General features: G+C 45.2%; 2 protein-coding genes and 1 long non-coding RNA gene across 12 annotated transcripts; 2 read left to right on the forward strand and 1 right to left on the reverse strand.

Annotated features, from left to right (window-relative positions):
* Positions 1–51,765: 51,765 nt before the first annotated feature.
* LOC139179467 (uncharacterized) lies at positions 51,766–66,656 on the reverse strand. Its single transcript, XR_011563837.1, has 2 exons — positions 66,219–66,656; positions 51,766–55,172 (listed from the first exon to the last, which is right to left on the reverse strand). It is a non-coding gene; the product is annotated as an uncharacterized lncRNA (long non-coding RNA).
* A 41,546-nt stretch (positions 66,657–108,202) lies between these two features.
* On the forward strand, positions 108,203–178,501 carry SLC14A2 (solute carrier family 14 member 2). 2 transcript variants are annotated; one of them, XM_019986467.2, is made up of 21 exons: positions 108,203–108,382; positions 123,478–123,658; positions 124,622–124,811; positions 130,938–131,066; positions 135,745–135,937; positions 139,902–140,049; positions 141,305–141,439; positions 143,178–143,227; positions 143,746–143,920; positions 151,834–151,853; positions 160,859–160,882; positions 161,234–161,318; positions 163,329–163,411; positions 164,461–164,620; positions 165,289–165,478; positions 165,793–165,921; positions 166,782–166,974; positions 169,824–169,971; positions 170,601–170,735; positions 171,778–171,827; positions 178,301–178,501. In XM_019986467.2, exons 1-21 carry the CDS (start codon positions 108,203–108,205, stop codon positions 178,499–178,501), a joined length of 2,799 nt encoding a protein of 932 aa, XP_019842026.2. The 2 variants fall into 2 exon arrangements, with proteins under 2 accessions (XP_019842026.2, XP_019842027.2); XM_019986468.2 differs by lacking the exons at positions 151,834–151,853; positions 160,859–160,882 and having other exon boundaries at positions 161,196–161,318.
* A 7,602-nt stretch (positions 178,502–186,103) lies between these two features.
* On the forward strand, positions 186,104–241,116 carry SLC14A1 (solute carrier family 14 member 1 (Kidd blood group)). Of its 9 annotated transcripts, XM_070778981.1 has the most exons (12): positions 186,104–186,262; positions 200,447–200,677; positions 218,885–218,948; positions 220,834–220,989; positions 224,113–224,266; positions 224,847–225,036; positions 226,224–226,352; positions 231,365–231,557; positions 233,530–233,677; positions 233,882–234,016; positions 238,838–238,887; positions 240,551–241,116. In XM_070778981.1, the coding sequence occupies exons 4-12, from the start codon at positions 220,843–220,845 to the stop codon at positions 240,722–240,724; spliced, it is 1,320 nt and encodes a 439-aa protein (XP_070635082.1). In that variant the 5' UTR covers positions 186,104–186,262; positions 200,447–200,677; positions 218,885–218,948; positions 220,834–220,842; the 3' UTR covers positions 240,725–241,116. The 9 variants fall into 9 exon arrangements, with proteins under 9 accessions (XP_070635082.1, XP_019842579.2, XP_070635080.1 ...); XM_019987020.2 differs by lacking the exon at positions 200,447–200,677; XM_070778979.1 differs by lacking the exon at positions 200,447–200,677 and having other exon boundaries at positions 220,838–220,989.
* The last annotated feature ends 2,677 nt before the right edge of the window (positions 241,117–243,793 follow it).

Consider the following 243,793-nt stretch of genomic DNA (forward strand, 5'->3'; position numbering starts at 1 on the left):
GAAGGAAATGGGAACCCATTCCAGTATTCTGGCCTGGAGAATCCCATGGACAGAGGAGCCTAGTGGGCTACAGTCCATGGGGTAGTAAAAAGTCGGACACAACTGAAGCAACTTGGCACACATGTTGCATAATGAAATTATACAGTATTTGTCTTTGTCTGACATTTCACTTAGCCTATTGACCTCAAGATCCATCCATATGGTTGCAAGTGGCAAGATTTCTATTTTTATGGCTGGGTAGTATTCCAGTGTGTGTGTGTGTACGACATCTTCTTGACAGGTTGTTTTCATATTCTGACTATTGTAAATAATGTTGACATAAACACAGGTTGAAGATATGTTTTTGAATTTGTATTTTTATTTTCTTCAGAAAAATACCCAGAAGTGGAATTGCAGGATCACAAGGTAGTTATATTTTCAGTTGTTTGAGGGACCTTCATACCATTTTCCTTAGTGGCAGTACCAATTTGCATTCCTACCAACAGCTTGCAAGAGTTCCCTTTTCTCCACATCCTCATCAACATTTGTTATTTCTAAGACCCCATATTTTTGAAGGGAGTTTTTGGCATTTTAGTTTGTACTTTACATCAGGAGGGTCTCAATGGCTACTTGGTGATGGGCTTTGCTTCTGCAGTAACAATGTCTCAATTAGCCACACGGTGGATCTGGGGAGTGGTGCCAGGCAAAGTCCAACAGACTTGAGTGGCTCATTGCAACAGTATGGCTAAACCATCCTTTTAGCCTCCAGCACTGTGCCAAAGACTCTTTTTATTGCTGTTCAGTCGATCAGTTGATTCTGACTCTTGAGAACTCCATGGACTACCGCACGCCAGGCTCCCCTGTCCTTCACTGTCTCCCAGAGTTTGCTCAGATTCATGTTCATTGAGTCAGTGATGCTACCTAGCAATCTCATACCATGTCCAATTTAACTTGATTCATGGACCTAACATTCCAGGATCCTATGCAATATTCTTAAGCAGCGGACTTTACTTTCACCACCAGACACATTCACAACTGCACATCGTTTCCACTTTGGTCACTTCATTCTTTCTCTAGCTATTAGTAATTGCCCTCTGCTCTTCCCCAGTAGCAATTAGACACCTTCCAACTTGGGAGGCTCACCTTCCACTGTCATGTCTGTTTGCCTTTTCACACTGTTCATGAGGTTCTAGCAGCAAGAATATTGGAGTTGTTTCCCATTCCCTCCTGCAGTGGATCACATTTTATCAGAAGTCTTCACTATGACCTGTCCATCTTGAGTGGCCCTGCATGGCATGGCTCATAGCTTCACTGGGTTGTACAAGGCCCTCGGAAAGTACCCCAGGGTTAGGGTCAAAAAAAAAAACAAACACAAAGGCAGACTCGTAGTGACTGCACAGTGAGGAAGGAAAGTGTGATACAGCTCAAGAATATAGAATATAGAACAGGAAGGGAGAGGCTCAGAGAAGCTTGGAAGGTTGGGAGAAGCAGGAAAGAAGAGAGACAGCTGATGCAGGAATTGTAAATTTGGAAACAACCACCAAGGAGGAAGCCTGTTTCTTTTTTTCCTTTCCTATTTCTTTTAATTTTTTAAACTTACCTTTCAAGCAAACCAGTTTAATTAGAGATGATGTCTGGTTCAAAATTCACTGATTTCCCTATACTAGCAAATTGCAGAGATCAACATACATCGTAATCATTTGGTGAACATGTCAAAAATGCAGACTTCTATGGAATCAGTCTCTGGTGTTGGCCACCAAATCAGTCTCTGTGGTTGGCCCCCAACTTGTACCAAATTGCCAGGTGATTTAAGGATGCAGAAGCAGGTAATGAAGGGAAGAGAGCAACACCAGACCTTGTGGGGAAGAAAGAATGCTGGGCTGGGAGTCAGGAGACATGGTTTCTAATCCTGCCTTGACTATTTTCCCCTGAGTACTGTTAAAGCAGTCATGTACCACTTCTTACCTTAAGTTTGCACATCTTATTACAGGAGCTAAACCGCCCCCCACACACCCACAACTGAGTTATTGTGGATTTCAAATGGGAGCATGAATGCTAAAGTACCTTCCAAAATATAAAGTGCCATAACTAGGGGTATTGTGCTGCGGGTGTGATGTTTGTGAAAAGAAAGCATTTCTTACCATTCACCGTGATATCCAGAGCAGCTAAGCCCTAGAAGCATAAACGCCGTAAGCCCCCAAGAAACTGTCTAGCTTGCAGTGACAAACTCAAGAAGGTAGCTCTGGCAGGCTCGCCCTTAACATTTCAGACCAGGGTGAGCTTTAACCCTGCCATTCTCAGGGCAGCAGTTTCCCGGCAGCATCCTTCAGTCCCTGCCCCTCGTTCTGCTCTACTCAGCCCCCAGCTCCAGCTCTGGGCGGGAACAGCCCTACATAACTCACTAACGGGAATGGAAGGGCCACGGAGCACACTTAATTCTGCCCTGACAGTTCCTGGGAAACAGGCCTAGCTCTCCATTGTCCTCTGAAAGAAGCTGATGGTTTTGGTAATAGGACTTTCTTCAGGAAATTGCATTCATGCATTCATTCATTCATTCTAGATCACAAATATTTATTGATTTTTTTGGTAGGCTTTTTAAAAAGTTGATGTTGTTTGCTGCATGAGGATTTTTGTTTGCCTTGCTTGCTTGCCTTCCTCGGCCACTCATCTAATTTCCCAATTCACACTGACATGCTTGGAAAATCATATTGCCCAACAGGCAACATCCCACTGCCTTGGGGAATGGAAGTCAGGGGATATTTTTAAGGACACCTCCTTTAAACAATCTAGATTGCTTGGGATTCCTAACTCTGCTAGCTTCCAATGCAGAACATACCATGGCTTTGCACATGTGCAGCCCCTAAAACTGATCAATTTAGAGTTCAAGTCTGGAGCAGTTCAAGTGTCTTATCAGGATCCCATGGGTTATTTGTAGCAGGCTGTGGTCTACACCAGCCAGTAAAGTAGTAGGAGCTTAGGGGTCTCCACTTTCCAAACTTGGGAGGATTGCATCTGATTCTCAGTTTGAAGAAGAGACTAAAAAAATAAAGGGGGAGAATGCCAAGAAAGTTGCTGTAGTCTCTAGTACTATGCTGGGTCTGGATAACCCAGCCCAGACTCCCTGCTTGCCTGGGAAACATCACAAAGACAGGTCACTCAGGGCAGCACCACAGCCCTTGGCGGCTACCATCCTCCTCCCGCAAATCCTTCCTGCCTTTAGAAACATGGCTTAAATGAGGCATCTTGCCTGACCCCGCCAAGTGCATGGTCGCATTGCTCTGCCATGGCAGGCTTTCTTCATGATGTTGTTCCACTTTTCCTGGACCATCAGTTGTCAAGCTCTTACTCAACACTAAGCCCTTCCTGTGCATTTTATCATTTAATCCTCATATACCCATCCCCTGAAGAAACTTTTGCTACCCTCACTTTACAGATGAGAGGTGCGGAGAAGTTAAGCAACTCGCCCAGGACACATCATTTGAAAGAGATGGCATTGGAAGTTAGCCTCAGGACTGATTCCAAAACTAGAGCTCTTTTGAATATACTGTTGGCATCTAATATCTGCCTTTCCTGGCCTTGGAAGGACTGGCAGTATTAAAGTGCCTAGAATGGAGTCAGGTAATTTGCAGTTGCTCCATAAATGATCTGTGTTACTGTTGTTCTCAGCCTTGGTCTGTGGGTCTAAATTGCTTATAGATATCACTTCCCTTTGAAATTTGAACAGAGAGTGGGTTGTTGTAACTGGAAGATAGAGTGTGTTTTATTAGTGTCCTCAACGCCCCCAGTGTCTGGCTGGGGCTTTTGAGAACATAAGGATACACGATGCCTTGTAGTCATGAGGTCCTTGATAAATACCTGTTGAATCACACTGCACTGAACTCAACCAGACCGTAAAGACCCGGCAGGGTTTAAATAAGGTGGGAAGAAAAGATGAAGGCAGCAAGAGGGATGTGCACTTGACCCAATGTGGACCAGCCCAGCTGGAACCAAAGTGAGATAAAAGGTTGGATAAGACCCTGAGGAAGCTCAGAGCAGCCTGTCACCCACGGCAGACATGGTGCACTGACCTCACTTCCTCATCCAGCTCACATGGAAGGCCAGCAGGTATCAGATGGTCATGAAACTTCGTCCTTCTACTCTTTTTCTTGAGTTCAGAGCTCACTTAGAGAGTGGCCAGTGTTTCGGTGGCAAAAACAAAGGCACAGGGAAGAAAATACACAGGTGTGGACCTAACTCTGCCCAGTCCTTAAGTGACTCCCTGCCTTCTCTGGCCTCAGTCTTCCCGTCTGTAAAATGAGAGGTAGGCATCAAGGCCCTGCCTGTTCCTACACTCCGTGGTTCTGTGACGCTAAGTGAAGTTTAAAACCCAAAGCACCCTTCCTTTCAGTGCTCTGCAGCAGCACCAGTGAGGACTCCATCTACCAGCAATAATCACCTCCATGCCCGCATCAGTGTCAGTCACTGTGGAAAATATCAGAGGAGGAGAAAATGCATCGCTTGTGCTCAGAGAGTCTAAGCCTCATATGAAAACCGGAAGACAGCTCCTGAAACCCCCGGAGAGGAGCCTGGCAGTGGCATTAATGCAGGCTCCAGGCTCAGCCATCCCTGATTGCAGCTGGACTCCCTCCTAGCCCTGGAGGGGCTGGGGAGTGGCATGGGATGGACGGCAGCCAGGGTCTCACGGAGGTGCTGCCAGGGCCTGACTCAGGTTATGACAGGTGAAGGCAGCACAGCTCATAGGCCTAGGGGGCAAACCACTCCAAGAACCACTGGTTCTCTCTGAAGGCATGCGCCCTGCTCCCAGTAACTCCTTTCTTGGAAAGTGCCCACCCAGCTGACTTCCTTGCTGATTCTCTGGGATGGCAAAGCCATTGCCTTCCCAGAGTCATCAAGAAAGCTTCTTTTCTTAGCTGGTGCTTCAAGAACAGACAGCCTTGGCTTCCACATTCATGTCTGTCTTCTGTTTCACTTACTGAAATGTTCCTGGCGATGCTTGGGCTAGTAATTGAGATTTGGTGGGAGATACTTGGCTCCAGCTCCACTTTGCTTGCTCCCAGCTCCCTCCTCTGACACTTCCTGTCTCTTCTGCGATACCGAATCCTTCCAGTTCTTCAGCTTTCCTCTCTGAGAGCTCCTGTCACATCTATCAGGTGGCCAGATCCCCCTGTTTCCCCTTCACAACCCCAGCTTTAGCCTAGTGCCTGGTCACTGGTGGGATTTGATAAATATTTGTTTAATAAGTAAACAAATAAATGAATCTAGAACATTCAGAATAGATGGAACAGACAACTGAGGCATTCAGGGGCTGTGTCCAGCTTGACCATAATTCCAGAGAGCCTCGGGTCCTCTCTGTGTAATTCCAGTCCCCTCCCAGCTTGCTCCAGACTTCAGATACTTGTGTCAAACAAGAAGTTCCTCTTGCACAGAATAATTTTTCCATCCATCCATCCAAAGAGCTACCGCAACCATCCGCAGGGCACAGTGAAAACAGCACAAGACTTGGGTTCAATTCTAGCTCTTGCTACTTACTAAACCTTATGCTTTGAACAAGTGACTTCACCCCTTTGAGTTCAGTTCCTTATATGTAAAACAGAGATAATATTTACTTCTCGAATGCTATTGTCAAGATCTAACAGAAGAAATCACTGAAGCGCCTATCCCAGAAATGGATCCCTACCCCTTGCCAGGAGTACAATTCTCCCAGCCCCATCACCACTACCAATTAACAGATACAGAGCCAGTGAACACCTTGCCCAAACATGTGGCTAATATCACAGGAGAAGAACCTGATCTCAGATTCTATCTGCTTACTACGTCTGGTTTCCCAGAAACTCCCAGAGCCACATCACTGGCTCGAAGCAGTGTGAGATATCAAAGAAGCAGTTTCTGGTACAAGAGCTGCCACCCATGAGGTGCGTTTGAGCAAACCACCTGATTTATTCATCAAAATTTCAGAATCTTCTGTTTTTAAACTGACAGCAAGGAACCCAGACCTAGCATATAGGATGTTTTCAGGGATCTAATCAGAAGATATATGTAAAAATGTTTTGAAACATATAAAATACCAGGAGTCTGTGCAGCACAGTCAATGTCACTTCTCCTCCTGAAGCTGAAAGTGTTTGACCCACGCTTGGTCTTGCCCCTCACCCAGCCTAACCTCGAAAGGTGAGATCTCTGCCTTTTTTTCTAACCCTGGAACTTGGGGTTAAAGGAAAGCTTTCTTGAGAATTCAGAGAGGTTTCTGGTGGGAGAGTAATTCAGAAAGCTTACAGATTCCACCCATCCTCTTCCAACCACACATGGTCACCAAAGATGAAGTAATCTGGAAATCCTAAGACAGATGACTTTGCCGTGCATGTGTGTGGGAGTGTAGGGGGAGGGAGAAGGAAAGAGGGAGAGGGAAGAGTTTCATTGACATCAGGTGAAATACCATAAAGTATCCTCCCTTTCAGTCCCTGTCCATCCTTTAAACTCGCCCGCTCCCATGTGCCGGGGATTCTTTAACGTGGCTTCTGTCGGCAACGAAGCAAACAGAATAGCTCACAATTACTCAAAGAAATAAGCAAATGAAGCAAGGACTTGCTGGGATCGGCCCTGGCCTTTTGGCTCTCCATCTCCCTCTCCTGGGAAAGGTCTGGTGGATCAAGATGAATCAAGATGAGAGTGACACAAGGTACTGTCCCCCCTCATGTCTTGAAGAATGCCTCTTCTCCCGTCACTTCCAAGCTCCCTAGGGATACATTACACAACTTAGATGTTCCTTGGCTCCGTTTTCCTCTAGTACTGGTTATTAACTCCTTGACTTGTACTGAACATATGCCAAACCCTTGTCCCAGACACAAAAATGATTTTTATTAAAACTTACTGATAAAAATATGCTTATATCACCCATGATAATTTCAAAATGCTCACAATGCTTAACTGACCTATTTGCTGTGCATTCCAATTAGCATTTTGTAAATCTGCTCAACAATTACTTTCACATTTCAGATGAGACTCTTAAGACCAGGAATATATTTCCTAATAGCCTCCTAGATGAACCATAATCCATGAAAATACCCAATGCAACAGCAACTCCAAACCTCCCATTGTCCAAATTTAAACTGATGAAAGGTGTGCCATTTTTTAATTCAGTTGGTGCTGGCCATTTTGTTTCTAGGTGTCTCCTGAGACACAGTGGAATTTAAGGTGCATCTGGGAGCCCTTTAGTGTCACAACAGGTCTCATCAACATCAATCTACTAGTTCAAAGGATATTTTTAAGCCAAAAGCAAAACTAAAATGGTCAATAAATTCATCATTTGCTTAGTTAAATGCGGAAAGGAAGCATAAGGTATCAAGATGTTCTTCTTTCTAAGAGGTAGCCTCAGAGAAAATGAATAAATGTTGCAGCTATAATATTTGGGTTATACAGGAGGGTCTTTTAATGCAGCGTAGCTCAGCCTGAACAAGCATTCTCTTCCCAACAGTGACCCCTCATGGTTTATAGTCCCTGGGATTTCCTGTCCAGCTGAAGGAAATAAAAAATCCTCTTTGCTGGTGCAGTCTGAGAGAGCTATGTGTGCCGTGGCCAGGAGTAATTGTCAGGACACCTTGACACTACAGCAAAATGTGAATTCCTAATTCCAGTTCCTAACTGGAAGGTGGGCTCTTCTAGGCTACCAATCAATAGACCCAGACTAACCGTGCTCTTGGCACTGTGGGGACACAGAAAAAAGAATCACTCTATCTGAGTCAAGTAGCTTGTAATTTACTTGGAAAGATAAAGAAAGTAACCAGAAAATCCACTAAATGAAAAGCAGTAGGGCCAAACTAGTGCTTCAAATTAGAAGCAATATTGGAGTGAACTTGAGAGGTCAGTGAAGAGGTGCCAGGTGTATAATTCTAGGGAACTGGGCCATAGGAAGGGGAGGTGGGTAGAAAATGACTTAGCTGTAAAGAAAGTTCACGCAGAAGAGGAAGGGGAAACACCTTGTGAGTAGGTGGAAATGGAGCAAGACGGTAAAGGCCTTATCAGCTAGGCTGAGGGAGGCAGATTTTAACTTCCTCCATCTTTTTTGATAATCTGGAGCAGAGATTCTATTGGCCAAGTGGGAGGTGCTACAAAATTCACCATGACCCCATAAAGAATGAAAATAAAGAAAATGTAATTACAGGGAGAAGAAATAGAAAGAAGATTCTTCAAAATCAGAATAATAGATGCTGGATGGATAACAATGGAAAGCTATAACCATAAAATATCAGCATTACAAAGGTCTCAGGGATAAACTACCAAAGTGTTTTATTCGTCAGGAAACTAAGGCCCCAAAAGGGCATATCTTGCCCAGCATCATACAGCTGGTAGATGACAGAGCTGAGATCTTTCCCCAGGAATCCTCCAGGAAAAGAAAGCTTGGCTCTGTGTCCTGTGGTGGCAGATTTTTGGAAGTTTCCTTGGGCAATAGGCTCCTGAGTCCTGAGATGGCACCCTCAGCTAGTGAGACAAGCTGGCAAGCTCAAGACTTGAGATGCTTAGCAGCCAAGTCACCTTTATGTTCCCATTTCTCATTTCAAAATTCTTAACAACACACCACCTTAGAATTCTTATTTGTTGTGCATGCGTGCTAACTTGCTTCAGTCATGTCCGATTTTTTGAGACCCTATGGACAGAAGCCCACCAAGCTCTTCTGTCCATGGGATTCTCCAGGCAAGAATCCTGGAGTAGGTTGCCATGCCCTCCTCCACGGGATCTTTCTGACCCAAGGATCAAACCCACATCTCTTATGTCTCCTGCATTGGCTGATGGGTTCTTTACCATCAGTGCCCCCTGGGAAACCCCTTATTTGAGGTACTTGATGTTAATGATGTTGTAAAAGATAGCTTAAGAGAAAAATAAGACTAGAGAAGACTCTTGGAGTCCCTTGGACTGCAAGGAAATCAAACCAGATTTCCAAATCCTAACGGAAAGCAACCCTGAATATTCATGAGAAAAACTGATGCTGAAACTCCAATACTTTGGTCACCTGATGCAAACAGCTGACTCACTGGGAAAGATCTTGATCCTGGAAAAGACTGAGGACAGGAGGAAAAGGGGACAGCAGAGGACAAGATGATTAGATGGTATCACTGACTCAATGGACATGAGTTTGAGCAGCTCCAGAAGATGGTGAAGGAGAAGGAAGCCTGGTGTGCTGCAGTCCATGGGGTCCATGCAAAGAGTCAGACACCACTGAGTGACTGAACAACAATAGCCCCCTAAAACTAACAACAGCAATAAAATTACATAAATTACCCAATTCATGTCTTAACCTACTCAACTTTTTCACATTAAGAAAGACAACACTGAGAGAAAAATATAAATCTCAGTCTTTTCTACAGGCCAATGATATTCAAAAGATGTGGTGTTTGGCATTCAAAACCCTCAGTTCAGTTCTAGCCTGGACACCCCTAGCAGCGTGTCCACTTGGGAAAGTCACATATTCTGTTTCTTCAACTGTAAAATGGAGGTAGCATTTTCTGGATCTTAGGATTGTGAGGACTAAGTACAATTATATTTGAAACTACTGAAAATTGATATATAAATGTGAATGACTGCAGCTCATTATTCTTCCCCACCACCTACAACTTTTCTCCTAGAAAGTTAATCTCATGGCAAAATCAACAGCTTTTTCCAAGAAAACAAGCTTAACTTATTAAGGTAAATCTTTATACTACTTCCAAGGAATGCTGTGCTATAATTAAGGCAGAAAACTGTGTGTGTGTATGTGTGTGTGTGTGTGTGCATCTGTGTATGGGTGTATGTACAAGACACATTTCTTCAGTCTCTCTAAGTCTATGTGCAAAGAGATTCTAATTGCAAAAGCATTTCAAGAATTCCTCCTAAAAGGTATATTCTATTATCTGAAAGGCACAAAATTATCCTAACTTTAAGCAGAAAGGTAGCCATTGGAAGCTGCCATTAAGCTTTCAATATCACCCATGTAGTTTCAATTCGGCTTCAAAATCCCATGTTGCTGAAGAAGTCCACTGATATCCTGATATCTCTGGATCATATTAGTCACCATGCAGGAGCACTTATAAACAGGGTCATAAATCACATACAGTTGTATTCCATTTCATATCACTTCATTAATGGATTAACCATCCAGCCAATAGGAACCCCCACTCCCAATTAAAACTCTTTCTCTCACACACATACACACACATTTGTTTCTATCAAAACCTGATGGTTCATTCTGAATCCAAACCATGGAAGGTATTGGAGATACAGAAATAAGCCAGCCCTGAGCCTGGAAGTCAAGGTAAGATTTAGAGCCTTAAATCTGTTCGATTAATTGGAAAACAGAGTCCACTGTGTGCTAGACAGCATCCGAAGATGGCCACCATCCATTCCTCCTTCCTGTTTATTCTTCTCCCTCCTCTGGGGCCACCCTGGTGACTTTCTTTGATGAATAAACTGAGATGAACGTATCCCTGTGTCGATTCCAGGCCTAGAATAGATGCTTTCACTTTTCTGTTTTCTGGGGAAGCAGCCGCCACACTCTGAGAAGCTTAGGCTAGACTTCTAAATGATTACCGCTAATCACTCTTCCTCTTATGGAGAGAAAGAAGCCATTTGGAGGTGAACCAAGGCATCAAACATGCAGGTGAAGCTTTCTTACACCTTCCAACCCAGCCATCAGCTGAATGTAACTAAGTGAGTGACTCAGGGAACAAAAGCCGTGCTCAAATTCCTGACCCCCAGAGGCAAGAGAACTATCATATCTTTGAGATTGTTTGGCAGCATCTGACATTTGAAAAAAGAAATCATTGGTGGTAAGATGAGCACAGTCAAAACAGTTATTAGCCTTGTGCAGTAAAAGATCTTTAAAAAAGAAAATACTTCGCTGTGATCTACTTCTCCTTGTTTATTTGACCCCACGTGAAGATGCAAGCGAGCTGGCAGGAACCCCAGAATTGGAAGTTGTGGCTCTTACAACCTCACCCGGTGCTTCCTTAACCTTTAGCGTGTTTTCTATAAGAAAAAGTCTGGGTCTTCTATTTCTTTGGGCTATTAAAGACCTCTACATGTTGTGCTGGGCACATAAAAGATCATCAATAAAGATCAAAGAATTATTTTTCTAATGTTTAACCCAAATGTCAATCCCCAGCTTATCCCACCCTCCCCCCATGAAATCTTTAGCCCTGTCACATTGTAGCCCAAGACTTAAGGTTGAATTGGAGTCACTTAGCCATCAAGAGAAAAGTATTTTTGACTTAACAAACGAACCCAAGCCATAGGAGGACGGAGTGTTCTCAGCACATGGATCCTGTATGGGACTCCCTCTTGGAAGCTCTTTGGTGGAGAGTTGCCTGTGTCTAAGGGTTTAAAATAAAAGAGTGTCTGGAATGGACCAAAACCCCTATCGGCTTCAACTTCTCCAAACAGGCATAAAACCTGGCCAGGGTCCCAAAGCAGACCCAACCATCAGAGCGAGGCATCCAGATGGTTCATGTGTACTAACTGCTGAGTGGTTATCACTGATCCAGCACCATTCTCTGAGAAGGAAGACTCTGCCTGCCTAGACGGTAGCTCTTCCATAAAGGTCACTGTTGGATAAATCACTGGAAAAGATTCTATTGTACATAAGTAAATTGTCCAGGAATTAAAAAACACAATGCTTGAAAACATTCCTTCTTTTCATTCATTCATCAAGTGTTTATTGAGAATCTGCTGTGTGCTGCACAACGTGCTGGGGCACTGGGACACAGACACAGGCCAGAGTTCCTGGGCTCAAGTGGATCTCGTTAACAATGACCTTTTTGAACAATTTTGGTTGGCAATCTTCCTGACAAAGATTGTTTAGTCCCTACTTGCTTATAAAACAAATGCTGAAATTAAATGTAGCCTCTTCTACACAATGAAAGTTAAAATGATAGTTGCCCAGTCCTGTCTGACTCTTTGCGACCCCATGGACTGTAGCCCACCAGGCTCCTCTGTCCATGGGATTTCCCAGGCAAGAATACTGGAGTGGGTTACCATTTCCTCCTCCAGGGGCTCTTCCCAACCCAGGGAACGAATCCAGCTCTCCTGCATTGCTGGCAGATTCTTTACCGTCTAACCCACCCATCGCTAAAGAATGCAAAAATCTCACGGGTTACTGACTTACATGAAGCTGCCTGCCCTAATGTAAAAATGTTCTTTATTGCTGTGTTGGGTCTAGACAGTCTTTCTTTTTCACTCCACACTCTCTGCTCTATTTCTTCCTAATGCCAATGCCTCTCATAACCCAATTTCAGTCCTCATTCTCCATATCTAACCTTCTGTAGGCTTTGGCAATCTATCTATAACTAAACATATTGGAACCATGTGTCAAAGAAGAGTCAATAAAGTGCTGGGGAAAGAACGGTCCATGGGCTTTACTTATTGCAAAAAATCTGTGGGAAACTATTTCAGTTGTTTGGAAGGTTTTGGTACTTGCACATGGGGTCCAAGATCTGAGTTGCTACTAGTCTGGCCTTTGAATAAATGGGGTGCTGAAATATTACTTAGACTTTATTCTTGGTGAGACAAAGCCTTCAGGTTAACTGAAGCCAGAAGAGCCCCATGTATTCTGCTACATAGAAGTTTCTCCAACACTGGGACCATTTCAAGTTTAAATGTGTCCTTTGAGAACTGGTAACACCAAGCACATTATGTGATCAATTTCATAGGCTATGTGAATTCAAGTGTCTGACTATCATATCACCCCTGGTCGGGGAGTGCTCCTTAGAAATCACCTTCCTTTCATTTGGAGCCAAGAGACCAAAGTCAGAGACTAGAAGAGGCCAAATGATGCCAAGTGGCAAGCTGGAGCACTGAGTTAATCTCACTCAGGGGTTTGCATTTGAACCCCATCTTTCCTAATGACTAAAACTGGCTCAGCAGTTTCATAAAGCCAAACATACCAGACTCAAGAGCCTAAATCAGGAAGAGGATAGAAAAGAAAGAAACACCCTTGTTTATGGTCTTGAGCTGTCCTGGGCTTTGGACTTCACATTAGGGTAAGAGAGAGTGTGAAATTGTGACTTTGCTCAGGTGGGCTGTTTGAGGCTGACGATGCAAAGCTGCAACGATGGGAGAGACATTAAGGGTCATTTTGTGTGTATTGTCTCCATGAATTCCACTCCCTGCTCCTCCTCATCACTGCAGATTACTTCTTTATGAGACCTCACTGGAGCTAGAAGCAAATTTACAGAAGAGTGGCAAATGTCAGAAATAAGGAGCTAGAAGGGGCCAAACACTAACTAGTTCAAATAGCTAGATATATAGATGGAGAAAAAAAAGTCCAGAGAGATATGCTGACTTACTCAGGATGGCAAAGTTGGTTCAGAACTCAGATTCAAGCCCAGTGGTTTTTCCACCAGACCCTGTGTCTTAGTTCAGGCTGGTATAACAGAATACCGTAGACTGGATGGCTTAAACAACAGTGATTTATTTCTCAAAGTTCTGGAGGCTAAAAGTTCAACATCAGGATGCCAGCATGGTCAGGTTCTTGGTAAAGGCCCTCTTCCTGTTTACAGATGACCATCTTTTCATTGTATCCTCATGTGGCAGAAATAAAGATCATCTCTCTTGTATCTCTTTTTATAATGACACTGATTTCTTTCATGGGGGCTCCATCCTCATGACCTAATCACCTCTCAAAGGCCCCACCTCTTAGTACCATCACACTGGGGGTTAGGATTTTGGCGTATAAATTGGCGGAGTCTATAACATCCAGTCTATAACTTTACATAAAACAACTTTATGAGCTTCTTCATCTTATTTGGGCTTCCCTGATGGCGCAGAGGTTAAAGCATCTGCCTGCAATGTGGGAGACCTGGGTTTGATCCCTGGGTTGGGAAGATCCCCTGGAGAAGGAAATGGCAACCCACTCCAGAAGTCTTGCCTGGAGAATCCCATGGACGGAGGAGCTTGGTGGGCTACAGTCCACGGGTCGCAAACAGTTGGACACGACTGAGCGACTTCACTTCATCTTATTTTACCACGCATAGCTAAGATGAAGCCCTTATAAATGTATTATTATTATTATTCATTATTATTAAAGAAGCTCACACTCAGAACAATAGCATGTCACACCTCAAAGGAACTTTAGAGTTATTCTGATCCAGCCCTCATATATTACAGATTGTTCAAGGTCAAGGAAGGGCCTTCATGGAGAATATGGGGCCTGGATTCAAAGGATTGAAACTGGAGCAGGAATATATAAAATTACAGATTTAGGAAACTCAGAGATCATTAGTCCTACCCTGAGGGTGACCCTGAGATTAGACAGGGGAGCTAGCTAGTTCATGGTCAGTTAATGGTAGAGCTAGCTCCTAAATCTTGGCACCACCATTCTTAGTGCTGTTCACTGCACCACAGGGCATCTTTGCAGCCATTGATGGGGAGAAAAAATACATCTTTCAAATATTAGCATATTGTAAAATCACAGTTCACTGGAATTCTCAGGAAATGAGGCATTCTGGTTAAATGAATTAGCTGGTTAATGAGACCCGAGGTCTGTTCCATGTCTGCAATTCTTGCCTACTTTTCCATCTGCTGTGATATCTGATCCTTCACAAAGAGGCAACCAGAAAGCTCTTCCTGTTTCTGCTCTAGTTTATGGAAATCTCTCCAAAACGTCAGATTCTCATTTTCTTTTTATACTCAGTCGAATCTAGTGAATATCACTGGGTCTTTGTTTGCTGATGAAGGATCTTGCCAGTGCTATGTAACACTTGCTATTAATGACAAGGCTAGGATAGATTATTTTACACACTTCCATTATTTCTGACAACCTTTCCGACTTGAGCTGGATATGACAAATAGACAAAGATTTTGTTGAAAATGTAATTTGTTTCTACCTCTTTCTAGTCTGGAGTGATGGGAATGAGAGTTAAGAAATTATAGTTCATTGAGTTCCCACAGCACACAGGCATGGTTCCTAAATGACATTCTCACTGAATCCTCTTTCCCACCCTGGGAGATTAGGATCTCCATGCTCATTCTTCAGATAAAGAATCTGAGGGTTAGAGAGGTTAAATAACTTGCCCAAAATTGTACAAATAAAGCAGGATGGGGTTGGGGTTTAAACCTAGCTCGGGGTAGATGGTCAGCAACAACTGTGCAAGGGACTAGGGGTATATTTCTAAGTGTTTGACTTTAAGCAAAAGTCCCAGAGTTAACTATCCTATGTGGAGGCAAGATGGAAACATTCTGTATCTTCTGGGGGTCATTTTTTTCTTCCTGGGCCTTGATTTCCTCATTTATAAAATGGGAAAGGAGAGAAATGCAGCAGGCCCCTTCTTACTAAACAGTCCTTACCCACCAGTGTGAGTGTTTTCTCATTTCCGTATCTAGACTTGGAACTACAGACAGCAAAGGAGACACATCTGTTTCTTGTTGTTAGAGTCATTTAATCAGAGAGACAACATGGCAATGAGTGAGCAATTCAAGAACAAATGGATAAGATGGACTGTCTACATTTTCTCAAGCCAAGAAAATACACATTGTGAGCAAAAAAAAAAAAAAAAAGGCCATACATTCCAAAGTTTAACCTTCAAATGCAAGGATGCTAGGAGTATTGACTTCCTTCTTCTTAAGCTGTCCAAAGGGCTTCTTGAAGGAGGTAAGATTCTTTGTATTGTGTGAGAGAGAAAACTCTCTGAGTAGGATCAAAGATAATGTGTTCTAGTGTTTATTAATGCTGAAAGAAGGCTTGGAGGCAAGCATGAGATGGTCTTGAAGAAGAAGGCATAGAATGTTAGTTTTGGGGGGCCTACCATAACAAGCTGCCACAACCAAATAGCTTTAGCAAAACAGAAATTCATTCTTTCACAGTTTTGGAAGCTAAAAGTCTGCAGTCAAGGTGTTGGCAGGATTGCTTCCTCCTTTTTTTTTTAAGTCGCTCAGTCATGTGCCGACTCTTTGCAACCCCGTGGACTGTAGCCCACCAGGCTCCTCTGTCCATGGGGATTTTCCAGGCCAGAATCCTGGAGTGGGTAGCTGTTCCCTTCTCCAGGGGATCTTCCCAACCCAGGGATCGAACCCAGATTCCCTGCATTGCAGGCAAATTTTTTACCATCTGAGCCACCAGGGAAGTCCAAGAATACTGGAATGGGTAGCCTGTCCCCTCTCAGGGGATTTTCCTGACCAAGGAATTGAACCAGGGTCTCCTGCATAGCAGGCAGATTCTTTACCAACTGAGCTACCAGGGAAGCCCAAGGGTTGTTTCCTTCTGAGGGCTCTGAGAATGAGTCCATTCCAGGCCTCTCTCCTGGTTTTGGTGGTTGTCACCCATCCTTGACTTTTGCATGCATCACTTCAGTCTCTGAAGAGGTTATATGCATCGCCTCTGTCTTCTTATGACATTTCTCCCTAAATGTCTGCAGTTTTTCTACAAAGACAATTAGTCATATTGATTCAGGGCCCATTCCTCTCCAGTATGACCTCATTTTAACATAATTCCTTCTTTCATTGTTCAGTCACTCAGTTGTGTCCGACTCTTTGCGACCCCTTGGACCTCAGCACGCCAGGCTTCCCTGTCCTTCACCATCTCCCAGGGTTTGCTCAAACTCATGTCCATTTAGTCAGTGATACCATCCAACCACCTCATCTTCTGTTGTCCCCTTCTCCTCCTGCCTTCCCAGCATCAGGGTCTTTTCCAGTGAATCGGCTTTTGGAATCAGGTGGGCAAAGTATTAGAGCTTCAGCTTCATCAGTCCTTCCAATGAATATTCACGGTTGGTTTCCTTTAGGATTGACTGGTTTGATCTCCTTTTAGTCCAAGGGGCTCTCAAGAGTTCTCCAGCACCACAGTTTGAAAGCATCAATTCTTCGGCACTCAGCCTTCTTTATGGTCCAACTCTCCACAATCCTATTTTCAAATAATGTCGCATTTTAAGATACTGAGGGGTTGAAACTTCAGCATATATTTTTGGAGGACACAGCTCAACTCATTAAAAGGTGAAAAAAGCAGAAGAATTGGATGTTAATAGCAGCAAAAAACAGAGGGGTAGACATATTCAGGTTTGCAGGACCATGAAGGCAATGAAACGGGGATTTCTAGATGGCCAAAGGCAGATAATCAAGTGTGTTCCTTAAGCCTCAGTTTCAGCAGTGCTGTCACTGGACGCTGTAGGTAGGTCATTCTCTCACACCTTCCAGTCCAGAACTTATGAGGAGAGGGGCTACATCTGCTAAACAATTCAGATCACAACACAAGCACTCTCATGCTCTTCCCTTCCTCCCTCCCTGCATGATCTATCCTTCCCTGCTTCCCTCCCTTCCTATCACCCTTCCTTCCCTTCTTCAGCAAACATGTATGGACTACCATTATGTGCCAGGTGCATAGTTCTAGGTTCTCTGTTCCAGGTGCTGGAGATACCACAATGAACAAAACAGACAACCACCACCCCAAATCCTTGCAATCATGGAGCTTATATACTAGCAGAGAATGACAACAAGCTGTGAGCATAAAAAAAAAATCATACAATACATTTGAAGGTCTTAAGTGTTTTATAAATGGAGGGCAAACGGGGGGCATGGAGAGTAGTGTAATGAAACGTGGGGGTTCAGGGGGTTATGCTGCATGTTTTAACAGGGTTGTCAAGGCAGATAGACCTCACAGAGAAGTGGACATTTGAGTGAAGACTTGTAGGAGGTGAGGGAATGAATTGTGCAGATAACTGGGAGAAATATTCCAGACTCAGAGAGGAGTCAGTGCCAAGTGGAAGTGTGGCTGGCAGTAAAAGGCCTATGTGGGCCCCTGAATAAGGGAGTGGGGGAGAGTGACGAGAGTTGAGGTCGGAGAGGAATAGGTGACACCTTGTGGGTTATTTAAGGACTTTGGTTCTTGTCCTGGGGAAGTGGTAAGGCTTTGGCAAGTTAAGTCTGAAGTGTCATGATCTGACTTACATTTGCCTGGCCTCGCTGGCTACTGCATAGAGCATAGGCTGCAGTGGCTGTGGGAGAGGCAGGGAGCAGGTAGGAGGCTGTAGTTAGCATCCAGGTAAGAGCTGCCACCAAGCGGGATGGGGAGGGCAGTGGAGGAAGCAGGCAAACAGGATGATCAGCAGTGCAGGTTGGAACAAAGGGCAGAGATGGAATGGAGGCATTTGGATATAGGATTCTGGAGTTCAGCAGAGAGGTCTGACTTGGAAATAAATACTAGGTGTCATCAACATATAGATGGTGTTTGTGGTGCTTATCTATCACTGTGTAATACATTATTCCAGAGTTAGAAATCTAAAATAACAATCATTTACATGTACAGCTTCTGCGGTCAGGAATCTGGGAGCAGCCTCGTGAGACTGCAGTCAGGCTGTCAGCCAAGGGGCAGTCATTGCAAAACTCCATGGGGCCGGAGAACCCACTGCCAGGCTCACGGCCTCCATGCTGTCAGGCCTCGGTTCCTGGCTGGCTGTGGGCCGGAGGCTCCAGTTCCCCGATATGTGGGCCTCCCCACAGGGCTGCTCACGCAACATGGTGGCTGGCTTCCCCAGAGTGAGTAATTCGAGAGAGAAGGAGAGAGGAAACAAGGCAGAAGCTGCAGCCTTTTTCATAATCGAATCTCAGAAGTGATGTAGTCACACTCTGCTGTGTGGCTTTGGCCACAAGCACCAGCCCTGTTACGATGTGGGACCCGGATTCCAGGAGGAGGCGGCAGTCGGAGGCCATCTTGGAATCTAGTTACTTTATGTGTAAATCTCAAGACGGGGGAGATCAATGAAAGTCCCTCTCCCCTTTCCTTCTTTTCTTCTTTTTTTCCTTCTATCCTTTTTTTTCCATTCTTTTCTCCTTCTTTATCTTTTTTCTCTTTCTTCCTGCCACACAGTCACTGCCCACCTCCTACGTGTCAGGCCTATGTAAGGCCACTGGTGTCAGAGACAACTTAGACACAGTCCTTGTTCCTGAGGAACGAATACACACCAGCACCGCACTGACCCCAAGCTGGGCAGACATGGGGGCCCAGATGGAGGAGCAATGGATGTGGGGATTCAAGGAAACTTCAGAGAAGAACCTAGAGCTGCTGAAGGGTGACCATGGGGATCTAAGTAGACAGAAACACCTGTGGGGAGAGAGTTGGGGATCAAAAATAAGAGGACCATTGTACTCATGCGGAAGGTGAAACCAAGACCCTCCCCCCGCACCCAACCTAAGGCCGGGTTACTACTCCTCACAAACCCTCCTACCAGGACATGGATGCTCACAGCCATCAGAGGGCGCCTGGGCAGGCCAGGCTGAAGGAGTAGTGAGGCAGAGAGCTCGGTGAGCCTCCACACAGGTGGAAACAGCAGTGGTCTCAGAGCTGAGGATCAGATCACATCCAGACCCTGCCCCTAACCCCACGACAGCCAGGCCTGCTGGAGCAGGGCCAGGCAGCCCCATAGATCCCAGACCAGACCCAGAGCCTTTGAAATACAGCTGCCTCTTCCTGGGCCTGCTCCCCGCGCCCCTGTGGTGTCATTTCCAAATCCATTACATTCCAATGGCTTTGGGATCTTTTAATTACATGTGACGAAGCCTCGCCATTGCTGGAATTAGACGGCCTGTGTTGACGATTTATAGGCCTCAGCTTTCACACAAGCAGGGTAATAAATAACATGAAATGGGCCCTTCAGTATTAAAAACTTCAGAGCTACCCACTAAGCCATGACAGAAAGAAGGAAAAAAAAATGAAAGGGTAAAAAAATTAAAAAACAGTAATGTCTGTGTTTCATGTTTAAAATACTGTATGTGAAACAGGGAATGTCAAAAATACGGGGTGCTGAGCAATACGCAACTCATAAAATTTTATCTCTGGTATGAGGATTTCCAACCACATAATGAGGACGTTCCTTTTTTTTTTTTTTTTCTTTTTTAATCCTGGGTAATTCAAGGCTGATGAGGTGACTGAGAGGGCAGGTTGCCTGGCACACCCATTTACTTCCCCAGATTTAATGGCAAGGTGAGGACCAGAGGGTGAAGCAGCCCCCAGTTCCCCCAGGACTTGCTTCCTGGCCCCCTGACCAGCCACGTTCCCTTCCTCTGGCTCATGCTGGTCTCTGTAGCTGGCATGACGTCCCCTCCTTTTCTTCCAGCCACATTTCTGACACCCCCTACCCAGTGCCCAGAGGCATCCTCTGACTGCACCAGGCACCCTCCACAACACACCACATCCTAGGTGAGCCAGAGGCTGGTGCGAGGAGTCCCCAAGCCCAGTGCTACCCATTGGCCTTACCTGTGCTCAGAGTAGAGACTTCCCGAGGGCCAGTCCAGGGCCCTTGCTTCCCTTCTGTTCCCTCTTGACACCCAGCACAGGGCCGAGCACACACCAACGACTTCACAAAGCTTTTAAGATTAAGAAGCCAAGGATCGGGAATCCAGTTGGATTCCAGTCCAGAGAAGCCAGAAATAGCGTGTGAGAGAGAATGCGGGGAGAGAAGGGACAGGACAGGAGGAGAAGGAGAAAAACCTTATCTCAGCCTCGTGGATGGGGAGGAACAGGCATTCAGATGCTTCAAGCTCGGTGGGACCTCCTCACTGCGATAGTACAAAGGAGACTCGAAGGATACTGGGCTCCTAAGTCTTTGGGGAGGCGGGGGTATTTTACTTCCCTTCCTTGGTCTTCTTGCCAGCATGCTGCCTCTCCCGTGATCCAGCTGTGTGCCTGTGTCCTCCTCTGCTCCCATCATTCACAGCCTGATGAGCGCAGTTCTGGGACCACGGCCCACTACAGTCATCTCACCCCTGGAGACAAATCTCTCAAACTTAGAGCCCCTCATAGGACCTGGCCAGCCTGGAGAGAGGCTGGCCCTGGATCAGGTGCCCACCCTAATTCAATCAGCCATCTGTAAGGGCACCAGCTTAGCTGCTCAGGGAAAGGAATGAACAGTCCTGTGTCCATCAGGGAGCTGAGGAAGGACAGGATTTCTTGGGCCCTCAACTACAGAATGGTTTGCAAAAGAGACTGAACATTTAGGGGCCTTAAAAGCTGGTCCAAGTGTAAATTCAGTGCAGTTCAGTTCAGTTCAGTCACTCACTCGTGTCCGACTCTTTGCAACCCCATGGACTGCAGCATGCCAGGCTTTTCTGTCCATCACTAACTCCCAGAGCTGACAAAACATGGTCCACTGGAGAAGGGAATGAATGGCAAACCACTTCAGTATTCTTGCCTTGAGAACCCCATGAACAGTATAAAAAGGCAAGTGTAAGTAGATAGAGGTAATTCTAGACCTGAGGGAGTCTAAGAACCAGATCCAACCCTGTCTGACCTCCATGACATCCAAGCCTTTGGATAAAAGAAGATCTGGATCTTCACAACTGAAAGAAAGGAGAGACTTGGTAGAGGCCGCAGAAGCAGGTGAGTATATGTGAGGCCACTGAGCTGTCTACTTTACCTATGGTTGAGGCTTCTTGATGACACATAATCTCCATGTGAATGGGAGTCATGGGTGCCATGTTCAACGCTAGGGGTGTCTGTGTGTGTGTGTGTGCGTGCATGTATGTGTCCATGCATGCATGCATGGTCAGCTGTGTTCAACTCTTTGAGACCCCATGGAATCTAGCCCGCCAGGCCCATCTGTCCATGGAATTTTCCAGGCAAGAATACTGGAGCAGGTTGCCATTTCCTACTCCAGGGGATCTTCCCAACCCGGTGATCCAGTCCGTGGCCCTGCATTGGCAGGCAGATTCTTTACCACTGTGCCACCTGTGTTCCCAGGGCCTACACAAAACAGGCACTTATTTGTGGAGTGAATCAGTAGCATTGAAACGCAGAGGCCTCGTCTTGACAGTAGTCTTACCTCTTTGACAGACGTTACTAGGTGCATCTATCCTAAGGGCTTGTTAGATGAAAGAGAAAAAGATCTTTCGGTTTTGGGTCCCCTGGGCATCAACAGTCAGAAAGCCTAGCTTAAGTTTTCAGCTTTCTTGCCTGAAATAGCCTCTAGGACTATTGCAAAGGTGTATTTCTTAATAATAACTTTCTAATCTCTGTGGGCTCAGAATTCCCAGAGGGCATGACTGAGAACTGCAGTTAGTGGCTTTGGAAGTCCCAGTACAGCCCAGAATAGATGATCAGGGCCAAGATATTGTCACTAAGAACTGCTTGTCCTTCAGGCAAGGGGGAAACAGCATCAGGCTGACTCAGCAAAGCTCATGTCTCAAGAGTAAAAGATACTTACTCACTGTACTGCCCACAGGGAGTAGACGTGGCCTCTGACTTCTGGATTGTTATTCATTTAATATTATTTAATATTTATAATTTAATATTTATCTTTAAATTGACCTACTTTTCAAAATTAGATTTGTACTAATAATACCTATATTGGTAGGGCTTTAAGAAGATGATAGCTAGCTAGATACATGATATCTATAATATATTATAAAATATTATCATTAACTTTATATTATATAATTGCATATAAATAAATATATAAATGTTAAAATATGAAATATTATTATAGACAGTCTAAAATCGTTGTGCATGCCACTAGTGACATATGCTTGCCATTTGGAAAATACTAGACTAAATGGCTAACTTTTATGATCCTTTTTAAGTTTAAGTTTCTATGATTTCTGAGAAGTTTAGTTTTATGCGTATCTTTTGAATATCTGGAACACTTTCCCTTTTTCTCTCCCCTTTCCTAAATCATGGTCCTGCTCAATTTCACTTCCCCAGTGAAGGTTTCTCTACAGAAAAGAGATAACTTAGCAGGCCTGAGATTACCATCTTTAGAAAGATCTACTTGCAAGGTTAGCCTTTGGGCTGGTAACTGGGAACTTGAATTTTCGGAATGTTCCCACCATGACTAAATGCTAAGCACTAAAATGTGTGTGCAAACAATGCAATTTATGATGAACACCTGCTTCCCTCTGGAGGTCTAGAATTTTGGTATTTGCTAGGCAGAGGATGTCTCCGTGCTCATCCCCAGTGAAAACCCTGATCTCTGCGTCACTGACGAGCTTTCCTGGAAGGTGACATTTTGTGTGTGTCGTCACAGTTCCGTGCTGGAGGACTGAGCATGCCCTGTGTGACTACACTGGGAGAGCACTCTGGAAGCTCACTCTTGACTTCCTCTAGACCTTGCCTACAGGCCTTTTCCCTTTGCTGCTTTTGTTTATATTCTTTTTCTATAATAAATCTTAACCCTGAGTGCAACGCTGAAACCTGAATCACTGAACTTGAAGGTAGTCTTGGGGGCCCCACATACAGCTTCTTTCCATGACCATTCCACCCTCCAATTCTCTTTCTATTCTGAGCCCATTGAGCAACTTAGATAGAATCACACAACTCTCCCCCTTGTTTTGTCCATTAATACAGTACATCACTAGTAATACCTGATGTCTCTGTCCCAGTCATTAATAAGCTCCTATGAAACAAGGGACTGTTTCTTTTATAACTTTGATTTGTATTTGCATTTATGATTAATAGAGTCTTATTCATAGTAATTGTTCTAGGTTTCTTTTTTAAAAAGAATACAAAACAAAATCAAATAAAAAATTTAGATGTATTTGTTACTGTAAAAATAATTTCAAAAAAAAGGGGAAAAGTTTAAAATCATCCATGATTCCCTATCCATAAATAATCATTTTAATCTCTTGGTTACATATCCATAAAGAGCTTTTCTAAGAATGGCATCATTATTTTTGTTAATCTTTTCTTAGTAAATACATCATGAATATGTGTTCTTACAATTACTTGTTTGTTAAAAATACCATTTTTAACAGTTACATATTAACTCATTGTGTCCCAATATATATGTGTCCCAAACTGGTGACTCTCAAGCAAATCACCATCTACAGACATGTCTTTGTTTTGGGCAGCATAGTCTTGACCTCTGTGGTCGTTGTTCAGTCACTAAGTCCTATCCAACTCTTTGCGACCCTATGGGCTGCAGTTCACCAGGCCCTTCTGTCCTCCACTATCTCCTAGAATCTGCTCATATTCATATCCATTGAATCAGTGATGCTATCTAAACTATTTCATTCTCTGCCACCCCCTTCTCCTTTTGCCTTCAATCTTTCCCAGCATCTGGGTCTTTTCCAATAGGTCAGTTCTTCACATCAGGTGGCCAAAGTATTCAAATTTCAGCTTCACCTTCAGTCCTACCAACGAATATCCAGGGTTGATTTCCTTTAGCATTGACGGGTTGATCTCCTTGTAGTCCAAGGGACTGTCAAGAATCTTCTCCAGCACCACAGTTTGAAAGGCACTCAGTCTTCTTTATGGTCCAACTCTCACATCCATACATGACTACTGGAAAAACCATAGCTTTGGTTATACACACCTTGGTCAAAAAAATGATGTCTCTGCTTTTTTAACATGCTACATTTGTCATAGTTTTCCTTCCAAGGAGCAAGCATCTTTTAATTTCATGTCTATAATCACCATCTGCAGTGAGTTTGGAGCCCAAGAAAATAAAATCTGTCACTGCTTTCACATTTTCCCCTTCTATTTGCCATGATTGCCATGATGGGATTGGATGCCATAATCTTTGTTTTTTTAATGTTGAGTTTCAAGTCAGCTTTTTCCCTCTCCTCTTTCACCTTCATTAAGAGGCTCTTTAGTTCCTCTTCACTTTCTGCCATTAGAATGGTGTCATCTGCATATCTGAGGTTGTTGATATTTCTCCCACCAATCTTGATTCCAGCTTGTGATTCATCCAGCCCAGCATTTTGTGTGATGCACTTAACATAGAAGTTAAATAAGCCAGATTACAATATACAGCCTTGTCATACTTCTTTTCCAACTATGACCCAGTCAGTTCTAACTGTTGCTTCTTGACCTGCATACAGGTTTCTCAGGAGACAGGTAAGGTGGTCTGTTACTCTCATCTCTTTAAGAATTTTCCACAGTTTGCTGTGATCCACACAATAAAAGCCTTAAACATAGTCAATGAAACAGAAGTGGGTGTTCTCCTGGAATTCCCTTGCTTTCTCCATGATCTACTTAATGTCGGTAATTTGATTTCTGATTCCTCTGCCTTTTCTAAATCCAGCTTGTACATCTGGAAGTTCTTAGCTCATGTACTGTTGAAGCCTAGATTGAAGGATTTTGAGCATAATCTTGCTAGCATGTGAAATGAGTGCAATTGTATGGTAGTTTGAACAGCATATTAAAGAGCAGAGACATTACTTTGCCAACAAAGGTCCATCTAGTCAAGGCTATGGTTTTTCCAGTAGTCATGTATGGATGTGAGAGTTGGACTGTGAAGAAAGCTGAGCACCGAAGAATTGCTGCTTTTGAACTGTGGTGTTGGAGAAGACTCTTGAGAGTCCCTTGGACTGCAAGGAGGTCCAACCAGTCCATCCTAAAGGACATCAGTCTGGGGTATTCATTGGAAGGACTGATGTTGAAGCTGAAATTCCAATAGTTTGGCCACCTGATGCAAAGAACTGACTCATTGGAAAAGACCCATCAGGGAAAGATTGAAGGCAGGAGAAGGGTATGACAGAGGATGAGATGGTTGGATGGAATCACTGATTCAATGGACATGAGTTTGGGCAAACTCTGGGAGCTAGTGATGGACAGGGAGTCCTGGCATGCTGCAGTCCATGGGGTCAAAAAGAGTCAGAGCGCCTGAGCTGAACTGAACTTGAACATTCTTTGGTGTTACTCCTCTTTGGGATTAGAAGGAAAACTGATTTCATTCCAGTCCTGTGGCCACTGCTGAGTTTTCCAAATTTGCTGACATATTGAGTGCAGCACTTTCACAGCATCATCTTTAGGACTTGAAATAGTTCAGTTGGAATTCTGTCACCTCCAGTAGCTTTGTTCATAGTAATGTTCCCTCTGGCCCACTTGACTTCACACTGAGGATGTCTGGCTCTAGATGAGTGATGGGTGGCAGTATCCAACTTGATTCCAAGGTTTGAGTAACTGAACAATGCCCAACAGGTGCATACATCTTATGAGTAAATAATTATGATTATTTAACAATAAAATATAAACATTACTTTTTCTTTCAATTTCTGTGTAATAGGACTTCAACACTAACTTGTTTGTTTGTGCCTGCATACTTAAACCTAACTGTAAGGCATTTATTTTGGTCTAGGGGAGCTGTAAAAAAAAATATTACTGAGACAAAGCTTGGGAATCTTCAGCATATTCCTTGCAGAATGAAAGGTAATGCGTTGTCTGGTTTCACTCCTGCCTGACTGATCTCAAGCCACATGGTCACTAAGTCACTAGAGCCTGTAATGCCTGTATTAGCTACATCAAGTGTCTGTCAGCTGTCCCTGAGACATTTATATTGCCTTTCACTGTTAATAAACAAAGAGGAGCTTCTTCATAGCTAATATTCCAAACATTCAGGATTATGTTCTTAGAATAAGCTCCTAGAAAAAAAGAATTTCTGAGTAAGATTAGCCCCAGTTTTAAGCTTTTGAAAATTATTTCTGGACTCACTCAGCTTCGTTTGAGAATCCCCAAGACAGAGAAAACTGCGCGACACACAAGTAGCACTGAAGTTGTACTAGGAGTACAAGGGAACTGAGTTGAATTGAATCACAATGAAGCAAATCCAAATCAAATTGAATCTCTAAAAGCACAAGGCTATGTTTTACTTCCCTTTGCCTAAAGTTGCCTCCACCTCTGATACAGGCTCTGGCCTCAGCAGTCAACAGCTTTGGAACAGGAGAGCTCTTGCTTCAGAAAAGAAGCTTGTGGACAGATATTTTTTACAAAAGACCTTGTCTGAGCCCTGAAAAGCCAAAGAGCTTAACAGTTAAGTCTGGCCTTGAAGCCAGACAGATTTTAAATCCCCCTGTGACTAGTGGTTGACTTTGGGAATGTTACTTAAACTTCTGTGACTCAGTTTCCTCATCTGTATAATGGGAACAATAATAGAACCTATCTCATGAGGCTGTGATGAAGACAAAAATGACATAGTCTATATGAATGCTTTGTACAGTGCCTGGCATTTTAAGCTCCCAATGATAGCCATCAATTTTATTTGTTCTCCTGGATGCTTCTGGATGTTCTCAAAGCAAGATGCACCTGGATTTCCATTCTTCCTACAGGCTTGCTATTGGTTGAAAATGTGGGGAAGACATACCAATCCATTCCCAGCCTTCTTAACCCAGGAACTAATCTATTTCCTTATCATGGTCCCTGGATCCTTTTGCACCAACCCTAGGCAGGAGGCACTTTCCAACCCCTTTCTCATCAGAATACTGGCCAGGAGGTCCTGGGTCTCTTGTCCCAGGAGGTCCTGGGTCAAGGCAGCTACCAGAGCAAGCAGTTCTTTGAGTAACAACATCAAGACTATAGTCATCTGAGCTAAGCAAAAGGAAAGCAAAAAGAAAAATCACTATTGATTTTGGCTTAAGAAGCAGAATGATTTCTTTCTTGTTGTCATCATGTTTAGTGACCCATTGCTTTGAGCATTAGAGGCTAGATCCCCACCTGTAACATACTCTTGGGGAGAATTTCTCAGGAACATTTAGAGACTGACTTTGCATCCCTGAGATGCCCACGTCTCTAGTCCCCTCATAGTTTGTCTCATCCTGCAGTAGTTTCTCCCTGGAATCCTTAGGCAACTTCAGAGAGCTATGAAAAGAGAAGCAAGAAGCTCTAGGATAAACTAAACCAACCAATGGGAATGGCCACAAGTCTCTATGAGTATTTAAATTTCTCATCCTTTCTTGCACCTGACAGAACTCTTGGCTTGGAAACTGGGAGTTGCATGAGTCCCTGCCCTGCCTCAGTGGGCCCCCTGGTGACAGCTTCGATCCTCATTCTATTCACTTCTAAAATAGGGGTGATAATGTCTGAGAGATGATAAAACGAAGATGACCTCTACGAAAGTGCTGTTAAAATATATATGTAACTAAGAAGGATTTTGATTAAGAAAAAAAAAAGTTGAAACCCACTATATATTTATTGATCAGGCCTGGGAAGACTTCTTGTAGAAGAGGACTTTAGATACCAGAATGGGTGCATAGCAGATGGCTAATGAGAAAATATATAAGGGCCAGAAGGCCCTGGTTGGGATGGAAGAACAAAAAGATTGACCTGGGGTAGACAGAGGAAAGTAAGACAGAAAGATGGACAGGGTAGGGTAGGAAACTAGATTCGAATAAGACTTTGTAACCCAGAAATGGGAGCCTTTTCTGATTAATCAATCATTCAAAATATTATGACTGAGAAACTTCCAAGGGCTCAGCCTGGTGCCAGCTTGATTACAGCTATCAGAGATGTCTGTAATCTGTTTGTGGGAGGCAGAATTGTCAAAGTCAAAGCAACCAGAGATGATCCAGAAGAGGCAGTGGATGCAGAGCCAGGAGCCCCGTGGAGGGTCTCAGAAAGCAGGAAGCGGGCCTGAGGCTGCCCTCATTGCGGGTTCAGGGCTGGAGACGGGCTGGGAGGGCGGGGCTGTGACGTCATAGGACACTCTGTGACCTCTCTTAGCTTTTCCCAATAGTGAATGAACAAGAGTTCCTTCAGTGACAAGACAAGGTGCTGAGGACTGTGACCATAGGAAAGATGATTTTCGATGCGGAAAGAAGAATAGCAGAGGGAACAAAGAAAGAGATCACAAATGTTAGCGCCAAATGGAATCAATTAACCCCAACCCAGGGCTTTCATTGTGCAGTAGCTGGAGCATAAATGGATGATGTCACTTAACCTGGGAGGGAAAAGCAGGTCTCCAGCCTCATCATCTGGTGACCTTTTGACTCCTTGACGATGACCTAGATGGAGCTAGGGCCTTAGACCTTGGGCTATAGGGACGGGCCTAGATGGCACACTGGGGCACCTGCAGCGGGAACTGTAAATTCCTAGGCACCAGATTACGGTGAAAAGGAACCCTAGGGAGAGGGGAGAGAACAGCACTCTTGATCAGTGCTGTAATAGGGCCAGAGCTCTGCCTCATCTTTCTTCCTACGCAGCCAATTCCCCATGTTTCACAGCCAGTATTCGGGATATGTGTTTCAGCTTGAGTGGAAGTAAAATAGGCCAAAGGCTGTAAATATGACCACAAAGGGCTCGTGTAATGTCCTCTAGATTGGAGCAAGTAGAGAAATAGGAACTTGGCTTCTGATCCATTTATGCTCTGCCCCCAAGGGATACCTAGAGCCAATAAACTCCAGAGCCTCAAACGAAGGGCTATGGTGTGTTGGGCTTGTAATTTACACAAATAGCTGATATTCAGATATGCCACTGAGTCTGTGCAGATTCAAAAACTGTAGTACTTTGGTCACCTGATGCAAAGAACTGACTCATTGGAAAAGACCCTGATGCTGGGAAAGGTTGAAGGCAGGAGGAGACAGGGATGACAGAGGATGAGGTGGTTGGATGGCATCACTGACTCGATGGACATGAGTTTGAGCAGGCTCCAGGAGTTGGTGATGAACAGGGAAGCCTGGCATGCTGCAGTCCATGGGGTCACAGAGAGTTGGGCATGACTGGATGAATGAATTGAACTGAGATGTGCCAAGAGCAGGGCGGAGCCAGAGTCAGCTGAGCTGTGGCAAGCATTTGAGAAGGCTGGGTCAGCTGCCTTCCCGACTCTTGCACACCAGCTCTGAGCAGTCCTAGCTATGCCTTCCTCAGACAGGAGACAATTGTGTTCCGCAGACACTTGTGAACATGAAGAGGGAGAGGGAGGGAAGCAGAGGGGAAGAGATCTATTCTGCCTCACAGCTCTCCATCTATACCCCAGTGGAGCGTGGGTCATTTATTATACCTAATGAGTTAATGCCACCTTATGTGGAGGCAAAAATGCCAATGAGAAGATGGGGTGGGTTGCTATGGGAGACCATGGGACCTCCCTGTAATTTGTACAGCCTAGCAAAGGAATCTTCATGAGAGAAAAACTTGGCTGTCTCCTTCCATCAGGGTAATAAGCCTTTGTGTTTGCACAGAGTTTTATGTATTTCAAGACTTTTTTGCATCTATTGTTATAACTGAGTTTCATAACCATCCAATAAAGTAGGTGGGTCTTAGTGTTACTTTTCCTATATTTCAGGTGAAAAGACAGGCTCAGAGAAGTTAAAGAAATTATTCAAAGTCATGAAGGAGGTAGATGGATATATCTCAGAAGACCTAGTTTGCAAATGTTTTTCCATATGTCCTTTTTTTTTAAGAACACATCACCAGGCTGGTGGCAATAAGGGGAGTTTGATCAGTTAGAACAAATGCCATAGCAAGATGGAAATGAAAAACTTAAGGTGAATCCAGAGAAATCCCAATTCATAGAGGACAAGTCAATAGATCTTGTTACCAAAGAGAAATTTAGATAGATACCTGCACACATTGCAACTGGAAGAAATGACCAAGGAAAGCTGGAGTGGGAGTCTCTAGCTGAACAGGTTAGGGCTCCTTGTCCTGGCCTTCCCACCTTTCCAGGCCAACCTCTCAGCACTCCTCCAGCCACACTGAACCACAGCTGCTCCTTAAATCCACAGGACTCTTCCCATTTCTGTGACTTCTTGAATCCTTTTCCTGAAATTTCAAGTTCTAACCCCTCAACATCTTAAACCCCATAATGAGTTCATTGCTCCCTCCTCTGAAATCACATTAAAATGCTGGGATGTCCCCCATCTATCTCCTCCACTAACAGTGAGCTCTTTGAAGGTAGGAACAGTGATTCAATCATTATTCAACCCCCAGCACTTGCCAAGGGACCTGGCACTTGTTAGGATCCCAGCAGATGTTTATTAATTGAATGTTTCCATCATCATCACCATCTTAATTTAAACTAAAATCATTTACTGAGCAGCTCCCCTGAGCTGGTCATTATGTAGGTGATGGGCTGTGAGATGTTACCTCCACACTCTAGTGCTCATGAAGACTTTTGGCAAAACAGAAAGAACATTTGCACCATACTGAACTCAAGTAAGCTAACTGACATAGGAGTCTGAGTGTGGTGAAAATCTGATCTGTTCAAGGTAGGATCTGAGGAGCCCTGAAGGAAGAAAAGGAATTATGGGACATCTTAAGACTTTATTGAGGGGGCTTCCAGGGTGGGTTCTATGACTGCTGTAAGATCAACATGAGGCAAAGCCCAGTTGTCACCAAGCTGAGAGGTACAAAGACAACACAGCTGTAGCAAAAGAAGAAAATGAAGGACTATTGCTAAGGAGCGCCCAGTCCTGCCAAGGAGTGATCAGAGGAGGGCAAGCTAGAGTGATCGGGAAGGTTCCATGGAAGAGGTGACATGAGCTGGGTTTTGGATTCTATTTAGATAAGGAAGATAGATAGGCAGTCCTAGAATACGGGATGACTGTTAGCCTTGAACTGATAATTTATCAATATGGCTCAAAATAAGCAATGCATAGTTCTAAATCTATCTTCTACCGTAGGACAGATTTCACTGCAGGCAGAAAAGACAAAGATTTGAAACCTCTACTCACATCCAAACATTAATTTCTTTTTTTCACATGAAGAATTAAAGAAAAAAACTAAAACTCCAGATGGATTTTAAACACAGTGGGGAATTGGGTGGCGAGATGGCAGATGGCTATTTCAGCTGCACATGAGTAAAAATAATTCAACTTCCCAATACCCAGGACTTCTTGAACTTGTGAAAACCTCTTCAGGAAAAGTTCAGAGTCACAGCAGACGGAGTTCGAGGCTTAGAGTTTCCCAACAAGAAGAGACCTACCTGTGCTGGAGCAGTAACCCCAGACCATTCGGGGAGGCTTCTTGCTCACAGACTGCCAGGGCTGACCCTCAACATTAGCCCAGCCTGATGAAAGTACTCTGGCATTTTTTCCCTATCTTGGGAAAGTGGGAAGGGAGATGAGTCAACTTGAGAGTTAGGTGTGATGAAGACATCAGGAAGCAGAAACTATCTGAAGGGTTTAGTGGTGAGTGTGCCCATTGTAGGGAAGGTGGCCCCAGAGGAGGGCAGGGTGGTGACTTAGAAAGTTGATATCTCTGGGTGTCTGATGGCTGTGGAGTTTGCCAGACTGGCTTTCCTGGGGCAGGCTGGATTTCCCCACATTTACTGTCATCTCCATTTCACCCTAGAGATAGAACAGGAGCCCTAGGTGGAAGCTCACTTTGTCCGTGTGACTTCTACCTGCAGGAACACAGATTTTTTTTGTCACATCTGCTGTATAGGCTACAGGAAAGAGCTGACCACAGGAGTCAGCCAGGCCACCAGGGCATGATGAAGCGGGCATTCTAGGGATCCAGTGCAAGGGACAAGCGGGTAAAAACCAGGATGGGCAAGGGTCTACAGCCCCTAGGAGATTAAACTCCAGAGGAATCATGTAGAACAGGAGTGGTTAACAGAAGTTCCTGACTAGCTGGTCTCTGCTCCAAGGTCCAGAAAGTCAAAGGTACAGGCAGGAGACAGCAAGGAGACCTCTGACCTTAAATGGAGACAGTCCCTTCTGCCCTATGTAATAAGTCCTGATGATTAGGGACCACATTCATTCATGATGTGTGCCATGGTTTCCTGGACAATACGGATTTGGCTGGGCAGTATGCTAGGGGCACATTAGCCAGACACAAGTCACAGCATAACAGAAAGGCTGGGGACATACTGTAACATCAGGGGAAACTGAGTTCTAGAAAGGAATTATTTACTTGTGCTCCATCTGTTTTGGCCTCCCTACTTTTAACAGTGGAGAATGAGGAAGGCAAAGCCATGGGTTCATAGGCAGCAAAGACTCTCAGTGACCAATACAACAGGAAGGTCTCTCCAGGTGTATTCAAGGGACTCCAGGGTCAGGACCAGCCCCAAAGAGAAGCATGTGATGGGATCTGGCTTAGAGTCTGGTCTATGGCCTGGACTGGGCCTCAGGGCTCAATTCTAGCCCAAGGAAAATGAGAATGGGCCTTTCTTCACATGCCACACCACAGAGGACAAATAAACAAATATTAACAAAGGACACTGCTGCTTTCTCTGTTCAGAAAGAGACTCGAAAGTCTCCTTGTATTGATGTGTGATGGGAGGAAGGAGGCTGGGGTTCTGGCATGAAGGTTATGTCCACCACGCCAACTCCTAAACAGCCAGGCTCTGTGTCCAGCTCGTTCTCACCAACCGTGAGATCCAGATCTTCCCTTCTCTTGCTCCCAGCAGCCTTGTGTCATGTCCAAGTGGGCTGAATGCCCTCAAGAGAGCTCGTGTGACACCCTCTGCCCCGTGTCAATCTCATTTCTTCCTTCTGTCCCCAAGACAACGCTAGACAACGCCTCTCTCCCTGATTCTCCCACGGTCTGGGTCAACCACCAACAGGAGGCTGTGCCTTCTGCCCCTAAATGGCAGCTAGACAGGATACTGGGGACAGCGGAGGCCATCGGGTAAGTGAAGGTAACGTGCCTTGTCAGTTGGCCACCCCCTGAGGCTGAGTCAGGATGGGCAGCGCTGAAGCTGCCCCACGTGGGAGTCAAGGAACCTTGAGGGGGTAGAGGCTGGAGCTCCCAGTCAGGTTCTGCAGGGGAAGCAGCCCCTCATGTGGCCTGTGCACAAAGGAGGGTCTTCAACAGGTGGGGAAAGGGGGGCAGAGTCACAGATCTGGGATTTTTCTCAAGGGCCCCTGACAGTGCAATATCACCGCCTAGCACCCCACTCCAGTACTCTTGCCTGGAAAATCCCATGGATGGAGGAGCCTGGTCGGCTGCAGTCCATGGGGTGGCTAAGAGTTGGACACAACTGAGCGACTTCACTTTCACTTTTGACTTCCATGCATTGGAGAAGGAAATGGCAACCCACTCCAGTGTTCTTGCCTGGAGAATCCCAGGGACGGGGGAGCCTGGTGGGCTGCTGTCTCTGGGGTCGCACAGAGTCGGACACGACTGAAGCGACTTAGCAGCAGCGGCATTCTTAGAAGGGCTTGGAGCTAATTTGCATCTCACAGCCCTTTTCATAATAAAATCAAACAGATGTTGAAATTCTTCTAGACAAATTCTTTCATCTTGTGTATTTAAAAAAAAAAAAAACAAGGCCCAGAAAAGTGAAATAATTCGTTAGTGGCAGATCCATGACCCGTATCGGGATCCCAGTAGCAGGCTTTGGTCCATATATGGCCTTCATCATTAGCTCAGCCATTGCTTGGGCTTGTAAGATACAGCAGACAGAGGAGAGTGAAATGAACCCTAGCACACTTGGCGAAGTTTGTCAGATGGGAGACACGGGCAGCCTCTCGGTGCTACAGACCATGAGTGACTCCCAGTGCCTTTACCACAGAAGGGGGACCAAGCAGGGTGGGCTTTCCCAGGCTCCCTCCTCCCTGCATATGCATGGTTCCTCTCTCTTCCTTTCTTAGTCCCCCAGTGTCCTGGAGCTGGGACCTCACTCAGAGTGGATGTATCACCTGAGTATGCATGGTTTGTCCCTCACACACTACAGATTCAGTGCAGACACCCCAGACAAAAGTCTTGTTCTCTGGGAGCTGGTATTCTGATGCAGTACGTGCATGCCAAGCCGCTTCATTCATGTCCAATTCTTTGCGATCCTATGCATGATAGCCCACCAGGATCCTCTGTCCATGGAATTCTCCAGGCAAGGATCCTGGAGTGGGTTGCTATGCCCTCCCCCAGGAGATCTTCCTGACCCAGGGATCCTACCCACATCTCTATGCCTCTTGCATTGGCAGGTGGGTTCTTTCCCACTACCACCGCTCAGGAAGTCCATTCTGATGGGGAGATACGATCAAACACAAATAAATGTGAAGTCAGGAGGCGTTGAATGCTGTAGGGAAATTGGGCTGGGAAGAGGGCTCAGGAGTGCTGGTGGCAGCGGGAGCTCTGTTAGCTGCAGTGCAAGGGGAGGCGGCTGCATGAGGGTTGACTCCTGAGCAGCAACCTGGAGGGGGAGGTGTCTGCTGATGGGGCAAATGGTGTCCACATTTCCGAATGAATGTTCCTATTGCAGCAGCATTTACATACATTTTGAAAGAGTCCTACATGGGTGCCTGCAAGTTGCATTATTAGGTCTGCAGACTGTTCAATGAGTAGGTGATTTCAGACCTCCTCCTCCACCACCATTGTGGCCCCAAAATAGGGCACTGAAACTCCACGCCCTCACCTTTCCCATTGTGTTGGCCTGCCTAAGGTCTGCTTCCTCAGGCCTCACTGCTGAAAGGTTCCAACAGGCTCATGGGGGCCGGGGTGTCAACGTCAATGATGATAACTGAGCAGGAATTCATGACTTGGAATTGATCCACCGTTGGAATTTGAAAGAACGAAAAAGAGGCCAAAATTGTAGGCAATATATATGTGAGTGTGTACAGTTTGAGGTCAGCTTCTATTCACTTCTGAATAGTCCTTTACTAAGAAAAAGAAGGAGGCGGGGTAAGAACCACACAATAAATTGGTCATTCTTCCCAGATACTATGTATGGTTTAACAGAGACTTTCAATGCTTATTCACAAAACGTGAGTACCCGATAGGGGTGGGCAGACATTCTGAAGCCATATCCAGAAAGATCCACACAATCTGTAGATAAAGATGTAATATCTCTGATTCCAGAAAGATAAGTTTTCTTTCCCTCCTAAAGTCAGCCTTGAACTATGCCTCTAACATGCTTAATAAGAATGTGTGAGATGAAAAAAAGCCATACGAGTGTTCCAATCTGAGAACAGAAAGGCGTGATCATTCAGAAGGAACTCAAGTATTTGGAGCAATAAATAAATAAATAATCCATCCAAAGCCTGTACTCTACCTTTGGAATAAATTATGCTTGATTTGAAGGTCAAGAGCGTTACAATAGCCTGCTTCACCAAGGTGCATGAAAGCTGAAGCTTGCGGTTTGGCAGAAGAATTTGCAGGGTATAATTATGCACCCCTTCAACATCCCCACTGCCTTCCACGTGATGTGAAACAATGTGTCACAGTCCTGTACAGTCAAAGCAGTAATTTACAAGAGTCAGCAATTCCACAGGGCAGGTAGGCCGTATTTCAAAACGGGAAAGGAGTTGGGGGGTGTGGAGGCGGGGACCAGCGGATCAATTTACAAAGATCCTGTTTCTCTGCCACTCTGTTGACCTTTCAGGCAAGACCTAATGCCAATTAGCTCCGTTATAAAGTCCATAACTCTTGCGAGGAAGGCCGTGTGTAGCACATGATCATTTTACAATGTTTGCCCTAATTTGCAGCCCCCAAACTTGGACTCCTGGGGCTGCAAGGCGGGGGTGGGGCGGTGTATTGGCAAGCGATGGGAGCAGCTGGAAGGGATCACAGAGCACAATTACTGTCTGCGCATGGCCACATCTGGAAAACAGCTCCGTGCTAGCTTTAAAACAGCATTAATGAAGAATGGAACCTTGTGCTGGGAAGGATGGGGTGGGGGTGATGGGAGGAAATAAGGGGGAGGGGGTGCCCTTCTCCCCAACTTGGTGAGGATGAAAAGACAACAAAGAAAACAGCAGGCAGGGTATAAGACCGAATCCAAGGAGAAGAGGGTGTTGACAAGAAAGGGGAGGCAGGGAGGTACTGTGAGTTTAGGGTGCAGTCTCTAGTCCTCCTCATTTTTTTCAACTTCTAAGCTGGGTATCCACACAGGACTGGCCCTCTCTGCATTGACTGAGCAGACCTTTGCCTATGGTGTGAGATCTTACTGGCATCTGGAAAATTCCACCAGTACCAAAGTCTACCACTAAACATTCAGTCCTTTGGTCAAGGGGTCCCCTTTCCTGAGACGTATTTGAAAATGCAGGTGTAGCTTGTGCCTTTCGGATCTCAGGCACATAGTAGTTGCTCAATAAATATTTGTTGACTATAACTGAACGAATGGGTTGAATAAGACATTTGTGACTATGACCACAAAGTTTTGTGACTATGACCTTCAGCTATAAGGGTTACCCTAGACCAGTGATTTTCCATGTGAGGGCAGGAGAAGAGGACAAAAGTTCTTTCCAAGGGGTACAACAAATCCTATGGGGAGGGAAGAAGGTAGCATTTGTGGTTGAGAAAAAAACATTCAATTGTAAAATATAGTTTTGTTTTTGGAAAACTAAAGAGTCTGCTCCTAATACAGGAGACTTCTTTAATATAATTCACAGAAATAAAAGGTCAACTGAATCTTCCTGGCTGGTGAGGATTCATAAACTGACCTTAGAATTCAAATGGGCACTTACCATCCCACCAGAAATCAGAGCATCTCTAGATCTTCCAGAGAAGGAGGGGGGTTTATTTTATTGAGGATCAAAAAAGGCTGAGAAACTCTGAGTAGGGGGATTTGAGGCCCCCAACTCCCATCTTCTCCATTGGGCTGTTGCATGTTCCTTCGTTAAGACAGATCAGCCGCTCAGGTTCCCAGGAACTAAAGTAGGACATATTGCAGATAAAACAGGAGTCAGGGAGATAGAAACAAACTTAACCTTCCTGATCTTGGTACCTGTTTCCCTGCCTGCTCAGTGCTGCATCTTTGGCCTTGTGCAGGCACGTGGAAGGGCATGGCCCAACTTAGCATCTGTTTCAGCGTTTGCCTAAAAACCCCAGAGGCCAGATATTGACCTGGAGAGGTGAAAGAAAACCTATTCATCTCTACCCCTAAGTCAGAAATTCCCCTTATTGTCCCTAAGTCACCCTACACCTCCTGATCAGATGCCTCCAGCAGCCACAGCTCAAGTGCTGCCTCAGCCATCTACCAGCAGAGTGACCTTGACCACTTTACTTAATCTTTGTATGTCTTGGTTTCCTTTCCTGTAAAATGTAGATAATAGTACCTCCTTCACGGGATTAATGTAGGGGTTAAATGAGATACTATATGTTGTTTTCTCGCTATTTGGAATGTTATATTTCTATTTATGCGGTGCATGCATGCTAAGGTGCTTTAGTCGTGTCCCATTTTTTGTGACCCTGTGGACTGTAGACCCCCAGGCTCCTCTGTCCATGGGATTCTTCCAGAAAGAATACTGGAGTAGGTTGCCATTTCCTTCTCTAATTTATGCAATACAACTTATGTTTATTTACATGTGAGCTTATAGGCAAACTGTGTGTGGTCACAATCAGAATGAGATGAATGCACAGGTCAAAAATGACATAGGCAGTTATTTTTGCTTGAGTCAACCACTCACATTTAGCACCCGTAGAGGGTGATGTTTGCGTCACTTTCGCAGTCCTCAAAGCATGCATTCCTACATGCTTTTTGCCAGTATTAAGTATAAAAATTTTATGCATATGAGAATTCTTTAAAATACTTCTATCAAAGAAATCATTCCCCATATGTTCCAAATAAGCCCCCAAATAATGTCCGGCTGTAGACCTGAGGGCAGCCAGTTTTCTGCTATAAGAAATATAGCATCAGGCCCTGTGCATAATAAGTGCTCCGAAAAGAGCAGGCACTCCTGGTGCAGGCAGCACTTTCCCTGGAGTTCAGCTCCTGTTGAAAAACCCACATCCTCTAAATTCCCAGTTCTGCCCTAGCAGAAGTACTACCCTCAAAAGGTGAACCCCTCACCCAGACAACAGTTCATCCCATCTGTGACATATCACATGTCACATCACATCCGTGACATGTCAGACATGCCGTGCCCTCCACCCTTCTCACCTTCTGTCATCATATCCCCATGCCTCCCATTTCCCTTCCCTAATAGTTCCTGCCACCCTGACCTGGATGCTCCCTGTGCCAGTGTCTCTTAAAAAGGGGGTGCACAGTCAGGCAAGCTGCTGAGCCTTGTTGACATGTCTGAGTTTGCATCTACTTTGCTGCCAGCCCTCTCATGCCGTCAGTTCCAGTACTAAAGCTACGCACACCTGAACTTCCTAAGGAACAGGTATTTGGAAATAGCCTGGAGCAGCTGGGTTTGACTCACACTCTCCTATCTTCCCACCAAAATGTTCCCAACACAGTTTCTTGCAAGGCCTCAATTCCCAGCTTCTATGGGCTTGAATTATAGTGATGAGAAGTTCTTGCCTCCATAAGACATGTCAAAGGCTCCATGTATTGGCCCTGAAGTCTGTGGGTAAGCATCCCCTCAGTGTGGCTTCCTCTCCTACTTTTGCCTGTTTTTTCTGGTGAGCTTCCTCTCTTTGAAGCACCAGGAGCCTAGGCATCATTTCTTGCCCACTGAATTACTCTTGCCTAGAGACTATTAAGGCAGCTGCAGAGACTGTTCAGGGCTTCCCTGGTGGTTCAGAGGGTAAAGTGTCTGCCTGCAATGCAGGAGACCTGGGTTCGATCCCTGGGTTGGGAAGATCCCCTGGAGAAGGAAATGGAAACCCACTCCAGTACTCTTGCCTGGAAAATCCCATGGACGGAGAAGCCTGGTAGGCTACAGTCCATGGAGTCACAGAGAGTTGGACACAACTGAATGACTATTTACACTTCTGAAGCAGATAAGACATATAGATGAGACCATCCCTAGACCCACATGGCTGTGGACCCATGAGGATGCCCTCCCCACAACCCTTAGTCATCTGTAAAAGAGTATATTCACCTTGTATCTGAGGATTTGGCTATTTCCAAGAGTGACGCAGGCATAAGCCACTCTGACTGTCCCTGGCCCAGCACAAGGTGGTGGGCCAGAAACACTTTGGGTATGAATACTTTGTCAATATGGACAATTCTCACTCCTGGCCCACGTTCTACCTTTCTGCCCCATCTCTTACTGTCCTTTCCAGCCACTTCCTCGGATGGTATTAATCTGTGAATCTGGCTTACCCCACCCCACGTCAGTGGAACTGCAGGAACTCCAGTATCAGGTACAATGCAGAGAAGGTGGAAATGAGAAAGGAACGATGCCAAGGAAGACAGCCGCGGCGCAACCACCCTGGGCCGTGAGCTTGCTTCTTAGGAGCAGAAGGTGCTTAGGAATTAAGGAGGTGAGGAGTAGAGAACAAACCACAATGGCAGTATTCCCACGGCAGGGTCACACGTGTTATGTAGGGACCAGTAATGGGTCCAGCCTCACTGGGGTGGGGGGAGCAGGGACATGGAGGTGGGAGCTGAAGCCAGGTAATGGTCACCTGTGTATGCTTGCACCTTGGAGAGAATAAAAATCCGAATTCCTGACAAGTGTCCATTTGGTCATAGACACCAAGGGACATGGGATTATTTGGTCACTAAGGATTCTATCTTCCCAACCAGTCATCAAATCTTTTTGGTTTCACTATGTGCTCAGCACTGTACTAGGTAGATGAAAAGGCATGAAATTATAACCTAAAGTAATCAACACCTTCAGAGAACAGACAACGTAAAAGATGAGATGAGATACTCAGCCACGATGCTAGACAAGGACTCTTGAGTCAGGTGGAGGTGAAGGCAGTGAGCATTCCAAAGGTTAGGAATGGGAAAGTGATGCAGAGCAAAAGGTGCAGGAGAAGAAGATGGGATGCAGGGGGTGGGTGGGTGGCGGGGGGGGGGGGTGATGATGAGACAGAGCAGGCTAGAAAGAGAGAAATTAGACAGCGTGTTAAAGTGCGTTGGTGTGCTTAGCTCCCTTCAGCAGAGAGGAGGTCTGTGCAAGGCAGCCAAAGTGGAAGGAACACCAGAAAGATCTTCTGGCTAGTTTGTGGAAGGCTCCAGGTCCGATCCGGATGTTCAGATTTTATTTCCCAGGGAAGTAGGAAGTTGACCATCCCAGAAAGACAAAGCTCTATGGTATAAACGTGTCTGGACCTTACGTTCTCCTCCAAGCATTTCCATCCCAGATTTGATTCAGGGTCTTCCCAAGTTAGATTTATGCTTGCTCACTGTCTTCCAAACATGTGGTTTTGGTGCTCTGTGCCATTTGATCAGATTACTAACATCGGAGGGGCTGCTCTATTTCCTGTGTCCTCTGTGGAGTGACTCAATCCTGGGCTCTGATGGGGGTGCTTGAACCGTCGGTGCCTAGATACTGCCTCTGCCCACGTGTCCACACCCTGGGTCTCTGGGCCACCTGTGAGCCATGCCCCTCTCAGTTCATTCGCTCACTTGTCATTTGCCTGTCCATTCAGACTGGCCCATGTTGGTCTGGCATCTGTCACGTTGCCACACTGATGCCACTTATTTGTACGGCACTTGGGGTTGATAAACACTTTCACATATTTCACTTGTTTACATCTCAGCAGCCAGCAGAGTCGTGTCATCCTTTTTCTAAAAGTAAGGATTCTGAGACTCAGGAAAGTTAAATGTTTTGTCCAAAAAATAAAAGGTTAAAAAAAAAAAACTGACTTGCCATTGCCACCCCACAGACGATGACCCCATGCCCTCTACCCAGACCTCCTCTCTAGCCTGGGCTCCCCCACCCCACCTGCCTTTTCCGGTAAACCTCAGGGCTTACCCCAGTTGCCTCTCCTTCCCAGACACCGGCTCGCTTGCTCCCTCCTGGACCTTCTCCTCTCCTAGGACTGGCTGAGGACTAGGATGTGGGTGTCTCCTCACCTTCCTGGCTGCCTCTGAAACAATACCCTTGCATTCTATGGGATCTGATCCAAGGTCCCTGCAGAGGAGCCAGTGTTAGGAAACCCGGGCTGGAGTTAGCCTTGATCTTCTCTGAAATGCGAGTGAACCTCAGCCTCCAGGTTCAGAGTCCTAGCCCCGCTGCATGCTTTGCTCTCTCTTCCTCAAGTCCTGCTTGTCCCTACCCCTCTCGGGGAAAGAACTCTTTTACACCAACCCTGGAAATTCTGAACAACGTGACATAGGCCCATGAGACTTGCAGAAGACACCAGATGAGGCCCCAGGATTCTCATCTCCTTGCTCAGCTCAGATCCAGTCCACCGAGGTCCTTTCCTGACAGAGCTATACAAAGATAAGACATCCTTCTGGTCACTAAGACAGAAGCAACAGCACAGGGCAGTTTGCAGTCCAGCCAAACAGGCAGTACGGCTAGGAGTTCTTGGACCGGAGGGGCAAGGGAAGGGGACACGTGAATCACAAGCAGGGCCTGGGCCAGACAGAAGGCATTTAAGGTTCAGAGCTCCGTAGGGGAAATCTGGATGCAGAGCAGGTCAGGAATGACTGAGGTGCATTTTGGGGACAGTGAAGAGGCCAGGCAAGATGAAACAAAGGGTAGACCGCCTGTTTGGAAGCCCAGCCAGCAATCAGAGTTCACACTCCTCTTGCAAGCTGCAGACTTGGCTCAGTGATCGTCTTCCCCACCTACCCTCTTGTTTCCTGCAGCCCAGCAGGGTTTGGGGAAGACCCTTAGGGAGATCACAGCAAAGTCAATGACCAATTTGCTGCTGACCCAGCCCAGGTGTTCCACGGGCCAGGACAAGAAGTGGTGTCTGTTGCCGCAGCCCACGTGCCCGGGCCAGACAGAGGTCATGTGGCTACAACTCACTGCCAAGGAGGCTGGGAAACAGGGTCCAGGTCTGGGTGGGGATGAAGAGCAGCCCACAGAAGGAACATCTTTCCAGTCTCTACCTCACAGACAGTCATGTATTCACCAAGCCAAATTAGCAAGTGTTAACATTTTCTTCGGAGAAGGCAATGGCACCCCACTCCAGTACTCTTGCCTGGAGAATCCCATGGACGAAGGAACCTGGTAGGCTGCAGTCCATGCGGTCGCTAAAAGTCAGACACGACTGAGCAACTTCACTTTCACTTTTCACTTTCATGCTTTGGAGAAGGAAATGGCAGCCCACTCCAGTGTTCTTGCCTGGAGAATCCCAGGGACAGGGGAGCCTGGTTGGCTGCCGTCTCTGGGGTGGCACAGAGTCGGACACCACTGAAGCGACTTAGCAGCAGCAGCAACATTTTCTTAATTGCTTCAGATTATCATCATGAGAAGAAAAATTACCTAGAAGGAATTAAAGAGTCTGGGATCTCATTCCCCGTTCTCTCCTCTCCCTCTTCAGAGGCAAGCAATGGCGAGATTTGTATGTATTTCTTTCTCATTGCTATGTTCACACATGGATATATTCACGTGGATCCATAAAATGCTATGTAATATTGGCTTATGTGGCACTGAATCTATATAAGTTATATCTTAACCAACATATTGTCTTACAGTTTGCCTGTTTCACTCAGCATTTCTGTCCTGGGAATCTATACATATTGATCATTCAACTCCATTTTCATTAACTGCTCTTAAGCATGTCATCATATTCCATATTCTTACCCATACTCCATTAACGAATATTTTGCTTAGATTTTTCCGTTATTTATTATTACATTTTTTATTTTTTCTATTCAAACAAAGCTGCATTGAAATCCTATTTCCAGAGGCACACAGTTCATTATCCTGTTGTAGAGAAAACGCTGAGACTATTCCAGTCCAAATGTGATTATGAAGCCTCTGTCCCACAAAGAACAGCAAATTAAATACAATGCGTAACACAAAGGGTGCACACAGACGAGTTCCTGCCTTGGAGGGGCTTACAGTCTGGAAGCAAGGATTAGCCTGTTAGAGCCTGTGTGTTAAAAACTCTAGGATGGGCCCAGGCAGCCCATATGCAATTAGGAGAGAATGTGCAGTTGACTCAATACAGAGGAACTGAAGGCAGTGAGATTAAGGGGAAAATCCACATAGATATGGATTTTCTCAGGAAAACTTTCTTAAAAGAACTTGATCAGGGCCTCAAAGAAAACATAAGATGGAAGTTCTCAGGGGTAAAGTGTTCATGAACAGGAGAGGGCATTCCTGGCAAGGGAACTGTCGGAGCAAGTGCCCCGGGGCAGGACTAAGTGTGGAATGTGAGATGTCTGGTCTGGCTGGAGCGCCTAGTGGAGATGAGCGGGGAGCCGTTCTTTCATTTTCAGCGCTGAACTCAGGCCCACTTGCGAGATGGAGTCCACGTGGCCTGTTGCCCTGGGCAGCCAGCCCGGGTGGTATTTTTCCATTACTCTGAGCAGGGAAGAAGTTCAGTCACTTGTTGATAGCAATGTGACCATTCAAGGAGAAAACAATTAGGGATGCTGACCTCTGGGCCCTCGAGAGGAGGGAGGGAAGGAAAAAATTCTCCCCAGAGGGAAGGGGCCGGGTGGGAAACATCCAAAGGCTAATTGGTAAATATTATTGTTTCATTCCATGTTTGCCTGCTCCGCGCGGGTCCCTCTGCAAGTGGTGCGTTTAAATCACACTGTCTGACTTTGGCAGGTTTAATTGAGTCGCCACTGAAAAAGAAATTATCCCTGTGCTATTAATTTTTATAGTTCCTTGGGGCTTTTAAAAAGTGTTTGGATTTTCTAGGTCTTTGAAAATGAAAACATTAAATTTTATTAAAAGGAAACGCAGGGGGGGCTGGCAGGGCCCAGGCAGGCCCTGACGAGACTGTTGGTGGAAAGGTTTGGGCCCTCACAGACGGCATGACACCACTTTTGCCCCTTTTAGAACTAGAGTTAGGTGGTCTCCAAGGATGTGTGATGTCAGCCAGGCTCGGGTTCCCCGCTGGCTCACAGTGGGTGCCCTGGTCAGAGCCACCCAGACTCTGTCTCACGTCCAGACCCCCTGCTGGCAGCCACCGGCCTAGGAACAGCTGCGAGAGGCAGCTCCTAGCCAGGGACGACGGGTATGCAGGACAGACCCAGCGAGGTGGGGCCAGCAGCGTTTACAATTTGGGGAACTGCTTGAGGAAAAAGAATTCAAAATTCCAAATACAAATTCTGCTTGAAAGTGAAATTATATTTATAAGGAGAAGGGCCATCACAACAAATTAAAAACTTGTAAAAGCTGACAAATTCTACAGGCATCACAGAATCTAAAAGAGCCACCCCTCATCCGTAATATGTTTCTTGCTACATTTTTTTTAGCGACAAACTCTTTGATCGTCTCTTTAAATGAGCATCATTTTCCCATCTCATTTTTATAGAGGGAATACAAAGGTAATTCAATCTCTCCTCTAACAAGTTGATCCGATTTTGCATTTTATTATTCACAGTTTAAAAAGGTTTCTTTCCGTCTCACAATTTGTCACTGGTAATGCCGTGTGAATCTCCAGAATGGTTATCAACTTTGGGAAAACCGCTGTCAAGTGTCTTCCATACATGAGCTATGAGATTTCAGGGCATTTCAACTTCTCTTTTTTAGCAACACATCTAAAATATTCTGTGAATTTATGAAACTTACTAACCAGATTGTCATCGATGTCCTCATTGTAGTGGCGCATAATGAGTTTTATGTTATCTCCGTCAATGTCAGTATTTCCTGTCAAATCAGCAAGGCATTTAAACATGAGGAGTCTGATAAATTCCATGTCAGTAATTCCCATCAAAAAGAAACAAAATGAGTAGTGCATTTATGATTGTATTACTTTTCATGATTGAATATAATCCTGACAAAAGAGAGCTTTCATTCTGAGGAGGCGGTGATGGGAAGAGAATCCTCTGCTCCAAGACCTGACGACTGGAGGACCCCCACCCACCAGCTTCGGGCTTTGCACGAATCACACTGACCCACTCCCCGTGCATCTCTAGGACCCGGCACCCGAGGGCACACTCACTCAGGTGCCCCTTTGTGGCCCCACACGGAGTCTGCTGCACAGGCCAGCAGGGTGTTCCTAGAAGCCTTCTCCCGACGGTGACAGCTAGCAACATATGACTTACAAGAAAATCGACTAAACACCATGTAAATATGTCCCAGTAAACCCACACCAACACACCCCCAATTCAGCTGTCCCTTAGCTAGTATCCAAAGGGGCCACTCTGATGCCTCCAAAATGAGGATAGTACCGTATGACAGGGCCAAGTCAGAGGGGAAAGAAACAGTGATATTAACAGATTACAGTCAACTTTATGAAAATGTATGACCATGTGAACACACTGTGCTGATGGAGGGCCAGAAGTTTAAGTGTTATTAGCCCCACAGAAAATTTACTTCTGCACACTATGGCAGATCTAGGGAGAGGACCTTGAATTAACTATGCATCTGGAGATGTAAAAACAGCACAGGACTTCACACAACCCAGACAGGACAAGGAAACTTAAGGGACTTTGTGTAGGGCTGTCATTGAGATGCAGACCAGCAAGTGGTCAGGGTGTGCGTGTGGTAGGAGCCCAGGAAGGCAGGAGGTGAAACCTAACCTGAGTATGAGTCAGACGCTGAAGAGGAGTGTAGGTGTGTTTGTGTGTGTGTGTCCGTGTGTGTGTGTGTGTGTGTGTACCATGTGCCTCTGCGAGCCTGTATGCTTGGGCTCACATCACGTGCCCATGTAGAGAATGTGCAAGGAGGGTGGTAAGGGACAGCATGAAGTCTGCAGGGAGATCGGCCTGGCGTGGTGGTGGACCTCCATCTGTCACATGAGGGGGGCCCTGAGGCCCTGAGACAGCCGGGCCCTGCCTCCGCAGTTGGTCAGAGATAGGACACAGAGCCACTTCAGGCCTTTAAAAACCACGTCCAAGGTGCTTTCCTCCACACCACACACCAGCCTGGCTCCTCTGCAGGGCTGGACCAGTGTACCCTGACCTGCTTCTCCACGGAGAGCAGCCTTCCCCCCAAGGAAAGATGCAGGCGAGTCTGCTGACCTCCTGCCTTCTCGTGCGGTCACGGCTGCTCTGCCCTCTTACTCTGTCTCCGTTTAAAGCCACAGATGCTGGGTGCAGGCGGGGAGGTCAGTGCAGGGGGATGTGCCTCTTGCTTCAGGGGCAGAGTACTGGTGCTCGCACACTGCTTCCTTAAGGAAACGAAGGAGACGGGGGTCATTTCTGTCTCAGAAGGAAGAACTCTAGGTGGTTTATGTATGCTCTAAGGTGAGGAAATGAGAATGTGGAATAACTCCAATATCAGTTCAGGTTGAAAATCAGGAACTAATAGTAACTTCAGATTGCCAGCCCTGTACTAGGCATTCAGCTGTCTCAGTTCTATAATGAGAATTTTCTCATCATGCCCATTTCATAGGCAAGGAAACTGAGGCTTAGAGAATGAAGACATTTGCCTAAGCCACACAGGTAGAAGTAGCAGGGCCAGGACGGCAATTCAGAGAGTCTGCTTTCAGAGCCTGTGTCTTAACCACTGTGATCTACTACCTATAATGGATAAGAGTGGGATAGTGCTCTTGTAAGCTCAGAACCTTGACCAAATCTTGTAAAACCTGAGACTATATAAAACCTGTCTAAATAGAAATCTGATGGCAGCCTTCTCTCTGCTGTCATCTTTCTCGCACACACAACACAGGCCCACATCACTGCCTCCCTGACTTGGCCAGAGGTCCTTCCTATGACTGTCCCTGCCCCAACAATTAAGGCTCTAGCCAGTCAGGTACTGACTTCTTACTCTTGTTTAATCTCCACATAAACCTTCAATACTTGTAGCTTTTGCATCATAGTATTTCAGTGTATTAAAGGAAAACTCTCAGGGACAAGAGATTGTATCTCCATCATCAGATAACTGCAGGACTAGGCAGGCTGAGAATACCTCCAGCTTTGCACAGGTCAGGCTTATGAGAGGTGCTGGAAAGGGCAAAGGAGCAAGATGAAAGGTTTTCAGAATGTGTATGTGTGTGTGTACCTTCAAGGGATTTTCAAGTGACACTAAAGTTGCAGCCTTTAGTGGTCGATGGAAGTCTGGTGATTAGTTTGGGGTGCATATTTGACAAGATCTAGAGGCCAACTACACTATTGCTCTATCTCATTTTACAGCCAGTATATGTTCACACCATGTGTGTGTGTACACAACTCACAAGGAGAGAAAGAACCAGAGAATTAGCCTGACACAGGCTGAAGGATACCAGTTCCAAACTTTCTTCATAACTCTGTTTACCATTGTTCACGCCAAGAAGTCAAGACCAACGCCCCCTCCCAGACTGAAGTCATAAATCTCAGGCCTGTGGGAACAGGGCCCACCCTTCCCAGCAGAGATAGACAGAGAAGCTGGCCAGGACACACGGAGTGTGGAAACTTCCACTGGCCTGCATTTGACCTCCCTACCTCCAAGTTCTTGCATCTTAAAGGGACCCTGACTGACAGAGAGCAAGCTGGCTGGAGATCCCGGATCTCTCTGCTGGTTTTGAGGGGTTATCCTTGAGCAGAGGGCAGCTTCTCTGTTTTATTAAAAACCTAGGATACCTGAAAACTTGGGCAGGGGTCAGAGTGTCCCTTATATCCAGAAATTTGACTTATTTCAACTCTACTTTTAAAAAACCTGAGCTGTCTGGGGTTTAGCTGGGCAATTGTGTAGACGCAGGGCATGCGGGGAGGCAGGACCCCTGGGCTTTCGCTGCCCTGCCCTGAGCAAGCTGCCCACCTTCTGGGCCTCCACTTTTGCCAGCCATTTCATTGGAGAGTTGCTGGGTTCAAAGTCAAAGTGGCCAGTTACTTCAAAAGGAGATCTGTTTTAAAAAAAATGTTAATAATAAAAAATAAATAAATAAACTAGGCAAGCACAAATAATTCGTGAATAACAAACACGTGCCAGGGTCTTTAGGAGAGAACAGTGAGGACGTGCAGAAGAGCAGCTATGCTTTCTTAGAACCTGCCCCTCAAAATCACAGGGCTTGCCCCAGACTGGTCCTTCCAGTATCTTGATGCTCAATTACTGCAGTTGAGCAGCTGTCCTCATCCCCTCAGTCAGACCCTCAGGCAACGCCCGGCTCCTGCTCCTGAAAGGCAATAGTGACGAGACCTCTCACAAAGGCAGCATTGGTACCGCCCTCACTGAGGGCAGCCTCTTTTCTCTGTCTTATTGCTTGTTCCTCACATCCCCAAGTTCCTTTCCTTGCATCCGCACTCCCAACAGGGCCATGCCCCACCCATTCCTAATTTGTCTTTCTTCTGCTTTTTGTGGCCTGTGGCTGTGGGACCATGTGGGTGGTGAGTTCTGCGGGTGCAGCTGGCATACCACTGTCTCGTGCCTGGCGCTGTGGCTGCCCAATACAGCAGGAGCCCAGCATGGCCTTGCCTTCAGAGAGCATGCTATGTGGCTGGAGGAATAGGGTGGCTGTTAGAACTGCTGGTTAAATATTCATGGTCCTGTCCCATCAAGGTGTAGGATTATACTTCCTGCTCACTGTGGAGGGTAGAGCTCCAGCCACTGAGTTGTGAGCAAAAGTGTCATGTCACTTCCAAGCCAGAACATCTAGCCGCTGAGGCAAGATCTCAAAAACTCTCTCATCTTTGGCATGAGGACCAGCTACTTCAAGAAGTCAGCTCCTTCAGCACCCTGAGTCTCTGAAGAACAATGTTAAGCAGAGCCCACCCCCTCACCTCCCATAAACCACATCAGACATTTAACATGAGCAAGAAATAAGCCTAGTTGTTTTAATCCCCAGAGACTTGAGGGCTGTCACTGCATCAAGGCCTAACCTACCCTGACTGGTACAGAGACACATGAAGCGGAGGTCTTGGACGAGAGGAGAGTAATAAAGGGCTGGGCATGGTCATATTCTAAATGTTACAGAAATGGTGGTAAATGCCAGATGCAGTGAAGAATTATCATAAGTTGGCGTGGTCTGGGGCACTTCCAGGAATTTGAGTAGGATTTTAATTAGGTTGATGAGAGTGGGAAGAAATGTTCACCTCCCCTAGTTCCCTTAAAACTTAGGCACTTATTCTAACCTAAATGCACTTCCAACATTTCATTAGTCAGGAGGGTATCAGGCTTCAAATGCATCCCTCATGACCCCCTGTCCCCATCCCAACTGTCTCTCAACACACATTTTCAGTCTTGCATCTTCACACACTCTTACCTCCAGTCTGAGAAAATGTGGTACCCTTCCCCTGTCCCTCTCCAGTTCACCCCCCAGTGCTCAAGGGCCCTACTCCCAGTGATCCACCCTTCTCTTCTCCTGTGTGTATACCTCTCTCTCCACTTGTTCCTTGCAAGTAGCCAGCAAATGCTCTCAAATGCCTCTCAGTTTGAAATAAACATCACCTCTAAGCCTTGAACCAACCTCTGCTCTAGTCTGAATGATTAATATACTAATTCTATACTTCCCTATTCCTTCAGAATCCACTGTGAGCTTCTTCCTTACAAAATCAAATTCAAGATTTAGGAATCAAATGCTCTAAAAAGCAACTCAAAGTATATTTATTCCAGACTTCATATCTCATCCCTGGCCAGTGTTAGCCACATCGCAATATATCTGGGAAATCAATATTTTTTGAAATAAGGATTTCAAGAGGAAAGTTTACCTTGGCTGGCTAAATGTGGGTAATTATGTATGTGGTAATGACAATAGACCTGATTTACTGTGAAATGCTCATGCCATTATGGTAAAATAATTTGGCTCATTAAATAATGTCTGCCAAGAGTACTGCTCCAACGCACTTATCCGCGCTCAGTGACTGTGGGAGAAAGAGCCCTGGAGAGGCAGTCAGGAACCCTGGGTTCCCATCCCAGCCACCAGCTGGCCAGCTGTGTGATCTTGAGCTTCATGTGCCTTCCTCAGGCTTCAGTTTGCAGCCCACCCACCTCTCCTCTTAATCAAGAGAGTTGGACTAAAAGCCATGCATTGGCCTTTAAAACTGCAACACTATTGGATTCTTTCTCATCTTTTTTTCTGTGCTAAATTATAGTGGTGTCAAGAATGAAGAGAGAATTGGAACTCTATCAATTTGTTCCAGATATGCAGGAACAAAATACTTTTCAACGTATAGCAAGTGTGTGCCATTGAGGGGAACCAGCTGGTGAGCGACTGATCTGGGCTGGTATGCGGTTAGTACCTCTTAATAGAGAGGAAGTCTACATAGAGCTTGGCACTCTGTTCTTGTCCCAGCAATACCTCTGTTGGCTGTATGATCTTGAACTTGTCACTTAACCACTCTGGGCTGCCTTTTGGCTCGAAAATTCCATAACATCTTACATGTTCTTGAAAACCCCATCTGCAATCTCCCCAGACTCTCACTTCACCCTCACCTTGAAATGAAGTTTTTCTTGGAATATGTAGTTAGCCCCTAACCTAAATAGTGGACCCTAAAGCACCATGGCAGAGGTTCTTCCTCTCATCTCCCAAACCAGATTGCCTGGGCCACTTCCTACTCTAAGACCACCCACGCCCTGTTGTTGTAGGTGCTTACTTGCCAAGTCATATCTGATTCTTTTGTTACCCCATGGACTATAGTCTGCATGCCAGGCTCTTCTGCCCAGGAATACTGGAGTGGGTTGCCATGTCCTTTTCCAGATCTTCCTGACCCAGGGATCAAACCCGCATCTCCTGTACTGGCAGGCAGATTTTTTAATTGAGCCATCAAGGAAGCCCCACTCATGCCTGCATGTCCCCAAATACTGGGATCTGAGAGTCCCAGGAGATTAAGAGAGCAGTTTAGAGAATTCATACCTTTCAAACACTGAATCTGCTGTTTTCTAGCACACAGTACATTAGTGACTTGGAATTATAAAATTATTGTAAAAAATAATCACTCTTCTGAGTTCATTCCCTGGTTAGTTAACTAGATCCCACATGCCAGACCAAAGAGTTTGCCTGCTGCAACTAAGACCCGGCACATCCAAATAAGTAAGCAAACACTTAAAAAAAAAAGTAGCCATATTTACATAGTGTTGAAGTCTGCAAACAGTGTGACTGCGTCATTTCACTCGATCCTCAGGAGACTCTCCTGAAACCTTTGGTGTATTCCATGGAAGACCAGGGGCTGGGTCTCCTAGAGCACTGTGTGACCTCAGATAATAATGTTTCCTTGTTTCTATATTAAATAAACACAGATAAATTAAGGAGTTTATCGTCTGTCTCTCCACTAGAGTAGAACAACAGGAGACCAGGGTCTTTTTATTGTTGTTGTTCTTTGCTGAGTCCTAAGTGCTACAGTAGGGCCATGCATACAGTAGGTGCTCAATAAAATTTTGATGAATGAATGAAGGCACACTGTATATGACATTTTAAGCTGAAACTTGAGACTCGGGGAAATGGTGTCATTAAAGACACAGCACCTTAAGCTCCAACCCTAGACTCCTTGAAGTTCGTTAGTTCATTTGCCCTGAAGACTGGATATTAGGATATGATCTACCCCCTCTTTACAGAGGAGGAAGAAGAGCTCTATGAACGAAAAACATACTCAAGGATACACAATCCAGAAGGAACAGAAGCCAGGACTAGAACACACATCAACTTGACAGTCATTTACTTCACAAATTCTGTGTGCTGAGAATTGGGTATGTTGCACTTTTAAACACAAGGAAGCCACAAAGGACTTCTGCTCCCAGCTGGCTTCCTTTCTGGCAGCCCTGTTCTTTTTTAACAGTTGTCAATATCCAGGCCTGGGCTGGGGGTTCCTTCCTTCAAGATGTTATGTCACAAAGTCTCCCATTTTTCCTTACAAGTCCTAAAAACAGGCATGCCATCCATTTTCAATTCCAAAGATTTACTGGTAGTTTCTATGGGACTACAGAGAGGAGGACAAACAAGTAAACATGCGAGAGATATAAAGTCTGAGAAATTAGACAACACTTTTACAATTACGGTTCTGATCTGTAGCTTTTGACTCCTTGTTGGGCATTATGTGGAGGTCGTCAGATGCCTATACCCAGAGTCCTCTCCATTGCTCCACTGCACCTTCTGTTTTCTTTCCTGGGTCCATATTTTTTAATATGCCAGCCAAGATCACTCACATCTGCCACACTCCTCAGCCTGCCAAGACCATGGCAATCTGCTCCATTATTTGAAGAGCCACCAAAACTCAGAGACAACTGATGTCTGAAACAACAGAAACACTTCCTTGTTGAGCAGAATATATCACAAATTGTTGGGGTGGTTGAATACTATCTGTAATAGAACCACTTGGGGAGCTTTTAAAACATAACAGTGCATGGGCCCAAGCTGGACAAGTTAACTCAAAATCTCTGGGGTAGAATCCATGTGCTTTTTTTTGGCTGTGCCACATGGCTTGCGGGATCTCAGTTCCCCACCAGACCAAAGCAATGAAAACCCAGAAACAAAACCAATAGGCTATCAGGGAATTCCCCGGGTATACGGTCTGGATATGGATTTTTTAAAGCCCCCATGTGATTCCAATATGTAGCCAAGATTGAGAACCTGCTCCCTTTCCTCTGGGGTATCTGAAACTGTGGTTAGGCTAGTCTTTAAAACTACTGGGAATTAATTAACATGTGTATTTAGGCCAATCCCATGGAGCTAGCCAAGGCAGTTCCCACGACAAGCTTCAAGGGTTCAGTCCTCAGACTCTGTCTTCTTCCCTGAAAGTATGTGATAAGATGTCCCCAACATATCACCAACCAAATATCCCACTGATCCTAGAAAAATCTAAAATATGACCAGTGATCTATTCTGCCAGTTTTCTCACTCAGAGTTTCCAGATTCCTTTCCCATCATCAAGACCCTCAATACTTGGCCCCAACATCCTTTTCAAACTTTTTTCCACAGCATCCCTCAACATTGACCCAATCACTGGCAGATGACCCCATCTCCACCCCCCATTTTAGTTTGCATATTTAATCCCGGCATTCATGCACGAAACTAATCAAAAGTGCCCTTCTTCACTATCTGTCTCTCCACAGCTTATCTTTAAGACCCAACTCAAAACCCATATTTTATATGCAGCATTCTGTGTGACCATGCCAACTCTCAGAAGCTGCTTCCTCTTCTAAGCTTATTATCCATCACATGTACCATTTATTCCAACACCTCGAATACACTATACAGCCAAGTGACTGTGCACTCCCCAGTGGGCTGTAACACCTACATATGGTAGAAACCAAGGTTCCTTGATTGTGCAATCCAGTGTAGAATATTGAGAATCTGAGCTCCCTTGATAATTCTAGGGATTTTAGAAAGAATCCTGCAAGAGTGTGCATGCAATGAACTATTTGATCTTTAAAAATCCTGTGAAGTAAATATCATTGTTATTTTCACCATGTTGCCAGTACAAAAAACTAAAATGAGAATAGTCCATCTTTATCCCCAAAGACACTAAGACAGACAGAAAAGCTGGCATGAGGAAATTAAGACTTAGAGTGAGTCACACAGGCTTTTAATAAAAGAGGCAGAGCCAAAATTCAGAGTCTCCACTGCCAGCTCAGTGCTTTTTTTCAACTAGTCGCCAAGTTGTGTCCAACTCTTTGCGATCCCATGGACTGCAGCACGTCAGGCCTCCCTATCCCTCACCATCTCCCAGAGTTTGCCAACTTCACGCCCACTGAATTGGTGATGCCATTCAGCCATCTCATCCTTTGTCACTCTCTTTTCTTTCTGCTTCAATCCTTCCCAGCATCAGGGTTTTTTCCAATGAGTTGGCTGTTCACATCAAGTGGCCAAAATATTGGAGCTTCAGCTTTAGCATCAGTCCTTCCAATGAGTATTCAGGATTGATTTCCTTTAAGATCAACTGGTTTGATCTCCTTGCTGTTCAAGGGATTCTCAAGAGTCTTCTCCAGCACCACATTTTGAAGGCATCAATTCTTTAGCATCCTGCCTTCTTTATGATCCAACTCTCACATTTGTACATGACTACTGGAAAAACCATAGCTTTGACTCTACAGACCTTGGTCAGCAAAGTGATGTCTTTGCTTTTCAATACACGGCCTAGATTTGCCATAGCTTTCCTTCCAAGAAGCAACTGTCTTCTAATTTCATGGCTGCAGTCACCATCTGCAGCAATTTTAGAGCCCACAAAGAGGAAATATGTCATTGCTTCCAACTTTTCCCCCTCTATTTGCCATGATGTGATGGGACCAGATGCCATGATTTTAGTTTTTTAATATTGAGTTTTAAGCCAGATTTTTCACTTTCTTCTTTCCCCCTTGTCAAGAGGCTATTTAGTTCCTCTTTGCTTTCTGCCATTAGAGTGGTATCCATTTCTTCTAAGGGATTCTTGTCCACAGTAGTATATATAATGATCATCTGAATTAAATTCACCTTTAGTTCATCGATTCCTAAGATGTTGATGTTTACTCTTGCCATCTCCTGCTTGACCAAGTCCAATTTGCCTTGATTTACGGACCTAACATTCCAGGTTCCTATGCAAAAGTGTTCTTTACAGCATTGGATTTTACTTTCATCACCAGATATATCCACAACTGAGTGTTGTTTCCACTTTGGCCCGGCCACTTCATTCTTTCTGGAGCTAGTAGTAATTTTCCTCCACTCTTCTTCTGTGGCATACTGAACACCTTCTGACCTGGGAGTGCGGGGGCGGGGGGCCTCAGTTTTCAGTGTGATATCTTTTTGCCTTTTTACACGGCTCATGGGGTTCTCATGGGAAGAATATGGGATAGCCATTCCCTCCTCCACTGGACCACATTTTGTCAGAACTGTCCACTATGACCCGTCCATCTTGGGTGGCCCTACCAGGCTTGGCCCGAGCTTCATTGAGTTATGCAAGTCCCTTCACCATGACAAGGAAGTGATCCATGAAGGGGTCAACTAATAAAGTGGTTCTCAAACTTTAGCATACATAAAAATCACCTGAAGGGCTTGCTCAAATAGAAGATCTAGTAATAATGATGGTACTGGTCCAGGGGTCACCCTTTCAAGAACAACTGTTTTTATATATTTCCTAAAAGAAAAAAAAAAGATAGAAATAGGGATTCTGTTAGAAATATAAACCAAAGTCATGTGGAAATAATAAGAAATAATAAATTACTGAGCCTATTTATTTCAACATATGCTTGTCTATGAGAGTAATTTGTTATAAATTGCAAATAAAAACTCAAATTTGTAATAAAGAAATCATTCTCATTAAGACTTCAAGTCAAAATATCAATATGTTCAAAAAGGTTGAAATAAATCCCAGCATGATAGATACATAGTGGATAGATCTATCTATGATAGATACATAATGGAAGAGAAATAAACTAGTGTGATTTAGAAATAGAAAAACTAATGTGATTAACTAGAATGATTAAAAAAAAAAAATGGCAAGGAGAGAATGGAAGCCAGACTATCCAAGCTCTTTGCAAATTCCTTTATGTGGGAGGGAGGTTTGTGGCTAACCAACTGATTGCTCCATCAATCTGCTTATTACTTAATCAATAGATCTTTGCCACATATCAACTCTTTACCATTATCCTCTGTGACCAATGAGTGGAATGTGAAAGTGACCCAACAGAGAGTTCCCACTCATGAGAAATATGCTATGCAGCTTCAGATACAAAATATATAACTAAGAAACTTTGAAGAGCATGTAGAAATGCCAGGGTCTTACTGATGAGTCATTCAATGAAGGAATTAATGGATAAACAAAGTTTAAGAAGTTCAACTTGAACAAGATCTTTAAAAATGGGTAGGATTTGAATGGATGAAGAGCAAGAGGAGTGGTATTTGAGAAAGAAGGTGTTGTGAGTAAACTGAGAGCAAGGAACCTGCTCACCCGTGTGTGTGTGTGTGTGTGTGTGGTAGAGGAGGGTAGGGAGAAGTAGTGAAGTTTTTACTAGCACACAGAAGGTCCATGGAAGCAAAAAAGATAGTTGTAGAAGGTAGGTTTAAGACAGCAGAGTAAATCCAGAATGTTCCACAGATCTTCAGGGCTCTTCCCATAAAGGAGAGGAGCCATGGCTGACTCTTGAGCTGAGAAGACATGTGAGAGAGATTAAAGTTGAAAGCAATACCATCACACAAATACCATCCTACCCTCAAGGGAGAAGGCTGGTCAAAGGCCGAGCTCCCTGTGGTCAACGCAACAGACCAAAGTCACGCTCTGTCTCTGCCCTTTGCTCATGCCCTCTCCTAACATCTGCAGGCTGGGGCGAGAGTGCATACGAAGGCCCATGTATGCCATATGGCTACATAGGCAAGAGTGATAAATCAAGATAACAAGTGCAAATTAAATGTATCCCCTCCTCCTCCATCCAAATACATCTTTATATCAACCTGGAAAACCAAGTTTGACTTTAGAATACTCAGTTTTCTGTACCAGAGCCTGGGAAGGTTTAGGGTCCGGGGTCCAGCCAACACCACTTTCTTCTTTCCACCCTTGGCTTTGTCCACATTTTAAGGTCCTTGTGCACGTGCATGTGAACTTGCCAGACCATGTGTCCCAGCTCCTCCTCCTGTAAATAGCCACCACCAGTCCAACCCTCAAGTCTTAAGGTACACACAGCACCTGGTCTGTTTTCAGAAGAATGAACCAAAGAGGAAGCCCATGCAGCCCCTGGCAGTGGGCTTGGAACCATTTAGTCAGGAAATTACAGATCCTAGATACCCAGGGTGAAGTCTAGACAGTCAGCTACTGTGAGCATGTCTTTGTGGTCCCTAGGTTTCTTGCCCAGGTGGAAGGCGGCTGGGAGAGGGGTAGAGTAGGGAGCCTGGATCAAAGCCTCCTCTTGCCTGGGTCTAAAGGTGATTCAGCCTCTGAGCTGCTGTGGGTTTGATTTCTACTGTTAACATTCCACAGCCAATCCATCTCCTCCCTTCACACATCTGTCATTCTCTGTGCTAGAAGTTTCTCCCTTCCAGCTAATGAAGGAAGGGTCACCAAATCATAATGCCAGCCTGGGCTCTCAGGGCCACTCTTTGATGGAGAGAGCTCAGTCTACAGGGAGCCAAGCCAAACAAAGCATCCTGCAGGGGTCTCACCTGCAGCGATTGTAGCCCATCACTCATAAGCCCCCCTCCCTACACTCCAGACGTCTGCAGATCAAGGGTTTCAGAAGCCCATCTCATCACTTCCTTTTTAATCTCCACGTTACACTTCTGCCCTCCTTCAAGTGCTCCAAGGTAATTTTAAAGAATATCTCATTTTGCTTTCATTTTGCTTCGGCTTGGCCTTCCCATAAATCAGGGCTGGGGCAGAACTTGAGAGGACTAGGCTAATCAAGACTTCAATCTTGAGAAATGTTTAAATATAAATCAAGACTTGAAGGCTCTCCAGATCCTCAATTTTCTTTGAAAGCCTGGTTTGTCTCGTTTTTATTTTCTCCCCTCTTCTTTTTTTCTGATTGGCCATGCTGAGCTCTGAATTTCATCCTGGTGCCCCTAGAAATATTTCTAAATAGTTTTAGATGTTTTCTTTAAGGCATTGCACCAAGCGATACAAGAGGGCTATTACTAACTGCCCTGGGGTGGCGGGTAGGGTCAGTCTACAGAATCTTGCTTTGAAGAAGCAAGAATTGAAGAATTTCAATTTGAAGAAGAATTTCAAACTTCAGGAATTAAATGATCCTAAAAGGCATGAACAGTGATTTGACAGCCAGAGCGAACAGAAATGAAATCAACAGAACCATGACTTTGGTCATCCCTCCTGTTTCAGATACCTTTGACTCTGTAACAAACCATCCAAACTTAGTGATACCAAGTAATAAGTCACTCATTAGAATTATCTCTCACAGTTCTGGGGATTCAGTGGCAGTTCTTGCTAGGTGTCTTCTATGAGGTTGCAATCAAAAGACGGCTGGAGCAGGGGTCTTCTCACAGGATCCCACACATATCCAGCACTGGGGTTAAAAAAGGCTCCAACATCACCTGGGGCTCCTTGAGCAGCTCCTTCCTCCCCTGTGTCATCTCTACATGTGGCCCCTCCGGTATGGTGGCTTCAGTATACCCAGACTTCTTACATGGTCTTTTAAAATCTAGGTTTTATAGTTATTGAGGTATAGTGGGATCAGGAGACACTTTCCACTGAAAAGACAGTTTAGTAAATTCACAGATCCCAAGAGAAAGAGGCATACTACACCACAGAGAGCCACACGGGGAAGCACCAGGGTCAGTTAGCGGGTGGGGTAGGGTGGAATGTAGGTGAGAACCTTTACTGCATTTCTATGGGAGGAAATGGTGGAGCAGAGGAAGCAGGCTTAAGACTGGCTAGTTTAAATAATCTCGTCAGGCTCATGGGCATGCGAGCTATCCCTAGTTGTCTGGTATCTGGCCCCGAGATAATCAGAGCAGATGAATAATGGCCCAGAATGTGAAAGCCCAATATAGGAGGTGACTGGGGACGTGGACTCTATCTGTATCAGCTAGTTTGCATAAGAAGGATGTGCTCCCAGGTGAGTTCCTTGCTCTCTCTAGGAATTAACTAATTTTGGAGGGACAGTCCCTTTGGTGTCAGCAAAGCATTAAAATACAGAAAATAAAAAATAGGGGTGATATACATGGTGGCTCAGGGCTCCAAACATGCAAATCCAAAGCTACAGAGAGCTAGGCAGAAGCTGTACTGCCTTTTCTGAACTGGCTTCAAAAGTCAGTATCACTTGTCACTTTCTGTGTATAAGAAGCAAGTCACAAAGGCCAGCCCATAATCAAGAGGAAGAGAATAAGCGTCACCATTTTTAAAATTTATTTTTTGTTGAAGTATAGTTTGTTTGCAATGTTGTGTTAATTTCTGGTGTACATACATGTGTATATAAACCTGAATCACTTTGTTTTCTTTCCTGTTGTGGTGCATTACAGGCTATTGAATAGTTTCCTGTGCTAAACAGTAGGACCTTGTTGTGTATTCACTCTCTATATAATGGTTTGCCTCTGCTAATCTCACACTCCCAATCCAGCCCTCCTCCACCTCCCCTCCCCTTGGCAACCACAAGTCTGTTCTTCGTTTCTGTGAGTCTGTTCCTGTTTCATAAATAAGTTCATCTGTACCACAGTTTAGATTCCACATATGAATGGTATTCTATGGTGTTTGTCTTTCTCTTTTTGACTTTTTTCACTTTGTATAATATTCTCTGGACTCATTCATGTTGCTGCAAATGGCCTTCTTCATTCCTTTTTATGGCTGAGTAATATTCATATATAGACATGGTACATGTATGTGCGTATGTATACACACACACACACATGTATATGTATATGCATGTTTACATATACTATGTCTCCTTTACCTGCCCATCTGTCAACGGACATTTAGGTTGCTTCCACGTCTTGGCTATTGTAAATAATTCTTAATGACCAAAGACTTAAATGTAAGGCATGACACCATAAAATTCCTAGAAGAGAATGTTGGCAAAACATTCTCTGACATAAATCATACCATTTTCTTAGGTCAGTTTCCCAAGGCAATAGAATAAAAGCAAAAATAAACAAATGAGACTTAATCAAACTTAAAGGCTTTTGCATAGCAAAGGAAACCATAAATAAAACAAAAAGACAACCTATAGACTGGAAGAAAATATTTGCAAACAAGAGCTACTTTTTGATGGAAGGATGCCGAAGAACTGGCGAACGTGTTTAAAACTAGCATATCTCCCATAATAGTCTCCATAGCATTAATGGCTAGTAGGTCCTTTCCCCCATTCCATACAATCCAGAAGTCAGAGACTTACAAGCTATGAAATCCAATTCTCTCTCTCTATTAGAATCACATTTCCCCAACCACAGAGCTAGGCCGACTGTTGTGATTAGAATAATCTTCAGGACTTCCTTAAGCAGGAGTCCAGGAGAGGAATTGTGATCCCAATGCTGTGAGTTATAGGAACCTGACACAGTGAAGTTCATCAGGTGCTCAGTGTACAAGTATCAACTCTCCCAGGAGATAGTCAACCGTAAGGATGACATCAAGAAAAGAGGAAGCCAGCTCTACCCTTCAGGAACATGCACTCGAGAGTAGGAGAAAAGTCATGAAACACTTATTGCAGGACATGAAGTTCAGATATAAGATAAACTAGTCTTTGAGGGTTTCATGGAAGACATGGGTCTTAAAGGACTTCTCTGACACTGTCCCATTTCCATGGTTAACTCGCTCCCTTCCAAGGCCCAGCAGCCCCTTTAACTCTGTGAACCAAACCTCCTGATCTGTCCCGCAAAAAATAATGCTCCTTCCCTCCCTGGAGCTATATCATTTTCCACCCTAAAAAGGCTCTTTCTCTCCTTCACTCATTAACATCTTATCCTCCTTTTCAATCCACCTTTTCCATGACCCCTTTACTGAACACCCTCAGTCAACCACTATCACAGCTACTGCACTCTGAGGATCCAGAACTTCTACTACCAAGGTCAACATGTACAGGTCACTTTTAATACTGTTCATCATCATTTCAGGCTTGATCTGTTTTCCTCCCACTAGATTGAGGTTATTGCCAACCATAAACCACATATTCTGCTTGCCCTGAATGCCACCAACTGTTTCAAAGCCAAATCTAAGTATCTTATATATATTACACTGGGCCACAATGTAAATAAACAGTATATTTAGGGCCCTGGACCAGCTTCAATAGAAAGAGTGTTCTGTTGACTAGTTTTCCATATTGGGACTCCATACAATTTTACTTGAAGGAAGGACTCTGTGATCAACCAATTATTGAAAACCATTGTGCAAACAGCACTGAATTAGGAACTGGAGTTTTGGATCATCAAGCCTCCCCACCTATAACTGCCATTCCTGTCCTACTTCTCTCACAGGGAGTGTTATCAACTAGCTAGTGCTACATAATAAACTACCCCAAACTTACAGGCATAAAAAAACAGTTTAGCTCACAAACTGAAGATTGCCTTGGGTCTAGGACGGCCCTGCTCATGGGCCTGCTAGCATGTGGAGAGTTGGCTTTGGTGGGCTTGTTCACGTGGCAGCGGTCTTCACTAGGATGAATCAGGTGGCTCTTAATCTCTAGAAGACCAGCCTACACTTATCCCATGATAGTCACAGGAGTCCAACAGAGCGCGAAGAAGCTGCAAGGCATTTGGTGGCCTAGACTCATATTTAGCATGATGTCACTTCCAAAAGTCCTACTGGCCAAAGCAAGTCTCGAGGCCAACACAGATCCCTGGGATAAGGAAGTGGATTCTGCCACTGTAGGAAGAGCTGCAAAGGCTCTTTATAGAGGGCACATGTCCAGAGAGAGATGGAAAATTAGAGCCATTTTTGCAATCAAGCTCATGGAGGATATGAAGATCAAGTGAGATCACACATATGGAGGTCTTTGAAAAAATATACGACTTTATGCAAGGGATAAACATATTCATGGGAGTTTCCTTTTTCTTATCAATGGGTTGGCATGGTAGTGATGATCTAAGACACATTCTGGTGTTCACATTGACAGGGATGTTTACACAGTAGGGAAATTACTTCCCCCTCCATAAATGGTTTTCTCAGTTATGGTTATTTTCGAATGTTTTAAAATTATGTCTCCTTCAAAAAGAAAAGGGGGAAACCAGCTTTCATGGTTGTGGGTTTGCTGTTGCTCCGTATATGTCATTGCCATGCCTGCCGCTTCCACGTCAGCAGTGTGGAAGCAAGTGACTTACCCATTCATTTACTAGGCATGGGCCAGGCACTAACTCTGCACCAGGCCTGCCACAGGCACTAGAGCTACAAGGACAAATAAGACCCACCCCTGCCCTCAAGGTGCTTATGGATTAGTGGGGGAAACACAGTGCAAAGTCCTGGAGGTATAAACTGAAGCCTGTAGGAAATGTAAAAAGGAGCAGCTAATTTTGCTTGGAGGGAACTAGGAAAATCTTTGTAGCCAAAGGAAACGGTGCCAGAGAGAGAGCATGTGGACCACATGGAGGGCTGATGGAGGGAGGAGCATGTACAGAAGTATGGAGCTGTGAAAAGAGATGGTGAGTTTGTGGAGCCTTGAGGTGTGTCCCGAAACCAGAGTGTGTGATGTGTAAGACAGCATGTTGGGATATTGATGCTGGGGAATAGATTGTGGTGGAGTATGAAGAGGTCACAATACCTCAATCTTTAGGCAGAGCCATGAGATCAGACCTGGAAGACGTCTGCTGGCAACAGGGAGGTGTTCAGTCATGAAGGAAACCAGACGACATGAGCCAGAGTCACAGCAGAGCCAGGAGGGGATAAAGTGTTCATGAAGGGTCATCCTTCTGCCCTGGGCAGGGAGGGTAGAGCTGGGTGTGGGGGGTGGGGGATGAAAAGAACAGCCACTGTTTGAATGGGCACTTTGGGAATAAGGAAGGGAGCTGAGAACAGAGGGCAGGAGGGCTAGGGACCCAGAGGATCAGCCACCTGATAGGCACAGGCCATGAGTGTGCCAACATCCCCAAACACCGTAAGACAGGGCTGCAGGGCTGAAGGACAGGCATGGGCTGACAGGGGAGCAAGGGGTCCAGGGTCCTCAGGGGAGACACCCTGGTATGAGCCAGCTCAGGATCCAAGCTAAGTAGAGAGGCCATAGCACAGAGCCTCGGGTAGCAGGGGGCTAAGAGAGGGAGCTGAAAAGCAGCACTTGTAAGAGGTAGGCTTCACAAGAGGAAGGAGAGCCAGGGACTGAAGGAGAAGAGAGAATTAGCACGCCACTCATGGCTCAGCTGGTAAAGAATCCACCTGCAATGCGGGAGACCTGGGTTGGGAAGATCCCCTGGAGAAGGGAAAGGCTACCCATTCCAGTAATCTGGCCTAGAGAATTCCATGGACTGAATAGGCTATGGGTTTGCAAAGAGTTGGACACGATGGAGCAACTTTCACATTCACTTTCCTGGTGGTGGCCAGAAGCCACACCAGCACCTGCTCTGAGTCAGAGAGACCAAGTTTGAACTCTGGCTCTGCCGTACACCTGGGGCAGGTGGTACGTCTTCTCTTAGACTCAGTTCCGCTAAGAGAGTGGTGGAGCAGGGCTCAGCACCAAAGCAGTCAGTGTGGGCCGCTGCATCCTGCCTTAGCCTCCAGGACAGTTATCCAGTCTAAGGTCTGAGTAGCGCAAAGAGAACCACGGTCTGAGCTGCTCCTGTACTCCAGAGAAGCTGCCCTCATTTTCACATCTGTCTGGGGAATAAGCAACCCCTTCGCAAGCACTTCTGAGGGGTCCTCTGGAGCCCACAGCCCATGACCCATGGGACAGCTCTACTTAGAAACTTCCTCCCTGAGCTCTCCGCCCGTTTCTGAATATTTACAGACTCCTCCCACCTTCCAGCTCCATTAAGCCAGCATCTACCACCAGACAGCCCCTGACATGTTTGAAAACAGCTTCTGTAACTGCCACCACCCTGAGTCTTCCCTTCTTTTTTAACTAATCATGCTCAGTTCCAGACAGACCGATGGCCAAGTTTTCCTGTTTGTATGTTTATCAGAGAAATAGCATTAGGGAAACATCACCGGAACTACTGTCATGACACGTAATCGATCCATCACTGAGGGTTCAGAGCTCAAGGCCTGGAAGGGGCACCTCAGTTCCACCTACTTCCTGGTCGCTCATTAAGCCCTCCAAATCCTGTTTTTTATTGTCCACTTTGATCCTCCAAAAAATTCTCTGTGAAAGAGAACAGGGAATATTATTCCCATCTTACAGACAAAGCAGGTAAGGTGCCAACGAGCTGGAAACTTGTCCTGGGGTTTATTTGCCAGCCGGCAGGCATCTCCTCCTGCCCCTCTCTCTACAGGGTCCCCATACTCCCAGACCTACTGTGTGCTTTGGAGGACAAGATGCAGACCTGCAGGAGCAGGCGAGGACCCACAGCAAATGTCTATAGGTGATCAGCGAAGGGTGGGGGGTGGGGTACAGGCTCGAGACTAGGGAGATTTCACAAAAAGAACTTGAAGGAATTGAGTCAGAGAGGAAACAGGAGCTGTCTCTGGAGCTGGGGGCTGGGGCAAGTGATCATGCCATCAGGATGAGGAGAAGGAGGGCTCTTGAGAGCTGTCTGACAGGTGGCCAGAGGAGAGCCATGCTGGAAGAACGGTGGAACTCATCCAGTGGATGAGTTCCCTCATCCAGTGGAACTCTGTCCTCTGACTCCCCAAGGATGACTCTAGAGCAGAGAGAAAAAAGCAAGACAAATCTGTCATGAAGGGGTACCTTCTGACAGAAGTGGGCAGAGTGGTGATGAGTGAGCTACAGATGCAAAAAAGAAATGGTCAGACAGAGCACGCACCACCCCATCCAGCCCAGAAAACCTTTGCGTTTGGCCCACTGGTTTCTGAAGTTTCACGAACCCTTAGTCACGGAGAGATGATGAAAAGAAGGGCTCACCCTGGGCACCTGGTCTAGTAGCTGAATCTCTGCCTCTAGCATCTAAATAGCCCCTGATCTAAGAATAGAGACTGAGACAACCCCTGACAAACGAGGAAGGAAACGATACTGGACCAGAGAGGAGAAAGCTTTTTTTTCCTTATGCACTACCGACCAAAACCACATCAACAAAAAATAAATTAGGGTTTATTTATGGGAAATAGAAAATATTCTTAAAACCCATGAAGAAGAGACATGAAATAATCAACAACTATGATAAGTGTTGAAACACAGAATCGAATATGACTTAAACATTTTAGAGATGAGAAAATTGAGGTCAAAACGAGGGGATGGTTTTCCTACTACAAACATCAAGCCTCTGGCCACACTCTTCAGCACCCTTTGCTGTAGCATCACTCTGCCATTGGCACCAATAGGCAGCGAGCTTATTTCATGTTCACTCTTCATCTCAGTGACACACCTTTGGTTCCAAAGGCATCCACCTCCTTAGGAACACTCCAAATAATGACATGGAGCACCCCAAACTCCGTACAGAGAGTCTCTGAATCCACTGCCGTACGAGGGGTCCAGTCTGATCTCCTCATCACTCCGCCCAGGCTTTGGCATGAAAAGCCTTATCTCCTTCATGGAATCCCTGACCCCTGGGAGAAGGGGCTTGAAAGGATAAAAGCTCTACATTCCAATTTTCCGTTATTAGAAAGAGACATTGGGGAAGCGGAGAAGGAAGGAAAAGAGAAAATCTATCTGAGGTTTTTTTGCATGTTTCACAAAGGCTTCTTCTTTGTGTTCCAAAATTCTCTTCCAGTCTTATCTAACATCACTCCTCTGTCCTGTATCCCACGCTGTGGTGATCCCAAGGTGGAATGATCTTTCCCAGATTCTCTCCTGACAAACTCCTATTCATCCTTGAAGACCCTGCTCAAATAACCCTTCCTCTCTGAAGCCTTGCCTGCCCCTGTGTCTCACCTTTGCCCATACTCTGTAGGTCGTCCTATTCATTTGACCTCACCTTCACCACTGCTGAAATCCTATGGACAGAGGAGCCTGATGGGCTACGGTCCACGGGGTCAGAAAAGAGTCGGACAGAACTTAGCAACTCAACAGCAGCACCACTGCCACAGCAGTTTGCCCCAACTTCTGTTCTCATTCCCACTAGATCCTGAGTGCTCCCTGGAGCAGGACTGTGACTTATTCATCATAAATCTCTATGGTCTAAAACAGTGCTTATTCAATGATTGTGGATGAATGAATAAATAAATAAAAATAAGAATATAGGCACTAGGGAAAAGAGACAGAGGAAAGCACACAAAACTCCCACATGCAACCTGCATACCCAGAAAGGAAATCTTAAACAAAACACCCAGAATAGAACTAACAGGGAAATATAATGTGAGGAGTGGTGTGTTGATAAACCAGCTCTTAAAAAATCCTATTTCTAGCACTCTGCCAATTTTAGTGTTAAAAATCCCACCCATACTAATTTCAAGACGCTAACCTGACCTCACTAAGCACAGAGTTGGGAGGAAAGGCTCACAGTTGATTCTCCCGAGCTGGCATGAGCCAGTTCCGGGGACGGCTGAATGAATGCAAGCCGTGTATGTCATTTTAAAATTTTCTAGTAGTCCCTTTAAAATTGTTAAAAAGAAACAGCCAAAATTAACCTTAATATTTTTAACTCAATATATCCAAAATATTACTTCAACATCCAATCCTTATAAAAGATCATTACTAAGATATTTTACCTTCTGGGTTTCACACAGAGTCTGCAGAATGCCAGCGTTATTTTATACTGCAGGACACCTCCCCTCGGACCTTGCACGTGACCGGCCACCACCGGCGCTGACAGCGCCCGTCTCAAATCGGAGTCAAAGCGACACAGAGACAGGGTGACGGGGACATCCTGCCATTTTAGGATTTTTCGATGGGGATGATTTTTAAAATGGCGTTGTCCTTTTACAACTCGGGCAGAAACGGTGCTTGTCCCGCGGGCTGGATTAATTTCAGAGGGAGCCAGATCTGCTGCACCTTAACAGGACCTCACTGCCTCCTCTCACCCACAGGACTGCTCCCTTGGGAGCCCGAGTGCTTATTAATTACCACACATTCCTTCCAGCTTTCAATGCCCGAGACTGAAGGCAGCTAATGAACCCAGCTGCACCCTCCTCCGCTCCGCGGGCCAATTTAGCATCAGAAATGGCCCTCCCCCTCCCCAGCCCTCCACCCCCGCTCCCCGCAACCCCTCTGCCCTCTTCTCCCCACCACGCCCCGGCCCGGGCTGCTTCTACTGGAGAGTGCGGATTCTGGGGGAGGGGGCTGGATTTCTCAGAAGCCAGATGTGAATGGAAGTGCTCAGAAACGCACCTGTCGATTAGCAAGGGGGCGGCGGGTTACCGCGGTGCGGGGTGGGGGGACGCGGGGACAATGACAATGCCAGGCCTCCTTCTTTGAAAGGCGAGTTCTGCAGCTCTGAAGCCCTGGCCGGCGGACGCTGTGGGCCCTGGGTTCCAGACCTAGCTCCCTGTGACTTTCAGAAAATCCCTTCATCTCTGAAGTTCGCTTTACGCTTCTGTAAGCTGACACTGAGAATCTGGCAGCAGGTTTCTGCATATAGGACAAAATGATGTTTGTGGGAAATGCTCTGGAAAACGTTAAATGCTGAAATATTCAGATCAAAATCAGCAGGCCTTAATAAGAGATGCACAGGTTGGAGACTGGATGGCTTGAGCTCTTCTCTTGGGTCCCTCAGAAACACGCTGTGGACTAGTCCTTTTACCTCTCTGGACATTTCCCTTAGCACTAGAATGAAAGGGCCCATCTAGTGACACAAACAAGACAAAGTTCCCTTCCCTCTTGTGACAGAGAGAGACAATAGACAAATATGATGATAGTACACTATTAGGTGGAGAAGGCAATGGCACCCCACTCCAGTACTCTTGCCTGGAAAATCCCATGGACGGAGGAGCCTGGAAGGCTGTTAGGTAGTAATAATACTATGGAAAAAGGTGATGTGAGAGTTAGGGAGAGAATGGCAGGGAATGCTGCCCTAGATGCAGTGATCAGGGAAGGCTACCTTGTAAAGACCTTGAGAAAACAAGGAGTGAGTCACGTATCTGGGAACGGCCTATGCAAAGGCCCTGAAGCAGGAGTGTGCCTGGCTGGCGTAGGCAGAATGGAGAATGCTGTGTGGTTAAGGAGCGGAGCACAAAAGGAGAGGAGGCGGGAAGTTAGGCAGGAAAGATAGTGGGAAGCTGGTTCTCATAAACCTGAGAGGCATAAACGTGGGTTAGGATATCGTTCCCAGTACTTTGGAAAGTGATTGAAAGATCCAGAGCAGAGAAGCAGCATGATCTAATTTGTTTTCAAATGTTTCTTCTGGCTGCCGCGTGGAGCATATTCTGTAAGGGAACAAGAGGAAGCAAAATGGCAGTATCCAAAAGCACGATGGGGGCTTGGACCAGGCCCCGGCTGGCTGCACTCCCACCCCTACCCCAGCCTGGCGCAAGCTTTGAGTCCATCCTTTGAGGATTTGCTTTGTCTTCAGACCCACAGGTCTCTTCCCTCTGTCCTTCAATCATGTGTCAGTGGTTAGCAAGCGTTGGCTACCATCCTCTGTGAAATAAACGGGGCTCCCACAGAGCACAGATTCCCAGGTAAGGGGTGGGGCCCCCAGGCAGGGATTGGTGGGGCACGGTTCAGATTATGGAAAGCAGTAGAGATTAAATGCCAGCTATAATTGTGCCCCTTTATCTACTGCTTTAAGAGCCTGTCATAGATTGTGCATAACTGAGAGTAATGGTATAGAAAAATATTCTTATTCTGCTTTATTTTTAATTATACACTCACAAACACAGGCCCTTAACTGTTACTGAGAACACTGGGCCTGTAGCATACCACCACACAACCAGCTGCTTTTACCAGTGTGTCAGCCCTGGGAATGGGAACCCCCTTCCAGGATACTCTTTCTGGCACCCACCTGGTTATAAGATGTCTTGCCCTGTCCTCTGGTTCTGTCCTCTGTGTATCTCTTGTCTCATGAACCAGAAGGTAGGTTCCCAGCAGACAAGAGCCATATCTTCTTTAACTTGGTTTAGTACTCCTCATTAATTCACCAGTTGATAGATGAGCAGAAGGCAGTAGGATCAAAGATGTAAAAGCTTCTAGGGCGTTGGCTTCAGTTGGTGTCAACACCTGCCCTTGTGAGCCTGTTGAACCAAAAGGAATCTTGGAAGTCATTTAATCCAGCTCTTTGATTTTCCAGAGGAAGAAACTAACCCCCAGAGAGGTAGAGCGGCTGGCCCAGAGCCACACAGCTAGGAAAGACAACTGAAAATGGTGAGGAGAAAACGGCTCACTCTCACCGCCAACTGTGTTAGCGCTGAAGAAAAGTGCAACAGAAACCATATTCCATCTCAAGGCAACCTCACAGCCATTCTAGGCAGTAGGAACAAATGACAGAATTACCCCGATTTTGTAGGTAGAATAAACAAAGACCGAGATTCTGCTGAGTGGTATAGACTATATATTAAATTGGGGAGGTGGGAGAGGGGCAGAGTAACTGAAAAAGCTGAGTTGGTCCTTTCTTAGTTCTTGGAAAGGGAAAAGTTGGGATGAATATGTTATGATGTAAATATGATAATAATATAATATGAATATGGTAATGACATGATATGAATATGATAATGATATGATAGGAATATGACTGTCATTCAGAGGAATTTGAATTCTTCCATGTAGCTTCAGAGAACAGAATGAAGCCCAGCAAAGGCAAAGAAAGAAAATATGAATCTGGGCTCAATAGGAGAGACAGCTATCTGGTCATGAGAACTGTCACAAAGGAGAAGAAACTGGCTGAGGGGACAGTGGGCTTCCAGTTGCTAGAAGGGCCTGGGCACCACCAAGAAGACCCCAGATCTTCAGGCACACTTGGACTGGATGGCCCCTGAATTTCCTTTGAAGCCTGATATTCAGCAGTTCTGTGCAAAGGGAACTTGGCATTGGGTTTCCTCTCTTTGAAACCCCTAGGAGTTGCTCCTACCCTCTTGGCTGGAGGCATTCTCCCAAATGAAGTCTTCCCAAAAATGACATGGAAAAGTCTTCCACTTCCTAAGGATGCGATGAAGAGAAATGGCCTTAGGTCATGTGACTTTCATAGGACCTGTGAAACACTTCCTGTACTGTAAGCTTAGGGATGTGGCTCAGTTTCCAGAGAGTGTTACACAAACTCCTCTCTGGGTGATCCCTGAGGAGAGGCGGCTACCCACGGACCTCAGTGCTGGAGATAAAGCAGTGTGGAGCCCGGGGGATGGACTGCACGACCTCTCAAAGTTCCTGCCAGCCCATTCCAGCTATAATTCTATGATAAAACCATTAGAGGGTCCAGAGGTGGTTTAGCCTCATTTCTCCCATCCTGGTGATTGAACACATTTTTTTTTAAATCCCATAAACCCTAAGCCATAATTCTTTTACAGCAGAGGGAAAGACAGAACAGTCATGCACAGTTTGAAGCAAGGGAGTTGCGGGGAGAGGTTAAAGGGAGAGGAAGGCTTGTTTAGATTGCGGTTGTCTTTTTTCGTTTGGGGTTGATGGGGGGATGTTAAATGTGAAGTTTGATGACTGAACAAAAGCAGAGCAAATGAGAAAAAAAGAACGTGAAAAAACTCAAACCTGCAGTTTTCTGATACACAGAAAGGAAACCCAAACTCTGCTCATTATGGCGCATATTTCTGGCAGATCATAACATTAAATTACAGCCCTGCAGCCTTGGCCAGGACTGGGGAGTTCTTCCCATGTGCTTCCAATTAAGCACGTTTGAAGTTGCCCTGGATATTTATTTGTAGGGGATTTACTGCACAGAACGATTAAAGTTTGTTCTTGTTAGGAGTTTGGGGCTAGTCTGGGGGCAGGGGAGATGGAAAAGAAGAGAGTTAGCTAGGGAGAACGGGGGACGGCCAGGGTACCCCATGAATACGTGTGTATGTTAGAAAGTGCACACAAACACACACACAAGAGCCCTTTGTTTTAAACATGGGGAGGGTTCAACATCTCTGACCGTGATTTTGTTTATAGGAAATCCTTTATAATGCACGTTTAGTGTTTCCATATGGAATTCTCTTAGGATATTTCTCAGCACCACCCTCCCCCTCCCCCTTTTTATTTGGATAAGGCAAGAGAAAAGGGACTGTACATTCCAAAGATTCATAGTCATTCCGGATCAAATTCAATGGATTTTGGCAAGAGTTGAAAAACCCAGATGCAGGGCTTCAGCCTCCCGCTGAGCCGCCTCCAGCTGCGAGTGTCTGGTGGAGGCACTTTGTAAAATCATGAAAACCCTATTAAATTCATGAAATATGATATACTGTCGTTTCAGACTAACTTTCCATTGAACTGTCCATGAAGAGAGAATTTGGTTAACTTGCTGAAGAAGGGGGAAGTGGCAAGGCTGGGGCAGGGTTGGGGCCCAGAGGCTCTGTTGAGGAAAGCATAGCGGTGCTGGGAATCCTAAAGAGGCTGCACACTTGGCGGGTGTGGAGGTCGTGGGAGCTCCTCCAGACCCCAGCAGCACCCAACTTTGGAAAGGTTTGACTCCTCTCAGAGAGGGGTGTCACCCTGACTCCCCTACCTGTCAAGTTGCTGACCACCCCACTGTCACCAGTGAGCTGTCAAGATGACTTTTTAAAGCACAGGAAACTTCAGCTAAACCAGGGGATACTGTTAGGTTCCATTCCCTTGTTTTACAGCTGAAGGGCCCAGGATAGAGGGAGAGAGAAGGATTTGCCTGAGGTTTGGCAAATTAAAACCCCAGGGCTCCTGAGTTCTCTCCACCTCCCAGCACAGACCAGGCAGAGAAGTTTGCCTTGAGCCCCAGCTCTCTCTGCCTCCGATCAGAGCTGCTGACACGGTTTTTTGCAAGAACTCACAGGCCCAGACTCCCCTCAGCTACGAAATGACCCATCCTAAAGGAATTGGACACTCTTAGTTCATTTCCTATTGAACTATAATTCACATCATAAACTATTACATGTTTATTTTCAAACAAAACAGGGTGAGGACTCCCTGGAGGTGACTTGGTTTTGTTTTCTGGAAACTGCCCCAGGACATGGCAATGGCAGTTCACGTGTGTGTGTGTGTGTGTGTGTGTGTGTGTGTGTGTGTGTGGAGTTTGCCTTGCAGAAAGCCAAGTGGGGCCCTTCTTCCTCAGGCCTTGGCACCCCAGGGACCGAAGTCCAGACCTGTAGAATGGAAGGGTACAGAACATCATGATCACTTGTCATCCAAGCAGTTGTCCCTAAAATAGGAATGTCATACTCTGTGGGCAGAACATCTCTGACCCAGCTGTCAGGATTGACTTCAGGCGTGGAAATGATCAGAATAAAAATTGACTTTAATTAAGCACGTATGGTGGCTTCCTAGGTGGCTCACTGGTAAGAATCCTCCTGCCAATGCAGGAGACACGGGTTCGATCCCTGGGTTGGGAAGATCCCCTGGAGTAGGAGGTGGCAACCCACTCCAGTATTCCTGCCTGGAAAATTCCATGGACAAAGGAGCCTGGTGGGCTGTAGTCCATGGAGTTGCAGAGTCGGATACAACTGAAGCGACTGAGCACGGCACAGCAAGCATGTACAGTGTGCTGAAGTACTGCTCTAAGGGCTTGCAAGAGTTAAATCATTTCCTCCTAATGAATAGATGATATAGTAATACTATCATCCCCATTTTGCAGATGAGAAAACTGGGGCAAATTGCCCAAGGTCTCATTAGGGACTAAGATCACTTAGCTGACATAGTCACTGAGTCAGTATTTGAACCTCAGCAATCAGGCTCCAGAGCCTAAGCTCTCAAATGACCCACTACCCTCCCCAACCCACCCCACCCCACCCCACCTTCCCCATATAAAAGCGCAGACCTAATTACCAATGACACTAAGGTCTTTACTTCCCCTCTTCTCACCTACAGGTGGAGGTATACTTTTTGAAACAAACAGTTCACTCTCGCCTTACCCTTTTGTTATGTAAGTACCCTCTGAGTGCGGCAATGAATTAAGTCACTAAGATTCTAAGCCTGGGCTTCACAAACTGTACTGAGCACACAAATTCCCTAGCAGTCTTGCTGAAATGCTGGTTCTTCAGCATGTTTGTGGAGGAGCTGGGGGTCCACAGTTCTAACAGGCTCACAGGTGCTGCTGCTGGGCCATGGAGGCACTTGAGCAGTAAGGCTGCAGGCTATTCACCTGACTGCTTCCCTCCACCAACGGAGACATCCCCCAAAAGGCACGCGCACGGGAGGCAGCTGGGAGGGCCAAAGCCATTTCACTGACTTCACAGCTGTGACCCAGACTAGTCCTCCTGCCGCCTGTGCCTGTCGGGAGAGCCAACAGATTCCCAAGCTTCCAGTCTCAGGCCCTGGGACACCTGGGGAAGGTGCAGAGTCTTTGGGGCCATGAGAAGCCTCTGACTGAAATCTTTGCAGTAGCTGGCAACAGCCAGGGACCTGCAGGAACAGATTCCGGAGTCTCTACATCCCCGGCAGGGGTGGTGATTGAGTATGTGGAATCACTGGGGTCAGGAACGGTCAGCACCAATGCCTCTCCCACATCTTGAAAGGAAGCTGCTGGCCAAGGGACACTGGCCCAGTGTGGCAGTTTCCACCTTCTTGCTGGCGAGGTTGGACAGACCTTTAGCATTTCTGCTTCCATTTATTTGACATGTAAAATGAGAGGATCACACCAGATACTCTTTCAATCTTTCCTCTCCTTCTCATCTCAATCTGAGTCTCTAAATGCCTGTACAGTAAACAAAAACTCAGCCAACTGTCTGCATGTCTAAATATTCTGATGTCCTGTCGCCTACGCCACACATCAGGATATCAAATGGAACCAGTTTCCTTTCCATCTGGAGGCAGAACGCCATAAACACAGCTCCCCGTGAACCTGGGCACCCCACCCCACGCCACATTTTGAGAAGCAGATGCAGGAGGTTGATTCCCGCAGCCATCAAGCCTGGGCCAGAGACTGGAAGGTGGAACCTAGTCCCCAGGGCTCTGCTTTACAGCCCAAACGCGCAGTATTGTGCCTGAGAGCTCTGAAGGCCTCCCTCAGCCAAGAGAAACAGGCATTTTAGAGCAGAAAGGGGGCAGCACTTGACCCCTGGCCTCCTCCATCCAGCTTTCTCTGACAAAGGGAGACAGAGCATCGTGGCCTGGTAAGGCGCAGGGGGCCCAGTGGATGGCTGGTCCAGCAGAGCTGGGCTTGGATCCTCGCGCCCCCACATCTCAACCTGTGTGGTCGTCAGCGTCCCTGTGAGTGTCATTCCTGGGGCAACACACAGGCACAGAGTAGGGAGGCAATAAGGTGAAGCTATTCCTTCCTTCAAGCGACTGTTGGTAATAAATCAGATACTTCCCAGATCTGTTCTTCAAACTGATAGAGTCCAAGGGTACCTCTGGAACCAGCATCATCAAACGATAAAAGATCCAGGGTTCTAAATCAGCACTGTTCCATAAAACAAATCATGAGCCATTGATGTGTGTCACATTCAGTCAGTTCAGTCTCTCAGTCGTGTCTGACTCTTTGCAACCCCATGGACTGCAGCACGCCAGGCTTCCCCATCCATCACCAACTCCTGGAGCTTGCTCAAACTCATGTCCCTCGAGTAAGTGATGCCATCCAACCATCTCATCCTCTGTTGTCTGCTTCCCCTCCTGCCTTCAGTCTTTCCCAGCATCAGGGTCTTTTCCAATGTCAGTTCTTTGCATCAGGGGGCCAAACTATTGGAGCTTCAGCTTCAGCATCAGTCTTTCCAATGAGTGTGTCACATACAGCATTTAAAATTTTTTACTAAGAAAATGTTTTAAAAATTTTAGTGTATTACATCTTTTAAAGTAATAGTTCTAACTAATTTTAATAACATATTTTTAATTTAGCCTAATATATCTAAAGTAGTATCATTTCAACATGTAATCAACATTAAAAATTATTAATGAAAAATATCACATTCTTATGTACAAAGTCTTTGAGACTCAGTATACATTTTACATTTACAACATACCTCAATTTGGACTAGCCGTATTTCAAGTGCTCAATAAGCATGTGTGGGCAGTGATGACTTACCAAACAGGGTGGATACGGAAGAACTGCTTGGCACCCTGCCAGTGTGGTGGCGCTGCGTAGCATTTAGCTTCTCCATCATCTCCTACACCACCCCCTCAGCCAGTCCAAATAATAATCCTATTACTAACAATAAAGCCCTAAGAATAATGTTCTTAAATACAGAGACTAGGCATTTCCTCAGGGCTTCCCAGGTGGCCCTGGTGGTAAAGAATCTGCCTGGCAATGCAGGAGACATAAAGGGTGTGGGTTCAATCCCTGGATCAGGAAGATCCCCACTCCAGTATTGTTGCCTGGAGAATCCTACGGACAGAGGATCCTGGTAGGGTAGCAAAGAGTCGGACACGACTGAAGCAACTTAGCACACGGGCGTTTCTTCAATCTTAGGCAAAAGGAGTTTTAGAAAAGTTTGCTATTTTTATTGTTCTCTAGTATTCGACCTAAAGAAGAATGCTGGACTTGTTCTGCACATGCTACTTGAGGATTTTAACACCGCCCCTTCCCAGCCAGGCTGTCGCCCCTAAGCTCCTTCAATAAAAAATCTCCGGAACTATGACTGACCAATGGAGAAGACAAAAAAGAAAAAAGCACCTGCAGGAGCTCCTCAACTGATGAATGCTCAGTGTTGTTTACTTTTTTAAAATGTGATTTAAAGAAGGACCTTGAATACCAGAGCAGAGGAAGCTGGTAGGATAGACTGCAGGGCTACAGGATTTAGAACAGTCAGGGCAGTGGGGCCAGAAGGATGGCATAGATTATTTGCTACCATGGTACAGACTCCAGCGCAGGGTACTGGGCTAGAGGACTCAATGATGCAGAGCTTTAGGGGTGTGCTATAGCAATGAGGGATTGAAATATAAGGTATATCATAGAATGTTGGGCATTAGCTATGAGACTCAAGGGATCCTGGGGTGAAGGGAAAGCAGCGTTTAAACAGCCCATGTCCTCCTCCAATCGGACAGCAGTACTTCGGGTCTCCCGCACCAGCTTCATGGCGGGCCCACCTAGCTTTCTTCGGTCCTCATTTTATCATGAGGATTGCAAGGGCCCGCTTGCCATACCATTCCTCCCCTCCTCCTCTCTTCTCTCTCCTGGATGGGTTATTACTTCTGCCAAGAGAAGAAGTCAGGACAGATGGATGAACCGGGGAGAGTGGGGTCTGTGATACCAGGCCCCTCATAACTCTTGGCACCTTATGAGTCTCTTCCTTGTAAAAATGTGAGTTAATATTTACTAGCCTGATAGGCTGGAGGCTGAACCAGATGTCTTCTAGTTCTAAATTCTGGAACTCCAGGAAACAAGCCAAGAATTCTATAGCCCAAGTCTTGCTACCAAAGTGAGACTCCTGCACATGGATTTCATGGCTCACCACCACCCTGACTCCACTGCCCTTGGCAGCGGTCACACCTGTCAGAACAGGCTCCTTCCAGGCGTCCACCTGCCATCCTTCCCCAGGCCACACACACACACACACACACCTACACAGAGATCCACACATACACACACACACTCTATACAGAGATGCACACATATACACACACCTACACAGAGATCCACACATACACACACACACTCTCTATGCAAAGATGCACACACATACACACACACCTACAAAGAGATGCACACACACACAGTCAGTGTCCTCCCATCTCTGTCAGCCTTTAACCCCTCCAGAAACAAATGCTCCTTTCTTCCAGACATAACCCTTTCCTCTTTCCAGAACTTGCCCAGACATTTATTCTTCCATGAAACTTTTCTGCATTAATCACTCCAAAATCTGATCACCTCGTATATTCAACCATCCCTTCCATAATTTTACCTACTTCCTCAACCACCTTTTTAAGCTATTTCCTTGCATTATAAAAATAATAGTATTCTTTACACCCTTTCAGTGTGTTTGCATATCTGTGGAAGTACCAAACATATGTTATACAAAAAGCAGGAGCTAATTTAAAATGAGCTAAAAACTGATCTCCACAATGTCCGCGTGAAAAATTAGTGATACTTCACTTATTTAGCATTTAACAATGTGGCTGACCCTGCACTAAGTACTTTATATGCAATATGTCAGTTAATCAGGAACCCTATAAGGTAGGTTATTTATATTCCCATTTTATAGAGTTTTAAAAAGCTATGGCATGGAAGGTCCTAGAATGTAAAGTAGGCTGACTTCACACCCCACAGTTTTTCTTCCATTCTACGCTATCTTTCCATTAACCAGTAACTAAACTGAGGGACACAGGCATTGAGTGATTACCTGAAGTCATATGTTGATGCCAGAAACCAGGTACTTTCCACCAAGTTCACAGGCTCTTTGAAGCTTTGCAATTGGATTCGCCCCTCCATGTGAGAGACATCTAGAAAACAGCTAAGGCTTTAACAACAAAGCCTCAGTTTCCCCTTCTTCAAGAAGAAAATAGTAGTAAGTACCCAGCAGTGTTGCTATGAGGATGAGAACTAAGAAGATTCTCAGACGTTTCCTGGATGGACTTAAGTGCTCAATGGCAGCCTCCAGCGTCTTCTCTCCCTCCCAGCCCTTCCCTCTCCCTCCCACACACTCAGGTGGCATTGCAGGCATCATCATTTTTCAAGTTGCCTGACTCAGTCCTTGGGAGCCAGCATCATACTGAGCCCGCTGCCCCTAGCAGATGCATTAAGAAGATCTTTGCCACCCTGACAACCCTTAAGACAGTGCAGAAATGGGATCATGGGGCCCACGTTGCTCGTGCTTCATGGAAGCCCTCCTGCTGAGCCATGTAGATTACATCCAAGAAAAAGAAAGCCACACATCATCATGGGTGGAGGTGCGGGGTTGGGTAGAAGGGAAGGGGCGTTGGGGGGAGGAGGCCTCCTCAGCTCACGAGGACCCTCCCCCATCAGCCCTCCCTTAAACTCCACCTGTGCACCCAGTTTCCCTCTCCTATCCCTCCATGGCAGCATGAGGCTAAATTAATTAATGTGGGTAAACCATGTGGAAATGTTTGGCTTGCCAAGCGCTCTCGGTGAGTTTGAAATACTACTGGAAGCAGTCGAAATTGGCACAGCTATCTGGAACAAAATTGATCTCACCCCCAGGATTCCTGAGATTGAGTTTGGTTAATTGATACATATGCAGATAGAGCAGGATCTTCATTAGAAACTTGGTGGATATATTTCAAGCCCTTATAGGGGAACAGAGAGTTGTGAGAATTAAAAGTGATGGAAAAGATAGCAAGGATGGGGATTCTCCCATGATGTGATAAACACACAGAGAATTGCCCAAGAGTTAACGAGAGAGCTGGGGCTGCTGCTAAGTTGCTTCAGTCATGTCAGACTCTGTGAGACCCCATAGACGGCAGCCCACAAGACTCCCCCATCCCTGGGATTCTCCAGGCAAGAATACTGGAGTGGGTTGCCATTTTCTTCTCCATAACTAGAGAGAGGGAGTACTTATAAAGTGAGATGCACTGGGCTAGGTTGATTTGGGTCTCTGAGAGGCAAGAATCAGTCCTTGCATTGTAGGGACATGTACTTTTGCACACACATTGGTGGATAGAGATGTGCTCCCCTTCCCCAGACGGACTCATCTTTGCTACTGGCTTCTCCATGGGGCTCCTGATGAAGGAGGCAGAGGCACCTTCCCTAGGGAGTGACAAGACTGCAGGGGAACAAGAGGTCTTCTCCAGGCAAGATGCTGGGTTTGGTTCCCTCATAGCTGTTATCAGTTGGGTCAGCCAGAAAAATAGAACCTGGGGGAGCTTAGATAGATAGATAGGGACAGACTTATTGCAAGGAACTGGCTTATTGCTATGGGATTGTGAGGGCTACTTGGCAAGTCCAAAATCTGCACGGGACTCTCAAGCCTGCAGTGAAGCTGCTATCCACAGGTAACGGTTCTTTTTCCCCAGAAAAACTTCAGCTTGTAAGGCTTTTTGAATCAGGCCCACCCGGATCATACTTAGTCAGTTGATTATGACTTATATTATGTCATAATTAGATTATGACAACAACATAATCAGCTGATTATGGACCTTAAATGCACCTACAAAGCACCTTCACACCAACACCTGATAAGTGTTTGATTGAGTAACTGGGGACTGGAGCCCAGACAAGCCAATGCACCAAACTAACCATCACAGCCACCTGCCCTCCTCGCCAGGCAGCCTAGCTCCTCTATGGTCAGACCCTCAACCACCTCCTGAAGTCTCCCCTCCTCAAGTAGCTCCTGGTGTCCCTGTCCCCCAGGAATGGCCTTTAAGCTGTCTGCCAACCAACCCCACGTGAACCTCAAATAGATCTCCAAGGTGGCTGCCTGAATGACTTCTTTCTGTGCCTCGTTTCTCAAGTGAGTTGCTGAACTGTCTCTTGGCTCATCTCCTTGCCTCCAAGTCCATGTTCCCCAGTGAACTTCTAAGCTATGTATAAGCCCAGCCCTTTCTGTGCTAAACCCCTTCAGAGCTCCCACAGCTCCAGGTGATCCTGTAATTCTCCCCTGCTCACCCGACCATCTTTGTTGTGACCACCCTGTGCTTTCATGGTTTCTGGACCGAACCCACTCAGCCCTCAATCCTGATGAAACCTATGCTGCCCTCTGACCATCGCCCATGTCTTTGCCTTACCACCTCTTCCTCCCCATTGAAGACTAGCTCAGAGCACACCGTTCTCGGGTGTGGGAAGCCCCTTGTCTAGACTCCCTCAGCACCCCTGCTTCCCTGCACCAGGCACTCCTCTCTCTGTGGCATGACTCCCTACCTGCCATCTGCCCCTCCACAATCCAATGAGCATCTCACCTCTGCCCCCAGCCCCAACCCAGCACAGGCCCCAGCGTCTGTCTGGCTCACAAAGTGTGTTTCATCAATATCGGCTGAATTAGTGAACAAGATGTTTGCCAGTAAAATTACCCAGCGCCCCTGTTTCACCATCAGCTCGTCTAGCAGCGCTCCTCACTTTCTTCCTCTTCCCATAGTTCCATCTGAAATTTATTGGGGTGGGGAAATGATATTTTTCTTTTCCCTCTCCCTTCCCTGTCAATTTAAGAACTGTTTTGAGCAATAATAGTGTCATGATAATTTATGGCGTAAAAAAGTTATGGCCTGAAGCTGGGGCCAGTTTCAGGAACTGAAAAAGCACAGGAGGGCTGCAGCCAAGAGGGTGAGATGGGTGTGGTGGGCAAGGGGCTGGATGCTGGTCTGACGCGCCATTCCCTTGGAGGCTGCCAGGAGCCTTGGCAGGGTTCTCACAGGGGAGGTACGGGCTCTAGTTATATTTTAGAAATGCTCTCCACAGAGGATGGGCAGGGAAGCCAGCTACCCAGCATTTGAAAAGAGTGAGGGATGAAACTAGGCAGGGGCACCCTTGAGACCAGGAAAATCAGCAAAATTCCCGGTTCAAAATCTGGGATGAAAAATAGAAAACCTGCCCATACAAGCAGGTGTTCAGGCATTTTCACAGAGTAAATTACTTTGCAGGCCCAATCTTTGCTCTGTTCATTCAACAAGTATTATTTGAAATGTGATTTCTTATAAGTCTAGAGATACAATAATGAGAAAGACATGGTTCCTCCCTAGGGAGGGGAGTACTTCATCCCAGTGGGAGGGACAAACAGCAAAAAAAAAAAATGAAGGTTACTAGAGTGGTGGGTGGTGGTGAGCGTGTGGAGGAAAGTTTTGCTGGGGCTGCTATAATAAAGAGGGGGCTGGAGGATGCATCTCTGAGGAGCCATGGCTAACCAGGGGAGGGTATTCTAAGCAGAGGGAACGGTACATGCAAGTGTCCTGGAGTAGGCGTGAGTTTGACATGTTCGAGACAAAGAAGGACGCAACAGGAAGAAGATGATGTCAGAGAAGTAGCCAGAGTCCAAGTCCTAGAAGCCAAGTGGGTAGAACACCTCTGACTTATATCTGAGTGAGCTGATCAGTCCCCAGGGGATTTTGAGCAAGAGTAGGTTTCCAGCTACATATCCGAAGGACCACTGACTGGACTGACTCAGGCTGGACTGAAGTAGAAGGCAAAGACACAGGTCCTGGTCAGATGGCTGTTCACATAACACAGGAGGGACGTGATGATGCCCTAGGCTTGGCCACCTAGCAAAGAGGTGATGAGAAAAGCTGATTGCACATGTGATTTTTAGGAGACGCTAATAGGAATAATGGTCCATCTGGGTGTGGAGTATGAGAGAATGTGGGACCTGAGTCCCTCTGAGCCCAGTCTGTTTGGGCCACCATAAAAAAATGCCATAGACTGGATGGCCTATAATCAACAAACACCTATTCCTCACCAGTGATGTTGCTCAGTCATGTCCAACTCTTTGAGATCCCATGGACTGTAGCCTACCAGGCTCCTCATGGAATTTTCCAGACAAGAGTACTGGAGTGGGTTGCCATTTCCTTCTCCAGGGGATCTTCCTGACCCAGCGATCAAACCCAGGTCTCCCACATTGCAGGCAGACACTTCACCATCTGAGGTACCAGGAAAGCCCCTATTCCTCACAGTTTTGGACATTAAAAGTCAAAGATGAAGGAGCCAGTAGATTTGAGATGTGGTGAGACCTGGCTTCCTGATTCCTAGAGAGTTGTTGCACTGTGTCCTCATATGGAAGAAGGGACTAGGGAACCCTCTGAGGCCTCTTTCATAAGGGCACTAGTCCCATACATGAGGGCTCCATCCTTGAGGCCCAATCACCTCCCAAAGGCCCACCTCTCAATTCCATCACATTGTGGGTGAGGTTTCAAAACATTAATTTAGGGGTGACTTAAAGACTCAGTCTACTGCTGTGAGTGACTGTCTATCTTACTGAGATGGGAGAACCTTGGAGGTTGGTCAGGTTTGAGGAGGTGCAGGCCACCCAATGCACACCCACCCAAAGATATGCAACACACCTTGCATTTTACTACATGGAATCTTCTATATATGGGCACCCATGCATTCACACAGCAGCTGTGACTCAAACATACCATAGAGACCTTCAAGCGTCTTCTGGTCAGAACTGAATCAGCAGAGGTTTGCTGCTCAGTGTGGATTTGCCCAGGCTTTCCAGCTGGCGGAGTAGTAAAGAATCCACCTGCCAGTGCAGGAGACACAAGAGATGTGGGTTCCATCCCTGGATCAGGAAGATGGAGTAGCAAATGGCGTGCGTATGTGCTGAGTCACTTCAGTCACATCCAACTCTTTGCGACCCTATGGACTGTAACACACCAGGCTCCTCTGTCCATGGGATTCTCCAGACAAGAATACTGGAGTGGGTTGCCATGCCCTCCTCCAAGGGATCTTCCCTTCCCAGGGATAGAACCTGCACCCCTTATGCCTCCTCCATTGGCAGGTGGGTTCCTTAACGCTAGCGCCACCTGGGAAGCCCAGGAAATGGCAACCCGCTCCGGTATTCTCACCTGGAGAATTCCACGGACAGAGGAGCCTGGCAGGTTACAATCCATGGGAGTCACAAAGAGTCAGACATGGCTGAGCAACTGACGGCGCACGCATGTAGATTTGCCCACGTAGCTTATTTCTATCACTCGTTGCCCATCCTAATGTGTAATTCAGAGCCTCTCTTCCCTGTTTGAAATGACCTTTCTGCACAGAGGCAAAAAGACATTTGAGACAAAAGGGCTTACTTAAAAAGAGCATGATGGGGAGGGAGCAGAGCCTCATCACCATGAGGAGGAGCCAATGTGGAAGACTGGGTCCCCCACCCTGAATTTCTCCTATGGCTGTCTTGTTTGGTTTGTATCAGCAGGGCAAAATGATGACTTGTGGGGGGCCCTAGGCACTTGACTTTCATAAGTCCCTTCTTCCATAAAAAAAATTAAAAATTGTATTTTATGACTGCGTTGGTACCGAGATGAGCAACTGAACTGAACTGAACTGGTACTGAGATAAATATAATCCTGGCTGAATTATATGCATTTTTACTTATGATTTTTAAAGAAACTAAAGCATTTTTGTGGACCCTTAAAAGTATTGTGGGCTGTGCCTGCTATGCCCAATGGGAAAGTCACTCTGTGTACAGGAAGGGAAGGAGGGTGGGTCTGGAGGAGCTCTGGACATCAGAAGAGCCAGGCCTTCATCCTGATTTCTGGACAATGAGCTTCAAGAGCCCTGATCAGTCCCTCAACCTCTCAAGGCCTCTGTCTCCCCACCTTTTGGAGGGCTGGAATTTGACTATCTCTAGGCTATCTACTGGGCTTCCTCAGTGGCTCAGCAGTAAAGAATCCACCTGTAAGGCAGAAGACTTGGGTTTGATCCCTGAGTAGGGAAGGCCCCTTGAAGGAGGGCATGGCAACCCAATCCAGTATTCTTGCCTGATAAAGCTCATGAACAGAGGAGCCTGGTGGGCTCCGTAGGGTTGCAATGGTCCATAAGGCTGCAAAGAGTTGGACACAACTGAAGTGACTGAGCATGGACAGCTGCCTACTAAGCAGTAACTTTCCAAGATTCTAACTAATGTGCATAGACCTCGAGCTTCATTTTTAACTTTCTGACCCCAAGGGAGGGCTCTTCCCCTCAACTACAATATTAAACTTGTTTTTGTTTTCTGGATCTCCTCTCATCAAATCATGTGCTTGTGTGTTCAGCCACTGATTTCCAAAAAGCAGTCATAAAACCATAATGAGTATGGAGATACCAATGTGAAAATGACACAGAGAAAGCCATAAACATTCAAATAAATATATAAATATAAACAAGTCTATAAACCAAACCCTGGAGGTATTTTAAACACATAATGTAGCATTTATATCTCTTACTTTGCACAGCAGAACTTTCAAAGGAAATTCATTTAATTCTAGTGCTCACACCCCTAACCCCCATCCAGGAGTAATCGCTAATAACCAGTGCAATTACCGCCTCCCTTCTGATCGAGAGTTCATTTCAAAAGCTTGTTCTTGAATTCATTATCATGATGGAAATGAGCTGAATCGCAGTGGATGTGACCATATGACGATCCCCTTGCTCTCCTTCCAATTGGATTCAGTGAGATGCCTGCCACAGCCCTGGCCCTGACCTGCCCTGTCTGTTGCAAACATAGCTAGTTACCTGTCAATACCTGGCCCGATTTAAAGAAGCATGTCCTGAGTTCGGAAGAGATCAGATCGTTCTCTATTTTGTTGTGAGCTCGATGGGTGGAGGGTCGCCTCTGGGGAACTTGACTGCAGCCCTGCTGCTCCAAAGGAGCAGAACCTGAGCGTTGGTCAGCACCTCCAGCTGGAAATGGACAAGATTCTCACTGAGCACGCCCCCACTGGCCCCCACTGGCCCCCACTGGCCCAGCTTTCAGGTGCTTGCTCATCCGAAACCCTCCCCACAGCCCCAAGGCTATGCAGGGTCAGATACAGAGCCTGTGGGGCTTCGTACAAAATGAAACTATGGGGCTCTTGCCCAAAAAGTGAGAGAAATCTAAAATGAAAGTTACTCAAACATAAAAGTTTTTCCGCTCTTCCTTGGAGTTTTCTCGCTGTCTCACCTTCTTGGCCTGTCATGGTGTTTTTATCTGATACTATAATGTTGCACCAGCCAGGTGAATGCAGACTCTCCCAGACACCAGGGGTTGCACCCTGCCACTCAGCACACAAATAAAGGCCCACTGGCTACCAGATTCCCATCCCCCAACCCTCAGATGCACATACCTACCCCAGAGTTGAACCAAGCTCTTGACCCCAGCCTTTTGTGAACAATGACCCCTCAAGGAAATGGCCACCTCTGGGCCAGGATTCACTTGGCCAAGATGCCTCGGGGGCATCATCCAGCTCTGACCTCCCTCCCCTGGACCTGGGCACCTAGACACACCTGTGCAGAGAAGGCAGCAGCCGTCCCCAGATGCAGGGCAAAGAGGGAGAAGCTAGGCAGGGCCATGGGCACCCAGAGACAGGGGAGCAGTGAGGAGAGACCAGGGGAGGCAGCGGGAGGTAGCACCGAGTGTGAGCTGAGGATCCAAGCCTCCCCACCTCGTGACCCACTCTCCTATCAGACTTCACTCACAAAGCACAAATTTAAGATTTTTAATAACTTAAGGTATGTGAGTTATGAAGAGTTTCAAGATGGCAATTATAGAGCATCAAACCTCAAGCCCAGGCCCTCTTAAGCTCAAAAGCACATACCCTCGCATTGGTCGTGTGCCCATGAAGCTGACTCTGGGCCAATATTAACCACAACCTTCATTTTGCACATGAGAGAACTCATGGCCAAAGTCATGATGCTGGGAAGAGGGGGTGAACACTGAGACTCAAACTCAGTCATCTGGCTCCAGAGCCTCATTCTTCACCTCATCACTATGCTGTCCTTTATTCCAACAAATTTGGCTGGTCCTGCCCAGGGGTATCAGCACCTTGCTACGTCATCTTATGGAACAGGCAAAAGAGAGAGCAGACCCCAACACACACCATCGTACAGAAACAGGCACTCACTGGCTGTGTGACAACGGACAGACCCTTAGTCTCTGTCAGCCTAACCGGCCACATGCGGGCGTTGTGGGAAAAAACACAGAGTCATCAAAGTCCATTGTATACAAGCACCGGGGTCATCTAAAATAGAGAAGACAGGCGAGAGAAACTGACCAGAACCATCGCCTCCTTTACGGGACTTTCCCCAACCCCTTGCCAGGCAACTGACCCCAACCTTGAATCTCCGGAGAGGACAGTGTGCAAATTTTGTAATGCTTTGAACTGCTCAGTGGCCACACAGAAAGGGACAAGGTTGGACCAATTCACCACTCAGATCACTTTAGTAATGTTTTCTGAGTCTGGGCACAAATGCTTTGATCCCATCGGCTAATTCCAGCAGAGTTTTCTTCTGTACTTAGTATGATGGGCTAGTGATCCAGAGGATGCCCCCAGCCCAGCTGACATCTGTGCCACTGAGCAGATGTTTGCTGAATGAATACCATTGGAGGAAGAGTCTGCATGATATTTTCCCTCAAATGCATTGATCAGACTGACCCATTAGTAAGCACTGCTTGGGGAACAAACACCAAATCTGTAATATTGATATCAGCCAGGGTTTTTGGCCTTCCTCAATCAATAGAAATTGACTAGAGGCCACACAAGAAATCCAGGCAAGGCTTCATTTGGGCCCCTGCTGCAGCAACAGGGAGCAAGAGCAAGTAACAGCTTCCCTTGTTTGTGGGCTTCCCGAGGGAGTGGGCAAACCTCTTCTTTATATGGGGCGAAAGTAAGGGTGTGTCCACGTGTCGGGCTACAAGGGTGGCTTCAGTGGTTTGCCCACCCCTTTGTGGTATATGGTGCAGGGGGTATGCTTAGTACCTGGTTTTGTTCCTGACACCCAGTTTTTGCTCCCAGCTCTTTGGAAGTGGAGGGTTTGTTTTTTTGGTCTTTTTGTATCTTTTGGCACAGAATTTGCCCCAACTGCACAAGCATGCAGTTATTTTTAGTCCCATATAGTTTCTTTGAATTTTGTTGCTCAAGGAGACATTTGTCCAGGTGTAGAAATTGCAGCAGTGCAGCAAAGGGTCCAGGCTGTCTCAATTCTATGAGACACAGCCTTGGTGACCCTCAAGCTCTTGAGTCTTTCCTGCTGAACTAAAGTGCGTGACATGTGCTTCCTCAGACACGGTCGGGGTGCATTTCCTTTGGTCTTATCAAAGAAGCTGCTACTTTGGCAGGGCTGTCTGAAGGATCTGAACCATCAGAGCTTTGTCACTGGCCACTGCAGCAACTCTCTCTAGGTGAGGGTGTGCATGGCCATACAAGATGCCCAAGGGTCTCTGTCATTCTGGGATCCGGGGGCCTGTTCCAGGAGTGTCAGTTCACTGCCTAGAGCAAGCCAAACACATCCAGAAAATTGCCAGGACTTCAGCTCCAAACTTCAGCCAAGGATGTTTAATTCACAAACTTTGCAAAGCTGTAGATGAGGCCTGTGACAGTCAGGGGTTGTTGGGACCGTGAAACAAGGCAGCACATGTGAAGGGCTTGGCACAGGCCTGGCTCACAGTCCTACTGAAGTGCCAGTCTCTGAAGGGAATGTAATCTGTCTTGGGGAGGGTTAGTGACCGGAATGATTTGCCACTCCTTCCTGAGGGGTATGGACTTCCCTGGTGGCTCAGACGATAAAGCGTCTGTCTACAATGCAGGAGACCTGGGTTCGATCCTTGGGTCAGGAAGATTCCCTGGAGAAGAAAATGGCAAGCCACTCCAGTACTCTTGCCTAGAAAATCCCACAGATGGAGGAGCCTGGTACAGGCTACTGTCCATGGGGTCACAAAGAGTCGGACACGACTGAGTGACTTCACTTTCTTTCTTTCCTGAGGGGTATTAGAGGCTATTATTTGCCCTAGAGAGGGACAGCATGAGGGCATTAGACACTGATGAAGGAAGTAGGAGGGTGGAAAAAAGAAGTTTGAGGCAGGCTGAGGAGCACAGATCATGGAAACTGAACACACATTTCAGCAGTAGATGTGGCTTCTCCACAGTCTGGCTCTGGACACCCTAAGGACAGAGTTAGTGTGAGGTCTCTGCTGTAACATAGAAAGCATCAACCCTGGAGATTCATTTCTGCTGCCACCAGCCTCCCCAGAGACTTAAAACATGGAACTCTAATGGGGCACATAGATTTCTGTTCCCTGGAGAAACTCAGGTCCTTACAGAGATCAGAAGACATAAAAAAAAAAATCACTCAGGGTCTTTCAAAGAGTTCTCCTCTTGATTTTTTGTTTCTTGAGGCCAAACAGCCTGTACTTCCTCCTTGTAAAAGGCAGACTCTGAGTGCTTTCTCCAGAGCAAAAATCGGTTGACACTCCCCGCTGATGGATTCAAACATTTTGACTGAACTCATTCAAATTCCCGTCAGTTGAGTCAATTGATGTCATATCAAATAACTGTCAGCACAACCAGCCAAGTCGATTAGACACCTGGTCTTTTTAGTTAGCTGAACTTGTTATGTCTAAAAACAAAAACAAGAAAAATCAAGATAAAAATAGCTGATCGATTTAGTTAGCAAATGACTAATAAATTCTATCAAAAGAGGACATTTTTGTCAAACTTCTTTGATTTTTTTCACTACTAATCTACTACATCTACTAAAATCCATCAGTTGTGTGTGTTGCGGGGAGGGGGTGCAGTATTGAACAGATATGTCAGCTTGCTGAACAAGCAGGCAAGTGAACATCAGAAATGAAATCTTCTGAAAGATGCCATCAGAATGGCCACAATATCATGCTCAATCATCCACAATAACGATGAGAAATGGGATCCTGCAAGAGGTTCGACAGATAACCCCTAATCACACAACAATTTTGTGTTGAAGACCATTTTTCCATTCTCCCTAGAAATTCCCCTTCCTGTCTCTCATTTGTCCATAATTGATAAGAAAATGGGGTGATTGCCTCGAGTCTGAATGTGCCTGGATTGCCCATCAACAAACAAGCCAATGGTAAGTGCACTGAAAACTGGAAGTTGGAATTTACTGGGCCTCCTTGCACGTTCTATCACACTGAGTTAATTCTGAAAGATGTGATTCCTACCCAAGTCCAGAGGATCATGATAAACTCAGTGTGGAAAATAGTCAATTTTTGACCTGAAAAAGTGAAAAGTAAAAGCGTTAGTCGCTCAGTCGCGTCCAACTCTTGGTGATCCCATGGACTGTAGCCCACCTGCCTCGCCTATCCATGGAATTCTCCAGGCAAGAATACTAAAGGGTTAAAATCAGGTTCTTTCTTGGTTACAAACAAAACCTTTAAAGCTGGCCTTTGGCACTCTGCTTCTCTGCCTTTACTCCGCTCCCTCCCTAGCAGCTCCCCACCTCCTCCTAGATCCCGTCCCAGGATCCTCGGGGCTCTAATACTGTCTGAGAGCTGTCCCCAGAGGGGGAACCATTTACTAGACCAAGTCACACTGAGGGATGTTTGGCTCACTGTGCTCTTTCCAAAGCTGCCTGTTTTTCAACAGAAGGTACCCAAAGAGGTCTATGTTTAGCTCAGAAGAGTAAATTACTAATGATATACAGTGGTCCCTCCATACAAGCAGGGGATTGGTTTTTGGACCCCAGTGTATACCAAAATCTGCAGATGCTCAAGTCCTTGTAGAATGGCATAGTACAGTCTGCTCTCTGTATCTGTGGATGCAGATGCCACGGTATGGAGAGCCAACTGTAATTTCAGAGTCCAGGTGTCAGCAGACATGGTTTTAACAAAACCAGGTATTGTAGAGAGACATCTTGCTTAGAGAATCAGAGAGTATTCACTCTCAAAGATATTCATACAGAATTAAATGACCCACTTTGGTCTGATTCAAATTTTCCACTAGTCAGATTTTTCTCCTGGTCATAGACATTGCCGCAATGGGAATAAGCTGATTATTTATTGCTGGTCACATACCACCTACAATTCACTTTTCCAATTTTCCTGTGCTGCCTATACAGTGCCACTTTGTCAGTCCCTGCAGTTTATTGACTGTTTTCTGATGGCTGGGGTAAACAAATTACTTCAACAATGGCTGTGGTTCAAAAAGGGCATTGCTTGCTGGGTTCTAAATGATGGACAGGTGTGTGAGATCCAATTGGTCCTAATGTCAGGAAGCAATCCACCATCACAGCGGGCAGGGTACAGTAACCCATCCTATCAGGGACATGATTTTGAATGGTACATAATATCTACCTTTTTTTAAATTTGAGCATCAGACAATATCCAGATCAAATGATTTCGCAGATAAAATATTCCAAATTTTCAAGTCTACTTTTTTAGCATACACTGAGAATATACTGCACAGTAACAACTCCACTTTATAAATGCAATAAAATCACCAATAACCAAGAAGTTCACATTATTTCATTAAGCCAGAGTTCATTTATTGGATCTAGGGCAGATTCTTAGAGCATCTAGACCTAAGTCTATGTGTAACTCAGTGGTCTCTGAATTTCTTTACTATGCAATTATACCAGAAAATATTTTTGAGCAGGCACTCCAATATGGCTGTTTAATTATAATTTATATTCATTCACTTATAGCAGCCAATATGCCAAGGCACCATACACACTTAGGTGAGGGTCATTTTTAATGACAGTGAATGTAAATCCTTTATAAAGTCAACTTCATAATTTTGACCCTTTTTTGGCCTAATTCTCATCTTGGCTAATTAGGTTGCTATTGCCTTTACTTCCTAATGTGGCTGATAATGAGTTTATAATCAGAACTGAGGAAACAATAGTCCCATCCCTTTCTTGGAATTTATGTGGGCTTATCTTATTCAATCTTTCTTTATAAACTGAAGTCTCTGTGCAGGTGTCATTAATTAACTGTCCATTTTGTGTAAATCCTTAAAAAAAACACATAGAAGTTCTAGTATTCTCTAGCCACATCCCAGTGGACTGTCTTATGTACCCCTCCATATGAATACCCCTGTTTAGGAACCACTGGCTCTAGTTCATCTTAAAATACAGCCTTTTCTGGAGAGAAGGGTAAAGAGGGTCACTGAGACCAAACCAGACTTAAGGTCCTGCCCAGGAGTTTTGGCAACTTGGGGGCACTGGGAAGCATTGAAGAGTCAGAAGAGGATATGACCCTATTTACATTCTTACAAGATTATGCTGGATGAATCTAGGAGAATGGATCGAGGAGCATGCACAGATATCAGGAGGTGTAACAGGAGAAGTGATAAGGTTGCAGCCTTTTAAATGGAATGAAGTGGGCAGATTCACAAGATAGTAAAGATCTGGTTATTAATTAAACCTGCCCAAGGTTAAACATCCAGTAGGCAGCAGAGCTAAATTTAGATCCCAGGTCTCCTCGCTCCCAGTACAGTGATTTTTCTTCTGATTTGCCATGTCAGAGAACACCTGGTCCCTCCGTTTTATCCTCCCTGGGGGAAGCTGGTGATCGGGAGCTGAGCCCGGACAGCAGCCTGCAGTTTCCAGGGGGGTGATGAAGGAAGGCAGCAGGAAAGGAAAAGCACTACCTTCTCCAGATGTACTTGTCTTTACAGGATCCATGAGGGGGCTCCATGAGAGTCTGTGTTCTGGGAATTAAATCCTATATTGAAACAACACACTTTCCAGTGATAGCAAACAGAAACTCCAAGAAACTGTTCATTCAAACCTGCTGCTGCAGCTGCTAAGTCGCTTCCGACTCTGTGTGACCCCATGGACAGCAGCCCTCCAGCCTCCTCCGTCCACAGGCTTCTCCAGGCAAGAACACTGGAGTGGATTGCCATTTCCTTCTCCCATTCAAACCTAGGCCTTACTGAAAAACATAACCCACCCTGCTGAAGGGTGGAAAGTGATAGGTACGAGCTTGGGAGAAGGAGAAATGGGCTCTTTTACTCACTTCCACCCGGGCGCCCTCATCTCTCCTCTGGCCTGTCTGAAATTCTTATTTCTTTATGCTAAAAAAGTTACCTCTTCCAAAAATTCCTTTCTTATTTCCCCTTCCCTTATATCCCCTGCTCTAACTCTGAACACTGAGTTTTTTCTTACAGTATTTATCAGTCAGGGTTCACTACATGAAACAGAAAACCCTATAGTCATTGTAAGCAAAAAGGGATTTAACATATGTATTTATTTAGGGCTTACAAAATTTGAGGCAGAGTTGTAGGAGGAAGCTCTCTAGGTTGGGCCAGAAATTACTCCTGGACACTACAAAACTGATTTACCTCTGAGACCACCACTGAAACTTGAATTCAAGAACCCACCACTGTATTCCAAAAATCAGGATGCCAGAATCACAGTCACTACACCTACACCTACTGCTTCTCAAACCCCACAAAGCTGGCGGCTGAACCCCCTGAGTGGCAGAAAACATCATATGTTCATGACCTAACTTTCATCAGAAAACAGTTAAAGACTGCTACACTCCTACCTTCTAAATTTTTCCTGCTGCTAAGTTGCTAAGTCGCTTCAGTCATGTCCGACTCTGTGTCACCCCATAGATGGCAACCCACCAGGCTCCCCCGTCCCTGGGATTCTCCAGACAAGAACACTGGAGTGGGTTGCCATTTCCTTCTCCAATGCATGAAAGTGAAAAGTGAAAGTGAAGTCACTCAGTCGTGCCCGACTCTTAGCGACCCCATGGACTGCAGCCTACCAGGCTCCTCTGTCCATGGGATTTTCCAGGCAAGAGTACTGCAGTGAGGTGCCATTGCCTTCTCCAAAATTTTTCCTAAATATCTCTAATTGAAAAAAAAACCTGGTTTTCTTCTAGAGCCTAGCTGCAAGGGAAGCTGAAATTTTTGATTTTAGCTTTTCAGGCTATTGGGTAAAGTAAGGTACCCTAGAAGGAAGACTGGGCAAGCCAAGCTACAGGTTCCATCCCACCATGGGAGTTTTCCAAATAATGCAACCTACATCTTTTTCACATATCTAACCATCCCTTAGTTCCCAGAGAACAGAAATCATATATTTCATGTTCTTCATGGGTAAAACCTTACAAATGAGAGGCTCTTGTTAAGGAAAGCCAAATAATCAAATAATGAGCACTTTAACTGTGTCAGTACTTTCTCATTTTGCTTTCTGATTCTACTCCTGGACTTAAGTGTTGTCTCTGCCTCCCTGAAGGTAATATTGGTTAGTACTTCTCAGGTATGTCCCTACAGAATGAGCCACAGGGCTGGATATATACATTTCTCAATTAGTGGGTTGATTGTATTTCACAGCTGACTCCCAGTCAATATTTTTTCCCAGAAAAAATTTCTGCCCCGTGAGGCTCAATTGATAGGAAACAAATTTCCTGCAAAAGTGTGAGGCAAACGGATCTTTTTTATAGGTCCTGTCATTACATTTTTGCAGCAGACTACCTCCAAGCTGGTAAGCAAGTACCCTCTGCACAATTCTACAGGGTTGATATGAAGGTTAAATAAGATCACATAGGTTAACAATACCTACCACGTTGTAGGTATTCAATAAATATTGGTTCCTTCCTTCTCCCCAAGAACCTTTTCCTCCATTAAAAAATATGCCTTTCTATATTCCTGCTAATAGACTGGCTAATCAGATCCTTGAATAGGTATAAATGGCTGATGTATTCATTATCTACTGATGTGGAACAGATTCCCCAAAACTTAGCAGCTTAAAACAACAATAAACTTTTATTATTCTCAGAATGTCTTATCCAGGAATCCAGGAACAGCACAACTGTGTCACTCTGACTTAAGGTCTCTAATAAGACAGCAGTCAGGATGTCAGCAAGGCTCATCTGAAGGCTTGGCCAGGGCTGGAGGACCCACTCTCAAGGTGACTTAGCTGGTGAGCTGATGCTGGTTGTTGGCAAGAGATCTCAGTTCCCCTCCATGAGAAATTCCTAAAGCTGCTTGAGTGTCCTTATGATGTGGCAGCAGTCTCCCCTAGAACAAGTGAGACAGAAGTGCGAGGCTGTCTTTTATAACAAAGCCTCAGAGGTCATAGACCATCATTTCTACATGTCCCACTGGTTAGGCGGATAACTTCCAAGATACGACGAGGTGAAGAGTGTTGAGGCCCACCTTGGAGGCTGAGCTGCCACATTTAATAATAGCCTAATCTATTAGCTCTTTTTTCTCTGGATAGATAAATAGAGATAGATGATGAGTTTGAATTACAGTTAAAGAATAAAATGAAATGGTATAAACCTTAACAAGGCAAAAACAATAATAGTAATAAAATTAGTAAACACTGATAAAAGTTTAAGAAAACCAATTTCCTCATTTTTCTTAGTGAAGACGTAATCAATATTACCTAAGTATGAAACCTGGAATTTTTTTAATACTGAATTCATTATTTTTTTCCAAATAACTTTTCTGTTTTTTTAGCCTTAAAGATTATAAAAAGCAAAAATATTTCCCATGATAAATAAACATTTATCTGAAGTTTAGCAGTTTCCATTTTTCTTTTGTTGATGTCACAAAAAATTAAATATAATACTTTTAACTTTAAAAGATAGCTTGTAAGGCATGATCCTATTTCTAGAAAATTATTCTTGTCTGTCCATTCTCTGGCTACTTGTGAATAGAAGAGTTGTTTGGAAGGATAGTTCCCCAATGTTTATGATGACCTTTTATGCATCTGCACAATGGAACAAGAATTTGCTCTCTTCTTGTACTCATCAATAATTGATGTTTTCACAATGAGTATATATGATTTTGTGAACATGATAAAGAGGGGCATAAATTAAAAGAATATGATTATTGGGTGGGCTATATTGTCAACTCATTTTTAATGTGTATTTGCAAAAATGTGCATATCTTAAAACTTCAGAATCCCTTGAAGATGTTATAGATGGGTCATCGGTTTTTAGAGGCATTTTCCTAACTCTCAGCCTAATGAGAGTGTAGACGTAATGCTGCCAAAGACAGTGGTGGGTTCAGCTCCCCAGCGAGCCATTTGTCTTCTCCCAATTCAGTGATCCTCATGTGCACCACCAATCAAAGCCAAACCCCTTGTAGAGGCAAATCACTGATCGGGGGTGGGGGGAGGTCTGTGGAAGCCTAGAATCCTGAGTAAATGCCACTTCTTAATTCAGAGTTGGTTGCATGAGCTTTGTGCAGGAAGGCATTAGGAACGTTACCAAAAAATGAACACGATCATCATGTAGAAGGAAAAGCCCTAGGAGAAAAGAGAAGTGCCTAGGAAACCTGAAAAACGAAAGAAAACAGGCTATGAGATCCCTTAACACCCAATTCAAAGGTCTCTTAAAAGTTGATGTTAGGGAAATGATGATATTAAAAATATTTCTACTAAAAAATAAATAAATAAATAAAAATTTAAAAAATAAAAATATTTCTACTGACAGACAAGTTTCTGGCTTCCATGACTTTTTTCACCCTTGGTCTACAATGGTTTCTCACTGAGCATTTGACTGGGACAACCCCTTGTCATATAGGCTTGTCCTGAATATTGAAGGACTTTTAGCCTCTCCAGTCTTTCTCCAAAACATTCTAGGGATGCCCCTCATCACTGAGACCACCTGCAAAACCTACCCTGCCCTCGTGGCAACCAGACAGTCCCATCCCTGGGCCTTTACAGGTTATCTTCTGGTTTCCATTTAGACAAGAGGGGCTTTCTCACTCACTGTTGAATTTCCAGTGATTGGGCCACAGCAGGTGCTCAACAAACACTTTCAAATGAAAAAGCAGTATTCAATATAAGACTTGCTGCAGAGAAACTTTGAAAGATTAACACTTCTAAATATTTACATTATCCAATCCACTCTCTTAAAATCCCTGGTGGTTGGAGTCTTTAGAATTTGTGGACAACCCCAGAACATGCGGGGTGAAGGGAGGTAGGAACTGACAATGGCTGACACCTACCAAGTGCTGGGCAGTGCACCAGGCCCTCTGCACGAGGCCTTGCAAGGCAGTCACCAACATCCTGCTTCACAGTGAGGGCGGACCGGGTCCGACGTGGCACCACCATGAGTGGCAGAGCTGGAGTCTGGCTGAGCTCCAGACTCCATGTACTTTTTGTTCTGTCCCAGTGGAACTTGCTCATAACCCTCACCCCTCCTCTCAGATAAAGAGAAAACACATCTTCGGAGATTTCACAACAAGCTCAGTTTACTTTCCAGTGATGTCCAGACAAATTCCATCTCTTCAGATTTTTTGGCCGTTTAAATATAGCCAACTTAGCTCTCCCATTACCTCAGTCAAGCCTCATGGGGTCAGAGGACAAGCATCTTGGCAAATGTGTTCAGCCACTTCCAAATGCACACATTCCTTGTCACTCAACTGAGGCAACCCCAAGTGACTTCTTTGGGCATCTGAAGAAAGCTCGTTTGGTCAGTCTTATTAGTCATAAGGGGGGAGCAAGGGCAGAATGAAGCTGGAATTGTTAAGCTCTGGTTTTCCTTCTTAGATAGCTGGCCCAGGGTCCATTTCTGAGTTAAGATGATATGCCAGGAGCCACACATAGGCCAGTGAAGAGAAGTGCTCAATTCCTCTCCTCCATCCTTCACTTGATTCGTGGAAGTGGGAGGAGGAAGGAAGCCAGGCCAGGGGTGGGACAGTGTGAAGGTCGTTGCCCCTTCAGAGCAGAGACAACTGGCTCCGGGGCGTCTATCGGCCTCGCCCGGTCGGTCTGCCTGCTTCCTCAGCCTTTCCTTTACGACCAGCGTGTCAGCGTCTCTTGAGCTGTGACTTCACTTTCTCATCTGTCCTCGCCTCAGTCACACTTTTTCCCCTTTTCATCTTCTTCCTTGTGTCTGGAATTCTCCAGTCCTCCACTCTTGCCTTGCCCTCTGCCCATCCCAACAGTATTTCTCTTCTCACTCTCTCCACGAAAGGTCCCTTTCCACATCAGGTGGGGGGCTCTCTGTCCTCCCCTCTCTGAGAGTCCCACTAATCACTTGATCCCCCAGGGGTCTTCCCTGGTGCCTCCTGCTGCCTTCAGCCCCCACTGAGGCTTCTGGAAAGGCTGCATGAGGACACCACCACCAAAGCCCCCTAACTTCCACTCACCCCAGTGCGGGGCCACACTTCTGTTCTCTTTAGGGCTGGTCAAATCAACAGCCCTTCTGTGTCTCCCCTCTTTATGGCTCTCATATAGATTTACAAGGCAAGGTGAGCACTGGATTTCAATATTCTAACAACTGAATGAGCCTCTGTTTCCATAGGCAGTACATGTTTATTTCTGAAACTGTGCCACCCCATAACTTGCTTCCTCGGGAGGAGGCTGTTGCTATGACCTGTGCAGCTTGCATTTGGGAAGCAGGGACTTAGCTTCTCAGGTCAAGACACACACACTGGAAAAGACTGGGGTGTTTGACATGTCCTTTCACCTGGAGACAGAGGACGTAGATTACGTTTAACTCTAAATAACCTCTGTTTTGATTTGGTTTTGCTGTTCCTACATCTATCTGGTTTTGCTTGTTTGCTGAATGCTTGGACCACTAAACAGAGGTTCTGAAATGAATGAAGGTCTTTTCCAGGCCCTCTGCCACCATGCCCAGGGGAGACCCCTGCCCTTCAGAACTGAAAGAGCAGACCTGGGGCTCTTGCTCAAATGCAGATTCTGCTTCTGCATGTGGGGCTGAGCTCCTGTATTTAGAACTGGAGCTGATGCTCATCACTCTCTTTGACCAGACAGCAAGGGCGGACACAGAGACCTAGGTCAGTACGTCTCTATCTGCGCGACAAGTCAGTAACCCTGGGGAGTTTTGAAGCATCTCACTGCACCTCCAGACCACTCAAGTCAGAATCTCTGGAGAAGGAGCCCAGGCAGCAGCATTTTTAAAGCTCCCTAGAGGAAGATGATGACTTGCGTGTCAAGTTTGAGGATCTCAGCTCTCAGGGTTTAAAGGAAGGAGAATTCACATCTGGCTGAAGGGAAAGGGGAGGCGCTTTGGAAACAACCCTTCCCTACTTAGTTCCCACCAAACCAGCTGAAACAGTGGCTTGGGTTCATCATGTGCAGAAAATGGCTTATGTGGAGCTAATTGTGAAGACTGGGAGACTGAAGGAAAGCCAACTCCTAAGCACATTACTGAGAAGCACTGTCTGAAGTCACAGAGGATGGACAGGCAGGAAGCTGCCCTGGGAGGATCCAGCCCAGCTGGTCCTTCAGCTGATGCTTAAGAATGAACCATTAACTGACTCCCCGCCCCCTCTTCTCAGCACCCCTCACCCCATTCTCAACACCTCCACTCTGTCCACAGAGGCCTTCAATATTCACCTGACTCTGTTTTACCTGAGTTACGAGGCTCCAAGGACAGCACCTGATGGGATCTGTCCTAGTTTCTGCAACCTCCCAGGGACAGCCTGACTCCCCACTCTAATCGGTGTTGCTTTTAGAAAACAAGCATCTGTGTAGGAAAGAAAATTATCAAGGTTTTGTGGAAAAGAAAGGGGGTAGCTCAGAGGCCTTATGCACGTGCCAAACGAAGCCCTTTGGAGAGCTCAAGTACAGAACTCTCTCCCTGCCACAGGGCTGGACCAGGCTACACGCCACCTGGTTACACAGAGTGCCAGCTCACACGGTGGTCCAGCCTGAAAGGAAGCGTGTGTTTGTACACACTGCATTCAAAAACCTAAACCATGTACAGTCAGGCCCTTGGTCTCTGCCTGGGGGCAGAGGGCCATCCTTAGAGAAGAGTCCAGGGGTTGTCAGTCCGGGTTGTCAGCAGGGTTGACAGTGATGCAGGAAGAACCAGGTCCGGGCATTAGGAGGCAGGGTCAGGCCCAGCTCCCGTGTCTACCCCATGTGACTTCAAGCAGCGACCATCACTGCTCTGGACCTGTAGTGAGAGGAGTACACCATTCTACCACTCTCCCCACACTGTGGGACCGTTTGAGGAAACAAATGCAGTGATCATCAGGAAAGTGCTCTGTCAAGTATGAAATGCTGTGTGCATGAGGTTTACAGCAGTGCAGAATTGGTAGGGTTCATAGTGTGAATGCTGTGTGTGTATGTGTGTGTGTGTGAAAGAGACGTGTGTAATTCTTGTGCTGTGAAACAGATCCCAACCACCACACAGGTCAGAGTGCCTCGGACAGGATCAGGGCGGATAATGGAGAATAACACGCATGCCATAGAATGGAGCCTGAGGGGCCGTGGGGCCAGTGGAGACCGCCCCCAGGACAGGAGCATGTGCTCAGGTCCAGCCCTGAGGCCGAGCCGTGGGGAGTAAGGACAGCACCTTCAGTGCTGCTTAACGTTTCCCCCGAGAAGCCCCAAGTGATGGGGGCACACGAGACCTCCTCCCAGGTGAGCAAACCCAAAGCAGCCTTTAGGTTGCTATAGACTTAGAAATGTTTGTTTTTTTTAAGTAAAACTTTGGCACTGTACTCTTTTATAAGCCATGTTTGCTTAAATATACAGCTATTTCCTACCCAGACATCCAGAGCAGAGTGCTGTCCTGTACTCTGGGCCCCCGTCACTCCCAGGCCCAGAGTGTCACGTCCAGAGGTATGAGGCACCCAGACCTGGAGCAACTTGGAAGCTTTTTGAGCTGTGGTGTGACATGGTGTTTTAAGATCCTTTGTCCATCACCAGTGGGGAGCTGGCCTGGCCCAGAGGGAGAGAATAGACTGACACAGACAGAGGCCTCGAAGGAAACAGTGCCGGCCTGGTAATCACTGCTGTTGGCACGGTGAGGCAGGAGTTCCGTACCCGGCACATGGAAGGGCCATCCCACTTGAAAAGTGTCAGCTGAAAAAGGTGTGGTGAGCCCCTTTGAATGTCCTTCCAAACACAAGCTACTATCTAAGGAAGAGATCAAAAGTCTGGTCTCTTACCTCTGCCCCACGTAGAGTCTTGAGACTTCCAGCAGAGGGCCCTGGTTAAATTCCCAGCTGCAGGCTCCAGGCTTGGCCCTGCAGAAGAGCCTAGAAAGATGCAGCCCCCAGCACGCTGGCCAACAGCCATCTAACCCCAGACAGTCTGCAGAGGGCCCAAAGAAGCTGTGTCTCCTGACTCCCGTCCACCCGGCCTGACCCTCTGGCCCCAGTGAGTCAGGCTCCTCTGAGCCCACATCAGACTCACTGGGCTGGAGCTGCCAAGAAAAGCTCTGGGCCGTCCCTAACAAGAGGGAGGGCTCAGCCAACCTCTTACACAATCAGCCCTGAGAATGGCACCTCTCACCTTGGCCCCGCAGCTGGCCAGGCCCCTTCTCCCATTCTCCAGCTTATCTGTCTAGAGACCAGGCCTCTTTTGGCCTTATCCCCTCCCTGGTCTCCCTGGGGATGATCCACCAGCCCATGGGCCTATTCTGTCCCCATTCCGGTGTCCACTGAGCCCTGCACAGCTAATTTCTTCCTTTCAGCAGCTATCCACCAGCTCAGGGATCACCCCAGAGCCCCTGGCCCAGGAACCAGCCTGACTCAGCAAAGATGAGTGACATCCCTGCCTTCCGTCCCTCTGTCACTGCATCAGGACAGCAGAGTCTGGGGCCTTGACTGGTGAACCAAACCGAAGGAAGCTCCAGAATTCCATCCCAGAGAAAGGAAGGCTTGAAATCAACATCTGAAGTGCACTCATGTGAGACAGGAAGGGCATGTGTCCATGCCCACGGGATAGACAAAACTGGAACCCACAGTGGGTAAAACCCGGGGGCTTGATGTCAGCTCCATGGGTCCAATGGTTTCTGGTAATCAGAGATGTTCACAGTCAGAATAACCCACCTCACAGGGCCATGGGACCCCTGCCAAAAGTCAGAGGCACTCAGCTCCTTCATTGTTTGAGAGAAGCATCAGTCCAGTTCAGTTCAGTCGCTCAGTTGTGTCCGACTCTGCGACCCCATGAACCGCAGCACACTAGGCTTCCCTGTCCATCACCAACTCCCGGAGCGCACCCAAACCCTTGTCCATCGAATCGGTGATGCCATCCAACCATCTCATCCTCTGTCATACCCTTCTCCTCCTGCCCTCAATCTTTCCCAGCATCAGGGTCTTTTCAAATGAGTCAGCTCTTTGCATCGGGTGGCCAAAATGTTGGAGTTTCAGCTTCAACATCAGTCCTTACAATGAACACCCAGGACTGATCTCCTTTAGGATGGACTGGTTGGATTTCCTTGCAGTGCAAGGGACTCTTAAGAGTCTTCTCCAACACCACAGCTCAAAAGCATCAATTCTTCGGTGCTCAGCTTTCCATATAGTCCAAATCTCACATCCATACATGACCACTGGAAAAACCATAGCCTTGACTAGACGGACCTTTGTTGGCAAAGTAATGTCTCTGCTTTTGAATATGCTATCTAGGTTGGTCATAACTTTCCTTCCAAGGAGTAAGTGTCTTTTAATTTCATGGCTGCAGTCACCATCTGCAGTGATTTTGGAGCCCAGAAAAATAAAGTCAGCCACTGTTTCGCCATCTATTTGCCATGAAGTGATGGGACCAGATGCCATGATCTTAGTTTTCTGAATGTTGAGCTTTAAGCCAACTTTTCACTCTCCTTTTTCACTTTCATCAAGAGGCTCTTTAGTTCTTCTTCACTTTCTGCCATAAGGGTGGTGTCATCTGCATATCTGAGGTTATTGATATTTCTCCCAACAACTTTGACTCCAGCTTGTGCTTCTTCCAGCCCAGCGTTTCTCATGATGTGTTCTGCTGCTGCTGCTTAGTCGCTTCAGTCGTGTCCGACTCTGTGTGACCCCATAGACGGCAGCCCACCAGGCTCCCCCAACCCTGGGATTCTCCAGGCAAGAACACTGGAGTGGGTTGCCATTTCCTTCCCCAATGCATGAAAGTTAAATAAGCATAGGATATGCCTTTTGTTCCTAAGGTTCTAGAAATTATGGAAACTCCCCTTTTCCATAATTATATCAATTGCAAAGTTTTAGGAAAAATTAATCAAGTCAATAAATAAAACCTACTAATCACTTTTCCTTCTCCAGAACTCTGCAACCTCAGTAACTCAGTTGGGTGAAAGATGATGTTAGATCATTTGATGTTCATCCCCCACGACAAGGTCACCAGCAGATTTAAACCCAACATGTCTCAGGCTCTTCGACTGTGCACTGATTCACACCAAGAACTCAAGAAGCCCCCACAGCCACAGGCTCTTCTCCTAACTGCAGGCATGTGCCAGGGAGGGTGCAGCCTCTTCCCACTGGGCAGGGGCGTGTTCTTGCATTGCAACCAGAAACTGTCTTTTAGAGAAAAGAGCCAGAAGAATTTCAAACTCAGTACAAGAGAGTGGGCACCATGTTTTCTATGTTGGGAAGGGAACTTGGGTCCAAATATATGGACTGAGGACTCGTCACAGTCTAGCTTCTAACACCCAGCTTCGCCTTTCCTTGCCGGCTGCCCCCTGCTCCAGCAGGGCCCACAACTGGGATTTCCTGGCACAAACCAGGTGTGTATTTTTTTCAGGCATTTCCTTGGCTGGAGTGTTCACCTCCCTCTTGCCAGTTCAACCAAGTCCTGACATGAAGGCCTGAGCCGGTCTCCGCCAGCTGTGGGAAGTTGGGGGACTGCCCTGCGCTCCGACAGCGGCCCCTCTGCCCACACCCCACCCCGACCCTGCCACTTTGCCCCCACACAGACAGTCTGCTCCCTCTCTCCCTGTCTCTGCAGCTCCATGCTCTCTCTGGGAAGCCCAAGGGCACACAGTAGGTATTCAACAGGGAGCATCTTCACAAAGAGGAGAGACGGCCCAGTCTATCGGGGGAGCCCCCTAGCGGGAACACTTGGAGAGTCCGGCTCTGGGGAGAAATAGGAGGCCAAAGCAAACAACCCTTTGTGTCCACATTTCTGAGGGAGAGGAGGAGGTACAGGCAGCCAAGGAGAGCGTTCTCACGCCAAGCAGATAATTATGTGTTCTTGGAAGCAGGTTTAATGGACTGGCTCAGAGCAGAGCTGGGAATGGGCTCTGAGGCCTGCCGCCTTCAGACGGAACGTGGCTCGGGCAGCCATTTCCCCGTCCAGTTTTAACAAGTGGCCGACGCCTTATGGAAACTTTTGAAAGGCGCTCTGTTTCAGAGCAGCCAGCTTGCACTTCATCGGGTTGCTTTAGCCATCTTTCCCTTCAGCTTGGGAGCACAGGAAGAGAGGAAACTGAAAAATCACTGAGCGCCTACTATGTGCCAAGAACCAAGTCAGCAGTTTCACTGTCCTAAGAACCCTGTAAAGGGGGAGAAGCAGAGGCCCACAGAGCACCTCGTGGCAGAGAAGAGAATGAAACTGGGCATCTCAGCTTCCGCAGCCTGTGCTCTTTCCAAACACTGACCTTCTCTTTACAAGACCTTTTTTCTGCTGCATGTCTCGCCCCTACCCCAAAGCCAAAATTCCCCCATTTGTAGGATAAACATTCCCATGGCAAAGGAACGCTGTGTTCCCCAGAGGAGATGCAATCACGTTGTTCCTGCTGAGGTTATGTGGGCTTATGAAATAGGACACTGTGCTGAGGGCCTGGCCCCAGGCTGGAGGGTGGCCCCCCTTCTCTGCCTCCCCCAGCTGTGCCCTGCAAGGCAGTTGGAGTAACAGACAAGCCCTGGGTGGGAAACTGGGTCTAATCTTGACTCTATAGCAAGCTGCTGGTTTCCCTGGGTCTCTGCTCCCTGCAGCCATCCCAAGGCAGCAAGCTTGCTTCAGAAAGTGCAGAGAGCTACATCCATGTGAGAAACAACTCTTGGTCTGCTATTCTGGGCCTTGACTTCTCCATCTGTAAATGGGAATATTAACTGCACTTGAGATACTCAAGAGAAGATAGAGCCTTTTTGGAAAGACTCTGGAGAGTACTTCCATTGTGCAATGATCCATTCTTTCCATAATTATTAAACATATATTGAGAGTTTATTATGTGTCAGGGTTTCTGCTGGGCAATGCAAATACAGAAATCAACATGGTAACAGGCCCTGTTCTTAAAGGTCTCATGATGTATACACACATTCTTCATCAAAAAATATATACATGTTTGACGTCCCATAGTTGGAAAATAATTCCTACTCCGGTCTACTTGAGTTGCATCACTATGACTTTTGTCATATGTCCTTGATTATAAAATATACATCTTTCTCATATTTTAGCATTTATTAAATGAGAGTGCATCTTGCAATTCTAATTGGCAGCATTTTCTTCTTTCATGGTAAGGCACAAAACAATAACACAATATTCAGTTGATAACATCTTAGATTCAGTGCAATATGTTTGGGGGAAAAAGTTTTTTTCAACTGGATTTTTAATGTAATTCACAGACATTGAATTTAACACAAGTTCTTTCCAGAACATTTCTAGTACATCCAGATATGTAGTGTCATGAAGATCACGTGGCTAGATATCGCCCCTCACTTCTCATCTGATGACTTGGAAGGATTCATACCATGCTGTGTTACCTCTTGGCCACCAGAGGGAGAGAGTGCATTGGGAAGGGACAGATTCTCAGGCTTGCTGGCTTCCGCTCTGCTAAACCTTTCCAGCGTGCCCCCTCCAGGGCCGTCTGAAACTCACTGAAATTCCACCTGCAGTCAGGAAGGAAAGGCCTCTTCCAGAGCCATGGAAGCACCAGAAAGAAGAGTTGATCATATATGAATGATATTTGCAGATCTATGCTAAACGCCAGCCATGGTTTAAATGAGCTATTCCTGGGAATGGGAACGGCCCTAGACAGGGCAGAGTTTGGCAGTTCTGCCTTGAAGTACAGGTGGCCCCTCAAGTTCTCAAGACCTGAGACCCACAGTGATTTATAAAGTTATCCCACTCTAGCAGTTACCTGTAGCCTTCCATCCTTTCTTCCTCCTTTTCTTCCTTCCCTCTTTCTCCTTCACTGAACTATTTATTGGACACCTACTACTTTATTTTTCTGGGCTCCAAAATCACTGCAGATGGTGATTGCAGCCATGAAATTAAAAGACACTTACTCTTTGGAAGGAAAATTATGACCAACCTAGACAGCATATTAAAAAGCAGAGACAATACTTTGCCAACAAAGGTCTGTGTAGTCAAGGCTATGGTTTTTCCAGTGGTCATGTATGGATGTGAGAGTTGGACTATAAGGAAAGCTGAGCACTGAAGAATTGATTATTTTGAGCTGTGGTATTGGAGAAGACTCTTGAGAGCCCCTTGCACTGCAAGGAAATCCAACCAGTCCATCCTAAAAGAGATCAGTCCTGGGTGTTCATTGTAAGGACTGATGATGAAGCTGAAACTCCAATACTTTGGCCAAGTGATGCGAAGAGCTGACTCATTTAAAAAGACCCTGATGCTGAGAAAGATTGAGGGCAGGAGGAGAAGGAGACGACAGAAGATGAGATGGTTGGATGGCATCACCGACTAGATTGACATGGGTTTGGGTGGACTCCGGGAGTTGGTGATGGACAGGGAGGCCTGGCATGTTGCGGTTCATGGTGTCGCAAAGAGTCGGACACGACTGAGCGACTGAACTGAACTGAACTGAACTACGTGCCAGGTTCTGTGCTAGGAGCTAGGAGATACAGCAGTATAAGGAAAAATACTCGTCCCATGAGAACATGTGACAGACAGCAGACTATCAGAGAAGCCTTGTCCAACAGGTGATAATTAAGACAAAGACTGAGGGAAGAGCAGGAGTTATCTAGGTAAAGGGCTAGGGAGAAGCCTTCCAGACAAATGGACCAGCATTTGCAGAGACTGGACATCACCAGATGGTCAACACCGAAATCAGATTGATTATATTCTTTGCAGCCAAAGATGGAGAAGCTCTATACAGTCAGCAAAAACAAGACAAGGAGCTGACTGTGGCTCAGACCATGAATTCCTTATTGCTAAATTCAGACTGAAATTGAACAAAGTAGGGAAAACCACTACCCATTCAGGTATGACCTAAATCAAATCCCTTATGGTTATACAGTGGAAGTGAGAAATAGATTTAAGGGCCTAGATGTGATAGATAGAGTGCCTCATGAACTATGGAATGAGGTTCGTGACATTGTACAGGAGACAGGGATCAAGACCATTCCCATGGAAAAGAAATGCAAAAAAGCAAAATGGCTGGGGAGGCCTTACAAATAGCTGTGAAAAGAAGAGAAGTGAAAAGCAAAGGAGAAAAGGAAAGATATAAACATCTGAATGCAGAGTTCCAAAGAATAGCAAGAAGAGATAAGAAAGCCTACTTTAGCGATCAATGCAAAGAAATAGAGGAAAACAACAGAATGGGAAAGACTAGGGATCTCTTCAAGAAAATCAGAGATACCAAAGGAACATTTCATGCAAAGATGAGCTCGATAAAGGACAGAAATGGTATGGACCTAACAGAAGCAGAAGATATTAAGAAGAGATGGCATGAATACACAGAAGAACTGTACAAAAAAGATCTTCACGACCCAGAAAATCACTGACCTAGAGCCAGACATCCTGGAATGTGAAGTCAAGTGGGTCTTAGAAAGCATCACTACGAACAAAGCTAGTGGAGGTGATGGAATTCCAGTTGAGCTATTCCAAATCCTGAAAGATGATGCCGTGAAAGTGCTGCACTTCATATGCCAGCACATTTGGAAAACTCAGCAGTGGCCACAGGACTGGAAAAGGTCAGTTTTCATTCCCATACCAAAGAAAGGCAATGCCAAAGAATGCTCAAACTACCGCACAATCGCACTCATCTCACACACTAGTAAAGTAATGCTCAAAATTCTCCAAGCCAGGCTTCAGCAATATGTGAACCATGAACTTCCTGATGTTCAAGCTGGTTTTAGAAAAGGCAGAGGAACCAGAGATCAAATTGCCAACATCTGTTGGATCATGGAAAAAGCAAGAGAGTTCCAGAAAAACATCTATTTCTGCTTTCTTGACTATGGCAAAGCCTTTGACTGTGTGGATCACAATAAACTGTGGAAAATTCTGAAAGAGATGGGAATACCAGACCACCTGATCTGCCTCTTGAGAAATCTGTATGCAAGTCAGGAAGCAACAGTTAGAACTGGACATGGAACAACAGACTGGTTCCAAATAGGAAAAGGAGTTCGTCAAGGCTGTATATTGTCACCCTGTTTATTTAACTTCTATGCAGAGTACATCATGAGAAACGCTGGACTGGAGGAAACACAAGCTGGAATCAAGATTGCCGGGAGAAATATCAATAACCTCAGATATGCAGATGACACCACCCTTATGGCAGAAAGTGAAGAGGAACTCAAAAGCCTCTTGATGAAAGTGAAAGTGGAGAGTGAAAAAGTTGGCTTAAAGCTCAACATTCAGAAAACAAAGATCATGGCATCCGGTCCCACAACTTCATGGGAAATAGATGGGGAAACAGTGGAAACGGTGTCAAGACTTTATTTTTCTGGGCTCCAAAATCACTACAAATGGTGACTGCAGCCATGAAATTAAAAGACGCTTACTCCTTGGAAGGAAAGTTATGACCAACCTAGATAGTATATTCAAAAGCAGAGACATTACTTTGCCAACAAAGGTTCATCTAGTCAAGGCTATGGTTTTTCCTGTGTTCACGTATGGATGTGAGAGTTGGACTGTGAAGAAGGCTGAGCACCGAAGAATTGATGCTTTTGAACTGTGGTGTTGGAGAAGACTCTTGAGAGTCCCTTGGACTGCAAGGAGATCCAACCAGTCCGTTCTGAAGGACATCAGCCCTGGGATTTCTTTGGAAGGAATGATGCTAAAGCTGAAACTCCAGTACTTTGGCCACCTCACTGGAAGAGTTGACTCATTGGAAAAGACTCTGATGCTGGGAGGGATTGGGGGCAGGAGGAGAAGGGGACAACAGAGGATGAGATGGCTGGATGGCATCACCGACTCGATGGACGTGAGTCTGGGTGAACTCCGGGAGTTGGTGATGGACAGGGAGGCCTGGCGTGCTGCGATTCATGGGGTCACAAAGAGTCGGACACGACTGAGCGACTGATCTGATCTGATCTGAGGTAAAAAGTGCTAAATGGAGGCCAGTGTGGGGCCCAGAAATGAGCAGCAGGAGAAGCACAGGACAGGCTAAAGCACAGTGGAGTCAGTGATGCAGAGCTTGAGCACCATGCTAAAGGTGTGGTGTAGCCATTGGAGGGATTTAAGCAGGAAACATGTGTGGACTTAAATGTTAATATGATGAATTTGACTGCTGTGGGGCACAGCTTGGAGGAGAAATCTGAGAAGAAGTGGGAGTAAGCAATTGGCAGTTATTTGGACAAGTGGCAAGAGGTGATGGTAACCAAGTGGTGATACTGGACATCAAGGTGTATTTTAGAGATAGTTTTGGATTGGAGAGTGGAGGAGAAGGGAGTGTGGAGTTTGATTCCTGAAATGTCTAAAGAAGAAACTTGGAAGGGGGATGGGAATTTTCCTGGGATTGGCCCCTTGGAGAGAGGAAGACAGGACTCAGGAAGGAACATTATGAGTTGTCTCAGTGTATTAAGTCTAAGCTTCTGTGAAGTAAAGAATTAAATCTGCGAATCCAGTTCTCAAAGCTAGGCTGCAAATGTTAGACTTAGGGGCCATAGGTATGTAGATGGGAGATAAAGCCGTGGCAGCAGGGACCAATGGGGAAAACTTTAGATCATACTGAGATACAACTCCATGCAGACCCAAAACCACCTCCCAAAGAAACAGTAAATTTAAATAAGACATAACTGAGCTGGAGGAGACCAAAAAAGAACGTCAGAAACAAGAAGGAAAGAAGTATAACTACCATGACACAGCCAGACTAAAGTGGAAACTAAGACATTGTGAAGAGATTGTTCTAAAACCAAGCCCTGACATAAGCCCTGGCCCAGTGATGAAAGGAAAAGTGTCTCACATGGAGGAATCAGTGTGCACAGCCTCCAGTGGGTCACACAAGAGCCGCTTACTGCTCCTGGGGAGAGGAAGGAAATAGAAGCTGGAAAGGGCATTGAGGGCAGAGGGGAGAGAAGGGCACTGCAGGCCAACAGGCAGCAATATAGGCTGCATAGCAACTAAGAAAATGAACTTCTCCTAGAGCCGTCCTCAGGTGGAAACCCAGATCTACATGTATGTATCAAGGGGAAAATGCATGTGCGTCTAATTCTGCAATAAAACAGTACCATTGGCAATATGAAAGATAGAGAAAAAATATTTTAGTGACCAGAAAAAAAGAGATATATTCTTACTGAGTGATCAGGGAACTCTGCACAGCAGAAATGGACTTTCTTCTGGACTTGAAAGAATGGGTGGATTTTGAACAATACAGGTCATGTTGGTGGAGGAATGGCTCCAGGCCCCTCTGGTAGCACAAGTGACTGGAACAGTAGGTCCCTTGTTTCAGAATAGACCTCAGGCCTCCTGTGGCCCCCATCTAGCATCAGCCAAGTCCCTGGGGCTCCATCCTGACTCACTTGTTCTTTCCCTTTCCTTTTACCAGTTTCGTGACTGATGAGCAGCCAAAGCCTGAAAGAGATGTCTGATGCTCACACTCACAGCAGCCCTCTCCTGGCAGAGCCTCTTTCCAGCAAATACAAACTCTACGAGTTCGAGTTTCCCAGCCCAGGCTGTTCCCCCAACTCCCAGGATGCACACCCAGCCCTACCTCTTCTAGAAATGCCTGAAGAAAAGGTGAGGAATGGCCTTCCCAGGATGTTCCCCAGGTGGGGGTGGGAGGAAGGGTGGAGCATGTGTGATCTAATGCCTGTAACTGTCACACTGGGGGAGATTCTGCCCACCCCCAATACAGCTCACATCCACAATCAATCCTTCCTGACCTTAGATGGAAAATGTGACTCTGTGTGTCACATGATTTTAAGGACAAGTAGAGAATGCATACTCTATACACACTTACAAGTCTTCCAACCAGTCCCCCAAATCTTTCTCCTTGTATCTGCTCCATGAATTACTCTATTGTCTCCAAAAGGAAGGCCTCTTTCAAAGCAGGCCTTTAGTATTCCTTGGACCCAGCATCATCAAGGCAGCATAGCTACCAACTCAGTGGCCAAGGACCCAAGACTGTTAAGGTTATTAATGAAACGTAATTCAGGTACCATAAAATTCACCTCTTTAAAGTATACAATACACTGGTTTTTCACATATTTACAAGGTTGTGCACACATCACTATTATCTAATTCCAGAATATTTTAATCACCTCACAAAGAAAGTCCATACTCCTTAATAGTCAGCCCTCCTTTCATCTTCCCCACCTCCCAGCCCTGGCAAAACCACCAATCTACTTTCTGGATTTATAGATTTGCCCATTCTATATATTTTATATAAATGGAATCATATAATATATGCCTTTTGTGATTGCTTCCTTTCATTTAGCATAATATTTTGGGTTCTTTCAGTAATCATTCCTTTTATGGCCAATAACATTTCATTGTATTTGCTGTTGTTATTTAATCATTGTCATGTCCAGCTCTTTGCAACCCCATGGACTGTTGCGTGCCAGTTTCCTCTTTCCTTCACTAACTCCAGGAATTTGCTCAAATTCATGAGCACTGAGTCAATGATGCTATCTAACCCTCTCATCTGCTACCACCCCTTTCTCCTTTTGCCTTCAATCTTTCCCAGAATCTGGGTCTTTTCCAAAGAGTCAGTTCTTCACATCAGATGAACTGACTCATCTCAAAGTACTGGAGCTTCAGCTTCAGCATGAGTCTTTCCCAGGAATATTCATGGTTGGGTTCCTTTGGGATTGACTGATTTGATCTCCTTGCCGTCCAAAGGACTCTCAAGAGTCTTCTCAACCACCACATTTCAAAAGCATCAACTCTTCGGCACTCAGTCTTCTTTGTGGTCCAGCTCTCACATCCTTACCTGATGACAGGAAAAACCATGGCTTTGACTGTACACATCTTGGTCAGCAAAGTGATGTCTCTGCTTTTGAATATGCTATCTAGGTTTGTCATATCTTTCCTTCCAAGGAACAAGCTTCTTTTAATTTCATGGCTGCAGTCACCATCTGCAGTGATTTTGGAGCCAAGAAAATGAAATCGGTCACTGTTTCCACTTTTTCACCTTTTGTTTGCCATGAAGCGATGGGACTAGATGCCGTGATCTTAGTTTTTTTAATGTCATTTAAGTCCAGCTTTTTCACTCTCTTTTTTCACTCTCATCAAGAGGTTCTTTACTTCTTCTTCATTTTCTGCCATTAGAGTAGCATCATCTGCATATCTGAGGTTGTTGATAATTCTCCTGGCAATCTCAATTCCAGTTTGTGATTCATCCAGCCTAGCATTTTACATCATATAATCTGCATATAAGTTAAATAATCAGGGTGACAGCATACAGCCATGTCATACTCCTTTCCCAATTTTGAACCAGTCAGTTTTCCATGTCTGATTCTAACTGTTGCTTCTTGACACACATACAGGTTTCCCAGGAGAGAGGTAAGGTGGTCTCATACTCTCATCACTTAAAGAATCTTCCACAGTTTGTTGTGATCCACCCAGTCAAAGGCTTTTGTGTAGTCAACAAAGCACAAGTAGATGTTTTTCTGGAACTCACTTGCTTTCTCCATGATCTACCGAATGTTGGCAATATGATATCTGGTTCCTCTGCCTTTCTAAATCCAGCTTATACATCTGGAAATTCTCAGTTCACATACTGCTGAAGCCTAGTTTGAAGGATTTTGAGCATAAGCATGCTAGCATGTGAAATGAGCACAATTGTACAGCAGTTTGAACATTCTTTGGCGTTACCCTTCTTTGGGATTGGAATGAAAACTGACCTTTTCCAGTCCTGTAGCCACCACTGAGTTTTCCAAATTTGCTGACATACTAGTTGCAGCACTTTCACATCATTATCTTTTAGCATTTAAAAAGCTCAGATGGAATTCTGTCACCTCCACTAGCCTTGTTCTTAGTAATGCTTCTTAAGGCCCACTTGATTTCATACTCCAAGTTGTCTGGCTCTAGGTGAGTGAGCACACCATCATGGTTATCCAGGTCATTAAGACCTTTTTTTTGTATAGCTCTTCTGTGTATTTCGCTACCTGTTCTCAGTCTCTTCTGCTTCTGTCCTTACCAAATAGGTCCTTACCATTTTTGTCTCTTATGATGCCCATCCTTCCATGAAATATTTCCTTGATATCTCCAATTTTCTTGAAGAAATCTCTAGTCTTTCCCATTCCATTGTTTTCCTCTATTTTTTTGCATTGTTCCTTTAAGAAGGCTTCCTTTTCTCTCCTTGCTACTCTCTGGAATTCTGCATTCAGTTGGGTATATCTTTCCCTATCTCCCTTGCCTTTCATTTCTCTTCTTTCCTCAGCTATTTGTAAAGCCTCCTCGGATAATCACTTTGCCTTTTTGCATTTTTTTTTTTCCTTTGGACAGTTTTGGTCACTGCCTCTTAGAATCTCTGTCCATAGTTCTTCAGGCATTCTGTCTACCAAATCTAATCCCTTGAATCCATTTGTCATCTCCACCGATTTAAGTCATATCTGAATGGCCTAGTGGTTTTCCCTACTTCCTTCAATTTAAGCCTGAATTTTGCAAAAACGAGCTAATCATCTGAGCCACAGTCAACCACAGGTCTTGTTTTTGCTGACTCTATAGAGCTTCTCTGTCTTTGGCTGCAAAGGACATAATCAACCTGATTTTTGTATTGACCATCTGATGATTTCCATGTGTAAAGTCATCTCTTGGATAGTTGGAAAAGTGTATTTGCTATGGCCAGCGTGTTCTCTTGACAAAGCTCTGTTAGCCTTTGCCCTGCTTCATTTTGTACGCTAAGGCCAAACTTGCCTGTTTTTCTGGGTATCTCTTGACTTCCTACTTTTGCATTCCAACCCCTAGTGATGAAAAGGACACCTTTTTTTGGTTTAGTTCTAGAAGATATTGTAAGTCTTCTTAGAACCAGTCAAATTCAGCTTCTTTGGCATCAGTGGTTGGGGCATAGACTTGGATTCCTGGGATGTTGAATAGTTTGCCTTGGAAATGGTCTGAGGTCATTCTTTCATTCTGAGGTTGTCCCTATGTGGGGCTCTTTTGTTTATGATGAAGGCTACTCCATTTCTTCTAAGGGATTCTTGCCCACAGTAGTAGATATAGTGGGCATCTGAACTGCATTCACCCATTCCCATTCTTTAATTCACTGATTCCTAAGATGTCAATGTTCACTCTTGCCATCTTTTGCTTGACCATGTCCAGTGTATCTTGATTCATAGACCTAACGTTCTAGGTTTTCACAGCACCAGCCTTCACTGTCACCACCAAACACATCCACAACTAAGCATTGTTTCTACTTTGGCCCAACCACTTGGTTCTTCTGGAGTTATTAGTAATTGCCCTCCACTCCTCCCCAGTAGCATATTGGACACCTTCCAACTTGAGGGGCTCATCTTCTGGTGTCATATCTTTTTGCCTTTTCATACTGTTTATGGGGTTCTCAAGGCAAGAGTACCTAGAAGTGGTATTTCTGGGTCACATGGTAAGTCTACATTCAACATTTTAAGAAACTGATAAATTGTTTTCCAAAGTGGCTGCATTAGTATTTATTCTCACCAGCCATGTACACATTGTGCCATTCCACCTCCTCAACAAACTGTGTTGTCTTTTTTATTATAGTCTAGGTAAATGAGTTTAGGTGATGGAGAAGGCAATGGCACCCCACTCCAGTACTCTTGCCTGGAAAATCCCATGGACGGAGGAGCCTGGAAGGCTGCAGTCCATGGGGTCGCTGAGGGTCGGACACGACTGAGCGACTTCACTTTCACTTTTCACTTTCATGCATTGGAGAAGGAAATGGCAACCCACTCCAGTGTTCTTGCCTAGAGAATCCCAGGGATGGGGGAGCCTGGTGGACTGCCGTCTATGGCGTCACACAGAGTCGGACACGACTGAAGTGACTTAGCAGCAGCAGCAGGTAAATGTGATGGGAGAAGGCAATGGCACCCCACTCCAGTACTCTTGTCTGGAAAAATCCCATGGATGGAGGAGCCTGGTGGGCTGCAGTCCATGGGGTCGAGAAGAGTCGGATACGACTGAGCAACTTCACTTTCACTTTTCACTTTCATGCATTGGAGAAGGCAATGGCAACCTACTCCAGTGTTCTTGCCTGGAGAATATGAGGGACGGGGAGCCTGGTGGGCTGCCGTCCATTGGGTCGCAGAGTCCGACACAACTGAAGCGACTTAGTAGCAGCAGCAGCAGGTAAATGTGATGGAGAAGGCAATGGCGACCCACTCCAGTACTCTTCCCTGGAAAATCCCATGGATGGAGGAACCTGGTAGGCTGCAGTCCATGGGGTCGCGAAGAGCCGGATACGACTGAGTGACTTCACTTTCACTTTTCACTTTCATGCATTGGAGAAGGAAATGGCAACCCACTCCAGTGTTCTTGCCTGGAGAATCCCAGGGACGGGGGAGCCTGGTGGGCTGCTGTCTATGGGGTCGCACAGAGTCGGACACGACTGAAGTGACTTAGCAGCAGCAGCAAGTAAATGTGAAGGGACAGCTCACTGTGATTTTGATTAGCATTTCCCGAACGGCAAATGGGGCTTCCCTGGTGGCTCAGTCGGTAAAGAATCTGCCTGCAGTGCAGGAGACTGCTTGCAATGGAGGAGATATGAGTTCAATCACTGGGTCAAGAAGATCCCCTAGAGAAGAAAATGGCAACCCACTCCAGTATTCTTGCCTGGGAAATCCCATAGAGAAGCCTGGTGGGCTACTGTCCATGGGGTCACCAAGAATAGGACTTAGCGACTAAACCACCACCAATGGCAAATGATCTGGGGACATCTTTTCATGTGCTTACTGGGCACTTGTATATCTTCTTTGGAAAAATGTTTTTTCAAGTGCTTTGCTCATTTTTAAATTATGTCACTTGTCCTTTTATGGTGGAGTTGTAGTCATTCTTTTTACATTCTGGATATTATACCCTTTCCAGATATATAATTTACAAATTATTTCTCCCACTCTGTAGGTTGTCTTTTCACTGTCTTGATAATGTCCCTAGAAGCACAGGGTTTTTAATTCTGATTAAGTCCAATTAATCTATTTTTTTCTTTGATTGCTTATACTTTGGTGTCATATCCAAGAAACCATTTTTTTATCCAAGGTCAAAAGATGTACACCAATGTTTTAATTGAACAGTTTTATAATTTTGGCACTTACATATAAGCCTTTTATTCATTTTAAGTTACTTTCTGTATATGATTTTAAGTAAGGATACAATTTCAGTCTTTTAACTAGTGAGTATCCACTTGTCCCAGCACTATTGTTAAAAAGATTATCCTTCCTCCATTGAATTCTCTTGATAGTCCTATCAACAATCAATTGACCATAAATATATGGGTTTGTTTCTGGGCTCTAATTTCTATGGGTCCAATTTATATGTTTATTCTTAAGACAATACCACACCACCTTGAGCGCTGGAGCTTTATAGTAAGTTTTGAAATCAGGAAATATGAGTTTTCCAACTGTGTTCTTCTTTTCAAGATTGTTTTATCTAATCTGAGATCCTTGAATTTCAGGATCCTAAAATTTATATTTTAGGATCCTAAAATATAAATATAAATATTTATAAATATAAATATAAATATTTTGGATCCTAAAATATAAATTTTAGGATCCAAACTTCAATCTCCACAAAAAAATAAATAAATAAATAAAAAGGCAACTGACATTTTGATAAGGATTGTATCAAATCTATAGACCAATTTGGAGAATATTGTATCTTAACAAAATTAAGTCATCCAGTCAGTGAGCATAAGCTATCTTTCTTCTTATTTAAGTCTTTAATTTCTTTCAGAGATGTTTTGTAATTTTGAGTGCACAGTTTTACACCTCTTTTGTTACATTCAATCCAAAATATTTTATTCTTTTTCATGCTACATAGATAGAATTGTCTTCTTAATTTTATTTTTGGATTGTTCATTGCCAATGTATAGAGATAAAATCTGTTTTTGTATGTATATTGATTATCTATCCTGCAAACTTGCTGAACTAATTCATTATCTCTAACAGTTTGTTGTTGTTTTTTTGTAGATTTCTTAAGGTTTTCTGTATAAAAGGATGTCTTCAAATAGAGATAGTTTAAATTCGTTCTTTCCAATTTGGTTCCCTTTTGTCTTTTTTTTTTTCTTACCTAACTACTCTGGTTAAAATTTCTAGTACAATGTGGAATAGCAGTGACAAGAACACACATCTTTGTCATGTTACTGACCTTAGAGGGAAAGCATCCAGTTTCACTATTAAGTGTGATATTAGCTCTGAATTTTTTTTTATTATTAGGTCAAGGAACTTCTTTTGTATTCCTAGTTAGTTGATTGCTTTTATCAGAAAGGTTGTTGAATTTTTCAAATAGTTTTTCTGTGTCTGTTGAAATAACCATGTGAATATTTTTCTTTATTAAACAATCTATTGATAGTTTTTATAGGTTGAAACAGTCTCAGATTCTTAGAATTCTCTTTGGTCATAATCTTTTTTATATCGTACTGGATTTGTTTTGCTAGTATTTGTTAAGGATTTTTGCATCTATATTCATAAAGCATATTGATCTATATCTTCTTTCTTGTCATGTCTTTGTCTGGCTTTCATATCAGGATAGTACCAGCCTCATAGATTATTTTAAGAGGCGTTTCCCTCTCTTCTGCTTTTTGGAAGGTATTAGAATTAATTCCTTACACATTTGGTGCAATTCACAGATGAAGCTACCTGGACATGGGTTTTTCTTTGTGGGAAATTTTAGTTTGGTTTGACTTAGTTTTTAGCTGATTCAGTTGCTTTACTTTTTTAGGGATCAATACAAGTTTTCTATTTCTTCCTATCTCAGTTTTGGTAGTTTTTGTTTTTCTAAGAATTTATACAGCTCATCTAGGTTATCTAATTTGTTAGAATACCATTATTCATTTCTTTATAACCCACTTCTTTGTAATCCTTTTTATTTCTTTAAGGTTGGTAGTGATGTCTCCTCCTCCATTTCTGATTCTAGTAACTTCAGTCTTCTCTTTTTTTTCTTTGTCAAACTAGTTAAAAGTTAAAAGGTCAACTTTGACCTCTCCAAGGAACTGACTTTTAGTTTTATTGATTTTTATATTGTTTTTCTATTCTCTATTTCATTTATTTTCATTATAATCTGTTACTTCCTTCCACTCACTTTGGGCTTAATTCACTGTTATTTTCTACTTTCTTAAAGTGAAAGGTTAGTTTGTTGAGATATTTCTTCTTTTAACATAGGCATTTACGTTTATCAATTTCACTGTATGCACTGATATAGCTTCATCCCGTAAGTTTTGGTGTGTTGTGGTTTTGTTTTCATTCATCTCAAAATATTTTCTAATTCCTCCTCTGATTTCCTCTTTGATCCATGGATTATTTAGGAGTGTGTTCTTTAATTTTCACATATTTTACAAATATCCACGTTTGATTTTCTTTTTTCTTTTCATTTTTAGCTTTAATCCTTTCCCAGTGGATCTTTTTTGTATTTTTACTATTTTTAATTTAAATTTGTTTATTTTTAATTGGAGGATAATTGCTTTACAATGTTGCACTGGTTTATGCAACATATCAATATGAATCAGCCATAGGTATGTGTGCGGCCCCTCCCTCTTGCGCTTCCCTCCCACCTCCTGCCCCATCCTACCTCTCCAGGTAGGATGCACCAGATTTCAGCACAGGATGCACAGAGCACCAGATTTGAGCTTTCTGCATCATATAGCAAATTCCCACTGCCTATCTGATTTTACGTATGGTAGCAGATATGTTTCAACATTACTCTCTGTTTGTCCCACCCTCTCCTCTCACTGTGTCTGCAAGTCTGTTCTCTGCATCCCCTTGCTGCTCTGCAGATGGCTTCATCAGTACTATCTAATTTCACTCCACTATGGACATCACCAGATGGTCAACACCGAAATCAGATTGATTATATTCTTTGCAGCCAAAGATGGAGAAGCTCTATACAGTCAGCAAAAACAAGACCAGGAGCTGACTGTGGCTCAGACCATGAATTCCTTATTGCAAAATTCAGACTGAAATTGAAGAAAGTAGGGAAAACCACTAGACCATTCAGGTATGACCTAAATCAAATCCTTTATGATTATACAGTGGAAGTGAGAAATAGATTTAAGGGCCTAGATCTGATAGATAGAGTGCCTGATGAACTATGGAGTGAGGTTCGTGACATTGTACAGGAGACAGGGATCAAGACCATTCCCATGGAAAAGAAATGCAAAAAAGCAAAATGGCTGTCTGGGGAGGCCTTACAAATAGCTGTGAAAAGAAGAGAAGCGAAAAGCAAAGGAGAAAAGGAAAGATATAAACATCTGAATGCAGAGTTCCAAAGAATAGCAAGAGAGATAAGAAAGCCTTCTTCAGCGATAAATTCAAAGAAATAGAGGAAAACAACAGAATGGGAAAGACTAGGGATCTCTTCAAGAAAATCAGAGATACCAAAGGAACATTTCATGCAAAGATGAGCTCGATAAAGGACAGAAATGGTATGGACCTAACAGAAGTAGAAGATATTAAGAAGCGATGGCAAGAATACACAGAAGAACTGTACAAAAAAGATCTTCACGACCCAGATAATCACAATGGTGTGATCACTGACCTAGAGCCAGACATCCTGGAATGTGAAGTCAAGTGGGTCTTAGAAAGCATCACTACGAACAAAGCTAGAGGAGGTGATGGAATTCCAGTTGAGCTATTCCAAATCCTGAAAGATGATGCTGTGAAAGTGCTGCACTCCATATGCCAGCACATTTGGAAAACTCAGCAGTGGCCACAGGACTGGAAAAGGTCAGTTTTCATTCCAATCCCAAAGAAAGGCAATGCCAAAGAATGCTCAAACTACTGCACAATCGCACTCATCTCACACGCTAGTAAAGTAATGCTCAAAATTCTCCAAGCCAGGCTTCAGCAATATGTGAACCATGAACTTCCTGATGTTCAAGCTGGTTTTAGAAAAGGCAGAGGAACCAGAGATCAAATTGCCAACATCTGCTGGATCATGGAAAAAGCAAGAGAGTTCCAGAAAAACATCTATTTCTGTTTTCTTGACTATGGCAAAGCCTTTGACTGTGTGGATCACAGTAAACTGTGGAAAATTCTGAAAGAGATGGGAATACCAGGCCACCTGATCTGCCTCTTGAGAAATCTGTATGCAAGTCAGGAAGCAACAGTTAGAACTGGACATGGAACAACAGACTGGTTCCAAATAGGAAAAGGAGTTCGTCAAGGCTGTATATTGTCACCCTGTTTATTTAACTTCTATGCAGAGTACATCATGAGAAACGCTGGACTGGAGGAAACACAAGCTGGAATCAAGATTGCCAGGAGAAATATCAATAACCTCAGATATGCAGATGACACCACCCTTATGGCTGAAAGTGAAGAAGAACTCAAAAGCCTCTTGATGAAAGTGAAAGTGGAGAGTGAAAAAGTTGGCTTAAAGCTCAACATTCAGAAAACGAAGATCATGGCATCCGGTCCCACAACTTCATGGGAAATAGATGGGGAAACAGTGGAAACAGTGTCAGACTTTATTTTTCTGGGCTCCAAAATCACTGCAGATGGTGACTGCAGCCATGAAATTAAAAGATGCTTACTCCTTGGAAGGAAAGTTATGACCAACCTAGATAGCATATTCAAAAGCAGAGACATTACTTTGCCAACAAAGGTTCGTCTAGTCAAGGCTATGGTTTTTCCTGTGGTCATGTATGGATGTGAGAGTTGACTGTGAAGAAGGCTGAGCGCCAAAGAATTGATGCTTTTGAACTGTGGTGTTGGAGAAGACTCTTGAGAATCCCTTGGACTGCAAGGAGATCCAACCAGTCCGTTCTGAAGGACATCAGCCCTGGGATTTCTTTGGAAGGAATGATGCTAAAGCTGAAACTCCAGTACTTTGGCCACCTCATGGGAAGAGTTGACTCATTGGAAAAGACTCTGATGCTTCGAGGGATTGGGGGCAGGAGGAGAAGGGGAGGACAGAGGATGAGATGGCTGGATGGCATCACCGACTCAATGGACATGAGTCTGAGTGAACTCCGGGAGTTGGTGATGGACAGGGAGGCCTGGTGTGCTGCGATTCATGGGGTCACAAAGAGTCGGACACGACTGAGCAACTGATCTGATCTGATCTGTGGCCAGAAAACATATTGTGTATGATTTCAATCCCTTTACTAATGTTTTTAATCATAAAAATGTTTTACTTATTTGATGGCCCAGCATGGTCTATGAGCTTCCCAAGTGTTGTTGTTCAGTCGCTCAGTCATGTCCGACTCTTTGTGAACCAATGGACTGCAGCACACCAGGCTTCCCTGTCCTTCACCAATACCTGGAGCTTGCTCAAACTCATGTCCATTGAGTCAGTGATGCCATCTAACCATCTCATCCTCTGTCATCCCCTTCTCCTCCTGCCTTTAATCTTTCCCAGCATCAGTATCTTTTTCAGTAAGTCAGCTCTTCTCATCAGGTGGCCAAAGTATTGGAGCTTCAGCATCAGACCCTCCTAGTGGCACTGTGGTAAAGAACCCGCCTGCCAATGCAAGGGATGCGGGTTCGATCCCTGCATTCCCTGGAGAACGAAATGGCAACCATTCTTGCCTGGGAAATCCCATGAACCGAGGAGCCTGGTGGGCTACAGTCTCTGGGTCGCAAAGAGTCAGTCACAACCCACCACACATGCACACAGCATCATCTATGTTGGAGAAGGTTCCATGTGCACTAGAAATGGTATATTCTGCTGCTGTTGGGTGAAGTGTTCTACCGATGTCTATTTGGTCTAGTTTATTAGAATTGTTCAAGTCTTCTATTTCCTTGATCTTCTATCTAGATAGTCTATCATTTTTTTCAAATGCAGTATGGAAGGCTTCAATTATTATTATTGAATCAATTTTTCCTCACGTCAGTTCTAAAAACTACTGCTTCATAAATTTGGGGGCTTTGTTGTTAAGCATGTAGTGTTTATAATTATTATATTTTCTTGGTAGATTGATCATTTTATTATTAAATTTTTCTTTCTTACTCTCTAGTAACAATTTTTGTCTTAGCAAAAGGTCTATTTTGCTGATGTTAGTATAGTCACTCCAGCTTTTGTTTTGTTTTGGTTTTTTTTAGTAACTGTTTACACAATATATCTTTTTCCATCCTTACAATCAATTTATATTTTTGAATATAAAGTATGTTTATTTTAGAGAAGATATAGTTGTGTAACTTTTTAAATTTTGTTCTGCAAATTTCTGTCTTTGAAGTGTGTAATCCATTTACATTTAATGTAGTTACTGGTAAGTTAGGATTTATGCCTGCCATTTTGCTATTTACTTTCTATATATGATATACCTTTTCTGTTTATGTATAATTTCACTATCGCCATCTTTTATCTTAAACAGGTATTTTCTAGTGTATCCTTTTAATTCTTCTGTCCTTGTTATGTATATGTTTTAGTTTTTTCTCTGAGTAGTTGTCCTGGATATTACAATTAAATGTCTTAATATATAAAAATATAGTTTGGATTAAATTCAACTTCATTACAATATTATACAAAGCTATGTTACTATGTAACTTTATCCCTACCACCTTTGTGCTGTTATTGTCATACAAATGACATCTTTATATATTGTATGCCCATCAACAATGGAGCTGACTGTAGCTCAGAACATGAGCTTTTGTTGAAAAAGTCAGACATATTGAAGAAAGTAGGAAAAACCACTAGGCCATTCAGATATGACTTAAATCAGTGGAGGTGACAAATAGATTAGAGGAATTAGATTTGGTAGACAGAGTGCCTGAAGAACTATGGACAGAGGTTCGTAACATTGTACAGGAAGCAATGACCAAAACCATCCAAAGAAAAAGGAATGCAGGAAGACAAAGTGATTAACCGAGGAGGCTGAGGAAAGAGAAGTGCTGCTGCTGCTAAGTCGCTTCAGTCGTGTCCCACTCTGTGCGACCCCATAGACGGCAGCCCACCAGGCTCCCCTGCCCCTGGGATTCTCCAGGCAAGAACACTGGAGTGGGTTGCCATTTCCTCCTCCAATGAAGAGAAGTGCAAGGCAAGGGAAATAGGGAAAGATAGACCCAACTGAATGCAGAATTCCAGAGAATAGCAAGGCATATGCCCAAGCCTTTTAAAGCCCCCTTTGGACATCCTAGTTTTTCCTTTTAAGTTTTTGATTAGCTTCTTGTTTTTCTCAATTGTTATCCACCACCTCAGGCACATTTTTTACCAGTGTTCTCATTGCCTTAATGGAGGGGAGAATTTGAGGGGGCCTCAGTTCACCATTTCTACTGGCATCCTCAAGATATTTAAGTTTTGATGCAGGGACGAGGTTAGAGAAATCTGCAGAACATTAAAGTACAATAGAAACATAATGTGAGCCACACATATAAGTTTAAATTTATATTACTATATTTTAAAAGTAAAAAGAAAAGAAATAGATAAAATTATTTTATTTTTTATAGACGTATAGCTGGTTTACAATGTGTTAGTTTCAGGTGTACAGCAAAGTGATTCAGTTACATGTGTGTGTGTGTGTGTGTGTGTTCTTTTTCCGATTCTTTTCCCTGATAAGTTATTGCAATATTTTGTAAAATATTGAGTATGGTTCCCTGTGCTATATAATGGGTCCTTGTTGCTTATCTATTTTATATATGGTAGTGTGTATATACGGAGAAGGCAATGGCACCCCACTCCAGTACTCTTGCCTGGAAAATCCCATGGACAGAGGAGCCTAGTGGGCTGCAGCCCATAAGGTCGCGACTGAGCGACTTCACTTTCACTTTTCACTTTCATGCATTGGAGAAGGAAATGGCAACCCACTCCAGCGTTCTTGCCTGGAGAATCCCAGGGAAGGCAGAGCCTGGTGGGCTGCCGTCTATGGGGTCGCACAGAGTCGGACATGACTGAAGTGACTTAGCAGTGTGTATATGTTAATCCCAAACTGATAATCCCTCCTCCTGTTTCCCCTTGGTAACCATGCTTGTTTTCTAGGTCTGTGTGCCTGTTTCTATTTTGCATGTAAGTTTCTTTGTACCGTTTTCTTAGATTCCACATATAAGGGATATCATATGATATTTGTCTTTCTCTGACTGGCTTACTTCATTTAGGATGATAATCTCTGGGTCCAGATGTTGCTGAAAATGGCATGATTTCATTCTTTTTATGGCTGAGGAAGAGTCCATTGTATAAATATACCACATTTTCTTTATCAATCCATTTGTGCAACTGATGGACTCTTACTTTGTTCCCATAGTCTGGCTATTGCAAATAGTGCTGCAGTGAACACTGGGAGGCGTGTATCTTTTCAAACTGTGTTTTCCCCTGTGCGTGCCTAGGAGTCGGAATGCTGGGTCATATGGTAGCCCTGTCTTTAGTTTTTCTACGTCGTGACTGTACCAATTTACATGCCCACCAAGAGTGTGGGAGGGTTCCTTTTTCTTTGCACCTTCTCCAGCATTTATTGTTCATAGACTTTCTGATGATGGACATTCTGACTAGTGTGAGGTGATACCTCACTGTGGTCTTGATTTGCATTTCTCTGATAATTAGTGATGCTGAGCATCTTGTATGTGCCTTTTAGCCATCTGAATGCCTTCTGCGGAAAAATGTCTGTTTAGATCTTCTGCCCATTTTTTCATTGGATTGTTTGTTTTTGTGATGTTGAACTGTGGCTAATCTAAATTGAGATGTGCTCTAGAATATATTAGTCTCTAAAATATGCAAACAGCTCATACAGGTGAAATTATTTGAGTAATATGTTTTATTTAACTTAATATGTATGAATACATTATTATTTTAATATATAATCAATAGAAGGCATCATTGAGGTCTTTCATACATTCTTTTTCCATACTAAGGCTTCAAAACCTACTTAAGCACATCTCAGTTCAGATTAGCCACATTTTAAGTGCCAAGAGCCACATGTTCTACTGGCTACTGTATTGGAAGACATAGTTGTAGAGCAAGGAGTCCTGACCCAAGGGTTCATAAATGGATGGAACTTAGATGGAGAAAAGAATTTATTTTCACTAACCTCCAATGAACTTTAGAATTTACTTCAATGATAAATAAGCAATAAACAACAGCCACTTTAGTAGTACCTGGGATTTTTGTCATTGCCACAGTACTGGGAAGTAGTACCTGGGAATTTTGTCATTGCCACAGCTTCTCCCAGACCCCAAGATGGAGATGTGGATCTAAGATGTTTTCTGGGGTCTGTCCCTGGGTCAATACCTGCAGAGAAGTGAGACTGGGTGGAAGTTGGGCTGTGATGTAGTCACAGTAAAGGTGACGGGTGAGCCTACGTGAGCTCTGGAGCTAGAATGGCCCTATATAGTTGTCCCGAGTTGACATTCCACATAGTCACTCATCTCTACCTTGGAATTATAATCAGTATTGGTATTGGATCTACTGCCCCATATGCACATCGGGTTTTTAAAATATTGTGATAACCGCCTTTCAATATAATTGGTTTTCATTGCAATCTCATTTTATGCATTTACAAACATTCTAGAAAGAAGTCCACAGGCTTGCCAAACTACCAAAAGGGATCCTTGGACACACAAGGTTAAGAACCCTGCTATGAGGAATGTGTAGTGGTCCTGGGAGGAGCAGGCCTGCATGAAGCACTCTAGACAGCATGGCACAATGGACATTTATCTCATAATCCCCCATCTCCAACAACAACAACAAAAATCTGACAATCTTCCCTAGCCCCAAATGCCCCTGCTCTCAAAAAGCTCTGTTATTTAATGTTTTATCATGGTTCTTCCTGAAAGGATCTCCGGTCATCCAATGAAGAAAGCCACATTGTGAAGATTGAAAAACCCAATGAAAAGGATACAAGAAGAGAAACTGGGGCAGCCCCTCAGGACTCTGCAGGCCAAGGGGGCATCAGTCTCTTCCAAGCAGTGGGCTACCTCACAGGCGAGATGAAGGAGTACAGGAGCTGGCTGAAAGGTAGGTAGATGTCCAGGGACGAAGCAGCCGGGCCAGGCCAAGGAGCCGGCAGCCCGCCTGGCTTGGCCTGGGGAAGCTGCTCCCTCACTTACCCATGGCAGGTGTTCCGGCCCCAAGCTGGCTCCGGTGAGCATAATGTATCCTCCCATCTGAATTTCCATGATTCCAGAATTCAGTGCATTTCACTGATTTTAGCTCTTTGCCAGTGCTTCACTCCTACCTGGAATAGATATAGGGCAACCATAGTAGCAACATGTAAGCCATTTTCTAACAAACTAAATGGTCATTCTTTCACTTATTCCACAGTCATTTTTTACGTGCCAAGAAAATACTGACCTCACCCTCCCCAGTGTTCCAGGTTCTTTCCTTTCAACATCATTCATCTCCCAGTTTCCCTTAACTAATGTTGCAACAAATACCCCCCACCCCCCTCTCCCTCACCTGCCGCCCACTTGTACAGGTTGTCCTGGAAACCAAACCAGAGAATGAGACAGAACATATGTCAATCTTCAGTGTCAATGCATAACTCAATGCTAATTTCACAGCTGGGCTAGTCGTTTCTTTCCCAGATTTTTTTCCCTCCAGACCAGTTTCTTTCCTGCTCAGATACCAGCCCTCAACTGAGCCATAGAGTTCTACACAAAAAGAGTTTCCTTCCCTCCCCACCTCTTCCTTTGGACCAATAAATCTCCCTTGGAATGTTCCTGGGGCTTCCTTGCCAACCAAGCTGATGGCTGGAACAGCATTAAATTGGTCTCAGCATGGCGCTCAGTCTGTACAACAAAACTGACCCCCACTGTGGACTGACTGCCAGGCCACTCAGAGGCTCAGGCTGGGCACCGGAGGAATGAGAGGCAGTGTCCCCACTAGCGCTCCCTGTCTGCTTTGGTTGCCGCGCCAACCAGCGGTCCGACAGGGAAGCACGGGCTCAACCCTGCTGATGACTCTGCCTGTCTCTTTCAGATAAACCCCTGGCCTTCCAGTTCACAGACTGGGTTCTGAGGGGGGCCGCTCAGGTGATGTTTGCCAACAACCCTCTCAGCGGGTTCATCATCTTCATAGGGCTCCTGATCCAGAACCCCTGGTGGACAATTACGGGAGGTCTGGGGACCGTGGTGTCAACTTTAACTGCCCTCATCTTGAGCCAGGACAGGTGAGTTCCTCTCTATGGGGGCCTTGGTTTCTCGGAGTAGAAAGGTGGAGAAGCAATTACTTGAGTGACCAGCCAACTGTATCCAGTACCAGCCAACCAGTTTCCTGAGAATCACCTTTGAACATGTCACTGGAGTTCTTCACACAGTGTGCTCACAGCAAGTGACAGCTCCAGGCTCCATCTGACTGTAGAGCCTTCTGGAAACATTCCCTCAAAGGCAGGCACAGCTGTTCTTCCTTCATGGAGCCTACAATGCAGTTAGGAAGATACATCTAACAGACAAGAAATGTCTCTGAATAATACTAGGCAGTACACATACTGGAGAGTTCAGAGCAGGCAGACATCTCTACGTGTTGGGAAGGTTAGAGAGGGCAGCCTGTGGGAGAGTGGAAGGCCAGCGGGCAAGAGGGTAGTGCCAGGGTGGTTTGGAGAAGGGAACCAACAGAAGCCGGGAAGCACAGTGGCAGGCCAGGGGAGCGGCCAGCTCTGCACCAGGGGCCACAAGTCCTGGTAACGATAAGTAGCATTTTACTGAACTGCCCTTTGCCATAAGTTATGGTTCCCAAACTTTCCTGATGGCCAGAATCACCTAGAGTGCTTGCTAAGAACTGTAGTTTCTCACTCCCCACCCCATTCTCCATCCTTCCCAGAGATGTTCCCTTTCAGCAGATCTGGATATGGGGGTGGTGTTTTAAATAAGATTCTTCTGGGTGCTTCTGATGACCAGAGAGGTTTAGGAATGCCCATGTCCTCAATTTTTTTTTTTTTAATTTGGGGTCACAAATACATTCACATATCATAAATGGTCAGCAGCATTAAAAAAATTTTTTTAATTAAAATAACAGGATAAAATAAAACAGATTAGAGTGATCCATATGTAGTAAAGGTAAAGTATTATTTTGTGAAATTTTTGTTTCAATCGTGTTGTGTGTGTGTGTGTGTGTGTGTGTGTGAGAGAGAGAGAGAGAGAGAGAGAGAAACTGGGTCATACTATGAAATACATTCCTTCCTTACTGTGGAGTACTGTCAAAAAGATTGAAAAACACCTTCTTGCCTTGTTACCTGTGGTTCTTCCTGCCACTTCACAAAGCAAACAGTGAAGGTAAAAGCGTTCACATTTTGCAAGTGTGAGAAAGGAGGCTGGGAGTTGCTCACGGATGGTGCCATGGCGAATGGGTGGCAGGGCTCAGATTTAGACACGTGGCTGCTCCCGCTGGCACGTGGACAGAATGGACAGCAGAGCCAGAGGCCCCTGGTGACCCCAGAGCCTGGGGAATGATCCAAGCTGCTTGTGTTGTAACCAGTGCCACACTCCTCCAGCCACCCGACATTCCAGCTCCACCAAGACACACGCCAGCTCTAGCTGGGAGGCCATTCCAGGTCAGATGGATGAGAGGCTGAATTCTTTGGGGTGTAGTTCTGGCGAGTGACAGGAGAAATGCACTCCAGCCAAGATCTGTGTCTTGGCTTCTAGCACTGGGCTCCTTATTCCTTGCTGCCATTTACCTAAAGCCTCACAGCAGCTGACACATAACCGGCCTCAGACAGGATCAGCTCTTGTCCTTTCTGCTCCATCGTTGTTTGCCAAAAATCCCCTGAGGTGAATTCCATCTAGCCAATCTACAGGTCATCTTCAAGAAGCCCAGGTTCCTTCCTGATCTGACAGTTTGATTCTCCTTCTTCCCTGCTGACCATAATCCACTGGAAAACTTGCCAAGTCATTCAAAGAGCAACTCTTTGAATGATTTTTTTGCTCCCAATTTTACAAGGGAAACACACACCTTGTCTGCCTAATCTTCCCAAATGTCTGGATTAAGAATCTAAGACAAGAGTGCATTAGGTAAAAACCCAATCCCTCAGCCAGATTCCAAAGCCTTCTCTGACAGGCCTCACCCAACCTACCACACAACATCACACTGTTCCCAGCTGAGAGCTTTTGCTCCTGCCTATCTAATCCCGTTGTTGTCGTTCAGTCACTAAAGTCACTTCTGACTCTCTGTGACCCCACGGACTGCAGCACACCAGGGGCCTCTGTCCTTCACTGTCTCCCAGAGTTTGCTCAAATTCATGTCCACTGAGTTGGTGATGCTGTCTAACCGTATCATCCTCTGTCGCCCCCTTCTCCTTTTGCCTTCAGTCTTTCCCAGCATCAAGGTCTTTGCCAGTGAGTAAGCACTTCGAATCAGATGGCCAGAGCATTGGATCTTCAGATTCAACACCAGTCCTTCCAATGAATATTCAGGGTTAATTTCCTTTAGGACTGAATGGTTTGATCTCTTTGCAGCCGAAGGGTCTTTGGTGCTTTGTCTTCTTTACATCTATACATGATGTACATGTACATCTCACATCTGTACATGACTACTGGAAAAACCGCAGTTTTGACTGTATGGATCTTTGTTGCAAGCTGATTTCTCTGTTCTTTAATATGCTGCCTAGGTTTGTCATATCTTTCCTTGTAGCAAGCAAGCTTCTTTTCATTTCATGGCTGCAGTCATGAAAGTGATTGGAAAGGGCAGTCCACAGTGATTTTGGAGCCCAAGAAAATAAAATCTTACACTGCTTCTACTTTTTCCCCTTTTATTTGCTACAAAGTGATGGAACCAGATGCCATGATCTTAGTTTTTTGAATGCTGAATTTTAAGCCAGCCTTTTCACTCTCCTCTTTCACCCTCATCAAGAGGCTCTTTAGTTCCTGTTCACTTTCTGCCATTCGAGTGGTATCATCTGCATATCTGAGGTTGTTGATATTTCTACCAGCAATCTTAATTCCAGCTTGTGATTCATCCAGCCCAGCATTTCACATGATGTACTCTGCATATAAGTTAAATAAGCAAGGTGACAATATACATGCTTGTCATTCTCCTTTTGCAATTTTGAACCAGTCAGTTTTCCATATCCAGTTCTGTTTCTTCTTGACCCTCATACAGGTTTCTCAGGAGACAAGTAAGGTGGTCTAGTACTCCCATCTCTTTAAGAATTCTTCATATTTTGTTGTGATCCATAGTCAAAGTCTTTAGCATAATCAGTGAAGCAGAAGTAGATGTTTTTCTGGCACTCCCTTGCTTTCTTCATGATCCACCGAATGTTGGCAATTTGATCCCTGATTCCTCTGCCTTTTCTAAATCCAACTTGTACATCTGGAAGTTCTCAGTCAACATACTGCTGGAGCCTAGCTTAGAGGATTTTGAGCATAACCACATAGCATGTGAAGTGAGCACAACAGCACAGCAGTGTGAACATTCTTTGGTGTTGCCCTTCAGGTTTGGAATGAAAACTGACCTCTTCCAGTCCCGTGGCCTCAGCTGAGTTTTCCAAATTTGCTGGCATATTTAGTGCAGCACTTTAATAGCATCGTCTTTTAGTATTTCAAACAGCTCAGCTAGAATTCCATCACTTCCAGTAGCTTTGTTCTTAGTTCTTCCTAAGGCCCACTTGACTTCACACTCCAGAATGTTTGGCTCTAGGTGAGTGACCACACCGTCATGGTTATCCAGATCATTAAGACCTTCCTTCTGTAGTTCTGCTGCGTATTCTTGCCACCTGTTGTCAATCTCTTCTACTTCTGTTAGGTCATCCTTTGCGGTGCCCTTCCTTATACGAAATATTTCCCTGATATCTCCGGTTCTCTTGAAGAAACCTCCAGTCTTTCCCATTCTGTTGTTTTCCTCTATTTCTTTGCATTGTTCATTTAAGAAGCCCTTCTTATCTCTCCTTGCTGTTCTCTGGAACTCTGCATTCAGTTTGGTATATCTTTCCCTATCTCCCTTGTCTTTTGCTTCTCTTCTTTTTTCAGCTATTTGCAAAGCCTCCTCAGACAACCACTTTGCCTTCTTGCATTTCTTTTTCTTTAGGATTGTTTTGGTCACTGCTTCCTGAATGATGTTACAAACCTCTGTTCATAGTTCTTCAGGCACTCCGTCTACCAAATCTAATCCCTAAAATCTATTTCATCACCTCCACTGTAAAATCTAATTCTACCTCCTGCAAATCCCTCCTCCTCCAGGGAGCCACTCCTGACTCTCCCAGTGCTCTCTGAACCCTCCTTTCTCTTTGAACAATCACAGAATATACCCCCATACCATATGGGATGGTACTCTGCTTTCTGAGTCTGCTCTCACTGGCTCTGTTGAGAACAAGAATTCCATCTCCGATGTTCCATATTCTACCACAGTGTCTAGCAAAGACTCCCCCTTCATTGATGGAAGGTCAGTGACATGTTCTACATCATAGGCTCAAAGCTCTAAGCACCCTCCATACACACATCATTCTGAGAAGCCCCAGCTTCACCACGGTCCCCACTGATGTAGCTGCATACCCTAGTCATGACCGCCACCACTCCCCTCCACAATGCCTACTGGCCTATCCCCACTCCCCGCTACACCCCTTCTCCCTGTCCACCCCTCTTCCCCCTACGCTGACTCCCCGATCCTTACTTCTCCTATCCCACCCCCACTAGTCCAAGAAGGCACTTTACCACTGCAGCCTCAAGTTCAGCAACAATGATGCCGCAGTGTCCTGGAGGAACGTGGTTCTAATGAAGGTCTTTGGGGGCATTGAGATTGAACCTCATTTTATATTGTTGATGGTCAGGGTAGGGATGTAAGCTGATGGGTTTCCTTTTGACGATCAAACCAGAAGCCACCAAAGTTTTGGTACAGAAGGGTCCAGGGAGAGGACTTGCCATGGGGAAGGGCAACTGTGGAGGCAGCCCTTAGATGACCCCTAATTTTATCTCCCCTGAGCTCCTTTATTTGATTCCTGCTCACCCTATACGCCCTATACACCCTCCTGCCAATATGGGTCAATGGTCTCTGCTCAGTTTTCCCAAATCAGCTGTTATTAAAACTAAAAGAGGACTAAATTCTAACATGGAACAGAAATGAGAAAATATGGAGAAAATGCAAACACCCTTAAAGATAATGATTTTTTTTTCCCCAAAAACATAGGTTTCTCAGGTAGTTATTCTAGTCCTGAGGAGATTCTGAACTCCAGTGGTCTTTCCTCTTGCCCTGTTATTTCTCAGCCCCCCGCCTGCTCCCAGGAGCAACTAAAGACCCAGCTGCCCGAATCCCATACAAGTGTCCCCACACAAGTCTCCCATGTTCAGCTTCTCTTGTTGGAAACTAGATACACTTGCGCACCCTCTCCCCTGCCTCCCACTCCCCTAATCTAGCTGAGCTGATCTCCTGCTCACTCCACAACTGGAGGCCCCCCTGTTCTAGACCTAAGCCGTGGCCTCCGCCAGGCAGGAGCCTCCTCTGGTCAGAGCACCCTTCCTCCACTACAGGACATGATGCTTCCAGATGCCTCTGCCTGTGAAACAGTCAGTACCTGGTAGGATTTAACACGCACTCACAGCCATTCAGCAGCTCCTTGTACAGACACTGTTGACACTCACATCAGATGAGCATTGGCCCCATGAAGCTTTCAGTGGAGGGCAGCGGAGACCACAGCACACAACTCTCATTCTCTGTGGGGGCTTTGCAATGCTATTTGCCCAGTCTCATCCCTTGCCCAGCAGAGCAATGGGAAGGGTCAAGGGCAGAGTTCACTCAGATCAGGGAGAGTTTGGGTGCACACAGACATCTCTGATGAAGCAGAAGGAGGCAAAGCTTGGATTCTATGGCACCTCTGGTCTTCCTGCCATGCCGGGCATGGGGAGGAGCATGGGCCTCACAGCGAACACCCCTCGTCAACTCTGGGGACAACCTCAGACAGGAGAAAGCACTCAACGTCAGAAAGTCACAGTGTCACACAGCACAGTCAGAACACACGCTCTCCTCCCTGCCTCCCTTCTTCTTCCTGCCCTGTCTCTTTCACACACACGTGTGCATGCACACACACATACACTTTCCTGGTGTCAGGTTTCTATTAGATTTCCCTCTACGTCAAGGAGCCTAGCTTGCCCTGACTTGCAAAGGAGATCTTATACACAAAGTGCATCATTTAATTCCAGATCAATGAGAGTGATCATGGTGTGTGTGTGTGTGTGTGATCTAGAAAGATACCGGCAGCAGGGTGACTACCCAATATTCATCAAATGAGCTGATTTTTTTTCTGTGAGCACCAGGAATGGGCCCGGTGAGTGCCCCCAAATTTACACGGTAACTGTGTTTTCGCCCCCAGGGCCGCCATCGCCTCGGGTCTGCACGGGTACAACGGGATGCTGGTGGGAGTGCTGATAGCTGTGTTCTCTGAGAAGTTAGACTATTACTGGTGGCTTCTGCTTCCTGTGACCCTCACAGCCATGTCCTGGTGAGGCACCTCCTTCCTTCTGCTTAAACACCTACAGGGACCCAAGGCGTTGTGTCTGACACTGGCAGGGGGCCCAGTGTCTTCAAAGGCTGGCTTGTCTCCCAGGAGTCCATGAGTTCAGTTGTAACACGAGGGGGTCATTTTGAGTTGGGAATAATAGGGACCTTTCAAAGGCCAAATGCCACTTTTTTTAATATTGGCTATTTCTTTATTATTTACGGCCGTGCTGGGTCTTTGTTGCACATGGGTTCTACAGGGATGGTGAGTGGGGGCCACTCTGCCTATTGCCATATGTGGGCTTCCATTGTGGTGGCTTTTCCTGTCGTAAAGTAGGCTCCAGAGTGTGTGGGCCTCAGCAGCTGTAGCACAGGCTCAGTTGTCCCACAGCACGTGGAATCTTCCCAGACCCGGGACTGAACCCGTGTCCCCCGCCTTGGCAGGTGAATTCTTAACCACTGGACCACCAGGGAAGTCCACCACATAGGTTTTACTGTCCTGATTAACTCCTCTTTATGATAGGCTTACTAACGAGGGCTAACACTTACCAAGTATTTTCTAAGTGCTACGCAAGGGAGGGCTATTACTGTCCCCAGTTTACAGAAGGGAAGGGGAGGCATGCAGAGGCTGCGTAACCTACCCCAGGTGATAAACCCAGAGTCCGCACTATTCAACTCCAGGCTACACGGGAATCATCTATCCAGCGGCCTAACCGAGACCCAAAAGCTGAAATTTCACTTCTAACAGAATCAGAGAGCTTGCTTGGGACAAAATGTCTCTGTTTAAAGCATAGAATCTTTGAACAAGAAGCATCAGTTGAGGTCTTGCTATGCGATCGCCTCATTTTTCAAAATAAAAAAGTCAAGATGAAGGGTGTTGGGAACAAATAGGCCTTTTACACACATGATACCCAGTTCACTTGAACCTGCGGTGTCTGTAGCATCACACCCACTGCCGTGGGTCACACCCACTGCCGGGGGTCACGCCCACTGCCGGGGGTCACACACCACTGCCGCCCACGCCCACACCCACTGCTACGCAGTGACTGAGAGCCTCAGGGGAGCCTGTGTCCCCTAGTCCCTGAGCTCTACAACTCTCCGACATGCCATCTGATTTTTAACATCTTTCTCTGGTTTCAAAGTCAGGAGTTACTAAAACCCGTTAGTTTAATTTAGTTTAAGTGCTGTTCCAGCGCTTTTTAGTAGTGTTTGCAAATAAATTAAGACATTAAGCATTCTGGGCAATTTACATTTCTTCTTAGGATTTCCTCTTTAATGTATCAAGACAAAATGTTAAGACAGTCATTTCTGTGGTGATTTCCTTAATGCCCCCCACACGCCACGCTGCAGGAGGAGGAGGGCCTGTCTTCATTTGCACCCATTTGGTTTATAGCTGCAGAGATTAAGCCCCTAAGCCACGGTGCACTGGGTGCCAGTGTGTCTACAATGCACTCGCCCTACCCTCACTTCCCAATTTAAAATGAAAAAAAAAAAAAAAAAAAAGAGCCCCTCTACCCTGGCACTTCACTAATCCATTCATTCACTCCTAGAAGCCAGTCCACAGGGCAGAGACTAGCAGTGCCAGAGTTCCCCGGCAAACTACAATTTGCTGAGGGCCTTCATTGTCCGGGGACTGTTCTAGATGGTGGGGACAGCTGTGAGCAAGAGAAGGTCTCCATCCTCTGGGAGCTTACATTCTTCTTGGCAAAGAAAGAAAGAAATTCATAAATTGTTCATTAAAAAGATCCTTTCAAGATGTGGTAAGTGCTTTAAGGAAAGCAAAACAGGGCAAATGGGGAGGAGTGGTCCAGACTTGCATGGTCAGGGAAGGCCACTTTGCAGAGGGGATATTTAAACAGTCACCTAAACGAGAGTGTACCTGCCATTTGAAGTCGCAGGCAGAACCAGCAGCATGTGAAAAAATTCCAACTAAAAAAGCATGATGTGTTCAAGAAACAAGACCAGTGGGGCTGAAGCCCAGTGAATGAAGCAGGGGTGGCAGGAGGCGAGGGCAGAAGTAATGAGGGCCATGTCCCAGGCACCATGTGACTCCAGGGAGCCTTTTTATTAATTGAAATATTGTTGCTGTACAATGTTATATAAGTTACAGGTGTGCAATATAGTGATTCACAATTTTTAAAGATTATATTCCATTTATAAATATTATAAGATATTGGTTATATTCCCTGTGTTGCAAATATATCCTTGTAGCTTACTTTGTACCTAATAGTTTCTACCTCTCCAGTAAGCCTTTCGATTTTTACTACAGCTGTGGTGAGAAGCAGTTAAAGGGCTTTAAGCAGACGAGTGAAAGGATGTGGATAAATTTAAACAAATCTCTCTCCTTGCAGTGTAGAGTGGATTTTAGCTGGAACAGGCATGGATGCTGGAAGTGTAGTTAGGAGTCTGCTGCAATAACCCACAGAGGACAGAAATGTTTTGACTAGAGCCATGTCCATGAAGGCGATGAGCAGTGGCTAGGCTTAGGGTATATTTTAAGGATGGTGAAGGCAACAGGATATTCTGGGAGGCTGCGGAGTGTGATGAGGCAGGGAGGAAAGAAGAAGAAGTGTGCTCCTATAATCTGCCTGAGAACTTGGGCTGATGGAAAACGCAGTGGAAAAAAAGCAAGTTGGTGGTGGGAGGCAGGACACAAATCAAAAGTTCTGTTTGGACACATTAAACTTCAGTCTTCTGAGTAGAGATGCTGAGAAAGACATTGGATGTGCAAATCTGGAACTTAGTGATCTGGTCAAGATTAGAAAATAGTAGCATATAGAAGATACTTCATCCTGGAGACTAAAGACAGTCACGCAGAAAGAGAGGGTTCAAACAGAGAAGACCCAAGACAGAGCTGTAGGATCCTCCAACATTTAGATGTCTGGCAGAAGAGGGGAAGAACTGCCAAAGGGGACTTGAGGAGCGCCTGCAGAAGCAACTGAGTGCAGTGTCGTGGTCGCCCTGACAGAAGGCTCTCAATCCCTGATGGAAGGGTTCAGGATCCAACTGTCAAATGAAAGGGGCAGAGATTGACCATGGATTCAGCAAGAGAGATGGCATCTGTGAGCTGGACAAGAGCCATTTCCATGGTGTGGGTAGAACATATACCTGATAGGAGTGGGTTCAGTAAAGAAGGGAAAGAGAAAGATTGGGGACAGCAGAGACAGACTAGTCTTGAGTATTGCTGTGCAGGAGGCAGAGAAATGGGGCAATAGCTGGAGTAGAAATCAGGTTAAAGGGGGAAGGTCTTTATGTTAGAAGGTGCTAGAGCACTTTGGCCTTCCCAGGTGGCTCAGTGGTAAAAAAAATTCAGCTGCAATGCAGGAGCACAGGAAACCTGGGTTGGATCCCTGGGGAAGGAAGATCCCCTGGAGTAGGAAGTGGCAACCCACGCCAGTATTCTTGCCTGGAAAATCCCATGGACAGAGGACCCTGGGGCGGGCTACAGTCCATGGGGTCGCAAAGAGTTGGACACGACTGAGCGACTGAGCACACACGCACTAGAGCACGTTATGTATTTATGAGAGTGACCTGGAGAAAAAGGAGAGGTTGAAGCTGCAAAAAAGAAAGGACAGAATTGCAGGAACCAAGACTTTGAGACAGGCTGGATCCCAAGTACAAGAAAAAGAATTAGCCTGATAAGACAGCAGGAACAATCCATTGTATGAAAAGGCAGAGAGGCAGTTAGAATATGAATCTTATGGTCAGGAAGATGAGGCATTTCTCATCATGTCATTTCTGTTTTTCTTAACGAAGTAAAGCAAGGTGGTTAGTGAAACTAAAGGGAGACAGAAAGCAAAGATTTGAGGAGAAAGGAGAAAATGTGAAATAGTTGTCTCAGAAAATTGGAAAGTTAATTTGCTAGGGATCTATAGTAGGGATTAGGGCAGGCTTAAATGCCTGTTTGAGACTGAGCATCCTTAATTAAAAGTTAACCAATCAACCGTATCACATGAGTTCAAGTTTGGCCTGCAGCTGTGCACCTGTGCAGCTGTGGGAGGCATAGGGCATTGGATGCCAGGTGATGGTCCTTTCAGAAGAAACTGAGATGAGGCAAGGTAAATTTCCTAGTGCTGCTCACTCAGCCTTTAAGTGTAGGAGTTCGGATTTGCACCTCACTCCCTCTTTCTCCAATATCCGTGCTCTCTACAAGGAAGATGAAAAGAAAACAGAAAACACAATCAACTGAAGGTTTCATTTTCACGTGCTGATTCCCAGAATAGTTCCAAGCACTTCAGCTGAATTCAAGCCTGCGAGTTTCCTATGTCCATAGCAGCCTCCCCCTAGAAGGTTATTTAAAGCATATATTCTAAATGTCATCACAGCCCAGGATACATCATGATGTACCTTGTAATGATCCAAAGGCAACACATGCCATTTTGTAAGGATTAGATTTTGTTTTCTTGGTTTAAGAAACAAAGAAATATATAAATTATTTTATAAAGTTTCCTACTGAAAACAAGTTATAAGACTTTTAAATTTTGTTTCCCAAAGATGTAGACTTATACTGAACACTGGCTTATATCCAGTCCCAGGTCAGTGGACCACTAGATTCTCAAGGGAGACAGGAATGACTGTCAAGGAAAGGGGAACAGTGAGTGGCCCAGTGACCAGAGCGGACTAGACAGTGTAGACTGAAGCCTGATCACAGCAATTAAATCTTTTCTCTCTTTCATCTCCAGCCCCGTCTTTTCTAGTGCTTTGAGTTCCATCTTCAGCAAGTGGGACCTCCCTGTCTTCACGTTGCCCTTCAACCTCGCCGTGACCCTGTACCTGGCAGCCACCGGCCACTACAACCTCTTCTTCCCCACGACGCTGGTGGAGCCTGTGTCTTCAGTGCCCAACATCACCTGGTCGGAGATTGAGATGCCCTTGGTGAGTTGCCAACGGCAGGTGTGTGGGGGCCTGTTTCCACTGCAGCCGTCTCAGTCACCACTTCGTGGATTACTCAGGCTCTCAGTTTCTCTGCACCTCCAGTGAATGATGCATCTTAGCAGAGAGGAGCACGGGAAAGGGTCACTGCCACTTCCATAGCTTCTTTCCATAACCCCCTACTGGAGACCTTACATGTGCCAGGCTTGTCATCAGGCCCTGGGCATACACAGAAAATAGGACAACATCCCTGGCTTCAGAACACCTACAATCTGCCCAGGGAAACAGATGATAAACAAGGGTACAGATAAGGGTTAGGCTGGCAATACAGAATGGTGGCTTTGAGGGGAAAATATTAAATAAGATGAATAGGTGGGTGAAGGGTCAAGGCACCGAAATAATATTTAAAATTAGGAATTTAAAGATATTAGCAATAGGAGAATTTCCTGGATGTTCCGTGATTAAGACTCCAAGCTTTCACTGCCAAGAGCCCAGGTTCGATCCCTGGTTAGGAAACTAAGATCCCACAAGCCACGAGGCATGTCCCCCGCCCCTGCCAAAAAAAAAGATATTATCAATAGAAGATGGAGGTAAATTTTTGTGTATTTTCCATATCAGTGGCTCTCAAGCAGGAGTGACTTTTTTTCCCCTCTTAGGGACGGTGAATGTCTACAGAAATGTTTTAAAAGTCAAAACTAGGCGGAATGTACCACTGGTACCGGACCTCCTACAATGCACGGCCCTCTCCCCACAGCAAAGAACTAGCCAGCCCAGAACGTCAGTAATGTCGAAGCTGAGAAACCTTGCCTTATGTCCTGATATCCACAAATAGACAAAGGCATTTCTTCTACTGATCTCTAGAAATCAGAGATGAAGGGATATAATAAAAATCTCACACAAGATTAAATATATAGAACTGTAAAATTTTGACCTTGTTAATGTGTATTAATGGACAGCCCCATGGACTGTAGCCCACCAGGCTCTGCTGTACATGGGGATTCTCCAGGTAAGAATACTGGTGTGGGTTGCCATGCCTCCTCCTGGGGGATCTTCCCAACCCAGGGATCAAACCCAGGTCTCCCGCATGGCAGGCAGATTCTTTACCATCTGAGCCACCAGGGAAGCCCTGTTAATGAATATAGGCATAGCTAACAGCTTACCCTGAGCAAATTTATTATGTACCAGTCACTGTTCAAAGCCCTTAGCTTACTAACTCATTTAAACCTCACCATAACCCAATGCTAACTACCATCATCCTCTTCTGCAGATGGGAAAACTAAGGCACAGGGAGGGTTAGTTGCCCAAGATCAAGCTGTAGCTGGTGCTTCAAATATTGTTCACAAAATCTGATTTCTGAGCCCTCCCCACCCAGCCTGGCCCTGTGTCTCGATGTGCTTAGTGTGGGGCTCGGTGTGGCCCTGGTGCCAGGCGGACACCAGGTGGCATGCACAACGCAGGCCCTGCAGGCTCGGCCACACCCTGAGCCTGAAACTGTCGGGAAAGGAAGGCCTCCCCCGACCCTCATGGCAGACACTGCTGCCAACAATGCCAAACTTCTTTTTAAAGTTTTTGTCTTGTTAGAAGTTTTATCTGGGGCTGGGGCTGGGGCTGGAATGGGATCAGAGGCAGGGTTAGGGCCTAAATCCAAGGCAATGGAAAAGACAGAGCCCTGTGTTTAAGTGAAAGCCCGCTTTCTCAAATGGAAAACTACTGGGGTCAGAGCAGGAACGAAACGAACTGAAGGATCAGCCATCTGCTGACTGGACACACTGCCTCAGGGCACAATCTGCTGTCCCTGAGCCCTGCGGGTGAAGCTGGTCTGAGTGACAGCCACAGGGTATGCGGTACTGCAGGAGAAAAAGGCCCACTGAGCCCCCGACCCGCCCTGCGTGGTGAGGCTGTACCATCCGGTGCTGAGAGACCAGAGTAGAGACAGCCACGTAGAAGAGATGCTTCTTGTTCATCTTCAAACAGTAAAAAGTACTAGGAGTCAAACCCAGGTTCCCTGAGGCCCAAGCTCACCCTCTGAGCTCCCACGCACCGCCTCTCTGACCACTGACTCCTTTCCCTCTACACCATCCAGATCTGAGTTTTGACCAATCAGTGCCATTTCTGTCTTTCTCTTTAAAACAATGAGGCGAGTGATTTCTGTTTTGTTTAGCTGGCTTGTTGTTGTTACACAAGAATTATCCAGAGTACAGAGAAGGCCGGTCCTTAGGAAATTTCCACCACACACCTGACTGCCCTTTGCACCAGGGTGTTGGCTGTAGCTTAGAGAGCAGCATGGACGGGTCGGGGCCCCGGTTCACCAGGCTGAAGTTTGGATCCCAGCAGAGCTTCATTCTAAACTCAAACTTTACTCCAAGGCAGCTTGCCCCCTCATTTTTCTCATTCTTGCCTCCTTGGACTTTAAACCTGGCTTCCCAGATGGAGCAGAGGTCCCTGGATTGGAACAAAGGATTTTCAGGGTTCCTTTAAATAAGATAGGGCCCGCACCCTGTGATTTCTTGCACAAGTCTATAGGCTCTGGACCAAACAATGGCTGGTGTTTAAAAGGCCACACATTCAGAGGCAAGAATAGACATAGTTTAAAAACTGTCTGGGACACCTCAAATTCTCTAAAGAAATCAGACTGACTCTAGAATTAAATCAAGTTGTTAAAAAGAACAAAATTTCATCAAAGGGAGAAATGCAATGAACTCCCTACATCTACAGTAGATGATGACTAATCCGTTGGTCCCCAAATTCTGTTGTAGATTAGCAGTACCTGGTGCTCTGGCCATGCCCCCTAACACCACTTAGGATGTCTGGGGAGGTGCTAGGCATTAATATTTTTTTAAAAAGATCTTTAAGTGATCACAAAATTTGGAAACCACTGAACTAATCCACACTATTTATTAAGCACCTTTTATGGCCTCAGCTAAAGGAGTCCTGTCCTCAAAGAGGTCACATGAGCTGGTAATGGAGGAAGGAGTTGGCAGAATTTTGAAGCTGGAAGATCGTTAGGCAGCCTCCTCGTGTTACAGAGATGGTCACACACAAACTTCTGCAGAAACCCCTAAAAGCTGGGGCTCATGACTCTGGGCCAGTGTTCTCCCTGCCCTGTCAATCTCCCTCTTTTCCTTTGTCCCCTCAAAGAACTTTTTGCCAAAATGTGGATGATTTGGATATTTTTTAAAAAAGCTATCTTGATATCACTGACAAATCAATCATCTCCAGTTCCAACATCTCCCAGTGACTCTCAAGCCCAGGGATCCGGTGCTTCGTGATGTTCTCCAGATATTTCTCATGCTACCTGTCTGCTGAGTGCTCCTGGAGAGCAGGGGAAGTGCTCCTCTTCCTTCCCGGGCTCCCCCATCCCCGGGGTAGCACCGAATGTGAGCAACAAAGAGACTATGGGTCAGGCTCAGAGGCTATAGCCTGGGATCGGCCACCATGAGCTGGGTGATCTTTGGTCAAATCATTCATCAAAATAGCCTAGACAGAAACCAACACAATTTTCTGTAAAGCCATTACCCTTCCATTAAAAAAATGTATAAAATTTTTTTAATGGCCTAGAATATTTCCAGAATTCCTGGAGTATTTCTAGGATTTCAGGTCTAGAGGAAGCCCCGTTTTGCCCTGAAACCTCCCAGTGGCAGTCCAGGGAGGCACCCTGTAGACCCTCAAAGCAAAAGCCACATGTCCCTCAGAACCACCTGGCTCCAGCCTCTGTGCTGGGGACCTGCCCAGTTTTGCATGAGGGATGCTCAGATGCCTGCCAAGTGGTGGAGTGAAGAGCGATTTGTTCCAGCTCGTGCCTTCCCTTCCACATTCTCCCACACGCTCGCGGGCACAGCAATCCTCCCATTCCACACCATGACCCCCCCGCCCCCACCCCCGGGGAAAGGCTCAGTCCTCACCCTGAGGCTTGGTCCTTGTATTATCAGCCCACACTCCACTGACCTGGATTTTGTTGACTTTGCAGCTGCTACAAGCCATCCCTGTCGGGGTCGGGCAGGTATACGGCTGCGACAACCCCTGGACAGGTGGCGTGTTCCTGGTGGCCCTGTTCATCTGCTCACCACTCATTTGCTTGCATGCAGCCATTGGCTCAATCGTGGGGCTGCTGGCAGGTAGGCCAGGGCACCCCCGGCTCAGCAGGGGTCATTTTCCTGAGGTCATTTCTCCCAGCACACAGTAAAGAGTCTAGGCTTAATATCTTCTCTGAAGTTTTTAGACACTGTCAGGGCTTGTGACTCATTTTTTCCTTTCTTGAGTCTCCAAAAGATAGCAGGTTGTATAAAGTGAAGTCGCTCAATCGTGTCCAACTCTTTGTGACCCCATGGATGGTAGCCTACCAGGCTCCTCCGTGCATAGAATTTTCCAGGCAAGAGTACTGGAGTGGGTTGCCATTTCCTTCTCCAGGGGGTCTTCCCAACCCAGGGATTGAACCTGGGTCTTCCGCATTGCAGACAGACACTTTACCATCTGAGCAGGTTGTATGGGGAGATGCAAAAGGGCTGAGACCTACTGGCCTGTAGCCCCTGGGAGCTGAGGGGTGGGAGGCAGAGGGGAAGCCGGTGTGGGTGGGGAGCACTAGCAGACCCAGTGGGGTATAAACGACCTAGCACTTTGAAATTTTGACTAAGCTAACAGGAAAAATTTTCCCAAGAATTGGATTGTCATTTGACAAATGTGATTTAATTTCTACGTAGGTGTCTATACACACATTCACATATGTAAACAAAGAGAGTAGAGTCAGAAATGGACCTTGGGTGCTTTGGGAATAGGAGCCTGTTGACTTATCCCAATATTTTTCAAAAATTTCTTGGAAGCACAACTTTAAAAAAAGTTATTTGGAAATAATTTCAAACTTAAGAAAACTTACAAAATTAAAAATAGTCTGAGAGACACCCACAAATTCTTCACCCAGATTCACCTGCTGTTCACATCCAACCCCTTCTGCTGTCTCATTTCTCCGTCTGCATGAATCTATATGTGTCTAGACTTAATTTTTCTCAACCAGTTGAAATCTTTCTTGCTAAAAATGCAGCTGATCTGGCCAAAGGAGTGGGGAGGGCCTGCAGCCCCACCTCCTTGGCCCACCCTCACACTCACACTCACCCTCACCCTCACCCTCAGAGGTATGACCAGAAGTAGTCATACCTCTGAGTGAAATATTTGAAAAACAGTGGAAACCACTGCTCTTCCCCCACTGTTGCTTTCCTAAGACCAGATGCCCTTTGTAGAGGCTCCTCTGATGAGCAGGTACTGGGTAGGGGGGGGAGTCAGCAACGGGAGGAAGGGCACCTGGGGACTGGCACCAGCCAGGGTGGCCTTTGTGCTGTGACCTCGAATCAGCCAGAAATGCAGTACCTTGTCCAACAGCCCTGACGGTGGCCACGCCCTTCAAGACCATCTACCTGGGCCTCTGGAGCTACAACTCTGTCCTCTCCTGCATCGCCATCGGGGGCATGTTTTACGCCCTCACCTGGCAGACCCACCTGCTGGCCCTCGTCTGCGGTAGGTATCGGGGAAGCTGGCAGCCAAGCCACTCTGCTGTTCCTTGCCCTTCCCCACTCCCCCGGTTGTGGATACCCATGGTGGATCCTCATCAGTACTGAGCAGTAATGATGGAAGGACTGTGGCTGCGGTCTTACCACTAAGGGATTTAGTGGGGGTACCCTAAGAGCTGGGGATCTGAGGTTCTTCCTCTGTCAGCTGGCGTCACCACCACTATTCCTCATGAAGCACTAAAGTTCATGAGGAAATCACACACGCATTTCCTCGTGTGCTAGTGGCAACGTTCCTGGCCTCAACAACTGTTCTCACTCAGCCGCTATCGACTGGGCACCGCCAAGTGCTAGGGCCCCGGCTAGACCTGGAGGACACAGACCACATCCTCACGAAGCCATGGTCCAGCAGAAGAGATGTAATCGCCCAATACTCAGGGCAATTGTCTGTGATATCTAAAAAGACCATTGGAAAGAGCCAGTGAGATGACGTGCCTGGGAGGGCTGAGGTCCCAGAAAATAGTCACATAGCACTAAAGGAGCTGATTTCCATTGAGTAAACAACGTGCTGTGTGAAGAGAAATGGACCACAGGCATGATTCTGCACCCCAGGGCCACGCTCTGTGCTGGACAAACAGCACTCATTTCATCCTGCCAAGGCCACTGCCAGGCATGGATTTTAGCCCCATTTTACAGGTGAGGAAATGAGACCCAGAGGGGTTGACAAACTTGTCCAAACACAACTATTGGTGGCAGAAGTGAGATTCAAACTCCAGTCCCATCAGCCTCCCTGTCCTGGAGTTGCTTATATCCTCTGGAACCAACAGGACACTAATACGCAAAACTAGAGACAAGTGAAGGGTATAATATCATCCAGAAGGGCTTTTTTGTTTGTTTTCCCCCAGTTAAGTGTGGGAACTCTAAATGCCTTCTGTGTCTCTTGGACCCGCCTCAGCATCCAGCTGGGGTCTGGACTTGCAGCCAGTGGGCTCAGCAAATATTCACCAAGTCAAAACTGCCAGGTATTTTGAGGATGAGACTGTAACTGTCTATGATCCTCAGAGAGATGGCCGATTCCTATGGCTGGAACCACCTGGGAAGGCTTTGGGAGGAGGCTGGAGCTTATCTCAACCCTTTCAGGGTGGGATTTGGATAAGCAAAGACAGGGAGGGGACAGGTGTTCTGGACAGGGAAACAGAGCAAACAGAGGCAGAAGGAGCTTGTCCAGAGGCACCAGGGCTGTGAATGAGTTCCCCTCACTGTCCTGGGGGTCCTCATCTGTGGGTGAAGCCAGGTGCCTGGCTCAGGGACCCAACATGGTCCAGCTGTGAGGGGACTTGGTGAGGGTTCCATAGCATCACAGCGGCTCAGAATCTTGGACAAGAGGGACTTTATTCAGAGTTCATATAGTCTGACAACTCATCTGTCCAGACAGACAACCACCCAGCCATCCAGTCTGTGCTAGAGCATCACCAAGGGCAGTGTGGAGTAGTAAACGATGCTTATTGACCCCTGGCTCTATGCAGGGCTACCATGGAAGTGGGGAGGGGATAAAGGGATATGCAAGCTTTCATCTCTAACCTCAGAGAGCACACAGCCCAGTGAGAGATGGGTCACAAGCAAACACGCCAGATTTCAGGGTGTGGGGCCAACACGGTGGCACTGGGGCCAGGGTGGAGCCCGCTCTTAGGGAAGGCTGGGGATGGGCCCTGGGAAGCTGACTCCTGATGGTCCTTGTGTCTCCACAGCCCTGTTCTGTGCATACATGGGAGCAGCCCTCACCAACATAATGTCAGTGGTAAGTCTGGGGTCTCCGACACCGCCCTAAAGTGCCCCAACCCAACCAGGGCTTCAGGACATTTGGAGTCTTGTGAGTGGGTTCTGGTCACTAGCACTCCACACAACAGCCTGGTCAAGGTTTATTCAAGGTTTTCCCAGAGAAGGACTGGCCCTGGCATATTTTATGTGCCTCTGAGGGGTGTGTTTGTGTGGATGTGTGTGTGAAAGAGAAAGTGTTGTAACTAGCAGTGGAGAATATGGGTGGACAGATGGAGGTACTCATGTTTAGCCGGAAATGAGAGATTGTCTCTAGGGGATTTTCAGCTCCATCATTAGAAGAGTCTGATTGTCCCCAAAGGGACCAACATTTCAGATTCAAACCAACCATTCTGGCAGATCAATCCAGAAGCCAAGGGGAGGGTCGCTAGGAAGGCAGTCACTGGGGGAGGGTCGCCACTCTTAGCCCCTTCCGCATCCTTCTCCTGCAAGGTCCCAGGAGCCCAGGAACATTTCAGATCCCGGTGTTCTTGCTTTCAGGTTGGTGTGCCGCCAGGCACCTGGCCCTTCTGCCTCTCCACACTCACCTTCCTGCTCCTGACGACCAACAACCCCACCATCTACAAGCTCCCACTCAGCAGAGTCACCTATCCAGAGGCCAACCGCATCTACTACCTGACAGTGAAAAGCGGGGAAGAAGAGAAGTCCTCCAGTGGTGACTAGCCAAGTTATAGGCAGAAATGCTCTTTGCCTGGACCGGGGTCTGCTCCCTGTAATCTCAGCTCTGGGTCAATCAGCTGCAGCACTCACTTACTTTGCCTCTCCTCGCGCCTGTGTGGAACAAAACACACCTATACCTCCCTCTCCCTGACATTGATTTTCTCTCTCTGCCCAAATCGCCTTAACTGTCCACTGTACACTGTTAGAAGAAGTTGGTGATGAGTTCCTGGTATTAGTAGGAAGGCATGTATTTTCAACGTCAGTGACTTAAAACAAAACCATTCTTTGTATTTAGTCTTTTGTAAAGGTGATTCAGAGATGATCTTCTTAGCAGGTTTAACTAAATAATAGAAGCTATGAAATTAAACGTGCTGAGTGGTTCCTGAGTGGGTGAAAATTCAGGGAATGCAGATGCCAGAGTGCACAGAGATAATGACTGGTGGGTACATACAGCTTTACATAAAAGAGAAATTTCAGATAGAGAAACACAGTTTGAAAGTCAAAATGGGGACAGTTAGGGCATTGAACGTGTCTAAATAGGGACTCAGACATTCAGGGGTCAGAGTAAAGGGCAAGAGGATATTCTGTAGCAGGAAGTAATCAGTAAGTTAGGCTCCTACATGACTCATGATGAAAGATTGGCATGTCTCACTGCAGGTCAAGCCAGCGACTTTGAGCAGGGAATTCAGTTGAGGAAATCACCTGAGCTCAGTATGTGAGAGGTTGGAGAGATCTATTTCATTTCCCAGTTTGCCTGTGGGTGTTGGAAGCTTTATGAGATTTATGATACTTAAATGGTTAACCTTGAGTAGAAGAACAAACAATTATCAGTGAATTTTGTAATTTGTCTTCCCAATTACAGGCATTAACTTACTCTCAATCTTTGTTTAGATACAGACCAGGGGTTGTCAACCTTGTCCTGGAAAGTGTCAAATTTCAGCTCTGGAGGCTACACAATCTCTTACAAATACTCAACCCTGTCATCATAGAGCAAAGTAGCCTTAGACAACATGTGAATGAAAGAGGGTGGCTGTGTTCCAACAAGACTTTATTAAGCGAGAAGCTAGATTTGGTCCACAAGCTGTAGTTGGCTGGGCCCTGCTATAGACGATCAATACAATAACGCTCAGGGTCTGGAGATCCATGTGTGACTTAGGAGCTGGTGGGAAGTGGGCAGACTCAAAGGACACCACCAGGATCTCTACATCAGACAAAGCCACAAGGCATTTACATGCTGGGCAATAGTGTAAAGAGTCTTAGGATATCGAGGGCACCCCAGAAAGGGAGATCAGGGTGGCAGGAAGCAGGAAGATCTGCCCTGAGGCTCTTTCAGGGACTGACAAGCCCAGTGATGAGCACCAGGGGGCGCAGTCTTACACCAGCCCCTCCGTCCACACAAGGGTCTGGGAACCACCCCTCAGGCTCACCCTCTGGGCTCCTCGCTGCTTTGCCTCTGCCAGTTCACCACCACGGGAGGAAGAAGAAAACTGGAGCCCTTCGGTGCAGGGTTTCTAGGCAAGAGGAGCAGGGAGGCGCTGGAACCTCAGGGCTGGAGGGAGCGCGCAGGCCAGGTTGTGCCATCATACTGTGACCCAAGACCTCCATTTGGAGGAAGAGGACTTTTTGTTTCCTGACAGGCTTCCAGAGGGGGCTCCGTCACGTATCCTAGCAGGAGATAGAACCAGAAACCCTATTCGTTCGTTATGGGCAAATTGTGGGAAATCCCCTGTTCTCTCCATTAAGCCCTGAGAATCTCCACCCAGAGCACTGGATCTGATGGGAACAGTCCTTTAGCCATGCTTCTTATTGGATTCTCAGGAGAGGAAGACTATCTGGATATGAAAAATGCTTTCAGCTCAGTTGGACGAGATTCTCTCTTCCCTTCCTTCTCTTCCTACACCACTTCTTGGTTTGTCATTTACAAGGTAACATGTGGGTCACAGTTATCTGGGTTGTTTTCCCCTCCCAAGTTCCTGCTTTAATTCCCCCACAAGAATTAAAAGTTAACTGTGTTGCAAGCTGCCAAACTTGTTCAGAGAAAAATGGATAAAAGCTAAGTTATTCTGAAAATGGAAAAAGTGTGTCCAACAAATCTGGAAAAGCCACACAGCCCCAGAAACTCTATAATGCAGTGTGATCAAGATGGCCAGGTATTTATGCACGAGTAAATGTTTTTACACATTATCTGCTAGTATGATGTAAGAAAAAATTGGACAAAATGTATTATTAATCAGTGAATTACCTTGCCTCTGCCAGTTGTACAGGAACTATAAAATATATATATTTTTTAATCCTTTGAGGCTAAGATGCTGAAAGTTGATGATGTTTTCCAAATGTGGTCAAACAATCTCCTCTTGAAAGCAAAACAAGTATCAGTCATTAAGCCAGACTGGTGGACAGAAGCGGCATCTCTCTCTTGGGCATGGCTGAGAGTGGGCAGAGGTGAAAACCCTCTAAGAAAACTCTGCCCAGCGCAGGCCACTGTCCACAGGCTGTGGACAGATGTCCAGAGGTCCTCTTAAGTAGTCCAAACAGCCCCAGCACCTGAAAGCTAACTCCCTAGTGTTATCTTGTCCCCCCTTAACCAGAGCTTCCCCCTCTCCTGGCCCTGAATGAACATGTTGAGAGCCCTAACCTTGCAGATTCTCCCCACCAGCATGGGGCACTCAGAAGCAGGCCTCCAGGAGGGAAGAAGGGCTTCTGGGAACATGTCATAGCTGTTTTCCTACTATCATCTCAAACTACCAGCAGCAGCTCTTGGATGTACAAATGATATAGTGAATGGTGAAGTCGCTCAGTCGTGTCGGACTCTTTGCAACCCCATGGACTGTAGCCTACCAGGCTCCTCTGTCCATGGGATTTTCCAGGCAATAGTCCTGGAGTGGATTGCCATTTCCTTCTCCAGGGGATCTTCCCAACCCAAGGATCAAACCCGGGTGTCCCACATTGTAGACAGACGCTTTACCATCTGAGCCACCAGGGAAGTAAAAATGATAGTTGAATATAAGTGTTTATGGTTGAACAGAAACAAACTACTACTCTCTGAAATTCAAGAAAGTAAGAATGTATGTGTGGAGTGGATCATGGAAAAAGCAAGAGAGTTCCAGAAAAGCATCTATTTCTGCTTTACTGACTATGCCAAAGCCTTTGACTGTGTGGATCACAATAAACTGTGGAAAATTCTGAAAGAGATGGGAATACCAGACCACCTGATCTGCCTCTTGAGACATCTGTATGCAAGTCAGGAAGCAACAGTTAGAACTGGACATGGAAAAACAGACTGGTTCCAAATAGGGAAAGGAGTTCGTCAAGGCTGTATATTGTCACCCTGCTTATTTAACTTATATGCAGAGTACATCATGAGAAACGCTGGACTGGAAGAAACACAAGCTGGAATCAAGATTGCCGGGAGAAATATCAATAACCTCAGATATGCAGATGACACCACCCTTATGGCTGAAAGTGAAGAGGAACTCAAAAGCCTCTTGATGAAAGTGAAAGTGGAGAGTGGAAAAGTTGGCTTAAAGCTCAACATTCAGAAAACGAAGATCATGGCATCCGGTCCCATCACTTCATGGGAAATAGATGGGGAAACAGGGGAAACAGTGTCAGACTTTATTTTTCTGGGCTCCAAAATCACTGCAGATGGTGACTGCAGCCATGAAATTAAAAGACGCTTACTCCTTGGAAGGAAAGTTATGACCAACCTAGATAGCATATTCAAAAGCAGAGACATTACTTTGCTAACAAAATTTCGTCTAGTCAAGGCTATGGTTTTTCCTGTGGTCATGTATGGATGTGAGAGTTGGACTGTGAAGAAGGCTGAGCACCGAAGAATTGATGCTTTTGAACTGTGGTGTTGGAGAAGACTGTTGAGAGTCCCTTGGACTGCAAGGAATCCAACCAGTCCATTCTGAAGGAGATCAGCCCTGGGATTTCTTTGGAAGGAATGATGCTAAAGCTGGAACTCCAGTACTTTGGCCGCCTCATGCGAAGAGTTGACTCGTTGGAAAAGACTCTGATGCTGGGAGGGATTGAGGGCAGGAGGAAAAGGGGACGACAGAGGATGAGATGGCTGGATGGCGTCACCGACTCAATGGACGTGAGTCTGAGTGAACTCCGGGAGTTGGTGATGGACAGGGAGGCCTGGCGTGCTGCGATTCATGGGGTCGCAAAGAGTCGGACACAACTGAGCCACTGATCTGATCTGATGTGTGGAGTTGGGGAGGGCGGGCTTTAGCAGAAGTGCTGTCTTAAACTCTTTTTTCCCTAACAAACCCCTTTCTCCCTCTCTCCACTGTCTCCTCCCTCTGACCTAGCCATCTCTCCCACCCATTTTCATCTTCTGTCCTACAACACTGACAAATTCTACTATCGTTGTGAAACAGTGTTGTTCTGCTGCATTTTTAAATGGTCAGTTTTAATTATCTCTCCAGTATCTTCTATGATAACTGACATAATCAAAATCTCTACTTCAAACAGGGAGCTTGCTAGGAAATAATCCATTTTCTTTAGTTTTAAAATTTTATTGCCAGAATATTATTCATAATGTTCTTGTGGTAATTTGTATCTCTCTGGTTATCTGCGACTTTGTCTCCTTTTTCATTTCTAATCTTATGTAATTTTCTTTTTCCCTTAGGCTTGTGAGGGGTTCATTCATTTTATTGATTTTTTTCAAAGAAGCAGTTTAGAATTTATTTGTCCTTTTCTACTCATTTCGATTTGTTTTTGTTTCCTTTTCCTGTTTTCTTGTAGTTTATTTAAATGTTCTCTTCTCCTAATGTTTTTAAAATTAATATAAAATTCCCTTATTTTAGATCTTTGCCGTTTAACAACAAAGACATTTAAGTCTATTAATTTCCCTCAGTTACAGCTTTAGCTGTGTACTATAGGTTTTGGAATAAAGTGTTCTGTTTTCATCGGTTTTAAAAGTTTGTTATTTTACTTTTTATTTCTCTTTGAGGCAAGAATTTTTGAAGAATGTATTTCTTGATTTCCAGCACTTTAAACTTCTTGATGTTTTTCATTTTCAGCTTTCCATATCTACTTTTATAGGATTATGAGCAAAGAATATGGTTGGTACAATCTTTATTTTCAAATGTTATGCATTTTTCTTTGTAGCCAAGTATATGATTGATCTTGAACATACAAAACGCAGATTTTTTATCTGAAGGAAATGTATATTAAGTTGATTTATTAAGTGCATCATTCAACTCTTCTATGCACTTATTTACTTTTAGTCTATAAATCTTAATTCTGAAAAGGGTTTATTAAAATTCAACTATAATTGTATCAGATCAGATCAGATCAACTTTTTTTGTATTTCTGAAATATTTGTCTCATATATTTAGCAGCTACATTGTTTGGTACCTATGGACTATAATCATACAGTATATGATTTTTATTTTTTATCTTAAATTTTATCTTTTACTACTACAGACTGCCCATTTTTATGCTCATTAATGCCTTTAACCAAATTCTGATTCAGTTGACATTGACACTGCTGAATCCACTTTCTTTCTGGTATTTCCTTATCCTTTTATTTTAAACTTTATCATTTCCTTTTAATTGTATCACTTTCTTTTAACTATTTCTGACCTCATTCACTCATTCATCCAGAAGACGTTGTATGAGGAACTATTTTAATATCACTCAGGCCCCCTTGATAACAAACCAGGAAAGAATCAGACCATTTCCTGCCTTCAAGGAATTCACGTTATGGGGATTTGCCTGGCCATGTGAGTAATCTTACTTGAGAGGATGTCACCACAGACTGCCTGAGCCACATAAGGTCACAGCACCAGTTTCATGATTTTGAGTGGTGAATGAAATTTCTTGTTGGGTTAATCTTCTGTTTAGGAAAAGTATCAAGCATTATGTTAAGGGTTTCAGGAAAATGTCTATGCCTCTTCTCCTCTTGTTCTTTATCTTGTTATTACCTGCCTGCCCAAACACTCCCAGCTGTCCCTTCAGTTCAAGTTAAATGTAAACAGTTAAAATGAAAACTGTTAAAATGTAAACAGTCTTGGGAAGGTAACATAGTAAGCATGATCAATCACTTGCATCTTAGGTTGAAGGAGTTATTTCTGAGAATTGGCTGGATGAAAAAGGAGAGGAGAGTACAAAGGAAAAAAATGGTAGCACATTTTGAGAGTGTCTTTGGCAGGGGAGAGCATGCTGAGATGGGGCCAAGCTGGAGGAATGAGATGTGGAGGGCCTCTGTTCCATGACGAACTGTTGTATTCGGCTTAGAGAAGAGAAGAAATGCCTGGGGCCATGACTGTGGAAGAAGTTGTCATTTTACTCAACAGTACTTCAGAGCATAGAATAAGGACCACTAGATGGAAGTGATAAGCAAACAGACATTGAACCAATGGAAAGGGATGCTTTTTCACAATGGAAGTTGCCTGAGAAATGGTTGTCCATTTCTGGGTGAAACTTTGGGTTCAGGAGAGGGGCAGGAGACCTATTAGAGATGCTTGCTTTTAGTAGGGGTAGACCAGATGACCGTGGCAGCCTCTCTTCCAATTTCAAGTTTCAGTGATATTATGGCCTTGAGTTCCTACAGAGAAATAAGGAGGAGGTATCATTAAGGTGATAAAAAGTATGAACATGAAGACAAATATATCAAAAATATACCGTTGCTGCATTTATAGGTTTTCCTAGAGCTTGACCGGTTAGCCATTTGCTCAGTCTATCAAAATGCTCAATATGGCTACTTGTGTGGATGCAACCTGAGGGAGCAGCATCATTTAACTGTGCCTTTTCCTTGACTTTCTCATCTTTATCACTTTCCTCTCTCCAGGGATTCCTCTTCTGGTCAACCCTATAAGATCTGCCCATCAAGAAACTCAATCTTCTTACATCTGTGGCTACATCAAATCTGTGTGTTCTTTCTGTACGAGTCTTGAGCTTTGTCTCCTTGGGTCATAAATGTGGTAAGGGCCTGGGGACAACTATTAATATAATCTAAAACCAGCTAAGAGTTGGCAATTTCAGTGTGGTTTATTGATTTCCACTCAATAAACCACAGTCTCATCTGGCAACTTTAAAAGGCATTCACTTTTTAATATGAGATTTTTCAACTTACTTGGCTTTTCTTGCCTCTTGTGATTCAAAGAAAATAGAAGAATCTGTAGGAAACACTTCTATTCCTAGTGGAATTAGAATTCCAAGGCCCCAAGGAGGGAGGGGGGGGACATTGCTAGATAAGTCCTCTTATTATCTGTGAACTGGTAACTAGGAGCCACCAGCCCCTCCTCCACAGGCTGCTGAAACTGAATGAATCAAGAAGTAACTCTCCAAGGAGCGTCTAGCTCAGCTTTCATTCATTCCACAGGACCTCTAGCCTTTTCCCTGGAGGAATCTGACCTCCCCAAGTCTGGCTCCTAGAGGTCAGTGCAGGCTCCTGACCCTACAAAGTTGGAAATGCAGAGTTGAAGCCATGAGCATTATGAAGAAGATAGTTCTGAAGTAAATTCTGATTGACCAAGCCCACCAGGAGATAATAACCGGTACCCATAAATTATCTTGGGGATCCCCCAGTATCAAGCTGTGGCCTTTGGTGAGACCCTTTGGCGGCAAGCATCCACCCCAGTCTTCTGCTTTCCAGGAGCACTCAATTGCCCCTCCCTAACCTGGTGTGTGTGACAGACACCACTCATCTGAGGACGCAGCTCCATTTGGCTCCTGAGATGTGGGTGGATTTCCTGGATGGCTCCTCCCTCCTGAGTACTCATTTCCTGTCTTTTCTAATTGGTCATATGTTGTTCCTGGGTAGCATCTCCCTGTTACTTTCAGATGCATACGGGGCTGAAGTGAAGAATGCACCACTGGAAGTTCAGGAGTCTTCAGGAGAGGCCAGAGCAAGAGAGGGCACGAGGTGGGCCTCCTGAGTTTAGAGAACAGCAGGCTGGGGGACAAGGAGCGTGTCATCAGCAGATGGCCACAGGCCCTGAGCTTCAGCACCAGAGGAAGGCCCCGTGTGGGAGCTGAGCTCCAGTCAGCTCCCCACCCCTCCCTGGAACGCGGGGCTCCCCCCCTCTCGTCACTTTGCTTTCCTTCCTCAGAAGGGCCCCCTCACCCTGTGATCAGGACCCCTCTCTGGCAGTTCCAAAACACCTGGCCTGCTGGAAAGGGGGCCTTTGACGTCAGCGGGGAGTTTGTCTACTCAGGTGTAGCTAATATCCTCGGTGTGAGTTCTGTTTCTGAACTTGGGCAGCCACCTCACACCCTGTCACTTGAGGGGGTGGGGGTGATACGCAGTTGCTGCTTGACCCTTCAGACTCACAAAGCCAAACAGAACATGTTTGGATTGGGCCTCCTCCCCAGACTCCAGCCCACCAGACCCCCCCAACCACCACCACGGCTGTCTGGGACCCGGGAGGGTGGCTTCCCTCATATATAGAGCTCAGAGTCCTTTCTGGAGACGGGGGTTAGGTTGTGCCCTCCTTACTCTGAGAGGGCCCACCAGGACCCGGTCAGCAGAGTCAGAAGGAGGAAAGGTGTAGAAATTTCCACAAAACCAGAAAGAAGGCATCTAGTATTAATTAGGCTGTGCAGAAATATCCATCTAGAAACAGATGGCAATAACATTCCTCGGCCTGTGCCCTGCCTGTGTGGGGGATTAAGGAAGTTCATTGAGGTGGGAAGGCAAATTGGCCCCTGAGGAGACGACACTTAGGTAATTGCCTTAAAGGCATATACTGGAGCAAGAATTCTAAGGAAAGGGGTGATTGAAGGTGATGCCTGAGGAAGGACAGAGAAACTACCTCCAGGCAGTCCAGGCTCTGCCCCTTTAAAGGAAACCTGCCTGATGGGGGCACCATGATGGCCAAGGCCAGTCTTCCCCAGGGAGTTTAGGAAAGTCAAAGAGTGAGCACGCTGTAGGAAGAGCGCTCCTTTTCTCTCCCTCTTCTGCCATATGGTGCCCTTCCTCGAGTGGAAGCCAAGCACCAGGCACAAGGTGAGGAAACACGAGGGGAATTTATAGAAAGTCAGCCAGAGGATGAGCTGGCGGGCTGTGGGAACTGAAGAGGTTCAGTTTTAGGGAGAAGTCCAGCGCCTGAGTTGAGGACCAGAGACACCACCCAATTGGAAAGAAGTTTCTTCCCAAATCCCAGTGGTCTGGATTCCTCCAGACCTGTGCAAGAAATCCAAAGGAACTCAGGTAAGAGGTCTGGGGGAGAGAAATGAATCAGGTAGACCCTCTAGCTGGGCTTCCCAGGTGGCTCAGTGGTAAAGAATCCACCTGCCAATGCAGGAGACTCTGGTTCGATCCCTGGGTTGGGAAGATCCCCTACAGAAGGAAATGGCAACCCACTCTAGTATTCTTGCCTGGGAAATCCCATGGACAGAGGATTCTGGTGGGCTACAGTCCACCGAGTCACAAAGAGTCAGGCACGACTGAGCAACGGAACAACAACAGACCCCCTAGCCAATAGGGCCATCTCTCTGACTTTTCAAAGAAACAGAAAAAAGAAAGGTCAGTCTCTTTCTGTTCCTTTTCCTGCTGAGCTGCAGAAAGACAGTCCTGGGAATGGGGGCCCTTATTAAGAACTCCAGAGAGAGTTCAGATCCTGGAAGCTTCAAGCTGGAAGAGCTCTTAAATAATTCTATTAATAGTTCAAACCCCATGAGGAACCCCATGGCTTATCCAGGAAACTGTCCAGGTGATAAATGAGCCTGGTCAAAAGCCCAGGTGTCCTAACTCACAACACTGAGCTCTTCTTGCACATCTGGTGATGGATCTAAGTTAACCCATCAGCCTCAAATCCCCTTACCACCTACCTGTTCGCTGGATGAGCCTTCATATTTATCATCCTTTCCACAACTCTCCAACACACAGCTCTGACATCAGTGTGATTCCCAGGGCAGCCCCACGTTGAGCTGACTGTGAGATGCTAATGAGGTAGGTTTGAAAACCTTGTTCCCAAGAGTCCTCACCTGCTGCTTCCAGGGTGGAGGTACCTGGTCCAGAGGCACCTTAGCCTCTCACCTCAGGTCCTATACTCCTTCCACAGACATGCCAGTAGAACTAGAGCACCTCAGTATCCACAGACATCTTCATACAGCCCATCTCCTCAGTGGCCCTCTCTTTCATGGCCATCTGAGATTACTTTAGACATGTTCTGTGTAGCTACAGAGTGATGTTTCTGGAAGATAGGCAGCCATTCCATAAGGAACAATGTCTCAGGACACTGACATTATCTGATCAGAGAATGAACAATCTGGTATGGCATGTGATCTCCTCAAAACTAGCGCTGAAGGATAGGAGCCTCAGTGAACTTGCTGAGATTAGGCAATCCTGGGACTTGGAGAGCCCGTGGCCAGTCCTCTGCCTGCTTTCATGTACCCTTTCTCTCAGGCTTGTACAGCATCCACACTCTCCTTTAAAAGGGGAGGGGAAAATAAGTTTACTCTCAAGTGCCAACTGTATCTAACTGGTATTGGTTGTCTGGAGATTTGTATTAGAAGGATTCTGAGGCTGTGTTGAAACTTACTGGGAAAGAGGTCTATGATCAGTTAGCTGTGTTTGCCACAGACAATGCAGGGAAGAAGCGGCCGAGAAGGGAAACATTGCCATAAGAGAAAAAGCAGGTACACAACAGCCCAGAATTTTCTTGGCCTGTCACTGGATAACACAAATGTAATGGCACAGGTGGATTCTTTCTGTTTGTTTTTGGTAACTTTTGTTACTCCTTTTAGGATATGAAATACTTCGTAATTTTTTAAAATAAAAAGATCACAAGTCCATTGATATCATTTGCAAAGGTTCCAACAGTCTGTAAAACATCTATCTATATTGCAGGAGTAAAGAATCAAAACCAGGAGGTTAAAACATAGCTCTGTAACTAATCAGCTATTTGGCCTCAGGAAAGCTGCTTTTCTCTGGGCCTCAGTTTTGTTTTGTTTTGTTTGCTAATACCTAGATCCAAATTCTGGAGAAGGAAATGGCAACCCACTCCAGTGTTCTTGCCTGGAGAATCCCATGGACAGAGGAGCCTGGTGGCCACAGTCCATGGGGTTGCAGAGTCAGACACAACTAAGTGACTAACACACACACAGACCCAAATTCACTTGGTTATTAAAGACTGATAGTTCCAAGTAGTTTCATTGGATTGTAAAATTTTCATGTACATTGTAACTATCAGTATAAAACTCCCCCGTGGCCCTAACTTCAAAAGATGGATCTAGAGTACCTTGTGCAAAGAAACAGAATGATCCGTGTGGCCATATAAATCAAGGATGGCTTCACGGAGGAAGTGGAACATAAACCAGATGATGAAGGCTGAATAGAAACTAGGCAAGAAGAGGCAGAGAGGGTCAGAGGCAAGGCCAGAATGCCAAGGCAGGGTGTGTGTTGGGCAGCAAAGGATGAGTGGGACGATGAAATCAGCAATATTGTAGAACAACTGGAAAGCTTGGCTGAGCAGTTTAGGCATTAATATACCCTTGGCAATAGGGAGCCATGGGGATTGTTGAGTGAGAGAGTCACGTAATGATATGCCTAATAACTGAAGCACAGAATGGATTGAAAGGAGGGAAATTAACAACACAGACACACGATTCTGAGGTGTGGCCTGGGTGTGAATAGGGGAAAGAGTGAAATCTCACTCAGAGGAAGGTCAGTCAGATGTTACCCCAGTTACCGATGGGGCGCTCTGACCTTCACACTCTCCTCAACCTCATTCATGAGGTTGTTATAAGGTTAAACGAGGTTGAAACAGGCACCAACTCATTTATGCTAGTTAATGTCTTCATGGAGTGAGACAGAGACTCCAAAGTTCCCCGGTTCCTCTAAGCCTTCCTCTCCGCCTCTATGAGGACGTGGCAACTAGAAGAAGGACTGGATCAGAGGGCTGGACTGGATATGCTGAAAAGCCTTTTCCAGTTAATGTTCAATGCCTCTGATAGTTAATAGAATGATCTTTGAAAATGTCAACTAAACACAACTTCACAGAAAAAGATAACACCTCATTTACCACCCACAAATGTCTGCATCACACATACACACACGGCAGCCTTGAAAATTACACATCACAGCGCAAAGCTCAACTTCTGCATGGGGAAACGTGTTCCCAAATCGTGGCCGAAGTGTTATCCTGTAGCGCTGGATGTAGGAAAAAATCAAATTATATCCAATTGTCGCTTCAAAAACTATCCTTCTGGTGTAGTAGCTAGGGAATTGCCTCATGATGTTGTGGGAGTCTCTGCCACAGTAAGCTAGAGAAATAAGAGACCTAGGGATCTATGGAGAGATGATGAAAGGGTCTTTACAGTAGGTTCCAGATCCTCTGTACGTTGGGCATTGCTAGTGATAGATGGTCGGAGAAGACAATGGCACCCCACTCCAGTACTCTTGCCTGGAAAATCCCATGGACGGAGGAGTCTGGTGGGCTGCAGTCCATGGGGTTGCGAAGAGTCGGACTCGACTGAGCGACTTCATTTTCACTTTCACTTTCATGCATTGGAGAAGGAAATGGCAACCCATTCCAGAGTTCTTGCCTGGAGAAACCCAGGGACAGAGGAGCCTGGTGGGCTGCCGTCTATGGGGTCGTACAGAGTCAGACACAACTGGAGCGACTTAGCAGCAGCAGCAGCAGTGATAAATGGACAGCATTGGCCCACCTCCAGGAGGCAGGAAAACCTGTTCAAAACCTGAGAAAGACAGCTTGTAGAAAGTGTTCAGGTAGAGACTTGTTTGAGTAAAGGTTGATTATTAGTAAAATAGACTAGATCATTCTTCCCCTTCTGAAAGATGTCATATACGATTTGGGTTTGGTTTTTTTTCCCCCTCAAAGGAACTTTAGTAAGCTTCAAGCTTCAAAATTGTATCTGACAGGTGGGGTCTTCTGTAAAATGACTTTTACCCCTGATATTTGAACAGATGGCATTTTCTGTGTGTTAGCAATCAGTAGACACATAGATACTATGGATACTACTCTCCAGGGGAAAAAAAAAAGTGCTTTTAAGCAAATCATTGTGGCTCATGACTGTTCTTTCCTTCTCTGAATCAATGAGAGGATAGCATCCCTGGACTCTTGCCTCTTAAGACACAAGATGCTGGCAATCCTTGAGGGCAGGGACTGTGCCCCTGAATTGGACAACCCCAGTATGATGCTACCTGCACTGGGACACTTAAAAGTCTGGTTAGAGAAGGAGCTAACAGCAGTCCCTATGCCAGGTGGGCACGCCGAGGAGTTACTCAGCTGCTAAGGTTTGCCTGCAGATTCTTGAGGACAGAGCTTCCCAGAACATGTGTAGTTGGGCCAAGAGAGCAAAGCCCTTGGTCCTCGAAGAAAACAGAGGGGGCCTGGCATGGCCCGAGTCCCCAGTATCAGGCTGTAAGCATCACCATCTGTTTGCTGCACTGTGCCACACAGTGCTATTTTTTGTGTGCCATGATGTTAGGGGGAAAGCTGAAATAAACCCCCAAAGTGAGTCACTGTTAAAAAATTTTGTTCTTGGGCTTTAGAACACCCAGTCCCCCACCTTCCAAGCAGCTTGGTGGTTTTCAGCCACAGGGTATAACCTCTTGCTAACCAAAACAAATCTTATGGAGCAAGATTTCTGTCTCCAGTGGCCTGTTTCATGCTCTCTCATTAGCTGTGTTCTTCCATCCACTCATGAAGGATTTCTGGCCCTCTGATTGGTTGGTCACAGGCGGCCCATCACTTTATCACATCTATAAATTTCTCTCCAGGCAGTGCTGGAAACAGTCAGCTCTTGCCCATCAGTTTCCGAATCTCTACACACCTCAGCCATCACCATCGTGAAGCTGTGGAAGGCTCTCAATTTCAATATTTACCAAGCACTTAACATCTACAGTGAGATATATTATTTCTTTAATAGTTCATACCCTGAAATGGTGGTTCATACCCAGCCAATGGTGGTTCATTATACCAGTCAGAAATTAAAATGTCTAGGGTAATTATCCCTCATTAACATAGTCAACAAATACTTCTGAGTGCCTACAATATGCCAGGATCATGCTGGGTGCTGGGGATGCCAAGAAAAACCACTGTAAGGGGAAAAAATGGGCTGTCAAGGATCCTATGAGGGTGACAGACAGGAACACGAAGTAGGAGTGGGTGCTGGTATGTGTAAGCTGCCAGGCCTGGCCTGACATGAGGACCCACTCTGCCCAGAGCACAAGCTGTTCCAGGGACATGGCCTCCCGGAGGAGCCGGCTCCCTGATGTCAGCATTGCAAAGTTATTCTCCCCAGCATTTTGCGAGCATTAGTCTCATCATTTGGAGAAGGCAATGGCACCCCACTCCAGTACTCTTGCCTGGAAAATCCCATGGATGGATGAACCTGGAAGGCTGCAGTCCATGGAGTCGCTGAGGGTCGGACACGACTGAGCGACTTCACTTTCACTTTTCACTTTCATGCATTGGAGAAGAAAATGGCAACCCACTCCAGTGTTCTTGCCTGGAGAATCCCAGGGACGGGGGAGCCTGGTGGGCTGCCGTCTATGGGGTCGCACAGAGTCGGACATGACTGAAGCGACTTAGCAGCAGCAGCAGCAGCAGCAGTCTCATCATTGTAACAACGTGAGAACGAAATAGGAGGTACCCTCCAAAATACCTGTCATTCTGTTTAGGCTGGGTTTGCAAGGCCAGTCCTATAGGGTCTGTAGATCTCCTTCTGAGTACCACCATGCTTGCAATGGGGGAAACTGTCAATGAAATTTGGTGACTTGCAAAATGCAGTGCAGAAATGAGTGATGCTGGTTCCTGGCCAGCATTATCATTGTTTTCTTTTTTTCCCCACCACACCAATGGAACATTTCTTTCTAGAGCATTTGATAGATGTGTTCATGATATCCTTGAAATTGCCTTTATCTGTTATGAAAGTCCTGAGAATCTGTCCCAAAGGTAGTGGTAAATTTCTATCACCTCAGCTTTAAGTATTTTCACAGCCTTGGGAAATTTGTTATTTTGTCTCCAGTCTTCCTTGTGGCACTTGTTCCCACCTGCCATCCTCATCTCTTGGCCAGCACATCTGGAAGAGTGGTCACCCTCCCTGGGTGGTCAGTCTGTGGCCTGAACTCTCGTCCTGCCCACAGGAGACCAGAAGCAACACTGTATCAGACCACATTTGGGGCCACCTCCCCGATCGCCCAAATAAGAACAAAACGTGGGTTCAAGGAAAAGAAAGATACTCTCTGTTTTTGTTTTTGTGGCTGGGACATCAGTTCTAGGAATGCATGGTAATATGGACCCTGATCTACTTTCCTGGATTCTGAGCAGGCAGCACAGTCTATTGATAAGAACTGAAAGCAAAGGGCCAGGGCAGGAAAGGGGAGACAGTTTTTCTATAGATCAGCAAACTGGGAGCCAGGAGACCTGAGAGCAACTCCCGGCTGTGCCATAATTAATAACTACATGATCTGGGAGGGGTGGGGGGCAGTAATGCAATTTCTCTGGACTTGGGAAGTAGACTGTAATTTTGAAGATCCATGCAATTCTGAGTCTCTAATGCTAAATAAGGTCAATATATTTCTCTATGCAGAGGGTGACTGGGGTGTCAGCATACGAGGGATGAAAAGCACTGGGTGGGCAGAGGTGCCCTTCCAGCCTTCAGATGTTCCCTGTGGACTGGCTATGGAAGAATGCCCTGCTTTGTCAGATGATGCAGTGATACCCTCTGGGTCCCCATCCCCCTGCACAGCACCTGCGGAGGTGCCTTATTCACTTGTGTCTGACGTACCAGAGCTTCTCCAGCCTCTGGAGTTAAGGCTCCATGGTGACCCACAGGCAGGATGCTGAGTGAAATAGACTTTTCCCATCCCGAGCCTAGAGGGGAGGGTCATGTTTGAAGTTTCGTGTTTCAATGTTTGAAGTTTCATGTTTGAACTTTCAGTCTGAAACTATAAACAAACCCGTTTCGTTGCTCGTGCACGTGCCCCATACTCTGGTTGCTGATGCTATATTCTCAGCTTTGCTAAAGCTGTTTCCACATGAGCAATGTGATCTAGACCAGTTTTCTCAAACTTTAATTTGCACACAAGTCAGTTGGAGATCTTGTTTAAAAAAACAAACTTATTCCAGTTCCTTGGGTCTGAGATGGGAGCTGAGAGTCTGCATTTCTAACAAGCAGCCTTGGATGTCCGTGAAGCCAGTCCACAAACCTGACACTGAGCAGCAAAGATGCAGAGAAAGGAACTGAGGGCTGAGGGCCATGTGACTCACTTAGGGTGCTTCAGAAATCACCAGAGCCTAAGTTTTCCATCTTTCGGAGATAACAACGCCCCAAAAGTATCCAAATGTAAAGACAGTGCAAGAGCTCTCCACTATTCCGGGTAGCCATTTGATCATCTAACTCCAGAGTTCACTGGAACCAGAAGCAGAAAGTGTCAAAACTGCATACCTTGGGGACCACCAAGTACCCAAATTAATCAGCATGGGGCACGCTTCATAACAAGCCATCAGGTGATCTGATGCTGTCGATTCTCAGGCCCCACTTTGAGAAACGCTGCCTAGGTGGTAAGCTACTCTATTTTCACCGCGGGTTTCTAGTAGCTGATCACAGCCTCAGGACTCTTACCTCCCACAGAGCAAACCAATGTGCCCAGAAAGCACCCGGGGAATCTTGTTGGACTGTGGATTCTGATTCCATCAGTCTGGGTGGAAGCTCAGGTTCTGCATTTCTAACAAGCTCCCAGAGAAGGCTGATGGTGCTGGTCTGGGGACCACACTTTGAGTAGCAAGGCTCTAGATGAGAAGTTCTCAGCTCCAACTGCACATTAGGGTCATCTCTTAAACACCATTGACATTAAAATTCTGACTTTTAAAATTGGTCTGGGATGGGAGTCAGACATTTTTTAAGCACTCAGGTGGCTCTTACGTGCAGGGAGCATTGAGGACCCTTCCCCATACACACACACACTCTCTGCAGCAGATGGAGACCAGGGCACTGGCCGAAGGACGGGAATGGGCAGTGGGCTAAGGTCCATCATTCACACTAGTCCGAAGCCCAGTGAAGGAGGCTTAGAGCAGTGCCTTGCTGGGAGAACAAGGCAGGCTGGCCCATCCGTATCTTGACACCGATAGGTATCTCTGATGTGGTTTCTGTGAGGAAAGGAAGTGGAAGTTTTAGCAGGAAGAATGGGAAAGAGGGCTTTTTCCATAGACATTAACGCAGTCACTACTGCAGCTCGGACTGCACTGCTCCTCCAGCTCTGCATTAATTTCCCAGCGCTCTCTGCCTCTGGGGGTGGACCAGGGTGGGACACTGACCTGTCTCGTTTTGCCCCTGGCCAGGCAACACTGAGGCAGAGCCACCCTCCACGAGCCCCAAGGCGGATGAGGGCTCGGAGGCCGTGCTCCCCAAGCCCAGGAACGTGTTCCATATCGAGTGGTCATCCATCCACAGGAGGAGCAAAGGTGTGTGCCTCCCCCCATGGCTCCCAGGGGGCCTTAGACCTTTTCACCTCTAAAATGGGGACCCTGGCAGCACCTCTATCACAGGCAGTGGGGAAATCTGTGAGAGTGAGGTTCATTCTCGTCATCCCCCAACCTCTGACTTCAGCCATGGGTCTCAGAGTCTCAGCCAGGGATGGGGAGACGGGAACTGAGACAGGCTTTGTCAGTCTTGGCCAGGAGGGTTGCAAACTTGATGGCACATTGGAACCTCCCACATCCCATGCCCAGAAACGCTACTCTAGTTCATCTGGGAGGCAACCTAGGTGGCAGAAGAAGCTTGAACAGCTCTCTGTAAGGCAGCTGCCTGGTGGCCTGGTGGTTAGGATTTGGTGCTTCCACTGCAGTGGCCTGGGTTCAGCCCGTGGTTGGAGAACTGGTCTGTAGGCCATCAGCAGGTGTAGCCAAAATACAAAAAAAATAATAATAATAATTAAAATTAAATAAAACATCACATTTAAAATGATCCCCCCAAAACTGCAAATCACAACCACGATGTAGTCATGATGGTCACGCTTCTAGAGATAAAATGTTCTCTCCTACAGCTGTGAGGGGAGGGTCTCCCAAAGGCCAAGAGGAGGTCCAGAGTGCAGCCAGTCAGGAAAGCCAGAAACCTGGATGCTGGGTGCGGGGGCAGGTTGGGGCAAACAGGGAGGAGGCAAGGGAGGGTTGGAGGGTCTCCAATCAGATGCAAGGTGGGAGCAGTCTCATGAAGGCCTAATTGTGCCCCCCAGAGAGGACCCCTTTGGGCCAGAAGTTTGACAGAGCCCCCAGGGCATTCCCAAGGAACAGAGCATAGTTTGCTTTCCAAAGTTAATACTCTCCCTACAAACATCTTCTTAGGATGGTGTTGGAGGGCTGGGGTAAAGGAGGGCCTGGCAGAGAGCCCTGCACTGAGACTGGGAGAAGTTAGTAGGAGCTGCTGGAGAGCTGGCATTTCAGACAGAAGCAGAGAATCTCTCAGGATATCACACACACTGGCCTCAGAGGCTAGAGTATCCTCTTTGCTTCCTGCTCTTCCTTTCAAACTTCCTTAATTTGTTTCCCCCACGTAGTGTAACTTCCCAACCACAACACTGGTATTTGCAGTTCCTGTTCCTTCAAACGAGGGGTCACAGGGCCATTGGTGCATCTCTTCTAGTATCTAAGTGCCCTGAAATCTCATAAATGCGGACTGAATGGCCAATTGTCTAAAGATTCTCGGCATCTAGAGCTCAGACTGCCATTCTCACACTTGACCACAAGAGGACATCAGAGCATCAACAGCAAAACTTCCAAAGGCCTTTCATGATACTTAAACACTTCTGAAATTCCTCATCTTTACAAATAGATTCTCTCATAGTAATGAAAACACTTACAATGAATTTTCTAGAATAACAAGGACATGCCAAAATCTGTTTTGAGTTAACAACATGGGTATCCCTTGTGTTAATCCAACCAGCCACTGCTGCTTAAATATCTAAAATTCTGAGACATAATCCTAAAAAGACAAAAACAGCTTAGGTCATCCAGGTGGGAAGAGTTGTAGTAAAATTTGAACACAGACCTTGGATGGTTCGGGCAGCTTAATGCTTTATGAGCAACAACACCTTATAAATACCAGTCTTTGTGTCATGTAGGGAAAGAACCCTGGGTTCAGGGCTCATGAGTAGCTCTATTTGCTCATCTACAAAACACAGGAGTTGAGTAAAATCAGAGCCTCTTTACTAAAAGTCAGCCTAGTCTCTGAATCCCCTAAATTCCTGTAAAATGTCCTGTTTACATCAAGATGTGCATTTTTTTTCCCCAAAAAGCTTGCCCATGGGTGTTTGCAATAGCAGAAGAGGGGGCCTTCCTGTGTAAGGAGACAAGCCCAGGGCATCCTCAGTGGGCCAGGAAGTGCTGAGCATTCCAACTCAAGCCTGGCAGGAAACTTGCTGCAAAGATGCCAGGGTACAGGTCCTAACTGATGGTGCTCTCTCCTTCCGACTCCAGTGTTTGGTAACGGTGAGCAGCAGGAGAGGCACCCCAAAGACCCTTCTCCCCGCCTATACCGGAAGCCCACGGTCGAGCTGCTGGTGAGTAAAGAGTGGCCTGAATCAGGGGTGGCGCCTGCATCCCAGAGCCTGCCAGAGCCTGCCACAGAGTAGAAAAACCAGGTTCGGAAAAGACATCCTCTGAATTAGGCAAACTTTTCTTGAATTCATATTTCTAGAAACATAATTATGTTGGATAAAGATGTCTATTTTTCAGTTTACTTTATAAAATCTGCTGCTTCTTTTATTTGATTATGTTGTGTTTATCCTTCTCGATCCAGCATTCAAGTATTTAGGAAATAAGTTGGTGCTAATTTTCAAAACAGAATCTCTACTCGTTTAATTTTATGGATAGTTAAATTTTAAAGACTAGACATATTGGAGTTTGGGGAGGTGCTGTCTTCAGCAAAGAGTGTGGTATACTAGAAGTAATATTTAAAAAAAAAAAAGAATCTAAAAATTTGTGGGTAAATCTAAATTATATATTTGACCTTGACCTTTATAAGTGAGAACCTAACCTCTCCATCCACACCTGAGACCTCATCCACAGAATGAGGCTAAAGCTAGTGTCTTGTTACACTACAGTCATGGGGGATTGGTTCCAAGATCCCTGAAGGGTACCAAAATCTGTGGATGTTCAAGTCCTTTACATAAAATGGCGTAGTATTAATATTTGCATATAACCTATGCACATCCTCTGATACATTTTAACTCATCTCTAGATTACTTATAATACTTAATATTAATACAATGAAAATGCTGTGTAAATAGCTGTAAATACAATGTAAATGATATGTATTAATAAAAAGTTGCCAGTGTGCAGCAAATTCAAGTTTCCCTTTTTGGAACTTTCTAAAAATTTTTTCAAATATTTTTAATCCACAGTTAATTGAATCTGTAAATGATATAGAGACAAGTAACATGTGAAACAAAACAAAAGATATTCTAGTCTACAGTATCAAAGATGCTTAAATAGCAATTTCACTAAATATCAAATGAAAACCTTAGCTTGCCGCCTGGCAAGCACGTCACTCCTCAGTGTGAGAAGCTCAGAATGTGGGGCTTCTTGCCCGTCTCTTGTCCCTGGACAGGCTCTGGAAACCATGGAGGACAGCTCCGAGATAAAGGTAGAAACGGGCATCTCCAAGACTTCCTGGATTCGGAGCTCCCTGGCCGCCATCGGGAAGAGGATCCGCAAAGCCCTGGGGTACATCACCGGAGAGATGAAGGAGTGTGGAGAGGGTCTTAAAGGTGAACACTCCACGAGAGCAGCCCCTGCTCCCACCCCTGAAAAGGCCCTCTCTGCTGTCCTCTAGGAAACACGCTGCTCGGATCTCTGTAGATGAGATGGAGTCCTGTTTCCATGGATAGGAGTTTCCCTGTTACAACAGGCATATGGACTCTCAGAATGTCAATGCCAATACCCGTAGATGTGCAAACTCTCCCCTCTGAACATAATGGTCACGCTCTTGCCAATATTCCCTCAGAATGTCACTTTTTAGTACAGGGATTCTAGAGCCAGCTTTCTAGGAAAATTCCCACCTAGAAATGGCTTATGGGAGAGCTGTGTCTACTGTTCTAACAGGTTCCCATTAGCAGTCTCCCAGAGGTCAGGCCAGGGGCTTGGCGCCTGGATCCGTCCTCCTGAAAATTCAGGCCATTCTCTTGGGGGCACAGGTTGTGCAGGGTACCCACTGCTTGAACAACAACCTACAGACCAGAGCCAGCTCGCAATGGGGTGAAGGGCTTTCTGGGCAGTCAGACGCCCTCTTGGGTTCTTTCCTTACCCGGCTCTGTGGCAGGTGATAGCAGGGGGCGGAACCCACCTTGGAGGCCAGCTTCCCTCACCCTCTCACCTGCTGGGGCCTCACCTGGCACAACTGAGCCTTGACTGACTCCCTGACCCATTGCATTTTCAGACAAATCCCCAGTGTTCCAGTTCCTCGACTGGGTGCTCCGGGGCACGTCCCAGGTGATGTTTGTGAACAACCCTCTCAGCGGCATCCTCATCGTCCTCGGCCTCTTCATCCAGAACCCCTGGTGGGCCATCTCGGGCTGCCTGGGCACCGTAGTGTCCACCCTGACAGCCCTCATCCTGAGTCAGGACAAGTGAGTCTCAGGAAACCCAGGGTCCCAGCCTGAGACAAGAGTCAGCTCCCTGAGGGGACCCTTCCCCAGCTTCCCATCCTCACTGCTTGGCTCACGGCTCAGAAACGCCTCAAACAAGGTCACTCATAACTAAAACAAGCATCCCCTGGTTACAAAACTGCACGTTCTCCAGGGGACGGTGAAGGGTTGATGATCGGAAAGTGTGTGTGGTGAGGCTCCAGCTGAGAAAAGCCTGGCTCAGAAGGACAATCAGGGGGGCTGTGCCCTGCTTTAGGCTGCAGGGGACCCCCCCTTCAGTAGCACTCCCCTCCCAGGTCCGCCATCGCAGCTGGACTTCACGGCTATAACGGGGTCCTGGTGGGGCTGCTGATGGCCGTGTTCTCAGACAAAGGCGACTATTTCTGGTGGCTTCTACTCCCGGTCATCGTGATGTCCATGTCTTGGTAAGTTTGCTTCTGAGGCTGTGGGTGCAGATAAAGGGCTTCCCACCTTTCCATCTAACTCTGTGAGCGTCTCAACAGGTGTTCAAAGTAGCATTTCCTTAGAAATATCGTCACATCAGAAATACCGTCTGAAAGTAATTACTGACATTGAACAGTGATAGCACCACAGTGCTAGGTGTTCCACACACAGTGTTTCATTACCTACATTCCTTTACTCTTCTTTTTTGAGATCTAAAAGAGCCCCTGGCCCTACCCCACCAGACAGGGAAGGGAACTGAGGTCCACAGAGGGTTTAGAGCCAGGGGGTCCTGTCACTCTCCGGAAAACTTCCCATCCCTCCTCCCCAGCGCTGCCCTGTCCTCGGACCCCATGCCCCAACCAGGACAACATCCCAGGGTGGGCTGCAGGCCCAGGCACTGCCCAGAGCCCTCAGAGGGCCAGAGTCCAGCTCCTCCCTCCCCTGCGGAAACCAAAGGGCACTCCTGCCAGGATCGCCCTCAGCTCCTCCGCAAACATTTGTTGAATGAATGAATGGGTTTCCCCTTCGCTGGTCTGTCCTCTCTGCTCACGCTTGCAGAGGGAGCCTTAAGGCCCTTCAAGGAAGTTCTGTGACTCCCTTGCCTTAGGACTTTCCCCAAAAGACCTGCTTCTGAAGCTGAGTCTGGGCACCCACCCTGTTGTGGTGTGGGGCAGAGGAAGGAGGCTCAGGAAGAGGGCTGCCCAGAGCCAGTCAGGCTGGGAGAGGGAGCCAACCAGCTGTTTTCCCCCCAAGAAGGCTCAGGGAGCCCCCTTGTCCCACTCAGTCTAGCGCCAGGGCCAGAGGGCATCATGAACAGCATCTCCTGTGCTTCTGCCATCAGCCCCATCCTCTCCAGTGCCCTGGGCACCATCTTCAGCAAGTGGGACCTCCCGGTCTTCACCCTGCCCTTCAACATTGCCGTGACCCTGTACCTGGCGGCCACGGGCCACTACAACCTCTTCTTCCCCACAACACTGCTGCAGCCGGTCTCCTCCGTGCCCAACATCACCTGGTCAGAGATCCAAGTGCCCTTGGTAGGTGGAAGGTGGAAGGGCAGCATGCCTGCCAACACTCAGTGTTAAAGTGGCATTTAGTTATTTTGCATGTCAGAAACATCCAGTTATATTAATACCTATTACCAATTATTCAGTGCAAGGCACTCTACCTACAACATCACATTAGCCACCAGCTTTTTCTTTTCTCTTTTTAAGAGCTAAAAGGGCCATTTCTGGCCCCACCCTGTCCTGTCGTAGCCAGAGAGAAAGACCAAGGCTAGGTTAAGAGACTGCCTGAGGTCATGCAGCTCATGAGTGAGGGGTAAAGTCAAAAGAAGCCTCCTGATTTCTAGATTTGGGTTCTTTTATCTTTTTTTGTTGTTTTTTTTTTGAGCCTCTTGATCCCTTACTCCAGTTCAATCCAAGCTACGTCATGTTTTCCTTCTCATTCAATGTCTTTGAATCATTGACGACATGCACTCCACACTGCCTTCTGTTGGCTGGAGAAGTCTCTGCTCCAGGCTGGGGAGCGGGTTCCCCTCGCTCTCTGGGGTATCGCCCACTTTAAAGCACGGGTGTTCCTCCACTAAGAAACATCTAACAGAGTTTTTTAAGCTTTTGGTATGCATTCTGTATATAATGCTGGCCTCTGGAAGTCTGCCAAGATAGATTAAAAAAAAAAACAAAACTACACTAAAAGCTTTAAGTCAGCCTGGAGAAACGTGCCCATCAGCCTTCTTTCTTAAACTGGGCATGTTTTCTCTGAGGTCCTCTACTCTGATACACTAAATGACTCTGCGGACTAGCACTCGCTCTGAAATTTGTTATTAGCAGTCTATCATCTAACCACAAAGCCACCTGGGCTTGTTGAAGGGACTTTGTGTCAGAAATAATGGTGCCAAGTTTCTCTGACAGTTCATGGAGACAGCAGGATGGCATGGAAGAGAGCCCTGCATTTGCCCAAGATGTATTATCTAGGAAGACACAAGTTGACTTTAGCCCCATGCTTGTTGATGTTCGTGTGTGTGTGTGTGTGTGTGTGTGTGTGTACCTTCGTGAGCCAAAGGTGAGAAACGGGCCACGTTGGCAGTTCAGACCCTCACGCTTCCCTTTCACAATATTCACCCAATCAGTATCTTTTCAAGTCAAAACGGCTCTAACGGGCATGGCTAAGAGGGGATGATGGTAGAAAGGGCAAGTTTGAGATACTTTGCATTCCTCAAACCACAGTTTCCATAGAAAAGATAACTAGGAATTTTGTAAGAAAAAAAAAATTAAATGGAAAATACTGTACAAATACTTTGGAACCCCCAAAGTTCCAAGAAAGACAAATTCAATGCTTGGTGATTATTCTTTGAGAAATACTCTTCTGGCTAATTTTGAATGTATTATGATGATGATGAGAATGTCTTGTCATTTTGACCATCATAATTAGAGCCTTGAGTTTGGGGAAACAGCGGTAGATGTTAGAGAGACGGTCTAGGCCTCCCAAGAATTTTGAGGCTCTGCAAGCTCCCCTGCTCTTTGGTGATGGGAGAGCCTGCTGGAGGCTACAGCTGGCTGGGGACCAGATAGCCCAGCCACTGCCTCTGTCCAGAACTCTGCCTGTCCCACTGTCCCCCACATAGCAATGTCTGAGTCCTGTCCTGTTCTATGTCCTAGGTTAAGGGGGGACTGAACCCAGAGGGTTGCCCGCTAGACCACAGCAATCCTGTCTGGATGTGGAGTGAGGGCCCTACAGCCACAAGACCTCCCTCCTCAGCACCCCAGGAGGAGGCTTCAGAGGGCGTGGGAAGACCTGCTTCCCCATGAACTATAAACAAAGGCAGGATGAACCCAGTGCCCCCCAGCAGGCCCAGAGCCTCTCCTGCGTTTTCCTAGCTCAAGTCCCAACCTTCGAAACACAGACCCAATCTCAGCCACTGGGGAAGGCTATGTGCCCAGAATCTTTTCCCAAACTTCAGGGCACGTGTGCAAGTGCCCACAAGGCATTGGACTCTGGACTTCCTTTCTCATTCATAGACACTCACTATCTGAGACACACAGAGGCTTGACACATCAGGGCACTCTCCCATCAGCCACCACGTGATGGCTTTACCACTAAAACCTGTGCAAGCCGGGGCACCACCTGCCCAGGGGCTCCTCTGTGGATACAATCTAGCTGCTCATCCAGACGACCACACCAATATGACCATGGCCCAGACATGCTGCTCTTGAAAACACAAAGAACCATCTTCCCATCTAATATTTGGCCTTCTAGGCATGTTTTTAGCTTAAAAAAAAAAAAAAAAAAAAAACAAGATGTTACAAGAGTTTTTCAGTCCCAACTCTGATTAGCCATCTAGTAATTTTCTAATGACCAACACCCTGATTTTTTTCTAAACCCAAATCCAGTTGCTCATCACTCAAAAGACAATTCTCAAGAGACAAGCATTGGTAGGAAAGGAAAATTTGCTTTATTTTGCAGGCCCTTTAAAGGAGAGTTGAAGGGCTTCCCAGGTAGGGCAGCAGTAAAGAATCTACCTGCCAGTGAAGGAGACCCAAGAGACACAGATTTGATCCTTAGGTTTGGGAAGATCCCCTGGTGTAAGAAATGGCAGCTCACTCCAGTATTCTTGCCTGGAAAATTCCATGGACAGAGGAGCCTGGGAGTTTAGTGCCTTACACTCATGTTTCTAAATAAAGGAAACAACATTTTAACCCTTTACTGTTCTTAGAACTCAAGATTAAAATAATAAATCTTGTATTCCTTGTAGAGTGAAATTATTTGAAAATATCTTGGAAAATTGTTGCAAAGTGTTAGTATGGAGGGTTTGGCACCAAATATTTTCCTGTTCAAATTGTCTCTTTTGCCTCCGTAACTGCATGTGATCCTGTTGGACCTGAAGCTTTTGAGAGCCATCCCTGTTGGAATCGGCCAAGTGTACGGCTGCGATAACCCCTGGACTGGAGGCATTTTCCTCATAGCTTTGTTCATATCATCGCCTCTTATTTGCTTGCATGCTGCAATTGGATCCACCATTGGGATGTTAGCAGGTTAGTGTCATTATTAATTAACTTAATTAATGGGCCTTATGAATGGATCCCTTATTAATGGGCTGCAAGAATGTTGTGCCCGGGGCCAGCTCCAAAGAAAATGCTGACGTGTGTCTTCTTGCTCCACCTGCTTATTCCTGTAAACTCTTCCTCCTTCCACATCACCTGGTCTTAGCATTTTGGGTGCTGTGCCCTCCCGCTCCGCTGAGCAAACCCCATCCCTGAGAAAAGCTCTGGTCACTTACACCTCTGGATAAACTAAAAGCTTGGGAGGAGCTTGTTCCAGGCATGTTTATATTGTAAGCCTTATCTCTAATCATGATAAGAAGCTTGTTCTCCACGAGAGAACATTCAGGTTGATACCTTAACCCTCCTTCTTCTGGCACTGCTCAATCAAACTTCAGATCATTACTCAAAAGAGTCTCATACCCATACCAGCTGAAGCACTGATATGCATGTGACTCTAAAGCCATTTGTCTGCTTTAGATGTTTTCCCACTGAATAGCCAGGAGTCCTTTTCATAAATACTTGGGGGTACTGATAACTGTCTGAGTTGAGAACGGTGGGGGACTTCAGGGCTAGTGGGCCCGCTCGACCCCACGCAGCACTCAGCCTGTCTTCTCCCCCAGCTCTCACTCTCGCGACGCCCTTTGACTCCATCTACTTCGGACTATGTGGCTTCAACAGCTCGCTGGCCTGCATCGCCATAGGAGGCATGTTCTACGTCATCACCTGGCAGACGCACCTCCTCGCCATCGCCTGCGGTGGGTACCGCCAGCAGAGTTCCCTATCCACCTCAAATGACACCAGCGTCTATGCCCACAGGGAAACCACCCTGCAAAACTTTTGCTGAGCCTCCAAAGATAAATGGGAGGATTTGTTTTCTTTATAAAGGGATTTTTATTTTAAACTATTTTGAATAGTCCTTTAGTGATTAGTACTTTAAAAACTATTTTCACTGAATGCAAAGTGTTCAGCCACACAAAGACAGAGTTTTTGATGGAGGTTGTTCATTTGTTGTCTGTGATTCCTGCTTTCCAGGCAGGTGATTGAAGCAACTCTTGTGTAAATTAATCTTTATATGGAGGAATGGGTGATTTACATCAGATACAGCAGTTAACCTTAAACACCAGAACATTGACCACAGCACCTTCAAATAGTCCTTGTAGGTGTGTGGTTGGGGTATTCAGTGACTCTCTAATAAAGGTTTGCTGTTGTTAATATCCTAGGAACCATTGGGATGTTTTTAGTGGAGAAATTGAGGGTTCAGAAGCAAATCCCAACTACTGTGGCCCATTTTCACAGACCCTGACCTCCCACCAGCTCTTGGGTCTCCCCAGTGGCTAGCCTGGAGATGCCCTCAACATGCAAAGCCCAGCAAGCATATTTGGTCTTCCTCAAGCTTACAGAATGCTGTTCCTCCCTGGAAACCCATATTATGTTAATAACTTGTGATGAAATATCCCAGCAGGGAGTTCTGGGATTCACACGCCTTGGCTGTATAGTAAAACACTCATTTATGGTTTATGCTGCTAAATGCTCCTTTGCTAGAATGCAAGGTGGTAGGACCCAGGAGAACTGTAACAGCTAAATTCTGGTCCTTTTTAACAAAGTTCATCTGCTGTCTTAGTTATGCCGGCATTTGCGTGGAATTTAACACTTTTCAAAGCTGCCAAGCAATGGAAATGTAACTCAATTTTTTTTTTTAACCCAAGAGATAGCATTTGTGGCATAAAATGTATGGGGAGAGAATGTATAAACTTGAGGCACTGCTGGTTTCCTGACGATTTCTTTGTTCTCTTGCAGCACTGTTTACAGCCTATCTGGGTACCGCCCTGGCTAACATGTTGTCTGTGGTGAGTCAACAGGGCTAAGGACATGCCTCACACCCTCCCCCATGTTCTCTCGGCTCCCCAAGCCCCTCTTCCAAGAACCCTTCCCCAATCCATCTCTCGTCTCAAATCATTTGCATTGTGTAGATCCTCCACTGTGGGTTGCTAGGATGATTATGCAGATCTATCAGATACAGGGAAAAAATTAAGCCACCCAGATACTGCAATCCCTGCAAGACTACATCTGAAATGTTGAAAAGGTAGATTCTTTATCCACTGAGCCATCAGGGAAGCTCTTCATTTCTTCAAATACGTGATCTTAAGGAGCAGTGACGCCACAAGGGACTGACCCAGACTTGCCCGTGAGTGTCCGGGAGTCTCTGGCGGAGGTGTGGGTCGGTGGTGGCCCGCTGCAGGGTCGGGGCACTGAGTGCAGCAGTGCGTGCGTGGGACCTTTTGAAGGAGGCCGCCATTATCTTCATTACCTCCACCATAGTTTGGTCTCAGGTCAAACAACTGGAAGGGAACACAGCCCCGCCCATCAACAGAAAAGTGGATTAAAGATTTACTGAACATGGCCCCTCCCATTAGAACAAGACCCAGTTTCCCCACAGTCAGTCTGTCCTATAAGAGGCTTCTATAAGCCTCTTATGGGCTTCCTTGGTGGCTCAGAGGGTAAAGCGTCTGCCTACAATGCAGGAGACTTGGGTTCAATCCCTGGGTCAGGAAGATCCCCTGGAGAAGGAAATGGCAACCCCACTCCAGTCATCTTGCTTGGAAAATCCCATGGTCTGAGAAGCCTGGTAGGCTACAGTCCATGGGGTCACAAAGAGTCGGACATGACTGAGTGACTTCACTTCACTTCATAAGCCTCTTATCATTCTCCATCAGTGGGCAGACAATAGTAAACAAAATCACAGAAAACTAACCAATCTGATCAGTGGACCACAGCTTTGTCTAACTCAATGAAACTATGAGCCATGTAAGGCCACCCAAGAAAGACGGGTCATGGTGGAAAGTTCTGACAAAATGTGGTCCACTGGAAAAGGGAAATGCAAACCACTTCAGTATTCTTGCCTTGAGAACCCCATGAACGGTATAAAAAGGCAGAAAGATAGGATACTGAAAGATGAACTCCCCAGGTTTGTAGGTGCCCAATATGCTACTGGAGATCAGTGGAGAAATAAGTCCAGAAAGAATGAAGAGATGGAGCCAAAGCAAAAACAACACCCAGTTGTGGATGTGACTGGTGATGGAAGTAAAGTCCGATGCTGTAAAGAGCAATATTGCATAAGAACTTGGAATGTTAGGTCCATGAATCAAGGCAAATTGGAAGTGGTCAAACAGGAGATGGCAAGAGTGAACATAGACGTTTTAGGAATCAGTGAACTAAAATGGACTGGAATGGGTGAATTTAACTCAGATAACCATTATATCTACTACTGTGGGCAAAAATCCCTTAGAAAAAAATGGAGTAGCCATCATAGTCAACAAAAGAGTCCGAAATGCAGTTCTTAGGTGAAATCCCAAAAACAACAGAATGATCTCTGTTCATTTCCATTCAACTGAATGGTTTGAAGGCAAACCATTCAATTTCACAGTAATCCAAGCCTATACCATAACCAGTAATGCTGAAGAAGTTGCAGTTGGATGGTTCTATAAAGACCTACAAGACCTTCTAGAACTAACACACAAAAAAATGTCCTTTTCATTTTAGTGGACTGGAATGTAAAAGTAGGAAGTCAAGAGATACCTGGAGTAACAGGCAAATTTGGCCTTGAAGTACAAAATGAAGCAGATCAAAGGCTAACAGAGTTTTGCCAAGAGAATGCACTGGTCATAGCAAACACCCTCTTCCAACAACACAAGAGAAGACTCTACACTTGGACATCACCAGATGGTGAATACTGAAATCAGATTGATTATATTCTTTGCAGCCAAAGATGGAGAAACTCTATACAGTCAGCAAAAACAAGACCAGGAGCTGACTGTGGCTCAGACCATGAACTCTTTATTGCCAAATTCAGATGAAATTGAAGAAAATAGGGAAAACCATTAGACCATTCAGGTATGACCTAAATCAAATCCCTTCCAATTATACAGTAGAAGTGACAAATATATTCAAGGGATTAGATCTGATAGAGTGCCTGAAGAACTATGGATGGAAGTTCATGAAATTGTACAGGAGGCAGTGATCAAGACCATCACCAAGAAAAAGAAATGCAAAAAGCCAAAATGGTTGTCTGATGAGGCCTTACAAATAGCTGAGAAAAGAAAGATGCAAAAGGCAAAGGAGAAAAAGAAAGATATACCCATTTGAATGTAGAGCTCCAAAGAAAAGCAAGAGATAAGAAAACCTTCCTCAGTGATCAATGCAATTAAATAGAGGAAAACAATAGAATGGAAAAGACTAGAGATCTCTTCAAGAAAATTAGAGATACCAAGGGAACATTTCATGCAAAGATGGGCACAATAAAGGACAGAAATGGTATGGACCTAACAGAAGCAGAAGATACTAAGAAAAGGTGGCAAGAATACACAGAAGAACTGTACAAAAAAGATCTTCAGGACCCAGATAACCATGATGGTGTGACCACTCACCTAGAGCCAGACATCCTGGAATGAGAAATCAAGTGGGTCTTAGGAAGCATCACTATGAACAAAGCTAGTGGAGGTGATGAAATTCCAGTTGAGCTATTTCAAATCCTAAAAGATAATGCTATGAAAGTGCTGCACTCAGTATTCCAGCAAATTTGGAAAACTCAGCAGTGGCCACTGGACTGGAAAAGGTCAGTTTTCATTCCAATCCCAAAGAAAGGTAATGGCAAAGAATGTTCAAACTACTGCACAATTGCACTCATCTCACACAGTAGCAAAGTAATGCTCAAAATTCTCCAAGCCAGGCTTCAACAATACATGAACCACGAACTTCCAGATGTTCAAGCTGAATTTAGCAAAGCCAGAGGAACCAGAGATCAACTTGCCAACATCCATTGGATCATCGATAAAGCAAGAGAGTTCCAGAAAAACATCTATTTCTGCTTTATTGACTATGCCAAAGCCTTTGACTGTGTGGATCACAACAAATTGTGCAAAATTCTTAAAGAAATGGGAATACCAGGCCACCTGACCTGCCTCTTGAGAAATCTGTATGCAGGTCAGGAAGCAACAGTTAGAACTGGACATGGAACAACAGACTGGTTCCAAATCAGGAAAGGAGTACGTCAAAGCTGTATATTGTCACCCTGCTTATTTAACTTACATCCAGAGTACATCATGAGAAATGCTTGGCTGGATGAAGCACAAGCTGGAATCAAGATTGCCAGGAGAATATCAATAACCTCAGATATGCAGATGACACCACCCTTATGGCAGAAAGTGAAGAACTAAAGAGCCTCTTGATGAAAGTAAATGAGGAGAGTGAAAAAGTTGACTTAAAAATCAACATTCAAGAAACGAAGATCATGGCATCTGGTACCATCACTTCACGGCAAATAGATAGGGAAACAGTGGAAACAGTGACAGACTTTATTGTTTGGGGCTCCAAAATCACTACAGATGATGACTGCAGCCAAGAAATTAAAGATCCTTGCTCTTGGAAGGAAAGTTATGACCAACGTAGACAGCTTATTTAAAAAGTAGACATTACTTTGCTGACAAAGGTCCATCTAGTCAAAGCTATGGTTTTTCCAGTATTCATGTATGGGTGTAAGAGTTGGACTATAAAGAAAGCTGAGCGCCGAAGAACTGATGCTTTTGAACTGTGATGTTGGAGAAGACTCTTGAGAGTCCCTTGGACTGCAAGGAGATTCAACCAGTCCATCCTAAAGGAAATCAGTACTGAATATTCATTGGAAGGACTGATGCTGAAGCTGAAACTCCAATACTTTGGTCACCTGATGCGAAGAACTGACTCATTGGAAAAGACCCTGATGCTGGGAAAGATTGAAGGTGGGAGGAGAAGGGGATGACAGATGATGAGATGGTTGGATGGCATCATCGACTCTGTGGACATGAGTTTGAGTAAGCTCCAGGAGTTGGAATGATAGGGAAGTCTGGTGTGCTGCAGTCCATGGGGTCACAAAGAGTCAGACACGACTGAGCGACTGAACTCAACTAAACTGTCTCAAATCACACTCTCCTCAGCATCTACTAGACAGAAGGAGCCAGGCCTCAAAAGTGGAAATGTCTACATTAGTCCATCAGATCCTGTTGTCAGGGGGCAGGCGGGCCTCCTTAGAGAAGGACAGTGTGAAGAGCATGATCTTATAAATCAGACTCATATTTTATAAGTTTCTTGTAAGTCAAGCTCCTCCACAACTAATTTTAAAATGTGATTATTTAATTTTTCCCCTATGTTTCTGGATCAACACCCAGTTAACCTGTGGGCCAGTGTACATCTTTGTTCATCCCACAGCAACTACTGGGTCTGGTGTCATGAGGCAAGGTTTCTGGGATGACAGGGAGCCAAGTACAAGAGAAGCCAGAGCTGGTGGCTGAGCACTTGCACGGCAGTCTGAGAACCTTTGTCTCAGCACCAATGTAGGTGGCCTGTGAAGTCCAGGGGAGCCATATGGCCAGCCCCAGCCCCATATACACATTGGGGCCCAGGCCCTATTGCAGAGCACATGGGGCTCAGCCTACAGTTGATGCCTCCCCCTCCATAAGCATTGAAGGCTCATCACAGGCCACCAGGAAAAGTCCTGATGGTCCTACAGGTGAGGGTGGAGATGGGAATTTCACTAACACCTGTTTAAGTCTCTCCTCCACCCTCAGTGACATTGGGTGGTTTGGACATAGCATAGGAAGGAAATTGTTAAGCAATAGAACTGAACTTCCCTGATACCATCCTGTGTGCCCTGCTGGATTAAGTCCCTTCTCTGGGCCCCATCACATTTTGTGTGCCTATCTGCTATGACACTTGACATATGATATATAACATTTGACATATGACAAAGTGCATATGACAAATGACACTGTAATGAGTCTAGTACACACCAGTCCTCTTCCACCTTCAGCCCTTGTCCCCCTTCAGAACAGGGGCCTGATTGTATTCCTGTCTTTATCTCTAGTGCTTGTTACAGTTCTCAGCTCATAGTAGGTGCTCAAGAAATGTGGAATGAATGAAACTCTCAGGTAGTGAGCCCCCACCATGGGGTACATTAGAGCTGGGGCTAACTAGCCAATCACCAGAAACAGGATGAAGCCTGGTGTCTGAGGCTGCTGTCTGCTCCAGGCTTTTTCATCTCTTCTTGCCCCCATCCTTTCACCTAATTGTCCATCCAATAGCTATGTGTCCTTCCTCAGACCAGATACTGGAAATGATGCAAACAGGAGGCTTTGGCTCCTGATTGCTTGTGGTCAATTGCCCCTTCCTCTATGTGCAGAGAAGTTACAGGTTACACCACTCAATCTAGACATTTTTCAAAACAAAATCATGTTTACTTTCTGTGTGCATACTATGTTTAAGATACTGTGGCTGTCCACTCTCAGGGATACAAAAAAATGCAGGCTATTAATTCACTCTGAAGGAATTCCCAGTCTCCTTGAGGAACAGGGTATAAAAGTATTGAATTACATTTATGAGACTGTTCACACCTCCACAGAAGAGAGCACTGAGGAGCTGCACAGTTTTGCTTTCTAATCAGCCTCGGCATGTGCAGCCCCATAACTTCACAGGGCTGCCCTCTGCTGGACGACAGTGACCACAAATGAAGACCATTTATTGAGCGCTTAGTATGCACGAGGCACCAACTCTTTAAGTAGATAGGTTTATGCCTATTTTCTTATTGAGGAAATAGTTTTCAGAAAGAGGAAATGGCTCCCACAAAGGTGACTGGAGCTGAGATTTGGATCTGGGTCTGTGGAACTCCCAGCCCACATCATTCCCTCTGTAGGACTTGAAACACCCCACACAGCCTTAGCAGGGCTTTGGAAAGACTCACAGAGTGGAAATCATCAGTCGTGGGTGTTCCTTAAGGCTACAGTTCTAGTGTGAGGCTGTCATTGCTCTTTGAGTCCCACCCAGCAGATCCATCTTTGAGCATGCACACACACCTGGCCTCATTCCTCCAATGGCATTCCCTGAGGTTTTTGCTGCTTGTGATAAATGGATGTGTGGAGGAGAAGGGGCAATGGTTTGACTTGCTTCATAGTTGGATTTTCAGGCTGTTTGCTAAAAAGCTATTGAGGTTATCCCAAATGAAGAATGGCCAGACACCCAAGAAAAAAAGGTGTCTTCTACATAGAGGCATGTTATAAGAGGGTTCTGGTAGGGTTCTGCATTTTGAAGAATATGTGCTTGTCAATGCAGACTGACACACCCCACCCCCCAGCACAATTTGATTTATATTGATCGTGAATTAAGTACTATTGCAATCAGTGCCCACAAAGCCTCCCCTTCCCTACCCAGGACTGTAGCTGGTTGAGAAAGGCTGATGAAACGAGCACGGGCATCTGATGTAACCAAGACTCCTCTTGTGTTCCCCTCCTCCCAGTGTGGATTACCACCCTGCACCTGGCCCTTCTGCTTCTCTGCCCTCACCTTCCTGCTCCTGACGACCAACAACCCCGCCATCTACAAGCTCCCACTCAGCAGAGTCACCTACCCAGAGGCCAACCGCATCTACCACCTGTCCCAGGAGAAAAACAGAAGAGCATCGACCATCACAAAGTACCAGGCCTACGATGTCTCCTAAGTTGCCCTTTCCAATACATGTCCCCGTAAATTCAGCCTTTGGCAGGGTGTCCGGGTTCCCAAGCTGAAAGCCACTTAAGCTCTCCTGTCTGTTCTGTGATTCTTCCCCTAAGCAAGCCTACACCCTAGTTATTCCCAAGAACAGGGAAATATGCACGCAGTCACTATTCAGGAAGCTCTTGGTTCCAAGATGCACAATATTTGTCAATAATATGGTTACTTTCAACTTTGTACCTATAGCTCACTCCATAAGAGCTCCCTTTGAGGAGAAGCTTCCCTCTTCTGTAAAATAAACCACATCCTTAAGGACAACTCACCAGGAAGGGGACAGAGATGGGTGACATTGTCGTCATTTAGTGCAGTGATGTACAGTATCAGGAAATTAGCCAACAAGGCCACGGGCAGATCTGCCTCCAGCTCTGCCACGAGTGAACTCCAACCACTCAGGTGGATCCATCCCCCTTCTCAGCTCCAATTTCTTACTGGTTTCATAACTGAGAGGGGCCTTGCAGTCCCTTCCACCTCAGAAGTATTGATTCTTCTCTTTCCTTTAAACTGACAAATCAACATACCAATAAATAATGACTTTCAGTTCAGTTCAGTTCAGTAGCTCAGTCATGTCCGACTCTTTGCGACCCCATGAATCCCAGCACGCCAGGCCTCCCTGTCCATCACCAGGCCTCCCTGTCTATCACCAACTCCCGGAGTTCACTCAGACTCACGTCCATCGAGTCAGTGATGCCATCCAGCCATCTCATCCTCTGTCGTCCCCTTCTCCTCCTGCCCCCAATCCCTCCCAGCATCAGAGCCTTTTCCAATGAGTCAACTCTTCGCATGAGGTGGCCAAAGTACTGGAGTTTCAGCTTTAGCATCATTCCTTCCAAAGAAATCCCAGGGCTGATCTCCTTCAGAATGGACTGGTTGGATCTCCTTGCAGTCCAGGGACTCTCAAGAGTCTTCTCCAACACCACAGTTCAAAAGCATCAATTCTTTGGTGCTCAGCTTTCTTCCTAATGACTTTAAGTTAAGTAAAAGATGAAAGGGCTATCAGGAGAAGAGGCAGGACAATTTTAATGTTGTGTGGAGATTTATTCTCAAGTCATGCAATGTTCTGGAGGAGGAAATGGCAACCCACTCCAGTATTCTTGCCTGGAAAATGTCATGGACAGAGAAGCCTGGTGGGCTACAGTCCATGGGGTCGCAAAGAGTCGGACACAACTGAGCGACTGAGCACAGATGAACACACGTGATGTTCTCTGACTTGGGGTTATAACCTAAGTTCACTGGAAATGACAACATGCCATCCTTTACATCACAAATGTTACTAGTAATGTCATCAAATGAAACGTGATCTTTCTCAACATTTAAATCATATTTTTAAACAAATGTGTTTCCTTTTATAATATTCATAAGCATACTCATTAAATGATTAAGCTTGCAATTTGGTGTGGGTTTTCTTAAAAATGGGGCTCACCTACATTGTCCACACAGTGCCCATTTGAGGGGTTTTCTATGATAAAACGTATATTTGAAAAGCATATATCCTGAGGATGAACAAATAAGATATACTTTTACCTTTTCCCACAGGATCACTTGCCACACATTCTGTCTTAACAATGAGAAAGAAACAGCTATGTATTCATTGTAATGACTGTATGATATAAAGTGCAAAACAATAAAAGTCCTCCTCTCTAGAAAAAGAGATGAGGATAGGTTGAAAGTTATCAGAAGATTTGATTTGCTTATAAAGGGAAGTATACAGAAATGACCATAGTCATTGTTTTCTATTTGAGTTGAAATGCTGGTTATTACAACTCATCCCATTTTTTAGGGTATAGTCTTGCACCCTAAAATGACTAATCCAGCACCACTTGAACAACTCTTTGTTATTCAGTTGCTCTGGTTGTAACATTGAGCTCCTAAAACACAGGACCCCTCTGTGAAAGGCATGTGGCTCAGCCTTCCCACCAGTCCCTTCCAAGAACAGGGATGAACTTACAGTGCCCATGGCCTCCATCCTTCCAGGATAGCATGATGGGGTGATCTAAGGCAGAAGATGAAGAAAGGAAGCAAGGTGCAGGGGACAAACTCTTTATAAATCTAATACTTAGCAAAAGCTGGTGTCTGCGTTTATTTTCCTACATTTATCTTTCCTGTGTCAGCCCTAGGATCCCAGTCCTTTTCCACCAGCCCAAGAATCCTGGGCTGCCTACCTTTCTTCCCGATTATATCCAACCAATTATAGCTTCTCCAGGAAAATTGTGCACTTCTGGAAACAAATGCCCACGTAGGAAATGGGAGCAAGTCACACTCCAGAGGCTACCTCTGAGTTTGTGATCACACCTGGAGGCCAAGAAGGTCTCAGGCTCTATTTTCATGACCAGGGCGTTATGACTCTCTGAGGGTCCGGCATCCGGGAATTTCACCAGAAGGCTGTTTATGTTCGCAGCTCTCTCAGCTGCCCCAGAACCTCCAAGTGATGACATAGCACTATTAAAATAGCACTTTCGTGCATTTTCCACTAAAGTGTTATAATCTGGTTTTATTAAGAGCAGAAAACCCTCTACATGCATGCCATTCTGATTACTGACCACTAACAAGTTCAGCTGTTCTAAATATTTCAATATCCTCCACGGTAAAGCAAGTTGAGTTGGCCCAGGATACCAAGCAAGGTAGAAATAGATGGGATTTAAAAAAAGAATTGAGTTATGAAATGTACAACATCTAGAGGCTACCCAAGTAGTTCTACTTGTGGTTGTTTAATCACTAAGGCGTATCCAATTCTTTGAGACCTTATGGACTGCAACCTGCCAGGGTCCTCTGTCCATGGGATTTCCCAGGCAAGAATACTGGAGTGGGTCACCATTTCCTTCTCCAGGGGATCTTCCTGTCCCAGGGATCGAATCCACATCTCTTGCACTGGCAGGGGGATTCTTTACTGCTGAGCCACCAGGGAAGCCCATGCAACACAGCCCTTCACTTCTGTGTCAACAGTGGAGAGAGGAGCCAGCTCCAAGCAGCTGCCGAGCTCTGGTTATACATATGCCTCTGTGAACACATCCTTCCAGGTCTCACTTAGTGGCATTGCCTAGATAGCTGGAAATTTGCCGGATGGGAGTATTTACACTCCAGAAATCAATAGGCCACAAATCTGAGTTTTCCCAGATGGCCAGCTGACCAGTACTCCACTGATAAGTCAGTTTGGTGAGAAAAGAGAAATACTGTAGACTTCCTAACCAGAGACTCCAAGACTATGGCCAAAATATTCAACCCCGCGAAGCTACCTGGATACTACTCTACACACAGGAGGCATTAAAGAGAATAACAAAAGTGTCCTCAGGCATAAGATTCACCCACAGACGCCTGCACTGAAAACAATCTGAGTGGAAGCGTCCAAACAAGGGAGAAAAATGAAACCAGGAAATGCTGCAAAAGACACAAGAAATGAGACGTGACCAAATGTGTTTATCGATCATCAGGACCAAAGGGGAAAAGTGGAAGACAGAGACCTAGAAGTGGAATATTAAATGATGGCAGAGGGTGGGGCGGAGAGAGGCAGGAGCACCTACTATAGTACTTAGCTTGTGCAAAACTTGGTAAGTTTACAAAGTCCACAAGGAGGAATAACCATGGGTGATAAGGGCAACCACCATGAGAACAAAATCAGAATTGCAATTTTTGAACCAGAAGAAAATTATCTTTACAATGGAAAGCAGAAAAGGAGGAAAATATTATAGAAAGTCTCCCTTTCCAAAAAAAAAAAAATAGTAAGCACAAAAAAAATAAATAGAAGGACAGAAGGTAGAAATTAGATATAACATGACAGTACCTAATTGACCAAAAAAAAGTTAACTATTAGATTCACCACGGAATACAGAGACTGTTCGGCTGCACTTTTTTTGAGACTTAACAATTTGCTATTTACAGTAAACACATTTAAAACAGAAAGGCATAAATGTTTGAATGTGAGAAGATGAAATAAGATAAACAAATCCAGATCTAAAAAAGAAAAAGCTAGGATATCAATCATAACACCTTGAAAAGTGAAATTTAAGGCAAAAAAAAGTATAAAGAATGATGAAAAAGAATAATAGGGCAAAAGTACACGGTTATCATCCACCCTTGTGTGCTAAGCAATCAGCCTCAAAATACATCAAGCAACAACTGACTGAACTGAAGGGGGAAACAAACAGATTAATAATTGTAGCTAAGATTTTACCAAAACCTCAGAAACTGATATATCAAGAGAACAACAACAACAACAACAAAAAAAAAAAACGAGCAGAGATATCAAGGCTATGAACAATTGAATTAATAAGTATGAGCTCTTAAATACATGTAGGATTCCAAATCCTCCCACTCAACACCTCCCCCAAAGTGTGTTCTCAAATAGAGACCGGGTTCTCCTCAAGCACTCATGGAGCAAACTCTAGGTCCTCACTGTTGGTGGGAAATTGCTCACTGCTGCCACGTGGGGCGCAAAGGTCCTCAGAATTCACTCACGTTGAGTATTAAGACCCCTTGTGACCAAGAAGTTCGACTCCAGAGTATAAACGGTTCCCAGCAGGGCTGTTCACAACAGCCTTGGTTGCACTGGAGAGAGCTGGAGAGAAAGCAGAGGCCAAGAAGGCTGCTGCACACCTGGAAGCCAGCAGAGCAGGCTGAAGGCCAAGACCGCACGTATAGCCGTGGATCGATCCTAAAAACCTAGTGATGGCACAAATAGGAAAAGGACATGTAAAATCAATACCCATTTCATACATTAAAAATGCACGCACACAAACCAGCAACACATATTTTTCAAGCAAACAAACAAACAAAAAATGGCACTTGGAGTACAAGAAGGAAAAGAGAGTGGAGTATAATAATGAAAAGACATACATACAGACCCTCATAGATTCAAGAGAAGGGCCCTGCACAGACCAAGAAGATAATATGCAGGGACTAAGCCATATGATTAGCTCAATTCTCAGTCAGAAAAATTATAAAATGGGCAGGGCATAGTGTGTGCTCTGCTCAGCCCTGTCAGAGCTCAGAGTGACCCCAGAATTGGGGCAGGATCAACCCATAAAGCCTGAGAGCATTCCGTCTGCCTCCACTAGCATTTGGAAGCATTCTGGTCACACTATAAAGTGAGACAGACAGATAATACACAGAGAGATAGAAGATGGATAGATAGATAGAGACAGAGTTGAAGATTTTGAACCTGGCTTGCAAGTTAGTTGAGCATATTTTAACTCCCAGAAGAACAACAATAATGAACACAGGTTTTATTCTGCCTTTAAGATGTTTTTAGAATCTCTGGTGAAATGCAGAAATGCAAGGAAATTTTTGTTACTGTTGAGATTGCAGAAAGTTGGGAAAGAACATTTGCAAAAATGAAAGATGTAGGAATTGAGGATATAAACTCAGAAAGACCATGAGCCTACAAGAAACATAATAAATCCACCTAGCCTCCTACAGTCATCAAACCTTGTTGGTGAGCCAGGAGGTTGGTATGAAAAGGTCTCAGCTTTGAATTCAGATGAGCCTGGGTTTGAGCCCCTCCCTATTACCTACTGGCTGGGGGATTGTCTTGGAGCCTGCAGTCCATCATCTACAAAATGAGGACTGTACCCACCTAAGAGCAGTGTTCATGTGAAGGCTACTTAAGAAGCCCTGGAAACAGATCAGTCTATGCAGGGGCCGTGGGCACTGGAGAGATGGAGAAGCCACAGTCCCAAGCAGAGTCACAGTGACTGGGAACATCCAGCAAAGCCTGGGCATCATCTCAGGGGTCTTCTTTAAAATGTGGCGTCTTGGGCCAGCGGGGCCAGCTCAGAACCCTTCTGTGGCTTTAAGATGCTGAGGAAAGGATGGGCAGGGCACCCAGGGGGGTGCCTCTCCCTTCCCCATTTGAACTACCCCATCCTCCCTCTTCCTGCCTCACCAGAGAAGAGCACCACCTGTTTTAGGATAATTTCTTCAAAAGTTTAAACGATGGCTTCTTTAAAGTCAATAACCGTGGAGCTCAGGGCACAACTGTACTCTGCTTCAATTAAAGGTATTTTTCCTCTCCAATTAGATTATAAGTCCTGTGAGGATCATGGTTGTAACACACACTCACACACACACATATAAACACACATAGATGTATACACATATGCTAAACACAGAAGTATGTACATAGTCACATGTACATACAGATAGGCAATACATGCACACATATGCACTTGTACATTCCTACATACACATGAGAGTAATCTGCAGGTACACACACGGTTGTTATTGTTTCTGTCTCTATTATTCACAGAACTACCCCACAGGTGGGCACACAGCAGCCCTGGAAAACAACTGACCCTTCTGTGTCCACTCTCTCTCTCTACAGAGCCTGTGCACTCATTCTGGGGAAACTTAAAACCTGTTACACATCCACAGGCATATACATATAATACACACACAGGTGCTCAGGGAGGGGTGGGCAGCTCACGGAATCCTGCCTCCAAAACTTCCTGCCTGTAGCCTCCCCCAACAGACATTCCCTGAAGAGTGATTAAGGAAAGAACTCGTCAGAACAGACGCACCACCTCACCCTAGGCATGTCATCATTTTATGGGTAATAACTTCAAGCCTCTACAATTGTCCTTGGCTGCCATCCTTTCCCTACAGAGCCGCCACAGTGCAGACACAAATCATGTAAGTCTCAAGTAAGGCAAGTAGATGGGAGAACAGTGACTCTCAAACTCAAGCACACATCAGAACCACTGAGAAAGCATGTCCAACATGCCCAGAGTTTCTGATTCAGTAGGTCTGGCGAAGGGCCTGTGAGTTTGCATGTCTAACAAGTGCCCAGATGATGTTGATGCTGTTGGTCCAGGGACCACACTTTGAGAACCACTGGTGTAGACTTAGAAACAGGATGCTCTCTGTAATCATCCCTTCCCCTTTGTTTGCATACTCCAGTACATCCCCATTTGCAAACCCTTGTGCCTTAAAGAATCATCTACGGTGCTTATCAAAACCCAGATCCCTGGGCCTCAACTCCAGGATTTTGATTTAGTAGATCAGGGTAGAGCCAAGAATCTGAGCGTCTAACAAACTCTTGGATTATATGGATGCTGCTGGATCAAGATCCAGGCTTTGAAATCACTGCTAGGAGTGTTTAATCCGGGATGCCCAGCCCCTCCCCCACACCAATTAAGTCAGCAGTGGGTCTGGGAACAGGTATTTCTCAAAGCTCCTGGTGTGGTTTCAATGGGCAGCGCAAGTTGAAGACAGCTGGATGTCCATTTCCTGGGCTCTATTTTTCTGACTCCCAGTAGAGTCACTCCAACACACTACGAGGCCCTGCTGCCCTCAGTCCCCCAGTGGATTCTGATGAGGGGCAGTGGGCTAGGTTCGTCTACAATGAAAAGCCCGTGGCGCCTGGAGGCAGGAGGGGCATGTACCGGAGGCACAGAGGACCCTTGAAAAGGTTTGCCTCATTCTCAGGGTTGTTGGGCCCCAGCCTGTGCCCCCAAGGAGACTAGATAAAGAAAAATGAAACCACTTAACAGGAAATAGCTGGCAGACAAGCAAGGTTTTGCACTGGCCCCGGAAGCCTGCCGAGTGGGCGGCCTTGGCCCTGGGGAGGAGGCGTGAGGCAGCGGATGGTGGCCAGCACCTCCGCCCCCGCTGCCCTGGGCCCAGAGCCCGTCTCCCCGGCTCCGTGGGCACAGGCAGCGCTGGTCCAGCCGAGAAGAGTGCCGAGAGGCGAGGAGCTGCAGGGGTGCCGTACCAGCAGGTACAGGATGAGGTCGAAGGCTGTCGGGTGCGGGGTGGCCGGGGCGTGGAGGGCTGGGAGGGCAGTGGTGGTTGCAGCTGCTGCCGCAGGCGGACAGAAAGATGGGCAGGAAGGGAAGCTCCACAAGACCCGCGTGCAGGAAGTCCTGACCGGGTAGACGCCTGCAATAAGAACTAAAGAAGACGGAGAAAAGCCCAACACAGAGAAATGCAGGGAGCACGTGCAGACGAGCCAGGTGGTCCTCTAACTCAGTTCAGTTCAGTCGCTCAGTCGGGTCTGACTCTGCCACCCCATGGACTGCAGCACGCCAGACCTCCCTGTCCATCACCAACTCCTGGAGTTTAGTCAAACTCACGTCCATTGAGTCGGTGAGAGCAAACAGCAGGTGGGTTTTGGTGCTGAGGTGAGGTTCCACCCTTCATGGCAGAGCCAGGAATGGGATGGGGATGGGGTGGTTCTCACTCCTGTCCCCACTACTTGCTGGCCCACCAGAATGCTAGAGAGAGACTGTCCCCTATGGTGTGGCCTCGGCAGACATGATAAGGAGAGTCATGGGGGCCGGAAGAGAGCAAATCAGACAGCAGAGCAGTTTTTTCTTCCAGTTTAACGAGATACAAGTGACCTGCCACTCTGTGTAAGTTTAAGGGGTGCAGCGTAATGACCTGGCATGCACACTTCATGAAATGATGATCATAAGTTTAGTGAACATCCATCATCTCATATAAATACAACATTAAAGAAATAGAAAAAATAAAATGTTTTCCTCCTGATGAGAACTTGGAGAATTTGCTCCCTTAACTTTCATATATAATGTAGCTGCTGCTGCTGCTAAGTCACTTCAGTCGTGTCCGACTCTGTGCGACCCCATAGACGGCAGCCCACCAGGCTCCCCCATCCCTGGGATTCTCCAGGCAAGAGCTCTGGAGTGGGTTGCCATTTCCTTCTCCAATGCATGAAAGTGAAAAGTGAAAGTGAAGTCGCTCAGTTGTGTCCGACTCTTAGCGACCCCATGGACTGCAGCCTACCAGGCTCCTCCATCCATGAGATTTTCCAGGCAAGAGTACTGGAGTGGGGTGCCATTGCCTTCTCCCATATAATGTAGAGCAGTGTTAATTACATTGATTGTGTTGTACATCACATCCCTAGTACTTATTTATCTTATAATTGGGAGTTTGTATCTTTTAACCACCTTCATCCAGCCACCCACCTGCTCCCCATCTCTGGCAACCACAAATCTGGTCTCTTTCTATGAGTGTTTGTTTGTTTTTGAAATATCAGTGCCCTATAACACTATTAGTTCCTGGTAGACAGCACAGTGATTTGATGTTTCCATACATTTCAAAATGATTGCAAGTCTAGTTCCCAGGGCAGCAGAGCATTTAAAAACCCCAGTGGCCACAGGCCGCAGTCAGAGCAGCTCCATCAGAACCTTTAAGTTGGGCCAAGGAAGGAGCAGTTTTCATAGTGTTTTGCAGAGTTGGACACGACTGAAGTGACCTAGCATCATGTGGGAGGAACCAAGGCAGCATTATTTTGTCAAGGGACAGTTGTCCTGGCTCTGGGGTCCAATTCTTAACCTCTGAACCTAGACATATTTTAGCTGTGCTCCTGGCTCCGCCAAAGACCTGTTCAGCTCATCTGACGGTTCTTTTGTTTTTAAACTCCCCAAGAGACATGGGTGCTCAACCAGTCTGTGGCTACCCTGGCATAGGGCAGGCATAAAGCAGAGAAAGCAGGGGGAAAGATTGATGTGAGGACCAGGAAGGCAGGACAGAGAGCCTGGGGCGGGGGTCAGAGTATCCACCACCATTCCTGAGCCTGAGCATCCCGTTCCCCTGGGATCCCAGCTTGGCTCCTTGGCCTTGGTCCCAGGTTCTCAACAGAAACAGGCTCCAAGGCCCCCGTGGATAGGGACCGGGATTCACATGCCCCAGAGCACCCCACCCTCTTCTCTAGGAGCAGTGAGAGAGGGTTAAACTCAAGTAAACTCAGACACAGTTCTACTCAAGTAAATCCTCTAAGCCATGGTGAGAAAAATAGGGCATTGCCTCCTTTATTTTCTTCTTCCCCCAGTTCTCTCCTACACAGACCATCTTATCCCCTGACAGGCAAGTTATTTGCAAATATAGTGTGTTTCGTTTCCCGGGCTGAGATTGGACTCCTGGGCATGGGCCCTATGCAGTCACGTGGGCTACCACCTTGGTTTAATGCTATTCTATCGTCATCTCAAAAGTCTTAATTTTTGGCTAAGTAGACCCGCATTTACATTTTGCCCTGGACCTTTGAATTACGTAGCCGGTTCTGCACGGGGCTCTTGCCAGAGGCTGAGCTCTCTCCCATGGCAACACCTTCAAAGCTCCCCTCTGCTTTCCAAACTCCTTCCTCATTGTTGACAGCCTGAGACAGCAACATGATTCTCCAATATCCACCAAGGGACTGCACAGCGAAAAAGGCAAGTACCCAGGGAAGAGGGATATGCAGAGAGAGATGGCACCTGCCACTCTGAAGGCCAGGAAACCTGGGAAATGTTCATGGCTCTCCCAACTAGAGTCAAGGCAAGACTCAGGAGATCCCACTCATGGTCAACAAGCAAAATCCTTCACAGTAGAAAGGAGAAAAGAGCAGCCAACCTTCCCCCTCCCATTCTGATCCCCGTGGTATAGAGACGTTTAGCGGGACTTCACCCCAACACGGGTGCGTATGAGCAGAGACCACCTCCATGACTTGAGTTCCTGTGCACCTATCACACCGTGACTTGTTCACTAAACCATCTTCTCCACATGCTAAAAGCTCTCTGAGGGCCAGATCATGCATCTCTCGGGCACCCCCACCCCCCCAACTCCAGGTCCTGGCAGCGCTAAGTGTTTGGTAAACAACTTAACAACAAACCAATCCCTACTTTAGCAAATAATTCCAGAAGGTGCATCCTTAAAAAAGGCAATGTTGGCTCAAAAGCAGATCCTGGGGCCCCACCTTCAGAGACTGGGACTCAACAGGTGAAGAGGACCAGGAAACTGCATTTCTACAAGCATCACCCAGTGACTTGAGAAGGCCGATCCTCCAGAGTATATGAAGGACTGAGGGAGGGGCATAGGAGAGGGGGCTCTGGGTGGGGTGAGAGCAGTATATGCTGCTGGGCCTCACATAGAGGCCCAGAACAAAGCTACAGCAGAGGGCCTGAGCCACTGCAACTTACAGGTTCCCATGTGGTGCTGATGCTGCTGGTCTTTAGGCCAGACTTGAATGGAGACAGGTTGTAGTCCCCAGACCAGCCACATCAGAATCACCTAGGAACATGTTAGGGATATAAATTCCCAGGCACTGCCCCAGACCTATTAAGTCAGAGACTCTGGGGGTGGGAACCAGCGATCCAGGTGATGCTGGTGCTGGTGGAGTTTGAGAACTAGTAAGCTGAGCACGGAATTGTCTCTTCAATCACAGAAGTACTGATGTTAAGTCCTATTAGGTGCCTAAATCTGTGCTAACAAATGTGATAGCAACAAAGACCCTGTAACCTCTCCTGGCTTCAAGAAGCTTAGAATTTATAGCTACTGTGTACCAGCGGTGCAGGAGGGGGTGTAACAATGGCAGAGCTTATGAAAAATATTTTGTGCTTTTCTACCAGTACCACCCAAGGGGTGTGATTCAGAAGATCTGGATTATTAGGATAGAGCTAGAGCTTTTTCTGACCCTTATTCCATGATTCAGCACCACACTTTGACAGGGATTTTCAAGGCGAGAGACGACTAAGACCAGAAAATTCACTGGAAAGTAGCCCAGCACCAAAGAGTGTGATGTTGGCCCTTGTGTGCTCTGTGTGGCTTTTGGAAAGGGAAGAGGTTTCCAAAGGCCTTGCGAGCTAAGCAAAATACTTCAGATTCGATGCAAGGTCAGGGAGTAGGATCAGGTGAGACAGACGTGGCCATGAAGAACTGTAAGTAAAATCTCAGTTAAATCTCATAGTTCTTGTAGGGTTGATCATCTTATTCCCATTTTACAGATCAAATACCCAAGAATCTAGTAAGTTAAAAGTTGTATACACAAATACCCGGTTCATAAATCTCTTAGCCAGAACTCACACCCAAACGTTCATGGTTGCCCTTGGAGTCTCTTGAGCAAGGATGAAACTTGAGGACAGTGTGAGAATGTTTGTTAAGTCAGGCATGATCGACTGGAGACCGATAAAAGTAACCAGCCTGGACTAGGGACTCTCGCCAAGGAAATTAAACAAAGGAGGCTTTGAGCTATTGAACACCAGTAAGTGACATGGAGATCTGCGGGGGGACAGTCATGACAACTGAAGGAAACCGCACTGGTGTAACCAAAGCATTGGACATGGAGTCCAAAGACCTCAGCCCATGTCCCATTTCTTTCTGTGACCTGGAACAAGGCATTTCCTGTCCTTGAACCTGTTTTCTCACCGATAAAATGGAGATGATAATCCCCACCCTGCCTTCCTTGGACGATCACACATATTAAAAGTTCCAGAAAGAGTAAAGTAAGATACTGTTAATACTCTCAACTAAGCTACCGTGAATGTCATTGGGCACATTATTAGACAGTTCAAACAGAATGTTTTTCCCGTCTTTTCTCCAGGAACATTTTTTTTTAAGTTTTTATTTTATATTGGAATGTAGTTGGCTTACGATATTGGGTTAGTTTCAGGTGTACAGCAAAATGATTCAGTTATACATACATCTATTCATTTTCAAATTCTTTTCTCATTTATGTTATTATACGATATTGAGTAGACTTCCCTGTGCTATATAGTAGGTCCTCATTCATTATCTCCTGTATATATGGGAAGCCCATTGTATATATATAGGGCTTCCCAGGTAACTGAGTGGTAAAGAATCTGCCTGCCAATACAGGAGATGCAGGTTTGATCCCTAGGTTGGGAGATCCTAGAGAAGGGAATGGCAACCCACTCCAATATAGTAGTGTATATATGCCAATCCCAGACTCCTGATTTCTCTCTCTCCCCCATGCTTCCCCTTTGGTAACCATAAATTTCTTTGCTAAGTCTGTGAGTCTATTCTACTTTTGTAAATAAGTTCATTTGTATCATTTAGATTCTGCATATAAGTGATATCATGATATTTGTCCTTCTCTGACTTACTTCACTTAATATGATAATCTCCAAGCCCACCAGTGTTGCTGCAAATGACTTATTTCATTCTTCTTATAGCTGAGTAATATTCCTGTGCATGTATCTATCACATTTTCTTTATCCATTGATCTGTTGATGGACATTTAGGTTGATTTCATATCTTGGCTATTGTAAACAGAGCTGCAGTGAACATTGGGGTGAATGTATCCCTTCGAACCATGATTTTCCCCAGCTATACACCCAGGAGTGGGATTGCTGAATCATATGGTAGTTCTGTGTTTAGTTTTTTAAGGAACCTCCATACCGTTCTCCATAGTGGCTATACCAATTTACATTCCCACCAATAGTGTAGGAGGGTTCCTTTTTCTTCACATCCTCTCCAACATATATTGTTTGTAGACTGTTTGATGAAGACCATTCTGACTGGTGTGAGGTGATACCTCATTGTAGTTTTGATTTGCATTTCTCTAATGATCCCCTGCAGAGAAGGCAATGGCACCCCACTCCAGTACTCTTGCCTGGAAAATCCCATGGACAGAGGAGCCTGGTAGGCTGCAGTCCATGGGGTCGCTAAGAGTCAGACACGACTGAGCGACTTCACTTTCACTTTTCACTTTCATACATTGGAGAAGGAAATGGCAACCCACTCCAGTGTTCTTGCCTGGAGAATCCCAGAGACGGGGGAGCCTGGTGAGCTGCCGTCTATGGGGTCACAGAGTCGGACACGACTGAAGCGACTTAGCAACAGCAGCAGCAGCAATGATCCCCTGGAGAAGGGAATGACTACCCTACTCTAGTATTCTTGCCTGGAGAATTCCATGGACAGATGAGCCTGGCGGGCTACAGTGCATGGGGTCGCAAAGAATCAGGCATGATTGAGCAACTAACACTTTTTTACATTTCAATAATTAGTGATTTTGAGCACTTTTTCATGTGACTCTTGGCCATATGTACATCTTCATTTAATAAATGTCTAGTTAGGCCTTCTGCTCATTTTTGGATTGGGTTGTTTGTTTCTATATTGAGCCATCAGTTGTTAGCCAAATTTTGGAGATTAATCCTGTCAGTCACATAGTTTGCAAATATTTTCTCCCATTCTGTGGGTTGTCTTTCCGTCTCATTTATGGTTTCCTCTGCTGTGCAAAAGTTTTTGGGTTTAATTAGATCCCATTTGTTTATTTTTATTTCCATTACTCTAGGAGATGCATTGAAAAATATATTGATGCAATTTATATCAAAGAGTGTTCCACCTATGTTTTTTTAAGTTTTATAGTATTCAGTCTTACATATAGGTTTTTAATCCACTTTGAGTTTATTTTTGTCTGTGGTATTAAAGAATGTTATGATTTCATTCCTTTACTTGTAGCTGTCCAGTTTTCCCAGCACCATTCATTGAAGAGACTGTCTTTTTCTACCATGTATTCTGGTCTTCTTTATCATAGACTAATTGATCATAGGTGTGTGGGTTTATTTCTGGGTTTTCTTTCCTGTTCCATTGACCTATATTTCTCTTTTTGTGCCATTACCATAATGTTTTGATGACTGTAGCTTTGTAGTACACTCTGAAGCCAGGGAGCCTGATTCCTCCAGCTCTATTTTTCTTTCTCAAGATTACTTTGGCTATTAGGGGTTTTTTCTGTTTCCATACAAATTGTAAATTTTTTTATTCTAATTCTGTAAAAAATGCCAGTAGTAATTTGATAGGGATTGCAATGAATCTGTAGACTGCTTTGGGTGATATAGTCATTTTAACAGTATTGATTCTTCCAGTCCAAGGACATGGTATATCTTTCCATCTGTCTGTGTCGTCTTCAGTTTCTTTCATCAGCATCTTATAGTTTTCAGAGTGTAGGTCTTTTGCTTCCTTAGGCAGGTTTATTCCTAGGTGTTTTATTCATTTTGATGCAGTAGTAAATGGAATTAGTTTCTTCAATTTCTCTTTCTGATCTTTCATTGTTAATGTGTAGAAATGCAAGAGATTTATGTGTACTAATTTTGTATCCTGAAACCTCACCAAATTCATTGACAAGCTCTAGTAGTTTTCTAGTAGCATCTTTAGGATTTTCTGTGTGTAGTATGTCATCTGCAAACAACGACAGTTTTACTTCTTTTTCAACTTGGATTCCTTTCATTTCTCTGATTGCTCTGGCTAGGACTTCCAAAACCATGTTGAATAAAAGTGGTGAGAGTGGACATCCTTCTCTTATTCCTCATCTAAAAGGAAATGTGTTTAGTATTTCACAGTTGAGTATGATGTTAGCTGTAGCTTTGTATATATGGCCTTTATTATGTTGAAATAGTCTCCCTCTATACCCTCTTTCTGGAGAATTTGTGTCATAAATGGGTATTGAATTTTGTCAAAAGTTTTTTCTCCGTCTATTGAAATCATTACATGGTTTTTATTGTTCAATTTGTTAATGTGGTATATCACGTTGATTGATTTGCGGATATTGAAGTATCCTTGCAACCTTGGGATAAATCCCACTTGATAATGGTGTACAACCCTCTTAATGTATTGTTTGACTCAGTTTGCTAGTATCTTGTTGAGAATTTTTGCATCTATGTTCATCAGTAATATTGGCCTGTAAATTTCTTTTTTTGTGATATCTTTTTTCTAGTTTTGATGTGTGGGTGATGGTGGCCTCATAGCGTAAGTTTGGGAGTGTTCCTTTCTCTGCAATTTTTTGAAAGCATTTCAGAAGAATAAGTATTAACTCTCCTCTAAATGTTTGATAGGATTCACCTGTGAAGCCATGTGGTCCTGGACTTTTGTTTGTCAGAAGTTTCTTTATCATCATTTCAGTTTCAGTATTTGCAATAGGTCTGTTTATATTTTCTATATCTTTCTGGTTCAGTCTTGTACCTTCTAAGAATTTGTCCATTTCTTCTAGGTTGTCCATTTTATTGGCATATAATTGCTTGTGGTAATCCTTTGTATTTCTGTGGCGTCGATCATAACTTCTCCTTTTTCATTTTTAATTCTATTAATGTGAGCCCTCTCCCTTTTTTCTTGATGAGTTTGGCTAAAGTTTTACCTACTTTGTTTATCTTTACAAAGAGTGTGTGTGCATGCTCACTCAGTCATGTCTGACTCTTTGTGGACTTTTAGCCCACCAGACTCCTCTGTCCATGGGATTCTCCAGGCAAGAATACTAAAGTGGGCTGCCATTTCCTCCTGTGGGGAATCTTCTTGACCCAGGGATAAAACCTGTGTCTCTGGCATCTCCTGCATTGGCAGGTGGATTCTTTAGTCCAGAGCCACCTGGGAAGCCCCATCTGTTCAAAGAACCAGTTTTTATTTTCATTTATCTTTTCAATTTTTTCCATCTCTATTTCGTTTATTTCTGTCTCATCTTTATTACTTTCCTTCTACTAACTTTGGGTTTTGTTCTTTCTCTAGCTGCTTTCGCTGTAAGTTTAGATTGTTTATTTGAGATCTTTCTTGTTTCTTGATGTAAGATTGCATTGCTATAAACTTCCTTCTTAGCACTGCTTTCGCTGCATCTCATAGGCTTTGCATCATCATGCTTTTGTTTTCTTTTGTCTCTAGTTTCGTTTGGTTTTTTATTTTCTCTTTGATGTCTTCAGTGACCCACTGGCTTTTTAGTAGCATATTGTTTAGCTTCCGTGTGTCTGTGTTTTTTACAGTTTTTTCTTATAGTTGATTTCTAATCTCATAGCATTGTAGTTGGAAAGGATGCTTGATATGATTTCAGTGTTCTTAAAGTTGCCGAGGCTCACTTTGTGGCCCAGTATGTGATCAATCCTGGAGAGGATTTCATCTGCATTTGAAAAAAATGTTTATTCTGCTGCTTTGGGATGGGATTCTGTATAAATATCAGTTAGGTCCATTGATCTCAATGTGTCATGTAAGGCCTGTGTTTCCTAACTGATTTTCTGTCCCTGTTTGACCTGTCCATTGAGGAAAGTGGGGTGTTAAATTCCCCCACTGTTATTATATTACTGTCAATTTCTCCTTTTATGACTGTTACTATTTGCCTATATTGGGTGCCTATATATTTACTATTCTATATCTTACTCTTAGATTGATCCCTTGATCATTATGTAGTGTCCTTCTTTGTCTCTTGTAACAATCTTTATTTTAAAGTTAATTTCATATGATATGAGTATTTTTACTCCAGTTTTTTTTGTTTTCTATTTGCATGGAATAAGTTTCTTCTATCCCCTCACTTTCAGTCTGTATGTGTCTCTAGATCTGAAGTAGATCTCTTACAGACAACATATATACACGTCTTATTTTTGTATCCATTCAATCAGTCTATGTCTTTTGGTTGAAGCATTTGATTTATGTTTAAAGTAATTATTGATATGTATGTTCTTATTGCCATTCTGCTCATTGTTTTGATGTGTTTTGCTGGTCTTTTTGCTCCCACTCTTCTTTTGTTTTCTTCTCTGTGATTTGATGACTAACTTTAGTGTTGTGTTTGGATCCCTTTTTCTTTGTGTGTATATGGTTATCTATTGTATATTTTTCATTTTTGGTTGCCATGAGGTTTTGATACAGCAGTCTGTATGTAAACAAGATTGTTTGGAGTTGCTGTTCTTTTCATTTCAAATACATTTGCAGTATCCTGCATTGTACTCTCCTCTTCTCATGAGTGCTGATTTCATATTCGTGTAGATGAAGCCCTCCCTTTATTGTATGTTTGCCTTTATTGGTGGACTTTTTCATTCATAATTTTCATGTTTCTGGTTGTGGCCTTTTCCTTTCTGCCTAGAGAAGTTCCTTTAGCACTTGTTGCAAAGCTGGTCTGCTGGTGCTGAATTCTCTCAGCTTTTGCTTGTCTATAAAGCTTCTGATTTCTACATCAAATCTGAATGAGAGACGTGGTAGGCAGTGTGTTCTTGGTTGTAGGTTCTTGTCTTTCACCACTTTAAATGTATTGTGCCCCTCACTTCTGCCTGCCGAGTTTCTGCTGAAAAATCAACTGATAACTTTACGGGAGTTCCCTTGTATGTTATTTATTGATATTCCCTTGTTAAAAATATTTTCTCTATGTCTTTAATTTTTGTCAGTTTGATTATTATGTATCCCAGAACGTTCCTCCTTGAGTTTATCCTGCCTGGGTTTCTCTTTGCCTCCTGGACCTGGGTAAATGTTTTCTTTCCCATGTTAGGGAAGTTTTCAGCTATTGCCTTTTCAAATATTCCCTGAGGTCCTCTCTCTCTCTTTTCTCCTTCTGAGACCTCTGTAATGCAAATGTTGATCATTTAATAACCAACAGAGGTCTCTTAGACTATCATTTCTTTTCATTCTTTATTCTGTTCCACTGCAGTTTCAGCTCACTTATTCATTCTTCTGCCTCATTTATTCTGCCATTGATTCCTTCTAGTGCATTTTTATGCATTGGAGAAGGAAATGGCAACCCACTCCAGTGTTCCTGCCTGGAGAATCCTAGGGACAGGGGAGCCTGGTGGGCTGCCATCTCTGGGGTTGCACAGAGTTGGACACTAGTGAAGCGACTTAGCAGCAGCAGCAGCAGTGCATTTTTGCATTTGACTTATTGCATTGCTTGTCTCTGATTATTTGTTCTATGGATCTTCTAGCTCTAGCTCCAGCTTCTAGCTCTAGTTAAACATTTTGATCTGTGCCTCCATTCTTTTTCTGAAATCTTGGATCATCCTTACTTTCATTTCTCTGAATTCTTTTTCAGATCAATTGCATATCTCCACTTCACTTAATTGTTTTTCTGGGGTTTTATCTTGTTCCTTCTAGAACAGATTCCTCTGCCATCTCCCTTTATCTAGCTTTCTGTAATTGCAGTTTCTGTTCTGGGGGCTACAATTGTAATTCTTTTTCTTCTGCTGTCTGATCCTTGGTGGATGAGTCTGGTCTATGAGAGTTTTCCAGGCTTCCTGGTGAGAGGGACTGGTCCTTCACACTGGTGGATGGATCTGGGTCCTATCCCTCCGGTGGGCAGGGTCATGTCAAGAGATGTGTTTAGTGGACAGCTGTGGGGTCAGGAATACTGACTGATGGGACTGCCTTGTTGGCTGTTTGGCCTAAGGCATCCCACACTGGAGCATATAGGCTGCTGGATGGGGCCAGGTCTTGGTGAGAAAATGGCAGCCTCCAGGAGGGCCCATACCAATGAGTACTTCCTAGAACTACTGCCAACAGTGTCTTTGCCCCCAGACTGAGCCACAGCCACCCCCACCTCCACAGAAGACCCTCCAGTACCAGCAGGTAGGGCTGGCCCAGGCTTCTATGAGGTCACTGATTTTCCCCCTGATTCCTGGTATGCACAAGACCTTATGCATACTCTCTAAGAGTGGGATTTCTGTTCCCCCAATCCGATGAAATTCCTAGGATCAAACCCCACTGGCCTTCAAAGCCAAATGCTGCAGGGCCTTCTCTTCTCAATGCCAGACCCCCAAGCTGGGGAACCTGACGTGGGGCTCAGAACCTTCACTCCTGTGGGAGAACCTCTGTGAGATAATTATTTTCCTGTTGTGTGTCACCCACCCAGGATTTGCTTTTATTACAAATGCACCCCACCTACCATCTCATTGTGGCCTCCTCTTTGTCTTTGGACGTAGCGTATGGTTTTTGGTAGATTCCAGTGGGTTTTTTTGTTTTGTTTGTCTGTGGTTCTTAAGCAGTTGTGATTTTGGTATTTTCATGAGAGGTGAGCTCACTTCCTTCTACTCTACCATCTTGTCTCCACTACCCTTAGGAGTGTGTATTTTTCAAACTTTATGTCCTTGTTATCATTTTAGCTCGAGCAGGCAATAGGTCTTGTTAAAGGTGGTCAAGATAGACTAAACACTTAATTGTTAAATAAATATTTGTTTTCATACATAATTCTCAAGAACTTTCCACTGCCTCTATGGAAGAAAAAACCTGTAAATTTATTATAACACTTTTATTAAGATACAATTTACATACCATCCAATTCACCCACTGAAGCATATAATATTCACAGAATTGTATAAAAAGCATCACCATCATCAATTTTGGAACATTTTCATCACCTGCGAAAGAAACTCTGTACTCGTTGGCAGTCATTCCCCACTTTCCCCCAGCCTCTCCAAAGCCCTAGGTCAACATTAATCAGCTCTCTGTCCCTATAGATTTGCATATTCTGGACATTTCACATATATGAAAATGTGACTTTTACTTGGCAGAAATAAGGCTTTCCAGATCATCACACTCCAGCAGGAATTGGTATTTCCTCTCTTTTATGGCTGAATAGATTCCATTGTGTTCTTATACCACTTTTTGTTTCTCCATTCATCAGTTAATGAGTATTTGTGTTGTTTCTACTTTGGGCTGTTACGAATTATGCCACTATAAATGTTCATGTACACATTTTTGTGTGATTTAATTTCATTTCAGCGCATACATGGGAGGGGAATTACTTAGGTGTATGGTAACTATTTGTTTAATCTTTTGAGGGGCTGTCAGACTGTTTTCTGAAATGGCTGCACCATTTTACATTTTTACCAGCAGGGATGTATTAGAGTTCCAATTTCCCCCACTTCTCCACAGTTATATTATCTGTCTTTAATTATAGCTCTCCTAGTGGGTGTGAAGTGATATCCCATTGTGGTCTTGATTTGCATTTTCTTGATGATTAATGATGTTGAGCATTTTTTCATGTCCTTAATGGACATTTGTGTTATCTTCTTTGGAGATACATCTATTTACATCTTTTGCCCATTTTTAAAATTAGGTTGTCGTCTTATTACTGAGTTGTAAGAGTTCCTTACAGATTATGAATACAAGTCCCTTATGAGAGATATAACTTGCAAATATGTTTTACCATTCTATGAGCTGTCCTTTCACTTTCTTGACGGTGTCCTTTGAAATCCAAAAGCTTTTAATTGTCATGAGTCCAAGTTATTTTTTCTTTTCTTGCTTATGCTTTTGGTGTCATATCTAAGAAATCATTGCCTGAGCCAAGGTCATGAAAACACTTCTTTTAAGAGTTTAACAGTTTTAACTCTTATATTTAGGTCTCTTATCTATTTTGAGTTAATTCTTATATGAGTTAATTCTTATATATATATATATATATAATTATTATATATAATTCTTATATATAATTCTTATATGTGTGAGGTAAAATTCTTAGTCTTTTACATATGAATATTTAGTTAGCATCATTTATATAAGACTACTCTTTCCCACTTATTGGAGTTTTTTCCAGAACCCAGAAAAATCTTTAATTTACATTCTTATTATTCTAAGGTAGTATTTCCGAAGCTGGTCTATTGAGAACTTTAATAAACATGTTACAAAAAAAAAAAAAAAAACAGGAAAAAAAGTCACATGACCCAACAAGTTCTAGGTATATTAAGCTGAATAAAATTAAGCATCTTTCCATACTGTAGTCTCAAAGACTTTAGTACCAGCATATCTGATGGATCTCTTACTTTATCAGTGAAGGCTTTTTATGTGGGCACATATCAACTTCTCTAGAAGCATGCTTCCAAGAAACTCAAGTTTGGGATCCACTCTTTTAACAGATTTACTCATTTGAATGCTCTTAAAATGTTCTAACTTTCCTCTTTGAGAATTAAGCCACCAGTATGGCTGGAGGTTGTTTGTTTTGTTGTTTGTTTTTCATCTTTAGGGCTTCCCTGGTAGCTCAGCTGGTAAAGAATCCACCTGCAATGCAGGAGACCCTGGTTCAATTCCTGGGTCAGGAAGATACCCTGAAGGAAGGATAGGCTACCCACTCCAGTATTCTTGGGCTTCCCTAGTGGCTCCATTGGTGAAGAATCCACCTGCAGTGCAGGAGATCCCGGTTCAATTCCTGGGTCGGGAAGATCCCCTGGAGAAGGGAATGGCTACCCATTCCAGTATTCTGGTCTGGAGAATTCCATGGACTGTATAGTCCATGGGGTTGCAAAGAGTCAGACACGACTGAGCAACTTTCACTTCATGTTTTCATCTTTAACCAGATGAGAGCAGAAATAAGTCAGTAATCTGTGAGTTCCCCTGGATCACTTTGCTAACTGGTTTAGGATGCACAGTTTTTGTTTATAATGAAGCATCATTTTTTAAGGTAAATATTAAATAGCACTTTTTTTTTTTTTTTTGAAAGTGTGATCCAAGAACCACCTGCATCAGAATAACCTGGTTTTTAAGGGCAGATTGCTGGGGCCCTTTCAGACCTAGCAATCAGAAACCCTCAAGCTGGAGCTCAGATGCTGCGCTGACAGGCTCTCTGTTGATTTCCTGTTAACACCAAAGCTTAAGAACTGCGGCTCATCCTTGGATTAAGGGAGAAAGCAAAATAGTGTGAGGAGGGGGAAGGGGGGACAGACCTTGAGAGGTAAGTGGGACCAGAATGACTCCGCCCTTCCTGTACTTCTTTCTTTCCCGTCCCCATTTCCACTGCCCACTTCGTGCCCTTTTTCATGTGTATGTGCGTGCATCCTGTGTACATACGTGATCACTGAACTCAGGCACACTAAGCACTCCTTGGTCCGTGATACCTTTGTGTTGCCACCAGAGGGCACCAGAGCACCTCCGAAAGCCGTGCGAGTCCTCTCCCCTCAGTATTCTTTTCCACTACAGACTCTCCACCCAGGGTATAATCTCCCAATCTCAGGCCTGTGCCCCAACTCACCGATTCCCAAAAGGACGTCAGATCACATGAGAGCGAAGAGCTGTTTTTTAAAAACCTCTTATGAGTTGTGAAGCTCTGGGGAACTTGTCTAATCCTCTGAGCACAAGTTTCTCATATTAACAAGGAAACATATGAACCTGTTACTGTAGTTCTTTTAACAGTTAAATGAGACAGTAAAGGTAGTGCTCCTGGCTATTGTTTTTCTACCATAGGCAGTGATTTGCATTGCTTGAAATCCTGAAACCTTGAATTGCAAAAGAAAAACACAAGTTCTAAAAATTGTATTATCAACAAGTTATAAGCAAATCTGTTTCTTCTTGGCTGTCTTGCAAGCCTATATTCAGATGCCTCTCTGTCTCCTCGATAATTTTTGGTCTGGATCTTATCATTTTGCATAAAGCACAGTTCATGACACCAATGGTGAGCCGAAGAATGCAGGTTAGCAAAGGGGAGCCTCCCTAAAAACCAAGGGGCTCGGCTCCAGGCTCCACACTCTCTCTGTGTCCTTCCCCAGGCCTTGTTAAGTAGTAAAATATAAGTGACATCTAAGTGTTGTTCCCTAATTAATTGTGCTATAATTATCATTGTGATAATTCACTCTGCGAAGGCAGTTATTGCAGTAGATACTTTAGTGAAGGAGGTGGCGGTGGAAGGAAAGAAGAAAGTGAAGTCGCTCAGTCATGTCTGACTCTTTGCGACCCCATGAACCTCCATCCATGGAATTTTCCAGGCAAGAGTACTGGAGTGGGTTGCCATTTCCTTCTCCAGGGGATCTTCCCGACCCAGGGATCGAACCCAGGTCTCCTGCATTGCAGGCAGATGCTTAGTGGGGAAGGAAGTAGTGGACATGGGGGTTATGGTAAGGGTGGTGGTGGAGGAGGTGGAGGTGGTGGTGAGGTTGGTGGTTGTGGAGCTGCTGAGGCTGGTGATAGAGAGGGTAGTGCTGGAGAAGCCGCGGTGGGCTCTCCTACTTAGCAGCCTTCAGAGAGCCTACCACCTGAAGGATAAATCCCAACTCCCGAGCTCGACAAAGTGCTTCATGATCCAACCGCTGGTTACTTCTTTAGCCTCGCTTCCCGTTAATCACACACACATTAACACACTAAGCTCTTCCGCATTAGAATATTTTCTGAGCCTCAGACCCAGTTTTGCCCTTAATTTTACTGTCTTTGTACATACTATTCTTGCCGTCTCTTTCTTCCCACCAGATACACCCCTCTTCAGTCTTCAATACCCAGTTCAAATGTCACTGGCATTTTTTTTACGAGGAATTTCCTGACCCTCAAGGCAAAGTTAGTGTCCATCCTTTGTGCACACCTCGGCTCTAACATTTTTGATCTGGCTGGTAACAAGCTGATGGGGTCTCCTTGCCTACCAGAGGTAGCCTTAAAGTGACCTCTTCAAGGTCCTCTTTAGACTCTGGTCCAAGACCTCTGACCCTCAGGCTGAGCCAGCAGTCACTCCATAACAGTCCTCAGTGCCTACTATGAATTCAAATGACCGGGCTCAGAAAACCTGTAGCCAAAGAGTGAACACTTCATAAATAAGTTTCTAGTAAATGAACACACTTCATGTAACTAATACCTGGTCAAGAAACAATACCACTCTAGCATCCAGAAGCCCTCCGACAGTTGTATTTTCAAAACATTATTAACTATGGAAACGTGCAATTTTTTAAGTGAGCTGTCAAATTCAAATGTGCAGGTAGTCGCTAGCTTTTCAAAGACATTTTAGAAATTACAGAAGTGACTTCACTCAGAGGATGTGGAGACACCGTGTTCCTTTCCAGAACAACACTCCAGCCCTCAGCTAACTTGGGCCACACAGTGGGTGCTCCCAAGCCTGGGAGCTGAGCCAGGATCAGGCGAGGCAGATACACCATCTAATTAGTGAAACCACTTGGAAAACAAGGTCCTGTTGACGATCAGGACATTCCAGGCAGAGGTTAATGGAAGTGAGATGGAGAACAACTACAGTGTGCTGTCTGTCTGCCAGGGTCTCCATGCTCCTGGGGCAACGCCGCTGGGGCGCCGTTCCCATCTTACAGATGAGAAGACTGAGGAGAGCACCCAGAACTTGCCCCACATCTTCACATTATCATGCTCAGAAGCCCAGAATCGGAAACCCCATCCCTCGGACTCTCAAGGGCATCTTTCTAGGGGGAAATAACATAACAAAGGCTCTGGAGTGGAAATGAGAACCACTGGTCCTGGGACACTTCTACCCTGGGGGCTGACACACCCGTCCAACATCCCGCTGAGGAGGAATGTCAGTCGGTGATGGAGGAGGCGTAGCAGCCCACGACAGAGGGAGCGTCCTGAAAACGAGCAGAGGGGCTTCCATGCAGGACGTCTCCCGCTCAGCCCAAACAGCTACTCTGCCACTCCTGCCCACTCCGTGTGTAATGGTTAAGAGTTCATGGTGGGGACAGTGGGACATGTGTGAGAGACAGAGGTATCTTGATAAGTATTTTCCTTCTGCATTGCTGCAGACGCCTCCATGTTTTATGTGGCTATGTTTGGTAGTCCCTGCTGCCCTGGTATTTTCCATCAGAGGAAATGTACTGGCTCTGTTATGGCCATATCACCTTGGCCGCCAGCATCACACAGGTGTTTGCGATAGCACCCTGACCTCCTGACCTGCCGTGCTTACAGAGAAAGCACCAGCCTAGCAGCCCACACGAGGCGGTGTGACAACAAGCCTGTGTCGCCGCTGTGTGTGTGTGCACGGATTCCAGCACATTCCTCCCGTATCTCGAGAGGCCCCTGTATACCAAGCAGGACAGCCAGGTGGTGCATCACCCCACCCCCTCTGGTTGACCTTCAAGGCCCTTCCGTGGGGCCTGCCCTCCTGCCCAGGGGCCCGCCTGCCTGGTTGGCAGCTGCATGGTCAACGGCATCACATGCCTTCAAGCGGACGGCTGGGCTGGTGCCTCAGGCCACTCTCGCCAGCCTGGACCGTTCACCTCGCCAGCCCCCTGTTTCTTCAGCTTTTCGGGGAATATGATGCCACCGAAAGGGATAAAGGAACACCTTTCCTCCACCCCACAAAAATATAAGGCCCAAAGGACAGAAATCAAGGCTCACAGAATGAAGCAGGGGGTCCCAGTGGAGGAAAGTGCTGAATAGGCTTCTGATAAATGGCTCTGCTCCTTTCTCATCTGCCTTCAGCCTTCTAACAGCACCTACTGCTGCTCTAACTGCTCCCTCTTCCTGTCTCTTCAGATTAAACAGCCCCCGCCCGCGCCCCAAAATTAAATGTCTCCAGATCTGGATTCTTGTGCAGACCAGAGTCCCGCATCTCCAAATGCATCCTGAGGATTTCCAGCTGCCTGTCCAGACATCTCAAACTCAGTGTCATAGGTCTTCAACTGCTTTTACTTTACACTGTCATTAAACTTTTATTAAAGTGCGATGATAGACATTAAAGGGTACATATGGTAAATATACGATATGTACTTTTCACAAACTAACACACCCAGGTAGCCAGCAGATTGAGCATTTCAGAAGTCCCCCTGATCCCCCCTCCTGTGGTGACTGGTACCCTGACTTCTCTCAGTTTTAGCCTATTTTGAACTTCGCATAAGTGGGATCACACAGTCTGTACTGTTCTGTGCCTGGCTGCTTTTTGTTCAACATTACGAGATGCATTCATAGCTCTGCGTGAAGTTGTAGGTCATCCCCTCACTTTCTCTGCAAAGGAATCATTAGCTACTCTGCCGGCAATGGGCAATTGACTTGTTGCCCGTTTTTCGGCTGTTAGGAGTAGAGTTGCGTTGAACTCTGTGGCACTGGTCCCTCAGTGTGGCCGTGTGCACACGTTTCTTTTGTGCACATTCCTAAGGAGGGATTTTTGGACACACACTTTCAGTAGGCAGTTATCCACTCCTGTAGATGCTGCCAGGAAGTATCCATGTGCGTCGCCCACCCGCATCATGAGTTCTGGCTCCTCCGCTCTCTAACGCTTAATGTCACTTTTGATTCATCCATCCTTCACCCCGAGCTTATCTCTTCTTCTTCCCCAATTATCTCACATTTGTGGCCTTTCTCCTTTGATGCTGTTCTGCGGCAGGCACCATGAACTTGTGCAGAGCCTTCCCAGGACCCGTACCTGCACAGTCTCCCTACAAGTCTGTCTCATCATCGCACCTTGTGGTCCACGAAAGTACAGTCGCTCCTGATCTCCAATTACTTTGGAGCTTACCTGTTTATTATTTATCTGGTTATTTACACCCTGCAGACCTCGCCAATGACCAAGCAAACCTCATCTTTCCCTTAGGCCACGGTGCTTCCTCCCTCACGTCATTCTCCAATGCCTCCGTCCTTAGCTTGTGTGGCAGGAAATCTGTCTTCTCTGTTAGCATTTCTACAACAAACCCCCAAGCTGGAGAGTTACTGCTGGCAGAGACTTCGAGAGACTGCCCAACGCCCTTGTTTCCAAAGAATCCCCAAGAAACTTAAGAAAAAGAACTTAAGGCAAAAGTCCTAGTGACTTGTCACAACTTTCTTAAAGTGACAAGTATCACTTCTTATTTGCTGGTAACTTTTATTTGATCTGAAAGCCAGCAGAGCTTTGGAAATTAACTGGGTGGAGAGGAGAGGGAATAACAAAAAGAAATTGCAAGTTGGCTTTGATTTTAAAACTGCTTCTCAGTGAGAGAAATGTTCTCATCAGCTACTGTTCTCAAACATCTGCCATGTTTAAAGAGGTTTTGACCGGTAGAAAGTTTCATTACAGAGAAGCATAGAAATACATGCAAGGGAAATAGCAGGCAAATTTGGCTTACTCCTCCCAAATTTTAAGAAAGCAAATAAAACTGAGTGCTTAATGTTTGCTTACAGTTTGCTACATTTATTACTTGAGTGTATACTTTACACATGGGACCCCAATACACTCTAATACTGCCCATATTTAAAGCTTTGAGCATAATTTTGCTGTTTTATATGGTTAATAGGTTCATAATTCTATCTTTTCTTTCATAATGTAGTATTATCTTACCTCTGCTTTCTTTGATGCTGGGTCCTTCGGTAGGGACCCATTGCCAAGTATTGTATCACAAAGAAGCCAATGTCAGAGTGCCTGTCAATATAGATGCCTGATACAAACATGAAGGAGCGCCGCTTTCTCTGTGGAGCCGAGTGGGGTGGACTCATGGCCTGTGATTCACAGCACACACCCTCCAGTGCAATCGCGAGGCTACTCACAGCCCACAAGCAGACTGAGCCTCTGTTGACTGACACTCAAGTGTCTTCCTAAAAGGCCATTCCCTCTTTTCCAGCCTTCACTAATGCCGCTCAAACTTGTGAAGGGCCTCAGGAGGCCCATACCTTCAGTAAAACTCCCTCTGCCTACTCCAGACACCACTGGTATTACCCAAATTCTTTTAGCCCTAAATTGTGTCCACTCAGTTTAGCACTTAATTGCACAGCATCTCACATCATGTTAGTGTTACTCACTCAGTCGTGTCCAACTCTTTGCAACTCCATAGACTGTTAGGCCCTCCAGGCACTTCTGTCCATGGAATTCTCCAGGCAAGAATACTGGAGTGGGTTGCCATGCCCTTCTCCAGGGGATCCTCCTGACCCAGGGATCAAACCCAGGTCTCCTGCATTGCAGACAAATTCTTTACCATTTGAGCTACCCAGAAAACACACATCATGTTAGAGGGCCTTAAAACCTGCCAGTTCTTGGTTAAACTTGACAGGTATTCTGACCCTCCCTGGAAGATCGCATGATAGGCTCCCCCGTAGGCCAATGATATTACAAATCCTTTCTTGCTAAGGAAAATGCCATTCCACCCATGGCATGACCAGTGATCAGACACAGCCTTGACCCTGACACTGATGTTCCCTTGTGTCTTATTGCTGCAGCAGGATGTGAGAACCACACTTCACACCATGCCTGAGAGTCCTAGGGACTCTTTGATCAGTAGTATGATGGGAACGTAGCTCGCATGGCAGAGCCCCTGACATCTGGGCACATGCAGGCAACCCTTGCTCATGGGCTCCTGCCACAAACCCATCAATCTAAGGCACCTGCACCCAGCACTCCAGCTTGGTTGGAGTGGGGAGGCTCAGAGCATGGCCTATAGCCTGAGAGAAGATGCTGAGTCCAGGACAGCTGGAAGGAAGTGAATTGGCCAAGACATCATGAATTTACAGCCTATGACCTGGGTGCAGAGAGAGGAGGAGCCAGCCGTACCCCACATCCAGCCTTTGGAGAGCCCAGCCTTCCTGGGTTTGGATTGAACCAGGTTTTGGCAGCTGGAGTTGGGACTGTCCTATCTCGTCCATACTGATCTCCACCAAGGAGGCCCTGAAGACACAGCTTCCTGCCTGTTTACCCACAGTCAGGATGACTCAGGTGCTCCAAGAGCTGGCCAGCCTACACAGCTGGAGTGGGAACTCGTCCTCTCCCATTTCAGGAAAGTCTTAGAGGAAAAGCAAAGCCCCTAGTCACAGAGGTTGACCTGCAAGCTGGAGTGCTGGGTTCGGGTGCCTTAGATTGATGGGTTTGTGACAGGAGCCCATGAGCAAGGGCTGCCTGCGTGTGTCCAGATGTCAGGGGCTCTGCCACGTGAGCTACGTGTCCCAGGCACGGTGCTGCACCCAGCTCTGAGGACGTAACTGGGGCAGGTCTACCCCGACTCCTCTGCCACACCAAAGACACACACACCCATCTCAGTACAGCGCTGTGCAAGAGCTCGCCTTGGCCCTGGAAGGCCCCAGAGTCCCAGATCGTTCACCGACTCATTCGTCTACACACTCAACAAATAGCTTGTGAGGATCTCTGTGAGCCAGGCTCCGAGCCCAGAACTGGAACCACAGCGTGAACAAGACCAGCTCAACTCTGCCCAGGAAGATTGCACTCCAGTGGGCAAACTCAATGAAGCAAATACTCACAAAACCATGTAATTTCAAACAGTCAACACTGTAAGAGAAGAGAGAAACCCTCTGGGAGATGTATCCAGTGGCTCTAGCCTTGGCCTGAAAGGCACCTTCCCTCAGACCGTGAGCCTTCACGGGGATGACAAGCGTGCTGTGAAAGGGGTAGTTAACATGCCTACTGTGGGAGCGTAAGAAAATATGATTCCACACAGGGCTCTTGCCTTCGGGCCAAAGGAGTTGCAGACCCGAGTGGGATGAGGGAAATCACTGCAGGGGCCTTAGTATAAAAGGCCAAGAAATCCAAGATGGAGGGTGGAGAAATGGTGGCCACCAAGGAAAATGCTAGGGCAGATCCCCGAGACCCGGGGGCATTATAGTCCTTTCCCCAGAGTGTCATAGCTGATACCCACAGGCGTATCAGTCCTGTGAGTGGGCAGGGGGCAGAGGTCCCCGGCTGGACGTAGGAGCCAGTGGAGGCCGGTCCCTATGCATGTAGGCGTCACCCTTGCATGACCTGTGATAATCTGTCATGGTGACTGGGGGGTGAGGCACTCACCGAGCCCATGTGAAGCAACCAGCCCCAGCAGAGGGTGGGACCTGATGGAGTGGCTTGATGGAGTCTAATGGGATGAATAGGCTTCGCCTCGAGCCCTGCCTTCTACCGGCGTGGCCCAGCGTGTGACAGCGTGCTCCCCGCCACTAGCTGGAATGCAACCCTGACTCATCTGGGCTCACCGTGGCATCGCCAACGAGACCTTGGACTCTGTAAACTGTCTCCACTCCGGAAGCTTGAGTCCCTCCCTTTTCACTCAGTTCCAAGGACAGGGAGGCTTGAGAGTGGAGCTTCCCAAACTGTACAGTGCATGCAGATCCTTGGGAATCTGGTTAAAATGCAGACTCCGATTCTGAAGTTCTGAGTGAGGCTGAGATTCCTTGATTCTTAACAAGTTCCCAAGGAATCACACTTTGAAGACTGGAGAACCTTAACCAGAGTGAATAAAAGTAAGCCTTCCCCTCTCCTTCATGAGAGAGTGCAGTCAGATCAACCCTCTATTACTCACCCTGAGAACTGGAATACTGATGGCACCATCGGCAACAATAAGAAAATCAGAGGTAGGAGCTATTTTAGAGGGAAATAATAAAGGTTACCTCTGGTTGAATGCCTATTGTGTTCCATGATCTTGTTTAATCTATTTGTTTGGCAATGTAGGTATTAGTAATCTCCATTAATTTCATAATGGAATTAAGGCTTGGAAAGGTGAAGTAATTTTCCCCCGGGTGTTATAGCTGGCTGCAATTTGCACCTGGTCTGTCAAATTCCAAAACCCATCTAATGCTACAATGACATGTTTCCTTGTTTTGGTGGGTAAGGAATTAGGATTGGATTCAGTTCAGTGGTTCCCAACCTTGCCTTCATGTTAGAATCATCAGGAGGACTTTTAAAACTCCCCCACCCCACACCAATGAGATCAGACTCTCTAGCCACTGTCACCACTTTTTAGAAGCCCCTCGGGTAACTCCAATGTGCAGACAAGACTGAGAATCACTGAGCTAGTCCAATTCCTCTTTGAGTAAGTGAGGCAACTGAAAAGGGATGGATGAAGTGCCAATCTTGTCAGAAGTAGCACCTCTCAGTTCCTGCTCTAGGACTCTTTCTAATAAGCCAGCTAAACAAAAATTCCATAGTGGGATGGAGTAGGGCAGGAGTAGAAGCAGGATGGAGGTTCTTGGCAAGAGAAAAGACATAGAGAAGAGTGAGAGTTTCAGTGAACAGGGGACATTTCATATTTAAGAGCTGAGGAAAAGATTCAGAAAGCTAGAAAAGCTCACACACACACACCAAAAAATCCTTGAAATTAGAACATCTAATTCATCTATGAGTCCTCCCGTACTTAGCATACATTGGGCAATTGGATGGATGAGTGAATGGATGCAACAAGAAGGACAAGGGGGGTCCAATGGACAAGAAAGTCTAGAAGTCCAGTGGAGTAGAGAAGTGGGAGTCTCACTGAAACTGAGGAAAGGGAGGGCTTCCCTGGTGGCTCAGTCGGTAAAGAAACTGCCTGCAGTGCGGGAGACCTGGGTTCGATCCCTTGGTCGGGAAGATCCCTTGGAGGAGGGCATGGCAACCCACTCCAGTATTCTTGCCTGGAGAATCCCATGGACAGAGGAGCCTGGCAGCTACAGTCCATGGGGTCGCAAAGAGTCGGACATGACTGAGCGACTAAGCACATAATTATGGGAGAAAGGACTTCAGCTGGGATGAACTACCAACCTCAGGGTAAATGGTCACCATCAGGAAACCTTGTTTGGGGATTTTATTTTTATAACTGGGATTATTTTTTAATGATAGGATGAAATACATCAAGTGGAAAAATAAATGGAGTAATGTGTTTGAAGCAAAAGGGACTTGAGGATTTTTTAGGAACTTCAGTGCTTCATCTCTTGCCCTAATCAAGACAAAAGGCTGAGGCTGCCCACGAGCTCCACAAATAAGAAATCTCAGATTCTACACTGAGCAAAGCTCGGGGTCCTCCACCAGACCCCAGGGCTGCCTTTGGGTAACTTTTTCTCCCTTCAAGATAGTAACAGATATTGATTTTTAATTTATTTATTTGGCTGTGCCAGCTCTTAATCTTGGTATGTGGGATCTAGTTCCCTGACCAGGGATTGAACCCAGGGCCCCCTACACTGGGAGAGTGGAGTCTTAGCTACTGGATCACCAAGGATGTCCCATCTAATGGATATCAATTTAAAACTAGTTTCTCCTTGTAAGTTATGGGGCATGAAAAACTATTGAGAAATTGGTTGTCAGGTTTAGTAGACTCAGCAGTAGACTCTGAGATTCTGTAAACCCTAGATTCTGCAAAACCATGAGCCATGAGGAGCCAAAACTCAGAATGATGTTGGGTATTAAGAGTTGGGGGGATATTGTTTTGCTCATCACTTACCAGTATGTTTGATTAAATTTCTTACTGGACTTTTCCCCCTCATCATCAACCTCATATGTGAATTCAATCATGAGCCCATGGACCCTAGTCTTCAAAAATGGCATCCCTTGAGCTGTGTCCTAGGCACTGTTCTGTAAGGAAGGACTATTTCTAATCCACGCACTCTCCACTGGCCCACCTTGTGACCTCAGCTGACAGCTGGGTATAGCTGGCCAGTGCATTTGGGGACCAGGGAGCTTAATCCACCTACTCAGGCCTCTCTTAAACCTACTTATAAATTCTGTGACTTCACTCACATCACATCCCAACCACCTAGGCCATATGACATAATTAAATATTAATAGCACTCCAGTCACATATGTCCCTTGATCCAGGTGTTGGGAGAAAATAAGCAACAACTTGAGCTGAAAGGGAAAAGGACTGTTGACAAGGGAAGTGGATAAAACAGTGGAAAATCTGTTCTTCTCTGTCTGTACCATACTTCTTCCCTCATCAATATTCCTCCCAAACTCAGAGCTGCCCCTTACTTGGGAGAAGCTACCACCAGCTCCCAGAAGCTGAGCTCTACCCTGGTTTCTTCCATTTAGAATCAAAGTGAAACACACAAAGTAATTTCTCCAACTAAGTATAATAACAAGGAATTCCCTGGCAGTCCAGTGGTTAGGGGGGCTTCCCTGGTGGTGCTAGTGGTAAAGAAACTGCTCGCCAATGCAGGTAGAACAGATGTGGGTTTGAACCTTGGGTTGGGAAGATCACCGGGAGGAGGGCACGGCAGCCCACTCCACTGTTCTTGTCTGGAGAATCCCATGGACAGAGGAGCCTGGCAGACTGTGGTCCATAGGGTCGCAAAGAGTCAGCTGTGATTGAAGTGACTTAGCACTCACTTATGCCAGTGGTTAGGACTCCATGCTTTCACTGCTGAGGGCACAGTTTCAATCTTGGTCAGGGAACCAAGAAAAGGAAAACAACAGTGTTGAAAATTGCCATATTTTATTTTAAAAACAAGGATGTGTGATTAATTGTGAATCCTTCTAGTTCTATCACTACTTTTGCATTGTAATGTTAAATACTCAAATAATTTTTTAATTCAAATAGCTTTCTGCAGAGGATAATGGTGCTATAAACCTAAACAGCATATTAAAAAGCAGAGACATTACTTTGCCAACAAAGATTCATATAGTCAGAGCTATGGTTTTTCCAGTTATCATGCATGGATGTGAGAGTTGGACTATAAAGAAAGCTGAGCGCAGAAGAATTGATGCTTTTGAACTGTGGTGTTGGAGAAGACTCTTGAGAGTCCCTTGGACTGCAAGGAGATCCAACTAGTCCATCCTAAAGGAAATCAGTCCTGAATATTCATTGGAAGGACTGATGCTGAAGCTGAAACTCCAATACTTTGGCCACCTGATGCAAAGAATTGGCTCATTTGAAAAGACCCTGATGCTGGGAAAGATTGGAGGCAGGAGAAGGGGACGACAGAGGGTGAAATGGTTGGATGGCGTCACAGACTCAATGGACATGAGTTTGAGCAAGCTCTGGGATTTGGTGATGGACAGGGAAGCCTGGCACAAAGAGTCGGACATGACTGAGTGACTGAACTGAACTGACTGAAGGCTTAGTTGATTTTTTTAAGTTCTAATAAGAGATGTGGATTAAAAAATACAGAAGTATTTCTCCACCAGGTTTAATTTTGGTTTTGAATAAAACATGAACTCAAGTTTTTTCTTTAACAACAGGACAATCTCAGAGGTGCATGAAAATTCTCCCCATGTCTGTCATACTATCCCAGCACAACTGCATTTCCTATGCCAACATTATTATAGGATTACTCAGGCTCTGATACAAATCTGTGGCCAGTGGAATATGACTTATGCTATGACAGCTCAATTTACCAGTTCAAGAGATTGAGGGTGCAGTGTGGTCCAACTTTAAGCCAACTGATCAGACAGGTGGTTGAATCGTGTGCCCTCAAGGTCCCTCTGCCTTTGGCCCCCACCCCAGCCTTGACAGGTGCCAACAGCAGGAATAGAAGAGACAAGAGGAATGGGAGGAGGGATGAGGGCTAAGAGACTCAGAATCCTTCTCTAAATCTTGGCAGCCAGTGGGTGAGAGGTAGTGGATAATAATAGAAAGCAATCAGGCTGAGCGGCAACACCATATAGCCAGCAGACACTAAGCCTCCAGTTAGGGCAACTGTGAGGAGCCTGAGCCAGCTGCCACCTCCTCGGCTCCGGAGAGCAGCCTTACTTTAGCATATCTATCCAGTCGTTGCAACTTCTTGACTACACAAATGCCAGCTCTCTCCTCAAGGCTCCCTAGGGAGTAGCACCCATCCCAGTGCCTGGCTGGGAGTGGACCTCAGTCCATCCTACCCACCCCCAGTGGCTGATGTCTTTGCCAAGAGCCCACTGGCTCAGAGAGCTTCATTGGCAATGCTGGGGGTCAGGCCATCCCCCTTCTCTTCTTGGCCAATATCTTTAATAGTCAGGAGGCAATCTGATGATTATAAATCACTCTCAAGAGATGGTCAGGGAGACAGGGCCATGCCAGTCCCCAACCCTCATTTTCCCCAACACTCCAGTCCCTTCTTTCTACCTGATCTAAAGAGATTGAAACTACTGTCCTCCAACCCTTTTCCCTACTGTCCCTCTTTGGGAAAGTATTATTTTTTTTAATTATGAAGAAAAAAAAGCACCAGCAGGGTCACTGCTCACAAGTAAGGCCACTACATGCAAAGGCACCCCAGCATTCCTTTCATCAGAACATTTTACTGCCTTCTATAGGAGTTTTGTTGCAGAAAATACATAAAGGTCTTGAATGCTAGTGGTGCCCCTTTTGACTCGGTGCATTTGCGCAGTGCATTACCTTAGGTGCTGGCTGAGGATACCAGAGGAGCTACATGATGCTCCTGACACTAGCCTGAGTTTGAGAGCTGGAAAGAAAGTGACGCATGGACAGAAGGGATCTGATAAAAGTCATAGGTAGATCCCCATGAGGTTTTCTCATGCTTCTGCTGTGTGCAGGACAAACAACCAGATATTCAGTGGAGCTGAATAGTTGCACAACAGCATTGTTTAAGAGCAAAAATGTAGGCACCTCGGTGCCTCCAGCCATCACCCATCCCCAAGCTTCCCTGGCCAGGACAGGCAGTGCAGCGGGTAGAAATTGTGCACTTTATGCCACTTGGCTCCATGTCTCAGGAATTCTTACCACAAAGGGTCCCCTTGAATGGCATTCTGGGTCAGTGGGGGGTCTGGCTCTTGTCTGGAGCCTATTTGTCCGACTGTTTACCAAACCAAACACTGTGGGCCCAGAACACAGTGCAGAGGGATTTTCTGTGCTCAGTTTGTGGTCTTTGCTTCTCTGTGCGGCGGGTGTGGGGGGAGGGGGGCGGTGGGGAGGGGGTGGTGCTGGTCGGCAGGATAGGAAGAGAAGTCTGTCTGCTTTTTCTTTAGCACTTTCTCTCCCATCTAGAAAGGCCCTGCTCTGGATTCAGAAGAGCCCTCTGCCGGTTCCTCTTCTGCAGAATTCCTGTGTAGACCCTGCCCCCTGATACCTGTGGTGCATATTATCTGTAATGTCAAATTGCTTGTTGATAAATCAACATCCAGCAGCAACCAAAATGACATAGTGCTGGGATAATTTCTGGGTCAAAAAAAGACATTTTTTAAAATACCTAAAAATGTAAGACATGCTAGGAAAATAGTTAAATTGTGTCATTAACCATAGTTTTTGTTCTTCCTTCTTCTCCATTTCCTCATCTAGCTCTTATTTCCTCTCACGTCTATTTTTATAAACTTCCTCAAAAGCTTTCTGGAAAGAAAGAGATCTGATATCAATAAAAAAAAAAAAAAAAGAATTACTAGTATTCTCCAGCCCAGGTGGGACTGCACACCATAGAATATATTTTTAAAATAAAAGACAATAGCAGAGCTGTCACAGGGCTGGGCGGGGAGCGGTGACCACTGTGAGAGGAACATGGACATACCTGTGTTCAGCTCCCAGGAGCGCAGTGCGGACGGGCAGAGGGAAGAGAGCTGGGTGTGGACACTTGCACAAGGTGGGCAGGGAGAGAAGGAGCCTCCAGGGGCAGAAACTCGGTGGAGAAAGTCAAAGAGGATTGAGGTGGACAGAGGGTCACAGGACCAGGAGAGGAGGGGCTCGGCGAGGAGAGGCCTAGGTGGGACTTGGGAAGGGAAACAACATCGGTGCCCAAACACTCAATAAATGATACCAGGAGGGGCTGAGAAGAAGTCATGAAACTGTGAAATCAGGGCTGTTTGAAAGTACCTGGGGCTTCCCAGGTGGCTCAGTGGTAAAGAATCCACCTGCCAATGCAGGAGACGCGGGTTCGACCCCTGGGTTCTGGAGCTTCTGGAGAAGGAAATGGCAACCCGCTCCAGTATTCTTGTCTAGAAAATTCCATGGACAAAGGAGCCTGATAGGCAACAGTCCATGGGGTCGTAAGGAGTCAGACAGGACTGAGCAACTGAGCGCACGTGCAGAAGCCCCGAGGAACCTCTGTACGCACTTGTTACTGGGCGCCCGGTTATCCTTCTAACAGGAACCTCTGTACGCACTTGTTACTGGGCGCCCGGTTATCCTTCTAACAGGAACCTCTGTATGCACTTGTTACTGGGCGCCCGGTTATCCTTCTAACATCCAGTGCAGGATTCTCTCCAAAGCCACAGCCACCCGGCAAGACCCTGGCATCTTGGGGGTCTTGCAGTGAGAGAACATGGCTGCCGCCTGCCCACCTCATGGTTCTTGCTGAAAAGTTGTCTCTGCGCTCATAACTACACCCCTTCAGATGTCAGAGCCAAGAAGCCTTTTCTCCTGGTTTAGGCTGGGAACAGGGACCCTTTCAGGAATCCTCAAGGATAAACCAACCCAGACTGAGAAGGGCAGATATTGGAATGGTGCCACTTCCATGCATCAGGTACAGAGATTTACAAACGCGGTTGCAAAACTTCATCACAGCCTTACAAAGGAGTCAACTTATTCAATTTTACAGTGAGAAACCTGAGGGCCAGACATGGTGACGCACCTCAGGGCACACGGGGACGAAGCCAGGATTCAAACTCAGGTCTGCCTGACTGGGAATCCCATGTGCTTTGTTCTACCTAGTCAGACCGTACAGCACGGCTGTGTTTTGTAACCAGCATTTAAGGTGTGCCTTTTCAAGGACCAGGGGAGAGGGCAGGGAGGAAAGGTGGGGAGGAGTTGGTTCCACAAGAAGACTTCAGACTCAGTAAACACCCTCCACCCCTGACCAGCCCACTCAGGCCACTGAGGCAGCAGGCGGTCTAGGTGCCGAGTGGAGCTGGCTTCAGGCTGAGGTCTAGAGATACATGTTGATGCTTGAGTTCATTAAGGTAATTAGTGAATTGAAGAAAAGCAACTAATGGGCAGAAGCTGGAAATACTGGATGATGCTAGGGTACAAAGCACGAACCTTGATGTTAAACCGGACAAGTGATTTAAATTCTGTGAGCCTGTTTGTGTTAGCTATTCAGTCACGTCCGACCCTTTGTGATGCCACAGACTGTGGCCCACCAGGCTCCTCTGTCCATGGAATTCTCTAGGCAAGAATACTGGAGTGGGTAAGCCATTCCCTTCTCCAGGGGACCTTCCCAACCCAGGGTTGGAACACAGGTCTCTTGCATTGCAGGCAGATTCTGTTTGCTCCTCTGCAAACTGGGAATAATGGCATTAACCTCATAGGACTTTTGTGATGGTTAAATGACTGACGCAGATCCAGTGCTCAGCTCAGTGCCCAGCACACAGAGTGCATGCCCAGCCATTTGTCCAATTCCAATACGTACTGTAACTATCACTGTTACTGTTATTATCACCGTCAGGGATGGTAGTCCATTTGCATAAAGAGCTCACAGATACACTAGTGTGATTCCTTTCGCTCCTATGCCAGGCTCTCAGTCTATCCTCTTATGATTCATTTTTCCCCTTCAGCGTAACCCGAGGAATCTTTACCAGGCAGAAAATGTTGGCAGGAGATTTGCCTGAACCTCAAAATTCTGGCCATGAACTTGGGTTTGTAGTTTTTCTCCCAGGCCCCAGATACACACATTGAGCCTCTGGGGACACTGGGAGGGAGGGAATCCCCAGGAAAGCAAGGAGGCTGTGGTTTGGCTGGTGTCCAGCGGGTGGAGCCAGAGAGTTACTGGCGGCCTCCCTGACAAGGGCTATCAGCTCCTCCAGGCAGGCAGGAGGCCCCACGGACACCTGCACAGCTTTCTGTGGGGTTTTCATTTTTCAAAATTGTGTGCACGACTGAGCGGCTTCACTTTCTCTTTTCACTTTCATGCATTGGAGAAGGAAATGGCAACCCACTCCAGTGTTCTTGCCTGGAGAATCCCAGGGACAGGGGAGCCTGGTGGGCCACAGTCTGTGGCATCACAAAGGGTCGGACGTGACTGAATAGCTAACACAAACAGGCTCACAGAATTTAAATCACTTGTCCGGTTTAACATCAAGGTTCGTGCTTTGTACCCTAGCATCATCCAGTATTTCCAGCTTCTGCCCATTAGTTGCTTTTCTTCAGAGTTGGACACGACTGAAGCAACTTAGCAGCAGCAGCAGAAGCATTCTACAGTTCACCTCACTTCTGTTTGTGATCTCAAAACAGGCCACAAAATTGAAATTTAAGGGAAAAAATGAAGAAGAAAGGGATTTTTCTCTTGAATTTTAGATATATCTGCTATAGAATGTTTGCCTCCTGACTTTTAAAGGCAGCAGAGTTTGTCCTGGGATTCTCACCTGGAAAGAAGGGCATTCCAGGCCAACATTTATATTTTTGTTTCCCTCCTCACTGGGGAAAAGGGCAGGTTGGTTTCCAGAAAACACTCTGTGGACCCGGGTTCTCCCCACACTCACCCCACACCCCATGGAACTTTCCTGGATTCCTACACCTGAGCAGAAACCACGTCAAGTCTAAGAGAACATTCCACCTGGGAGCTACCACTTAAACTTTAAAGTCTGCCGCACAGCAACCTGTCTCTATGTTTTCAGTTGAAGTGACACTCTGTTGATCCTTTTCAGTTACACGTCTTCCCCAGAACAACCCAGGGTGAGGGTAGGCTCCAGAGGAAACTGCAAGGGGAAGACAACCATGAGCTCAAGCAGGATTGCTGCTGGACAAAGACCTGGGAAGCCCCAGAAACGATGGCAAAGTTGCTGGCACCAAGTCAAGAACAGGGACAGACAGACAGAAGGTACAGGACAGGGGGCCCGCTCCTCGGCAGTGCTTTGGCCCTGTGCCTAGAGTGGGAGGAGACAGCCAGATGCACAGATAAGCAGAGTGGGTCCTGAGTGTAAAAGCTCTGGGTCCCTCCCCCAGCACCCTCCTCCTAAGCACCTCCCTTTTAATAGAGCCCAGCAGGGCTTTATCAGCCAGTGCCTTCTGCCCGGGAAGCCAGCTGCTATGTGAGTACTCCCCTGTGTCTGTTCATTTGCAACTGTTAATAGTGGGAGGGCTGTCGCCTTAGACCTCTCTAATTTTTCTCTTTTTAATGGAGATATATGTTCCAGATGATTGGAACTGAGTAAAAGCACAAAATTAGAATTCTGGTAGACTAGCAAACCATTTACCCAAATCACAGGCTTCTTCCTGGATGCTTGAAAGCTGTCTTGGTTCATAGTTTCTGCAGCAGGGTGGATCGGCACCAGAGCTCCGCGTGCAAGAGGGTTTCAGCGAGGAGTCCACTTGAGGTGCTCACCGACGCTGCATAGGAGTTTGAGGCTGTGTTCTTGAAATAAGTAAAATTGGAGATCTATCAATACGACTGAAAAAAAAAAAAAGTGGGTATTGGGAATGGCCCTTTCCAAGTACAGTTTTCCAGATCACCCTGCATGTACCATCATGCTGGAGGGAGGACACTGGAACACGCTTTGGGAGAACGAGTCCCACTGCAAGCACAAATTTGGCAACTTCTTTTCAACTACATTTTCTGTTGTGGAATTCAGACCTCAAGGCTTCAAAGGGAGTGTGTTCCAAGGAGAGTGTTTTAAGCAAGAGACAGGATACCTGACAGCATTTTCTGTTTCTCATCACAGGTTTAGAGAAGGCTGAGCACTTCCCACAGCTTAGATTCAAAAACTGCCTAACATAACGAGTTCTGTAAGTATCACATAAATGTCAATGCTGAAGTCTCCTAATTATGATAGAGCATGAATGTTTATATGCTTTCTTCCATATCTATGTCCAAAACTTTGCATTATTTTTAAAACGGATACTTGAAGCATAGAAGTTAAAGACTCTCCGAGCTCTCTAATTATACAAATTTCTAATATATGCTGACAATAGAATGAGTTGTATTTCCTATAAGAAGTGTTGTTAAACTGAAATCTTGATATTTCAGAATGATGAGTCCTGCTTTGTGGCACTAAGTGATCTGTGCTATCAAAAGTGCTTTCTGACTTCTATTGTAAGCTCACTGGGTGTAGCTTCTAGAATATTCTCGGGATATTAACCTCAACACACAGAGGCCTTGTTGTGGATATGTCTGTGACACAAGGGAGTGAGGCTTACTTGGGGGCATGGTGAGATGTTTGTTTGTCAGAAGAGTCACTGCTTCTGGCAAGGACACAGGGTGAAACAACCTTTGCTGTTGTTCAACACCCCCCTCCCCAGGGTTACGTCAGGGAGGCCATGAAGACAGACTGTGTCCACTATGTTACTGAGCCCTAACACCCGCTTGGGGACATCAGTATGTATGGTTCCAGCCTGGAAGACAAAGAACCACCAGGGCTTACCTGTTCTGTAAGGCTGTCCTGCTGAGTGAATATGGATGGTCCAAATTTTGGAGTCCAGTTTTTTCCTCTATAAAATGAAGGCTTGAACTATATGCTCTCCCAACTTCTTCTCTCTCTTGGCTCTTAGAAAATATCGATGTTGAGCTCAAGGATGTCATTTTCCCAGACATGAGTGATTTTGGTGCTGGGGAAACATGACAGGGGAATGTGACAGTCCTGCCTGTCTCTTTTCTTTTTCTTTCCTTCTTTCTTTCTTTTGTTTTTTAAACTAAATATGAGAGCCCTATTATTGGGTTTCTTAACGTTGCTCTTTGTCAAACAAAACTATGCATAATGCAACCCACCTGTTTGGTGTTAGCCAGATTGATTAACCATGGATAAATGTACATACACACACACACAACTTTTTCCACAGACCTGTCAGTAAAGTTTTCCACAACTATGGATTTTTCTGAAACATTCTAGCAGAGTGTTAAGTTTTCAGATTTCAAACCAAGCCAGTGGAAGAAAGTAATTAAAGAGGAAGAAAAAAATAAATACCAAACATATGACTTTTCTGGAACTTCTAAAGGAAGAATGCTATCCTTGGATATAATGGAAGTTTTTTTTCTATTTTTTTTTAAGGGAAACAAAAGGTTGTCACACCTGTTGAATATAACTATGAATTGTTTGTTATTAACAAGGTGATGTCTGATTTTTACCAATTCTTATTCAGATAGAAGGAAAATAATGCCATTTAGCAGTCTCTTAGACTGGGGTTTTGCTGTGCAAGTGTGGCTAGCTAGCATCTTATTACAGAAAATAGAACCCATACCAGGGCTTCTTCTCACGTTTGTAAAGATCAAGGCTGAAGGAAATTGTGGCTCCATCCCCGAGATGGAGCCCTAAGAGTTCACCTGAAGTGTTTCAGAGCCCAAAGCCCACCACGCCCTCTGGAACAGGCTTCAGACCTGTCGGCTTCCTGCCAGTGGAGAAACACAGGAGCACAAGATCCATACGTGGGTCGCGGTGCAGGATGGCTTGCCAGTTTTTTCTTCTGTTTTAAGCGAAGTAAAATGAACATTCGGTGTCTACAGTCAGCTCATCGTCTCTGCTGATGGAGCTCTAGCCGATGAAGAAGTCTGCCTTCTTTGTTGAGGTCTTCTCTCCCCAGGAACCCCCTAGGAGAGTTCTACCCTGCATTTCACATCACAGGCAGGGCACGATTTCTGCTGATTCATGTATTTTTGCCCTTTGTCGTATATGGAAAGAAAGGAAGGATGAGTGGACGGTCTTTGATTGGCGCTGCTGGTGATGCCTATCCTGGTCCTCTTTGGAGGGGCCCTTTTGGAAAAAAATCTGGTGAGGCAGCGCACAGAGTCTTCCCCTGGATAAACTTGGCCGTGGTCCAGGGGCCAGAAGAACAGGTATGCTACCTTCGTACAGCTTCTGTCTCTGTGACTCTGCTGAGTCTTTTCTGAACCGAGCCTGGGAAGTGGGGTCCTCATGCTCTGCTGAGCGGTGCAGCTTGGCCTGAGCCTGATGCACAGGGGTCTTGGTCTAGAAACTCACACGACACTCGTCTTGGTTTAGATGTTGGACCTTTGTGCTGCAGAGTTCGGACAACTATGGAAAAGCTAGGAAAAAAGCATTCTGGGGATTTTTATTTATCTTGCTTCTATTTTATAGAGTTCATTCCTTACATTTTCTTGTCCTGTCTTTTCAGGTGAAATTTAATGACCTACTTAGATTTGAGAAGTTTGAACTTAGTTCCTGCTTCATCACCTTGTATTGCCTACCCAATTAGGATATGTGGACTTTTAAAGTTCCCTATAGAAACACAAAGAGTGTAGCATGATTACATCCTAGGGTGAACTACAACTGTTACTGGTTTCTCACGACCAGTTCTCATGCCTGAGTTCTGGAACGACTAATCAGGATTCCCAGAGCTCTATAGTGTTCACTTCAGAATAAATGATTCCCTGGGGAATCAACTCATGAGAAGATCTATCCCTCTATTACACGGTAGCCCTACCACCCACCCCCATATATGGATACTAGAAAGACAAAGCATAGCAAGTCTTCTGTATGCTGGGCTGAAGATTCAGATCAATGGTTCAATCTTTACCCAACTTTGGGTGTCTGGGCAGGGAACTCTGGCCAGTCAGGTTCTCAATCGTGTCTGGCCAGTTAGAATATCAGGTTTTGTATCTGTATCTCCAAAATCTCTGAGGTGATGATGTATTGAAAACCCTCTAAAATAAATAAATAAATGCTGGGAATTTTGAGAACACGAATTTGTCCACCCTGGGATAACCCCTGTATCTACTTGCTTCTGTACTTAATGGAAAATGCCCACTTTAATCTTTTCATTCAGTGCTGCCTCTGTAGAGCTGGATCTACCCAGTTGCAGAAACTCAAGGCAGTTTCTTGTCAATGTCTGGACTGGAGCCTGATGCCTCTCATAGGATGTGTGACTTTGAGAACGGGGTCACGATAGCTAAGGAAAGGGCTTACCAAGCAATACCTTTAGTTACGATGTTTAAAGAGAGATAAATGAAAATAAATGATAGCTATCAGTTAGATTATGAAATAAAACCCAAATTTTTCATAATTTCTTAACAATTCAAAAGGTTTTCATTGTTTAACTTCAGGCCAGCTGAGCTCCACATAGACTTAGATTTGGTTCCTGTCCTCCAGCAGTTTTTAGTTTAAGAATCTCTTAATGCCAAGCTTCATTGGAAGTCTCACAAATGCTGGTTTCTATCACTATTTTGCCAAACCAAAATGACCTTGGTCTAGAATGCATTGCATAAACAGCCTCTACTTTGTGGAATTGCTGGCCATCGTTTAAAAGCAGAATGGTTATCTGGCAGTGAATTAATACAATTGAAGTACAATCTTGACTCAATAAAAAATGAGTTACATGGATTTTTGTACTGGGATTAATAGAAGCCAAAACTGAAATCAGAATTGCAAAAAATAAAAACTTTAAAAGTCATAACTTTTATTACCTGTTAATTGGGCTTTAATAGCTTTTTGTTGGGTATGCTAAATGGAAGAACAGTGAGGCCAAAAATAGGCATGAGAAAGCCTTATTCACAGCCTGGTTGCAGGGAGAAGACGAGTTGGTTTAACTGCATGGGTTTTGGGTATTTCCTTGGTCACGTCTTACGTGCCTGTGGCTTCAGCATTCCACACTTGTGGCCCCTGGGGTCTGATGGCTTTGGTGTTCCCCTCCTGCACACTGGCCTGGCTGTGCTCTCTGCTTTTCTTGCAAACTCAAAGTGGTTTTGCCATGGTCTTTCTCCCTTTGCCTACCTCTGGGATGACATCATTGGTACTCTTTTATATCTCCCATCAGCACCATGAAACCTTCACTTTTGTCTACAGGGTACACTATTCTGATGATGCTGATGCTTTGTTATTGCACACTCAGCATGAGAAGTGAAGAGTCTTGTAGTGAGCACAAGTTATGGTCATACTGTTAGTATTTCCCTGAGGCATGCTTACTGTAAGTATGCCCTGTACACTCTTACAGTGTACAGCTCTTAAGTTGTAATTCTTTGGTTTTCAACAGCTAGCCCACTTCCACTTTTTCCATTTTCTATATCTTTGTGGAAGATTATTTTGCCAGTCTTTTTTCTAGTTTAGATTTAGTAAATTATATTTTTAAATGATATAGCCCAAATTCTCAATATTTTAGTGAACATACTAAATATATAATGTATATATTATGTATATAAATGTATAGTCCCCAATTTATGTCGATTTGCACATTTCATTTATTTAACTATTTTGCTCATTTAAACACTTAAATAAACACTTAAATAACAATTTCAAAAATAAAGAATATATGAAGCAGCTACCTGATGTGAAGATGTAGTCAGGACGTAATCTCTGATTTGGAGAGTGAATATTCTGTGGTGGGGCAGGGCACAGTTCTTAGGCTATATCAACACACACAAACTGTCTTGTAAACATTTCTTCTCTTTCAAACTTTTAAAACAAAGCCTGTTTTTGTAAAATAAAAATTGAATCTAAAATGGCTGCTTGTCTTAGAAAGTAGCTGGTTGGTCTGCATTAGTGAGCATCATTTTGTAACCTGACATCTGGCTCCTTTCATTGGAGCAAAAAGGTTAAGTACTTGATTGTAGCTATTTCTGTATCATTTTCTGACTCATTATGTTGAAATTAACTATTTTTAATTTTTTTCCCACTAGACTGAGCTCTTTGAGTGTAGGATATAGGTGCTCAATAAATATTCATTGAGCTAGAAACTGAACCTTATGAAATTAAAGACCAGAACCTTCTCATGGTGACATTAAAAACAGTGATGACAAAAGTAGCCTAGGGCTTGGGTTTTGATAATGATCTTCCTGACAATATTTCAAGAGGAAAATGGTGCTTTCTTAGTTCCGTGGGATTGTCATGGTCCAGATGAAGTGCCTTCAAACTCATCCTGTGTGGCTACTGTGGTCAAACCCCACACTGGCCAGTCCAAAGGGCTCTACATTAAGATTGTTCATGAGCTCCATTCTTTCCTCAAGGAGCCAGAAGAGACATCCATGGATGACAACCCCACTGCAGTTAAATTGGACCAGGGTGGAAATCAGGCTCCACAAGGTCGAGGCAGAAGATGCCTCCCCAAGGCACTTGGCTATATCACTGGTGACATGAAAGAATTTGCCAACTGGCTTAAAGGTATCTACACCACCTTGGAGAAGTGGCGTTGGGGGAGATGGTTTGCTGGTTCTTCTACTAAAATCTTCAGTTATACTCCCCTATCTTGTATTGCTTTTCTTTCCATTTTTTTAAAACTTTTTATCTTCTAACCTGAGACCTTCTTCCATTCTTTTTCTTTTTAATGGAGACAGTGGTCCTGTTCATGTCCAAGGAAGACACCTAGTTCCACCTTGTAATTTTGGTGCTTAAAAACTGAAATTTTACTCTTGGTGATTCATTCCTTTGGCTTAAGGGTGTAAACCTCTAAGCATACTAAATAAGTCCATTCAATGCTTTCTGGAACTGGGGTTCTAGTATGGACATTGTGGACTGAGCAGAAAGAGGATCTGGGTGTCACTAAAGCAGATCTGGATGCTTCCAAGGATCTGGGGGTCACTAAAGGGGAAAGAGTTCAGAGAAAAAGTTTCAAGGAATATCCAAAGTTAGCCTCACCTTGTTCTGAGGGGATTTTGCTCAGGGTAGGCTTGGGAAGGAGACTCGGGAAGGAGCCCCATTTGCCCCACCATTTCCTTAGCTCTGCCCATCTCATCTCTTCCAGACAAACCCCAGGCTCTGCAGTTCGTCGACTGGGTTCTTCGGGGGATATCCCAAGTTGTGTTTGTCAGCAACCCCATAAGTGGAATCCTGATTCTGGTGGGACTCCTGGTCCAGAATCCCTGGTGTGCACTCAATGGCTGTGTGGGAACAGTGGTCTCCACCCTGACGGCCCTGTTACTCAGCCAGGACAGGTAGGCATGTCCCTCCAAGCCTCTGCTTCTTGCTTGAGAACACAGGAGCCAACCAGTGACCCTGGGCAATAGTGATAAAGCCCCACCCTCCCTGGAGAATCAACCTTTATTCCACAGAATGCTTTATATTTGCCTTTAGTCAGCAATCAGGAAATCATTTATAGCCTCTTATTCATAGTACCCGAATAAGCAGCCAGATCCTTTTTGGCAATACATGTGACCAGAATTAAGCTATAAGTAATTCTTATAAATAATAACTAAGGTATAAGACCCTACAGTCCAAAGGGAGTCTACTTCAATGATTGATCAATTATTTATCATCAGCATTTTATTTATTTGGACAAAAAAATGCATATGAATTCAGGAAAAGTTTTAGTGGCTTAATAATTCCACTAATCCCATTATATCTTAGTTCCATGCTTAGTTTATCAAATTCATTCTTCCTGCACAGTGAAAAGGTTAGTTCAGCTTCCAGAGAGATAAATTTTAGTCCCCAGTTATGAAAAGGTACCATTTTAGCCAGGAGTAGAAACTTAATCCATAGGACAACATTTGGAAGTAAGGTTAAATGCTGGGAAGAAAGGGACCCAAGAAAAAAATTAGGTGCTAAAGATGCATATAGTTGAATGGAATAATTTGCCAAGTAAAAGGGATTGTTTTTCTTTGTAATAATTTGGAAATGTATATCTGGAAACAACAAAGTGGAAGAAGATGAAAGTATATTCTAAGTTGGAAGACTTGTGTTGATAAAATCAAAGACACTGTGGAGCTGAATTTACATTTCAAGAATCTTACACCTCTCAGCAAGGAAATCAGGCTTAGGGAAGAGTTTCAAATAAAAGCTCTATTCAAGTCAGAGACCCTAATGATTCAAAAGAAATAATAAATTTTGGAAGGAAAGGCTAGAAGGAAACAGACTACATTGGCTTGCTGATTTCCTTTTCTCTACCCCTTAGGCATGTTGCCTCTGTAGGGGTTGTTCTATAAGTGCATTTGTATGTTATCCATGTATATTTTACTGTTTCATGCTTTGATTAGCATTAGATTTCTAGAGACTTTGCAATAAAACCCTAAATATAATCTCTTTTTCAAATGTAAATATTATCTGGAAGTTAGAAGTGATATTCACGGGCACGTCCAGCCAACATCCGCCCGGGAGGTGTCCAAGCTGTGCCTCTCGCCCACAGGTCCGCCATTACAGCGGGGCTCCAGGGCTACAACGCTACCCTGGTGGGAATCCTCATGGCCATCTATTCGGACAAGGGAAACTATTTCTGGTGGCTGTTATTCCCTGTATCTGCTATGTCCATGACGTGGTAAGTTGTACTTGGTTTTCAAAATGCCTTTTTGAAAAAAAAAAAAAAATTGTATAAGGGGCAGTAGGGGGTGGAGGATGTTATTACCTAGTGAGCACAGGGTTTCTGTTTTGTAAGATGAGATATATTCCGTGAACGGATGGTGGTGATCGCTGTATAACAGTGTGAACATACTTCGTACCACTAAACTGAATGTCTTAAAATGGTTTAAGTGGTAAATTTTATGTTATATATATGGCAATTTCTAGAAAATTATCTTTTTTATTTAGATCCAGGATATACCTATTGGAAACAGGAAGCATTCAAACATGCTGATGCACGTGGCTTCCCCTCACACCTCATTCCCGCCCCCCACCCCCCTCCAGTAACGTTCTGATACAATCGGTTTGGGGAGTTTCCAGGACACTGGGGTTTTGAAGGCTCTTGGAGGATTCTAAAGTACAACCAAAGTTGAGAAGCACTCTCCACCATCAGGAGTCCTCAAACATGCACACTATCAAGACCACCTACAGGGCCAGTTAAAACATGGACTACTGCTCCCTCCCTGAGGCTTCCTGATTCAGTCCATCTGGGATGGGGCCTGAGAATCTGCATCTCAACAAGTTCCGAGGTGGTGCTGACGTGGCTGATCCAGGGACCACACTCTGAGAACCACTGTCCCTATGTAACCCCCCTTACCCACCTGCCCCTGTCCCCCTCAAAGCAATTCTTTACTAAATTCCATTCCCTCATAAGTCCTTCAAACTGGTTTCTATATTGACACTGTCTTAAATCATTTTGTAAGCAAACATTTCCATCTTACTATGATAGATTCAAAATATAAAATGCTGGCTCCACACACACGAGATGTGTGGCTCCACACACATGAGATGTGTGGCTGCATACACACAGCCAACCACGGACAGCGTGCCCACCCTGGCTGCGGCCACAGGTGCGTGCAGGAGAACCTGCCGGCACAGCCAACCTCCTCAGGAGAAACTCCCCACCTGTTCTGAAGACGAGGTTCAAGGACCAGAGGTATCACTGCACAGGGTCACCCACACCCTCTCCCCCGAGTTCAGGAAAACTGGGGGGTTCTAACTTCAAAGCCATGGCTCCTTGATTGGGTCCACAAGTGAGGGAACGAAAAGGGCCCAGAGACCATCTAATCTGATATCCCAGTTTACAGGCAAGGAAACTGAGGGTACCTCCTTGCCCAAGGTCACACAGTTCAACTGCTCAAGGACTTAAACCTCTGCCCTCCTGAGTTTACAGTCTTTTTCCTCCAGTACTAAGTTGAAGACTGAGCCTGCCTCTGGTGGGGAGGGAAGGGCACGTGATCAAGTAGTTTATACAGGGGCTTTTAACTGCTTAAACAATATTCTTTTCATCTGTCTTAAATACTTAAAAATATTTTTTTCTTTTTTATTTTTTTAATATAAATTTACTTATTTTAAATGGAGGATAATTACTTTACAATATTGTATTGGTTTTGCCATGTATCAACATGAATCCGCCATGGGTGTACATGTGTTCCCCATCCTGAACCCCCCTCCAACCTCCCTCCCCATACCATCCCTCTGGGTCATCCCAGTGCACTAGCCCCAAGCATCCTGTATCCTGCGTCGAACCTGGACTGGCGATTAGTTTCTTATATGATATTATACATGTCTCAATGCCATTCTCCCAAATCATCCCACCCTCGCCCTCTCCCACAGTCCAAAAGATTGTTCTATACATCTGTGTCTCTTTTGCTGTCTCACATACAGGGTTGTCGCTACCATCTTTCTAAATTCCATATATATAGGTTAGAATACTGTATTGGTGTTTTTCTTTCTGGCTTACTTCAGTCTGTATAATAGGCTCCAGTTTCATCTACCTCATTAGAACTGATTCAAATGTATTCTTTTTAATGGCTGAGTAATACTCCATTGTATATATGTACCACAGCTTTCTTATCCATTCGTCTGCTGATGGACATCTAGGTTGCTTCCATGTCCTGGCTATTATAAACAGTGCTGCGATGAACACTGGGATACATGTGTCTCTTTCAATTCTGGTTTCCTTGGTGTGTATGCCCAGTAGTGGGATTGCTGGGTCATAAGGCAGTTCTATTTCCAGTTTTTTAAGGAATCTCAACACTGTTCTCCATAGTGGCTGTACTAGTTTGCATTCCCACCAACAGTGTAAGAGGGTTCCCTTTTCTCCACATCTTCTCCAGCATTTATTGCTTGTAGACTTTTGGATCGCAACCATTCTGACTGGTGTAAAATGGTACCTCATTGTGGTTTTGATTTGCATTTAGAGGAAAACAACAGAATGGGAAAGACTAGGGATCTCTTCAAGAAAATCAGAGATACCAAAGGAACATTTCATGCAAAGATGAGCTCGATAAAGGACAGAAATGATATGGACCTAACAGAAGCAGAAGATATTAAGAAGAGATGGCAAGAATACACAGAAGAACTGTACAAAAAAGATCTTCACGACCCAGATAATCACGATGGTGTGATCACTGACCTAGAGCCAGACATCCTGGAATGTGAAGTCAAGTGGGCCTTAGAAAGCATCACTATGAACAAAGCCAGTGGAGGTGATGGAATTCCAGTTGAGCTATTCCAAATCCTGAAAGATGATGCTGTGAAAGGGTGCACTCAATATGCCAGCACATTTGGAAAACTCAGCAGTGGCCACAGGACTGGAAAAGGTCAGTTTTCATTCCAATCCCAAAGAAATGCAATGCCAAAGAATGCTCAAACTACTGCACAACTGCACTCATCTCACACGCTAGTAAAATAATGCTCAAAATTCTCCAAGCCAGCCTTCAGCAATACGTGAACCGTGAACTTCCTGATGTTCAAGCTGGTTTTAGAAAAGGCAGAGGAACCAGAGATCAAATTGCCAACATCTGTTGGATCATGGAAAAAGCAAGAGAGTTCCAGAAAAATGTCTATTTCTGCTTTCTTGACTATGGCAAAGCCTTTGACTGTGTGGATCACAATAAACTGTGGAAAATTCTGAAAGAGATAGGAATACCAGACCACCTGATCTGCCTCTTGAGAAATTTGTATGCAGGTCAGGAAGCAACAGTTAGAACTGGACATGGAACAACAGACTGGTTCCAAATAGGAAAAGGAATTCGTCAAGGCTGTATATTGTCACCCTGTTTATTTAACTTATATGCAGAGTACATCATGAGAAACGCTAGACTGGAAGAAACAAGCTGGAATCAAGATTGCCGGGAGAAATACCATTCACCTCAGATATGCAGATGACACCACCCTTATGGCAAAAAGTGAAGAGGAGCTCAAAAGCCTCTTGATGAAAGCAAAAGTGGAGAGTGAAAAAGTTGGCTTAAAGCTCAACATTCAGAAAACAAAGATCATGGCATCCGGTCCCACCACTTCATGGGAAATAGATGGGGAAACAGTGGAAACAGTGTCAGACTTTATTTTTCTGGGCTCCAAAATCACTACAGATGGTGACTGCAGCCATGAAATTAAAAGACGCTTACTCCTTGAAAGGAAAGTTATGACCAACCTAGATAGTATATTCAAAAGCAGAGACATTACTTTGCCAACAAAGGTTCATCTAGTCAAGGCTATGGTTTTTCCTGTGGTCATGTATGGATGTGAGAGTTGGACTGTGAAGAAGGCTGAGCACCGAAGAATTGATGCTTTTGAACTGTGGTGTTGGAGAAGACTCTTGAGAGTCCCTTGGACTGCAAGGAGATCCAACCAGTCCATTCTCAAGGAGATCAGCCCTGGGATTTCTTTGGAAGGAATGATGCTAAAGCTGAAACTCCAGTCCTTTGGCCACCTCATGCGAAGAGTTGACTCATTGGAAAAGACTCTGATGCTGGGAGGGATTGGGAGCAGGAGGAGAAGGGGACGACAGAGGATGAGATGGCTGGATGGCATCACTGACTCGATGGACATGAGTCTGAGTGAACTCCGGGAGTTGGTGATGGACAGGGAGGCCTGTCATGCTGTGATTCATGGGATCGCAAAGAGTTGGACACGACTGAGCGACTGATCTGATCTGATAATGAGTGATGATGAGCATCTTTTCATGTGTTTGTTAGCCATCGGTATGTCTTCTTTGGAGAAATGTCTGTTTAGTTCTTTAAAATGGATTAAAGATCTAAACGTAAGACCAGAAACTATAAAACTCCTAGAGGAGAACATAGGCAAAACACTCTCCGACATAAATCACAGCAGGTTCCTCTATGACCCACCTCCCAGAATATTGGAAATAAAAGCAAAAATAAACAAATGGGACCTAATTAAAATTAAAATTTTCTGCACAACAAAGGAAACTATAAGCAAGATGAAAAGACAGCCTTCAGAATGGGAGAAAATAATAGCAAATGAAGCAACTGACAAAGAACTAATCTCAAAAATATACAAGCAGCTCCTGCAGCTCAATTCCAGAAAAATAAACGACCCAATCAAAAATATTTTTAAACCTAGACTTATAACTCATTGTGAGCAACCCCAGAGCATAATTTTCCACAAGCCAAATAAGCTGAGAGTTGACTTTTTACTTTGCTGCTAAGTCACTTCAGTCGTGTCCGACTGTGTGACCACAGAGACGGCAGCCCACCAGGCTCCGCCGTCCCTGGGATTCTCCAGGCAAGAACACTGGAGTGGGTTGCCATTTCCTTCTCCAATGCATGAAGGTGAAAAGTGAAAGTGAAGTCGCTCAGTCGTGTCCGACTCTTAGAGACCCCATGGACTGCAACCTATCAGGCTCCTCCGTCCATGGGATTTTCCAAGCAAGAATACTGGAGTGGGGTGCCATTGCCTTCTCCAACTTTTTACTTTATGTAAGAATTATTTATGACAGGATTTATTCCAGGTGTGTTTGGGTTTGAGTATTTTTTTTTTCCTGTCAAAAGTTTGCCAACACAACACTTTAAGGACATATTTGCTAATGAAAAAAAAAAAGCCCCTCTATAGCATAGATATTCAGTTTATCAGTGTGGCTTGTCACATGCATATTCTTCCAGTCTATTCTGTTGTTGTTTTTAGTCCAGTTTTCTCGAGTGCCTTGAACTCCGTGTTGAGCAAATGGGACCTGCCTGTCTTCACTCTGCCCTTCAATATGGCGTTGTCAATGTACCTTTCTGCCACGGGACATTACAATCCATTTTTCCCAAGCACCTTGATCACACCTGTCACCTCAGTTCCCAATGTCACCTGGCCTGACCTCAGTGCCCTGCAGGTAAGATACACTATCTTCTTATATCCCGTTCCGCCTCCCCTGGGCTCTGGAAGACACTTCCTGGTTAATTGTTGGTGGACATCAGACCTTACGAGACTCAGCTCTGGAGTACCCTTGGCAGTTTCTCTTGCTGTCTAAGAGCTTATTCGTTCTACTCCAAATCTTTGGGTTCTAAGGGATTTTTTTAAAGGACTGTGTGGTCAAAACTAACTTTTCCTACTCTTTTCCTAACACCTGCAGTGCTAACTCCAAAGTATAGCTCCACTTTGTCAAAATCCTGACACTTTGTTCCAAACTTTGCCCTTATTTTGGAGGGGCAGGGTATCTGATGGGGGCCAGCCCTTGAGGCAGGGGCCGGCAGCCTGGGGTTCTGTCCTCCCTGACTTACCTTCCCCAATCAAAAGAACTGGTTGCTCACTGTTAGATCCCATCTCAGAACCTCTCTATTTTGCTTTTTCTTATGGTGGATCTCCTAAAATATGTACAGTAATTCAGATTTCTTAGCTTTAGGGGCATCAGAGTCATTGTTTTTTAAATATTAACACAAGTTCCATCTCACACTCCCTAAATCATAATCACTGGGGTGGAGTCTAGGAATCTGTTTTAACAAGTTCCCCAAACAGTGATGTGGGCCAGAGTTTGAGAACCATTCTCTTAGGATGTATGCTGTAAATATAAACATGTATAGGGATAGTACTATTTTTTAAAAGCCTGCTTGACCCAAATCAAATTCCAGCTCTTTGTATTGGTGTTTATTTAATAAAGTTGTCTAAGTTTTCTCAAATATTAAAAAATAAAGAAAACACTTGAAATCAGAAGAAGATCAACCTTACATTTTTTAGTGTCAAGAGACTGCCTTTCCTGCTCTCAGGTTATTAAACCCCTCTGCTGTCCTCTTTGCTGGGCAGTCAAAGTGTGAGGAGTTCAAATAGCCTTTTCTTTAGCTTTTGTACAGAAAATGAATGGAAGTATTTGGAAATAACTCAGAAGGAAAATTTAAAAATTTATCAGGATTACCCGTGAAAAAAGTAGCATTAGTTGAGCTGTCTAAAACTGCCCAATACAGAAGCTATTAACCCTACATAGCTATTTTAATTTAAACCATTTGTTAGCTTGAATAAAACCTTGTGCCTTCTTCTTAAGAACTCCAATTCTGTGAACACATTATCTGAGTTCAGAACTCAGCCAGAAAGCTATAATTAGGATATTTAAATATATTTTTGTGTTCTAAGGACTAACAGTTGTTGATAACTGAAACAAGCTATCTTGGTTTAAATTAATACATGCTCTCTGAAAAAAAAAGATAAAAAAATAAATTAAAAGAATTTTAATTAATTTGTAAGATAAAATTTTAAATAAATAAATTTTAAAAAATAAAAAATTTAATTTAATTAATGAATGTTCTCACTAGCAACAGAAATGTAAATATGGTCCTGATTCATGAACCTGCCGGTAATTGCTTCTGAGCTGTTCATAAGATAATCTGACTTTGGGTCTCTGACCATAGCACTGACAGCTGAATTGCAAGGGAGTAATAATACTTCTATTGACCATAGAGATGTATTGATGTATTGGCCTGAGAACTGATGGAGAGTTGAGAATAGAAGTGTAAGAGGTGGTCCCTACCATCCTCGCTGGGAGGTGTGGCTGATCCTCACAGTGGGGAGCAGGAACCCCACATCGGGAGCTTATCAGCGACCAAAACTAGGTGTCGGTGCAGGCCACAGAGCCAGCGAGCGAAGGGATCTGGAGAAGGAGGGCCCAGCGTGCAGCAGGGAGAGCTGGTGGGTCTCTGGGGGTAAAGCGACTGAGACTTTTCTGTAGAGCAAGAGAGAATTGTAAATGTTAGTAACTCTGATCTTGAAAGATAAGATACGCTAAATCTAAAATGACATTGCACTGTGTTTGTGGGTATCCTATGGGTTTCTGTCCAGTCGTTTTAATGGCCATGTTTTCTAAATTGTTTCCTCAGCTGCTGAAGTCCCTGCCTGTGGGTGTGGGTCAGATATATGGCTGCGATAATCCGTGGACAGGGGGCATCTTCCTAGGCGCCATCCTCCTCTCCTCCCCACTCATGTGCCTGCACGCTGCAATCGGGTCCTTGCTGGGGATAATAGCAGGTGAGTGTCAGACTTGCTCCCAGATACTGAGCACTGCCTCCGCCCCGTTGCTGTCTCAGGTATCTTCTACATTCCAGACCTTTCTTGAAGGCCTGCTTCCAAGGGACCAATGGGAGTTCTCAGACGCCTTCCCCACCCCCAGGCTCCTTCCAGAACATCCTGCCTTTAGTCCAAAGCTCTGACCCCTCCTGTCTTCCCTAATAGGACTCAGTCTTTCAGCTCCATTTGAGGACATCTACGCTGGACTCTGGGGCTTCAACAGCTCTCTAGCTTGCATTGCAATTGGAGGAACGTTCGTGGCACTCACCTGGCAAACCCACCTCCTGGCTCTTGCCTGTGGTGAGTATTCCCTGAACGTGGGGAAAGTTGCTCGTGACTGTGGTATCAAAATCCAGAACAAACAATAAGAAAGGACTGTGTGAGAAACTACAGCTGGAGTTCTAGTGTGAGCCCCTGATACCTGCTAAGTGTGTCACCAGGACAATGGGCCTCCCCTCTCAGGGAGGACCCAGGTCTGCTCTGCCTACCTCATTGCTCATGTTGAAGACTGGAGAGCCTGCTGGGTCATATTAACCATTTTACAATATGTATTTGGTGGGGGATACAAACAACTTCTCTGTGTTCTTCATACTAATTGTTTGACCCAAGAAACTGAAAGGAAACAAGCTAAATACAGCCAGTTCTCCTGGCAAGTCTGGTGGTATTAACGGGTCCTTAGAGAATCACATTAATATGGCTGCTCTCAAACGGGAGCAAACATCAGAATCTCTTGGAAGCCTTGTTAAAACCCAGATTTCTGGGGCCTAGCCCCTGTCCCGGACTCATTGTCTGTTAGAGCCGGCCGGGGAGGCAGGGGAGGAGCTTGCATTTTTAACAAGGTGCCAGGCGGTGCTGATGCTATTCCTCTGGGGACCACATTTTGAGACCTGTAATATTAATCCTTTCCGAGCTCCAGGCCAGACTCAGGCTGTCAGAGCTAGAAGGGGTTCTGGAGAGCTCCATGACATCCTTCTCGTTTTACTGTTGGAGTTCTAAGAGCAGAGAAAGTGATGCACTGAAAGGCATCCATTAGGGGTAGATGTAAACCCAGAGTCCATACTTGCTAACAACTTCCAGAGTTACTCCCACTACGCTACTCTCCCTTCCTTCAGTACCATTCAAGCCCTTAGGTAAAAACAGACCTCAAGTGCTTCAGATTTGAAAAGCTAATGCATTTCCCAGGCCATTGCAAGGGGTGGCTTATTCACCCATAGCTTCCAGCATCCCTAATTCAACACAAGTTACAAGTATGTAAGATAATATGCTAGAATGAAAGGAATGATCCTTCCTGGGGGACAAAGGAGTGGAAGGATATTGGAACAAGCAAGAGTTTCTGTAATCTCATGGAAATATTTGCCAAGATTCAGTTAATCACCAAACTAATCAATCATTAGTTGGATGATTTATCACCATTAATCCAATAATGGCTGGATTTATCACCATTAATCAATCCAGCCATTATTAACGTGGTGGACCACATGTCAGGCAGGATTTGGAGTGAGTTCTTGCATTGGGCAGGATGTGGGACAGGACCAAGGATTTCTAAGGCTTTATTCAATTTTGATTATCTGATGCTGTAGCAAGATTAACAGAACTCAGAAGCTCTGGAGTTGCCATTCACATGTTATTTTGTCAGTTTCTTTATAGTTACATAACTGTTTCACCTACGAGCCGTGTCAAACCTTTTGCTCACTTGTTTACAAGCTTAGGGCAAAGGAGAAAAGTAGAGACAGATTATGTGGCCTCCTGAGCTCATGTGGGATAAACCCTTTTATTCTGAGATGGGTCTGAGGTTTCAACCTTTATCTCAGGTGCAAACCGGTATTTTTTCTCTATTGGTAGCAGTAGAAAATATGTACTAAACATTCGTAGTACAATCCAGACAGTACTAGGAAGAGCTAGGGGTTCAGAAGCTTTAGATCCTAGGTGGCTCCTGTGTACAGAGAGCAGAAGCCAGGCAAGTAAGAGAGAGAAGCCCGTGGGGACCACATGATGCAGAACCAAGAGACTCACAGGCCAGGAGTCCCTGGGGGAAATACAATTCAGAATCATCCAAAAGCACCTCCTAGAAAGGGTGGCTTTTCTGTAAGTCCTAAAAAGTAAGAGGAGGAATTCCAGTTGTTGCAAAGCATGGTCTGGGCCAGTGTATGGACAGTCTGAGCACATCCTTAAAGATCAAGCAAAAACTGTCTTGGTCGCAGAAGTTGCTGATAAGGTCTATGAAGGTCTTTTCACAGATCATGGAAAAGGAGAAGACAAAGATGTTTACAAATGTGTTTCCCCAAAGCTGAGATATTTTCATTATTTTCTCTCTGTAATTTTATAGTAGTACAGGACTGTTGTACAAAACAAACAAAAATTCAATCAATACAGAAGAGTATAAAGTAGGTGAAAACACTTCATCCTACTCCCTAGATAGAAATTTCCTGCCTCCTACTTATAAGGACCTCATGATTACATTGGATCTACTTGGCTAAGGTTAATCCCCTATCTCAAAATCTTTAACTTTATCATAGCCGCGAAGTCCCTTTTGCCATGTAAGGTAACATATCACAAGTTCTGGGGATCAGGACGTGGACATCTTTGAGTGCCTTCGTTTTGTCTATTATACCTACCTTCCTTTGGATGGATCCAGATTTTCTTTATTAGTTCAGTGGTTAAGTCAGTATAGAATTAGTTAAGAGCCCAGACACTGGTGCCAAAATCCTAGCTCCCGTATTTTCAGCAGATGCCAAATGCACCCGACAGAGGCCATGTGAATTTGCCGTGCCACTGGCAGCGTGGGGGAGCGCTGTTCCATCCACGCTGGGCACAGTCCTCAGTCCTTTTTATCTTCGGATGTAAACTTTTGAGACAGACCTCCAGTCCCTCTTGTAAAGCAGATCTCACACTAAAATACACAGCAAGTTTCTGCCTGCCCATGTCACCAAACAAAAGATCAAACTTGTCAGCCAACGTAAATAAATAAAGACATTTATTATAGAGCTCCTCTTTTATTAACTCCTGTGGCTTTATCAGGAAGCAGACATGGGAGTCTCTGATAGAAGCCTGGTATATCTGCCTTCCCTGTGCCCCTAAGCCAGAAATTGCACAGCCAGAGAACTCCTCAATTTTGTTATTTTCTCACTGCAAACTGTAAACACATTTTGGATCTCTTCTTACAGGTTGTGTTATCATCGTAGGACTTTCATATGGAGGTCTGTGGGGAGGGATGTTGTCTGTGAAGAACTGGGATTCAGTCTTCCCTTCCACTGAGGGAAGCGGAGGGCCTTTTCTCTCCCTCAGCTACTCAGCACACTGTTAGGGGCATCACCTCCAAACCATGATGTCCAGAACTTCATCTCTACTTTAAGGCTTTCCCAGCCCAACTCAGCTCATCTTAATGATGGGCAACAACTATTAGCTAGTCTGATACTCTTACTTTAGAAAGAAAAGCAACATGGAATTGAAAGAGCTTAAGCACCAACAGGGTGCTGATAGGTATTAAGCTACTCTACTCCTAGGAGAGAAATGCAGGAAGGACTCATGTGCTCAGGGGCGTGTCATAAAAGAGCCAGTGCTCAGGAGAGCAGGGACAGGGTGTCTCCACACTTAGCCAATGGCTAGTGAATATTTCTTGAATGAATGAATGAACTAAATGGGGAGGGTGGGGATGAAATTATCCAAGCCAAGCAGAGAAAATCTTCCAACCCTTCTGCTCAGAGCAGTACCTCCTTTTCTATGATGACAGAGATGAGTTTATAGCTGCTGCTTGTGAAAGTACATAATTTCATTTAAGAGTCATTACTCCCTATAAAGAACCTCTTCCAGCTGCCTTTTTACAATGCAACTAGATTCCTAGTTCAGTGACTTGTTGTCTAACAAACAAAATGGCAGAGCTGCGATTTGAAGCCCAGACCATTTCCAAAGATGAGCCTTTCCTGTTAGCATGAGACACTTCATATGTGAAAGAACTAGGTATAATATTGAACAAAAAACATCAGGATAAAAAGATAAAATATCAATAAAAGGATGGAAATCTATAGTAAAGTAAAAGATCATAGAGTCTCTCCCACCACCCCACCCAACTCCCCCAAGTAGCAGATGTGTTTCTTGATGGACATGAAGACCATATGGTGAGTGTGGGTGGCCCAGTTGGCCATGTGGCCATTATAAGAAGGTCATTCTTCAGGTGGTCTCTGTGAACCCTAAGGGCTTCCCTGAGTCTCCTTGGGCCCAAGAATTGAGAGTTAGTTAGCTGAGCTCTTTGTTTCTGTTATTTTACATTGAAGGCCATACACATACTCAAATTCAGTCAGTTCAGTTCAGTCGCTCAGTCGTGTCCGACTCTTTGCGACCCCATGAATTGCAGCACGCCAGGCCTCCCTGTCCATCACGAACTCCCAGAGTTCACTCAGACTCACATCCATCGAGTCGGTGATGCCATCCAGCCATCTCATCCTCTGTGTTCAAATTACCTACTCTCAAAAATTCATGCTCAAAGTAAATAAAAACACAGGATGTTAACTCATTGACATGTATGCTGACCTTTACAGTTTTAGGGAAAATATTCATACAAAGAGGAATCCAGGTCTTTGGTCAGTTTCTGCTGATTTCTCCTATATACATATACCATGGCTTTTTTTAAGCTGTGATTTCTAACCATTGATCTGAGAATCTCAGATGCCGAGAGATTGTATGTTACTTCAAGGAACATTCATAAGTTTCATTTTAATTATGCTTGGGTAAAATAATGGGGAAATGTATTTACTATGGAAGGCCTTTTCCTTAAGTATTATATTAGCAATAACAGCAAAAAAAGTAAATAGTACCACAGAAAAGCTACCTTTCTTGAGTACTTACTGTGTGCTAAGCCCAAGCATTACCCTCTTTCACACTCACATCAACTCTTGAGAGCAAGGTTTCCATTACCCCCTTGTACAGGTGAGGAAATGGGGGCTTTGAGTGGAGGCTCCAAGTTCCTAAGGGGTGGAGCCTGGATGCAAACCCAGAGCTGCTGACTCTAAGCTCAGACTTGTCACCAGTGTGCTGGGCTCACTGGTAAAATGCACAAGTTTACGTTCCAGGGATTTATATTGAAAGGAGTCCAAGCACTCTTTCTTTCCCTTTTCTTTCTCCTAGCCCTGTTCACTGCCTACCTGGGAGCCAGCATGTCACACGTGATGGCTGTGGTAAGTTTGCTCTAATCTCACTTTCTCATCCATGTGATTGGTCAGTTTTCAATGATACAGAAACCCTCCTGAAGTCCACCTCAATGGCGTCCCAGGGCAGGATGCTTGACAGATAATCACTGTAGTCCATCTTCTGGACCCACCTGTCCTCATTTACCCTCCAGCATCACAGTAAACCTTAGCCCAAACTATAATCGCCAGGCTTGCTAAAAATATCAGATTGTTTGTCTTAAAGAAGTGAAACTTAGCATGTATATTATCAAGTCCATACTTTAACTCTGAGTGTCAAAAAGTTGACTTTAGAATATCTTTTACTTAAACAGAAAGCTGGGACTATGTAGAGGTTGAGAAATCAGAAAAGGAAAGAAAAGGATAATTGGCTAAAGATCCAGATTTCTTTTTAATTAAGCCAAGACTTTTTCATACCCTTAGTCTTTAAAAAAAAAAATCCCCAGTCGGTCATCAGTAAGACTTTTTTAGACCCCTGTCCTAAATTATTTAATAAGCAAAATCATCACCTATTAAGTGCCTCTGGCCACTTCTCCTTCCTTTTCAGTACTGTTCAGCCCTTTGACTTTCTCCTTCCCCTCCCCTGAGGAGCCCAGTACCCCCGGCTGCTCTGGGGCCCCCCACCTCTCAGTTCTCTTCCTCACCCACCAGTGCAGGGGATGCCAGGCCAGTTCCTGGTAACTGCCCATCCATACAGACATGGTCATGGCTGCCAGTGGGGCAGGACCGCATCTAGTCCTCTTCACAGCAACACAGAGAGCTGACCTGGGAGGGTCCTTCTGGAGACACAGTTATCTTTATGGTGGAATGTCAAAGCCCTGTTACAGGCATGATGAGATGCCTTAGAGCTTGAGGGGCCCTTCACACCCCAACAAAAGTTCACAGACCTTGGCCTGTGAGCCAGAATTGGGCAGGCTACAGAACGAAGTCATCTAGGGAGATTGTGAAAAATCCCGATCCTCGGGCCCTGTACCTTGGCATTTCTGGTAGAGTAGATCTTATATGATGCTTGGTTATCTGTGTTTTTTTTTAAACTCTTCCAGATGATTCTGACGTGCAGTCAAGTTTGGGTACCATCACGCCCGGGTTGGTGGCGGGGGAGTCTATAGGGCCAAACCTAATCAAGTACATGATGTAGGCTCAGAATTGCTTGAGTTGTCATGGACGCACAGAAGGAGGAGCTACCCTCAAGGAGTTTAGAGTCTGTTTGAGAGATGAAACAAAAAGAAGTAAAGCAAATAGATTCCAAGACCTGGTCTGGGCAGAGGCCAAGGGGAGAGAGAGCTGAAGTCATCAAAGACAGCCTCATGGACGTGATGAGTGGTCGGGAGCTGTTGGTGGTTGCTAAGTATCATCTCTAGGGGCTAAGTGTCATCTTTGCACATTCGCTGGAATGTGCACATTCGCAGGAAGTCTGACTGTGTAAGAGGGAGGGCAGGGCATGCATCATCCCTAAGGAGTGCATGCTGACATTTTAGGAGCCGAGTGTCCTGAGATCTTAGACTCAGTCTCCATGGGGACAAGTGGAGTCCAGAGTCGTGCCTCCAGAGAGTTATCTCCTGAGCTGAATGACAGTGGTGTGAAGCCTGTGCTTTGTGCAAGTTAGCTTTCCAACAGGATCTTAAAGAAGTGTGTGGCTTGTCTCTTTCTGCAGGTCGGATTGCCATCTGGTACCTGGCCCTTCTGTTTAGCCACACTACTGTTCCTCCTGCTGACCACAAAAAACCCCAACATCTACAAGATGCCCATCAGTAAAGTCACTTATCCTGAGGAAAACCGCATCTTCTACCTACAATCCAGGAAAAGGACGGTTCAAGGGCCTTTGTGAACGCAGCCCCCATCCACAGCCGTGGATGGTCACAAGTCATTTCTGACGAGCTGCCCCATTGACTTCCAGAGCTTCAAAACTGTTGTTTTTACCAGTAACAAATTTCATACTAAACCATTAGTGATCTGTTCTTATGCTCACTTTGTATCTCCTTCAGACTCTGGAACATCCCTGAACAAGGGACAAGACACACCAAGGTGATGTCCTCTGGCTGTGGAATTTTAAACCCTAGTGGGGCATTGGCACTAAGACTGTACTATACTTATAGAGTCAGAATGTTCCAACAGAAAGAGGAAGGAAGACCAAAGCTAATTATTGATATTTATTGATATTCTTGGTGTTTGATTGTACATGAGGTTAACAGTATTAATTAAAAATTAATCTCTATAAAACCAATCTCTTATAATCTCTATAAGCCTTAAGTGAATGGAATTCACAGTCACAAAATCAAAGTCAGCCTACAATTCGCAGACAAGCCATTGGGCAGATTTAAAATCAATGCAAGTTACTCATTACAACTGTGGTCAACATCACAGGGCCCATCACTGAGCTCCCTCCCCAGGTCCTCAACAGAACAGCCTTCACGCTGCCCCCGTGTGTGGCATTCTCTTACAGGAGACGGTGGGTTTGTTTCAGGCTGGCAGAGCTGCAGGAGGGAGAATGGGATCCCATCCATCAAAATTATCCTGTATTATCACTTTTCTTGGTTATTGCAAAGGATTTTTTTAGGTAGCTTATTATCTTTTTATTGTGAGAATGGATTTGTTTTCAGTGAGGTAAAATAAAAGAAGTTCCTGGCTATAAAGCCTGGCTATAAAGTTCCTAGATATTAAAGAAAAGTTAAATTTTTCTAAAATATTCAGCATAGCTATTTTCATTTTATTCCCTAAATTGATTCTGTAAAGGCCACAAAAACAGGGGATCAAATATCAAATCATCAACATCCAAGGGCCCTTTAAAGCCACATTTTCAATTCATCTAAGGATGTCATGTATTACAAAGACTGAAAGTTAGTGTCAGATTGCTTCTGAGTGCTTAGAAGTTGCTTAATTCTTACTTTTAAAAAAATTCACTATTTTCTAAACACTTACAATATTCTCACTCAAAAACCAATGGTATTTGAACCACCAAAAAGAAATATGGATAAAGAAGCCTCCGGTTGTGCTTTGTTTGTGTAAGCTCTCAGTCCTGTAAAGATTCTATAACCTAACATGCTGAATATAGCAGTGGGAAGCTTCAGAATTTTAGAGGATTGGAAAGTGAAACTGGAATCTTAAAGGTTTTTTCTTCTTTGAGTTTGAAGTAGTCAGTGCAAACTATAGGAACAGAAGGGAAGTAAACCCACAATTATTTTAGGGAAAAGTTCACTTTTTCATTTTCTCAGGAAAACACTGTTTCAATTTAAAAACCCTGTGACCTTTTGAAACCATGACTTTGCAACTGTCATAGAGTCATGTACATTTCTGTGAAAAAAACTAAATTTTCAGTGTTTGAAAAATCTCTTTTGTTAGGGAATTTGAGAAATAGGAGTTCAGAGGGGACAGACAAAAAAAGCAAGCAGACCAAAGATCACCAGCCCTGGAGACCCTGGGCATGGCTAAGCGAACCAGAGCCTCTTTGTGTCTCCAAGCCCATCTTCACACTGAAGCCCTAGCGGGCTGACTTTCTTCCCATGCCCACACACAGACTTGCAAACAGGAACAGTTTCAAACCTTGTAAGTTGTCTAAATAGTATTCATTTTCTCAAGCTATTTTGGTTACTAAGTATTATCCTAACAATTTTAGCAAATATTTTATTGATCTTCTTAGGGGGCATTTGTATTCTTTTCTATTGCCTGTATAATAAATTTCTATGTAAGAATATGAATAAATTATACTCACAGCTCAGTTTTGTGTGAATTTTGTTTCAGTCATATGTCTTTTATAGCTATTGTACATATTAACAATCACCTGCATAGGTGTGTATGTATTAATACTAGAATCCTTCTCCCTTTCTTTATACTTCATAATAGCACCAGATGCATAGTTGAGAAAACCATGTTCAATTTCTGATTTATGAGCTCTTCTCCCTCAATATCCCCTCAACTACCCACTGGTCTCCTCACTCAAGAATTAGAATGCATTCCTGAGAAAAGTCACAGATGTTCAGGGCATGCTCTTAACACTTTGAGAAGAAGATCCTGGGAGCCAGACAGGCCCTGGGCACCCATCAGGACTGACCATGGGCCATGACCTGCCTCAGGGGTCAGTGTTCCAGGATAAACTACTGTTCAGAATGTATTATCCTCTGAGGATAAATGCCAGTGCTTGTCTCTGCCTCCTTTCTCCCAAGCTTAGCATGTGTGAAAGAAAACAAGGTAAAAATGGAAATTTAGTCCAACCACTTTCAAACGTTGCCCAAACAGGAAACAAAAGGAGGCTACAGTGGGCTGGTCCCTTGAAGTGCCCTCTGTCAAACAAAACCACTCCCACATTTGGTTTCAAGATAGTAAATCTACAAGAGTGACCTGCCCCCTTCGGTATGATGTAGAAAACACAGAGATCACCTCCCAGGCGGTTCCGTGGTGAAGAATCTCCCTGCCAATGCAGGAGATGCAGGAGACAAGGGTTCAGTCCCTGGGTGGGAAGATCCCCTGAAGGAGGAAATGGCAACCCACTCCAGTACTATTACCTGGAAAATCCCACGGACAGAGGAGCCTGGTGGGCTACAGACCATGGGGTTGCAAAGAGTCAGACACCACTGAGCAACTGAGCACACAGCACAGAAAACAGACAGAAGGTTTAGACGCTCTTTTGCTAAAGACTCCAGACACCATATTCCTTTAGGAGTTACAGGTCCCAATCTTCTTGTTACCCAGACCCCTGATAACTGTGGCATACATTGAGATGGAAGGTTAAGTTCCAGGAGATCAGGAATTTCCAGGGGAGGGGGGGTAGGGGGCGAAGCTTGCAAGAATATTTTTGAGGTTGCTAAGTATTAATATCCCCTGGAGAAGGAAATGGTAGCCCACTCCTGTATTCTTGCCTGGAGAATCCCCATGGACAGAGGAGCCTGGTGGGTTACAGTCC

Source organism: Bos indicus, chromosome 24, assembly GCF_029378745.1.
Source record: "Bos indicus isolate NIAB-ARS_2022 breed Sahiwal x Tharparkar chromosome 24, NIAB-ARS_B.indTharparkar_mat_pri_1.0, whole genome shotgun sequence".
Lineage (NCBI taxonomy): Eukaryota > Metazoa > Chordata > Mammalia > Artiodactyla > Bovidae > Bos > Bos indicus.

Excerpts from the sequence above, each read along its gene's own strand:
- SLC14A2 (XM_019986467.2), top strand. The coding sequence starts at position 108,203 with ATGAGCAGCCAAAGCCTGAAAGAGATGTCTGATGCTCACACTCACAGC. Across the intron at positions 131,067-135,744 it reads ACCCTCACAGCCATGTCCTG|CCCCGTCTTTTCTAGTGCTT; the intron begins GTGAGGCACCTC and ends TTTCATCTCCAG. Across the intron at positions 171,828-178,300 it reads TGGCTAACATGTTGTCTGTG|TGTGGATTACCACCCTGCAC; the intron begins GTGAGTCAACAG and ends CCCTCCTCCCAG.
- SLC14A1 (XM_070778981.1), top strand. The coding sequence starts at position 220,843 with ATGAGTGGACGGTCTTTGATTGGCGCTGCTGGTGATGCCTATCCTGGT. Across the intron at positions 231,558-233,529 it reads CTGACCTCAGTGCCCTGCAG|CTGCTGAAGTCCCTGCCTGT; the intron begins GTAAGATACACT and ends TTGTTTCCTCAG. Across the intron at positions 238,888-240,550 it reads TGTCACACGTGATGGCTGTG|GTCGGATTGCCATCTGGTAC; the intron begins GTAAGTTTGCTC and ends CTCTTTCTGCAG.